We start from the raw sequence: 288358 nt of genomic DNA, 5'->3' as shown, positions 1-288358 counted from the left end.
TGTATGCTCTGAGAGTGGTTGGTTAGTGAGGCCATTCGGCCAACTTCACACATTGATTGAATACCCTTTGTATACCAGAACACCGCTAAGCGTTAGACCACTCACAAGAGGGGGATAGAAGGACAGAGAAAACCAGGTGAGCTCTTCCCACTCCCAGCAAACTCTGGGAACAAGACCCCAGCTGTGGTGGTAACTAAAGACTAGGTTACCAGCTCTGGAAATTCTTTGAAATGCAGCAGTGGGGGTATCCTGGCTGGTAGCACCCCCAGCCCATGGAAAAGCTGTATCTTCTCCCTCCCTTCGCTTCAACCTCAAATCTGTCAGCACTGCTCTACCTATGTATGCAATTCAAGCCCAGCGCAAAGAGCTCACCAAGGGGTGTGGGACCAGAATTCAGCCTGCTCTGCTCACCAGCGGTGTGCTCTGGGAGGCCGGGGCCTGTCCACAGGGGCATGTTTCTCATCCTCACGGAGATACTGCTTGTTTTAGTGAGGGCTGGGGATTTGATCCATGGACAGTCCCAGGACAAAGAGATAAAGGAGCCAATGGCATCTCATCCACGTGTTACCTGAGGCAGAAGAAATTCTTGGGCTTTCTCAAAAGCTATATTGGGAACACACACTGTGCACACATGCATACACACACACACACACCACACACACGCCACACACACACCACAACACCACACACACACCACACACACCACACACATACACCACTCACATGCACACACCACACACATACCAACACACTACACACACACCACACATACACACACCACACACATACACAGAACACACACACCACACACACACAACCACACACACATACTACACACACCACACACACCACACACATACACCACGCACATATACCACACACATACACACACCACACACACCCCGTATACATACACCACACACATACACCACACACATACCACACACACCATACACACAACACACCACACACACACTGCACACACCACACACACCACACTCCACACACACATACACTTTCCTCCCCTGACATTTGGCTTTGTTTTATTGGGAGAAGCAGCAGCATTTTGATTTTGAAGGAGACTACATCAAAGGCCACAGTGTTTCCTGTTTTCTGATCGGAACGGCAGGGATCAGCACTGTGTGCAGGCGCTGCTGCAGTCCCCATGCGAGCACTGCTCTCCTCGCCTCACGGTTTCAGTACATGGGGCCGCCTCCACATTCACAGGGCTGTCCGTGCTTCTCCTTAGACAAGAGCTGCATTTATGAACAGATAGGGGCTTGAGACAACACGGCTGAGCTCCCCATCTGGCAATGAGTGAGGGATGACACCCCAGGCTGTCTCTCGGAGGTGGGCACACCTGGACCCGTAAGTCAAAGTCTGGACTTGCAGAAAAGTTAAAGGAAATAGCTGCTGTATTAGTGAGGCTGATCACTAGCGTCTGGGGAAAGGAGAGAACAACATGGCATTATTGAAACTTCCACCCATTTCCTTGAGAAATATAAACCCTGCACCAAACATTGCAGATGAAAAGAGAAACAGAGTCTTCCTATGGGACATGACCCATGCACCCAGGACAAAAGTAAGGCTGGCCGTTCTGTTTCCGCACAGTAACGTGTGTTAGTTCAGGACTGACGCCCGGCTGCCCCCAGTCTGGGGTTTGCCTCCTGCCTTTGTTAGGAGAAGCGAAGTAAGCTAAGGCCCCTGGAGCCAGCCGTTTCCTGCTCCTCTGCCCCGTCCCCTAGACATGCACACATAGGGCTGTCTTAGTGTCGGAGGCCCAGAGGAAGGCCAGAGTCATCAACACCTGTTGTTTCCAGGGCCAAACATGTCATCAGGCGCTGCCTGGCTGGGCTGTCAACAATGGCGTGATTTTGCCAAGTGTGGAACAGGAAATGGACTATTCTTGAGCAGTGCCTTCAGGATGGGTAGGTGCGCTGTGTACGATGGTACGTGCACACACATCTGTGCACGTGCATATGCACACACATGCACCTGCGCACCCAGCCCATGCTCGCTGCCGCCTCAAAAACCGCTTGTCAGTTTAGGAAAACAGTTTAGGAAAACGATTGCGTTTTCTCCAGTAACAGAAGTGACGACTCTGATGGGAAATGCACAATTAAGCTCTGAGGTGATTTCCCTAGAAATCAGTAAAAGGGTTTACTGGAACTTAAGAAAAAAAGATGAAAAGTCTGTTTTTCCTTAAGGATTTGCTCCAAAGAAAGCAGCTCTCACCATATGTTCTCCCGGAGGGAGGAAGGAGGGGACAGAATGTATAAACTGAATGCTGACTAAATGTTGCAGGCCTGGATTGAGGGGGTGGCTAGTCACCCCATCCTGGAAAGGCTAGCAGAACCGTCACTTTGAAGGCAGTTTAGGAAAACTCTGGGCAGACTCTGGGTCTGATGGATGTGGAGCGGCCTGTAGCTCGATCTATGATCGATAAGTGCAATGTGTTCCTCAAGGCAGGTGAGGAGGAGCTCGGGCTGTAGTAAGTGTTTTAGTATTCTGGAGTGGAGTTTTATACATTTTTAAAGGAAGTCAGCCTCTGAATGCAGATCTCAATATTGTGACTAGCCTGTTGCCCTGGGGCTGACCCTGAGGAGAGAGACTGAAATCACAGAATTAGGACTCAAAGTAACGATTAGAGTTCCTTGGTTCTACCCTTGTCCTCCAGGTAGTACTATCACTAGCCTGGTTTGACAGGGACCTACCTGTCCTTCTCTCGAAGTTTTCCAGGGAAGAAAATGTTATAGGTTACACTGGTAATGAGTGGGAAGGTTGGAAGGATGCGGGGGTAGGACAAGAAACAAAATAAATAAGTCAAATATATAGTATGTTAGATGGTGAAAAGTGCTATTATGAGTAGCACTAATCTATAACTTGCGTTTGTTTTGCTTTTATTTTGAATCAGGGTCTTACTCTGCTTCCTGTGCAGTGGCACAACTATAGCTCACTCCAGCCCTGGACTCTTGGGCTCAAGGATCCTCCTGCCTCAGCCTCCTGAGTAGCTATAGGCATGTGCTACCAAGCCTGGTTAATTTTTTATTCTTAAATTTTTGTAAAGATGGGGCCTCTCTATGTTCCCCAGGTTGGTTTTGAACTTCTGGGCTCTCAAGCACTCCTCCTGCCTTGGCCTCCTAAAGTGCTGGGATTATAGGGGGGAGTCACTGAGCCTGGCCATAACAACTTGCATTTGAATGAGGTTTCATAATTTTCTTTTTCTTTTTCTTTTTTTTTTTTTTTGAGCTGGAGTCTCCCTCTGTCACCAGGCTGGAGTGCAGTGGCATGATCTCGGCTCGCTGCTACCTCAGACTCCTGGGTTCAAGCAATGTTCCTGCCTCAGCCTCCCGAGTAGCTGGGACTACAGGTGCACGCCACCACACCCAGCTATTTTTTGTATTTTTTAGTAGAGGCAGGGTTTCACCATGTTGGCCAGGATGGTCTCGATCTCCTGACCTCGTAATCCGTCCACTTTGGCCTCCCAAAGTGCTGGGATTACAGGCGTGACCCACCACGCCCGGCTGAGGTTTCAAAATTTTCGTGGGCCAGGACACATCTATTCTAGGTCATCCTCACAAGAACAACTGCCCTGGAATGTTAAGGAAATTTTCTGAGGTCATCTGATTAAAAGTGCCTTTTCTGGCATTAGAACGCAGGTCATCAGGTGTGGAGTGCCTTTTTCCTCTCTATCTAACCTCAGAAATGAGTACATAAAGTTCAGCTCTGTCTTGTTGTATTACTCACTGGAGATTGGACCAGGCCCGCTCACTTTCTTGTCCCTGGAAGACGGGAATTCTCGTGTAGAGCTGGCGAGGCAGCCTGCCTCTCAGTCTGTAGAACGGAGCTTTTCAATGACAGCGACTCGAATTGCAAGGTTCCAGCGCACGCCAAAGATCGCCACGGAAGGATCGACATCACAGGGACGCTAACCCAGGAGGCCAAGTCTGTTCCGGAGTCAGGAAAAGTCCCACTGGGCAGGAAGAAATGGTTTCACGCTTTCAACCGTGTTCCAACAGCAAACATATAGCTTAGGGAACAGGAACATAGAGCTTGGGCCAGGCTCTGCCAGGTCACTTGGCCGTGGCACCTCCCTTGGTGGTGGCTGGGAACCTTGGTAAGGGAGACACTGCAAAGCTAAAGCCAAAGCAGAGCCGGAGACCGAGCGGCTTGAGCGTTTGCTTTGGAAATGTGCTGTGATTCGTTGGACTAAGAAATCTAATTCCTCTTTTTTTCCTTGACCACCCCACCTGTTCTTCCCTGCCCTACAACAATGGGGAGGAGGGGGAAAAATCAGGTGTTCTGTGACAGCTATAAAAATAATTAATTAGGCTGGGCACAGTGGCTCAGGCCTGTAATTTCAGCAGTTTGGGAGGCCGAGGCAGGTGGATCATGAGGTCAGGAGTTCAAGACCAGCCTGGCCAAGATAGTGAAAACACATCTGTACTAAAAATACAAAAAATAGCAGGGCACGGTGGCAGGTGCCTGTCATCCCAGCTACTCAGGAGGCTGAGGCAGGAGAATCACTTGAACCCGGGGGGTGGAGGTTGCAGTGAGCCAAGATGGTGCCGCTGCACTCCAGCCTGGGAGACAGAGTGAGACTCTGTCTCAAAAAAAAAAAAAAATTAATGAGTTTCAGCAGCTGTTTTGGAACCCAGGTTGGAGAGAAGCACGGGCTTTTCATTCTGGCCAGGGTGGGTGAAGGACCACAAGAATAGCCGGGCACTGAGCCTCGATCTGCGCACACCACGTGGCATGGGAAGTAAGAGAGTGGAAGTTTAGCATCAGGCAGAGCGGGAAGTGAATCCCAGCACTGCCACTCTCTAGCCTTGGACCCCAGGCCTGTGCGGCACAGAGGTGTTGCCTACATGGCAAGACCGTGTCAAAGAATGAATGGGGAGGCATGGTATCCATAACCCGCAGCGGCAGCTCGGTGAGCGTCACGGATCAGTCACACCAGGTGTGCGGTCACAGCTCGTAAATTTGACTGTCCATAGTGGGTAAGGGAAGAGCTAGGGAAGAGACAAAGTCAAACACGTGGGCAGTTCCTGCATGTTTACCTGTCCCGTTCCATCAAGGCAACTTGAAAGTCTCTGTGTTTATTCATCTTCGATCAACAAACTGAGCAGCTGCTGTTCCCCAAAGAATCTTGGTTCCCACCCTCTCAGAGTGTGAGGGCCTCGCCATTCCAGGTGTGCTTCTAAACTTCAAAGCTTCTGGGAATCTCCGTTCCCTCTCACGCACAGTGTGAGAGTCTCACCATGCCAAGTGTGATTCTAAACTTCAAAGCCTCTGAGAATCTCAATTCCCACTCCTCATAGTGTGAGAGTCTCACCATGCCAACTGTGATTCTAAAGTTTTTTTTTTTTTTTTTTTTATTAACACAGAGTCTTGGTCTGTCACCAGGCTGGTGCCATCTTGGCTCACTGCAACCTCTGCCTCCCAGGTTCAAGAGATTCTCCTGCTTCAGCCTCCCCAGTAGCTGAGACTACAGGCACACGCCACCACGCCTGACTGATTTTTTGTATTTTAGTAGAGACGGAGTTTCACCATGTTGGCCAGGATGGTCTCGATCTCCTGATCTCGTGATCTGCCCGCCTAGGCCTCCCAAAGTGCTGGGATTACAGGCGTGAACCACCGTGCCCGGCGGTGTGACTCCAAACTTTAAAGCTCCTGAGAATCTCAGTTCCCATCCCTTATATGTGAGAGTCTCATCATGCCAAGTGTGACTCTAAACTTTCAAGTTTGGTGTGGCTCATACCTCATGCTTCCCACCTGCAGCCCAATTACTTCACTAGGAGTTCAACTAAAGAATTTGTGATGAATGGTCATTATGAACCTGTGCAATTTTTATTATTTATTCACAAACCAAAGATATGTAAAAGGATAAAAAGAAGATACAATGTTTCCCTGTGACATGGGCAGATACCTTGGAAAAAATACCCAGGGTCTGACAAGACTGTGGGGGAAAAACATTAATTCATTGCTGATTATATGACTAGGATTTTCTGGAAGACACAGTAATAGGTATAAAAAACCACGAAAATGTTCAGACCTTTTGATACCATAATTCTACTTCTCAAAACATTTTTAAAGGGGATAATTAAATAGGGCCTCACTGCGTTCTAATTAAGAAAGCTCATTGCAAGGTACTGTATAAGACCAAAGTATTGCAAACAACTTAAATACTCAATGATATAGGATTGGCTAATGGAATAATTTGTTCAGCAAATACCACTGAGCACCCTAGAGGAGTGTCTGCTGTGCTCTGACCCTGCTTTGGGAATATTCTTCTCAGACATGTGCTCAAAATACCCAGTGTGACCCAATGTTGAATTGTTGAACCCAATGTTTACATTCTTGTACAAGCATGTAAACTGATATTTGACCAAAGACAAATATTGCCAGCTTAGAACTTCTGGGTTTCATGGATACATCTGAAATTTCATTTAAGAATTTTTTTTTTTTTTTTTTGACAGAGTGTTGCCCTGTTGCCCAGGCTGGAGTGCAGAGGCGTGATCTTGGCTCACCGCAGCCCCCGCCTTCTGGGTTCAAGCGAGTCTCCTGCCTCAGCCTCAGGAGTAGCTGGGATTACAGACGTGCACCACCATGCCCAGCTAATTTTTGTATTTTAGTAGAAATGGGATTTCACCGTGCTGGCGAGCCTGGTCTCGAACTCCTGACCTAAAGTGATCCACCCGCCTGGGCCTCCCAAAGTGTAGGGATTACAACCTTGAGCCACCGCACCTGGCCTTATTTAAGAATTTAGATAATGTTTCAATTTTCATTTAAGAACTTTAGTAGTTAAAATTGTATTTGATTTTTGGTTGTTAAATTGATGCATAATAGACATACATATTTTGGGGATACAAGTGATAACTTTATACATTTGTGTAATTCATACAGATCAAATCAGTGTACTTGGAATATCCATTCCTTAAATACGTATCTTTTCTTGAGGCCAGAGACATTTGAATTAGTCTCTTCTAATTAGTCTCTTCTAATAGGGAAATGTATCTAGATTATCGTGGACTATAGTCACCCTATTGATCTATCAAGCAGCAGGTCTTATTTCCTCTGTCAAACCAGATTTTGGTACCCAGCAGGGAACTTTTAAAGCTTAATATTACAGTGTGATAAGAATGACCTCTCAGCACCGTCCCCGGGCAGGGTGCGCCTGTGGTCACAGTTTTCAGATCCGCGGTGGAAACAGAAGTCCGTTTCCAAGAAACCAGTGGGGCGGTGCCATGTGCTTTGGTAGCTTAGTCAGCACCAAGTCAAGCAGAAGATGCTGGTGCCTGAAGCAGATCAACCGGACGGTGCCACGGCGGGTTACCAGGTCAGAAGTGAATGTAGATGTGAGTCAGCTTTCCTTCCTTTAAGCCGGTGGTTCTAGGGGTGATTCTACCCCCCAGGGGACGTTAGGCAATGTCTGGCAATTGGGAGAGTGTTGGGACCGATGTCTACTGGGTAGAGGTCAGGGGTGCTGCTAGCTTTTTACGATGCACAGGACTCTCAGCCCCTTACAACAAAGAACCACCTAGTCCAAAATGTCAACAGTGCCAACCGCAGTAGAGAAACGCTGCTCCAAACATAGACACAGTGGTCTCCCTAGCTGCGGTTTTGCCTTCAGCCGTTTCAGTTACCCACAGTCAACTGTGGTCTGAAAATAGGTGAGCACAGTACAATAGGATGCTTTGGGAGAGAGAGAGACCGCATTCACATAACTTTTATTACAGACATTGTTGTCATTGTTCTATTTTATTATTAGGTATTGTTAATCTCTTAGTGTCTTAGTCTGAATTTATAAATTAAGCTTTTCCATAGGTATTTATGTATAGGGAAAAATGTAGTAGTTTTTCGTCTGTGTACCTGAGTTTCTCACACCTCGAACCCTGTATTTTTGGTCCTGGTTTGGTTAAAAGAATCCAGGTATTACTTGCAAGGGTCTGGTGAGGGCTAGACAAAAATCCCCGCAGGAGCATCGGTGTCACAGGGACACTAACCCAAGACGCCGAGTCTGTCCTGGTGTCAGGAAGGGTCCCACTAGGCAGAAACAAATGGTTTCACGCTTCAAACATTTTCAAGTGGGAATGTGAAATACCCGTGCTGTCTGACAACCTGTGTTGTATATGTAGGGTCCATACTGTCTGTGGTTTCAGGCATCCATAGGGGGTTTCAGATTGTTCCCGCAGATAAGGGGGGTCTGCTGCAACCGCCAACATCAAGTGTTTTCCTCTCCCTACCACCCAGACTTGAAGGTGTGGTTGCAGGAAATGCAGCAGCCCCGGAGACAGAAGCTGCATGCTCTGCTCGAGGAACCTTCTGGGCACGTCAGCAGCAGGCTTCAGATTGCTGCCTTCCCTCCGTCATCTTCATTTCCGATAATTTGCATGCATTTGAGGAAAAAATTGTCCTCAAGTGTTGGATCTAAAAATTAACAGTGGAGCACTGGAATAGGCTTTTAAGCTAACACTGTGTCTCTAAATGTCCATGCTCCTCAGCACTTCTTGCAGGCAAGTTAATCCCAGCACCTTTCCTGCTGGGAAAATAGGAGGCTCTAAAGCAGGCTGAAGAAGAAAATAAGTGCTTGCTTCCCCAAGTCCACGGAGCAGGTCACGTCTTCAGCAACTTCCAGCAAATGAGCTGCATTCTCTGCAAGCAAATCTTATGCCAAATTGGCATTGCTTCCCGCATGGTACACTTTTAAGGCTTTTTCTTCTTCTTCAAGGAGTCTTTGAACACGGAATAGCTACTGTTCCAGTTTATTGGAACATTTTGTAAAATTACATGATAAGGCGGTTCCAAAATCTCTTCTATGTCGTGTAGTTTATCTTTGGATAAAAAAGAATGATGAAAGCAGCCCACTCGCTGGAGCTTACAGGCAGCAATTCTGTGCCATAATTGCTTTCTCAACACAGAGCTGAAGAGTGTGAACAAACCGTGGGATGCTTGTGATTCCCGAATCACTTGTAGCCTTCACCATGTTTGTTCCGTTGCTGGAGACAATTGCCCGACACTTTACTTGACGGACTTTTCATTTCATAAATATTTCTCCAATAACATTCCCTTTACTGGGAAGAACCACAGCCTCTTGGCAACAAAAGAAAGATGAGCACACGCAGCCTCACCATTAATCCACCAGGCTGTCAAACTGATGGAAAGAATACAAAAGCAGTCCGTTTAATAACACCATTAAACGTTGAGCACGCAGCAGAGTGTCATGCAGGAAGAAAGCGTTTCCGTAACATGGTTCCTGGAAAGAACTTTGTACCTAATCACTTCAGTATATTACAAAGGTTCTTTGTCTTCACCCACTGAATACAGTTGTCAGTGGGTAACATTTTGAGAAGCTTTTTGTTCAAACGTTTGGTTTCCACAGAACTGAAACCCTCAGGAATTGTGTTTTTAAAGAATTCATGTGAATTCTATTGTTTTGAATTTGGCTAGTGAAAATGTATACTGTGGGTGCCACGTTTTTCCTGAGTACCTCTTCATCCTTTTATATTCTGTATTATAGCTGGGTTAGTCATAATTTTCCAGGCGTCTGTTGTGATTATTTTGGACTTGTTTTCTTCCTTATGAAATTTTGAGGTGACAAAGATGAAATGCTGCTTACCATTTATAGATAAGAATATCTAAATCGGGGGTGTCCAATCTTTTGGCTTCCTTGGGTCACATTGGAAGAATTGTCTTGAGCGACACGTAAAATACTCTAACACAAATGATAGCTGATGAGCTTTAAAAAATCGCAAACAAATCTCATAATGTTTTAAGAAAGTTTACAAATTTGTATGAGGCCACATTCAAAGCCATCCTGGGCCACATGCTACTTGTGGGCCGTGGGTTGGACAAGCTTGATCTAAGTAGAATATTTTCTTGAAAGACTAATGGTTTATGTGAAATTAAGTAACCAAAAATTAAAAGTAGTTCTTGAAGTTTGTTTAGGTTAGTATTATCAATGCTCCCATTCAAATAATTCATCAAATATTAGAATTATAGTATCATCTAGTGATTATTTTCCTCTGTATTACTGAAATTTTTATAAATGATTATTGGCATTAAAAAACAGAGTTCTTCCTAAAGTTACTTAGCTAACACCCTCTCTTAATATTTGTATTAGCAATGTATTTCCCTACTTAATGATTGGAAAGTTGTCCATAATTTTTATGTGAAATGAATGGTTTTCACAAACTATGCAATTTATTTCTGCATGTAACTACACTTATTGGTAATCATTCATTTATTTATCAACTGGCTGAAGAATTTAATATTAAAACACACATGGAGGCTGGGTGTGGTGGCTCACGCCTAAAATCCCAGCACTTGGGAGGCTGAGGCAGGAGGATCATCTGAGCCCAGGAGTTCAAGATCAGCCTGGGCAACAAAGTTAGACCCCATCTCCACATAAATAAAAAATTAACCGCATCTGTAGTCCCAGCTGCTTGGGAGGCTGAGGTATGAGGATGGCTTGAGCCCAGAAGTTGAGGTCACGGTGAGCTGTGATCATGCCACTTGCACTCTAGCCTGCATGACAGTGTGAGACCCTGTCTCAAAAAAAAAAAAGCAAAAACAAAACAAAACAAACAAACAAAACACAAAAGGAGATTTATTCAATGTTCTATTCAGAATGCATAGAAAGTGAATAATCAGGTATTAATTATCAAGTTAAATGACAGGTCTTGCCTTGTTCATACCACTGTTGTGATACTGATTAGATATGATGAGAATCTACAGGATCTCACAATTATTGATCACATCCAATATTAAGATCACACAACAGTAGACTCTAAAACAACGTTAGCGTATCCTCTCAAATTGTAAACTAGTAGTGTCTTTCCAATTTTGTTTTATTTGCATAGACATACTGAGGGAAAAAGAAGTATCTCCTTGTTTTCTCTTGAGGTGGGGTTCCCCTACTGAGGAGGGGGATTAAAATTTAACAGTCTTTAAAAAAACTGTTTCAGAGACTGTGTGGGTCTCTGCTTAGGAGAGCTTATCCTGTGATGTGAAACTAGGAGGAACTTTGTGCTTCCAGAGTTGTGGGGGCCGACTGCCCCCTGGGAGACAGTGGGTGGACAGACACCCCAAGACTAATGAGAGGACAGAAGTCTTGTGCTCACACAGGGTGGAGAGGAGGCATGACCCCAGGTAGTGGGTGCTGGGGTAATTATGCTGTGGCTTTGGAATAGCAGCAGAGGTCTTCGGGGCTCAGTCAACGGTCAGCAGAGAGGACAATTGTGAGGGGTCCTCATGCCATCTTGGGTGGCGTGTCTGCAGATGGTGAAGAACGGCAGTCCAGTGGCTACAGAGCCTTTACGTGGTGGTGCCACTACAATAGCAGTGACCATCCTGCAGCAGGGACCATGTCAGCCCCTCTCCCCAGAAGCACGATAGGCCAGAGTTCTGAATGGATCCAATAGAAGGCATAGGATGGAGTCCCAGAATGGCTGACATTGGCCTTATCAGGCTCAAGCCAGGTTTAGTTATGATTTAGAATAAGAAACGTGATGTCTCTGGTACCCAAATACTATGGAGCTGTTAACACCCATCGCATGTACGCATGCATGCCTCCCGAGACAAACCACCATCCATTGCATGTATGCATGCCTCCCGAGACAAACCACCATCCACTGTATGCATGCATGCATACCTCCTGCAACAAACCATACTACATACACATCAACACAGGAGAACTGGTTTCCCTGGGTGGAGGAATCGGGGGAGATTTTAGTTTTAGTTGCAATTTTCCTACTTCATTTATTTTCTAAAATCTCTAGAACAAAAGTTCCGAAATCCCTAGAATGTATACAATTTATAATCCAGAAAAGTAATTCTAATAAGCCAGCTGATGATTTAAAAATAAAGAAAGTCAACAGTGATTAAGACATTCAGAGTAACAAGAATTATGTCTCATTGTCTATTGCACCTCTTTGTGCCAGCGTAAAACAATGGCTGCTGTTTTTGAGAACCAGGGCACTGTGCTAGCATTTTATGGTCATTGTCTTAATGAATCTTTCAACAATAAGACAGGTACTGTTATTATCCCCCTTTTAAAGTGAAGAAAAATTATAAAAACATTCTTGAAAGAACCAAAATAAGATGTGAAGAAATAAAGAGACTGTTGAAAGACCTTGGAGACATTCATAACCTTGCACATAGCAAAGGTTGTCTGAATTGTTTTGTAAAGAGCCAGATGAAAACTATTTTAAGCTACGCAAGCCACAGGGTCTCTATGACAGTTGCTAAGTTATGCCAGGCAGAAGCAGCCATTGACAATATGTAAATGAATGAGTGTGCTGTGTTGCAATAAAACTTTATTTGTGAAAACTGGTGATGGCTAGAGTTGGCTCATGGGCTGTAGTTTGCTGACCTTGCTATAGAGAAAGACAATGTCATAATATAAAACTTTCTAAAGTGACACTTGATTACAGCAATTCTTTTTTATTTTATTTTATTTATACTTTAAGCTCTAGGGTACACGTGCACAATGTGCAGGTTTGTTACATATGTATACAAGTGCCATGTTGGTGTGCTGCACCCATGAACTTGTCATTTACATTAGGTATATCACCTAATGCTATCCCTCCCCACTCCCCCCTCCCCACAATAGGCCCCGGTGTGTGATGTTCCCTTTCCTGTGTCCAGGTGATCTCATTGTTCAATTCCCACCTATGAGTGAGAACATGTGGTGTTTGGTTTTCTGTTCTTGTGATAGTTTGCTCAGAATGATGGTTTCCAGCTACATCCGTGTCCCTACAAAGGACAATGAACTCACCCTTTTTTGTGCCTGCATAGTATTCCATAGTGTATATGTGCCACGTTTTCTTAATCCAGTCTGTCACTGATGGACATTTGGGTTGATTCCAAGTCTTTGCTATTGTGAATAGTGCCACAATAAACATACATGTGCATGTGTCTTTATAGCAGCATGACTTATAATCCTTTGGGTATATACCCAGTAATGGGATGACTGGGTCAAATGGTATTTCTAGTTCTAGATCCTTGAGGAATCGCCACACTGTATTCCACAATGGTTGAACTAGTTGACAGTCCCACCAACACTGTAAAAGTGTTCCTGTTTCTCCACATCCTCTCCAGCACCTGTTGTTTCCTGACTTTTTAATGATTGCCATTCTAACTGGTGTGAGATGGTATCTCATTGTGGTTTTGATTTGCATTTCTCTGATGGTGAGTGATGATGAGCATTTTTTCTTGTGTCTTTTGGCTGTATGAATGTCTTCTTTTGAGAAGTGTCTGTTCGTATCCTTTGCCCACTTTTTGATGGGGTTGTTTGTTTTCTAATCAGGGATTTAGGATATTGTTTAACCTCTAGGAAGGGAAGCCTTTTAAAGCAAGACAGGGCTGGGTGCGGTGGCTCACGCCTGTAATCCTAGCACCTTGGGAGGCTGAGGCGGGCCGATCACAAGGTCGGGGGTTCAAGACCAGCCTGGCCAACATAATGAAACCCAGTCTTTACTAAAAATACAAAACATTAGCCAGACATGGTGGCGGGCGCCTGTAGTCTCAGCTAGTTAGGAGGCTGAGGCAAGAGAATCGCTTGAACCCAGGGGGTGTAGGTTGCAGTGAGCCGAGATTGTGCCATTGCGTTCCAGCCCGGGCAACAGTATAAGACTGTCTCAAAAAAAAAAAAAAAAAAAAGGCAAGACTGGCGACCAAAAAGTCTTAAGGGAAAAGTCTGACAAGTCTGACTACATAAAAATTCTGATCATTTTGCATGGCAAGAGACAACACAAAAATATTGACAGACATGATGAGACTAGAGAAAATACTTGAAACACATGACAGAGGATTAATATCTCTAATACTGAAAACCTCTGAGAAATCATTCAGCAGGAAAAAGTTGGAAATTAGGTAATTCGCTGAAGTTGAAATGAAAACGATTGTCAAACATTTAAATACATGCCCAGCGTCACTAGTACTGTGGAGAATGGTTATTACAACAGTAATGAGACTCAATTGTTTGCTGATCAGGTTGGCAAAAAATAGAAATACTGATGATGTTTAGTGCTAGTAAAGGTGAGGGGACAGTGATGTCTCACCAGATGCTGTTCGAGTCTGAACTGTCATGTGCTTTGGAAAAATGACTTGGTAGAAAAGGCTAAGTAGCTCTTCCCCAAAACGCTTTGGCTCAGAAGAGTTTCAGATTTTGGAATAATTGCATATACATAATGAGGTATCTTGGGAGTTGGATCCAAGTCTAAGCCCAAAATTCATTTATGCTTTATATATACCTTATACATACAGCCTGAAGGTAAATCTATGCAATATTTTAAATAAGTTTGTGCATGAAACAAGGTTTGTGTTAAGCACTTATGTGTGGAATTTTCCACTTGTGGCATCATGCCATCCAGAAATTGTGGACTTTTTTTTTTTTTTGAGTTGAGGTCTTGCTGTGTTGCCCAGGCTGGAGCACAGTGGCACAATCATAGCTCACTGTAGTCTTGACCTCCTGGGCTCAAGCCATTCTCCCACTGCAGCCTCCCACGTAGCCGGGATTACAAGTTCCTACAACCATGCTAAAATTTTGGATTTTGGAGCATTTTGGATTTTGAATTTTCAGATTAGAGATGCTCAACCTATACTTATTAAAATTTAAAAAGGCAAGTTTGAAATGATACATTATCTAGAAATTAAGGAAAAGAAAAATATTTCATATCAAAACATAAGTTTTGGTCACAACTACTCTGAGAAGAACTCACAGCTTTAAAAATAATGTTAGTACTTCTAAAAACTTCATGCTTCATTTCTGTTTGATATGTATTGCAGTTAAGACTGTTTGACGCCGGGTGCGGTGGCTCAAGCCTGTAATCCCAGCACTTTGGGAGGCCGAGACGTGCAGATCACGAGGTCGGGAGATCGAGACCATCCTGGCTAACACGGTGAAACCCCGTCTCTACTAAAAATACAAAAAACTAGCCGGGCGAGGTGGCGGGCGCCTGTAGTCCCAGCTACTCGGGAGGCTGAGGCAGGAGAATGGCGTAAACCCGGGAGGCAGAGCTTGCAGTGAGCTGAGATCCGGCCACTGCACTCCAGCCCGGGCGACAGAGCGAGACTCTGTCTCAAAAAAAAAAAAAAAAAAAAAAAAAAGACTCTTTGACCCTCGTGACATCAGGGAGCTCACTGCTTCCCAGCTGTGACGAATGTGGGGCTTCCCTCTCTGCCCTGGGGGCATTTCTTCTGAGTTCTCCTTCATTATCCCTCATGCCCACTCGGGGCTTCCTTTATTTTGGGATGCACTGTCCCATTCCTATGCAGCCATGTTTGTGGGGTGGGCTCTTGGCGATGGGATGGGGTGGAGGTCGTGCCTCTCCTCTGATGCAGGGTGCAGAGGGTGCAGCTGTGGAAAATCATTTCCGGGCTCCTGAGCAGCCGTGGTAGGTCTCAGTTACTCTAGAAATACTGTGACACAGAGAGAGGTCCTGTAAATGTCTCAACTGAAAGTTAGTACGCAAAGGACCGGAGGTGAGGGTGGAGTCGGGGATGGGGTGGGGAAAAAATGACGTCTTAAAGTCCCTACAGACTTTTGCTTCAATAACCATGCAAGGTCAAGGCATGATTTATTACCATAAAGAAGTATAGTTCATCCACCTCCACATCAGGAAACTTCCACATCGGGAGGGTGACAACCTCTCTGTGAACCCAGGCTCCAAGCTGCAAAAAATGAATGTGATGATTTTGTATTGTGTCTTTCTCTGTCTTCAAAGATGAACACACATCTGTTGGCTCCTTAGCCCACCCATCCATCCGCAGAGGAAAGGCGCCTGCTGAGCCATCTCCCACAGCCCAGCAAACGCGCTACAGGGCCCAAGGCAAACAGAGGGCCTGTCTGACTCGGGTTCAGCGGAGTGAGAAATGAGAAGCGAATTGTCTCTAGCGATGTCACTAAGCAAAAAAAAAAAAAAAAAATGAGGCACGGTGGGAAATGCGTGGAAGAAACACTTGGAAACCTGATCTGGACACACAAGAGATGCTTATGGAGACTTCTACCGTGAGAAAATCATTCCCTTGCATCTCCGCTTGTCTCCCCACATCACACATGGGTGCTGTGCTGCCATCTCCGAATCGCGGGGAGGTAGCGTCAGGCCTTGCATGAAATATTTTAATTCCTTTCTTATGACGACTTATTACCCTGCTCCTCAGCCTGAGCATGCAGAGGTCCGGTTTTACCTCCGAGGGAGATCGGACCAGGCTCTGCCCCGGCCGGCTCCAGTTCAGTGTCCTCCAGCCTCTGGTGCCTCCCCTGCCTGCAGCCCAGGCCTCCCTGTGGCGGGCGAGGACCCGGCCTTCAGGATGCCACTTCGACAGCATTGCAGGGGGAGGCCAAGCGGGAGAGGGCGGACACTAAATCCTTTATATTTGCCCTGAGTTTGGGGGAAATATTTATCTCTGAAGCATTAAAAAGTGGGCTCTTGGGTGTCATGCGTGTCACAGGCTCTGTTCTGCAGCGCCCCTCAGGTGCCCATGAGCCCCCTCCTCCTGGAGACATGCACTGCAGGCGCTGGGTGGCTGGTGATTTCCATCCCACCAGCAATCTAAAACCTGTACACACACTGACGGCGGTCGGCTCAGGGGTGTGAGAAACTCGCAAATGAACAACAAATGCAGGGAGAGAAAGGCCAGACCAAATGGACTGATGTTTTTCACAACCACGGAGAGGTTTAATCCCCTGTCCCAAACCATATGGCACACTCCACACCAGCCGGCGAGGGCGGGGGTGACTTGGCGGCAGACCGTGGAAGCAGAAACGCAAGGCATTTTGTTGCCTTGTGTGCGCTTTTTTGCCTTTAAATATTTACTTTTTGTGTTTTGCCAGGATGCAGTTTCCATCCCATATGCACAGCAGGCTGCCTTTGCAAATGGGGGCCTGGCTCGAGGACCTGTAATAGGATACTGATTCTTTCACATTCGGCTGCTCTTCCCACCTCCCAGGGTGATGGCCAGCAAAACCCGCTGCAGATTTAGTGTGTAGGTCCGGTGACTCCGGAGAAAGGGTAGGGGGTCTTGATCCCTGTCTATCCTTTCCTCAGGTGCTCCGCTGGCAGGACCCCAGACCCGCATCCACAGGGTTAAGTGAACCCCTGGTGGGAAACACTGGCCTTGCCAGGAGGTGGATGCCCCACTCCCCTTGCTGGGCCTGAGGCTGCGGGTGGGCAGGGAAATAGCCAACCACACAGGAGAGGGGAGTCTCTGGCTTGGAGGCAGCTGATGGGGCATCCTTCACAAACCTTCCACCCACAGGAGAGGCAGACCGGGAACAAGGGTGGCAAGAGGGGTGGGTGAGCCAAGGAAGAGCAGCTGGAAGAGGGGATGGGGTGGTGGCAAATTCCCAAGGGAAACAGAAATGTACCATACCAACATAAATAAATTAGTCCCGGGCCGCGAGCCATGTTTGAACCAGAATAATGTAAGCAATCAAATGCTTACTGTCTCTGATTCACTCAGCCTTCCAAACACATTACTTAACAGAAAATGGAAGGGTTTGTCATAAAGATGTGTAGTAGTTGCACAATGCTGGCCACGTGGTTAGGGGTGGGCTTGGAGCTGGCAAACACAGATGTCCTGAACTAAAAATACACAGTCCTGGCATTTTAAAAATGGTTATGAGAGATGAGGGCTGGAAGAAACATTCTGGTGTTCTCAGGACGTCTCTGAAGGGTCCCATTTGTTCCACATGCAGCCAGAGGAGAAGCTAACTTCCAGAGGTGCCAGGCAGAGTGGACACTCAGCAATTTTGCAAAGTGCCTTTTAGTTGATAACGTCTTCTCACTTGTCACCATGGGGAGACACTGATATTATTGTCCTTATTTTCTAGGGCAGGGCTTTTCTTTTTTTTCTTTTTTTTGTGACAGGGGCTTGCTGTGTCAACCAGGCTGGAGTGCAGTGGGGTGATAATAGCTCACTGCAGCCTTGACCGCCTGGGCTCAAGTGATCCTCCCACCTCAGCCTCCGTAGTAGCTGGGACTACAGGCAGGTGCTGCCATGCAGGGCTAACGTTTTATACTTTTTGTAGACACAGGTTTCCTCATCTTGCCCAGGCTGATCTTGAGCTCCTGGGCTCAAGCAATCTGCCTGCCTGTGCCTCCCAAAGTACTGGGATTATAGGCGTGAGCCACCATGCCCGAGGACTGCTTAAACTGTAGTGTGCATGGGTGTATCAAGACAGATTTGTGACTCTGAATCCCAGAGATCCTGATTCTGTAGGTCTGGGTGGGACCTGAGAATTTTTTTTATAAGCTCCCAGGCAATGCTGGTGCTCCCAGCCCATGAATCACATTTCACATCATACTGTCCTCAGTGAGTGATCCTCATGACACTTGTCATGTTATTCAACCTGGGTAGCTGGATTCTCTGTGCCAGTTTTCCTGCCAATACCATAATGCTTCTTAGTCTTCGTGTTCTGATGGCTAGCCATGGTGCTAAGGTCAGCTGAGCCTGAACTTGTCCTCAGAATCCTTCCTGACACAGTCCTCTTGGCAGCCACCACCATCAGCCAGAGCTGGCATTCAGATGAAAACTGCTTGTCTACTTTGAGTTGGTGCAATGGGATGGTCTAGTAGTTAGAGAACCTAGGTCATTAACTAGTGTGGGGACATAGGATGAGGTTTTTAACCTTGCTGTATTTGGTTCCCTCACCTGTAATGGGAGGGCTGGATGGCACGCAATGTTCTCAACTGGGATAATCCTGAGAGTCGTATTGTATTAATCAATATGTTAGCTCAGGCTGCCCTAACAGTGTGGCTTAAACAACAGGAATTTACTTCCCACAGTTCTGGGGGCTGGACGTCCAAGACCAAAGCGCTGGCTGATTTGGTACCTGGCGAGGACCTGTCCCTTGGCCTGCACATGGCTGTCTTCTCACTGTGTGGGTTCTGCAGGCTGGAAGTCTGAGATCAAGGTGTCAGCAGGTTTGAACTCTCCTGAGGCCCATTTCCTTGGCTGGCAGACAGCTGCCTTCTGGCTCTGTGCTCACGTGGACATCTCTGTGTTGTCTGTGTCTGGTGTCTTTACTTATAAGGGCACTAATCCCATCATGCGAGTCCCACCCTCATGCCCCCTTCTAAACCTAATTACTGCCCAAAGGCCTCACCTCCTGATACCATCACACGGGGGAGGTTTGAACATGTGAATGGGGGAGACGGGCACACAATTCAGCTCATAACACCTATGAACAGCTTGTTCTAAAGCACAGCTTCCTGCGTCCTTGCTCTAGAGATTTTGGTCCGGATCCTTTGGGTGGGATCTGGGAATTTCTATTTTCTTCTGGCGCCTCAGGTGATTCTCAGCCTCGGGCAGGCCGGAGAGGCTCTGGGTGAGTTGATGACTGAGTTCCTCAGTTCCTGGGCAGTGAGTAAGCCGTGGGATCCTCCAGACCCCCAACAGTGGCTTGTCACCTCTCAGCACGAGCACTTAGCCCACACCTCTCTGGAACACTCGGCAGAGCGCGGGAAGGAGGAGCTGCAACTTATCCCTACGCAGATCTGTGGCCCAGCACTGGGTGAGGGTGCTGGAGCAAGGCACACAGTAGGCGCATCATTCATGTGTACCGAGGGCCTCGCCTAGGGCCCCTTCTAACTTCAAAACTCTTTAGAATGTGTAAATCTTGTTCAACAAGCTCTCGAAGGGGTTTCTGACGTTATTTAGGGAAAGGCAGTGCGGCCGCCTGTGTTTTTACTGTCCAGGAGGCTTAAACAACAGCGAGCACATTTACATTGCCCTCGTCTCCCTGAGCAGCAGAAAGTGACACAACTTGAGCTGTGACTGGAAAATGAATATAAACAAGCACAAAGAACTGCCCCGCCCCTGCCAGCCCTCCGGCCAGCCGCTGCTTTCTACCGTTCCTGCTCACTGGTAAGAGCATGTGATAACTGAGGCTTCTTAGGACAATATCATGCGAGAGAAAAATGGGACACGTTTCCTCATTCCTTTAATTCTCTTATTCGCACGAGGAATCATCAAGTGAGGAAAGAGAAGACAATGTGGAAAGAGTTTTCTTTATTAAAAGTGGGACTAAGAGGAAGAAATGCAAAGTAGGTGAACTGATGTGTAGCAAAGATAAACCCTTCTGAAAAAATCACGATGTGATGTCATTACTCACCTATTAGGGAAGCTAACATTTAAAAAAGGTGACAGTATCAGCTACTGGTGATGATGCAGAAAAAGTGGATCTCCCTCATGTTGCTGGTGGGAGTGTAAAATAGGATAAACATTCTGGAAAATTGTTTTGCAGTTTCTTGTAAAGCTAAACATGCCATATGGCCCAATGACTGCACTCCTGGGCATTTATCCCAGAGAAATTAAAATTTATGTCCACAGAAACTCATGCACAGGAATGTTTAAATTAGCTTTATTTGTAACAACCCCAAATGGTAAAGCGACCCAAATGTTGTTTAGTGAATGGATGGCTAAACGAACTGTGGGATATCCTCACCATGGACTACTTCTCAGCAAGAAAAAAGCACCATGAATGCACACAGCAACTGGGATGGATCTCCCAGGAGTCATGCTGAGTGCAAAAGACAACCTCAAAAAGTTTCATACTGCATGATTTTATTTATTTATTTTTTCAGACACAGTTTCACTCTGTCGCCCAGGCTAGAGTACAGTGGCCCAATCTCGGCTCACTGCAACGTCGGTCTCCTGGGTTCAAGCAATTCTTGTGCCTCACCCTCCTGAGTAGCTGGGATTACAGGCATGAGCCACCATGCCCAGCTAATTTTTGTATTTTTAGTAGAAATGGGGTTTCTCCATGTTGGCCAGGCTGGTCTCAAACTCCTGACCTCAAATTATTTGCCTGCCTTGGTCTCCCAAAGTGCTGGGATTACAGGCATGAGCCACCCTGCCTGGCCTGCAGGATTTGCTTTTATTTAGAGACAGGGTCTTGTCTGTTGCCCAGGCTGGAGTGCAGTGGCACAATCACACCTCACTGTAGCTTCAAACTTCTGGGCTCAAGGGATACTCTTGCCTCAGCTTCCTAAGTAGCTGAGACTCTATTTTTACTTTATACTAAATAAAAATGCATTTTTGTAGAGATGGGGACTGGCTATGTTGCCCAGTCTGGTCTCAAACTCCTGAGCTCAAGTGATCCTCTCACTTCAGCCTTCCAAGTAGCTGAGATTACAGGTGCAAGCCACTGCACCTGGCAATAATTTTACAATGAAAAAATCGTGGAGATGAAGAACAAGTTGTGGTTTCCAAGGGTTAAGGTGGTGGTGGCAGGAAAATGGGGAGAGACTAGTGTGGCTATAAAGAGGTAGCATAAGGATCTTTGTGATGGTGATCCTGCAATTTTGCGTGTGGGTATATGCTCCAGAAAATCGAAAGCAGGACCTCCAACCGATCTTTGTACACCCATAGCAGCATTATTCACAATAACCAAAGGGAAAACAACCTAAATGTCCATCAATGGATGACTAGATGAACAAAATGTAGCATGTGCATACAATGGAACATCATTCAACCTGAAAACAGAATGAAATTCTGACACATGCTGCAGCGTAGATGACCCTGGAAGACATGCTAAAGAGACAGGCTGGACATGAAAGCTTCCGTATTCCATGATTCTGCTTAACCGAGGTCCCTAGAATAGTCACGTTTGCAGCAGCTGAAAGCAGAGCAGTGATGAGCAGGGCCTGGGGACGGGGGAATGGGGAGCTTGTGTCAAATGGGGACAGAGTTTCAGTTTGGGATGATAAAAAATCCTAGAGATGACTGCTGGTCATGGTTGCACAAAGATGTGAATGAGCTTAATATCACTAAACTGTGCCATTAAAAATTGTTAAAAAGGTAAAGGTAAATAGGGTCATGCACACAAAAGAGGCAAATGTTGTCAAATACTTCCTCTCACTTACTATATGTTTTCTTTCAGCTCCAAAGATGAGTCAGTTTTACCACACATTTAAGTAAAATAATAACAGAAGGATGAATGGAAAACTGAAATAGTGCCAAGCAATGATTAGAAAAGTTAAAACTTTCAGCTTGGTATTTGCAGCTCTGTGCATTTCAACCTAAAGTCACGATTCCTGTTGTATTTACTTCTCTGGCTTCATGGAACGCAGTCTGATGAGGCTGCTGTGGTGTTCTGAATGCATCCTATTCTTTCCCGACTCACACCTCCCTCGAATGACCTCTGTTCTCTTTTTCTTCTCCACCTGTCCAAATAGTACTGTCCTCCAGATCTAGCTCAAATTCCACCTTCCCCAAGACAGTAATTCGGTGATTTCTCGCCCTCCTCTACTCACCAGTTTTACTTCTTGTCCAGATCTGTGTTTCGGAATCTGTATTTTTTTTTTGTTACATTTACAAGTGCAGCTTTTATATTCCTCCAATTAGTGTGAAAGATCCTCAAGGCACAAAGCAAGTCGTCAATCTCTTTGGAGCCACCAAATAAGTCAGTGCTGTGAATTCGGAGTGGGTACTTGGTAAACTTCTAGAGCCGATTAAACAGAAGTTTTCATCCATTTCCCTATTCAATTCTGAAACATTTGGGAAAAAAATAAATGAGAGAACTTAGTGAAGACCTGGTCTATGAAGGATGGAGATAGCTTAAAAATTCATGTGTATAGGAACTCTCTGATTTCCGAGAGTAGTGAGGAAGTGCTGGGATAAGAGATTTATGCTTTATAAAATCACAGATGGCTAGAACTGCAGGGAACCTTAGTCGTTATCAGTTGCAATGTCTGTATCTCACAGAACAGGAAACAAATGCCCTGAAAGTCAGACATTGACCTAGAAATACACAGATGGTGCAGAACTGGGTCTAGAACCCACGTCTTCTTCTAAGTTCCCACTTTTTCTTCACTGACCACTGCTGCCTGGTGGAATTATCTTGTTTATATATGGGATATATGGTCCGTAGAAATGAGAAATGTCCATTCTAATTTTCCACCTGTGATGAAGCACATTAAATTAATGGTCAAAATAACCTTGAATGTTGAAATTAGGAGGTCTGCGGATGTAAACATGTTGTGCTGGCTGGGCTGAGATGCAGATGACCATTTGTGGTGTGGAAATGAAGACCACCCAAAGAGAACAAGCAAAGGCTATTTCTTCAGAGCTTGCCATTGCTTGTGTTTGGCAGAGACTCCAAGGCAGGCAGAGGAGTAGGAAAGCTTCATAGGGGAAACATGCGAGGGCTTCAGGTGTGTCCTGGTAGGAGGCTGCTGGCCTGGGAAGCGGAGGCGGGCTAACCGGAAGTGGGGCATCCTGTGGGACTGGCTCAGGAGGATCTTTGGCTTTCTCGGTCTGCTCCTAAGTGGGGAGTGGGGACACAAATTAGGGAAGTTGTCAGTTATGAGTCAAGTCCTGGGCTTTTTGGGCTAGTTGTTCCAGAGGTTATCATTTGGCCTCTTGGACCAGTTGCCAGAGATAGTGGTCTGACGTGTAGATTGTCGCTGGCTTTCTGGGCTGGCTCCTGTAGGTCATGGATCGGTTTCCTGGTCTGGTTGCTGCAGATGGCAGATCAGCGTTCTATTTTCGTTCGGTCTGAGCATTGCCTGTTTGTGTGTTCAGTCTCTCCGTGGTTCCGCTTAAGGAAATTGGCCGCTTCTTGCTCTGTGAATGAGCGTCACCCTCCTTAACCTGCCTTTTGTAAGTCACAAGACCCAGACTGAATTGAAGGGGCACATTCAGGAGTCAAGTATGTTTTCATGCCTGCCTGTCCTCAGGGAGCAGATCCTCTGTTGTATATGATGTCCCCATAAGCCTTTTAAAAATCGTTGCTATTCTCATTTTAATCCCCTGCTTTAAAAAATGTGCACTACCTCTGGCCTGGGTCTAACCCTCCTGTCCACCCTTTGGTCCACTGTGGCCTGCGTCTGCCACACTCGCTCAATGTTCCCTTCCTCCTGCATGCTCGGGGTGGAAGCCTGGCTTCCCCAGGCTGATTCTGACTCCCCTGCCCTTCCCTCCGTGGCTTCCCACTTCCTAAAATGCCTTCGCCTCTCTTCTTCAAATCCTGCCCGTGATTCAAGCTCCTGTCTGGAACCCGCCTCCTGTAGGAAGTGTCTCCTCGTAACTCCGGTGCGGGTGAAAGTCTCCCTTTCCTGAACCCCGAGGGGCTGAACTTGCATTCCTCACTTGGAGTTTCCAAAACCTGTGCATTGGAGATGCACCTGGGGAAGCATGTCGGAAATGCAGAGCACTGGGTCCCACCCTCAGAGGTGCTGATTTGTTAGGAGTGGGTCCGGCAAGTCGTATTTGGACTTGCAGAGAAGAGAAGAGAGAGTGATTTTGTTCAAAAGTAACCAACACGAACAAAGGCATGGAGGTGGGAGAGTGTGCCCATGCCTGCGTGTGTGTGTGCGTGTGTGTTTACTGCAAAGGAGGGGAAATTGTGAAAGACTGTGGAGCAGACCAAAAAGATAACTGGATTTCCCTCCTGCACTGTGGAAGGAGCTATTTGCATCTGTGGTTTATTTACGTCTCTGTTCTTTGGATTCTCCTTTGAACCAGTTCTAACATCTTCCTCGTTCTTGAATTAATTAAATAAAAATATTTGGCACAAGTTCATTTGCTACTTCTAGAGTCACAGTTACCTCTTTGAAAAAATTCTCTTTCTTACACACACACACGCACACACAGACACCACACACATGCACATTTGTAAGCCCTGTGGGGCTCAGCCAGCTCACCCTGAGAAAATGGTTAGCTCGGTGAGAAAGACTGCAATCTGCTCAAAGGCCAAACCATGAAACATGAACGTTATGTTGCCTTTAAGATGGTCCTTCAAAGTGTTGGAATCACCATTTTACAGGTATTCATCCCTGTAAGACACCATTGAACAAGAATGCACAGGCAGCATTGCGCTTGCCTTTTTCTGTACATCTCTGGGAACTTGCCTCTGGGATTCTCAAACTGCCATACCAGGTAGAGTTGAGTAAGCTTTTCCGTCTTTTCACGGCTGGTTCAGCAACAAATGCTGCTGGCTGCCTTGAGCGCTTTGAGGGTCCTCACAGAATGTCTTGACTCTTTTTTTTTTTTTGAGACAGAATCTCACTGTATCACCCAGGCTGGAGTGCAGTGGCACAGTCATGGCTCATTGCAACCTCTGCCTCCCAGATTCAAGTGATCCTCTCACCTTAGCCTCCTGAGTAGCTAATTTTTGTATTTTTTGTAGAGATGGAATTTTGCCATATTGCCCAGGCTGGTCTCGAACTCCTGGGCTCAAGTGATCTCTGCCTGCCTTGGCCTCCCAAAGCTCTGGAATTACAGGCAGGAGCCACTGTGCCTGGTCTGTCTTGACTTTTTCATCTGTAGGGAGCCAGAGAGAGAGAGAGAGAGAGAGAGAGACAGTGAGAGAGAGGCCTCGGGAGCCCACAGGCATGTGCCTCCCCTGCTGTGTAACACCTTCCACTGTGTTCTAGTGGGCCAGGGTGCCAGAGCCACTGAGCCATCCTGAGGCCAGCAGCACCCCTGCCCAGCCACGTGCACACCAAAGACACCCACTCCTCCTGGCTCAGGGCCGCTTCATTCTGTTCCTGGTCCTTGTTTTAAAACCATGAAGCACAGGGTCCAGGTGCTTCCTGTGCCTTTTGCTTTGCAACTTTCCACTGACATAGGCTCTCTCCTTGACCACACTTTAGTTGGGCTCCCTGATCCCTCTTCTCAGTGAGGCCTCATCCTTGAGCCCTGCCTTCGACCTGTCTTGTCCAGTTGTTGCAAAGATTGTGCTAAGTCAGTGTGGCGAGAATTCCACCACCCTCGATGCCTGATCGTCCTTAAGGAATTTGGTAACTGCTCAAATTCCTCATCCCCTACCTTTGGCATGTGATCACCCTTGCCTGCCTTCAGCAAGAACGCTGTTAAGTCAGCATAGTAACAACTCTCTTAGTGCTTTTCCATCCACTGACCTCTCACTCTGCTCATTGGCTGTAAATCCCCAGCTCTCTTCCTAGGCGTCGGAGTTGAGCCCCATCTCTTTCCCCCATTTGATAGTCTTGACATCGATGGAAACCATCCTGAATCAAGTCTTCCTTATATTTTACCAAGTGTAAGAATACTTTTTTAACATCAGCAGGGTCTGACCTCACAGAGTTGACTTGCCCAGGCCATTCTGACCCTTATGGAAAGCTGACTTGAGCTGACTGGGGCCACATCCTGCTTTCTGAGACCCACCCAAACCAAATCACCGTCATTTGATCTTCCAAGGCATCCTGTGGTACGTTGTTAAGAAGATCCCTCTAGTCTGTCCTCCTGGAAGAGAATCACCCATTCCCCTTCTGCCTGGAAAGCCTCTCTATGTGTAGACCCTTCTTTCAATTACTGGGACATCCGGACTTAAAGGTCAAGGGAGATTTTGTCCTTCAGGTTGGTGATCTCGGGTTTGGCTGCATGCTAAGCAGCCAGACCTCATGCACCATCTTCCAACCCGGACTCCATGTGCCATCTTCTAACCCAGACCCCATGTGCCGTCTTCCTACCCAGACCCCATGTGCCACCTTTCTATCCACTTCTCCATGGGTAAAAGTGGTCTGATGACTTTGTAACCCACCAGACAGGACCCCTTCGGGAGGTGTCTGATTCTTTAGAGGGAGGGAATTCTACATGCTTGGGACATTTTCCTCCCTTAATTTGCTCAGCCTCACAGAACCCAAACAGAAGTTAACCCCCAAGATGTGCAAGGACAAAAGGGGGCGAGGAAATGGGCCTGAGCGGCTGAAACAACAAACCCTTTTCCTAAAGGGCAAAGAATGATTTCCTATGTTAGAAGGAATTTACAACTTCGGCTGCTTTCCAATCTTATTTCTTTTTTCCAGCTTCCTCCTCCTCCTGCAATAAAGGAGACCTGTTTGTCCCAGAGCCCCTTCTTTTTGATGAGAGTCCGACTCTGGGAGAGGGACTGGGCTTCAAGGAACACATAAAAGTAAGTAGTAAAAAACAAAACACAACACACAACGCAATGCCACCCGCAGTCACCTCTGACGGGCAGGACCTTCTGGGGCTGGGTCCATCTGCATTGTGATGAGAGCAGTTTGTGAGTGATGTCAGCCTAATTAGGCAGGCTAATGTCTGGTTTCCTGGAGCGGGCTTTTGTGAAGTAATTGGCTGCCTTGGGGTCAAAATGCAGTAATTATAGGTCTTAAAAAAAAAAAAAAACTAAATGAGATAAACAGCCTTTGAATTCTTCAAGCAAGTAAGCCAATCACACCAAGAGACTTCTCTTTGTGCCCAGAACTGCAGTGGGTATTTTGACAGGTGATTTCAATACCATGTAGCTATTTATTTATTCTGGGTTTGGGACATAAACACAAACATCTTGGCCTACAATTCTACACGTTCACCAAATGTGGGGATTGCGTGGCAGAGGGTCTGCTTCAAGCGCTGAAATTGGAGAATAAGGTCAGCAGGTATTTTGAGCTAAAGCAGAAATTCCACCACAATTTTAAAGCTAACGGAAGAGAATTATCCATGTAAACCAGCTCCCTTTCTTCCAGTTGTTTGCTTATTTTCTTTGTAAAAATCAACAACAGAAGAGTCTGGAAGGCTATGGAAAGCTAATAAAGTTTGGAAACGTCATTTTGATCTCAGGAGGCGTGGAGACTGGATCAAAGTTGAGCAGGATGCGAGCCTATTTTTACCAGTCCTGGTTGAGGTGAGGGTGGCTGACCCCACAGTTGTGCAGACCTGGAGATAGGAAGTGGAGAAATGTTTTATAGATGAAATAAGCCCCATTTCCGGGATTTCGTTGTCTTCTGGGGTCCCAGTCCCTCCCACTCCATCACAAGCTGGCTAACCCTGGAAACCCCACAATCAACCCCAAACCGTGTATGCAGAGCCGGAGGTCCACTGCAGACCTTCTGCATCGTAATCTGCATTTTAACACAATCCCCAGGGATTCCTACGCTTATTCACATGAACTACTTTGTGATTGGGGTTTGTTCCCGATACCAGTGGCCCATTTTGAGCAAGTACATTGACCAGGCAGTAGTACGAGGGCAAAAGGTAAGTACCAGGGTGACAGCCTGCTCCATGTTGGTCTTTTAGAAGAGCGATTTGCAGATAATCATAGCCCCCTTTTCTTAGTGGTGAAACTGCTGTTGGTTGTTTGTGGGAACTTGAGCACATCCTCCTCTCCCTCAATGCTCCACCCAGGACACCTGACACCCAAAGGTGGAGGGTGCAGGCTGGCTCTATTGCTGTCTCTGTAGATGTAGCCTGACACTATAGATCAATCACCATGCATTAATTGCCATCACTCCTCCCTCAACAAATGAAAAAAATATAGATATCTCTTAGCCCTGACCATGCATATGGAAGTCTGGTAATTAACAGCTCGACTTGGATCTGCATCTCAGCGTTACCACAACCTTAATGATTTACTTACCATGCTAGGTCTCCCTTATTATCTAATTTAATCCCAATACACCACCACGTCTCTATGAGGACAGGACCTACCCTAGCTTTCATGGAGCTTCCCATTTCATGGAGAAGAGAGACAATAGAAAATTCACTGCAAGTCCGACGGGTTTTACAGAAGGCTGCAATGGGAACGTATCCGAGGGAGATCAAACGCTTCCTGAATAAGTCAAGTTTAAGTTGCAACTGAGAACTCACGGGATGGGGTTTTTGTGGTGAAGCTGGAGTCAGATCAAGGTGAGCTTTGGTGAGCCATGAGGATGATGTTGGATTTTATTTGATGGGCAATGGAAAGCAGTTAAACTAAGGGAGAGAGTAATCTAATCCAACAAGAAACAACAGCAGGGCTGTGGTTTAGAGAATGGATGGCTTGGAGGTGGCCAGGGAGAGTAGGATGGGATGATGATGGCTTAGGCTGGAGTATGAGCCACCGTGACGGGAGCCATGGTCCATTGAAGAACTATTTAGATGTGGGATCAATGTCACTTGATTTAGGTTGGGCAGCAAGAGAAAGAGAGTCTTTGACTCCAAGGTGTGGAACATATGTAGTAGTCTTTAGTGTAGACTCATCAACTTAATGAAATGTAATCAAGTATGACCAATCATGCAGTAGAGAACCCTTACTCCAAATTTTACCAACCCTATTGTGGGCTAGGCACTCTGCCAAATGGCTTATCTACCCCTTGTCCTTAATCTTCATGACAACCCTTGGAGGCTAGCACTGTTAGGATTCCCATTCACAGGTGAGGAAGGCGAGGCTTAGGAGAGTAAGGAGGAGCTACGTTAAAATTCAGGTCTATCTGAGCATGGTCCTCGTGTCTCTGTTTCCCAAACTTATCTGATGACAAGACTCACCTGGGACACTTGGTAAGTGTCCACGCTGCCCGGTCCCCTCAGGCACCCGCTGACTGGGTGAGTCAGAGACCCAGAACCGGTGTTTCCATAGACTTTGTCGCCAGGCCACTTTGGGAAGCACTGACTCACGCTGCTGGGACTTGGCCACAGAAGGAGCATTTGCCTTCACCTTACCCCCCACTCTGACTAGTTTTTAATACACAGAACTTATTGCAACTTGAAATTTTTCTGTATTCTTTATTGATTTATGGTTTTTCAACTCCTGTAGAATGTAAGCCCCGAGAGGGCAACGATCAGACCAGCTCCTGGAACGTGGCAGGACCAACACCCTCGTCCGTGCCCCTGTTCTCTTCCTGAAAGTCCTCTGGAGCCTTCCTGCTCCCATTCTTGCTCCTCCTTCGCCCACTTTCCATGTCCTGCGTGAAATGGAAATCCCATCCCCCATAGTCCTTAGAGCCAGTCCTGCTGGCTTGGCCCATGCCTGCCCGCCTCTCCTTCCCAACTTTGTCCCTCAGCTCCAGGCAGTCACACAGGCCTCCAGGGTGTTTTCCAGTCCCTCCAAGAGATCTTCAGTCCTCAGGGCACCTTTCTTGGAGGGGCCAGTGTGGTTTGGTGGGGCGGCGAGGTTAAAGACCACTCTTTCTGGTGACTACCCCTTTGCCCACTATCTTTCCTGGGTCTCCCCTGAGCTCTTCAAGAGAGAACTACTTGCTTAGAAGAGGCTTGGGAAGGATGTGCATGGTGGCCATGCCGCAGATCTGGGGTGGAAAGTGCAAGAAGGCGTCCTGAGCAGGAGGTCAGGAGGGCCGCTGAGCCATTTCCGAGGGGAACGGCGGGCCGGGGCTGGTCAGCGAGAGGGGAGACTGCCGGGAGGTCCCCTGCATGAGAACTCTGCGGCAGCTCCCTGGGTGGGCCAGGCCGGCCCAGCCTCGCTGTGTTCTGTGCAGTTGAAAGAAAGCTGCGGGGCGGAGGGGCCTGGCTGCTCGGGCCATGGCCATGGGCTGCACCACACATGGCTAAAGTACACAGACTATTAGCAATCAAGGAAGGACCTCCCTGCGAGGGAAAATGACACAGGGGTTACTTCACTGTAAACATCCCGAGAACAAGCTCCGGTTCCTTTTAAGGGCTGTCTTTACTTCCTTTGAGAAGCTGCAAATGCCCCCATGGTGGGCTTTGGCGCTCAGTCACACGTTGGGGAGAAGGAACTCCTATACACATAGTCACTCCTGGTGGGAGGAAGCCCTAAACGCCATGAGGATTTGCCGGGAGTCTGCACCCTGAAATGGATTCTGCTGATGCACAGAACCAATAGCGCTTGCAGCAGAAAACAGGGCTGCCTGCCGAGAAACGCAACCCCTGACAGCGGGGTGCAAACATTCTTTTCAGTTGCATCCTCCCAGCACCTTTGTTTTACAGGTTGCTTTTAAGAGAAGAAAATGTAGTATTTGCTCCTTGCTTGTGTAAGAACAAATTGAAATCACATGGGTCATCTATCAGTTCCTTGTGAGAAAAGGAGGGACAGAGACTTATCAGGTGTTTGGAACCTCAAATCCTATCCACGAATATGATGCCATAGCCCTCTGGGGTCTTTTCAATGAGTGGCTACAAGTTGTCTCCCTTCCTAGGAAGCTTAATAACAGCATTTTTTTAAAAAAGAGACAGGGTCTCGACTGTCACCCAGGCTGGAGTACAGTGGCACAATCATAGCTCACTGCAGCCCCCAACTCCTAGGCTCAAGTGATCCTTCCACCTTAGCCTCCCAAGCAGCTAGAACTATAGGCACATGCCACCATCCTTGGCTACTTGTTTTATTGTATTATTATTATTATTTGTAGAGATAGGGTCTTGCTCTGCTGCCCAGGCTGGTCTCAAACACCCGGCCTCAAGTGATCCTCCTGCCTCGGCCTCCCAAAGCACAGGGATTACAGCTGTGAGCCATTGTGCCCAGCCAGCAATTTTTGGAGAAAAAGATTTGTAGGTTGTATTGATGGCTATTAAACTTGTGAGTGGCAGAAAGCTCTACACTAGCTTAAACAGCAAAGGAACTTTCTGGGCTTCTGTAGCTGGGCAGTTCGGGGACGGCTTAGGGACTCAAGTGGTAACAGTGGAAGCTAATATGTATTGAGTATGGCACACAGATCACACAAGTCCCTGCATCTAACCCTCACCAACTCATGACACAGGTTCTATCCTCAGGCCTTTTTGCAGATGGAGAAGTGGAGAAGCAAGAGTCACAGCTAGAAAGCGGCAAAGTCCAGCTGAGTCCCTAAGCCCTGCTCCGACTCAGTTCTGAGACCTGTACCCTCTGAACTTATCCCATTCTCTCCTACTGCTTCCTGCAGAGAGAAAGGTAGTGGCTGGAAGCCCTGCTGGACAGCCTCCTTGCCCAGCAACTCCAGGCCAAGGGCAATCTCCCCAGTTCGCTCTGCAGAGCGGGTCACAGGGCTCCACGGGAAGTAGAAATGTGTCTGGGCACTGTGACAAGTGGAGATTCTGTGGCCCAGTCACAGCATTCCAGAGATGTAGTTCCCTGTGGTCAGAACTTCCAATTCTCAAGAAAAGCCAGAAAGCTGGATTTTTTAAAACAAAAGTTTCTGCTTTGGGAAATGCTATGCAGTCCTGACAAAATACATCTTGGAGTCACCAGTATCAACCCCTACTCTCCAGAAGAGCCCTGGAGAATTCAGCTCCAGCTGCTCACCTATCCCTGAAGTAGACCCGGGCCTGGGGTGTTCTGCCCACTGTGGGACCGGCTCTGCTCCCTGGTAGAGGAGGGACTGTGACTGGCAGCCCCACCAAGCCACCTGGTGTGTGGAAGGAAAGTCCCCAAAGAAGCCGCCACAGGGTGAACTCTAGGCCTTTTCTAGAGCCACGCGTATGAATCCGTAGTCCCACAGGCCGAATCGTCGGAGAAAAAATATTCCATTCAAAAGTTGAAGTTGTTTATTTTTTTGAACAGTATCAAAGCAGAGATGAACACACCGGGCTGCTGTGAGCAGCGATGCCTCTTCTCCAGCCTCCTCCCAGGAATGTGCCTTGGTCAGAAAGTAGGGGACCCTCTGAGGTTGAATTGAAAGTGTGTTTTTCATTTCCTGTTCCCATTTCAGGCTCTCTGATGAAATAAATACAAAGGAACCAGATCCCGCCCCTTTGTGACATTTGCTAATTACACCAGAGACTTTGCTGGCAAGGCATTCCCACCTGGGCTGGGGTCTGGACTAGGATTAGCAACTTTCTGGGCCTTCCTAATTTGGGTCCTAGCTGCATAGCCCATCTGGAAGAAAATGTGGTGTGTGTACACTTGATTCGTGGTAAACCTCAAGTTTATAATTGTTTAGTTCTCCAGGCATAAATCTTGTGACTATTCTCTCACGCTTGATAGAAACCATCATTTCAAGGGAGGGCTTGATGTTGAGGTGTGCTATGTGGTGCAATGAGTTGGGTGCCAGCAGGGGACCCTTCTGACCTCAATCCTCATGCCCCCCACCCCCCGCACTTGTCACATAAGCAAATATTACGCTAGTACTTGCTTTCCGCAAGTTGAATGCATTGTGCGCCTATGTTAGCTTAAATGGGTTACACGGATAAGGGATGACAGTGTATTCTTACCTGTAACATGACCTGCTATGGACTGAGTCTGAACTGTTTCATGCACTACACATATCCCTTTCTTTCATAACCAATCTAATAATGGGTATTTTGGACCCATTTTTCTCAGAGGAAGAAACTGAGTTTTCAGGGCTTGAAATGAATCTATATGTATGTGTACACACACATATATAGTTTTCTGTAAGCTATATATTCCTTATACAGTGTAAGCTCCTAATACAGGAGTATCAGGATGTTTTTCGCTACAGCTAATAGAAACCCCCAACTCCAAATGACAAGAAAACATTGAACATAAGCATAAGTCCAGACGTTGGATGGCTCTGAGGCTGGTTAATTTCACATCTCAAAGGATACCCTTGGGAACCCAGGTTCGTTCTTTCCGTTTGCCATCCTTGGCAGTAGCTGCGTCCCACACAGATATGCCCTCACCCAGAGTGAGGGAGGTGGCCCAAGTGTGTCCTTGGGTGCCCAATTCCCTATTTCACACTTAATGTTCAACATTCTGCACCTCAGCCTCTCTGGTTTTTGGTACCAGTGACATCAGTAATATCCATTTTCTTCCAATTAACAAGGAAGTTGAGAAGAGTTCTTAGCTTATGTTTTGGACGGGATGCGTGTATCAGTCAGGGCGGTGAACCAGTGATAACTTTCTCCATTGAAAGTGACTCAAGTCGCCTGTGCTCATTTCTGGCTTCTGCTCTCTGTATTGATAGAGAGCTTGGATTTGGAAATCTGGTTCCACCCCTTATGAACTGTGTCTTTGTGCCTCAGTTTGTGCATCTGTTTAATGGGGATCTCATTAGAACCTGCCTCTAAAGGTTGCTGTAAAGATTAAGTAATTTAATACAGGGGAAATCCTTAGTACAGGGCCTGACCTGTCGTAAATTATTAATGTTATTCTCTAAGCTTCCTGCTGCTGCAGGGGACATGGAGGAAAACGCTCTGACATGACATCTGTACGGCTTGTGTTCCAAAGGAAAAGAGAGGGCTACTTCTCCACCTCTGATCCCAGGGGTGGACTCCATGGGCCTGGCTTGTGTGTGGCGCCCTCCTGCCAAGGCTAGGCCCTCTGGCAAGGCCCTGTGAGGAATGTGCTGAGCAGGTAATACTCCAGGTGACCCCCGACCACTTGGTTTCTTTTTGAATCCAGAGGAGTTGTGGTTTTGACTGGATATGCTGAACATATTACATACCATGTTAGCTGCTGTGGTTCTGACAAATATTTGGGTCATAATGTAATCCTTTATTCTCAACTCGAGAGTGCAATCACATGTCTAACGATTCTCTCTGTATTTGAAAGAATTTATATTGTTGAAAATGAAATTTGGAGGGGCAAATAACACCTTCAGCTTTCATAGACCTTTAAAAAAAGGTTGTATTTTTTGTTATATAAGCATTACATATGAAAAAAATTATGTGCAGATCTGAAATAACGTAGGCAGCAAAAGTGTGTCTCACTAGGGTGATGTTAATAATGTGCGTTGCTTAGAAAGCACATGAAATACTTAAATCAAAATGACCACCTTAGACTGTCCTGCATCCTCTCCCACAATGCCATGGGCTCCTCCCAGCACTGAGCTTCTCCCACAATGCCGTGGGCTCCTCCCAGCACTGAGCTTCTCCCACAATGCCGTGGGCTCCTCCCAGCACTGAGCTTCTCCCACAATGCCCTGGCCTCCTCCCCAGACCCGAGCTTCTCCCACAGTGCCGTGGGCTCCTCCCCAGACCCGAGCTTCTCCCACAGTGCCTTGGGCTCCTCCCCAGACCCGAGCTTCTCCCACAGTGCCGTGGGTTCCTCCCCAGACCCTGAGCTTCTCCCACAGTGCCGTGGGTTCCTCCCCAGACCCGAGCTTCTCCCACAGTGCCGTGGCTCCTCCCCAGACCCGAGCTTCTCCCACAGTGCCGTGGGCTCCTCCCCAGACCGAGCTTCTCCCACAGTGCCGTGGGCTCCTCCCCAGACCCGAGCTTCTCCCACAATGCCTTGGGCTCCTCCCCAGACCCGAGCTTCTCCCACAGTGCCCTGGGCTCCTCCCCAGACCCGAGCTTCTCCCACAGTGCCGTGGGTTCCTCCCCAGACCCTGAGCTTCTCCCACAGTGCCGTGGGTTCCTCCCCAGACCCTGAGCTTCTCCCACAGTGCCGTGGGTTCCTCCCCAGACCCAAGCTTCTCCCACAGTGCCGTGGGCTCCTCCCCAGACCTGAGCTCCCTACAGGGCTTTGCCTACACCACCAGATTCTAGGATCTTCAGGAGTAAAGAGGGAGCTTTTTTCACCTTTCTAGCCCCAGTCCCCTCTGCAGTGACAGGAACACAGTAAGTGCTCTATAGCTGTTTTTTGAACAAAACTGATACTGTATATCAAAATGTATTTTTCTTTATTTATTCTCAATTTGCAAATAAAGATTGTATATATTTATCATGTACAACACATTTTAAAGTGTGTATACATTGTGGAATGACTAAATCAGAGTAACATGCATTACCTCATATACTTAGCTCTCTTTTTGCAGTGAGAACAATTAAAATATACTCCTAGCAATTATGAAGAATGCAGTACATTGCTATTAAATGGGGTTGCCATGTTGTACAATAGATCTCTTGAACTTATTCCACCTATCTCACCAAAATTTTGTATCCTTTAACAAACATCTTCCCAGCATCCCTCCCCCATCCAGTCCCTGGTGCTCCTCTGAGTTTGACTTTTTAAGATTCCACATATGAGTAAGATCTTGAGGTATTTGTCTTTTGTGCCTGGTTTATTTCAGTTAACATAATGTCCTCCAGGTTTACCCATATAGTCGGAAAGTGACGGGATTCCTTTTTCTTTTCTTTTTTTCTTTGTTTTTTTCTGAGATGGAGTCTCACTCTGTCGCCCAAGCTGGAGTGCAGTGGCGCGATCTCGGCTCACTGCAAGCTCTGCCTCCTGGGTTCACGTCATTCTCCTGTCTCAGCCTCCCAAGTAGCTGGGACTATAGGCGCCCGCCACCACACCTGGATAATTTTTTGTATTTTTAGTAGAGACGGGGTTTCACCATGTTCGCCAGGATGGTCTTGATCTCCCGACCTCGTGATCCACCCGCCTCCGCCTCTCAAAGTGCTGGGATTACAGGCGGGGTTCCCTTATCTTTTTAAGGCTGAATACCACATTTTCTTTATTCATTCATTTGTTGATGGACACTTAGGTTGATTCCTTATGTTGGTTATTGTGAATAGCGCTTCAGTGAACATAGGAGTAGAGACATCTCTTGGACATACTTAGACATACTGATATCGTTTCCCATATCCTCAAGTGAGATTGCTGGATCACATGGTCGTTCTATTTTTAATTTTTTGAGGAGCCACCAGACTGTTTTCCATAATGGATGCACTAATTTACGTTTCCACCAACAAGGTGCAAGGATTCCCTTTTCTTCACATCCTGGCCAACACTTACTATCTTTCATCTTGATCAAAGCTCTCCTGACACATGTGAGGTGACATCTCATTGTGGTCAAACCACATCTGCTCAGGAGAGATGCAGTATAAATCACTGTTCTGGTGCCTAAAACTTGCCATGTGTGAGCAAGTATTTAACAAGTACTTTAAAAAATGCTGATTGCCTTGTTTCCTAAATATCAAAGTCAGAGACCTCCAACAAACAATTTTAATTTTTTATCAACATATGAACATCGTTTAATACAATTTAAAAAGTGAACGTATTTTACAACAACACAAAACCAAAGTAGTCTTTGTCTACCCGCCCCACTCACCCTCATTCCCACTCCTCTGGCAAACATTTTAACTCTTTTAGTTCTTTCTTCTGATGTTTATGTCCATACTGAGAAGCAACAAGTTTACATTGCTCTTTCCTAATTTTTTCAGTTTTAGATCTCAATTAACTTCTCACCATTAAATATAAATTTTGGCTCCTTTTATTTAGACTCCCTCTCTACACTCTCCCAATACAGTCTCCTCTACAGTTTAATTTTTGGTTAAATCAAAGTTCTGTTTTTATAATATCATGATTATATAAACAACTAAGTGCAATAGTGTACTTTTTTTTTTTTTCTCTCATGATCACTGTTTTGTTTCCCTGGGAGTTTCTAGTTGCCTTAGTTTTCATTTCCTATTGTGTAATATACCTGTCATTTACTCATCCTCAAATTCTTAGCCTGAGTATACATTTCTCAAAAGCTTCCAATGCATCAGATAATCTATGTGCCTCCTGTTTTTCTTGGTGATTGTCTTCCTAGAGATTTCTGTTTAAATTTATCAGATATTCTACTCAGTTCTCCCTTTACCATAGATTTCTCTTCCTTATCTTTTCCAGAACTTTTCTCTTCCAGTATGGACTGGTGTTTCCTTAGGCCAGCTATAGAGCTGTTATCAACCTAGGGATCTTCTCCATCACCCTGGGAGTTCTCGTTTTTGATGGATATCCTGTGCCTGTGTCCTACGTCTTCCTCATTCCTGGTATGTTTTCTCGCTTGATGACACACAACCTCCACCAGCTTCCTGAAAATAAAATCAATAAAAAGTAGTGGTGTTTTAATTAATATTTTGAGACTGGCATGTATGAAAATGTTTTTATCTTACTTTCACACTTTTATTGAAAGTAAAATGTTTTTACCTTGTGGGTTGGGGGCTAAAAATGCTAGGTTGGAAATCATTTGGAAGGCATCACTCTTTTGGCTTCTAGTCTTGCTCTTGAAAACCCCAGTACCATTCTGATTCCTGCTTGATATGGTTTGGCTATGTCCCCACCCAAATGTCATCTTGAATTATAGCTCCCATAATCCCCACTTGTTGTGGGAGGTGATTGAATCATGATGGCAGGATTTCCTGTGCTGTTTTTGTGATAGTGAATAAGTCTCATGAGATCTGATGGTTTTATAAAGGAAAGTTGCCCCGCACACACTCTCTTGCCTGCCACCGTGTAAGATATGCCTTTGCTCCTCCTTTGCCCTCCACCATGGTTGTAAAGCCTCCCCAGCCATGTGGAACTGTTAAGTCCCTTAAATGTCTTTTCTTTAATAAATTAGACAGTCTTGGGTATGTCTTTGTTAACAGTGTAAGAATGGACTAATACACTGCTCCTTTATGTGGCTCTGGTTTTCTCTCCAGAAGATTTAGAGTTTTCTCACTTTTCCCAGTATTTTGAAATTCCAAGGTGATCTGTTGTCATAAATACTACAGTAGTTGGTGGGACTCTTGTAATAGACTCACCTGCCCAATGCACAACAAGTCAGTATGCTGAGACACCAGGGAGCAGCAGAGAACAAATTAAATAATTATAGGGCAGCCTAATGAGATGGGAGGAAACTGCACATCAACCTCCCTGAGGAGTTTGGGGCTAGGGATGTTAAGGGGTTTGGAGTGGGCTGAGGTGTGGGGATCATTGACTGATTGATGAATTCAGGGTAAAGTCATGGGAAGGGAAGATGAAGAAACTTATTCTTATGCTGATGTAGTCCTTCTGTAAAGGTTTTCGCACTGATTGATGTCAGCTGTTCTGCTAGAACTCAGGATCTGGAAAACATTGTAATCAATTCTTAAGCAAAAGCTCTATGATTCTAGCATCAGAGATCCTCCTTATCTTCCAACTTTTATGAGGAAGTTTTAAAATTTCATGTTATCATTTTTATGTGTTCCTCTTAATATGGCACCTGGATCTTGTTTTATGGATGCAACATCTCCCCTTTTCACTAAAAAATGAATTGCAAATTTTATAAAGGTATCTTGTTCTCTATATTACCTCTCATTCCTTTATTATGTTTTTTCTTTCTTTCATAAAGACTCTCCTCAGTTATCTGCTAATCCTCAGCTCATTCATATTTAAAGGGCAAATGATTAGACTAAAAAAATGATTGGAGGCCAGGTGTGGTGGCTCACGCCTATAATCCCAGCACTTTGGGAGGCCAAGGTGGGAGGATTGCTGGAGCCCAGGAGTTCGAGACAAGCCTGAGTAACAAAGCAAGACCCTGTCTCTACAAAAAAATTTTAAAATTAGCTGGGCATGATGGCACATGCCTGTAGACCCAGCTACTTGGGAGGCTGAGGTGGGAGAATGACTTGAGCCTGGGAAGTCAAAGTGGCGGTGAGCCATGATAACCCCACTGCACTCCAGCCTGGGTGACACCACAAGACCCTGTCTCAAAAATTTAAAAATAAACAAACAAACAAATAAATAAGGTTATTGGAAACTCGGCATGCAAGGGTTTTTCTTTTGGTAGGACTTCTCAGAAGGAAACTGGCTATTTTGTTGAGAAACTCTTCAACATTATTATCTGCAAATCCTATCTCTGGGATTGATGAGTTTCCCCAGAGAAGAATTCTCTAATTTCCTGAGCCTGGCCTAGTTCACAGCCAGGTGAGGAAAGGGGATGCCACAGGGCTTGATTTTTATTACACTCCACTGTTTTCTCCTAGTCCTGGGTCCTGAGCCTGGACTCCCTTTCCTTTGTCCTCTCTAGAGACAGCAACTCCCCCCATTCACTTGTCTTCTGCTGGATGAGGGAGGGGTGGTCCCAGTCCTGAGTGAGGTAGGCAAGGGAATCTCTAATTTCTTCTTTTACAGATTTTCAATTAATCCTCTCGTTTTTAGTCCACTGGGATCATCCCCACGAGCAATGCCCTATGCTTCCACTTCCCGAGATTCCCTGGGTTCTGCATTGTGAATCCGCCCAGCAGCTCCTGCCCCACCCTTTGCAGTGCTAGCTTTCTGTATCCTGTGGTTTGCTCAGTTACTCACTGCTAGATCTGACTTCCTCTTGCAGTCATTCAGTGGACCTCTCTCTGCTGTGACTCCTTTCATGTTCTCTTTGCTTTTGTGAACCAATGTCTTTTTATCTCTTTCCTGTCACTTTCATGGAGGGTTGGGAGGGAATAGAGACAAATGGCTGCAATTCATCATGCTTACATAAATCTCCATAAAGCCACAGCTCCTGATGTCATCAACTGGCCCACCTGTGTGTTTCTTATCCACCCTCACCCCACACTGGGGACAATCCCATTGTCTCCTAACTGCTTACCACATTTCCAGTGAAATGACCTCGCCTTTCATTTGGATTTGGGGAGGGGCAGAGTGTTAGGATCTGCATAACAAGATACCCCGCTTTCAATGTAGAATCAAGAATGGGAAATAAAGCAACCCCTGCTGGTTTCCAAAGTATTAGACACCGCTCCTGGGTCTCAGTAACTCTAAATATGTCAGACTTTTCTCAAGGAGTAAAACAGCCACCCACGCCTTTGCGAAAGCTCCCAAGTTGGAAATTGTGCCGAATGAGGAAAAATTCCCACACCAGACAGTTCGAGGCGCCCCTCTGAAAGAGCAGCCATTGCTCTTAGTTATCCCTTTGCCTCAAAACAAACAAACAAACAAACCAAAAAACCTCAAAAACCAAAAACCAAAAAACAAAAACAACGACAACAACAACAACAAAACAACCCTCTGTGGTCACAGTGGAGAAAAGGTAGGACTAGGAGGCAGCGGGGCGTGAGAGCCCCGCCCTCAAATGTTTATATAAAAGGAAGAGCTGCCTGGCACGGTGGTGACTGAGCTGTGTCCCTTCCAGGCTGAGCTCTGTCTTCAGCTGGACAATTTGAGCCAGCTGCGCCTGTTTCTTCCCCAGGGCTGAGAAGGCTTTTATTCACAGGCGGTTTCCTGGGATTGCCATTAGTGAAGACAGGGATCAAGGACTCACAGACAATGCCCTGCAAAGACAGCCACTCCCTTGGCAATTGGGGCAGAGTTTGCATCTTGGAGCTGGAACCTTGGCGGCCCCTGAGCACAGTGTTCTGGAGGAGTCTGCGCCGAAGGGCAGCCTGGAGGCCTGTGGGACATTGGGAACGGTACCAGCTGGGGCCTGGGCTTGCCCCTGGGTACAGAATGTTTTATTCAGTGGGCAAAGCAGTGCCAGGGTGGATGAATAAAGCCTTCAGATTTTGCATGGGGGTTTGTTTAACTCTCCTCCTTCTCATCCTCTGAACACAGCCAGAGGCATTTGGAACATGGCCCATATGATCATATCATTGGTGACAATGGAATCCAGGCCACCCAACATCAATGAGTCTCTAACAAGGCACAACTGGCTGCTGGGACTTGTCTCCAGCATTGCAACGTTGCCAGCTATTCTTTGTCTAAGCGCACTCATGTTAATGTGTAAGCCATTTCCTTCCCAGTGAGAAGGTTCTTTGTGAGATTGCTGTGTATGCTCACACTTGGAGACTGAAAGTTGGACTCGTAGGTACTGAGCGTCTTGTTGTGGAGACCAGATGCAATGCCTGGGCCTCCTGCTCCAGCTCCCGTCTAGCCCTGGGTCAAAGCCTGGAGGCAGAGGACAGGACAGCAGGGTGAGCTCCAGGATGTGGAGGCAGGAAGATGAGGTGTGGTGGGGAGAAGGTATGTGGGTGTGGAGGGTAGAAAAGTGTCCCCGAAAAGATAGCTCCAAGTCCTTACCCCGGTACTTGCAAATGTGACCTTATTTTTGGAAATGGGATTTTTGCAGATATGATCTAGTTACAGGTCTCAAGATGAGATCATCCTGGATTTAGGGTGGGCCCTGAGTCCAATGACTAGTAGGTATTTTTGCAAGAGAAAGGAGAAGATTTGAAACAGAGGGAAGAAAGCTGTGTGAACTTGAAGGCAGAGATGGGAGTGATGCTGTCACAGCCAAGACATGCCAGGAAGCACCACAAGTTGGAAGAGGCAAGGGAGGGATTCCCCCCAGAACCTTCAGAGATCAGAGAACACATTGATTTTGGAGTTTTGGTCTCCAAAACTGTGAGAGAGCAAGTTTCTCTTTTTTTGTTGTTGTTGTTGTTTTTGGTGGTTTTTTGTTTGTTTGGTTTTTTAGACGGAGTTTTGCTCTGTCTCCCAGGCTGGAGTGCAGTGGCACAATCTCGGCTCACTGCAAGCGCCACCTCCCGGGTTCACGTCATTTTCCTGCTTCAGCCTCCTGAGTAGCTGGGACTACAGGTGCCCGCCACCAAGCCCAGCTAATTTTATTATTATTATTTTTTGTATTTTTGGTAGAGACAGGGTTTCACCAGGTTAGTTCCCTCGTTTTAAGCTGCCACAGTTGTGGTACTTTTGTTATGGTAGCCCTAAAGAGCTAATTCATAGGAGAGATAGGGGAAGGGAAGAGACAAGAAGATAGAAAGATGAGGAGGTGGGTGCAGGGACAGCCATGCAGGCTGAGGCAGCAGGGGCGGAACAGCTCCCCTCCCTGTCATAGTCATTTCGTAACAAAATATCCTGGCTGGTGGCTTAAACAACGGAAATTAATTTTCTCAGAGTTCTGGAGGCCGGAAGTGAAAGATGAGGTTGTCAGCATGGTCAGTTTCTGGTGAGGGCTCTCTTTCTGGCTGGTAGACGGCTGCCTTCTGGCTGTATCCTCGTAGGAGAAAAGATGGCAAGGGCAAGCATTCTAGCTTCTCTTCCACCATGAGCTTCAAATCTAAACCTGATTATCTCCCAAAGGCCCCTTCTCCAAACACCATCACTTCGGGGGTTAGGGTGTCCACATATGAGTTTAGGGAGGATGCAATTCAGTTGATAGCATGCCTTCAGTGCATGGGTGTCCCAGCATAGGCCTGGCAGTTAGAGGCCAGAACTACGCAGAATCTTGCCGTGCAAAATAGGCAAAAACACCATTGATTGAAGGATAATTTAACCTGGAGCAGAGAAGTTATATTGAGAATCAAAGAATGATACCTTTGCCTTGGGTTTAACGAGGCTGAAAATAAAGACCAAACCAGCAGCAGTCCGGATGAAGGTGAAGGCAGGTGGGGCATCATTCACTAGACTTGGGAAGTCAGGGAACAGGGCTTATCTGTTTGGGCCTCATCACTGCCCTCCCTGTCATCTCCTGTGAGAAATAATTCCCTGACTGGTGTCCCTCCTGTTTTGGGATGAATTGTCCTCCAGCTGCTCTTGATTCCTATGTTAAAGTCTTGGTGTGCTGGCTCACATCTGTCATCCCAGCGCTTTGAGAGGTGGGAGGATTGCTTGAGGCCAGGAGTTCAAGACCAGCCTGGGCAACACGGTGAGACTTCCATGTCCACAACAAAAGAAATTAGCCGGGTACGGTGGTGGATGCCTGTAGTCCCAGCTACTCAGGAGGCTGAGGCAGGAGGATTGCTTGAGCCCAGGAGTTGGAGGCTACAGTGAGCTGTGGTTGTGCCACCGCACTCCAACCTGGGTGACAGAGTGAGATTCTGTCTCAAAAAAATCTGAAACAAATCCTAATCCCTAGTACTTCAGAATAAGACTGTATTTGGAGATAAGGCCTTTAAAGAGGCAATTATGTTAATGAGGTCATTAGGGTGGATCCTGATCCAATATGGTGGATGTCCTTGTAAGAAAAGGGAACCAGGATGCAGACATGTGCAGAGGAAAGACTCAGGGAGAAGACTGCCCTCTGCCAGTCAAGGAGAGAGGCCTCAGAAAAAAATCAATCCTGCCAACACCTTGATCTCAGCAAAGCTCCAGGCATGTGAGAAAATAAGTTCTGTGGCAGCCACCCAGGCTGTGGTAGTTTCTTATGGCAACCATCGCCCACTAAGACACCTTCTCCAAGCCCCTCCTCTATAGACAGACACCTGATGCCCAGACCACTCCTCAGCCTGCCTCACCTGTGGGCATGTCAGATGCCGGGGAGGCTGGCTGGGAGGAGCATGGGCTTTGGAGCCACCAGCTACACCCTGGAATCTCTGTTCATGGCCTTTTAACTGTGGAACCTTGAGCAAGTTACTCCATCTCTTTAGTCTTGGAAATCCGTAAAGCTGGAGGCAATGAACTCTCCCCAGAGCTGTGCAAATTAAATGAACTAACATGTTAAAAGACAGATTTACTGATTTCTTTTAGACAGGGACTCGCTCTGTCACCCAGGCTGGAGTGACTGCAGTGTGCGATCACAGCTCACTGCAGCCTTGACCTCCCAGGCTCAACTGATCTCAGCCTCTGAAGTAGCTGGGACTACAGGTGTGTGCCACCATGCCCAGCTAATGTTTTCATGTTTTGTATGTTGCCCTGGGCTTAAGAGATCCCCCTGCCTCAGCCTCCTGAAGTGCTGGGATTATAGACATGAGTCATCTCGCCTACCCATGTAAAAAGATTGACTATGTCTGAGGCCCAACGACTCTAATATCTTCCCCAGTTTTACTTACTCTAGGGGACATTTGCTGTGATTTGCAGCCACACTGGGCAGCCTGTCTCTTTGGAGGAAATGCGGAGATCTGCGGGGGGTGGAGCCCTGTTTCCCACGGTGTGCGGATGAATCTTCTAACCACATGTCTTCTGGAAGTGGGGACAGGGACTGGAACCAGTTCTGCCAGGTTCTCCCATTCAGACGGCGGGCTTCTGAAGAGGTGACATAGAGAACTCATGGAGGTGACAGTGGAGACAGGCTCCCAGCGGTGGAGCAAGGACCAATGACGGTGTGAGTGTCCACTGAGAGTGCCATTGGTGGTGACCCAGGCAGCAGGTCCTGTAGGATGACCTCACTGCCATCTATGCTTGTTGCCCTGCTTGGAGTCAGTCTCCTTGTCCTCTGCCTTGTCCTCTTGGGGCCTGTTCTTGGCTGGCAATCATATTGGAAAGTTATCTGACAAATTATTTCACACTAAAGTGAGAAAGGCTTAGATAAGGTAGTCATTTTCCTAAAGGCACTTGAAGAAGGAAAAGGAAACAGGTAAGGTTAAGCATTTCATTTAACTGGCAGTGGAAAACTTAATCCTTTTATAAAATAATTTTTAATTTTATAATTTTTAATTTTTTTTGTAGAGACAAAGTCTCTCTGTGTTGCCCAGGCTTGTCAACTCCTGGCCTCAAGTGATCCTCCTGTCTTCACCTCCCAAAATGCTGGAATTACAGGTGTGAGCCACCACTGCCTGGCTGGGAAAGTTCATTTTTAAGACTAACTATGTATGTACCAAGGACCTGTCATGCCCCCTGGGATGTTGGTGTTCAAGGCATTGTCTAGTCTGGCATAGCTGAGGCACATTCATTCGAGTGGCCACCTCCCATGTTGCCTACTCGGCTGGCATGGTGGAGAGCTTACCTGTCTTTTGAGTCTGTGACTTCTTTAGACTTTACTGGTTTAGCCAGAAGGCTCTGAATTTCTTACTTAAATTCCCACTCAGGTGTCTGACTGACCAACATTGGCAGGTAAGGTGACATTTTGGCCAGATGAGGAAGGGGGTGCTGGGAGGTGACAAAGGAGTATTTTCTCCAATGTCTTACCCCTTTGTTCAGTTTTTATGACATGTGGCATGACTAAGAAAAGAACTTTTAGGCTGGTCCAGTGGTGCAGGGTGTGCATGAGGTGGAGAACCGTACAAGTTGGAGATCCCAAAGAGAGCCTGTGCCCACATGCAAATTCTTGGTCAATTATTTCCACCAGCCCAGAGTGACTGCCTGCTTCTCCCCGCATTCTTTTCTTTTCTTTTCTTTTTTTTTTGAGACGGAGTCTCGCTCTGCCGCCCAGGCTGGAGTGCAGTGGCACAATCTGGGCTCACTGCAAGCTCCGCCTCCTGGGTTCATGCCATTCTCCTGCCTCAGCCTCCCGAGTAGCTGGGACTACAGGCGCCCGCCACCTCGCCCGGCTAGTTTTTTGTGGTTTTTTTAGTAGAGACGGGGTTTCACCGCATTAGCCAGGATGGTCTCGATCTCTTGACCTTGTGATCCGCCCGTCTCGGCCTCCCAAAGTGCTGGGATTACAGGCTTGAGCCACCGCGCCCGGCCAACCCCGCATTATTTTCACTGGGACCTTAATCAACTCTTGATGGCCTTGAATCTAGAGAAGGGAAAGGAATCCAGGGCAGAAGGTGGGCGAAAAGGGCAGGAGCACGAGGTGGCCGGGAAAGGGGCGTTCTCCATTCATTTGTAACTTCCCAGTCTGACCCAGTCAGGTCTAGCAGGAAGGGCAGATTGTCACGTGCAGCCAAGAGACAGGATTGAAGTCCCATAAGTGGCAAAATCTCATCCTCAGGCTTTTTATTTATGACATTGCCGTGATATCCACTTTGTGAAACAGGAGGCCTTGCCTGCCTGCTCAAGACATGGTCTGGGAGAAGAGGTGGACACCGTCTCTGCTTTGAGAAGTCAGTGTGCTCTGAGTTTCTGCTGTGGTGCTTACCCAGAGCCTGGGGAGAGGGGCTGCCGCCCAAGAAACAAATACGTGGGTGTCTTTCCTGGTTCCCAAAGGGCTGACCTCAGAGTCGCCCAACTGTGCTGCTTATATCCCTCCAGGGCTTTGAAATGCATGCTTAGCTCTTGTGGCTAAGCAATGGACACTGCTGAAACGGACGCTAAGCTCTCATGGGGAAGCTCTTGTGCCTACCCGTGTCAGAAGGCAATTCTGGTTTTGAGGCTGGGAAGCTTTCGGAGGTGCTTTTCAAATGCAAGCTTAAGTCACCTTTAGGAACACTTTCCAATTCACTTTCCTGCTGGCCAGGCTCGTGGCTCCACGCCGTCGCCTGCTCCTGCCTCTCTGTGGCTCCCAAGGTCCAGCAGGCACAGACTCGACGGATGTCTCTGTGCAGGATCTCTCTCACTTTCTGCTTCCACAGGCCGACTTCATGCTGTTTCTGCTTTCTGCTCTGGTTACAGCCACAAGCTCCTCCACATTCTTCTGTCTGCTTCCAGTGTCTTCATCTCACTTTAATCAGTCTTGTCCACCATTGCCAGATAATTAAAAAACAAAACAAAACAAAAACTAAGCTTCCATGTTATCTACAAAACAGTCAAGGTCTTTCTTCCATGTTATTTACAAAATATTCCAAGTTGTTCTTAGCCTTTTAGGAATCAGAGGAGAATTTCAACCCATTATGGGTCTAGGCCTCCAAGACTCTAACAGAAGAGTGGCATGGTGGAAGAATAATGGGAAGTGGAAATCTTACCGCTGGCAGAGTGTCCTGCTTCTAGATACATGCCCAAGGAAACACAAACTATATATATATATATATATATATATATATATTATATATATATATATAATATATATATATATATATATATATTTTGAGATGGAGTCTCTCTCTGTCGCTTAGGCTGGAGTGCAGTGGCTGGATCTCAGCTCACTGCAAGCTCTGCCTCCTGGGTTCATGCCATTCTCCTGCCTCAGCCTCCCAAGTAGCTGGGACTACAGGCGTCCACCACCACACCAGGCTAAATTTTTGTATTTTTAGTAGAGATGGGGTTTCACCATGTTAGCCAGGATGGTCTCGATCTCCTGACCTTGTGATCCTCCCGCCTCGGCCTCCCATAGTCCTGGGATTACAGGCATGAGCCACCACGCCTGGCCACCACAAATGATAATTTTTATAAATCAAAGCCATGCAAGTCCCACAGAGACATATTAGAACATGTTTTCTTAGATTTGTAAGCCACAGGATCACAATTATGTGGCGGAATGGCATCTGAGGGAGGTCCAGTAGGTTACTAAGGGATGCTCTATGTTGCCACAGAATAGGTGGAAAAGGAAGGGGTAAGGAAAGCCAGGGTGGTGATCCTGAGAAGGAAATTGGCTGAGAAGACTCTGCGCCTTCCAGCCGTGCTCAAATGCTAGTGATAAATACACACAGACAACATACAGTCAAGTACACACACACAGAGTCTCACGCACCTTACACACCATTCACGCTCTTGGACGTCTAGAGCACTCGTTTCACTGTCAGGTTGCCTTTTCTTTGGAGGTCATTTATCCTTGTGTGGATGTTGCCCATTCCCCTAAGGAGTACAGCAGAGGCTGGCAGCGGCTCGCGCCTATAATCCTAGCACTTTGGGAAGCTGAGGTGGGAGGATCACTTGAGCCTGGGCAGTTGAAGATGCAGTCAGCTCTGATTGCATCACTGTACTCTTGCCTGGGCAATGGAGTGAAGCCATGTCTCCAAAAACAACAAACAAACAAAAAACCCAAAAAACAAAATAACAAAAAAGAAGTATAGCAGATATGGAGCAGAAGTGCAAACGTTCTTCTAAATAGTCACTCTGGGGGCATCCTCCCCTCTCTTCTCCTCCTGTTTTCTCTTTCTTTTTCTTGCAGTCCAACATCCTTAGCAGTGCAAAATGAGTCAGAGGTTCCTCAGACCTTTGAGTGCTCAGCATCATATAATCATCACTTTCAAGTAGCATTCGGAGATGTCTTTAAGAGGCAACAGCTGTTGTTAGTTGTTTAAGAAACTCCATCACTGCCTTCGATCGGAAACTTTCTCATCGCCATTATGGGCATTAGTGCAGGCACTCTTACATTTCACTGGGTCTTGGGGTTAGTCATATTGTAGAGAGACACAGAGATGTGAGAAATAAATTGAAAAAAGGTCTGTAGCAGCAGATTTTACACCATAAAAGAGTAAATTATTAGGTGTTAGGAAAAATATAAATGTTGCAAACAGTGTGTTTTATATACTGTTGCCAAGAATAAAAATATGCCAAATATGGGGGGAAAAGGTGTTGGTTAATCAGACTTCTGGCTGGCCCCCACCCTGCAGCTCTTAGCACTGCTGGGCTGTTTTATAGAGCAGTAACCCAGTCACCAAAGCAAAGAGAATTCGAATAGCGGCCTTGGAAGATAATGCCAACTTGGGGACTAATTACTGCCTTGTTAAACAGTGAGATGGGGTTATTGTATATTTTTGGGTATGGCAGTTAAAATATATTTTTAAAAATAAGTTTTTAGAAACCAAGAATTCCCCAAATTCAAGAAGTAACTGATAAAGTGGTTGCAATCTCCCCATAGAACCAGATTGTGCAACAAAAAAGGAAAAGGAACAATGTTAAATGGGAAACAGAATCGGGGTGACCCTTCCAGATGGCTTTCTGGAAACTCCTTTCAAGCCAGCCACCCACCAGACAATGCAACCAAATGGTCCCTGTATTCATTTTTTAGGGCTGCCATAACAAAGTGTCGCAAGCTGGGTGGCTTACAACAATAAAAATCTACCATTTTACGGTTCTGGAGGCCACAAGTGTGAAATCAAGATGTCAGCAGTGCCATACTCTCTCTGGAGTCTCTCAGGCAGATCTCTTCTTTGTCTCTCCCAGTTTCTGGTGGTTTCCAGCAATCCGTGGCTTCCTTGGCTTGTCGCCGCATCATTCCAGTCTCAGTCACCACGTGGACTCCTCACTATGTGTCTGCCTGTGTTTACATTTTCTTCTTCTCATAAGGGCAGCAGTGATTAGATTAGGCATGCCAGGATATCTTCTTCCCTTGATGACATCTGCAGACTCTGTTTCCAAATAAGGCCTCGTTCATGGGTACTGGGATTAGGACTTCAACACCTCATTTCTAGTCTCCTATATCACCATGAATAAAGCTATGCTAGAAAGCTATGTCCTTGTTACTTATAAAAAATGGTATTGATAATAGCTACCTACTCAAAACTACTCAGAGTAAGATCAGTTTCCAGCATGACAGTATGAGGAGCCCCCTGACCCATCCCTCCAGGGAAACTGGTAAAAACAGCCATTTAAAGCTTCTGGAAATAGTCCCAAGGAAAAACAGCAAAGGAAGAAACCCGTATTCAAGAAAATGTACTAATTTGGTAGGAGAGGTGAATCTGTGGCATTTGAACCAAGACCACTTCTTTCCACCCCACTCCCAGCTCAGCAGGGTGGATATTCTACTGCCAAAACACAGGTCTCCTCCCCTCCCAGCACAGAGGGCCTCTTTCCAGGGAGGAGTAGGATGGCAGGTCTTCTTCATCCTGCCCCCAGCTCCCTGTTGCTGAGGCTGTCTCAGATGAACGCAGTTGAGAGGTGAGGGATGCAAGCCCTACCCCCTACTCATGGAGGGAGGCTGTACCTCGGGTGTGCCATGCTGAGAAGACTGTGGCCCTGGTCACTTTTGCCCTGGCTCTTGAGGTGGAGTTTCCATGCCGGAAGGCTCAAGTTAAGAAGACCATTGGCCACCCCCAACTCCTCCACCAAGCACCCAGCCCCTAGACTGGGGCAGGGGGAGGGGGCGGGAGGGGGTGTCACTCAGAGAAAAGCTTACCATTGGTTCCACTCCCAGCTCCAGAGCTCTGGTTCAGATTTTTTGTTGCGAGGTAGGGGAGAAGAAGCAGTTCAGAAAAAAAGATAATTCTTAATCTCTTCCCAAAGGAACTGACTTCGTTTTTAACAGAGCTTGGAGAAAATGAAGCCTAAGGATGCTCTCAAAGCACAGTGGAGGTTGCGGTGAAGGGCAGTTGGGAGAAGCTAGTGTGCAGGAGAGAACCCAGAATAAACCACTGGGAAGGAACCCTTCTGGGGGTCAGAACAAATATCAAACACTGACCTCAGAAACGATTCTTTCAAAGGAGCCACAATTTAATGGGATTAGTTTGTGGAACACTTTATGCCTCAGGATGTTGTTGAAAACAATAGAGCAATCGGCCACCAATTAAGGGAGCTTAACAGCTGGATGTGGTTAGGGAAGTGTCAGAGAGCCCTAGCAAAACCACTGCCATCCCAGTGCGACTGTGGGTGCATCCCAAACTGAACCTCTTTAGGAACAATATGAGAGGCTGAACACTCTGGGAGGGAAAATACACACTTGACCCTTGGACAACACAGGTTTGAACTGCGTGAGTCCCTCTATACATGAATTTTCTTCCACCACTGCCAACCTTGAGGCAAGACTGACCCCTGTTCTTCCTCCTCCTCTGCAGCACACTCCACGTGCAGATGATGGGGATAAGGATCTTTATGATGATCTACTTCCACCTAATGAATAGTAAATGTGTTTTCCATTCCTTAGGATTTTCTTAATAATATGCTCTTCTCTTTAACTTATTTTATTGTAAGAGTACAGTATATAATACATACAACAGACAAAATACATGTTAATTGACTAGCTATGTTATCAGTAAGGCTTCTTCTGGTCAACAGTAGGCTATTAGTAAAGTTTTAGGGCATCAAAAGTCATACACAATTTTTTTTTACCACAGAGGCAGTCAGTGCCCATAACCCCTACGTTGTTCAAGCGTCAGCTTTACTTCACGGTGTACTTGTGCTTGGTGGAGGAGTTGGGGGGAGCCAGTGGTCTTCTTAACTGGAGCCTTCTGGCATGGAAACCCCACCTCAAGAGCCAGGGCAAAAGTGACCAGGGCCACAGTAAAGCAAACTGTGAAAATAAACCAGCCAGTCACTAAAAAAAAAAAAAAAAAAAAAATCAATAAGCAAATAACAATAACAAGTCCTGAAGGAGGGGAAGACCAACACCCAGAGTCAGTAGAATATAGTATCTAAAATGTCCAGTTTCTCACAAAAAATTACAAGGCATGCAAACAAGAAAGTATAATATGATCCATACACCTGAAAAAAAGCAGAGAAAGAAACTACCTTTAAGAATGATAAGACATGGCTGAGTGTGCCTGTAATCTCAGCACTTTGGGGGGTTGAGGTGGGAGGATTGCTTGAGCCCAGGAGATTAAGGCTAGGCATCTGTCACACCACTGTGCTCCAGCCTGAGTGACAGTGAGACCCTGTAAAAACAAACAAACAAACAAACAAAAAAAGTAAAAAAACCTGTTATAAGCATGTTCACAGAGCTAAAAGAAGGGATGATGACCACGTTGCATCAAATAGAGAATATCGATAGATAGATTAATCAAATGGAAATTCTGAAATTGAAAAGTACAATAATTGAAATGAAATATTCACTAAAGGGGCTCAAAAGTAGATTTGAACTGGCAGAAGAAAGAATATGTGAACTTGAAGATAGATCAATAGAGATTATGCAAGCTGAAGAGCAGAGAGAAAACAGAATAATGAAAAGTGAAGAGCACTTCAGAAAATGTGAGACACCATTAAGTGCACCAACATACATGTAATGGAAGTATCAGAAGGAAAGGAGAGAAAGGAACAGAAAAATCTTGAAGAGTAAGTGGGAGGATCACTTGAGCTCAGGAGTTTGAGACCAGCCTGGGCAACCTAATGAGACCTTGTCTCTGTTAAAAAGAAAAATTAGCTGGGCATGGTGATGTGCACCTGGAGTCCCAGCTACTCAGGAGGCTGAGGTGGAAGGTTCTCTTCAGCCCGGGAGATCTGCACTACAGTAAGCTACGATTGTGCCACTGCACTCCAGCCTGGGTGAAGGAGTGAGACCCTGTCTCAATTTTTTTTTTTTTTTTCCTGAGGAACTAGTGTTTGGAAGTTCCCCAAATTTATTGATAGATATTGGTCTGTAGTTTTCTTTCCTGTAATGTCTTTTTCTGCTTTTGGTACTAGGATAATGAGATAAAGAAGGGTATTTTATAATGATAAAAAGTCAACTAATCAGGAAGCTATAACAATTATGAACATAAATCCACTTAATAATGTACTAAAATTCATGAAGGAGAAACAGAAAGAAATGAAGGGAGAAATAGCCAGTTTGACAATATTAATTGTAGACTTTAATATCCCAATTTCAGTAAGGGATAGAACAACTAGACAAATGATCAACAAAGAAATAAAGGACCTAAACAACATTATAGACGAATGATACCTAACAGACATCTGTAGAATGCTCCATCCAACAACAACAGAATCTGCATTCTTCTCAAGTGCACATGGCACGGTTTCCATGATAGGCCCTGTGCTAGGCCATAAAACAAACAAGTAAATTTAGAAGACAGAAATAATACAAAAGTGTGTTCTGTGACTGCAATGAAATGAAAGTAGAAATCAAAGTGGAAAGGAGAAAGAATTTGGGAAACTCGTAGACAAGTGGAAATTAAACAACACGCTCCCAAATAACCAGCAGGTCAAAGAAGAAGCCAAAAGGGAAATCTGAAAAGAGTCTGGGATGAATGAAAATCAAGACACAATATACTGTAACTTTCAGTATTCAGTGAAAGCAGTGCTTAGAGGGAACTTTATAGCTGCAATGCCTATATTAAGAAAGAAGGCCAAGCACAGTGGCTCACACCTGTAATCTCAGCACTTTGGGAGGCTGAGGTGGGAGGATTGCTTGAGCCAAGGTTGAGGCTACAGTGAGCTATGATCATGCCACTGCACTCCAGTCTGGGTGACAGAGCGAGACCCTGTGTCCAAAAAAGAAAAGAAAAGGAAAGACAAAGGAAGGCTGCAGTGGTGTGTGCTTCATGCCTATAATTTCATCACTTTGGGAAGCCAAGGTAGGAGGATCACCTGACACTGGGATTTCAAGATCAGCCTGGGCAGCATAGTGAGACCTTGTTTTTACTAAATAAATAAATAATTTAACGTAAAGAAAAAAGAAGAAAGATTTTAAACCAATAACCTAAACTTCCATCTTATGACCTTAGAGAAAGAAGAGCTAAATCTAAAAGAAGCAGAAAAAGAAAATAATAAAGATTAGAGGCTGGTCCGATGTCAGTGGGTTATCAGAACTTATTAACATTAGTGTCACTGAAGCTGGTATACAACCCCCCACTGCTAAATCTGACTGGCTTTACAATTTTGTAGATTAATGGCTGCCTAGAGGTGGGGACTAGGAGTGCTGGAGGTCATGGTTAAAGAGTATCAAGTTCTTTTTGAGGTGATTACGATGTTCTGAAGTTGACTGTGATGATATATGCATCTGTTTACAGATACACATATCTGTGAATATACTTAAGTCCCCTGAATTGTACACTTGAAATGAGTGAATTGTGCCATACGTGGGCATTGGAGGGCATCCATAGTTTGGATGTCCCCTCCAAATCTCATGCTGAAATGTGATCTCCAGCGTTGCAGGTGGGGCCTGGTGGGAGGTGACTGGATCATGGGGTGGACCCCTTACAAGTGGCTTAGTGGCATCCCCTTGTTGATGAGTGAGTTCTCACTTAGTTCACCTGAGATCGGTTGGCTGAAAGAGTCTGGGTCCCCTCGATCTCTCTCTTTTTTTTCTTTTGAGACGAAGTCTCGCTCTGTAGCCCAGGCTGGAGTGCAGTGGCACGATCTCGGCTCACCGCAACCTCCGCCTCCTGGGTTTAAGTGATTTTCCTGCCTCAACTTCCAGAGTAGCTGGAATTACAGGTGTTCACCACTGCACCCGGCTAATTTTTTGTATTTTTAGTAGAGACGAGACAAGGTTTCACCATGTTGGCCAGGCTGGTCTTGAACTCCTGACCTCAGGTAATCCGCCCGCCTCGGCCTCCCAAAGTGCTAGGATTACAGGCGTGAGTCACCATGCCTGGCCTCCTTTTTCTCCTTCTGTCTTGCTCCCACTTCTGCCTGCTTCCCCTTGGCCTTCCGTCATGATTGGAAGCTTCCTGAACCCCTCACCAGAAGCAGATGCTGGTGCCATTGCTTCTTGTACAGCCTGCAGAACCATGAGCCAAACAAACCTCTTACGAGTTTCCCAGCCTCAGGTATTCCTTTACAGCAACACAAGAACGGAACTATATCTTCACTGATGTACTATATCTTACCTATATTTCAATTAAGCTGTTAGAAAAGCGAACAACAAACTACCCAGAGAAAAAACACAGCTCGGCGCCAGAACTCCAGCCTTTTAAGGCACCTTCTCACAATAGGGCTGTTACTGGAAAGGGGTCCCGATCCAGACCCCAAGAGAGGGTTCTTGGATCTCTCGCAAGAAAGAATTTGGGGCGAGTCCATAGGGTAAAGTGAAAGCAAGTTTATGAAGAAAGTAAAGGAATAAAAGAGTGGTTACTCCATAGGCAGAGCCCCGAGGGTTGCTGGTTGCCCATTTTTATGGTTATTTCTTGATTATATGCTCAACAAGGGGTGGATTATTCATGCCTCCCCTTTTTAGACGGTACAGGGTAACTTCTGGATGTTGCCATGGCATTTATCAATCGTCATGGCGCTGCTGGGAGTGTAGCAGCGAGGACTACCAGAGTCACGCTCATCACCATCTTGGTTTTGGTGGGTTGTGGCTGGCTTCTTTCCTACAGCCCGTTTTATCAGCAAGGTCTTTGTGACCTGTGTCTTGTGCCGACCTCTTATCTCATCCTGTGACTTAGAATGCCTGACCTCCTGGGATGCAGCCCAGTAGGTCTCAGCCTCATTTTCCCCAGCTCCTATACGAGAGAGTCAGTCTGGCTGAAACGCCTCTGACAGGGGCAGGCCAGCCGACAGCAACTATGTGCGAAATCCCTATAAGTTGAAGGGCGGCTAGGATAGGAGAGGAGGCTGCTTTATTGCCACTTTCTTCTATGGAGTGCACTCCAGATGATTTGGGGCATCCCACCTACCTTCTTCCCCTTGTTTTCCTCCTATTCTGTTATTCTTCCTCAACTCAGCTGCATAAAACCTGAAGCAGGGTATCCAGTGGGACTAGAATAGCCATGGTGCTGAGGCCTGGGGAAGAAGAACCATCTCATCTTCTATTTGTCTGCCTGAAGAGAGTTCTGAGCAGGAGCTGGTTGTATTGATGGGGGCTCCCGTCAGGCCTGGCGGAGAACAGAAGACCATCTTGGACCTTTTCCCGTTACCCTCAGACTCTCCCATAATCTGTACGCTCCGTGGTTTATTCATTCTGTAAAACCCTTTCTTTTTTTCCCCTTTTCTGTTTGCTGTATATAATGTACATGTATGTCATAATAGAGCCTTATTTTCTACAATGGGCTTTTTTTGTGTGCTTTCAATTCAATGTAATAAATAAATTCCCAGCCAAATAACCCATGTCACATAACATCATTGTGCCAAATAACCCACAAACCTCGAACACACTTGGACTGGAAGGCACTTCCTGTTCCCCTGCTGAAGCCACTTCCTGTTCCCCCTGCTGAAGCCATGCACCCCTCCCCCAGCCTCACTGAGGAGACTTGCAGACAGGAGCCTGTTTGTCACTATTTTGAATATGAATCATGTTGCTGTTGGGTGTTCGCCTGTCTCGGGCCCCCCAGCCCTGCATCTGGACGTGCCACTGATTTGCCTGCAGGCTGATTCTGTTTAGAGCATTTTCTGTGCTGTGGACAGGATTCCCCACCTCACTGCCCAAGTGCTGGGGGTGGGGGTCCTGGGGAAGACAGAGCCACGTGGAGAGCCCGCCTCAGCCGCACACTCTTCCTCTCTGGGCACCGCAGCTCGTTCTCATCTGCAGGCATTCACCCTCCGCCACAGAACCTGCCTCGGCCACCTCAGTTCACAGGTGACTTCCGGCCTGGGCAGCCTCTAGGGGGTCGCCCTGTGTGCCCTCACATTGCTGGTTAGCTTCATTAGGAGACGAGTTTGTGGGTCCACCTTCCCAGGGCTTCACTGGCCCTCTCCTGCCCTTCTCTGCTCTGCCTCCACCGGGCTGCTGCAAATCCATTGTGGATTCCTGGAAGGTAGGGTCCAAATGGTTAAAGTCTTTACAGTCACATGGTAGCCCCTCTTCTAGCCCCCAAGATCATATTTTTCAACCTATTTACATAAGAAACCCTTCTCTTTGCAAAGTTCACCCCCGTCCATTTCTGGGAACGCCATGAGGATGGCTCTTTGGTGCCTGTGGAAAGCCCCCATCCAATCCCCATCCGCCAAGCACTCCTCTCTCATTACCTCTGCTGTGCCCACAGGGCCTTGCTCCCTCTCCCTCTCCACTGTTTGGGAAGCTCTTTTCCAGGCTGTGAGAGAATTTTACCAAATTGGGCTGTATTTCCTTTTGTTCTTACTGCATGAGAGTCAGAATGTTACGTGCCAGTACATGGAATGTCTGGTCCATCAGCTGAGCCCATATACAGGCATTATTCATATACAGGCACACCCGACAGGGTACAGCTTAGGCTGAGAAACAAATGGGGCCCCAGATATGACAGCTTAAACCGGGGAAGAGTTTCTCTGTTCTGTAAAAGTAGGAGGATTTGTAGTGGGGCTGCTTGGCTGGCTCCGTGGTACCCAGGCCCTGCCTCCTTCTCTCCGTGACTCTGTCGTCCCTTACAGCAGTGTTTCTCACACAATCTGGAGTACAACAATCATGATTTCTATTATCATTTAAATTTCCAATGGATCTCAGATCCCTGTGTGGCTTTACCGGGCATAAAAAGTGCTTGAGTCATGTCCAGGCCTGGTCTACATATTGAGGTGGGTCCGCAGATCCTGTGGTTGAATGTCAAGGCAATATCAAGGTGCTATGAACGTTTATCAAAGCTGACCCAATTTCTGTCCTTCTCACCTCACACACTGGGAGCGAGCTTCACACAGTAGCTCCTGTGTGCTGGGCAGATTGTGTGTAGAACCGCCCTGAAATGACACCTCTTCCATGCAGCTGAAGGTGCTCACCACCATGCCTGTGGCGTCCACAGCACCTATAGTGCCACAGTGTCCACTGCAGCAATTTTCTGGCAAGTGGGATGGAGACAGGGCAGCACAAGACCTGCCCCTTCCCTGCGCAGGACGCCTTGCTGAGCGCACGTCTCTTCTACCCACATCCCATCAGCCAGGATTTGTCCACATACCACACTGAGCTGCAGGGGTGGCGGGAAAGGAGTCTTTATTTTGGGCAGCTACACACCCAGGTAAATTTCAGGGGTTCTATTGCTAAAGAAAGAAGGGAAGAATGAATGTTAGGAGATGTGATACTAAATGTAAAACCAGCCCAAATCCTGTTGGTCAAATTCACATGAAGTGCAGAGGCTCCTGCCCGTTTCCTTGCTTGGTCCAGATGCTGGAGGGCTTCCATGTTAGGTTGGCTGAAGGAGCAGGAACTAAGCTTCATGCACACAGAGATGAACAGCTTCCTGGGCAGGGCAGGGTCCAGGTCTCCTTAGCAACGGGTACCTGTGCACTGCTGCTGCTGGTGGCCCTCGAAACAATGGCCAGTGGGCATCGCTGCCCCCAGCAACAGCATGTTCCCAGTGAGGCACTTTGCTCTCCTCTGTGTCACTGACCAGCCCCTTTGTTAATTCTCTATCATAGCAGAGACCAGACTGTACCCTTTGTTTCATTTGTTTATGAGACAGAATCTTGCTGTCACCCATGCTGGAGTGCAGTGGCGTGACCCCGCTCACTGCAGCCTTGGCCTCCTGGGCTCAAGTGATTTTCCCACCTCAGCCTCTGGAGTAGCAGGGACCACAGGCATGCACCACAGTGTCTGGCTAATTTCTTTATTTTTATTTTTTCTAGAGATGGGGTCTTCCTATGTCAGCCAGGCTAGTATCAAACTCTTAGCCTCAAGCGGTCCCTCTGCCTTGGCCTCTCAAAGTACTGGAATTACAGGTGTTTGCCACTGTGCCCCACCTCGGACTGTACCTTTTTATAAGAACACACTGAAGTTTGCCCCGGCGCGGTGTCTCACGCCTGTAATCCCAGCACTTTGAGAGGCCGAGGCGGACGGATCACGAGGTCAGGAGATTGAGACCATCCCGGCTGACACCGTGAAACCCCGTCTCTACTAAAAATACAAAAAAAAAAAAATAGCCGGGCGTGGTGGCGGGCGCCTGCAGTTCCAGGTACTCTGGAGGCTGAGTCAGGAGAATGGTGTGAACCCGGGAGGCGGAGCTTGCAGTGAGCCAAGACAGCGCCACTGCACTCCAGCCTGGGCTACAGAGGGAGACTCTGTCCCCCACCCCCCCCCGCAAAAAAAAAAGGCTGAGGTTTGAGAAGAGCAGGACGGAAATATGACATACAGGAGAACTTACAGGAAATGCATAGTCCAGCCCCTTCTAGGAGCCCTCACCAGGAGTGCCCTCTTCCTGCTGCGGGGAGTGCTCTGAGCATCGCTACACTGCACACTTGGGGCAGAAATGACCCGGAAGCTCCGGGGAGGAGGAAGTACCTAACCCCATCTCTAAGCTCCACTTCCAGACCTTCTGTTTGACCCGGAAGCTCCGGGGAGGAGGAAGTACGTAATCCCATCTCTAAGCTCCACTTCCAGACCCCCTGTTTGACCCGGAAGCTCCGGGGAGGAGGAAGTACGTAATCCCATCTCTAAGCTCCACTTCCAGACCCCTGTTTCTCATACTAGAACCTCCCTCTTCCCAGGGCAGTGACCATATCAATTCCTTATGGAACCACCCACAGGGTGCGGTATTAGCCCACAGTCCCGAGAGTAATTACATAATTGTCAGACAGAGGGTTCCCTAGGTCTGGGCTACTGAGTTGTAAGCACCACCGCATGAAAGACAGATCAGCCCCGCCCGGGTAGGGCTAAAACGATTGCAGTCCAGCTTTTATATAGCATCAATTATTCAATCCAGTTATTCACTCACCACCTTAGCCACCTTAGAAATAAAAGGAATGCCTTCCTTTCTCTCCAAAGGACTCAGATTTAAGTCACAGAGGTTGGCTGGCAAACCAGACCCCTGCGTCATTTCTTCCATTTCTGTAACTCGATACAGGATCTTCATCAATTAGGACAGGTTTCACTGCAAGTCAAGCCTCTAGTAGGCAGAGATTTTCCGGGAGGCTCGGCGTAAGTGGTCACAGGAAGCTATACAATAGCCCTGGGTTAGAAATTCATGTTCTGGATTGGCTTCTGGCAGTCCTGTCTGCCTAATTTATGAGGCCAGTTTCTCAGACTCAGGACTAGCAGGCAGAGATGGAATTACCTAGGAAGAGGCCGGTGTCCTTCTGCACCCTTGACTTCTATAACCCAGAGCACACTCTTGAAACTGCTTCTGCCTTCTAAAGCAGTAACTTCCCAACCCAATTCATTACAAACTTGTGAGACCACCTTGGAGAATCCTATAACTAAAAAGCCATGTTCTGCAAAAGGACAGTCCTGAGTTGTGCCTAATTTCATGTGGGATTTTGTTGTTTTCATGACACCAGTGCAATAAAAGGGCCCATCTCTTAATAATGTAAAAATCAGTGATGGCAATGTTCATAGCAGGGTTTCATGCTAGATAGCAATGAAATCCTCAGCACATCTGCAACTCCCTGCTTTTCTGTCCCTGGAATCTCCAGTGTTTATTTTATATGAAGGAGGAACCAACACGGAACTTCTTGAACCTGGGCCTTCTCTTCTATTAGGTAGTGTGTGTCTATATCATGTTCTTGTTCCTATGCCAGAAAAGCTTGACACGTCTTATTTTCATGGCATTACCTTGCTGTTTGAACTCGGAATTTCTTTGCCCGGAAACTCAAGTGTAAAGAAATAGCAGGAAAATGTTCCAACCTTTGGTGGTGAAGCCTTCAGGTGAAAGAAATGGAGAAAAGCAAGGTGGAAGAGTACAGACAGTGGGTCCTAGGAAGGAAGCCCTTTTCTGTTTTTAGCAGAAATGTTGCTGTGCCGTGTGGTGAAAGAGGAGGCCTCCGTGAGGCCCAGGGTGTGACACCTGGCAGAGAGCCCTGGTTCTTTTCTTCTCTCAAAACTCTCAACTTTTACAAATTAGTGTCTGGGCTTACAAGGCCATGGCCTTTGAGTTTCAAGAGTCTATTCAGAACTGAAAATCCAAGAATTTGATTTTTTGGTCTCTGTCTTTGGGTCTGTTCACCCAGCCATGAGTGACCAAGGGGAGGGAGGGCCACACAGCAGCTTCTGTGTGAGGATATAATTCTCTATCTCAGGAAGTTGTACCAGCATCCTGGGCTATGAATACTGGACGGTTACAGACATGTGAAAATTCTAATGGTGGTCACATTTTCTGACCCAGAAATGACACTATTCTCTTCCTTATGGTGTGAACACACTGAAAAGTCCAATTTACAGTTTGTCACTGTGTTAGTCCATTCTCAAGCTGCTAGAAAGAACTGCCCAAGACTGAGCAATTTATAAAGGAAAGAGGTTCAATTGACTCTCAGTTCTGCAGGGCTGGGGAAGCCTCAGGAAACTTACAATCATGATGGAAGGGGAAACAAACACATCTTTCTTCACATGGTGGCAGGAAGGAGAAGTGCTGAGCAAAGGGGGAAATATCCCTTATAAAATCATCTGATCTCGTGAGAACTCACTCATTATCATGAGAGCAGCAGCATGGGGGTAACTGCCTGTGTGATTCAGTTGCTTCCACCTGGTCCCCCCCTTGACACGTGGGGATTATTATCATTCAAGGTGAGATTTGGGTGGGGATACAGCCAAACCATATCAACCACATATCAACTTCTGAGGAAGAAAGGGAGGAAGAGGAGGCACATGATGATGATGAGACTTTTTTTGTCCCATTTGGAGATATAACAAGTGTATCTAGTGAAGAAGAAGAGGAGGAGGAGGGGGAGATGGAAGCAGGGGAAGAAGGAGGAGGAGGAGAGAGATGATGGTCACTGGTGTGGGGGGAGGCACCATATCCCTTGTGAGGACACCAGGGCCTTGTTGACGGCAGGGAATCTGGGACTCTGGCCATGAACACTTCCCTGGAGGAGCTGGGCATTTGTGCTACGTGGAGGGTGAGGTTGGGTGGCTTCAATCCCAGGGAGACACAACTTCATCCTGCATTTTATACACTCACTTCTCAGGCTTCTCAGAGGAGCCACCTCTACTCTCCAACATCCTCATGCCCTAAAAGGCTCAGCTAGACCTTTCCAGGGTCCCAGTGAGCACCCAGCAGTGATGGCAGGACTGGCAGCGTGGGTCGGGGGGGGGAACAGTGAGCAGTGCCTCCTGCACCCCCCCATTTGGAAATGTGAGGGGACACGTTCAGTCGTCACGCTGTGGGCTGCAGTTGAGAAGCGTCCCATGAATCAGTGCTGAGGGCAGACGGTGGTAGTGCGCACGTGCACAAGCTCCTTCCTACGCAGAGTGCCATTTGGAAAACTTCCTCTGTGGAAAGAAATGGGGAGAGCGTGGATGGAGCCCAAGGCGTATGGACCTCATGCACCCCAGCTTCCCAGTGTTCCCGGTTGTGGGATGAAACCAGCAGTGCCCGACTCACAAGCAGAAGGCAGAGGTCAAAAGGGGCAGCAAATGGTCTCACACTTTCAAAGGTGGTGAGCACTCACTTTGAATCCTGAGTTAAATAGATGTCCTGCAATTCGGTAAAATGACCAAGTGACTTCTGCAGGGGGACACGAGGGGGTGATGAGTGTGCTCCTCCTGCCTCTGGACCCGGGCTGCCTCCCCTTCTTGTGAGCGTGGCTGAGGTGAGTGACTTTTAATTCCTCTGTGCCTCAGTTTCCTCTCCCTTGTGTTATGAAAGTATTTCCTCCTACAAGGTGAGACTCCCTGGGAAGTTACTGCTCTCTTATTGCACCCCCCAGAAATGGAACTCACCACTTTATTACCACTCAGGAAGCTGGTACAGCCTAGAGATAAGAGTGTGTGTTGGGGCGGGGGGAGCGGGGCCTTTGTTTTCTCATCTATGAAAGGGGATGGCTAATAGCCCTTCTCTCACAAGTGAGCTGGGAACCAGTGAGCTGAAACATGAAAAGTGGCTCCAAGATATTACCTGACGCTCTGGAGCCTCGAGGAAATCCAAAGCCACAGGCTGTAGCAGGCAGCAGAGATTTCATTCTAGATTTCTTGGAGACAAGAGAATGTGGTTAAGTCATATGCCACAAGACAGTCTCCTCATTAGCCATGTCCTCTCCTTGACATTTCCCTTAAGCTGCCATCTGTGCGAACCTCCCCTCCACCATGTTTGCCTGTCTTGAATGTTACTATTACTATTATGGAAATTTTACTTTGGGATAATAGTGGAAAGTCTTAGCAACAGCATTTTAACAGGAGGCAGGGCTTGTTTAAAAGCAATGTAGCAGCACTTTTATTATTATTGTTATTATTATTATTATTTTCACTCGGCAACCTCCATCTCCTGGGTTCAAGCGATTCTCCTGCCTCAGCCTCCCAAGTAGCTGGGACTACAGGCGCCGCCACCAGTTTTGTATTTTTAGTAGAGACGTGGTGCCGCCATGTTGGCCCAGCTGGCCTCAAACTCCTGAGCTCCAGTGATCCACCTGCCTCAGCCTCCCAAAGTGCTGGGATTACGGGCATGAGCCACCGTGCCCGGCCAGGCAGCACTTAGGGACACACGAAGCCCGCCTGCAGCAATTCTGGCTCCCTGCTCACGGGTCTGGGGGTTATGTCCCCCTCAACTGTGTGCTTCATTGCAGCAGAGTCTGGAGGAAAGGGGGACTGCCATGTGAGAGGTGCCTGAGGCACAGCAGTCTGCGGTTCTTACAGGCAACAAACTAGGTATACTGCCAGCAAGGAAGGTGATCTCATAGCAGTTCAGAGTGAAAAGGTAGAAAACAAATGTTGTCTAGAGCCCGCCACTGTAAGTGAGGGTGGGGGCCAGCAGCACAGGCAGAAATGCAGATTCTGCCTCCATCTCCTGAATCTGAATCTGTGAACAGGATGCCCAGGTGGGCACACTGAAGATGGGGAAGTGCCGTGTGCGGCACACAAAGCAGTGGCATTCTGCCTACAGCCACACATCAATACGTTAAGGTTTTGCCTTTGTGGGAATGGTAGTGGGAGAGGAGAACAGGGGACAATGTTAATGAAGTTAAAACTCAGGCAAGACCTACACAGAGGCAGCACATGTTTTCTCATGGTGAGCAAGGTTCCTGCAGGCACCTTCTACAGGAAAGATTGCTGAAGATATGGACAAGTTCACCAACAGCCCATGTCCCCTCCTCCCTCCCAGGTCTCAAGCCCCAAAGGGAACCTGTGATCCAAGAACAAGCCTGGGTCCAGGGTCCCAGTCCTTTCAATCCACTGCCTGGCCACAGCCAGGCTGGCTGTTCCTGCCTTGAATAAGAGTCCCTCACTGTGCATGTGCTGCAGCTACTCATTAAGGCAAAGCACTTGCACATGAAGTCCTGTGGAAAAAAGGGAGGGGCATTTAAGACATAACACTTGCTAGATGCAAACATGAGAAGAGAAGACTTTGTCCTCAAACATTGATTCCCAGTCAAAGCAAAATTCCAGAGATTGTGAAGGGCAAAATAGATTAATATTAAGTTGAAAAGAATTTTGGGTTCCGTATCTCAGTACTCTGCCATTTGCTTACAGTGTGTCTGTTGCCTTATATAGTTACTTCAAAGCACTGGATGGTGGGTTAAGAAGGAACAATTAGTAACAGAAGCATGGTTTTAAAAAAATGTCTTGGGGAATGAGGGTGGAGGTGGGGAGATGGGATAATCCCAGGCCACTTCAGTAGTTCCCAGAATATCCACATGAACTCCTCGTTTATGGAGCTGAAAATGTCCATTGCAAGATGCTGGCTTTTTGGCATCCTTTTCCTTTCTCTCTTTTCTTTCTTGTTATTTGAACTCTCCAGCTCAGAGTCAGGAAAACGCTGGCATGATAATATGCTACCATTGGCAGTTGTCCTTCCAAGATGGTTTATGCAGGAAACATCACTAAAGCAACTCTGCAAACCCGAGGCCTACATCTGCCCTGCCACCCTTCAGCTGCGGGGCCAGTAATAAAATGCCGTGACAGCGATGGGCGAGACAGGGTCATCGTAAACAGGAGAGAAGCAGCAACCTTTTAGGAAAGAAACAGAAAGTTGAGGCATTGAGTAGCACTGAGCCTGGGCAAAGACACTCAGACCCCTGTTGGCAGCAGAGAGGAGGTGGCTGGGGGCTACTGCCCACTGATGAGGAGAAAACTTTTACAGAAACTCATGAGGTCCTCAGTGTCCTGAGTATTACTATTACTGCTCTACAGATAGATTACAAATGACTGATGGTTTATATAACCCAAGAGCACTAATTTCCCCAAACTCATTGCTTGGGTGTAGTAAAAAGTCTCCAAAATATCCAAATGTGTACATATATATTTGTGATTATCTTATCCTGTTCATGCTGCTATAACTAAATACCTTAGACTGAGTAATTTATAAATATTAGGAACTGATTTTTTGATTCTGGAGGCTGGGAAGTCCCAGATCAAGGCACTCGAAATCCAGTGTCTGGTAAGGGCTGCTCTCTGCTTCCCAGATGGTCCCTCTAGTGCATTCTCACACCATGGGAGGGCAAAAGGGCATGGATGCTGCTGTGTCCTCATACGGCGGGAGAGAGGGAAGGGCAAAGAGGAACTAAGGCTCTCCAACATTTTTGTAAGATCATTAATCCATTCCTCAGAAAGCGACTTAGTCACTTTCCCAAAAGTTCCACTTCTTAATACTATCACACTGGGTATTAAGTTCCAACATGTGAATTTTTGAGATATGAACATTTAAACCATAGCAGTGATCCCTGGAATTCTGTACTTGTTACCGTTAATCTGTAAAATGCACATAGCATCTCTCCTGTTTATCTTGTGATGTTTCTAGAAGGATCAAAAGAAGGAAAAGGGGTGTGCAGATACAAAGTCTACCACAAGAAACAAGCATAAGTTATTTGTGCCAATAAAAGATACATTTGATGCTGTATTGAGGCCTCTCACCCGAAACCCTTAGAGGGAAGGCCACCTTCCTCCTGATGGATTCATTCCTAGCTGTTCTAATGCTCCTTCCTCTCTCTTCTGTCCAGAACCTTCAATTACCCTGTACAACTACAGTGAACCCTTCTAGGAGATAGGGGTTTCCAAATGCTAGCCCCAGAGCCTCTGCCCTGGAGGCAAAGTTTTCATGGTCCTTGGCAAAACATTAAAAAGTTCAGCATTACTGATCATTAGAGAAATGCAAATCAAAACCACAACGAGATACCATCTAACAACAGTCACAATGGCTATGATTAAAAAGTCAAAAAATAACAGAAGAAGGCAAGGTTGTGGAGAAAAAGGAACACTTATGCTCTGTTGTTGGGGTGTAAATTAGTTCAGCCATTGTGGAAGACAGTGTGGTGATTACTCAAAGACCCAGAGATAGAAATACCATTCGACCCAGCAATCCCATTACTGAAGGAAGAGAAATCATTCTATTATAAAGATACACACATGTATCAGGTTCTTTGAGCACTAGTCACAATAGAAAAGACATGGAATCAACGGAATGACCATCAATGATAGACTAGATAAAGAAAATGTGGTACCTATACACCCTGGAATACTATGCAGCCATAAAAAAGAATGAGATCATGTCCTTTGCAGGAACTCAGATGGAGCTGGAGGCCATTATCCTTAGCAAACTAACACAGGAACTGAAAACCAAATACTGCATGTTCTTACTTATAAGTGGGAGCTAAATGGTGAGAGCACATGGACACGTAGAGGAGAACAGCACACACTGGGCCTTTTCAAAGGATGGAGGGTAAGAGGAGGGAGAGGATCAGGAAGAATAACTAATAGGTTCCAGGCTTAATACCTGAGTGATGAAATAATCTGTACAACAAACCGCCAAGACACACATTTACCTGTGTAACAAACCTGTACCCCTGAACTTAAAATAAAAGTTAAAAATAAAATAAAATAAAAATAAAGGCAGTGATGTGCATTTTCCCCACCAAGCCAAATGTACTCAATGGAAAAAATTGTCATTGGTTCTGAGATTGTTTTTCTTTTTTTGTGTTAAAATATCATTCTAACATGATTTGGTGTGAAAATGAGAGGGCCCACAGATGCTGGGTTTCTTTCTTTCTTTTTTTTTTTTTTTTTTCTTAATGTGTTTACTTGGAAAAATTACAAGCTGGTTACCTTATATAGGTCCCCCGGTTCTTTTATTTTAAAATTTTGATTGGCCCGTGAAATTTCACAGCCTGGAAATCACTGCTGAATGTTCCATGGCTTACTTTCCCAAGGCCTGAGGCATGCCTTCAGGAAACAATGGCAAACACACACTAGAAGCTTTATCCAAGAGCCTGATGAAGAAGAACATGGGCTGGGTGTCTCTGACTTAGGAATGCGCCTCTCCAGAAATTCGGCAAGGACATCTGTAGCTGGCCAGAGTGACAGAGCTCCATAGGCAGCCCCCCACCAAAGCTTGGGGGCGCCTGCTGTGTCCTGCTGCTCTGGGGCACAGTCTTTCCCCGAATCCTTAGTTAAAACTAACAGAAAGTAACCTTTGAATGGCCACTAGGGGTGATTCGAGCCACACTTTGTTCAACAGGTATAGTGCCCATTAATGAGGGCTTGGTGGGAGGGCTCAAGGCACCTATGGTAATTTATAGAGTTGTTTCTGAGGAAACATGCATTCTGAGTATGAGGTTGCTAAATTAGAATTAAAGTCTTGAAGTGTTTCATACATTCTTGGATGGGCTGGAACCCATCCAAGAGGTTCAGCTGAATCCAGTAACAACAATTGCACTTCCATAGTGGGTCTTGTACATTACAGTCCTGGTGATCCCCATGGAAGAGGACTGAAAGAGCTGGGTTCTAGAACTTCCAGGTCCTCTGTGTAGCCACCAGCCTCATGTGGCCATCAAGCACTTGAAATGTGGCTGGTCCAAGTGGTGATGGGCCCTAAGTGTAAAATACACACTGGCTTTCAAATACATACAGAAAAATTAAAAAAGAATGTAAAATATTGATTACATTTTGAAATATTTAGGGTATATTGTGTTTATAAATATGGTATTAATTTCGCTTATTTTTACTTTTAAAATATGGCTAGAAAATGTTAAGTTAAATATGTGGCTCACGTTTGTGGCTTGCATTGTTTCTACTGGACAGCATTCCTTTAGACCACATGTAGGAAAACTACAGCCCCCCAGGCGAAATCTAGCTGATCTGGGCATATTGTAAATAAAGTTTTATCGGAACACAGCACACCAGTTTGTTTACATTTTGTATCTGGCTGCTTTTGAACTACAACAGCAGAGCTGAGGAGTTGTCACAGAGACTGTATGGCCCACAAAGCCTAAAATATCTACCATCTGACTTTTTATTGAAAAAGTTTGTCCACATTTGGTCTAGACTATCAAGGTTCAAATCCTGGTTTCCCACTTAAGCAAGGGCCCTTCTCTGTATGTGCCTCCACTCCTCATGTGTTAAATGGGGATAATGATAAAGCAGACCTTCTCCCAGGGGTTCTCGTGAGGAATGAATGAAAGAGTACATATTAGCCATGGAGTAAATGTTCATGAAATGCATCATCATCATCATATCATCATCATCATCATCATTATCTCATCATCAAATCTCATTGTCATCATCATATCATCATCTCATCATCAAGTCTCATTGTTATCATCATATCATCGTCATCGTTGTCATCATCTCATCATCAAATCTCATCATCATCATCATCTTATCATCTCATCATCATCATCATCATAATCATCGTCATCATCATCATCATCATCATCATTATCATCATCACTAATTCAGAGTATATGACTGGGCTCAGAGAGATATCTGTGGTCTCTGGCCATAGTCACGTGGTTAGTAGGCAAAGAAAGTGAGGTTTCAACTTCTTCTGTTCTATCTCATATTTTGTTATTTCATCCTAAAGCCCTTTTAAAACAAAACAAAACAAAATGCCTTGAAAGAAAAAGACTGTCAAATGCTGGAAGAGTGATGCATGTCTGGCATGCCACCTCTCTGCCTTCCCAGATGTGGCCTCAGCATCATTCTCAACGAAATTCTCCAGGCAGTACACACAACTGGACTTGGCACTTGAGTTGAAACTTCTTTGCTATTTCTGGTCCAAAGAAATGGACTTCAAGGTCAGTTGGATAAATAAATTCCAATGTAAATAGCTCTTAGCATATAAAATGTAAATATTAATATATTATGCTTTGGGGACCCTAAGAGTTATGGAGATTTCTTTGCAGGTATTAAAAAATTCTTGGGCACATTATATGAATAGCAATACTTAGCATTTGTAGTCCTTTGTAATTAATAAAATGTATTCAGATATATAATTCTCCTTGAGTCCTATGATATTCATAGAAGATTAACTGAGCACATACCATTATTCCATTTTCATAGATGGGAAAATGGAAGGCCAGAGAATTGATGACTGTTTGCCATTAGGAGGCTGTGGTCTGTGGCTCCAGAGTTCTTATATCAATGATCACGTTCCTTCAGAGCCAGAGCCCGCAGATGAAATATTTAGAGGTTTACTGGTATGAATTTCTGAAGCAAGCTGAGTATTTATGTACAAATTCAGCTGTAGGAGTCTTTGGTCTCAAAAATGGTTACTTTCTTTCATTTTTCTTCACACATGTAGCCTTATGACCTGTCTTTTTTTCTTCCCAAACCTTGATAAAGATAAGGTGTTAGCTACTGCTGCCAGACAAACCGCTCAAAAACTTAGTGGCATGAAGCAACAGCAGCCATTTGTGATCTCTTACCATTCATGATCTCTTACTATTTGTGATCACCTCTTACCATTTTACAGGTTGGCAGGGCTCTGCTGGGTGTTTCTTCTGCTCCAGATGGTGTCAGTTAGGGTTGTCTTCTGGAGGCCTGACCAGTGGTAGTGTCCAGGATGGCTCACCTACATGGTTGACAACTGGGCTGGCTGTTGGCTGGGAGCTCAACTGGAATTGTAGAATGAAGAGCTCCAGTTCTTTCCAGGTAGCCTAAGTGGCTCAGCCTTCTCATAGTGTGATGGCTGGGCTCTAAGAAATTGTGTTCCAAGTAGGTGGGAGTAGAGACTGTGGTTCTTAAGGTCCGGTTTCAGAAGTTATCCAGCATCACTGATACATTCTGTTGGTCAAAGCAAATTTCAGGCCAGCCCTGATTCAAGAGGAGGTGGAACTGACTTCACCTCTCAATGGGAGAAGTGACAATTTGCAGCCGTTTTCTTTTCTTTTTTTTTTTTTTTTTGAGGCGGATTCTCGCTCTGTTGCCCGGACTGGAGTGCAGTGGCCGGATCTCAGCTCACTGCAAGCTCCGCCTCCTGGGTTTACGCCATTCTCCTGCCTCAGCCTCCCGAGTAGCTGGGACTACAGGCGCCCGCCACCTCGCCCGGCTAGTTTTTGTATTTTTAGTAGAGACGGGGTTTCACCGTGTTAGCCAGGATGGTCTCGATCTCCTGACCTCGTGATCCGCCCGTCTCGGCCTCCCAAAGTACTGGGATTACAGGCTTGAGCCACCGCGCCCAGCCTGCAGCCGTTTTCAATTCACAACATATGGATGCAGAGCAATATGTCTCTGGTATAAGAAAACAACAGAGCAAATACAGTCATAAACAGCAACTGATACTCAGCCTTTGGTATCAGAGAGCCAGAGGAAGGGGAGGGCCTGCCCAGGCATTTGTTGCCAGGAGAGAATGGAAGCCCACCATCTCCAGACCACCTTCCAGTTTCCAAAAGAAGGCTGAAGTATAAATTTCCATGTGAAATCTGCTTTTCCCAATGTAAGCCCAACCTTTAAAATCATATTGCATGGGACAAACTGACCCGTGAGCTTTTAGATTTCAACACTCGTTTCACACTATTCCTGGGATGGCTCATCTTTTATGTGAAACAAGATAGTCATGGGCAACTCATTCATCAGAGAACGGCACTGCTTCATGGTTGGTAAGAGAGGGAGGAAAGAAGAACAAGTTAATTATCGTGGGGCTGGGGAGTCGCCAGGGGAAAAGGCATTTCTGTCATTTATTTACTAGTATTTACTCGTAGAGCAATAAATCAAAGTCGCTGGTCCGCCAGGAGCAGCGGGAGTGGCGGCAGCTGTGCCCGTCAGAACGCTCTTTCTTACGTGATGTGCACCTGGGGAGGGCAGCCTTCCAATGATCTCATGGGGTTCTTATCAGATTCCACAGAAGAGAAGACAAAAGGAGGGGAGGACAGCCATGGTCGCCTGAGAGATACGCTGCTATCTGGAACCGGATGGAAGGAACAGGGTGGGTGAGGGAAGCCTCTGCAGGAGGAGCCCCCAGAATCAGCCCACCTGAGGGCTGATCCATCCACCTGGGCAGGAGGCTGTTCCACCCCTGCCCAGCCCGACTCCCGAGGCCAAGGCCTTTTCTCATCATGGGAACAAAACAGCATTCAGTTCAGCAATGGTGAAAAATAAAATAAAATAAAATAAAATAAAAAAATCCTTCCTGTGGTATAATGAAGAGATATGTTGCAGAGCTCCAGAAACAGACCTTGGCTGTGGTGGGTGATGGAGTGAGCGTGTTGGTCTGACCTCTGCCGCGCTGCACACACCCAGCGATTCCCCTAGTGTGAGGCCCCGGGTGACTGCTGCCTTCTGATGGGAGCCTCAAGGGGTCAGAAGCCGTCCTGGGAACCACACCCCTCCAAGGCTCTGCTCAGGACATTCCGGGGGGTCATTAGGAGCCAGGGGTCTCCCCTTGCCTGCCATGCCCCCTTCCTCAGAGTTCTGTGTGTGCCTGCACCAGGGACAGGTGTTGAGCTTGCTTGTTCCTTCATTCAGCAAGTGCTTATTGAGCGCCTTAAGAACCCAGGGCTTTCCCAGGCTCGGGGCACACAGCACTGCTTTGGAGATGTGCTTGGGCTCTCCTCGCAGGACGTTAGACCTCAAAGCTGAGGGGGACGGGCGGTAGGTCAGGGAGACACCCAGCTCCTCTGTGACTGCTGGGGAGGTGACGGACAGGGCTTTCCATCTCAGTGTCCTCACATTTTCAAATGCCAAAAAGAGTTAAATTTTAGAAACACATTTTTTTCTCATCTCCACTCCCAGGTAAAAGAGGCAGCCCGGGAGACACAGCTTCGGTAATGAAAATGGTATTTTCCAAATAATTTTGATGGTTCATGAGGACTGCTGGTTAGGGTATTGGAAATTAGGACTCCATAGCACATTCCATGTGGGGTAAAATACACATTGAATGAACATTAGAAACATGGAAATACGAAGGAGTGGGAATTGTCACTCTGGGGATAGAATGCTTATTTCTGAGATGTGTGTAGCAGTAAAAAGGAGGATATTCATTGCTGGATGGGAAGGTGCATTTATTTTGCGTATGAGCATTAGTAGAAGCAATTAACAACTAACAATGGCTAATATTTTCGAGTTCTTACTCTGTCAGATAGTGTCTTTTTTTTGAGTCTTGCTCTGTTGCCCAGGCTGGAGTGCAGTGGTGCGATCTCAGCTCACTGCAACCTCCGCCTCCCGGGTTCAAGTGATTCTCCTGCCTCAGCCTCCCCAGTAACTGGGATTACAGGCACCCGCCACCATGCCCAGCTAATTTTTTGTATTTTTAGTAGAGACAGGGTTTCACCGTGTTAGCCAGGATGGTCTCGATCTCCTGACCTCGTGATCTGCCTAACTTTGCACATATTATCTCACTTAATTTCTTCCAATAATCATCTGAAATGGGCACCCTTATAGATCCCACAGGTGACACTTGCAGGCAAAGCCTTCCAGTTCCAAAGTGTCAGAAGCCTGCCTCTGGGACACTTGCTTCCTGCGCACTCTAGGTTGAATGTGTGGGAACAGATGCTAAGTGACAGCTCCTTATGATGAAAAGCCTTGACGCAGAAAAGCCTCCTATGAGCCCTATGTTACCACTTGTTGACTGGGTGGCCCTGACAAGTCGCTTCCTGGCTCTGCTGCCCAGGTTCCCTTCACTGGTTCACTCTGCCTCCCTCCTGCTTGGATGAAAGCCACGGGCCAGCGGCACGTACTGAGCACTTCTAGGGGAGACAAAGACGCGTGCAGTAAGGCTGTCTGCAGCCCTGAGAGCGTGCCTCGAGGGAGGACACAGAGCAGGGAGCACAGGACTGCAGCTCTATGTGACAGCAGAGCATGCACAGGGACGCACCAGAGACCAGGAGTGAGCTGGTTGCATCTGGAGGGAGGATCATGGGAGGGCTGCAGGTCAGGTCCAAGCTGAAGACTCCCTGACCCCAGACGGGCGCAGCTGGATGTGGAGGGGCAGGTGCGGCCGCATGCCAGTGAGAGTGTGGTCACTCCCAGCACAAGTCCCGAGGCCAGAAGCCTAGAATGTGAGGTGAGGACTGTGGCCTGAGTGGCTGTCAGTGATGAGCGGGTGGCAACAGGATGGGCCGTCCAGGAGCCATGCTATCCACCTTCCCATGTGTAATTAAGGTTAACTCTGGTGGCACAGAAGGGGCGGCAGCCATGGAAAGGGGTGGGAGGAATGGAAAGGGCAGAAAGTGGAGGCAGGTGCCCCTCTGAGTTTGTTTTCAACTGGCCTCGTCTAAATCCACCTCTAGGTGGGTTTGTATTTTTAGTAGAGACGGGGTTTCACTCTGTGAGCCAGGCTGGTCTTGAACTCCTGACCTTGTGATCCGCCCACCTCGGCCTCCCAAAGTGCTGGGATTACAGGCGTGAACCACTGCGCCCGGCCGTGGCCACATCTTTTAACGTATATCGCATAACACAATCATTTTCCTGCGTCTTTGTCTGGGTTCTCTCTACCCTACCCCATTAGCCTATATCAATGCAATTTAAATTAGCCTCTGCAGTCCATTCCATTTTAGCACAATAAAAGCTAAAGGAACTTAATGGCCAGCAATTGAGGGGTCTGATGAAATTTTCATCTGGAAAAAGATGTAGAAGATAAAGCTTTTGATCAGCTTTGAGAGCATTCTTGCCTGCAGGCTGACCACAGTGGTCTGGACTTCCTCTGTGTTTATGGAAGGAGCGCTCCTGTCCTGGTCTTCCACTGCAAAGCCACAGTCACATCCGCAAGGCCTCCACTTTTAGTGCCCGCAACTGAAGGGCTCAAAAAAGGAGGGGTTCCCCGTAGCCCTCCCCTCATTTTAGTTTAGTATTTTTTTTTTACATTCCCATCCCCATAGGGAAACTGTTGGCTATTTTTGCCTAGATAAATGGTTCATCCTCTATTGCAGTTGGCTTCCTTTTATGATCAATTAGTTTGAGGTTGTCAGTGCTGCTTCAAAGCTGCTATGTATCTTTCACACCCCTCTACCCTGTAATTTATAAGCACTATGGGTTTCAAAAAAAGAAGAAAAAAAGAGAGAGACAGAAGAAAAGAAACCCTACAGTACTTTTATTAGCTGCTGAAATGCATTAGGGCGCATACACTTTGAACTGCACAGGGGAAGATAACCGTGCCTGTAATTGGAATAACTCGCATCCGTCCCCTCTCGGCTCCCTTTAATAACCTCTGCATTGTTTTATCCCCAGGATTTATTGATGACCCGCAATGGCCCTCTCCTGGGCCCCCATCCACTGGGGTATTTGTGGGGGAAAGGGCAATGCACGTGGCCCACTCCCTGACCTGCGCCTCTCCATAAATCAGAGCCTGCATTCGCCCGTGATGGGGAGCCAGATGGCAGCTGTTGTTGGAAGAGCTCAACAGGAATCAAGGCCTGTGATCTTTCCTGTTGCTAACAGGCCTGATTTTTTATGGCTGTCAGCATGCTTGGAACGGCCAAGGCAGGCACGAAGGGAGGGCAGGGCCCGGTGGCCCTGGATCTGCGCTTTCTTCTCCCAAGGGGGCAAGCCACAAAGGTCTCTCCCTCTTCCTCCCTAGCTGGGGGACTTGGCCTTATATTCTGTTTCTGAAGAAGTTTCCGAGGGTGTGCGAGTGACGAAGCTAAATGTAACCAAACACCTTCTAGAAAGGAAAATGGCGGCCAGCTTCCCTTTGCCGATGGTTCATGGACCCTCAGCGTCGTGGCCCTGTCTGAAAGACGACAGCTGCCCCTTTCCACTGGAGTGATGTCAAAAACAGTCTGGTCCTAATTACCCTTGATGCTGAAGTGAAAACCATTTCTTAAAACTACTCGGTGAGTCAGCTGGGCATGGTGGCTCACGCCTGTAATCTCAGCACTTTGGGAGGCTGAGGTGGGTGGATCATGAAGTCAGGAGATCAAGACCATCCTGGCCAACATGGTGAAACCCCGTTTCTGCTAAAGTACAAAAAATTAGCCGGGCGTGGTGGCGCATGCCTGTAGTCCCAGCTACTAGGGAGGCTGAGGCAGCGGAATCACTTGAACTCAGGAGGCAGAGATGGCAGTGAGCGGAGATTTCATCACTGCACACCAGCCTGGGTGACAGAGCAAGACTGTCTCAAAAAACAAACAAACACAAACTACTTGGTGTGTCCAATGTTTGGGTGTTTTGCTTTTTCAGAGTATGGACAGAAATTGCAAGGAAGATGAGAAGGTAGGACGTAAGGGGAAAGGATGAAAGGCAAAGAGCTTTCCAGACACAGAGAGAAACCCCAACCAGTACTGAGGTGCCTACCTGGGGGTATTCTCTGCAGAGATCAGTTCTTGAGGTGCAGCAGTGCCACGGTGGGTGCATGGGCCTGGGTACCAGTGGGCACAACGAGATGATGGGCAGTCCCTGTGTGGTCCACAGTGTGCCTTCAACAGGCTCGGCCTCTAGCAACAGGGCCAGCCATAGGGCAGGGCTGTGTGGCCAGCACCGTACAGCCTGCAGAAGTCTGGAGGAGACAGGCATAGAATCCCAGAAGCAGCCCAGTGCTTTTATAGGGCAGAGAGCAAGTCTGTTTATGAGGGCTTGAAGCCAGTCTCAGACTCTAGGGATGCTAAGCATACACGGAAAGCAGACATACCCAAGATACCACATCCAGAATATTCCAGGGGACAATCCAGGTTCTTAGAGCCATTAGGTGCTGGCTGGAAAAAAGTCATTCAGATGTTTCCCAGGAAGGGTGGATGCACACCTCTCTGCAGTCCAGTCGACAGGAGCAATGGGAGCAGAGGTTGCAGTGATGTGAATGTGGCTGGAAGGGGCCACAAGCCAAGGAGTGCAGCAACCTCTAGAGCTGGGAAACAAGGATGTGGGTTCTTCCCTGGAGCCTCCAGGATGCGTGCAGTCCTGCAGGCACCTTGATGCTAGCCCACCATGGCCCATTTTGGACTCCTAACTTCCAGAACTATAAGAAATAAATTTGTGTTGCTTTAAGCCCCTAAGTTTTTCGTACCTGTTACAGCAGTCGGCCTCTGTATTTGCGGGCTCTGCCTCCACTCATTCAACCAACCATGGGTAGGAAATATATAAAAGAAAACAATAAAAAATAACAGTACAACAATAAAAATAATAGAAATTAAAAAGAATACAGTACAGCAACTATTTACCTAGCGTTTACGTTGTCTTCGGTATTGTAAGTCATCTGGAGATGATTTAAAGCATTGGGAAGATGTGTGTGGGTTATGTGCAAACACAACCCCAGTTTACATCAGCAACCTGCACACCCTTGGCGGTCCTGGCACGGATCTCCCACAGATTCCAAGGGACCTAACATCTTCATGCAATGGCTTTTCCCTGTGCTAATTTCACTTTTTTAAAAAAACATTTTTCCCTTCGTACAAACTCTCAGTCTCCCTGTGACTGAACATCGCCGATGATGCTCTGCATAACTCAGGTGAAAGGTGAAGGATTGAGGTGAAATTCGTTGTTTGAGAACAGATCTAACAGCCAGAGCAAGTAAGTCTTGCATCGGAGAGCCAAGTTGGGAGCCAGCGAGGAAGGATAAGGGGGCAGGGACTCAAAGTAGGTGATCCACTTTCCCTTTGGGGGTAGTTTCACTGGCACGGGGTGCTTTGTACAGGGCCTTCCGGCCATCTCTGTCTTATAGGTCTGCACCAGTGTTTGAGAGAGAAATGACTGAACTTTTTTTTTCTAACGGATAAATCCAATTTAAGGAAGCAAATAAGCACACACAAGTACAGGCATACAAAAGCTCCCCGTGTGATTCGATCCCTGCTGATGTCATTTCACACCTGAAGTGTTGAGCTTGGCTTTCTGCACAAGCTGTTGCACAGGAACGCAGCCGCTGACAGTAGGTTAAACATGGGTGTGGGGTCTGAGAACTGGGGTGAATCAATGGCCTCTCTTCTTATTAGCCAGGTGACCTTGAGTAGTTCATGACTCTCTCAATCTCCATTTCCACGATGTGGTGCCACCTCGTAGCATTGCTGAAAACATTAAATGCCACTGATGTCCACAGTGCCCTTATCACAGTGCTGGGCACATAGGCACACAGGCATGCTACACGACTGTGAGTTTATGTTAATAATTATTTGTTATGTTAATATTATTATTTTATTATTATATAATATATATGATTATTATATTGTTATATTATTATGACATAATAATATTATGTTAATAATATTTGGCAGAACTAAATGCATGGCTTAATTATTCTTTTAACTCCGGTCATAATCTAACCCACAGATGATGAAGGTGGTAATGATAAAAACAGCCAGCATTTATTAATCACCTGTCATGTGCCTGCCAGACACTCTTTCAAACCCTTTATGTAGGGAGTAATGAAAGCCGAGGGTGTTTGAGTAGCTTGCCGGGTCACCTTGCTAGGCAGTGGCAGCACTTGGATTCGATCCCAGGTGGTCTGAACCCAGAGCCTGACTGGTCTCTTGGTCATGCTACCATTCCAGGGAGACCTGTCCCGTGGCTTGACTAGGCACAGAAGGGCCAGCAGATCCACTTCTGCTTCTGATTTCCTTATGATCAGTGAGGCGCCCTGGACATTCTCCTTAAGATTAAATGACACTGACTAATATCTTGGAGATGCCAGCCAAGAAAAGTCTTGGCTTTCGATGGAATCTGGGAGGAGAGGTGGAGGAGGCACGTTGATTCTTTAGCCGGGTGAGTTCTGGGCATTTCTCCAGCATCGTGGTTGGGGCAATCCCTGTGACTTCTAGTGATTGCTTAGAACGATTCACCTTGGCACTGTCTTCCGGACACAGGGTGAGAACCGGGTGCTCACCTTTACTGAGTAAGTCATTGCCATGATTGGAACAGGAACTAGCGTGCTTTCCAGGATATGGGAGAATGCGGACGCTGAGCTCAGAGCCACCTTGCAGAAGAGGGTGACAGTTTGGGGAGCTGACATTTGAAAAAGTACAGGACAAGTAGGACCTGGGGAAACAGGTAAAACCGAACATCCTGGACATCAGAGGGAAACAGGTAATACCGAACATCCTGGACATCAGAGGGAAACAGGTAATACCGAACATCCTGGACATCAGAGGGAAACAGGTAATACCGAACATCCTGGACGTCAGGGAACAAAGTTATCACCAACACCCAACATCAGAGAACAAAGTTATCACCAACACCCAACATCAGAGAACACAAAGTTATCACCAACACCCAACATCAGAGAACAAAGTTATCACCAACACCCAGGAAAGACTAAATCCTGGAAGAGGTTCAAAATCCACTTCCAAAAACGAGAAAGAGAAGTGAACACCATGATTAAAATTCCAGATCTGTGATGAGACCGGAAGCGGGAAGACTCAGGGATGAAGGGAGTAGCTGGGCTCAGTAAGCTCACATCTCCTTCCCCGCTCAGGTTCTCTGATTCCCTCAGCACTTCACATCACATAAGCTGTTGGGATTTCCCTTGCTCCATGTAGCAGCTGCTCCATCTGACCCGAAGGAAAAATATTTCAGAACAGTTTCTAAACCAACCGCATCCTGCCTCCCGCCCAGTCCTATTGTTTGAGGAATTCTTTCATTTCTCTTTTTCAACCAACTCCTCTCTGCCTCTTTTTCTCTTATTTCCCTTCCTTTTCCCACTCCCTCCTTCCTCCTCTCCTTCTTCTTCCTCTTCCTCCCTCTTCCTGTTTTCCTTCTACATTCTCTGCTTAAACTTCTGACTACTAGAATAATTTAATTTCCAATAAGATACAAAGAAAATGACCTGGCTTAGAAGATTTCCATGCCATCTGATATCACCTTCACACTGCATATTTGGCAGTGCCCAGGGAACTAAAGTAAAGACTTGGGTCTTCTGCTGAATGAAAGGATAAATTAAAAAAAATTTTTTTTGTTTGGCTGTCGTACTTTCTGTTTAAAGCTCACAGTTTTATTTTCATAAAATAAAAAGTTAAAGTGAATTGCTTATGCATTGCAGGGTGATTAGGCTGTCCTTGAGGTTTGAGAAAAACAGTATAATTTAGTTCAAGCTCATGTTTTGATTCCATAGTGGGAAGGCTGCAAATTTCCATTGCACAATAATAACATTTCAGCCGCGGCTTCTGAACCTGGGGGCGCTGTTGCTATAAATATTATTTCCATTGGATTATGCTGTGTTGAGGCCTGGATTATGTTAATATTTTAAAAGTCTTATCTCAGCTCTTACATGTTTTACATACCAGGAAGAGTGTAATGGGGAAGCCAAGGTTATGTAGACTAAATGAACTGCATTAAAATGAGCTGTGCTTTCTCCCTGGCTGCTTACAGTGTAGATTGGGAGAGTCAGCAACTCTTGTCTCAGAAGCAACCGCACAGAGCCAGCAGGAGCCTGCGGGAAAGGGAGAAAACCTAAGCAGACAATGGAAACTCGGGAGGAGCAGACCTCACAGAGGCCAAGGACAGAGCGAAATAAACGAGTGGCAGAAGAAATAGGGCAAAGTTGATTTTCTACCCTCTTAATCCCTTCTTACATAGCCCAAATATCCTATTCAGTACTTCATTCATTCATTCATGCCACCCCCATCCTACTGTCAGGAGAGATTTAGAGACAATGGAACCTCAAAAACAAAAGCAACAGCGTGAATGAAATGAATGTGGGGAACATGCAGAATGCAACCGAAGGCATGAAGCCAATAGGAAGTTGGACAGTGGGATGTCAGTGGAGGGTTTTTTTTCAGTTTGACGCAATCAAATTTCCTGTTTTGTGAACTTTGGTTCTTTTTGGCCTAAATGCATTTTTGATGCTTGCTAAAAAAATAGGATAAATCCAACCACTTTGTTTATTTTCATATTCCTCATTTCAATGGTAATAATGGTGGGATTAGGGATTGTAGAGAGAGGCAGCTTTGTAGGTGTGACGATGAAGAGAGTTCATGGGGGATGGAAATCCAATGGGAAATGCAACAGAAGATGGATCCGGGAAAGTGGAAAAGGAGAAGAGGAAGCACCAGAGACAGCCGTGGGGTGCCATGTTGGGGAGGATTAAATGAGACTATGTGTAAAATGTTCAGCATTTGTTGGCCTTTACAATTAATTAATATTGTTAAGTTGAAAATGATAAAAGCCAGTTTGAACTTATGGGAAAAAAAAAAAAAGCAGGGGGTTCCTTTACCTACAGTGTAGACAAGCCAAGAGGAGGGCAGGGTGGGTGTGAGAGCTGGGAGGGCCTACCTGTCCCGTGGGTGTGTTGGCTTCGTCCTAGCCATCCACAAACCTGCCACCATGGCCCCAGCCGCTCCAGACCCGTGTCTCAACAGCTTCACAGGTAGAGAGGAATGGACGTCTCTTAATTCAGCAGACCCCGAGGTCTTTGAGGAGCCTCATCTGAAATATGTGCTCACCTCTCTGCTCCGTACTGCGGCCAGAGACAGAATGTACCATGACTATCTTTGGCTGGGTCACATGGCCCACCTTTCAGATAGAGACAGAGGCGTTGAGGAAATCCCTGTAGACCAGGCAGTTGCCCCAATTTGTGTCTAGGATCTTCAGCCCATGACAGCTATGAATGGTGTTAGTGAGAGTAAAATGCAGTGGAAAAGGCAACGGGAAGGAAACGCGCAGCTTTTCCTCACTCTGTACACAGTTCAGTAAGCAGGTGCCCGCCACTGGCTTTGCATCTTGACCGCCTGTCTCTGCTAAAAATTCAAAAACTAGCCGGGTGCAGTGGCATGCGCCTATGATCCCAGCTACTAGGGAGGCTGAGGCAGGAGAATCACTTGAACCTCGGAGGCAGAGGTTGCAGTGAGCCAAGATCGAGCCATTGCACTCCAGCCTGGGTGACAGAGCGACTCCTCAACAACAGCAACAACAACAGTTCCACAGAGGCAGGCATCACAGCTTCTATTTCCCCTTGTGTACCTCACATTAGACAGAGTACCATGTTCCTGTGTTTACTGAGTGCTTTTTAATAACAAATAAACAGATCAGTAACATCATCCAACATCAACCAGTTTGCAGAAATGAAACCATCCTGTCAAACTGGTTTCTGTGAAAGTAACTCGCTGAAAATAACGGAAAGTTTTGCCTCAGAAAATACATCTCCTGGCCTAGTTTAAAGTCCTATTTGGATGCCAAGGATGTTCAGATCTACCAGTGTGGAAGCCTCCTGAAGACACAGGAGACTTGGTCTCTGAGAAGGCTCCAAATAAATGGCTTCTTTATTGTTTTAAAGTAAGTTACTCTAATATTTCTCAGCGAAAGATTAATTTATCCCCTTCTATGTCAACCCTGAGCTCTTTTTGCTATTCCTAAGCAAAATCTAGTCTGAAAAGGCAGCACAGAGATCCAAAGAGCGCACTGATAAAGGAGCTCACCAAGGCCGCAGGAACACAGTCCCTGGAACAGCTTCGCTCAAGGCCACCCGGTGGAGCGAGCGGATTCATGTGGTCCTGAAAAGGCTCCTGAATACAAGGTGAGCTTTGAATCATATTTTAAAGAAAATTGGGGCCAGTCACGGTGACTCATGACTGTAATCCCAGGACTTTGGGAGGCCGAGGCAGGTGAATCACAAGGTCAAGAGATCGAGACCATCCTGGTCAACGTGGTGAAACCCTGTCTCTACTAAAAGATCAAGATCAGCCTGGCCAACATAGTGAAACCCCGTCTCTACTAAAAACACAAAAAAATTAGCCCGGTGTGGTGGTGGGTGCCTGTAGTCCCAGCTACTCTGGAGGCTGAGGCAGGAGGATCGCTTGAACTCAGGAGGCAGAGGTTGTGGTGAGCCGAGATTGTGCCACTACACTCCAACCTCAGCCTCAGCAACAGTGCGAGACTCCATCTCACAAAAAAAGAAAGAAAGAAAGAAAGAAAGAAAGAAAGAAAGAAAGAAAGAAAGAAAAAAGTTAGAGCCATGCATTGAAGTCAAGAATAGGGCAGGAAACTGGAAAAACAAATTATCTACTCACAAGCATGACTTTTAAAGCAAGACAGCTCTCTTCTTCTCTGCCTTTGGAACAATATATTCTTCTGAGATTAATGAGGGGAAGGGAGGGGACCTGTGAGATCAGACGGGGAATGGCTGGGAAGTTGCTCCAGCGATCTGCCTCTTCTCTTTGGGCTGTGCCCAGAAGCAGGATTGGCATGAGAGGTCTGCACCGAGAGAGGGGCTTGGGAAGCCAGGGCCAGAGGAGCCGAGGTGTGAACACTTGGAGGATGCTGACAAGCTGTGGAAACTTGAGATCTCTCAGAGTAGCAGAGACAATCCCAGGGGTGGCTGGAGAGAGATGGGGGGTAACTGGAAGAGGCCACCAAACATGTGTGAGGCACTTTGAAAGCAGCATCCAAGGATCAGTCTGGATTTACCAAGGTGATTAGAGCGGAAAAGCAGTGAGAGGGGAGGGAGGGAGAAAAACAGCAGGAAACAGAGGGAAGGAGAGAGGAGGGAGGGTATGGCTTGGTCAGGACAGTCTAGGAAATGCTTTAGTAACAAATAAATCCTGCACCTCTGTGGTTGAACAGCCAAGGTTTGCTTTTTGCTTCCTTGCACGTCAGCCTCCCAGTCACTCAGAGGCCCAGCTGAGGGCGTGCCATCTTGAGATATGTTATCCCAAAGCAGGACAAGAACTGGCAGTTCTGGTTTTCAGAGCATGGACTGGTCCTCAAAGCTTCCTCCAGGAATTGGTGCACATCTTTCCCACGCACATTTCATTGCAAGAACAAATCACATGTGCAATGATTTCAAAGAGGTAGAGAAGGTCAAGCCTATCATGTTCTGGAAGATACGGGACCAGACACTTTGTGAACAGCCCCACGGCTGACACAGAGAGGAACGGCAACTGCACAGTCCCGGAACAGCTGCTGTGACGACCTGGTGCTTGCAGAGAGCTCGCCCTAAAAAGGATGCTCTGCCGTCATGATCTCGGGACAGTTTCTGACCCTCTCGTCTCAATAAGATGTATTTCATAATTCAAATTCTCAAGGTTAACACCTTGCAGTTTTCAACGTAAAATTAATCTTCATCTGCACAAATGTTAAAATCTGTGCCTAAAGAAACGGTGATCAGTGAAGGAGGCCTGTATTGTGTTCTGGGGCGAGTCATCTCTGCTGAATGAAGAGCTGTGTGACAACAGAATATTCTTTGGGAGGTGGAGGCGTCAGATTGAGAGGCTGCCACAGTTTAGTGAAGACTTGCCATGGGGACCCCCAAAGAGAGGCACCGTTGCATTGTGTTCTGCGGGAGCGGCAGAGTCTGGGGGGCACAGTCTGGGTGCGGCAGAGCCGTGGGGGCCAGCAGCCCCCAGTGTGGGCAGACAGGGTGCCCGGGGAGTGGGCTGGGCACTGATCAGATGTGTGCCTCTCTCAGGCTCGGTGTTTTGGTGGTAAAAGGCAATTGGGACAGTGATCTGTCCCCTGCCTGATAATCAGCACCAAAATCAAGGAAGTCACACGTCCTTCAGGGATTAAAACATGAGATTGAAACACAGTGGTGTGCAGCGGTCATATGCAGTGGGTGCTTGAAGGAGACGGGGTGACCCTTAAGCCATCAAGACCTGTATGTCCCTTAGTCATCTATCAAAAGCTTACTGGGCACCTCCTATGGACCGAGGATGTTGTGGACACTTGAGGCATAGTGATGGGCAAGATAGACATGCTGGATGCTCTGATGTGCCCCCAGATCCCCCTGAAGGAAGGACACTGCTGGGGATGTTGCTGGCAGGGAGTCCTCAGCTGTCAGCCCTTTTTGGGGACAGCCTGAGCTACAGGGAGCTGCTTCCCTCAAGATCACAGCTCCAACGAGGAGCACAAAGCCCAGTGGTGTGTGTGCTGACCTGGGACAAGGCTGCGGGGCCAGCCCACCCCCAGAACTCCCTGCGGGGCCGGCCCACCCCCAGAACTCCCTGCGGGGCCGGCCCACCCCCAGAACTCCCTGCGGGGCTGGCTGATGTTTCTGGCGAGCTGGCTGTGGTGTGTTTTCCTCCTGCCCAGTCCTATTCCCTTCCCTTCTCTTCCCTTCCCAAGATGGGGTTCCTGAGAGTACACCCTGGTAAATCTCCATCCTTGTCTCTGACAGTCTGCTTCCCTGGGAGACCAACCTGTCCCAGACACAACCTGTCCTCGTGGAGTCTACACACTAATGAGGAAGGCAAGTACTAAACAAGTAAACAAACAAATGTCAGAGGGTGATACGTGTTAGGAGGAAAATGAAACGGTGTAACAGGATGGTTACAGAAAAGGCAACACTGGGTGGAGCCGTCTGGGAGGGTTTGGTAGAGACATGATATTGAGCAGAAACTCGATGAATGGAAATCTAGAGGACAACATCCCAGACAGAGAGAAGGACAGACATAAGGGCCCTAGGACCGACAGAGGTCTGATACATGTGAGAAAGGAAGAGAAGTGCCTTATGGCTAGGGTCATGTGCACAAGGGGCAGTCACCATGGACTCCGTGAGGTAGGTCAGGGCAGGCCACTTTGGATTTTACTTAGGGGCAATGGGAGAAAGGGGGATCCTAGTCCATGCAGGGGCTTTCTGTGATTTAGAAAAAGGAATTCCTTTCTTAAGTAAAATAATAATAATAATAATTCCATAAATTACTAGTTCAGTGCATGACTTGAGCAGCCATTCACAATGTCCCTGCACGGGGTAGTGGGAACTGCGAAAGGCTGAGCCCTCAGCGGAGAATGTAAGCAGGAGAGGAGAGGGGAGTGAGGAGGTGGAAGAGTGTCAGCTCTGGGCTTCAGTCAGCAGTGTCCGGCCTAGTTTGCCCAAACAATCATTCCGTAATCCAAACTGCTGTTTAAATCGATGGCCAGACACATGCATCCTATTAGGAATTAGGCAGAGCTGCTTCTGGGAGGAGGCACTCCTTGACTCAGCCTGGCTTTCTCAGCCTGCTCACCGGTCACCCCTCAGCATGGGGCACACACGCATCAAGAGTGTGCCTCTGCCTCCCACAGACCCCCCAACCTGTACATGCCCCGAGTTGTCCACCACGGCTGGGAGGCGTGTGTTTCTTTGGATGGTTGGCTCCATATCTCTAAATAACAAGCTCCATGTCTTAGATCAGATGGAAACTATGTTCCGCGGCCAGCACAGAGCCAGCGCAACTTGCCTAAACAAGATAAAGATTTGTTTCTCTCTCACGTAAGAGAATCCATAGGTGAGGAGCAGAAAGATGGAAGGAAACTGGATCCAAATGATTATGGATCTGCCGTAGCAACCCTGAAGTCCCCACGTCTGGCAAGAAAGAGGCAGGAGGAAGGAAAACGGGGATGTCCCACGCGTTTTTTGACTTTTTAAGGAGCATGTTCCTAAGTCCTACCAACAACTTCGGTGCAGACTTTATTGGCCCTGACTTAGTCACCTGTGTCCTTACCACCTCTGTCCTGATACAGGTATATCACTATCGTCATTACATTAAGAAAGGAAATTTCTATATATGTATTTTTTAGATGGAGTCTCACTCTGACATGAACTCAGCTCACTGCAACCTCCAACTCCCAGTTCAAGCGATTCTCCTGCCTAAGCTTCCAGAGCAGCTGGGATTATAGGCACCTGCCACTGCATGTAGCTAATTTTTTGTATTTTTAGTAGAGAGAGGGTTTCATCATGTTGGCCAGGCTGGTCTTGAACTCCTGACCTCGTGATTCACCCACCTTGGCCTCTCAAAGTGCTGGGATTACAGGCGTGAGCCACTGTGCCTGGTCCTCAAAGTTTCTATTTTTATGACTATGTGGGTATTGTTTGCTCTAGTTCCATGAAATGAATCATTTCTTTTCTTATAAAGTTTTTGTTTTTCCTAGAGTTGTGAATAGGCTTTGTTTTTGTACTGTCTGCCATCATCACAGCTTCAGCCTCCCTGCCCTCCTGTCTCTGCAGTCTCCATCATATCAGGTATTCTCTCTTTCTTCCTCACAAAGGCCTCCTCCTCTGTGGCTGAGAGCAGGGTCCGCAGCACAGTCGTTATTCCTGGACTTGCTGTTACCACTCTCATGTAGGCACTATTTCCTGGGTTCCATGTCTTTTTCCTTCATTTACTGGAACTTCTTTTTGCTGGAACTTTCCTGCTTGATTACTCCTAGACCAACAACCCAAGAGGTGCTGGTCCAGGCCCCAGACATACAGAGAAGAATGAAGCATAATCCCTGCCCTGAAGGGTTTCACAGCCTGCTGATGGGGAAGACATGTGGAAAGATACATAGTAACAGGTAAGTGCGCTTACATGCTCTGTGAGCGGGACAATGACATCTATTCGTGGGGTCAGGCAAGGCTTCAGAGTAAAGGTGACACCAGGTTTTGCAAGAAGACTGAGTGTTTGCTCACTGGAGAAGTGGAGGAAGGCAATTCCAGGGAGAGGTCACCGCATAGGCAAACGCACGAAGGCATGACAGGGACAGCTAGCAGAACAGTTCAGTGACGCTGAAGCATAGAATACATTGCAAAGGTCAGGGCTCAAGCATAAAGAACCAAGCATGTTTCCAAAGTTGCACACAACCCATTTATAAACTGCTGAGCATGTCTTATTTGCAAGTTGTGAGTGACCTAAGCAGGTCTGTAGAAGTGGACAGGGCATTTAAAAACCCGAACATTTCTGCCCAGAAAATCAGGTCTCTTCAATTCTGATTGCCAGCCTTTCAGTCCCAATTCAGACAGAGGAAGCAGAAGGGTTTCCATCAGACCTAGGCAGCACTCAATGACAAATTGCTTGAGTTTTCTCAAGAGATAAAGACTTTTTATTACAATGTAACAAAGTATAATTGGTTTAGTTAATCTAGTATGCAAAATCTTGGGTGTTCTTGTGCTATGAAATGTTACGATTCAAAATAATTTAGGCTTTCTCTAGCACTGCAAACCTCCCCTGCCTGAAAGTGCTAAAATGTTTCTTACTTAGACTCACACTTCGCTTTTTCTTCAAAACACAGAGCTTGCCCAAGTCACGGAGGGTAAAGACCTCCCTACCCCTTTCCCACCTTTTTGGATTATTGGGTTTTTTCTATATTTGTCACATTTCTAAGTGCTTCAAAGGGGGCTGAGGCAGACATAACCTCACCTCATAGACTCCTTCTGGCTCCACATCACAAGTCTCCTGGGTATTTTTACATTATTATTGGTTGAAACATTTTAAAAATATCTTTCCTCTATAAATGTGTGCCTGTGTACAGCTTCCCTGTCTCCCTGAAATGTCCATTTATAGGTAGGAAGTAGCCAGTTGCACAACTGTTTTATGAGAGGCTCATACCTCAGAAAAACTACTGTCGCACCCCTTCATATGAGAACCCAGAAAAAGGTTCTTTATCCTCGCTGTCTTTTCAAATTGTTTTTGCCGTTACAGATCAAGGTGTTCCAGTGATTTTGTCAGGATAGCTCTTTAGAAAAAAAGAATCAGAGAGGAAAAGAGCCAGTTAAATGGGTTGAAGGAACTGTGGGAAGGTGTGTACGTGAGTGGGGCGGGAGGAGGGGGCCTCACACGAATAATATTTGAAATCTACCTCTACACTTGAAACCTAGTTGACAAAAATGTTGTTATGGAAATTCAAATGTATTGGGTTTCATTTGTTTGTTTCTAGCGGATATCACAGGAGCACTGGTCAGATGCTGGGTGCTTCCCGGACAAGCGAGCCAGAGGAACACGAAGGTCCTGCCATCAAGGAGCGTGACAGACCTTGGGGCCCCCAGACCAGGAGTCCTTCCGAGGGGCCTGCCACACTCCTCACATTTCAAAATGATTTTCCACCCTGAACATTACACTGTCTGTCAAGTTCAAAGAGCCTTTGTGTTTTGTTTGAAACAGGGTCTCGCTGTGTCACCCAGGCTGGAGTGCAGTGGCACGACCTGCTCACTGCAGCCTTGACTTCCTGGGGTCAAGGGATCCTCCCACCTCAGCCTCCCGAGTAGCTGGGACGACAGATATATCCCACCACACCTGGCTAATTTTTGTATTTTTTGTATCATGTAGATGGGGATCTGCCATGTTGCCCAGCCAGGTTGGTCTTGCACACCTGAGCTCAAACAATCCTCCTGCCTCAGCCTCCCAAAGTGTTGTGATTACAGGTGTGAGCCACTGTGTCTGGCTGCAGAAGATTTTCTTTGATTCAGCCCATATCACTATGGTTTTCTTTCTATAAAAGCCCCAGCATTCCCACTAAGGATGGTTGTTGCTTCTGGAAAGGAGTATTTAAGTATCAGTCTTCCTTTCCAAAATTTGAACCCAAGCCAATGTCCTTCTGGAATCCTTTCTAGATGTGTATGTGTGTACAGACATATATATGTATATAAGTATTTACATATTGTGTGTATATATTAAAATTTATATATTTACTCACATACATGCATGTATACATATATAGTACAAGCATATGCATATCTATGTATATGTATTTACATTTCTGTTTGTGCCTCATTTTGTCTTTATACTAGAAAAATGCAATAGTGACAAAATCAAAAATAAATTGGTTTGTGGTTCTAGATGTCACAGCAGTGACTGCAGGCATTTAGGCATTTCGTAATGGTCACTGGGTCATCTCTCTAGGCCTGCCACCGTTTGGAAGTGAGTAATATTATACAGCTCCAGTTACAAAGCCATGCACTTGACTAAATCCTCATGTGGCAGAGAGAAGCCCTCTGCCAGGGGGAGAAACCCAGTCCCGTGATCAAACCCCTACTGGGCTGATCAGTTATTGGCAAGTTCCCCCTGCATGCTGGCTGGGGTGCTGTGGGGTGTCCTCCGGGACAAGTTCTCAACTTCAGCGGCACATCAGAGTCATGGAGAGCTTCCAAAAATTCTCCTGTTGGGGTCCTTCCTTTATGGGGTCCCCTCTGAAGGGAGTGGGTGGGGCCTGGCTCAGGGATTTTGAAATGTGACTCCTGTGTTGAGCCCAAATTGGGAACCCTGGCAGCAGGGGTCATTGGTATTTGAGGACACAAAGTCAGAAGGCAGCCTGTCTTCTCTTTTCCCAGGTGGAAGGCGGTGGGGAGGAGCAGGAGGGGCATGCGCAGTGCCCCTGGAGGCCACCTGCCTGGGCTTGCCCGGGGCCGGCAGCCTCGGAGGCTGTGTGGAGACCGCGGCCACACATCTGGCCCTGAGCACTGCACAGACTGTGGAAATCCTGTAAGATAAGCTCCCAGGAATGAAAAGAAGGCGGTCTAAACTTTCTGGGTCCCAGTGCCAAAGCAGGAGGTCCCAAAACCGCAGGGTGGGGGCAGGATCATTTGCGGACACCAAAAGCCAAAGGCCAAGAGGACTCTGTTTTAGCAGATTAATTTATAAGAAAAATATCAGAAGCAAAGGCACACATGGGAATATTGTTATTGGAAAGAACATTTTGCAAAGGAATTTTTATAAATGGAAACTGCTTCAAGTTCAAGCCATATTTAAAAACACAACCACATGGGTGGCAGGAAAGAGGGTACCAGCTGTGTTCAAATATTTTCCTAAAGGGATGAACACCCAGCCCTCCTCAGCTGTCCCTAAAGGGTGCAGGAGGGTCTGTGGAGCCTGCTTACTTTGGGGGCCCTGGACTCGGCCCTTGGAGGCCTTGGTGACCCGGTGAGGATAGTAAAAGATGGTAGCTGTTCCAGGAGCACTTTCTCCAGAGATAAAGACTGTTCTTTACCAAAGATGATTCCAGGAAAGTTCATTTTGGAAGTGGAGAGGAGAAAAGTATGTACGAATCGCACCTGAGTGCAGATTTAAGTCTATGGTATTTGCCCAAAGAATCACTTGGGAAATCTTTCCCTTCCTTTGACCCACAGCAGAATAAAGGAGATTAATTTTGGGTGGACGGTTGGTGGCAGAACTTGAGGGAATTTCAGAAAACTGAAGAAAATAACTACTTGAATAGACCAGAAGTGAAGGTTTGCTGTGAGGTGCAGCCCAAAATCTAGTTCAGGCCATCTCCTGTGACATTTTAAAAAATTGCTGTGTTTGACACCACCTTAGGCCTGAGAAAACTTTACTTTCCTAGAAAAGCACATTTACGTGGAAACCCGGCACACTCCGCGGCACTCAGCTGCAGGAAGTCGGCCCTGGTTCCCCATGGCATCTGCAGAGCAGTGGCTGGCATGGGGCAGGCCACCCAAGCTCATTTGTGCATAAAAGAGGGGAACGCCTCTCCTGTGAACGGCCGGGGAGCAGTTCTGAGGTAGACAAAAGACACTTAATACACATTTTCCCCCAAATTAATCCTCTCGGTTCCAGGAAACAAAAACAGACTTTTCTGGACTTCTGTATATTGCATCATAGTGTATCAATGTAATCAGTGGAAACAACGCCACTCCTCTCATTACTAACGATTAACACATTGTGGGCACACGCGATGGACTCAGGCGTTGCTGGAGAATATTTGATTCAGATACTATTTTAAGTCTGTTTTCTATTGCTTGTAGTAGAATACCTGGAACTGGGTAATTCATAAAGAAAAGGAATTTATTTCTGACATTTCTGGAGGCTGCGAAGTCCAAGTGCATCTGGTGAGGGCGCTCTTGCTGGCGGGGGCTCTGCAGGGTCCCAGCGTGGTGCCAGGCACCCATGACGAGGGGGCTGAGAGCAGCAGCTCAGGTCTCTCTTCCTCTTCTTATAAAGCCACCCATTCCTCTCCCTAATAATCCACCAGTCCATTGACCCAGTAATCCATTCATCCATGAGTGAATGAGCCCATTCATGAGGGCAGAGTGCTTACGACCCAGTCACCTCTCCATGCTGCCACACTGGGGGTTCAATTTCAAAAGGAGTTTGGGAGGGGACAGATATCAAGACCGTAACACATATATGAACGCATTGTTATCCTCCAAACTGTGTAAGAACGCCTGTGCCCATTTCAGAGATGAGGAAATGGAGGCACAGAGGATTTAGTAATGACACTCAGCTCATGAGTGGTGAAATGGAGACCCCAGCACAGGCAGCCTGACCCTAGGCTTTGTCCCTCCAGCCACTCCCGCCTGTTCACTCCAAGGTTGTTGAGTGGATACCCACGGATTTGCCTGCTCACGCCTTCCCTCCGGATGCCCTGCCACGCTCCACCAACATGGTTCCATGACAGCTTTGGTAGTATCACCTGGCCCTGCCCCTGCCCCTGCCCATGGTTCACTGTTCTACAGACAAGCCCTGAACCCATTGTTAATGAATTCTTTCCCCAATATATTTCAACTTGAAACTACACAGGAGGCAGGGTCTATTTCTCGCTGATAGTTATAAAATCTGGAGCTGTTGGGAACTGTATTTGCCACCACAGGGAGGAATGCACTCCACAGCCAGAGAGAAGGAAGCCTGAGCTCCAGAGAAACAGGAAGCAGAGGCAAGGAGAGTCCTGGGGCATGGAGCCTCTGCTTCCTACAGTGCACAGGGCTGCTGCCTTCCTGCCACTGGGATCCACAATCACAGTAATGTTTCTCCTTTTGGCTGAAGCTAGTTTGAATGGGGTTTCTGTCACTTGCAACCTAGATAGTTCTAACTAGTTAGAGGCAGAAACTCCATTCTGAGCCCCAAACCAAAGATGTCAGAGTCCTTTTGTCCTTTTCTTTTTCCTACAAAGAAGGTCTTCGTCCAGAGAGCGATGTTGGCATCTCCTGCAGGGTCTTCCCCATAAAGCCAGGAGTGGCCAGGAGGACTTCACAGCTGTGTTGCTGCTCCAACCACTTCCAAAGACGGCTACATCAACGTAGCCCATGATCCCTTGTGATGTGACTTTGCCACGACTTCCATCAGGAAGTGGAATCTGTTTCCCCTCCTCTTAAATTTGGGCATGACATGTGGCTTGCTTTGACCAACAGACTGCATCAGAGGTGGGGTTATGTGATCTCCAAGGCTCGATCTCCAAGGTCCAAGATGACCTTGGACCTTTCAGCCCAGCTGACCCTCCAGCTGAATGCAGCCACGCCTGTGAGCCCAGGTGAACCAGTGGAGAAACCAATCTTTGGAATCAAGAGTGATAATTGATTGTCGTCATCGTAAGTCTCCAGGCGTTGAGGTGGTTTCTCTCATAGCAGCAGAATAAGGGTGAGGGTGAAGCCCAGTGATGGTTCTGAGTAGATGTCATTGAAATAAGGGAGACTTGGAGCAAAGGGTTTTAGAGACTGTGTACCTTTTAACACCCAGGGCCGAGGACTTGACGAGGGCAGCCTTAGGCTCCCACACTGAAACAACGGCTTGGCATAGAGTCAGTACAAAAGCATGGCCTCTGTGGGTTCCCTAAACAAGCATGTTTTAAGTTAACTCATTTCCAGTAATAACGTGCAACAACTTCAACTTTTGCTGATGCAAGCTTTTCTGGCGGAGGGAGCGGGACATGACATAATGAACATAAGAAACGTACGAAAAGCTTCTAGAGAAGATGTGATCCAATCTTTGGCAACACTGATTGGATCCAGAGCTTTGTAAATCCAAAAGCACCAGAAATCTCTCTACCTCTATTCATCACAAATATGCAAGACAGGGGAGCAAGAAAGATTTAAAGAGAGGAGAGGAGGAGGGAAAACAATGAAACAAACCAAATGGCTTCATAATCTTGCAGCAGCTGCTTCAGAATCTCTAGGAGTTGACGGTCCCCAGGAATCCAGTGACCAGTTACCCAAGCGCATCCTGGAAGGCAGGGATGGCCCAGGAGCAAATGGAGGCGGAAGTGCTGAGCTAGGCAATTGCATCTGCACCCAGGAGACTAGTGGCCACGCTGCAGCTACACACAGGGCTCTGTCTGCTTCCCTAAGGCTGCAGCAGAATGAGATGTGGCTGGCTGCGCTGATTTGCAAAGCCATTGTAGCTATGCTGTTCCTTCACTAGCCACCAGCAGTCTCACAGGGACTGGGGTCCAGTCTCCCTCCCTCTCTTCCTTCCTTTCTTCTTCATCCTCCAAGAAAGCAAATGGTGAGTCATAGGAAAGGACTCTGTAACTTCAGAGAGATCATTTCAGTGGATATCAGCCCGTCTGAGAGAACTGTGGATGCGAATAAGGAACTTCCAGACTTTTCTTTGAAACCAACCAATGCCACTTTTCAAATGAAATATTCATCAAGGCAAAGGGGAAACATTGTGGTTGAGGGACCAGGAGGGGGAGCAAGGAGCCTACTCGGGTGGCTGTGACAAAGCACCACAAACAACAGAAGTTCTCTGTCTCCCAGTCTGGAGGCGAGAACCACAGGATCCAGCATCATCAGGGCAGTTCCTTGTGAGGCCATGAGGGAAGATCTCTCCCCTTGACTTGTAGATGGCCGTCTTCTCCCTTCACACGGCCTTCCTTGTAAGCATATCTCTGTGTCCACCTTTGCCCTTTTCAGAAGGACACGGGTCATACTGGACGAGGGCCCACTCTAGTGACCTCACTTCACTTGATGGCCTCTGTAAAGCCTCTGTCCCCAAAGACGGTCACATTCCGAGTTCCTCGGGGTGAGGACTTCATATGAGGGGCATGATTCAACTCACGACAGAGCCTTTCCTGCTCGGATCCATCCCCTCTGAGGGGGGCTTGTAGGACAACACCATGGAAATGTTCCTGAGCTGTGAAATGGTCAACAGAAAGACGGCAGAGAGGCTGGAAAGGACGAGAAACAGAGATGCAGCCACAGGTTGATGCCCAGGGAAGAAGCACCTTTAAAAGGCACTGCATCCTTAGGGGCAAGGGCAGGGCCTGGGCTGGGGACTGACTGTGGCAGTTTGTTTGTTGGGGGAATAAGTGAGACTAAAGATACCATCTTCAAGCAAGAGTAATCAAACAGTGTGTCCCTACCACAAAGATAAACTTATAAATCAGCGAAATAGCTGACCTGACCTTTCTGACCTGAGAGGTCAGAAATACACCCTATGTTCTCTCTCTTAGGTAGATAGATAGATAGATGACAGATACATAGATGATAAGTATAGATAGATAGATGCTAGAAAGATGATAGATACATAGATGATAGAGAGAGAGATAGATAGATAGATAGATAGATAGATGCTAGAAAGATGACAGGTACAGGCGGGGTGCAGTGGCTCACGCCTGTAATCCCAGCACTTTGGGAGGCTGAGGCAGGTAGATCACGAGGTCAGGAGACTGAGACCATCCTGGCTAACACGGTGAAACCCCATCTTTACTAAAAACACAAAAAATCAGCCAGGTGTGATGGCACGTGCCTGTAATCCCAGCTACTCAGGAGGCTGAGGCAGGAGAATCACTTGAACCTGGGAGGCAGAGGTTGCAGTGAGCCAAGATCCCGCCATAGCACTCCAACCTGGGTGACAGAGAAAGATCCCATCTCAAAAAAAAAAAAAACAAAAAACAAAAAACGACAGATACATAGATTATATATATATATATATAATAGAGAGAGTGATCTAGCAAATGCCACAAAATGTTAACAATGGGTGAACCTGGGTGAAGGTCATATTGGTGTTCTTTTTATTAATACTATTCCTGCACATTTTCTGTAATTTCTGTACATTTGAGCTTTTTAAAAAAAAGAATACATGTGGTCTAATATTACTTATCAGCCTGGGTACGAGGCTGACCTCACCCACAAATCCAGACCTGGGGACTCAGGCTGGGAAGCTGGCATGTGTCCTCACTCAAAGGGGTACCTATTCAAGCAGCTTTTGTGTTCTCACTCAAGAAGGGTCAGTTGCTCATTTAATATTGAGACCTCAGTGCTAGAGAAAACAGCCTGTGGGTGGAGCCTTTTGTTTTTAAGTTTTCATCTATTTTTCTCTTTGGAACAGCCTTGATTGAATACCATACAATTCACATATTTAAAGTGCACAATTCAATGGTTTTTAATATATTCACAGAGTTGTGCACTCCTCACCACAAATCAACTTCAGAACACTCACCACCCTAAAAAGAAATGCTGTACCCTCTCGCTATCACTCCTCGCATCCCACTCTGCGCCCAGCTCTGGCAGCCACTGATTTCCTGTCTGCTCTGTAGATTTGCCGGCTTCATCTACACGTTTGGTGGGAATCACATTGTATACGGTCTTTCGTGTCTGGCTTCTTTCACTTAGCACAGTTTGCTTGCGGTCACCCGTTGTAGCACACACCAGCACTTCATTCTTATACACACGAGCCGAAGATGGCTTCTGAGTGGTGGCTCCCAGGTGGTTCATCTCTTCACTGAAGGCTGAGACCTCTGAGCTCAAAACCCCACTGACATCAAACTCAGAAATGTACATATCCAGTTGTTTTGAGAATTGCAGAAACAAGCAGACTTTTAGCCATTTAGGGCCTGCCTGTTTTGCATTCCTCAGGAGACCTCACTCACTACTTGCCGGACACTGATAAGATTGAGCCTCGTGGTTGTAAGAACAGTTCCAAGGTGCTACTACCTTCCAAGGCTCTCGGACCCAGAGACTCCCCGCCACGCTGCCAAGCAGCAGCTCCTAGGCACAGAAGGCTCCTTTTTGGTTCCCTTCCCATTTCCCTTGCCTCCTCCCCTTCTGGAAGGTGCACCCCCCCACGCCCCCACCATAAGCCGCTTGAAAGTCTCACACAGCAAAGGAGTTCCCTACTCATGCAACGGTGTCCCAGCGCCATAAGGTGAAGCTTGCATGTGTCACTATCCCTCACGGTCACCTCTTTTTCCTTGATGAGCCCCCAAATCTCTCAAGCCCTCTACAATTCCTTTTTACTGCTGAATAGCATTCCATTGTATGGAAATACCATATTTGTGTATCCATTCATCCACTGATGGACATTTAGTTATGTGCACCCTTTGGCTATTATGGACAATGCTACTCTGAACATTTGTGCTGTTTTTGATGGAACATCTGTTTTCATTTCTCTTGGGTATAGACATAATGGTAGAATTGCTGGTCATATGGCAACTCTGTTTAATCCTTTCAGGAGCTGCCAGCCTGTTTTCCAAACTGGCTTCACCATTTGCATTCCCATCAGCAAAGTGTATGAGGGCTCCGAAGATTCCGCCTCCTGGCTAACACTTGCTATTGTCTGACTTTTCTATTCTAGTCATCCTAGTGTTTGTGAGGTGGTTTCGATTTCACTTTTCTGATGACTAATGATGTGAAGCATCTTTTCATGTGCCATTTGTATATACCTTCCTTGGAGAAGTATCTATTCAGACTTTGTGCTCATTTTTCAATTGGGTTACTTGGCTTTTTATCATGGAGTTGCAACAATTTTTTATACATTCTCAATACAAGTCCCTTATTGGATATATGATTTGCAAATATTTTTCCCTTTCTTTGGGTTATTTTTTTACTTTGTTGATGGTGTCTTTTGAAGCACAAAAAAATTCTAATTTCAAAGTATCTATGTATCTATTGTTTTCCTTTGTTGCTTATGCTTTTACTGTTATATCTAAGATGCAGACTGTATCTTCATTGCCAAATCCAAGGTCATGAAGATTTACTCCTAGGTTTTCCTCTAAGATTTTTATGGTTTTAGATCTTATATTTAGGTCTTCGATCCATTTGGAGTAATTTTTTGTATATGGTGTTGGTTCTTTTGTGTGTGGCTATCCACTTGTCTCAGCACCATTTGTTGAAAGACAATTCTTTCCCTGTCAGCAACCTTGTCCACAATCAATTAAACATACACATACAGGTATGTTTCCAGACTCTATTCTACTTTGTTGATTTATGAGTTTATCCTTATGGCAGAACCACAATGTGTTAGTCCATTCTTTGTTGCCATAAAGGAATACCTGAGGCTGAGTAATTTATAAAGAAAAGAGGTTTATTTGGCTCATGGTTCTGCAGGCTGTATAGGAAGCATAGCACTGGCAACTACTTCTGGTGAGGCCTCAGGAAGCTTCCAATCATGGTGGAAGGCTCAGGGGAGCCGGTGCGTCACATGGCAAGAGAGGGAGCAAGAGAGAGAGAGAGAGAGAGAGAAGAGCTGCCAGGCTCTTTTAAACAACCGGATCTCTTGTGAACTCACAGAGTGAGTAAGGACAGCCCCAAGCCATTCATGAGGGATCCAACTCCATGATCCAAACACTTCCCACTAGGCCCCACCTCCAGCCCTAGAGGGCACATTTCAGCATGAGATTTGGAGGGCACAAAACACCCAAACCATTTCACAGGCTGTCTTCAATATTGTTGCTCAGGGGTGGAGCCTTTCACGTGACTCATTCCCCCTGCTGATGAGCTCCCAGTTAGGGTCCAGCCAGGTCCTGCCCCTGCCCTGTGAGGGTGGGGCCTTCTAAAGGTGCAGCTGCCCTGGGTATTAGCACCTGACTATGTCTCTGGCCACATCCTGTGTGTGTTCTCCCTTCCCACCCTTCTGTTGGTCTTCACAGCTCAGGAGAATCTCCGTCAGCCCATGGGCATGGCTTCTGAACACCTGGAGCAGTGTGAGTTTTGGTGGAAGGCAGGGATCACCCTCACAGCCTGTGGAAGACAGGGGCTTCCACCACACTTCCTGATCCCCACCAACACAGGCCTTTGGGGTTGGTTGTACTTGTTCCGCTCTGGTGCAAGAATATCAAAGTTGAGAGACAGAGCAGGTATTCCAATGAGAGAAGTTATACCTGAAAGAAAAAAAGTATGGTCCAATCCCTCGTAACACTTAGACCACTAGCTGTCAAATATCTCCAGCCTTCCATCCTCTCAAAGGGAGGTCAGAAAAAGATGCTGAGAAGTGAATCCATTTGTCCTCGGGAGGATCATGGCTTTAAGAGCCTTCCTCAATCTGAAACATTTCTTCAAAGAGAATGTTTACAAACTCACTAGAGAGCACAATGGAATCTAAAACGGGAAGGACACTGAAAAGGGGAGAAGATTGCTATCTTCAGGAGAGAAGTACCATGGAAAACAGACTTCCTAAAAGAGTGCTTTTCCCACCAATGAGGGACGGGCAGAGAGCTTGGATTGTATGTCACCAGAACGAGGTCACTCAGGCGCTTTGCTGGGAACTGAGAAGACCTTATATGATCTGGGCATGTCTTTAACCAAAGGATCACTGGCAATGGTTGTGGGCAGAGACAGCGTTGGCTAATCTGTGCCATCTGGAGCCCAGCTGGAAGGGATGGGGGTGCAGGTAGAGTCCAAAGACACCTTAAAGGGCCTCTTTGTTTCCTAGACTAGGAACCAGCATCATCATTTTGCAAATAGGAAGTGAAAGATAAGGAAGGCAGAGACCAATGCCTGGCTGAAGTTGTAAGACCAGAATTCCAGAATCTGTACCAGCACTGTCACCACTAGCCCCACCCTTAGAGGCAAGGGAGAGGGCATAGAAGGGAAGAATGTAAAGTCATAGAGAAAAGGTCATGGCACACAGGGCTGGCTTACACAGACCTGCCGTGTCCAGAGAGGCTCATCTCAGGTCCCCAGTCTTCTCTGCTGAGACGCTGGGGCCAGTCTTTTCTCCCCCCTTGCCTTTAGCAGTGCCTTATTTCCAGTAAGCACTAGGAGAGTCCAGGGCTGCCGTGAGGAATCCAAGCGTGGACTTGAGGGTGTCCTTTGCACGAGAAGCAGAGAATGCAAGATGGCGAGGGCCTCTGTGGCTGCGCTCTGTGGTGGTCTTGGGGCGTCAGTCTGTTTCTAAGGTGTTGTAGGCAGGGATTTTCTTTCATACCATAACATTATTTTTAGATGATAAATACATGTTCATTTAAAAAATGTGTTAAATCAAGTTTCACCTGAAGCTGCCTCCTTACCTATTTTAAGTTTGGTCTAAAGGTTTTTCTGTACATCGTGAACTATAACAACTACAGGTGTAATCAGACCTTAGCCTCCATTTGTGCCAATCACCGAGTTTTGGCCAATCAAATGTAGCTGTTTGAACTCTATTCAAATAAGGCAAATGCCAAGTCATAACCAATCTGACTGCTTCTGTGCCTCACTTAGATTTTCCATAGGTCACTTTCCTTTTTCTGTCCGTAAATCTTCTTCCACCACGTGTCTGCGCTGGAGTCCCTGACCCTGCTCTGGCTGAGAAGGCTGCTTCATACGCGCATCACTCATTGCTCAATGATCCTCCTTTAAATTTAATTCGGCTGAAGTTTTTCTTTTATCAAATGCAAATAAGCAAAAGGATAATGACAGTTACCTGGAGTCCCACCTGCCAAGTTAACTGTTTGTGTCATTTTCATCTTTTCTTCGTGATTTAAAAATACCCACATGCATTTGGGAGTTATACCTGATATAAATGATGAATTGATGGGTACTGACGAGTTGATGGGTGCAGCACACCAACATGGCACAAGTATACATATGTAACAAACCTGCACTTTATGCACATGTACCCTATAATTTAAAGTATAATAAAAAAACCCACATGCATGTACACACACACACACACACGTGATTTCTTCAAAAAATGGCATCTCACTATAATACTCTTTTGTATGATTTTTGTTTTCATTCAGCTATATATGATGAATATCTTTCCATGTCAACTGGAGTCTTCCACGCATCTTTGTGTAGGCTGCTGAACGTTCCCTCCCATGGATGACGCATCCCAGCCTTCTACAACTTTTCTCAGTGAAACAGAGGTCTAGAAAAAGGAGGACCAGCAAAAATAGTGGTCCCATGCCAGGCAAACACTGAAACCCCAGCCCTGGGTGACACGTGGACGGCAGCCCCATGAGAAGCCCTGAGCCTGATCACTCAGTTCAGCTGTGCGCAATTCCTGACCCACAAAATCTGTAGAACACTAGATGTACTTTGCTTTAAACTGCCGGTAATTCATTAGGCAACAATAGATACTAATAAACTTAATATCTGTGTAACCTCAAGCAAGTCACCAAATCAATTATTGCCTCAGTTTCCTCATTCATCAAATAGGAATTAAGATAATAATCATACAAATCTACTTTACAGAGCTAAGGTGAGGATGTAATGAGTTGAGATATGCTTAAAGCAGTGTCTGCCACAGAGGTGGTTTATCACACATAAATGTGGGCTAAGATTTTTGCAGCATCAACAGACTCTGTGGCCCCTTCAAGGATACACCACTGGGTTAGTCTGTTTTGCAGTTATAAAGAAATACCTGAGACTGGGTAATTTATAAAGAAACGAGGTGTATTTGGCTCCTGTTTCTGCAGGTTGTACAGCATGGCACCCAAATTTGCTTGGCTCCTGGTGAGACCTTAGGAAGCTTTTGCTCGTGGCGGGAGGTGAAGCGGGAGCTGGCTCATCACATGGTAAGAGAGGGAGCAAGAGAGGGATGCCAAGCTCTTTAAAGCAATCAGATCTTACAGTAACTAACAGAGAGCTCACTCCTTATTGTGAGGACAGGACCCAGGCTTTCAATGAGGGATCTGCCTCCATGACCAAAACACCTCCCACCACACCCCACCTCCAACACTGGGGGTCACATTTCAACAGGAGATTTGGAGGGACACACCTCCAAACCATGTCAACCACCTTCCCTGCTTCAGAAGATTGGTTGGCCCCTCTTCCCCTGTTCGTCCCCCTAAGGTGCCCCATCAGTCCCCCTATCTGTGTATTCGCTAAGTCTGGCAGGGAATGAGAGGACTTTGCAGAGCAGAAGGCACATTGCTGGGAAGTGCCGTGGCCCCCTCTGTCACCCACCGTATGGGTGCTCTCTCAGCTCCTCAGAAAATCAGCTGGAAACCTTGCTTGGCTGATGTGTGGGGGACCCCAGGCGCAGAGCACAAATCTGGAAGCCTGTTGGTTGGCGTTTATCACAAGGCATCCCTGCGGGGCTGGCAGAGCATCAGCAGCTCCATGAGGCAGCTGGAGAAAACCGGCTTCCTGCTCTGCAGACCCCAAAACACAGCGTGCAGCTCCCAAAGCGTCATTCCACTGCTCTGCCAGACCTCAGATCTCTCTGTACTCCTGGGGTTTGGTAAACTTTAGATGTCAAAGATCCTTTCCTGTCCATCTTCTTTACTCATACCTTCTCCTACAGAAACTCCAAACTTCCCCATCCATCTTTTCACCAGAGTGAGGCCAGGGTCTCTGAATGTCTTCCTCTCATTTCCTGTACCACCCACCTTCCTTTTTCCTCATAGCCGCTCACAGCCTAGACAATTTCTACTCTCTTATCTGGCAAGAAAATTCACTTCTACCTCCTGATCGCACGTTGATTTGGTGGACACGGCTGTTTTCAGTTATCCCCCAAAGTCATATGCCTTTTTTACCCATGGGTGTATGCCAGAGAGAGGTCCGCTGCTCAGGCCACTTAAATCCTCTTCAAATGTGAGTTGCCCCTCACGCTGTGGGGAGGAAACAGACCCAAAGGGGAAGAGGACCTGAATGAGCTGCCAGCTAGTTGTAACCCTAGGAATAAAATCCAGGTGCCCTGACCCAAACTGGAGACTGCTGGACAACAGACCCGGCCTGTTGCCTGCGTGCAATCAGTCACGCGGGAATGATGGTTACTTTTCCACACTGCCGACAGGATCAGCTCCCGGTGAGCTGAACCTGATGAAGTAAGGGGCAACCTCCTGTTGACCTTCACTACAGAGCCTTGGCTGTGGGAGATACCCAGGAGATATGCGCTGACTTGAACTCATCATTTATTTCAAAGCAGAGGGCCGAGGAGGCAGAAGAGGTCAGAGTTAGTTTGCAGACACAGAAAACCTCACTTTCTGGTGGATTCTTTCTAGGAGGTGCATTTCACAATGGCTGTTTTACCTCTTAATGCCCTGGCAGCTTCCACAGGGCCTTACTGCACATGTTCTGAGTGCCAGGAAAAATGATTTCTTTTACTACCAACCATGGTTTTTAATATGTGAGCATGTGGCTCTGCTGCTTCTTTTCAATCTCCCTCCACTAGTGCTGAGCTACGGCCCCAGGGAGGAAACCAGAAAGGCAGAGTGGGTTTGCCTGATTTGTCCAAGGGTGTATCTTAGTATTGGGAGCAGAATTCCCTCCCCTCCCCTTTCCTCCCTCTCTTCCTTCCTCCTTCTTTCCTTCCCTCCTTCCCTCCTTCTTATTCTCTCCGTTTTCCTTCTTTCCCTTGGGAGACATTGCAGCCCTGTGGGTGGGTGGGCGGACAAGTGGGTGGATAGTCAGATGGAAGAGGGAGTTTCCTTCTTGGGATTCTCATAATTGGTGTGTGATTGACATTCCATTCATCTGGAGGACGGTGATATTAATTGGAAACAGCTTGAGCTAAAACTGCCTCTAGTGTCACAAACATGCTGAACTCGGGCAGGGTCTCCTGTCTCCCTTCTACTGATCAACTCCTTCTCTGTTTTAAACAACACTCTCTCCAAGTGTCCTTCGCCTCAGGTAACCAGCACATGCAGTTTTTCTCATTTAAACTAAAAAAAAAAAAACCCTAAACCCGTACAGCGGAATGTGCAGTGAAATTCCAGGTGCCTCTCTGCAAAGGAAACTTTTAATTGTTGTACACTGGCAGAAAAAGGTTCACTCCTAAACTAGCAAAGATGATGTGCTCCCTACTTACATAAAAGAAGTGTTTCTATACCCACAACTCCGGCCCTTGCTGATTTCACCTGCTTCATATTAGAGATCACTGCAAACCAGCACAAGGCCATTCCAGTGCACTCCTGATTGTGGCTGTATTGTATTCCATGGCATGGTTCTATTTAATTTGTTGAACCAGTTTTCTACTAATGATCTCAGTCAGTTAGGGGTGCTCCAACAAATACCACAGACTGGGTGGCTTGAAATACAGAAATGTATTTCTCACTGCTGGGAGCCTGGGAAGTCGGAGATTAAGGCACCAGGAGACCTGGTGTCTGCGGACGATCCTCTCCTGTTTTCCAGACAGATGCCTTTTTGCTGGTGGAGAAAGAGAGTCTCTCCTCTCTCTTCCCATAAGGGTGCGAGGTAAGGCCAGCTGGACTTCTGGGTCCCGTGGGGACTTTCCTGTCTTATGAGAGGATTGTAAAACGCACCAACCAGAGCTCTGTACAACGCACCAACCAGCTCTCTGTAAAATGCACCAGTCAGCAGAATTCTAAAAGTAGCCAATCACAGGGAGGATTGAGAAAAGGACACTCTGATAGAACAGAAACGGAACATGGGAGGGGACAATAAGGGAATAAAAGCTGGCCACCCCCAGCCAGCCTCAGCAACCTGCTGGGGTTCTCATTCATGCTGTGAAATCTTTGTCATTTTGATCTTCCTAAGAAACGTTGCTACCGCTCATTGCTTGGGTCCGTGCTATCTTTTAGAGCCGTAACACTCACCGAGAAGGTCCAGCCGCAAGACCAGGAACCCACCAGCAGGAACCAACTCTGGATACAAGGGCGTTATTAACCCTGTCACCACCTAATCCCCTCCCACGGGTTCCCCTCCAAACACCATCACAGTGCTGCGTAGGGCTTCAATATATGAGTTTGGGGGACACAGATACTCTGTCCACAGCATGTCACTTGGGTGCTCTGCAGTTTCTCATGGAGCCTGATTCACATGGGAGCTTCAGGGCGGGAAGAGTGTTCTCCCCGGAAAGTGGGGCCTGGCCGTCCCTGGCCGAAGTCTTCCCTGATGTCATCCTGGTTCCGGAGTCCACAGCCAGTGGCTGAGCCCACAGACCCTGGGAGATGTCCCGGCTGCTGGCAGAGAGGCCCCGCCCGTGGTGAGAGAACAGGGCCCAGGGGCTGAATGCGAAGGAGCCAGATAAGGTGCTTGGGTCGCTGGGTTCCCAAGTGGGGATGACATCGGACGGGATCCTCCGCAGTGTGGGGAGAATCCGCTTCTGAAAGCCTGAAGACACAGGCTCGAGTCCTGCCTCTATCGACGAGTGAAAAATGCCGGGCTCGGTGACACACTCCGCGCGCTCCAGCTCTGTGATCTGGGGCCACACCTGTCACGTCTTTCTTCCTCCCACCTCGGGGAGGGAGGCGCCTGTGCTAAGCCCTGCCATGGGCCAGCAGCGTTCACACGGAGGTGCTTCTCTGAGAAATCCTAGCTTGAGATTCTCTCCATCTCGCACCCTCTCTGCCTTCCTTCCAGCCACACTCTTCTAATGGTTTCTGCGCTCTTCCTTCAGAATCCAAGTGAGGTCAGCAAGTCCTGACTGAGCACACCTGCTCTGTGCAGCACCCTGCTTTCCCCTTTGCCTGCAGGCTTCCAAGTGAGGGGCGACGGCAGTTGTCTAAGATTCCAAGGTCCATGGTCTCCCCTTGGGCCACAGGGCCAAGAAGTCCGCTTCCAGTGGCCTCCGAGGACGGCCCATGGGGGACCATGGGGGCTGGATGCAGCAGCACAATCACAAGACTCCCCTTCTGACCCGAAGGGTGGCCTGCCGGAGGGATGACGGGTGGGGAGTCAGGCGTGTTCTGTGTGCCTTGGCTGGCTCCTGCCATCCCGCGACTCTGGCATCGTGACGAGCCTGGGGGCCACGTGGACGCAGCTCTCAGTCTGTCTGAGAGCCGGGAGGCATCATGCTGCCCAGGTTAGGGTCACAGGAGGCTTGAAGCGGGGAGCTTAGAGAACCCTGCAGAATTAGCTGGGGAGACCCAACCAGGAGGTGGTACGTGGGGGGGGCATGGGGGGGAATGTCAGGTGGTATGTGGGGGGGCGTGGGGGGAATGTCAGGTGGTATGTGGGGGGGCGTGGGGGGAATGTCAGGTGGTCCTCACCACCCACCTGTGGGGGGGCGTGGGGGATGTCAGGTGTATGTGGGGGGGTGTGGGGGGATGTCAGGTGGTATGTGGGGGGGGGTGGGGGGGAATGTCAGGTGGTATGTGGGGGGCATGGGGGAATGTCAGGTGGTATGTGGGGGGCATGGGGGGATGTTCAGGTGGTATGTGGGGGGGCGGGGGGAATGTCAGGTGGTCCTCACCACCCACCTGTGGGGGTGGGTCGTGGGGGAATGTCAGGTGGTATGTGGGGGGTGTGGGGGGATGTCAGGTGGTATGTGGGGGGGTGGGGGGGAATGTCAGGTGGTATGTGGGGGGGTGTGGGGGGAATGTCAGGTGGTATGTGGGGGGGTGTGGGGGGATGTCAGGTGGTATGTGGGGGGCATGGGGGGAATGTCAGGTGGTATGTGGGGGGGCGTGGGGGGAATGTCAGGTGGTATGTGGGGGGGCGTGGGGGGAATGTCAGGTGGTATGTGGGGGGGCGTGGGGGGAATGTCAGGTGGTATGTGGGGGGCATGGGGGGAATGTCAGGTGGTATGTGGGGGGGCATGGGGGGAATGTCAGGTGGTATGTGGGGGGTGTGGGGGGAATGTCAGGTGGTATGTGGGGGGGCATGGGGGGGAATGTCAGGTGGTATGTGGGGGGGCGTGGGGGGAATGTCAGGTGGTATGTGGGGGGCATGGGGGGAATGTCAGGTGGTATGTGGGGGGGCATGGGGGGAATGTCAGGTGGTATGTGGGGGGGCGTGGGGGGAATGTCAGGTGGTATGTGGGGGGGCGTGGGGGGAATGTCAGGTGGTATGTGGGGGGGGCATGGGGGAATGTCAGGTGGTATGTGGGGGGGCATGGGGGGAATGTCAGGTGGTATGTGGGGGGGGCATGGGGGGAATGTCAGTGGTATGTGGGGGGGCGTGGGGGGAATGTCAGGTGGTATGTGGGGGGGCGTGGGGGGAATGTCATTTGGTATGTGTGGGGGGCATGGGGGAATGTCAGTGGTATGTGGGGGGGCATGGGGGGAATGTCAGGTGGTATGTGGGGGGGCATGGGGGGAATGTCAGGTGGTATGTGGGGGGGCGTGGGGGGAATGTCAGGTGGTATGTGGGGGGGCGTGAGGGGGAATGTCAGGTGGTCCTCACCACCCACCTCACTCCTCAGCAGTCCCCGGGGCTATGGGTTTCCCCAGGCCTCCAGCTGCTCCAGCCTGAGGATGTCTGCAAACTGCTCCAAAGTTTGAGTCACAGTAACAACGGTCCCCATTCACTGAGGCGTCCCCAAGGCCGGGCACTATCTAAGTCAGGCCTTTTTCTAAACCCCTCAGTGAGATGTCAATGCACACATTTTATAGACAAGAAAACAGGAGCTGGGCTGGATACTGTGCTCCGGGAGCGCAGAGCAGCCCGGGAGCCCGCCCCAGAGGAAGCCTGGGCAGTAGCCTGGGGTGGCAGGAGGGGGTCCTGGCCGGGTGGGGCGGTCGCCTTAGCAAAGCCCTTCAGGCCCTGTCCTCCTTGAATGGGGCTATTTGTCAGTGAACCCATAATATCGGAGCAGACTGAACTTCCTGGCAAACTTTTTGGCAGGCTTTCCCTAATGGAATCTCCAGAGAGAAGAAGTCCCCTGTCCTCCTGGCGTCACTCGTAACCTCCGGCCTGCTCCGCTCCAGGCTGTGCCCAGGGCTCCCTGCCCAGGGAGCTTGTTTGCTCTGGCAGACAGGGAGCCCATTCAGGCCCTCGGTGGCACCCGGTGAGTCTGGCCCGGAGGCCTGGCTGGGCTCCGGCTGGCTCAGGGGGACCTGGCGGGGCCTCCAGAAGCCTCCTTTGGCTCGGGTGGGGCGGGGGCGCTGACTTGACTGGCCCATGAGAACGACTGACTTTACAGTTCCGTCTTGCTCCATAAACCAGAAAGCCACTTCCAGCTGGTGGTATGAAATTTGGTGGGCGGGTGTCTGGTGCCATCCTGTCCAGGCAGGGAGGGGTCTAGCCTGTGGTCTGTCGCAGGCCAATTTTACAGGCCGCCAGTCACCCGGAGCGGGAGCCCTGGCCATGTCCACAGGGATAATATTTGTTGTACCTGCTCCCGACTGGGGACGCCCACAGCTTCCCAGCTTAGCATTTTAATTACGCTGCCATAAGAGCGCTTTCTTTTTCTACAAGGAGGGGGTGCCTAGACTTTTATTTTTCAAAGGGTGGAAAACACTAGGTTAAGCTTAAACCACATCTGATTATGAAGAGGCTGTGAGTGATTCCACAGCCAGCCGCCACCCAGACTGCCCTGGGTGAGGGCGGCAGAGGGGGCTCGGGCCTGGAGCTCCCCCAGGTCCTCAGTTCCAGCTCTGAGGCAGCCAGCGAACTTGCGGCCTGGGCTGGCCCCGCACAAGGACAGCAGGCCCACCTGCGGGAACACGGGCAGCTTCGCCGCGCACCTCACGTCTTGCCTTGTTGGCTGCGCGGTTCACCAATAGCTGAAGGCTGGGATGTTTAAATATTAAAAATGCTTAGCTCAATAAGCTGGCCTGTTTGGTTTTGCTGATAGTCACAGTCTACCCACAGAGCCCTTTCAAACCTCGTCAGTGTTTTGGAAAGTGGATAAGGGACTCATTCAGTGACGCTCAGGTTTACCCGGAGCCAGGAATGAAGCATGGATTTCATGAAATAAGGACTAGCCTGAGACCACACACAGAGGCGGCTGCTGAACTCCAGCGGCCTCCCTCCCCTCCTTCCCTCTCCCCCAACCCCTCCTCCCTCTCTTCCTCCCCTTCCCTCTTTCTCTCTCTCTCCCTCGCGCTGACAAACTGGCCATGACTGACACCAGGAAACCCGTCATCGGCGTCAGAGGGGGGTTTCCAGGGCTTAGGGGGCCCTTTGTTAGCCTGGAGCTGATGAAAAAATGGATTACGACAGTGTGTGCAGCCCATACTAAAGAGAGCTCACAAAAAAGCCAGGGCCACCTCAACACAGCTTCTCAGAGAAGAAAACGTTGCAGCCAAATGGAATTGTTGAAATCACCTTTGTGTGGGAGAAAAAGCAAAAAAACCAACCAACCAAACAAAAAAACACCTCACACATTTCCCCCAAGAATAAGGCTGGTTTTGTCACAACTTGCCCCTAGTTCAGCGGGTCCAGCAGGTACCCCCACCAACCAGGCCCCGTGTCCCCAGCACAGCCTGAGGAGCCTGGCCGGCCTGGCTGCATGCAGCAGTTGCTTATGTCAAATCCGTCACTGTGGGATGCAGGGGAAACAGGAGGTGATTAGGAGGAGGGTTCTTCGAGGACACACTGGGGCCATGTTACTTGCTCTCTCCTCGCCATTGCCCTCCCTGACTACAAACTTCGAGCCTAGCGAACTGCCTCTGCCTGGGCACTGTTTGAAGTTTGGGAGATGTGAGGCTTTCTTTTCGTCCTTTTGAACTTTTATTTCAAAGTAGGCTCCCGTCTATTCAGGGAGAATGAGGCACTTAAATTCAAGAAATATTTAGGGTGCTTCCTAGGTACAATGAACCAGGGTAAATTTGGGGCGGGGGAGGGTGAGGACTGGGACTGGGCAAGGTGATGGGGGCATAGCCTAGCCCCTGCAGCCCCCAGGGCCTATTGAAATGCTGTAGGGTGCTCCTTATTAAACAGACATTACCCCAAATCTGCAGCCCACGCCGACCTCGGCACTGCATCTGGCTGGCAAAGCTGGCAACAATGTGTCCTGGCTCCTGTTTTCCTTGTCATCCACTCCCCCCCTCCGTGGGGTTGGGACTGGAGTCCCTTCCGAAGGCCCCAGGGTGCTTCAAGGAGAGTGACCGGAGTGGCTTGGTGCCTTCTTTCTTCTTACACGCATGCTTTTTGAAATAAGATGTTTTTGCCAAGGACAAGTAAAAAGTGGGGCGCGCTCCGGGGTTCTGATTTGGTTTGAAATGAAGAAACCACCCGGCTCCAGGGTGTCTCAACCGGGCATACAGATCTCTGACCTCAAGCCGGGCCGCCGGTCAGGAGAAAGAGTTCCTTCCCAGGGGTTTCCCGAAGCCACCTCAGAGTCTGTGACGACCCCAGCTTCTCCAGCCCACACCAGGAACCGCAAAGAAGGAACAAGGGACGACGCAAAGGGTTTCCCTCCACCCATCCCCTTCTTGGGCTGAGAGGCCGCCTGCCACCTCTGCCGCTGGTCAGCCCTCTTCCAACCCCAGAGCTGCTCCGTAATCCTCCTTGAGGTAAAAACAAACCGTTTTTCCTTTGCTCTCACCCCAGAGAAACTGACACAGATGACTTCTGTGACCAGCAAGCAGTTAATTCTGCAGCACGGCGGAGCGTCCTTTAACTCAATTCAATTCCAACACTATCTACCTAGAGACAGCGGCGGATCCCACAGGTCCAGGACTCGCTCCCACAAAACTGCCCTCATTTCTGAGGCGGATCGTAAGCCCCTGCTTGTCTACTCTGTCTTTCTGACCAGCCACCTATAAATCGAGGTTCCCACCACGTCCTCCATGGGTTTGATTATTTTGCTAGAGAAGATCACAGAACTCAGGAAGACACCTAAATTTACCATTCCTGATAGATATTACTAGGATACAAATGGAGAGACGCATAGGACGAGGTATGGGGCAGAGGTGTGGAGCTGCCATGCCCTCCCCTGGGGCAGCCATCCTCCAGGAACCCCTGCGTGTTCAGCTGTCCAGAAGCTCTCCAAACCCTGTCCTTTGGGATTTTTATGGAAGCTTCGTTCTGTAGACAGGATTGATGAAACCGTTGGCCATTGGTGGTCAGCTTAACCTTCAGCCCCTCTACCCTCCCTCTCATCCTGCTTTGGTCTTTCTTTTTTTTTTTTTTTCTCAATAAATTGTTGTTTAATGAATAAATAAATAAAGTAATTAATATAGGATCTGAAAATGATTTGCTAGCTCTAAGACATGTAAAGAGTATTGTTTATTTTTTAAAAAAACCCTAGAAGAAAATCTAGGTAGTACCATTCAGGACATAGGCATGGGCAAGGACTTCATGTCTAAAACACCAAAAGCAACGGCAGCAAAAGCCAAAATTGACAAATGGGATCTAATTAAACTGCTTTGGTCTTTCACCAGCTCCATCCTGAAGCTACCTACGGGCTGCCAGCCATCAGGCCGTTCATTAGCATAGAAAAGACAGCACTTCGGGTTTCAAGTCCATTTTGCGTCCTTCTGTCATAGAGGTAGCTTCAATTACTGTCCCATAGCAAGGCAGTAATACCCCTCAAGTCGAAATTCTCTGGTCCAAAGGCTCAGCAGTTGTCGGTGGGAGGCGCTCACAGGCTTTTGCCATGAGCTCCAGTTGTCGTCCAGAGAGGACTTCGAAATAGGCCACCTGTCCCTCCCAGCACTCCAGCTTCTACTCTTCACTGTGTGGGTTCAGGCAGTCTTACTGTTCCCATAAGCATATCCAATTCCTATTGCTCAGAGTCTGTGACCACCCCGGCTTCTCAGAGTCTGTCGAGGGGTAGATGTGCGTGCCTTCTATTTTACAGTACAAGGCGGGGAGAATGTTCCCCAGGCAGATACAAAGTCCATCCGCACAATACAATCAGATGAAAGAGACACAACCACTTCCCATGAAGCCTGTTCAAATACACCACCTCTCCCCTGCAGGTTGACCTGAATTCCATCCACCCTGACTTTCTCAACTGTAGCCTCCACTCAGACTTTATCAACATGTGCTGGTTTTACAATACTGGGTAGGAAAAGCGTTCCCCAACCAGATACAATATCCATTCCTATGAAACATTCAGGTAAAGGAGGTAGAACTTTGTTTAGAGATGGAGTCTCGCTCTGTTGCCCAGGCTGGAGTGCAGTGGTACCATCTTGGCGCACTGCTACCTCCGTCTCCCAGGTTCGGGTGATTCTCCTGCCTCAGCCTCCTGAGTAGCTGGGATTACAGGCGTGTGTCACCACGCCCGGATAATTTTTGTATTTTTAGTAGAGACAGGGTTTCACCATGTTGGTCAGGAGGCTGGTCTTGAACTCCTGACCTCGTGATCCGCCCGCCTCGCCCGCCCAAAGTGCTGGGATTACAGGTATGAGCCACCACGCCCGGCCAGAACCTCTTTAAATAAAACCTGTTTAAACATTCCCACTGCCATAACCCTACCGGCCCTGACATGCGTATATTCTGTCAGTCTAACTAGGGCCCTGCCCTAGTTAGGCTGTGGATTTCAGTACCATAGCGTGTGGAGTTCTCATTTCAAGGAGATCCAGGAATTTCGCTCCACCACTCCCTGGCCGTTTTACCCACTTGTGCACCTAGGTGGGTCCCTAGCAGGGAGTTGAGTCAAGGGACCCTTGCTTAGTTTTGTCAATCTTTATCTTGATGAATTTGTGGAATTGGCCAGACAATTTCAGAACAGATTTCTCACGGTCATCTTTGCCTTCCGACTTCTTAAATTTCTCCAAACTGGGGGAAATAACAGCAAACTTCAGTTTGCTAAACAAATGGTCTAAATTGAACAAAAACTGACATTGGTTGAATAACAAAAGACTTTTTGGAATTTTTTGATCGTCAAAAAAAATCTACCCTCCTTCAATATTTGCAGATGTCCAGCAATATCCACTTCGTCTCTGCTAGTATTTTCCATTTTTCGTCTCTAGAAACTTCTGGAATCTGCTAGTACTCTCTACAGTACGAGTCTAAAAGAACACGGCATTGGCCAGGCACCATGGCTCACACCTGTAATCCCAGCACTTTGGGAGGCCAAGGCAGGTGGATCACGAGGTTCATTAGCATAGAAAAGACAGCACTTCGGGTTTCAAGTCCATTTTACGTCCTTCTGTCATAGAGGTAGCTTCAATTACTGTCCCATAGCAAGGCAGTAATACCCCTCAAGTGGAAATTCTCTGGTCCAAAGTCTCAGCAGTTGTCGGTGGGAGGCGCTCACAGGCTTTTGCCATAAGCTCCATAAGTTCGAGACCAGCCTGGCCAATATGGTGAAGCCCCATCTCTACTAAAAATAAAAAAATTAGCTGGGTGTGGTGGCACATGCCTGTAGTCCCAGCTGCTCAGGAGGATGAGGCATGAGAATTGCCTGAACTCGGGAGGCAGAGGTTGCAGTGAGCTGAGATTGCACCACTACACTTCAGCCTGGGCAATAGAGCAAGACTCTGTCTCAAAACAAAAAGAAAAAGAAAAAAAAGAACACAGCATGTAGAACCACACTGAAATTCATCCATGGCCACAGGTGTTTGGACGATGAGGATAGGAAGAGAGAGGCCTGTGCTGGTCTCCTGTCTGTAGGCGTTTGCTTCCTGACCGCTGTGGTGGCATGGCGGCTGGGGCTCAGCCTGTGTCTCACCTACCTTCTGGCTTATCTCCTTGATACTTAGGGGCTGGGACGCTCAGCAACTTCACCAAACATTCTTGTACTTGAGCTTTGCGTGTGAGTTGGAGTTAGCCACTCAGTTATATTTGTCACAGATTTAGAAGGTGAGAGTGGCGTGGTGTCAGTGTCTGCAGTTTTTTGGCAAGTTCACGGATATCTGTCTAGAAGGCATGAGGGCCTCTGTTTCGCTGGGTCATGTGATTTCTGGAGCCTGCAGCAGCCGTGACTGTTTCTTGATTACAGAAGAGACTGCTGCGTCTTGGTGGCTTGTTTCTACTGAATAGGTTTGGGAATCATCCCTGAAAGCTCAACCTCAAGTTGGTTTTTTAGCCCTCCCATCAATTCTATCAGTCATTTTGCCTAATTAAGCCCAACTCATGTAAACTAGCAGGAGTGAATTCTGTTCTCTGCAACTGAGCCTGCACTGACCCAACTATTCTATTAGGTCTATTTTGAATGTCTGCTGTGAGTTCACATCGTACTAGTCAAGAAGGAGGCCATCAAAGAAGCACAACAATCACTTGCAATGTGCCACACTAAAGTGAATTCCATCCTCTCCATAGGCATAGGAGCTAAGTACTATTATTACTCCTACCATACAGAAGAGGAAACTGAGTCACAGGTGGATTAAATGACTTGCCTGAGGTCTCACTCAAACAGAAAGAGGCAAAGCCACGCTCGTCCCTACCCAGTGTGGCTCCAGGTCCTACAGTCTTTACTGCCATCCTTTGCGACCCTCCCAATTGGCCTAATAGCTTGATTATTTTGCGCAGAATTAGTCCAAACACCATACAGTTTGCAGTTATGAAGTGATATCGGATGCTCTGATTATGAAACTACTATTTGTTCAGCTCAGTTAGAGGGTTTAAGAATCACATGTGAGAAACTTCCAGAGCTCTGACAGTCTCAAACAGGGTCATCAGAGACCTCACTCTGATTAGGTTTCTCCTCACAGAACATTCCCCAGCACCACCCCTCATGAGAATGATCCTCAGAAGCAGCCCATTTGCTCTTAGGAATGGGTTTCCCACGTTCTGCACCCGAAGCCTGGAATCGCAACAAAATAGTTGCTATTGCAAAGCTCTTTGTGCTTTGCCCAGGGACGGGAATGTGCATCTTACACCCTGTCCAGTTTTTGCTTTCTTTGCAGAGGAGATTAGCGGTGGAGGCAGGGAGCATGGTTTTTCCCCTCAGTCCTCCATGGAGACCATTTATCACTATTTGAAGAGTTGTATGTTTCTGTGGTTGCTTGGTCCTCAGTTTGGAGTTGCAACAGACACTCAGACTTCTGCAAAATTCTATTTATTTTCCACATGGAATGCAATTCAACACGGATGGCTTCCATAGAGCTAAGTCATAGCCCTATTAGTAATCGAATCCTTGGAGCCCACTGGCACCTGCAGCCTTGCCATCGAGGGAATCGAGCGCTCAGGTCTATGATGTCATTTCCTGTCTGAGCTCCTGCCCCGGACCCATGTCCTGCTCCATCCAGTACAAAAGGAAGCCATGCTAACTTGACAGAATTACAAAGCGCCAAAACTGTGCAAAAGAATGCAGCTCAGCCCAGGGCGCAGCGCTCATCGGCTACACGTAAGATCCTTTCCCTGAGTGAGGCCTCTAAACACAAGGTCAGTGGGAAAGCCGATGCTACCTTAGCCAGGGAGGGGCCGATGGCGCCGTGACAAACTCGCCAGCGGTTACCTCAGACAACGTAAATACAAACCTGGGGCTCATGTTTATTTAAAGTTATTGGCATCAGGCTCATTCCTGGTAGACAAAGATGATCTTGTTTACAGCGGCATCCAGATGATGGACAAGACTCTGTATAATATAAATCCAGCTCTGCAGAGGGGGGACCATTAGCGTAAACGACTTCCCTCAAGCCAAACAAACCCTGCCAAGGCTCAAGCTGGAATTCATTTATTATACAGTATTATACAGCTTCAAGTCGACTTGTCTCAACATTAAACAACTGCAAAATCAAAGGGATAAAACTGATGGCCGAGGGCACGCCTCGTGTCTCCTTTCACTTCTAGCATGGTTTGCAGAAGGCGTTTCTTGCTGGCTTTGTCATGGAGTAGTGTTCATGTCTCTGCAGACGCCGTGGCTCTGGTCGCCTCCCCATGAGGTGTGGCCACAGGCCACGCATACGGACACAGGAGCTGGGGGGGCAGGGACCACCCAGGAGTCACCATTGTCCTTGTGAAAGCCCTTGGCCTTGTGGGTAGGTCTGGACTTAGGAACCTTAGTGGGGTTAAATACACGGGGCAGATCCCAGGACTTCAGGGGAGATACACAGAGCTCCGAGGGCACCAGCGCCTGACCGTGAGCTCTACCACTTCAGATTCAGACTTGCCTGGAATCGGAGGCCAGGCCTTCATGAGAATTGGTTCACATGAGGAACCGAAGGCCTCCTGGGAAAACTCACCTAAGGGCAGAGAGGATCTAGCCGATAAGCCAGACCCAGAGAGGGCAGTGACTCCAGGTCACGTCTCATGACCACAGCAGCAGACACTTCCACTGGAAGAGTCGTGCCCAGGGAGGACGTGACGCCCAGATAAAGGGGATGAGGACATGAGCAGGAAGAGCCCAGAGGCTGGCGGCCATTGCAGCTAGGAGGCCCCCAGGGAATAAAGAGCTATTGTTGGGGAGCTGAGGGAGAGCAGGACTGTGTTTCTTGGAGACCCAGTTTCTCTGAGGGCTTTACTGCCTTTGCTGCCTGTTTCTCCTCTAGACAAGGTCTTTATTTATTTTTTATTTTTTAGTTAGAGATGGGTCTTGCCATATTGCCCAGGCTGGTCTTGAACTCCTGGCCTCAGGTGATCCTCCTGCCTTGGCCTCCCAAAGTGCTGGGATTACAGGTGTGAGCCACCATGCCCAGCCTGGACCACATCTTTTTCTGGTGTCCCTGGCATCCTGCAGATAGTAGATTCGACACTGTGGAGTGACTCAGCACCAGTCCTGCCACTTGCCTGTCTACTGTGGCCTGCTCTCTCTTGGCCACACCATCCTCTGTGCAGCCCTGGGGACAGAGACCCTCCTCACTCCCTGTCTTCTGCAGCCAGAAGGGGTGGAGCTGGCCTTCGGAGTCTTCTCTTGGGTGTTTACAGGCAGCCATGCCTCCTCTTTCTGGGAAAACCTCCCTGCAGGGTCAAGCCACCCAAGAGGCCACCTTTACCACCTGTCATCTCTAGTCCCCACCACTCCCCCGTAGGTTGAGGCCTTAGGAACTGGAAGGTGGGTCTTTCTCCCCAAGCCAAGTCCCACTGCCACCCTGGCTACCCTGGCTGGCTTCACTGTCCAGGGGTCATGACTCTACTGTCCCTCTCCCTCCCCAAACTCTGCCACACCTTGAGCTGCATCCACCCAGAAACGTTCTCTCAGACAGGAAACTCCACTCTCTTCTCTACACTTCAGTCCACATCTTTACTTCCATGGGGACCTCTGGTGCTGTGATCCCTCCATTTCCTCTGGCCCCACTTCAATCTTTTCTTCTCAAGTCACTAATCGCTCCACCACACGGCCCCTTGCACCTCTGCCAGGGCTCACCTGCCCAACCTTCACTTGGGACCCGCCCCATGCTCCACCTTCTCTGCCCTCACACTTAGGCAGTGCAGGAGTTATCCAGTGCTGCTAACGAATCACCCCAAAGCCCTAACAGCTTAAGCCGACAAGCACATCATCTCACACCACATCTGTGGGCTCAGCTGGGAAGTTGTGGCTTGGGGGTCTCTCGTGAGGTTGCAGTGAAGACGTCAGCCAGGACTGTGGTCATCTGTGTGTTGGGGCTGGGGGAACTGCCTCCAGGGTGGTTCATCTCCACGACTGTGGGCAGGAGGTCTCTGTCCCTTCCCATGTGGGCTCTCCATATGGCTGCTTGAGCTTCCTTATGACATGGTTGCTGGCTTCCTCCAGAACAAGTTTGAGAAGGAGGCTTATGATCTGGAATCAGAAGTCACACATTGTTACTGCTGCTACATTTTGTTCATTTAAAGCAAATCGTGAAGTCCAGTCCCCATTCAGTGTGAGGGGAATTAGACTCCACCTTTTGAAAAGAGGAAGATCAAGGAATCTGTGGACACGTTTCAAAACCACCACAGTTCACTTCATTCTTCTCCCATATGACAGCAGTCACCCTTCTTTCCTGTCCCCTTAACTGTAGCCAGAGCTGCCTCGTGAAGCCTTCACTCGAGCAAGCTCGCCATCCACACCTCTGCTTCTGCCCCTGGGCAGGGTAAGCCCTGATGGAGGCCTGATGGAGGCCAATCCCAGATGGCCACGTGGCCGTGCGGATTTGTGCTTTCTGGCCCCACTGGGCTCCTTCTGCTTCTGGCCTTCTTCAGGCCCAGGTGGCTCCCACTGCTGTTCCCGGTGGCACATCCACAGCCCGCTTCTCTCCCAGTGCCCAGACAACACTCTCTGCCCTGCTTAGTGGCAATGTGCTTCCTCCCACACGACTCTGTAGCGTAGACTGTCTTCCCGCACACCTGAAGGAAGAGGGGCTTATCTCCTTTTATTCGGGCTTGATCCTTCCACATCCTTCCAGCAGTCGTCACTGATCCTTCCCAGTCTTTCACCTTTCCACTGGCTCTGCCTTCCTGCCTCCCCTGCCTGATACAAACAAATGCAACTTTGCTCCGGGTATTTTTTTTTTTTTAAGATAAAACAAAATAATAATCCATCATTGGCCCAATATCCCTCTTCCACACCAGAACCTCACACCCACCCTTCAGGGACTGCCCTGTCTCCTGGGAGCTTCTAGAAAGAGTGGTCTGCACTCTTCCCCCCTTCCCACCACCACCCACCTACCCACGCATGCCAGCCTAGCCTCCACCTTCCTGGCTTCCATGATACCAGCTGCTCTGCCCTCATTCCAGCCGTCAAGGGCCACCACATGGCCAAATCCATAGACACTAGATTACCTCTGCTTTGTGGCCCCTGTGCCACCCTGGACACCTGTTGATATCTCTTTCCTTTTGGTACTTTCTCTCTCTCCATCTCTTCCCATCTCCTCTGGCTCCTCCTTCTCCCCGCCACCTCATTCCTCTGCTTCTTTCTAGAATGTTATGACTATCTGTGAGATCTCACCAAACTCATCCTTTATCCTTGACCCAGCATTCCTCACCTGCTCTTCTGGCCCAGTGTTCTTTCAGGTGCTCAGAAGCTATTGCCCGACTGCCCTGGCCCTGCTCCCACTTGGACATCACTTGGACTTCCACCTAGACATGTGCCTGGCTCCATGCCCTCCCCGACCGTGTTTCCTGCTTTGGTGGATGGCATCTCTCTCCACCTGGTTACTCAGGCCGGAATCTGGGGGCCTTCTGTCTTCCCCCAAATATGACCAATCAGTTAATTTATCTTGGAAAATAAAACAAGACAATAATATCAAAAATAGGCAGAGGCTGTATGCGGCATTCACTGTCGCCTCCATCACCCTCCTCCCTGCTGACTCAGGCAAGGCCCCCAGCCTCTTTGGGCCACTGTTTCCTCGCATGTTGGCTGGAGATCATACCAAAGGTATCTCCTGGGGCTGCTGTGTTGATCACACTATCCATGCGTGCAGGTGACAATAGCAGCTCCAGCTGCTCTTCCTCTCCACGCACAGGGATGGGCACTGCCAGGCCATGCTACCTAAGGGCTGGCCAGCTCCAGAAGTGTTTGATGTTGGTCTGCAGTGAGGTAAGTGTAGAAGGTGAGAGTAAGCATTTTAAACTACTACAGAAATCTGACAGGGTAACTTTATACCTTTTGAGTCTAATAATTAAAAAAAAAAAGGGGCTTCACCTCATACCCATTAGGATGGCTACTGGGAAAAATACATCAACTAATCTGCATATTGGCAAGGATGTGAGAAATTGGAACCCTTGTGCACTGTCAGTGGAAATGTAAAATGGTGCAGCCTCCGTGGAGAACAGTATAGTGATTCAAGAAATGAAAACTAGAGTTACCACGTGATCCAGCAATTCCACTTCTGGGTATGTGGCCGAGGCATGGCAAGCAGGCACTGGAAGAGATATTGACACGCAAATTCAGAGCAGCACGAACACTTATGATGTGGACAACTCAAGTGTCCATCAGTGGATGAATGGAGAAATAAAATGTGGAATATTATGCAGCTTTAAAAAGGAAGGAATTTCCAAAACACACTACAACATGGATGAACCTTGAGGACATTATGCTAAGTAACAAGCCAGACACGAAGGGACAAATACTGTGTACTTCCAATTATGTTAGATACCTAGAGTTGTCAGATTCATAGGGTCAGAAAGTAGAAGGGTGGTTGCTGGGGGCTGGGGGTGGGAAAAGTAGAGGGGTGGTTGCCGGGGGCTGGGGCGGGAAGTGGGAGGCTGCTGTTAAATGGGTAGTTTCGGTTTTGCCAAAGGAAAGCGTTCTGGAGACTAGCAGCGCGGCAGTGTGAGTGCATATTACTGGAATGTGCACTTAAATATGTTTGGGATGGTAAATGTATGTTATCTTACCCCAATTAAAACAAAAATCTTTGAAAAAAAATGGGACTTGTATTTTGTATGTCTTTTAAAGTTGTATTTGTCTGGCAATTTATTTTCCAAAAGTTTCAGTCTAAGAAGGATTGGAAACAAAAGGAGCCCCTCACTGCACATCACAGATGCTTCCAGACTCACTGCCCTGGCTCAGCTTCTCCTGGGTTCCTCACGGGTTTGCTGCTCCACTCTTCCACCTCCTCAACCCATCTCCTAACCTCTGGCCACAGTGATCTTTCTAGAGCAAGCTTAACCTGTTGCCTATCTTGTCCAGTGTTCCTACATCCAGGAAGAATGAGGACACTGAGGTATGCAGACAAGTGAAGGGTGAAGATGATGCAAAGGAGTTTACTGAGTGTTCCAACAGCTCAGAGGAGACCAGAGTGGAGAGCTCCCCTCAGGAGGCAGGCAGGGCATTCTGTCGAGTGTTCAGCTCTCAGCAGAGAGGAGTCCCTGGACAGGGTAGCTCCTCTCTGCCTGGCAGGTTGCCCCACCCTCTCTGCAGATCTCTGAAGCTGTCAGTGGAGAGGGTAGCTCCTCTCCTTGACTGACCACCCCCGCCTCTCCCTGCCATCTTCAGTCTCTGGCCATCGTTTACCTTGGCTGAGCACCAGGCTTTTATGGCCTCAGAGGGGAGGAAGTGCCTGCTAATTGGTCCATGAGGGGAGGAAGTGCCTGCTAATTGGTCCATGGGCAGCCAGGGGCGGGCTCAGAAGAGGCACCATGAATCTCCATTCTGGTCATCGGGACTAGTGGCCCAGCCCCTAGTCTTCAGGCCCTCCCTGGCCTGAAGGAGGGGTCTTACTGGGACCCACCCCCTTCTGCCCAGGAATCTGTCTGCCTCCTGCTGCAATTCATGGCCCCGGGCTCAGCACCAATCCTGCTTGGAGATCTGAGCAGGTGTTGGGAGAGGAGAGAGGACAGGCAGTGGGATCAGACACCCCTGAGCCTGCAGGGATGGGGGTGTGGTGGGGGAGATGGGGGAGTCCTTCCCAGGCCCCCAAGAATGCAGGCTACAGAGATGCCCAGGTCCTGTGCCTGGGAGGGCAGTGGCGACTGTACCCAGGGACCTCTCCCCTCACCATCTCAGAAGGGGCAGGGCTCCCGCTTGTCCCTGGCTCCTGCCTGCTCCATGGTGCGAGTGGCCCAGGTCTGCAGCAATGGGTCACATGGTTGCAGCTTCATGCAGGAGGGCAGATCCTGGCTGCTCCTGGCTCCTTCCAAGAGCACAGAGAGGCTCCGGTCCACAGCCACAGTTTGGGTGGCTGTAGCCCCATGTAGGAGGGTGGGGCCCCTGTCCACAGCTGCAGCTTGGGCAGCTGCAGTGGCACCCGGGAAACTCCCACCCAAACTCAGAAGGGGCAGGGCTCCCACCAGCTTCATGGAGTGTGCAGCCCCAGCTGCTGCTTGTGGGGAGCCGGCTGCAGCCCGAAGCCTCTACATCTCACTCGCTGCCCTTTTGCTCATAATGCTCTTGCTTGTTTGTCAAAGACCGCCTCCCCCAGGAAGCCTTCCCTGAATGTCTAAGCATCACTATCACAGATCATCCCACACCAGCTTCCTTTGCAAATTTAAGAAGCCGTAAAAGCAAGAGTTCAGGCACTTTGATGGGCACTGAGAGGGAAGCTTTAGGCAAGTGGGCTCCCTGGCTCTTCTCAAGGGATGCCTGGAGGGTCCTCCAGTCACTTGCAATGTGTTTGTGTCTTCCACCTACACTTACAGCTTCCTCTGACATCCACATTTGCAAAGCAGAGCAATACAGGTGTCCTTCAAAATCTGCACAGGTGCTGGTGGCATCAGACAAGAGGGCCCAAGGTGAACACTCTGGCGAACGTCAGCCGGACCCCATCCTGTCCCTACCCTGAGTGCGTGCAGCATTGAGATGGGAGCACAGAGCGCTTGCCTTCATGCCTGAGAAGATGAACGTACCTTCTTTCAGCCTGGGAGAATGGCAGCATCTTCCCAGGCCAGGTTTCTGATGAGTTTCCCAGGGACCAGAGAGCAGCGGGGCTCAGAGCTGGCAGCCACCCGGAGCACCTTGGCTGCTCACTCACATAAATCCTGGTGTAGACAATGAGCCCTTCATTTGCAGTTGACGTCCCTGCACCAGGCAGGTGATGGTCCTCCTGGCCTTCTGAGTCCCAGTTTGCTTTCCTCCATTCCGCAGTGAAATCACCTCTGCCTTTGACCGGGCACAGCCCAGATTCTGCACTGGGCGTCTGGATTTGAATTGAGTGCGGAATCTCCTAAATAAGCTGTTTCTCAAAAATCTGCCAGATGACAACTAACTGCAAACAGAAAGGAGCATCTCCTTTTATTTCATGGATAGAAACAGAAGGGACATAGCTCTTCTTTCCTGGGCACCCAGATCCCAGCCTCCTGGGGGTGATGACTTTGGGTTTTACTTTTTGTTTTGTAAACAGCAAAAAACCTTTATTACACATTGACCCAATGTAGAATTTGCGAATCATTGATGGCCAGACATGGTGGTTCATGCCTGTAATTCCAGCACTTTGGGAGGCCAAGGCAGGCGGATCACCTGACGTCAGGAGTCCGAAACCAGCCTGGCCAACATGGTGAAAACCCGTCTCTACTGAAAATGCAAAAAATTAGCCAGGCATGGTGGCGTGTGCCTGTCATCTCAACTATTGGGAGGCTGAAGCATGAGAATCTCTTGAACCTGAGAGGTGGAGGTTGCAGTGAGCCAAGACCACACCATTGCACTCCAGCCTGGGCAACAAGTATAAAACTCCATCTCAAAAACAAAACAAAACAAAACAAAACAAAAAACAAAACAAAACCCAGAATCATTTATGGTTTCCTGCAATCCTCTCAGCTATAATATGTCAGATTCAAACTGGAAACAATGACGGCCTAAATCCTAATGGAAAGTTTCTTGTGGTTCATATTTTTGACTGGTGACTGGCAGGTTTACACAAACAAATGAATATTATAATTTGGTAGAGAAGCAACTACATTACATTTATAGGATTTAAGCACTTTCCATGAAAGCTTTGCTCCAAGGAGATGCCTCTGGTACAGGCTGCTAAATCACCAACACACGAGCCTGGAGGCCTGGGTTTGACATTAAACGAGTCTGGGCTGTGCCTCTGTGGGGGCTCCTGCTCCATTGGGGAACTAGAAAATGCTTGGTAAGTAGAAAGAGTCATTGTTGACATTTTTAAGCCAGCTGGGAGCCTCGAGAATTTGAAATTTGACCTACATACAAGGGAACGGACCTTTCACAGAGCATGAAGTGCTAGGTGGGGTTTGTAGAGGACAATGGCATGTCGGAGATGGCCAGCGTTGCATCTGGGCCCACATAATCCCTCCCCAGCTTTGCCGGCTCCAGGCTCCTGATGAGGCACCAACTGGTTCTCAGTTGCTGCAGGTGTAGGGGTGGCTTCAAGCTTTTGTGGCTCTGGAGTGTGACATTCCTGGTAGATGAAAGGGCTCCTGGAGGACACCCACCAAAGCGGAGGCTGCGTCTGAATGAACACCCAAGAAGCAGGTGCGCCAGGGAGGTGTGTGGTGGGAGGCAAACTCTGGATCAAGGCAAAGGTAAATGAGTCAGCCTCGGCTCTCCAGCCAGCTCATGCCGGGTTCCTAGGAGATGCTCCTTGAGGACCCGTCACTGACATAGACGGTGAGGTGCAAGGAGGCTGCGGAAGAGGATGCGGAGGAAGGCGCTGAGGATGGTTTCCTTTTGTAGAGCTGATTTTGCCTGGCCCAGTGGCAGCTGCCCCACATGAATGGAGCTGCTCTTTCCTGGGTTTCCAGTGGAAGGCATGGGAGTGGCTTTTCAGATCTGGGGTCCCTGGCCTTTCCCTGATGAAGGGAGGTGTGTGGGGTGCTGGCCTTGGGGTTCAGAGTGAGTGTGGAACGTTCCAGTGTGGAAGGTGAAGCGGCCGGACCGGGGATACCCAGCCACAGCCTGGAAGCTTTGAGGAAGGGAGATATGGAAGCACTTTCCGTTCCCTGCCTGATGGGCTTAGAGACTGACCCATGCTATGCCAGTGACTCATGACATGCCACCCACAGGTTGAGGGCTTGTGATTTAAATTGTTCTACTTTTCTTGACTGCAATGTTGTCCAAAGTCAGAGGGATCTAAATTTTTTAAAGAAGGGGTGGGGATGTCTGTGTGCTGTTCACACGGACGCAGGACGGTCACTCAGGATGTGCCCAGCAAGCAGGAGGGCTCCCAGACCAGGCCTGTGGTGGTAGGGTCAAGTCTGCAGTGCCCAGGGTCAAGCTTGTATTCCTGCTAAGCTGGACTAGGCAGCGGGTCCCCAGGGATGGTGGGAAGTGACGAGAGCTCAGGGATCTGCCCACTTACTCTTTATTTGCAAACAGTATGTAAACACACATGCAAGCTGGCGCTGCCTTCAGGGCGCTGGCATGCTGCCACCCCAGCGCCTGGATCCTGGTGCTTGGGCGCCCCGACTTTATAGCATTTGGAAAGCAATTTGATTGGAGCAGGCTGTGGACTTTGCTGATGCCGGGAAATGATTTTCTCTTGGATGGAAGCCCTACTTTGCTTGTTGGGAAAGGGACAGAGTTTGTTCTGGCTGAGCACCAGTGGCAGATACATCATGTTGGTTACTTTGGATGCCTGGAGGCCCCGAGCACAGACCTCTGGGTGCCCTTGGTATATGAGTAACAATTCGGACTGTGGCTGAAGCATCACCTCCTTAGGGAGACCTTTCCTGACCACTGTTCCTTAAAAAACACCCCCCAACCGGGCGCGGTGTCTCAAGCCTGTAATCCCAGCACTTTGGGAGGCCGAGGCGGGCGGATCACGAGGTCAGGAGATCGAGACCATCCTGGCTAACACGGTGAAACCTCGTTTCTACTAAAAAATACAAAAAACTAGCCGGGCGAGGTGGCGGCGCCTGTAGTCCCAGCTACTCGGGAGGCTGAGGCAGGAGAATGGCGGGAACCCGGGAGGCGGAGCTTGCAGTGAGCTGAGATCCGGCCACTGCACTCCAGCCTGGGCGACAGAGCGAGACTCTGTCTCAAAACAAACAAACAAACGAACAAACAAACAAAAACCCAAGCCCAAAGTAACAAAACAAAACAGCGCGCCCTGGTGCATTGTACTCGCAGCACTTCACTCTATCTGGGAATCTTCCTTCTCCCTGAATTTCTCTCTCCATCACACAGCGGGCTCCCAGAGCACAGCGCCTTGTTTGCGTGGACACGGCTCTAGCCCAACACCGAAAACAGTGCACGACACACAGCAGGTGCTTTGGAAGCTGTGACATGAATGTAGGCTTTAAAATGTGTCCGGGGCTTGTTATTTAATCAGGTTTGGGAAGACGCGGGGACACGAGATGGCTGTCCTGAAGGCACAGATCCCTGGAAGCTTCCATCCCTGGAAGCAGGGGGCGCGGCCAGCACCAGGGCCTGTCCGGAGGCACCAGGGAGGGGACAAAGGCTTCCCTGCGGTTTGGTTTCCCCGGAAGGAATGAAGGCTCAGAAGGCTGAGGATCCGCTGGCTTGAATACATGAGGTGTGCCCTGGGCTGTCCTGCGGCCCGAGCTGTCCTGGTTTGCCCGGAGCTTGTTCCTTCCGGTGGGTCTGTGGTCTCGCTGGAGCTGCGGCCCCTCGCGGTGTGTGACAACCTTTTTTTTTTTCTTTAAAAAAATTTTTTTTGAGATGGAGTCTCGCTCTGTCGCCCGGGCTGGAGTGAGTGGCGCAATCTCGACTCACTGCAAGCTCCGCCTCCCGGGTTCCCGCCATTCTCCTGCCTCAGCCTCCCGAGTAGCTGGGACTACAGGCGCCGCCACCTCGCCCGGTTAATTTTTCGTATTTTTAGTAGAGACGCGGTGTCACCGTGTTAGCCAGGATGGTCCCAATCGCCTGCCCGCTTCGGCCTCCCACAGTGCTGGGATTATAGGCGTGAACCTATTACAGCTCTTAAAGATGGCACGACCCAAAGAGTGAGCAACACCACGATTTACTGTGCAAAGCCAAAGCACACAGCTTGCACAGCACAGAGAGAAACCCCAATGGTTGCCGCTGCTGACTGGAGTGGCCAGAGCTTATTCCCTTATTTGCCCCGCCCATATCCTGCTGATTGGTCCATTTCACAGAGTGCTGATTGGTCCATTTGACAGGGTGCTGATTGGTCCATTTTGCAGTGTGCTGATTGGTACATTTTACAAACCTTTAGCCAGCTAGAGTACGCTGATTGGTGTGTTTTTACAGAGCACTGATTGGCGCATTTTACAAACCTCTAGCTACCCATGCAGCGCTGATTGGTGCGTTTTACAATCCTAACTACAGAGTGCTGACTGGTGCATTTTACAATCCTCTTGTAAGGCAGAAAATGTCTGCAAGTCCCCACTGGACCCAGGAAGTTCAGCTGGCTTTACCTCTCACTGGGATTGGGGCAGAGGAAGGCTGCCTTCTGGAAGTGTAAAAGACAAATAGAGGAGGTGGCTGGTGTCTGGGCTCTGGACTGCTCAGCTTGCAAAGCAATGGCATGCCCAACAGCCAGTCGTTTGCTCTCTGGAGGAGTCAGCTAACTCTGGGAGGGGCAGTTCCTTCCTAAGTCCACAAGGCCCCAAGGATGAAGCAGCATAAAATCAGTAGAAAAAAACAAAACAAAAAAAAACCCATGATCAATACAGAATGACTCTTTGACATGTGCGGCAATGTAAAGATCGTGCATGCAGATGTTTAGATAAATATGAGAACCAAACAGACGTGAGGTAAGCTAAGACAACTTGGTGTATCATTCGATTTCTATTGGTCCTGAAATCAACACGTTTCCTTTGGGTGATTTTGCAAAAGGAATCCCTCAGTGGGGAAACAATCTCTTCTGACACCCACCTCCGAAACTTTTTGTTGGAGTACAACATACGTTCAGAAAATCACACCTGTCCTAAGGTTAGAGCTCATGACTATTCACAGCCTGGACACATCCAGGAAACCAGCACGCAGACCAGAGTGGTAAGGGCAGCTGGAAGCCTTCTTGTATTCCCTCTTTTTCATCTGTATACTTGTATCCTAACTTCTTATCTTAACTAACTTATTCTAACTGTACCATCCTTTTTTTTTTTTTTGAGATGGAGTCTTGCTCTGTCACCCAGGTGGGAGTGCAGTGGTGCAATCTCAGCTCACTGCAACCTCCACCTCCTGGGTTCAAGCAATTCTCCTGCCTCAGCCTCCCAAGTAGCTGGGATTACAGTCGCGTACCACCATGCCCAGCTAATTGTTTGTATTTTTAGTAGAGACGGGGTTTCACCATGTTAGCCAGGATGGTCTCAATCTCCTGATCTCGTGATCCATCCACTTTGGCCTCCCGAAGTGCTGGGATTACAGGCATGAGCCACCGCGCCCGGCTCCCCATCCTAACTTCTAAAACATAGGTTAGTTTTGCTGGCTTTTCTCTTCTTATAAATGAATTCAGATTGGGTCTAGCTCACTGTGTTTTCACAAACTGTATTTGTGTAATTCACCCACATCATTGCCTAAGGTTGAAGATAGTTTATTCCTGTTGCTGTGCAGTATGTGTGAATACATCACACAATGTATATGACCTATACTCACCCATTCCAATGCTAAGGTGAATGTGGGAAATTTCTAGTTTGGAACGGTAATTCCTTCACTGACTTTTTGTCTGCCGGTCTGTGTCAGTCTTTTAGTTGCAAGAAACAGAACTTCCTTTGGACAACCTGACTCAGAAAGTTGGGTTTACCAGAACCATTCTGCGTAGCTCATAGAATAGAAGGAAAAGGGGAACAGCCAGGCTTTGGAAGGAAGAGGATCAGGGATGCCCTTACTAGGGGATCCTGGTGGCAAGAACTCGAGGACAACCTCTCTGAGACGGAATGGCAAGTGGTCGACTTGCCTAGAGCAGGGTTCCTACCTCTGTTGTGTGGGACCCTAGTGGTCCCCAGGAATTTTCGAGTGTGCCACGGAGGAGAACAAGACCTGTGGCTCAGTCAGTTGGAAAACTGGTTTAAAAAGGTTACACCTCCCAGGACCTTTCACTGGAGAGGGCACAGTCTAACCTCGAGGAAGGGATATTCCTGAACTTGACTTTTCTCATGGGGCATCTACTCACATCTCAAGGGCACTCGTGCTCCAAGAAGCACAGCTTGGGAAAATGCTAAGCCGAAGCCGAGTGAACAGAGGGGAGAGGTGGAAAATACGTTTTGGTCTGCATTTTTATATGCACAGATAGGGATTTTTTTTCCCCTAGAAAATAGGAAACTCTGAAAGCAGATACTCAGTGTGACCCTTGAGGAAGAGCCGTCTGGCAAGTGTGAGTGTTACAGTGTGCAGGTGCCTTCGGGTCCATTGTCGCATCCGTTCCCAGGGGCGGGTGGTCCGGGTGGGAGAGCCCAGATGACCGACCTGACCGCCGATGCCACGCGCTCCTAGAAAGCGGAAAATCCGGGGCAGAGTGAGAGTCAGACCTAGGCTCTCGCGGAGAACGGCACCGCGCTCCCGGCTCTGCGCCTCGGTGCGGGGACCGGGCTCTGCGCGAGGACTGGGCATGTGAGTCCCGGGCCTGGACGGGCGCCCCTGGGAGCCAGCCTGGAGGAGAACGAGTAGAAGGCCGAGGAGTCGGCTTGGAGGGTCCTGGCAAGGCCGCGCGGGTGGAGAAGAAGCTGCGAGGAAAGCTGAGAAAGGGCGGCGGGGCCTTGGAGGGAAGCTGCGGGGGCAGCCGAGGCCGCCGGCGTCCCGGGAGAAGGTGCAAGTGGAGGGGCGCGGGGGGCGCCGGGCAGCGGCGGGGCCGGCCTGGGGGTGCGCCAGGGGCTCCTTCTGGACCCGCCCGGCCGGCGCAGGGGCTGCAGCCTCCACGCGGGCGCCCTGGGTTCCGCCGCAGCCTTCCAGCCGGGCCGCCTTCTCCCGGGGCGGCTGACCGAGCCGGGCACCGTAGTCTGCCCGTGCGGGGCCGCCCGGCCAGGTCTTTCCTCCCTCGCCCAGTCCCTGCCCTCGCCTTTCCCGCAGCGCACGGGGCTGGGCGCTCCCTGCCCGCTCCTCCTGCCTTCCCGGTTCCCCCGGCCGCCTGCCCTGCCGGCCACTCCGTCTCCCACCTGCTTTGCGGGGAACTAGAGCGCGCGGGAGGCGGGAGGGGGCGCGGGAGGTGGGTGTTGGAGGCGGGGCTGTGCTGTGGCTGTGGCTGTGGTGTGGTGTGTAGTGTGGTGAGTGTAGTGTGGTGTGGGGGGGGTGTGTGTGGTGTGCTTGTGTGTGTGGTGTGTACAGTGTGGTGTGTAGAGTGTGGTGTGTGTGGTGTATTTGTGTGTGTGGTGTGTACAGTGTGGTGTGGTGTGTACAGTGTGGTGTGTATAGTGTGGTGTGTGTGGTGTGTATAGTGTGTGGTGTGTGGTGTGTACAGTGTGGTGTGGTGTGTATAGTGTGGGGTGTGTGGTGTGTATAGTGTGTGTGGTGTGTACAGTGTGGTGTGTAGAGTGTGGTGTGTGTGGGGTGTGTGGTGTGTTTGTGTGTGTGGTGTGTACAGTGTGGTGTGTATAGTGTGGTGTGTGCGGTGCGGTGGGCATGCGGTGGGGCGTGTGCAGAAACTACAAGCCCCTGCTCCCCATGGGGTGTGGAGCAGATGCTGCGGAGGCCACGGGCCCGTGGGCGTTGGCACTGGGGACGCGCTGGCCCAGGGACTCCGTGCTCTCCCGCGTTTCCCCCCGCCCCGCCGCACACTGAGGGCGCTCCGGCCCCACTCCGAGTTCCGAATCCCCCTCCTGGGCGCCTCGCCCTGGCTGCCGGGCCCTGAGCCTTCTGCGGGCCAGCGAGCTCCCGCCAGGTTCTGCCAACAGGGGGCCCCAGAGGGCGGCGTGGCGGCCGCAGGTCCCAGGACAGGAGCCTGTCCCCGTCAGCGGAGCCCCAGTAGCCCCCGGGACTCCCAATGGTGGCGCGGTCGTGTTCAGTTTTCCAGTTTGCTTCCTGCACTCCCCGGACCTGCCTGCCCGCGTGCCGCCCAGGGCCGGCTGGTGCATCTCGGGGATTTGAGTCCAGCTCTCCGGGAGGCCCCAGGGCCAGGCAAGTGCAGAGGTCCGGTTCCACTCCCCAGGGCCCCTTCTCCAGCTTCCAGGACCTTGGTTCTCAGAAGCCTCATGACTTCTCTTTGCTCTTTAGAGACCTTCACTGCTTCTGTCAGTCACCATATCTGAATCCTGGCTTGCTGCTCGATCCTCCAACATCAACAGGAGATTCTATCTGAGGGTGGAGGTGTGTTTCCCTGACTAGACTCTAAATACAAACCCTCCACCTCTCCGTCTGTCTCTCCAGTCATCTCAGAGGCATGGTCTTAACAACACTGTGCACGGTTCCTTGCAAGTTGGGGAGTAGATCCAAATGCTCAGTTCTAAAATTCTATCCTTATTGAAGATGACTGGTGGAAATATCAATGCAAACAAAATGAAAAAGTTCAACAATGGTTAATACTGCGTTTCAACAGAAGAATCCAATCATCTTGACAAAATTTCAATTGGCACAATTTGCCTTGGGGAACTTTATGCAGGGGAATCGTGGGTCTGATGTGTGGTGGGCTTTGGATGTGTTGTGTAGCTCAGTGTCCCTTCCTGCTACTCCTAGTCATCTCCAGAAACTCAGACCACCTATCTACTAAAGGTGGGTGGATGAGCAAGGGGGCCTCGGAGGCATTCCAGATCACACTGAACCTGAGCTCCACTGCCTGACCCACTAAGGGTCGCTGTTAACAGTAACTTGCTGCCATCCGGTCTCAGGCCTGCCCCCTTCCTATAGAACTTGACACTGGAAGCACCAGGTGAGCTGGACTTTCTGCTGCTACTACGCTCCCACGATGCAGCCTGAGAATGAAGCCCACCAGAGTAAGAGGAGAGCAGACCTCAGTGGTGAGCTGGAGACACAGGGTGTGGGTGGTGTCCCTTGAGCTTTGACACCATGCCACACCTGAAACCAGCCTGACATCTATGATTTTGCTTTTTGCTTAAGCCAGTCTGTGTCATTTTCAACAAAAGAGTTCTACTAGATATGACAGATTTCTCTAGAACACCTAAGAAGTGAAAGACCTGAAGCTATTGCAATGGTTCAGGAACCAGGACACTGGTAGGAAACTGGAAAGAAGGCATCAGAGTTAAGGAGATATTTATGAGGTCAACTCTGGAAGCCTCGGTTACTGAGTGAATACAGTGGCTGAGAGGAATGGAAACATCCAACCAAATAAAAAAAGATGGTGCTGAGATTTGGGTTACCAGGTCAATGACTGATGCAATGCCATTAACTGAGTTAGCAGTCTCAAATACAGAAGGATGAGTGCAGAGTTGAGGATGAAAAATTCTGCTTTGGACACAATGAGTGTGAGGTGCCCAAGGATAACCCAATGGGACACAGTCACACCAAAGCAACAGGGTGTGCACCTGAAACTCAGAAGGGCGATCAGGCTGTGGTGAAGATTCGTGATCACCCATAAACAAATTCATTAAAAGTAGGAGAGTGGAGGGGCCCCTAGAATATGGTGGGTGCATGAGACTAACCCTAGATTGGGGATAGCTCCCTGGGAAATCCAAGGGGCAAGGTGAGGAGGAGGAGCCCACCAAGGAAACCAGAAGAGGTCCAAGGACAGCAAGGAGCACAGCCTTCAAGTCTGGGAGCCAACTATCCAAGAAAGGAGTGGTTTGCCGTGGGTGCCGTGGGCCACCACGTCCCATCTAGGAAAGCAAGTTGAGTTCTCTCTTGAATACATTGGGATTGATTACCCAGACTTTAAAGAATCTGTCCCCGACATCCCTTCATTCACTCTGCTCTTTACCTTCTCCTCTTCCCTGGTCACCAGCACCTCTGCTAAAGGGTGGAGAAAGGAACTTCTGACCAGTTACAGAAAAGCTTTGGGGCTACGTGGTGCAAGCTGCTCTGCCTCTGTTTGTGAAGAAATTAGACTCTGGCCAGCCATGGGAGTGGGATCAGTTTGGTTTCTGGAGCAATAATTCGCACTTTTAGAGGTGGTCATTTTGGTTCACTTCTGGGAAGCAATTCGTGGTTAAGAAAAATAGATGCAAAGTTACTGAGCACACCTGCTATTTAACCAATCTCCAGCAGACAAATGCTGGTACTGACACTCTTACTAGAAAAGCAGAAATATCCATCTTGAGGAGAGAAACGACTTTTGTTGAGTTATGCTCCGGATCAACCCCCCTTTCACTGGAGGGGTATCTCAGCTTGCTGAGCCCCTGGTTACTGCAGTCCTCGGTTCCAGAACCCAGCAATTCCTATCATCACGATTGTTTCAAGTCTTATCCAGGCCCTGTATATTTCAGGTCATCCTTAATTTCTTGTTCTGTACCCAGAGGAGATCAGGAAAACCTTTAAGTCTCGATGTGAGGCAAATACATCCTCCTCACTGCCCCAGCCCCATGTGATTGATGAGGCAACTAAGGAAGAGAAGTAGGGTGCTTCTGGCACGGGCGAGCGCAGTGCTGAGGAACTCCGGGCTCCATTTGGAAAGAGCACTGATTTCTTAGTATACTTTTTTTGGTGTTAATATAGAAAATATCAAAAACACAGTTAAAAGAATGAAGCATGTCTACACACATGTGGCCAGAAAGACTGACCAGAAGCTGGTAGCAGTGAGGGATGACAATGCTTGCCCCTGGGTTGAATCGTGGAAGAGTGAGGGGAGAAACTGCTCTTTGAGACCCTTTCAATTTCATGTTATGGATTTATAGAGATAGATGAATTAAACATTATATAAAAAAGGAATAAAACCACTGGTAGGATCTGTATTCCAGGAAGAAAAAAGCATATTACATAATAGGTCAATGCACAGAAGTAAAAAAAAGAATTTAACTAGAGCCTATGCTAATCATAAATCCCTTCCCTGTTCCAGAGTCCTGTTGTCTCTGGGGTCTTGGTCCATCTGATCTAGGCCATGGAGTGGTGGGGTGGGATGCTGCTAATTCCTAGGCAGGAAATAGGGGCCAGTTACCCTTGTGGTGTCATTTCTGGGTCCTGGAAAGGAGACCACTGCTGACCCCTGACTCATCAACCACTAATTAATGATGGAAATCCCACCGGCCTCTCTGGACAAAGGCAGCCTAGACCTGGACTCATTCACATGCAAAGGAAGTGGCCAGAAGAGGCTGCTGTTGGCAGGGGTGAGGGATGGGAGAGCAGCTAAGTGGCCTGTGTCTGTGGGGAAGGGGAGGGTGGAGCAGCACAAGCCGGCCTGAGGTTAGGAGCCTGCGGTGTCTCCGGGAAAGCAGAGGCGGCTATGCGGGGGGCCGGGGCTGAGGAGCCAAGTGTAGAGAGCGACTGCTTCATCTTGTCCATCTCCAGAAACTCAGACCACCCATCCACCAAAGGCAGGTGGATGCGCAAGGGGGCCTCGGAGGCATTCCAGATCACACTGAACCTGAGCCCCACGGCCTGACCCACTCAGCATCGCTGTTAACAGACACTCGCTGCTGTCTGGCCCGGACCCCGCTGGCGCTGCGGGTCCTTCCACCCCAGTTAGGAAGGGTCATGGTTCCCGCGGAAACCCCTGCCAGGGTGAATAAACTCGGCGTGGGGCTGACTGGCTTTGGATTACTCTGTTGCTTACAAGCCGAGTTCCCGTCTGTGCCTCAGTTTCTCCCTCCATAAAACAATACGAATACCGCCCCAGCAGCATTGTTGGACAGATTAAACGAGAAAATCCACTGGAAGTGTTTAACAAATGACACACAGTAAGGGCTTCAAACCTGCTAGCCGATGTCCCCTGCAGCCTTTATTCCCTACCCAATGCCCTTAGCCCGCCATGGGGAGATCCAGGAGGCTTGCCCCCGCCGCGGTCCCGGGGTGCTTTAACGGGCTCCCGGGGAAGCGGTGTGGAAAGTGGATTAGGGAGGGGGGAGGCCAGAGCCTGGGAGCCCAGGGAGAGGTCTGCAGGCATCCAGATGGGAGCTGGAGGGGCGGGACAGGGCCCTTGGCAGGGGGATCCAGGAAATATTTTGGAGAAGTTCTCTCCAGGACTTGGTAACAGGTTGAGAGCGGCCACTTGGCCGGGGGCGCCGGCTTCGGAGGCGGGAGGGAGGTGGAGGGAGGGAAGGCAGCTGCAGGCCGACCTGCGGGCTGGGAGTGCGGGGTGGCTGGGGCGTGAGGCCGGGGGCTCGGGGCCGAGGGGTGCGGCCTGGAGGAGCGGCGTGGGCGCGCCAGGGCCCCGATTCCTACTGGGCGGGTCGGCTCCGCTGCCCCTGCGCTCGGAACCCCCCAGGCGCCCCGCAGTGCCCGGCGTCCTTCCTGCCTCCTCCTCGCGCCTGTCCTCCGTCCGAGCCCCAGTCCCGCCGACCCTGCCGGCGCCTCCGCCCTCCCGCCCTCGGCCTTCCACGACCTCGGCGCGACGCGCGCGGGACCCAGTGGAGGCTGCTTTCCCGCAGGCCGCCGTCCAGGGCGGGGAAGGGAGCGGACCCTCCCGGCTCCAGGTGCCTGAGCCCCCGGCGGCCTCGCCCCACGCCGCCAGCCCACTGGCCTCGCCTTCGCGCGGGGGCGCAGGAGGCACCCGGCCCAGGGTCCGCGCTAACCGAGCTCCCCCTGCACGCGGCCCTTCGCCAGCCCGGTGCCCTTCCCGCCCGTCGCTGTCCGGGGATTTGCCCCGTGGCCCGCAGGCCGCGGGGTCGGGAGGATCCAGGGGCGGACCCCGCGGAGGGTTGCGCCGCCCTCCCTCCCTCCCTCCCCGCGGGGAGCAGCCCCGGGCCCGCCCCTCGCTCCTGCCGGGAGGGACTGAGCTTCCCCGAGGTGCGCGGCTCCCGAGAACCCGGGCCCTCCAGCCGCACCTCGCGGTCCCGTTTCCAGTCGGCCAAGCCAGGAGTTCATTCGTTGCTTTCTCTTTCCCTCGTGGAGAAAAGCAGCCCGAGTCGGAGGCGCGGGGGGCTCGGGGCGGCTCCCAGCTGGAGCTGTGGCCCCGCCGCGGGGGCTCCGGACACGCGCGGACCCGGGCGAAGCCGCGTCTGCCCGGACGCAGCCCGACACTTGCCGCGGGGTTCCCGGGACGCCTGAGAGTCACGGGCGCGAGGGGGCCGAACGGCTCCTGTGCCCGGCGCAGGCGGTGCCCCCGGGGCTGCGCTGCCAGCCCCCGACACGCAGGACTTTCGGTCCCACAGCCCGACGGGGCCCGGCGCGCCGCCCCTCCGCCCTCGCCCCGCTCCCGGCCCGCGCGTCCTGGGGGCGGGTGACCTGTCCATGCCCGGCCCAGCCTCACCGGGAACCTCCGCACCCACGGCCCACGTTCCTGCTGCTCTGGGGTTTTACCGGCCACGGGAGACTGGAGCAGGGTGCTCTGCCTTCCCCTTCCTTTAGGCCCGGCCACTCCCCATCCCGCAGTCTGGAAGTGGCCTTTTCTGAGGACTCCAGCGCCAAGCGCGTTTCTCCTTTTGGGCTGCGGAAGCCTCCCTCGTTCCCGTCCCTGCGAGGGCGGGCACTCCATCATCCGCGGCTGCCTTCCTCCGCGGGTCTTGTCCCTCAGCGCCCACCCAGGGGACCTTCTCAGCTCCCTGACACCTGCTTGTCCACCCCACCATGTCCCAGCATTTGGCGCTGCCCTAAGGGGTCTTTGAGGGCGTTTTAGGAGGTGAGCGGTGCCCCTGCCTGGGCTCCGCGGGGCCAAGTGGGTTTGCCCTTGGCTGGCATGTCAGTGAATTCACTGCTGTCCTTGGGGTGACCTGCCTGATGTGGCCTCTGGAGCATCCTGGCTGTGTATTTCCGAACTCCTCCCGTCTTATCCACCTGCTGAAGGCCTGTCCCCGATACGGTTTGGCTGTGTCCCCACCCAAATCTCACCTTGAATGTTAATAATCCCCACGTGTCACGGGCGGGACAAGGTAGAGGTAACTGAATCATGGAGGTGGTTTCCCCGCACGCTGGTCTCGTGACAGTGAGTTTTCACGAGATTTTTTTTTTTGACGGAGTATCTGTCATTCAGGCTGGAGTGCAGTGGCGCGATCTCGGCTCACTGCACCCTCTGCCTCAGCCTCCCGAGTAGCTGGGACTACAGGCGCGCGCCGTCACGCCCGGCTAAGTTTTTTTTTGTATTTTTAGTAAAGACGGGGTTTCACCATGTTGGTTAGGCTGGTCTCGAACCCCTGACCTCGTGATCTGGCTGCCTCGGCCTCCCAAAGGGCTGGGATTACAGGCGTGAGCCGATCTGATGGTTTTATAAGGGGCTTCCCCCACCCCCTTCCTCTCTCTCCTGCCACCCTGTGAGGAAGGTGCCCTTCTTCCCCCTTCAGGTGAACGGCCTCCGTGATGGTAAGCTTCCTGAGGCCTCCCCAGCCATGCGGAACTGTGAGCCAGTTAAACTGCTTTACAAATGAACCCTGGTATTTCTCGGGTATTTCTTCATAGCAGCGTGAGAACGGACTGAAACCACCACCATGTGGAGTAGGGGAAGCTGAGGGAGTTCGGAGGTCCCAGCAGGGTGAAGGTGTGATGGGGTCCTGGGACAGTGGGAGTGCTGCCTGAGGGAATGGTGGGCAGGTCATTGAGGCTCCATGGTGAGCATGAAGCTGAGAGAGGGAGGTGTCAATTCCGGAGTCAGGCGTGACATGGAAGGAACCTGGGGCTTTGCCAGGCATGGGTGAAGGAAGGCCACTTAGGTACTTGGCAGTGGGAAGAGAGGGCAGTGAGTGGTGGACGGAGAGGAAGAGAAAGCTGAACACTGGAGCACAATGAGGGTGCTGGGAGGCAAGCAAGCAGACGGGGCTGGGGGATTCTCATATGGTGCATTCTGGCATTTATATTTTGAAAAATAATTGTTTTGTTCCTATTAATGCTTTTATAATAGTTTTAGGAAAGAAGGAAAAATATGAATTAGCTATTATGGGCTTCTTTTGAAGTTTCTTTCAGTTCAGAAACATGTCCCACTTTACAAAAAAATTAAGAAAATCCAAAAGTATGGAGGTCAATAATTGATATTTTAGTCTGACAAGACAACTCACGAGTTTCCTTAGAGACGTATTAGAAATTCAGAGCTGCATGCATCTTTCCCCCTGCCAGATAAACTGAAACAATATAAAGTGAGTTTTAGTTATTTCTTTCAATGAGACTGAGGCCTATTTAGCTAACAAAAAAGACACCTGTAGAAAGAAGCATTCTTGATTCTTATCTACAAAACACAGCAGTAAAAAACCAAGAATATCAGATGAGTATTATCTCTGTCCATGACAGGTATCATATTGGTATGATTAAGATTGGTCTTAATGGAAACTCAGGCAATAAATATAACCATCATAGTTTAACCTGCAGCAAAGCAAACAAAATACATTAAGTATAACAGAAGAACAATGCAGGCAAAGGCAGGCAGATTGCTTGAGCCCGGAAGTTCGAGACCAGCCTGGGCAATGTGGCGAAACCGTCTCTACAAAAAAATGCAAAAATTAGCTGGGCAGGGTGGTGCATGTCTGTGATCCCAGCTACTTGGGAGGCTGAGGTGGGAGGATCCCTTGAGCCTGGGAGGTCCAGGCTGCAGTGAGCTAGGATCGCGCCACTGCACTCTAGCCTAGGTGACAGAGTGAGACCCTGTCTTACAAAAAAAGAAAAACAATGCTATGTGTGAATTTTTTCCCAATCTTTTAATAAGGAAAATGTTTTTTCAAAATAATGGCCTATATGGAGTGTCAATGTAAAAACCGTATTAATTTCAAATTTATAAGTAAAATACAGTCAGCGATCTCACATATGTCAAAATTTGGCATATAACACACATTCTGGACAGGTGTTGCTTTTGGTCATACTTTTTTTCCATTTTTAAAATTGTGGTAAAATACATATAAAATTTAGCATTTTAATGACTTTTAAGTGTATACTTCAGTGTCATTAAATTCACATTGCTGTGCAACCATCACGACCATCCATCTTCAGACCACTTTTCATCCTGTAAAACACAAACTCTATACCCATTAATGACTCCCTTCTCCCCTCCCTCCAGTGTCTGGCAACCACCATTCTACTTTGTCTCTAAGAATTTGACCAATCTAGGTACTTCATATAAGTGGAATGATACAGTATTTGTCCTTCTGTGTCTGGTTTATTTCTCAAGATTCATCTATGTTGTAGCATGTGTCTGAATCTCCTTTCAAGGCTGAATAATATTCCCATGTGTGTGTATAATATTTTGCTTATTTATTGATAGGCACTTGGAATGCTTTCTTCATGTTTTAGCTATTGTGAATAATGCCACTGTGAACACAGATGTTCAGATATGTGTGGACATTTTGATACGAATGTAACAACACAAAGCACACGGTGTGCTCCATGATGAGCTCAGCTGCATGTGGACATGGAGGGCGCTGGAAGTCGTGGTGGGGCAACTGATGCACCTCTCTGGAAATACTGCGTCCCAGAGAGAGAGAAGGTCAGGCAGGTGAGTCCTGCCCAGGGACAAACCTCAGACAGTCACTGGCACATCAGAATTCCTGTGAAAGTGCAAAAACAAAAAGGGTGCCTGTGCTGAGCCCTAGACTCCTTGATTTAGAGTCTCTTGACAAGGACCCTGGACATCTGCATGCTTAAAAGCCTCTGCGGAGGTGCTGACTTGCTACCTTGGGGCTGGGCACCACACAGCCTGGGACTTGGGAAGGAAGGGCGAATCTGTCTTTCCTCCTAGGGCAGACAGTAACTACCAGATGCACTGTTTTCCTAGCGAAACCCTGCAAGACCCTACGAGGCAAAACAGCCCTCCTGGGGTGGCCCTTTAGCCAAGCAAAAGTGAGATGTTCTTCCCTCCTGCAACAAACACCAAGTGGAGCCAGCCGTCACGCCACAGTGTACAGGGGCTATCACCCACAGCAAAGTGGCTTATGAACCATCCCCGTAAGGCTTCCCAGAAGCACTGGGCAGAAAGAAGATGGTTTGCAGTCTCTGGTGGAGGTGAAACCAGAAACAAGTCTGCACTGAGCCTAGACAGTGATGGGCACTCGTTCTCTGAAGGTGCGGGCCTGTCACTGGAACGGGCAGGTTCAGTAACATCCTTGTGAGGCCTGGATCCTAGACCCACTGTTAGCTGGATTTGTGACATAAAAATCCTCCACATGCCAAAAACACAAAAAAACAAAAAACCGTTAAGGCAGGCAGTGATCCCCATTCCTTTGGATTTTATAGACCAGTAAGTGTCAAATAAAACTTCTGGGACCGACATGACTGCCAACTTTTATGTAGGGACAATGAAAAAGACTACAAGCTATGATCTACCATCATTTCATAAAAGAGCGTTATTTTGATATCATAAAGGAAGGATAACTTCAGAATTTAGAAAGTGTACACACTGAACTTTAATTAGAAAATAGCCGTGTATTTCCTGGGGCGTCCTCCTTTTCTGTGGACGAATGAAAAGTTCATCATCATCTCTGCAAACTAAGGCTTCTTTGCGTTGAATACTTAGGGGCAGCTGCACCATTTGCAGATGTTGTTTATTTCCTTGACGAGGTGTTTTCAGGGCTTTAAGGGAACATTGCTCTAAAGAAGAGCACACGTGGCCGATCAGTCCCTTGAGAAGACTTTGGTTTTTGATTTTTTATTCACTTCTGAGCAATGACTCCACATCCTGGGTACACGGAAGCCCTCTCTCCTCAGCTCAGTATACCGCAGGGCTCTCTAGCACAGCCAGTTCCGGGCTCAGGCCGTTTTCTGGATGGATGTGTCCTCTCGCAGCCCTGTGAACTGACTGAAGGACAGCTGCAGCGGTGCATCTGAACCTGCAGCGGAGGCAGTTCAGGTCCTGCCTACAGCGTGCACACGAGATAGCAGGGGCTTTCCACCATGATTTTTCACTGACATGGTTACCTTTCTTTCACCTGTAGCTCTGCCTTATCTGTACAGCTCAAGCCCCTAGCACAGAACACAGGGGCTGAGTAAAGGCTTCTAAATACATATGAATTCAACAATGAGTGCATTCATTTTGTTGTAAACCATATAAATTACACTCAAAATGTAATAGTTTCTAACAAAATAAAAAGTCGATTCATTTCTTCATACTTAACTTCAAAAATACTATACAAACCTTTATTTACATTGATTAAATCACAATAGGTACATAAAAAGTTGAGGCACTGGTGTCTGTGGCTAATGGTAGTAATCACAGCTCACACAGCAAAGTGAGTAACATTTACCTTTTAACTTTGAGCTGTTGCAAAATTATCATTTTAATATCATATATACCATATATTCAGTACTAGTTATGACTTTTTTCTAAAATAATAATAGAACATGATACCCAAGGAAAAAGAAAATACTTAATAACTTTCTCAAGTGCTAGTAAAAAAGAAACACATTGGTGTGCACCTGATTTGAGGGGCGGATACGATTCGCCTATGAGCCATCAGGAGAGCAAAGCAAAGCTTTTTTAAACTGGAAGGACACTCACGCTGTTTTGGTTCAGACCCTTCATCTTTCACACTGGAAAACAATGCTCACCAGGGCAAGTGCCTCATCATTACGCAACACAGTAAGAAAGATGTCCCAGGTCTCCTACTAACAGACCTAGAATCTTTTCTAATTCATAACAGAGGTTTATACTATAAATACAATCATATTCTTGAAAGATCAAATCAAATATCAAGAAAAACAGATCCATGATAATACTTCAGACTAAAAAATCCTAAAGCAATAATTTAATAAAAATATATGTCAACAACTGTGTTCAAGATAATAGAATCAGTGTGGAATCCAGTGCTGTAAACAGTGATGGCAGCAGTTCACTGGTGCAGTAATTCATTTACATACTTATGTAGTACTCTGTGTATTGGTTGTGTTTTCATCTGTACTACTTGAGTTAAATTTCTTCCATAAAAATTTCTCATTTGATTTCCAGAGAGGAGCTGCTGGCTCTTCTCTCCTTTTGGAGGGCGCTGCTAGAGGCGCTTTTTCACACAGAGTCTCTATTACTGCCAAGTCTGTGAGTTTGTTAAGACTCTCATCATTCTGCTCATTCAAAATGTCCCAGAAATCTTTTGGTCTCTGTTTTGCTTTTTCCACGGGCCCTGAAAGAACTTTCTTTGGCAGTTGCGTGGGACTGCTCCCATGACTTCTAAAAAGGTCGTCAAGAATAGAGGTATCACCAAGTAAGTTTATCACAGAAGAATTTTCCAGCACTGGATTTTCTATCTTTTTGTTTTCCAATTTCAGAAGGGGTTCTTTTCTTGAAATGCCCATTCTTGTGAGGTCCTGTTTGTCTTTCATGGTATTTTCTAACCTTCTCTCATGTGTTTCAGGCTCACTGTTCTGAGAACGGGATGTCACAGTATCTTTGGATGCTTGGCTGGTTTTCCCACTGTCAATCTCTTGAGTAGAACTAACAGGTGATTTCTTAGTTTCTGCATCATTAGAATACACCTCTTCTCTACAGGAACTATGATTTTGAAACTTAATTGATTTTCTTTTATATGTTTTTAGGCTGCAAACTTGAGAAATTTTGTTGGTAGAATCTTGAAATGACAAAGTTTCAGAATCTGACAGCCTTGCTTTTATAAGAGAGTCTCTTTTTTCAGATTTCTTTCTGGTGCACTCTCCTTTCTCAAAGGAAGAATTGTTGAATTCTGATGCAGAATCCACAAAAAATTCTTTTACCTCTGGATATTGAGAAGCATAAAAGTCTCTTAGCATTTTCTGTCGTTCTTCTGATGTGGCATTGGTTATACGTTTAGCAAATTCGTTTACAGAAGACGAGTTAAAATAAGAGGCCATTTCTTCAAATTGTTTTCTAAAGATTAAATGAACAAAACTAGTGGTTATTTTCATTACATTTTATTTTGAAATAACTCATCACCACTAACAGGAAATGTAGAGGCCAAGGAAGGTAATCTTGTTCCTTTAGCATGTCTGCTGAATTCCATAATGAAAATGCATTTTATCCTAGTAGAATGAGGCCTCTTCCCTGATGCTACTGAGAAAAGTATTTGAGCTCACAAAATCACCACTTTGTAAGTTATTTTGATTTATGCTATTATATTAGGTATTTCCTGGGAATTATGGAGGCCCAGCATGCTACTCCTCCAGTGAGCCAATGATTTATGACTGACATGAGGATCATGATTTACAGAATCTGTACTTGAAAATCTATATTGTATCCAAGTCCCATGAAATAAAGTTGTCAAAGAAGAATCTTAATGAAAAGAGCAAATTCTGAAAAATTAAGAAAGACATTTGTTTTTTTCCCTTCCCTCTCCTTTTCCCCTTCTTCTACAGATACAATATAGAAATCGCATAAGACTTTTTGATGAGCCCAAAGGAAAGTTCTAAACTGATAAACCCAGATTATTTTTTCCCCAGCTGGTATGGACACCTAAGCTAAGAAGTGAGATGCTATTAGAAGAAGTGTGTTGTATTCTTAGTGTAAGATACTAATGAAAGCGGTTGTATACATGTATGAGGAAATGGGCCTTCAAGAACCTTGGTAAGACAGAGGCAGAAGGACTTAGGGACCTGGGCAATGAGCCCTGCTCCCTTCCCTAAATGAGGGTGCTGTGGACTGAACTGTGCCCCTCCCCCAAATCCTGCTGAAGCCCCCTAACCCAGGACATAACACTATTTGGAGTCAGCGCCTTTAGGAGGTAATGAAGGTTGAATAAGGTCCTAAGGGTGGGACCCTGATCCAACAGGATTAGTGTCCTTAGAAGAGATGCCAGAGAACCCACACAGTTTCTTTCTCTTCTGCCTTCTCCTCTCTGCCATGTGAGGACACAGGGAGATGGTGGCCACCTGCCAGCCAGGAAGAGGGCCCTCACCAGAAACTGAATCAGCTAACTTCTTTTTTTTTTTTTTTTTTTTTTTTTTTTTTTTTTTTGAGACGGAGTCTCGCTCTGCCGCCCAGGCTGGAGTGCAGTGGCCGGATCTCAGCTCACTGCAAGCTCTGCCTCCCGGGTTCACGCCATTCTCCTGCCTCAGCCTCCCGAGTAGCTGGGACTACAGGCGCCCGCCACATCGCCCGGCTAGTTTTTTGTATTTTTTAGTAGAGACGGGGTTTCACCATGTTAGCCAGGATGGTCTCGATCTCCTGACCTCGTGATCCGCCCGTCTCGGCCTCCCAAAGTGCTGGGATTACAGGCTTGAGCCACCGCGCCCGGCCAGCTAACTTCTTATTGTTGGCCATCCAGCCTCCAGAACTGTGGAAATGAATTTCTGTTGTTTAGGCCACCCAGTCTATAGTATTTTGTTATTACAATCCAAGCAGACTAAGACAGTGGGTATTGCTTTGCTGATGATGAGTTTGGGCCAAGAGATAGAACAGCTCAATGTTTATAAATACTCCTTTGAACAAAAGTCATAGATGGTGAGTGGAGCAGCCCATGATTAAAAGTCCTAAAGTTTTAGAAATTATATTTTATACCATAGTTCCTTAAAAAATTCCTTTATTCACTCAACAAATATTTATAGAGACTGTTATGTGCTAAGCACTATAGCAGGAACTACGTAACAGCAAATAAGACTCCGGTTTCTATCTTCAAGGAGTTTATAGTTTACTTGGGGTAGACGAATGCATGAAAATCAAACTAGACTAGAGTGATAAACCCATAATGTAAATTTACCATGAGGTAAATATGGGGCACCACTGGCATTCATAGAAAGGGAACCTGGGTCAGCGACTGGTGGTAGGTAAGGTGGGTAGGTACGCCGGTCAGGTAATGATGAGTGAGAAGTCTTCCGGGGGAGAGGGCGCATGTACAGTCTCAGGTCCAAGATGACCTGGTTCAAAGAGTGGCAGGAGAAACTGCAAGGAAGAGGCTAAAAATCAGAGGGGGTCTGTAGGCCAAGTTCAGAAGTTTGAATTTTATCTTATGCACAACAGAGAGAGAATCCTTAGCATAAAAAAATATTACTTTGAATGTACGTAAGTAGGAGCTTCAATGCCACTTTCATTTTTGCCACGCAGAACAGGTTATACAGTTTGTGTTTCCTTTGCTGTTAGTGGTAGACCATAAAGCACACTCACAACTTTCGTTTGTGGCTTCAGATGGGCCCATGGCTTCTAGTCCTCACTACACTATCTTGTTAACTTGCCCAAATCCAGATACTATACGTGCTTTATCAAAAGCCACTTTCATCTCCAACAGAATATTTAATAACACATATACATGACTCCAAATTTCTGTCCTGGAAATTGCCAATGTTCTTGTTGGAAAGTAACAAGCATATTCTTAAGAGGTTCCAGTTTTCACTTCACATGAAATAGTGAGATACTATTCTGTTTATTAATCATCTTCAAATCCATTTTCATGGCCCTTCTAGTAAACATTTGTGCTTGTAAAGATTAAGTGATTGGCAAGGTTACAAGCTGATGTCTTTTATTTATCTAAGGCTTGGTGGTGTCTCAGCAACTGCCAGAGTAACTTCACCTCTGCTGTGCTGAAACCGCGACCTCACCGGCGACCCTCTGAGCTGTCGCCTCTGGGAGGAGAGCTGCTTCTAACCTCATTTTATCTGAGTAGTCTGCAAGTTCACTGTGCCACATGGTTGTTGCTCACAGGATAAGCTATAATTATCATTCATTTTATTTTTGCCTTCTAACTGGCTTTCCTAACTCTGGGCCTTCAGAATTTTCTCTAAGAATGTAAGGAACTGCAGGGTACAACCAGGTGGCATACGCCAGCCACTTTGTGAAGAAAAATTAGTTAACTAGAGTAGACTTCCATAACCCATTTAGTGAAAGGGGGAAAAAAGAAACCAAAGATATGTCTCTTTCAGCAAGTGTATCAAAAGCAGTTCTGGATCACGGATACAATTCAAAATCCTCCCTTTCTGGAGGAAGGGAGGTGGAACACAGCTAAATTCATCTTCTGTCTGCCTAAGCTTCCGGAAGGGAAGGTAGGACTGAACATTCAGATGATCACGTGACCGCAGTGGAGAAAGGTGCAGTCTTGATTCTATTGACTAGGACAGTTAATGGAAAAGAGGGTGGTAAAATGTACATGGTTGGACAGTTTTAATTCTACATCCCTAACTGGTAACCAAAGCCAATAAGGCACGTAGTGATTGAAACACTTGAACATGCCACTAGAACTCAGCGAAGCTGACGAGTCTGTCATTGCTCTGCCCACAGCTCAAGATGCGTATGCAGCATGCTGTGTGGCATCGCGTCCATTCCAAAAGCAAACTCCCCACACAGCAGGTGCTGTATCAGTCACTTTCACAATGCTGATTACAACGTTTGATCTGGTGCTGGAGCTGAAGGATTTCATCAGGCCGGACAGATCAATTGCTGGAGAGAAAGGCAAAATAAAAATAGCACCATGGTGCATGCCTGACTGGAAAAACATGGGTAATGTTACCACCAAGTGCAAGGTTGTGAAGGCTGCTTTCTTGCTCATCTATCATGCTGTGTGCAAACCCAGCTGTAACCCGATGCAGCAGATAAGCAAAAGACTCAGTGCCCTCCTCTCAGCCGTCAAGCCAGGAGGCACCACGACCTCCGTCGAACTCAACCCAGCAGTGACTTCAACGAAGCCACAGCATGACTAGCTAGCAAGGGCCCTGACATCAAGGTAACACGATTACTCTTTCAACCTGGTGCCAACCCTAACCTTGGGGTCACTGACTGAGCCTTCATAAGTCAGTGTAAGCTCATCGCAACCTTTTCTGAAATGATCTCATATGTCACAATGTGAAGTTTCACTGAGGAAGGATTCAATCATGCCTCACTGCTCCCTGGTGCAGGTTGTGACATAATGAAATTCATGAGCATTGAAGGACGACTCACTGAGAAACACGAGGAAGAACTCTTTCCATTTCTTAGTCTTTGGACTCAGAGGGCATAAAGAATTAGCACCTGCAAAGTTCCCTACTCTCTGTAAGGTTGCAAATGCATGGAAAAGAAAGCTAGATCCTTCCTTCAGAGACTGCCAGTCAACAAAGGAGCCCCTCCAAACTTACTCATCATGATGCTGAAGAGGCAGTTTCCAAACCACCTCTTGAGAAGGCACTGATGAGCAAAGAAGATGAAGAAGGACTATAAGCAGCATATAATATATCGAGTAAGCAGCATACAATATATCGAGGGAAGAGATTAAAGTTGCAGCTACGCTGAAGCCCAGAACAGAATAAACCAGTGTCCTAACATGGCTCTTGGAGGCAATCGAGAACAGAGAACGCATGCAAACTTAGGGGGAAAAAGGTATATGGTCAGCCCCCTGGCAAAATATTTGCCCAAAGTGAAAAGGCACACTCCGCAAAAATCCTTGTTGCTGGTCTGTCTGTGGGGAGGTATGCTGTGCGGCAGTGTGGGAGGTGTTCACCTTTCTGTGCAACTACAGACATGTATGGAGAGCCATACTCCAACAAGCCATGCTAGCACTCCAAAGAGCTAGGGGACAAGCTCTTCCCTGGGCAGCTGAGGAACTAGCTGCCTGGGAGTCGCCAAACCCCTGCAGGAAGTATTTTGAACTCACAGAGCCAGAGACATTTCCCACTGCCCCAGAAGCCAGCAGGGCCAGTCCGACCACGCCTCCCATCCCTGTTCACTGCCGTCATCCATCACCACTGGCCTCTCATCTCCTCCTACTGTACATCTTGATCTAATCCAATCCCTCATCCTTCCAAGCCATCCCTCCGTGTCCCCGGAACCAACAGTCCCCCGAGTCTTCTACGTCTATGCTGAATGGTCCTGTGCTCTGATGACACTGCCTCTTCCCATGTAGCCCTTGCAAGGCAAGGCTCTTGCATCTCATGGCTCTCCAACCTCAGGGTTAGTGCTTCTAGACACTGCTGCTTCCAGACCATTCTTTTCTTAGAAAACTCCCTCCCCTCTTTAACATTTATGCCATCCAGCTAAACTGTTCTCTCCTTAATCGTAAGTGACCCCTTCGTTGCTTCCTGCTAGCAGCTAAACTCTCAAGATTCTGGATTAATCTTGCTTCCTACCCCATCTCCTGCCATCATTCTTGATAACATCAATATCCATGTGGATGTCCCACCCAATCAATACCTGGCCCACCACTTTCTTTAGCTCACCTCCAAACTCATCTGAACTCCATGTTAGCCTCCTACTCCCAAGTTTATAAATTGCCATTGTCATTACCATCACCAGCTCAACCTCCAGTCCCTGACTTAGTCACCTCAGGCTCCAGCTCCGCTGCTTGATGATCACCCACAACAGCAATGCTGGGGGATATGCTGGTAACCTCAAGTCCTCAAATTCACGGACTCTTGCGCTTTTGCACGATCCATCAGCCTCCCTCGTCCAGCTTAGGTTTAACTTTATAATCACTCCTTTACAAACCTACAGCTTCCTTGCTTCTCCCCCTCCATTCTAACCCTGGGCAGACCCAGCCATCTCTCTACTTGTGTCTGCAACAGAGCCACCGAAGCTTGCTGAATAAAATATGCAAACTGGACAGATGATTTTCCTGAAATTATTCTCAAATGGGAACTTAACGCCATCCAGAAATTCTAGTCCCATTAAGCCTACTTTCCTACTTCATAAATTATTTGTTTCCTAACTTCTCTCTCCCTACATCTTTCTCTTTCTGAACTTAGGGCTTCAGTTCTCAATTCACTGAGAACATGTCACATCTGTGCCTCTATTTGTCCCTTCTCTTTCAAGGCCTCTCAAAGGCCAGACCATGGCCTGTGGTTTGGGTACCGCCCTCCACTGCTTCCAGGCCCTCCCTCTTTCTGTTTTCACCTCTCTGACATGATCTCTTTTTTTCCTGCAAGTCTTTTCCCGCAACACACAACAGGTTCTGCTATCTCAACTCTAAGACCCACAATGCCCTCCGGCTGCTGCTACTTTTTACGTTCAAACTTATAGCTCCGGCCACCTCCCACCAGCCGGCACCTGCCCACTGCTTCCATCTGAACTTACAGCGCTGGCCACCTCCCACCAGGGCTTGCCCACCGCTTCCATCCAAACGTACAGCACCTGCCACCTCCCGCCAGGGCCTGCGCACTGCTTCCCAGGTTGCTCCTGCCAAGGTGCCTGCTGAGTGCTCTGCTACTACCTCCAGTGGGCAGTTTCCCACTTCATCTGCTTCTGGTTCTCAGCGGTATTTGATAAAGTTAAGAACTCCTTCCTTTTAAGACCCTCTCACTGGACTTCAGGACCTGACACTGTGCCTCTTACACCTCCTCCAGGAGGAACTGCTGCCTCCCGTCTGTGTCCTGGGGCTTCTCTCCTCCTCTCTGTGCTCTGTTCCTAGGTTGCTCACATAGTCTCACAGTTCTGAAGACCATTTATAAACTCTATGCTGATGACTCCCAAATTTAAACCTTTAATCCCCAAACCAGAAGTAGCTCATACATACATCGCCTATTGAACCTTTCCACAGAATGTCACATTTCATATGAGCAAAAGGGAACTCTTGATTTTTTTTCCTCTCTGAACTTGTTTCTCTCTGGTTTTCCCCATTCAGTACCTCCACTGTGTTGCTCAAGACAGAAAGAAGTAATCTTGTTCTCTCTCTTTCCCGAACCAGTCCGTCACCAAATTGAATTCATCCACTTGGCTCTATCCTCACGGCAACCACTCTGGTGCAAACCCCCATCACTGAGTTCCTTCTCATCTACCCTTGTTCATTCTGCCCTCTTCCACAGGGAAGCTGGAACCATCTTTCAAAAAGATACATCAGATCGTGCCAATCTTCAACAGTTTTCCACTGCACTTGGAACAAAATCCAAAGTCTTTCTGTCGCCTCCAAGGGGTGGCATGCTCCAGCCCTGCCTGTGTCTCTACCCTCCATCTCATGCTACTCTCTGCTTGGTTTAGTCTGCACTAAGGTCAGCAGTCTTCTCTTAGCTCCTTGACCACACCAAACCTCTTCCCTCCTTGGAGATGCTCCTACTCTGGTTCTTTGCATGGTTATCCTTCAGCTCGTAACACAAACGCTACCTGTGTAGACAGTCTTCCCTGACTTCCCAAAAGAAAGGTGGTTCCATGTCCCCTCCCCATTCTATTATACTCTTTCTCTTTTTTCTTATAACACACCATTTTATAATTATTTGTAGGTTTACTTTTTAAAACTTTATGGTTTGATGCCAGCCCCATTCCTCTGTACTGGAGGCTCTACGTCTGTCCTTTTTTACACTGTATATTCAAGACTCAGCACAATGCCTGGGCATATATTAGGTGCTCAAAATATATTCATTGACTGAATGAATAAAATGTACTTAACTATTTCATTTCTTTGTGTAACATGCTTTCCCTTTTTATGGTAATCAATTCAGGGATTAGCCTTCTAACAACATCTAAAACATTTGCAATTTATTTTTGAAATTCAGATTTTTCTGAAATATTCAGATGTCAGTTATGGTTATAATCCAAATATTTGTATATTTTACTACCGAGCTACATTTCTTTTCAGAATTATTCTTCAAGTCTAGTGTTGTCAGAGACAATGTACCTGCGGATTCCTTTTGGTGTTTCTCCAATTATGAAGGTGGTCTGGTTTGTACGGTAGACGTTTTTCTTCTTTTGGCTCACCGGGTGTGAAATATAAAGAGGAAGTGAAATGCTGCCTTCACTTGGTTGCTGGCCTTTCTTTGTGTGTGGCAATGTATTTGCATCCACCTTTTCTTTATATGTCTGAAAAAAAGAAAGGAAACAAAAGCTATGTCTGAAAACATAGTCACTGTTGGTCAAATAACGAGAATGTCACACTCTTTATAATGAACTAAATCACATTCTCCACCTGACATCAATGTCAGAAGATGTTAACCTAGGTCTTTAAGAAAATGACACAGGAAAAAATTATTTTATACCTTTAAGATATAAAAGTATTGGCAATAACATGTTATTTCCATTGTCAAGACTTGGGTATACTGATACATATGTTGATATCTACTATACCAAAGAAGGATAAAAATTAATGATTATATACACTATGGCATAAACATGGGATATCTAAAATTTTCTAATTTAATAATTGCAAAATTATTAAGCAGTCTTTCAGTTGTCTAATTTTATATAATGGATACATGTAAAAAATAGCAATCTTTATGTAATAAATAAATAAGAAACCATAAATCTTACATTTATTTCAACCTCTGCTGGGTTGCAAGAATATTTAGTGATTTTGAGATGCTAACTACAGTTGGCTGAATTATAGATGGAATCATAATCCTTTTACAGAGACCATGAATTGCCTAACATAAATTTTACTGACAGTGAGTCAAGAAAAATAAACTTTATATATAGTCCCAGTTTTCCTGACAAGATGATACAGTATGAATAGGTAGAAAGTCCTCATCCTATTCCAAAAAGAGAAATGCTAAATACAATTTAACAGTAACAACAACAAAATTACATTGGAGCTCAAAAGTAAGAAAGCAGAATGTCGAGGCGCCCCAAACAAGGAAGTCCCACAATGGTGAGCGGGAGCTGAAGCTCAGCAGCCCTAGTAGGGTCGGTCCCTAAGTTATAGTCTACAGCACTCATGTGGAGAGGGGAGATGGAAACGGTTTAACTCCCTGCACTAAACAACAAAGAAACACAAAACAGGAATGAGGAGTCAAATTTGCAAATTAAAGCCAGGAAAGCCAAACCTGGGACACAGGCTAGAAGCAGGCCCCTTTCTTACTCTAGATAGAAAGAATCAGTGGCAACAAACAGGAATGCCCAGCCAGTGCCACGTGTGGAATGTGATTTTGTACCACCTGGTGGTATGGGAACTCGAAGCTGAAAATCAACATAAACAATTTGTCCAGAACTAGTGAAAACCACAGATCTCAATCGGGGTGAATAAAAAATATACCATGGCAGACTGCCAAAAGCCAGAGAATGCTTTTGATTCCAATGAAAACAGGAGGCGTTCAGACAAAAATTACAAAGAACATATAAAACCTACCATCATGAAATCGAGCATATGTAACAACTATAAGAACTGAAATTTGAGGTATTACCTATAATAAAGCAATCTGAAAAGATATTCATTTATGAATAAATAAACCCATGACAGAGTCTCACTCTGTCACCCACGCTGGAGTGCAGTGCCATGATCACAGCTCACTGCAGTTGATAAACTGGAAGGATAAAATTACTCAGAATGAAGTGCAGAGACTAAAAAAAATAGGGAAGTTAAGAGACAGAAGACATACCAAAGTTTCTAAAATGCCAGAAGGAGAGAATGGAGAAAATGGAAGAGATAATGCCAGAGACCTGTAAAAGACAGGAATCCCTCAAACTGAAAAAGGAGAAAGAATCCCTAGTAGGAAAAATGAAAATAAATCTGTATTTTGTTATATCACAGATAAAGGGCATACCTTAAAAACTACCAGAGAAAGAGGATAACACATCCTACAAAGAAATGCCAAATTAGGCCAGGCACGGTGGCTCACACTTGTAATCCCAGTACTTTGGGAGGCTGAGGCAGACAGATTGCTTTAAGCCCAGGATTTCAAGGCCAGCCTGGGCAATGTGGAAAAACCTTTTCTCTACAAAAAAAATACAAAAACTAGCTTGCTGTGGTGGCATGCCCCTGTAGTCCCAGCTACTCTGGAGACTGAGGTGGCAGGATGGCTTGAGCCCAGGAGGCAGAAGTTGCAGTGAGCCAAGATCGTGCCACTGCATTCCAGCCTGGGTGACAGAGCCAGACCATGTCTCAGGAAAACAACCAACCAACCAACAAACAAAAGCCAAACTAACATCAGGCTTCTCATTAACATCACAATCCTATCCACCAAAAGAAAAAGGGGTATCTTCAACATGCAGAGAAAAAAAAAAAACCTGTCAACCTAGAATTCTATACCCAGTTAAACTATCATGTAAGAACTTCTCAGACATACAAAGACTACTAGAATTCATTAGATTCTTGCTATTGATATACTTTTTTTTTTTTTTTTGAGACAGGGTCTTGCTCTTCTGTGCAGGCTGGAGTGCAGTGGTGCAACCATAGCTCACTGCAGTCTCAAACTCCTGGGCTCAAGTGATCCTCCCACCTCAGCCTCCCGAGTAGCGGGGACTGCAGGCGTGAGTCCACAGGCCGAGCTAATTTTTGTATCGTTTTATAGACACAGGGTCTTGCTATGTTGCCCAGATTGGCATGGGTAACACAGCAAGACCCCGGACTCAAAAGCAATCCTTCTGCCTCAACCTCCCCAAAGTGTGGGGATTATACAGTGAGCCACGGTGCCTGGTTTTTTTCTTTTTAATAGAAGTTCAATGGGATTGAAGCAGTGATACATTCAATGAATGTGGGCAAGGAATGGCTTTTAATTCCACAAGTATTTACTAAGCACCTATTACATTCCTGCCAACATGCTATGCATTTGAGACACAAAGATATTTATAAATACAAAGATTATTCCCCCTACCCTTAAGGGATTTAAAAGTAACAAGCCATTTAAAAAAATATGATATATTATCTTTTTTCTTTTTTGTATGAGACATTTTCCTCTATAACTTATATTCCGGTTCATTTTATTGAAACTGACAAAAACAAGTGTATGTTCTTTAGTAACGAACCATTTCTAAGGAAAACTGACATCTTCAAAAGCTACTTGGTTCAGATGGACAAACACAAAATGCCAGGTGGTCAGGTTGAACCAGGGCTTTGTATCAGTAATGTTAAAAGTACTTTCCTTAAAAATATATTTTAAAAAATTGTAACTGGGCCAGGTGCAGTGGCTCATGCCTGTAATCCTAGCACTTTGGGAGGCCAAGGCGGGCAGATCATGAGGTCAGGAGACCGAGACCATCCTGGCCAACATGGTGAAACTCCATCTCTACCAAAAATACAAAAACTGGCTGGGAGTGGTGGTGAGTGCCTGTAACCCCAGCTACTCGGGAGGCTGAGGCAGGAGAATAGCCAGGGAGTCGGAGGTTGCAGTGAGCCGAGATCACATCACTGCACTCCAGCTAGCAACAGAGTGAGATTCCTTCTCAAAAAAAAAAAAGAAAAAAATTGTATCTTAAAACATTAATAGAAAGAAAAATGTTAATTGTTAAAGTTTGAAAGAGATTTCATGCATTTATTTTCCATCACAAAACAAAATGAACACTAAAAGTTCCTAATACAAAGACTCATCATCCTAGCACACCCCCAAGAAATAATGATTCATTACTATGAGATGAGATGATATTGCTTACCTTAAGGTAAAGGGAGTAAGCAGAGAGAGAAGGAACTGGGCCAACCAAGAAAATTCCATTCTCATATTTTGCAATTTCTGAAGCCATAGAGAAATCATGCCAAGGAATGGCAATTGTCAATTATTTACTTGTTTACTCTGGGTCTTTATGACCCTGGCAGCATTGAAAAGCTCACATGTATACAGATACAGTTTTCTTAAATCAGTTTCGTAACTTCTTTAGGAAAACTCAGTTTTTGCAACCATAGTTATTAGACATGTGGATCTTTAATTTTTGCCAAACATTCCACATTTTAAAATCTGATTCTTTTAGGTAATAATAAAAGGAAATTTTTTTTTTTTTTTTTTGAGACGGAGTCTCACTCTGTCTCCTGATCTCGGCTCACTGCAAGCTCTGCCTCCCGGGTTCATGCCATTCTCCTGCCTTAGCCTCCTGAGTAGCTGGGACTACAGGCGCCCGCCACGACGCCCGGCTAATTTTTTTGTATTTTTAGTAGAGACGGGGTTTCACCGTGTTAGCCAGGATGGTCTCGATCTCCTGACCTTGTGATCTGCCTGCCTCAGCCTCCCAAAGTGCTGGGATCACAGGCGTGAGCCACCGCAGCTGGCCAGGAAAATCATTCTTATTTAAGATGGGCTCAACAGCTATCTTTTATTTTTAAAAATCTATCTAGTTTCATATTTCCATTTTAGCAGGCAGCTTTTAACATTTTGCTGAAACAAGGCTGTGAAACAAAATAGTTACATTAAAAATAGATTTTAGGAATCAATGTACCATTTAGGCTTATTCTGAATGAAAGCTCTAAAGGTTACATGTATAAACTATGTATGGGTTGGCGGCAGTGTGCTGGATTAGTTTCCTATGCTGCCATAACAGAGTAGCACAAAATTAGTGGCTTAAACAATATAAATTCATTGTCTCATACTTCTGTAGGTCAGAAGCTTGACATGGGTCTCACTAAGCTAAAGTCAAGATGTTGGCAGGGCTGCATCCCTTTTTGAAGGCTCTGGGATAATGAATTTCTTTGCTTTTCCAGCTCCTGGTGGCTGCCCACAATCCTTGTCTTGTGGTCCCCTTCAAAAGCTAGCAACCCTTCTTCTCTGTTCTTCAGAGTCACATCACCCTCTCACCACAGCCAGGAAAGGTGCTCTGCTTTTAATAACTAATGTGACTAGATTGGGCCCATCCAGATAATCCAGGATCAAAGTGGGTTAATTAATTAACATCCTTTACTGCATACATCCAATTGACCCATCTCAAGGTCAGCTGATTCAACCTAAATTGCATCTACAACCTTAATTCCTTTTCGTGTTTGCTGGGTAATGTCATGTATTCATAGGTTCCAGAAATGAGTCAACAGACATGTTTGAGGGGGCCATTAACTGTTTCTCACTGGCAAGGAGAGTGGGGGTCTGACCCTCCAAATGTTCAGGAGATGGGCTTCAGGGACTTCAGAAAGCGTTATCTACGAATCCCCTGAAGCTGTATTTACACATTTGAGTATGAACACATTTTTTCAAAAAAAAAGAGCCCATGGCTTTAATCATGTTCTTAAAGGTGTATGTGGCCAGAAAGAGTTGAAAAACCACTGTTTCAAGCAGCAGCGCCATTGGTATAGTTTTCAAATATTCTTGTTTTTTGAAACACCATATCTGCTTTATAAACATTTTAGTGCTCGTTAGAAAAGTCTGTTTCATTAAAATAGTAGTCAATCTTTCACAATAAATGGTACAAGATAAATAATGCTGCAGTGCAGTTGCTATTGTAGTGACAATTACAACTTACTATGGTAGATTTGGTCCTGGACCACCACCACAAATTTTTTGGTTTCTCAGTACATATAAAAATTATGCTTACACTATATTGTAGTCTATTAGGTGTGCGTACATTATGCTACTGCTTTATCAACTAAGTTTATGTAACATTCTAAATTCTTTGTTGCTATTTCAATAATGTTCACAGCATCTTCACTAGGATAGAGTCCATCTTAAGAAACCACTTTCTTTGCTCATCCGTAAGAAGCAATTCCTTACCTATTAAAGTTTTATCACGAGATTGAAGCAGTTCAGTTCCATCTTCAGGCTTCCATCTCTAATTCTTGGTTCTCTTGCTGTTTCCACCACATCTGCAGTTAGTTCCCCCACTAAAGTCTTGAATCTCTCAAAGTCATCCATGAGGGGTGGAATCAACTTCTTCCAAACTTCCGTTAATACAGATATTCTGACATGCTCCCATGAATCAAAGATGTTTTAAATGGCATCTAAAATGGTGACTCCTTTCCAGAAGCTTAACAACTGACTTTGCCCAGGTCCACCAGAGAAATCATTATTGATACCATTTATAGTCTTATGAAACTTATGTTCTTTCTTTTCAAATTTAATTTTTAGAGATGGGGTCTCACCAAGTGGACCAGGCTGGTCTTGAACTCCTGGTTTCAAGTGATTCTTCCAGGTCAGCCTCCTAAGTAGGTAGAACTACAAGCATGTGCCACTGTGCCTGGCTCTGTATTTCTTAAGTAAGAAAGCCAAAATTACTTCTTGATCCATGGGCTGCAGAATAAATGCTGTGTTAGCAGGCATGAAAACAACATTCATTTCCTTGTACATCTCCATCTATCTCCTGGGTGACTAGATGCACTGTCAATGAGCAGCAATATTTTGAAAGGAATCTTCTTTTTCTGAGTAGCAGGTCTCAATAGTGGGCATAAAATATTCAGTAAGCCATGCTGTAAATAGGCGGGCTGTCATCCAGGCTTTGCTGGTCCATTTATAGAGCACAGGTAGAACAGATTTGGCATAATCCTTGTGGACCCCAGGATTTTCCAAACGGTAAATTATCACTGGCTTCTCCTTAAATTCCCCAGCTGCACTAGTCCCTAACAAGAGAGTCAGCCTGTCCTTTGAAGCCAGGCACTGACTTCTCCTCCCTAGCTATGAAAATCCTAGATGACATCTTCCAACAGAAGGCTGTTTTGTCTACACTGAAAATCTATTGTTTAGTGTAGCCACCTTCATCAGCAATCCTAGCTAGGTCTTATGGGTAACTCGCTGCAGCTTCTACATCAGCACTTGCTGCTTCACCTTTGCAATTTTATGCTATGGAGACAGCTTCTTAGCTTAAATGTCATGAATTAACTTCTGTTAGCTTCAAATGTTTTCTTCTACAGCTTTCTCACCTTTCTCAGCTTTCACAGAATTGAAGTGCGTTAGAGCCTTGCTCTGGATTAGGCTGTGGCTTAAGGGAATATTATGGCTGGTTTGAGCTTTGACCCAGACCACTACAGCTTTCTCCACATCAGGCATAAGGCTGTTTCACTTTCTTATCGTTTGTGTGTTCACTGAAGTAGCACTTTTAATCTCCTTCCAGAACTTTCCTTTGCATTCACAACTTGGCTGTTAGGCACAGGTGCCCAGTTTTCAGCCTATTTTGGCTTTTGAGATGCCTTTCTAATGAAGCTTCATCATTTCTAGCTTTTGATGTGAGAGATGTAAGACTCTTCCTTTAAAGTTGAACAATGAAAGGCCATTGTAGGATTATTAATTGGCCTAACTTCAATACTGTTGCATTTCAGGGAAGGGGGAGGTCTAAAGAGAGGGAGAGAGGGAAAATGGCTGGCTGGTGGAGCAGTCGGAACACACACATTTATTAAGTTTGCCATCTTGAATGGGTGCAGTTGGTGCTCAAGACAATTACAACAGGAACGTCAAAGATCACGCACGTGATCTGTGGATCACCCTAACAGATATAATAATAAGGAAAAACTTCAAAATATTGTGAGAACTACCAAAGTGTGACTCAGAGACACAAAGGGAACACACGCTGTTGGGAAAATGATGCCAACAGCCTTGTGCGAAGCAGGGTTGTCACAAAACTTCAATTTGTAAAAAAGGCCTTATCAGACGGGCGGATCACAAGGTCAGGAGATCAAGACCATCCTGGCTAACACGGTGAAACCCCGTCTCTACTAAAAAATACAAAAAAAAAACTAGCCGGGTGAGGTGATGGGCGCCTGTAGTCCCAGCTACTCGGGAGGCTGAGGCAGGAGAATGGCGTAAACCCGGGAGGTGGAGCTTGCAGTGAGCTGAGAACCGGCCACTGCACTCCAGCCTGGGCGACAGAGCGAGACTCCGTCTCAAAAAAAAAAAAAAAAAAAAAAAAAGGCCTTATCTACAAAGCGCAATCAAATGAAGTACACTGAAACAAGGAACGCCTATATATTAGGATGATAACAAACAAGAAGGCACTTTGGTAGGGAAAAGTTTCTTCTTCCAGAGTAGCCAGAACGAGTCCACCCTGGACCTGCTAACTATCCATCATCCTCTATAACTGGCTTCTTACGATCACTGGCTTCTTATGACCAAGTTTTAGGGATATACTGGTTAAGAGCAGAAAAGTTCCTCATCTTCACCTAGACCGACAGTATGAAACATTCAAATGAACTTTGATAATACTCTTTTTCTTCTGAACCAAGTGTATTCTGTGTATTTCAAGGCATTAGATCTACACCAAGTTGCATTATTTTCATTGAAATGATATTTATTGAAAGGCTCAACTGAAAAAAGTTAAGATTTTTCATATGCAAGGGTAAGTAAAACAAAATCAACTCTTAACAACTTTGCAGACAGCTATCTTTGATGTCAGTCCTTAAAAACATAAGGAAGATTTCTCCCTACCTCACGGCCACATGATTAAATTAGCAGTTTTCTATTTACTCAGCTACATATGGAATCTATCTTTATATAGTAGAAGACTGCACTAGAATTGCTCAGAGAATGTTTAAGAAAAAAGAAACCCTCTATTAATATTCTCCAAGTAAAAAGTAATTTTGGAGGTAAGTTATTAAAGAACTGTAGAGGGTACCTAGGTAGGAATAGCAAAGAAGTGAAAAAAGGTGATAGGGAGGAATCGTTTCCATACACTGTAACAAACGAGGCAAAAAAAGTTACAATCGAGGAGAGTGAGTTTCAAATGCAATCAAGAACAGCCTCTAGTTCCCATTTCCGCAGGAGAAACATTCAGTAATCTCTGCATCTTTCTAAATCTCTGGGTGAATTCCTGGAGACACAGCTATTGCTGATAATCTGCAGACAGAATCTGATTCATTCTCCCCTGCTCATCTGTATACTCCAAGTTGCAGAGAAAGCTTGTGAGGATGGTGCACAGGGAGGCAGAACAGCCTGACAGCTGCCCACAGGAGGCTACGTGGAAGTAGTGAAATCTTTTATTAAGCAAGTGTGGAATGGACCTATGTACTGGGCTGGCTTCTCCAGAATATACCTCATGGAGCAAACAGAACACAGAGCAGTGCCTGCTGAACAGCTACACTAACTCTTCCACAACCAGACGATTAGGCCTGATGAGTCAGTGAGAAAACTGGAAACAAGGAGGAGATCTTCAAAGCCACTGGAAGGTTCTGATGGCTCTGACCCACTGAGAAGCTAGAGTAGAAGGCTTAATTAAAAGTTCTGATTCTAAGGTCAAAAAGGATCTGCCCATCCCCGGACAGCTCTTTGTACACCTTGTTCCTGAGCTTCACAAGACACTCTAAGGTCATCACACATGGGCACACCGTGTGGCCACAAGCCCTCATATCCACCTGATCATGCCAACTCTGCCACAAAGCAGATAAAACAATAAAAAATTTCAGGATTTTTGCTTAAGTATGAAAATCCTCAAAATCACTCAAGGTTTGTGCCTGGAGATAGAAAACATTACTGTAAACGCAGTTTTCCAATACTCAAAAAGAACCTAAGGCAACTATGAGCTATCCCTGAATTGTCTTAACCATCTGCAGAAAAGCCAGTTGGTCAGAGGACCCACCACAAATGGAAGAGTCAAATTTTCTGCCTATGTTTAAAAATGATGTTCTAATCTCAAAAAAACAACAGCATTTGTATTCAAATCCAAAACCTTTTCTGGGGAGAGAGGGAGATGAAAGTTTTTAGCCATCGGTCTGCTCTCTTCCTAGAAGGAGTAATACTTATTATATAATCCAGCTAAACTCTTTTTCAATGGTGCTTTGCTTTCTGAGTGAGCCACAAAAGGACAACTTCATACTGGCTGTCCTGAGCCGTTATTTTAATTTTTAATTTTTTTTTTTTTAAAGAATAATGGAAGTATCTCTTCAAATAAACACTTATCAAATTAAATCTGATAGAAGCTGCTTGTGGAAATTCAGCATGACTTACAGGAGGGACTCACTGTCCAGGAAACCCATCTATCTAAAATGATGCGAAGTGGCAGCACTGGGGGGAGCAGGTGAATGCCATGTGCTACAGACAGAAACACAGGAACGCCGTCTCCCTGGGGGCTGCTGATCGGATGGCTCTGTGGGACAGGGCCAAGCGAGACCACAGCAATTACCTTCACCAAAGCTTGCAGATGTGCAGTGGAAAATTTTGCTAATACCCTCAGTCCTCCATGGGAGTGCAGCCCAGGAGTAAATTCCCGTTAATTCCTCCTACAGACAAAGGCTAGAGAGGGATCAAAGCCTTTCCAGATAGCCGTCTGAGCACTGGACTCAGCACCATGGCCCTGGCATCCAGGCCCTACTTTGCCACTTACTCTTTCCATTTGGGGAGATTCTGTACCTTTCTAAGGATCATCTTGGGGATAATGAAGGATTTGGAGAATGGGATCTAGGAGATGGGAGATTTGGATCTGGGACTCCTACCAGTCTCTTTCATATTTAAAATTCACAATTCTACTAGTCTTTGTAGGATCTCCACTAAGTACTAACGGATAGGTCCATCACATCTTGTGGCCTTGACCTCAATTTCAAATCTCTCTAGGTACTACGTTTTATTTGTATTACCATATTTTCTATAAAGACTACCTGAAGACCTCATATGAAATAATACTTGTTATATGTGACCTCATATGAAACAATACCTGTTATATTTCGTATCGCTGGCAACAAAGATCACAGAAGAATGGTGCTGGTGAAAAAAAGTTAACCAGAGAAAGCCTTTCTTGGCAGGCGCTCACTGCTGTCTGTGTTTTCCAGTGGCTAGCTGAGGCTCCTCACGTCCCTCCGCCCTGGCCTCCAGCTGGGCCACTTAGGCTGATTTGATTAGAAAGCCACCAAATGGCTCTCCAGTGTCTGGGGAAAAAGATTTCAAGCACGTACCACAAACGACACTGAGACATTACAACTAGTTGTGAGATTTGATGTAATTATTTATTATTAATAATAAAGTGTTAAAATATGTTAAAGATTCCGCTTTTTTAGTAAATTACAGTGAATTCCCTATAATCACATCATCTTTACTCTCTTGTATTCTGATGTGCTTTCTTTGGTTATGATCAGAGAAAGTAACATTTTCACACAGAGAAAGGCCAAATGGAAGCATATCCTGCAGAAGTGAATTTAATGATAAGGCAACTGTTTTCATATGGGTCTAAGACAGTAGTTCTGAAGCTTTTTGGTCTTAAAACCCCTTTATACTTTAAAATTGAGAATCTCAAAGAGTTTTTGTCTGTGTGGGTTATATCTACTGAAAATTTAAAGTCTTTATTAGCTAATTAAAATAAAAGCCCATTGCATGTTAACATAAGGAACTTTTTATTTATTTATTTATTTATTTTTAGGAACTTTTAAAAACAAAAGTAACTGTACTTTCCAAAGCAAAAAACCAAAAAGTTAGTGAGAAGCGTGGCTATGTTTTACATTTTTACAAATGTCTTTAATATTTGGCTTAATAAAAGACAGCTGAATTCTCCTGTTTCTACGTTCAATCTGTTGTGACACGTTGTTTTGGATGAAGCTTATGAAGAAAATTGGTCTCATACAGACGTGTAGTTAGAAAAGGGAAAAATAGGGCCGGGCGCGGTGGCTCAAGCCTGTAATCCCAGCACTTTGGGAGGCCGAGACGGGCGGATCACGAGGTCAGGAGATCGAGACCATCGTGGCTAAAACGGTGAAACCCCGTCTCTACTAAAAGTACAAAAACTAGCCGGGCGAGGTGGCGGGCGCCTGTAGTCCCAGCTCCTCGGGAGGCTGAGGCAGGAGAATGGCGTAAACCCGGGAGGCAGAGCTTGCAGTGAGCTGAGATCCGGCCACTGCACTCCAGTCCGGGCGACAGAGCGAGACTCCGCCTCAAAAAAAAAAAAAAAAAGGGAAAAATATTTTAATAGTCTTTTCAGATAATTATGGATTTTCTTTTTTGACACGACACGAAAACTCAAGGTTTATTTCATTAAAAATCTGAAACCTTTCGGTAAAATGTTTATATTGTTAAAATTCATTGGTGTATCTTGAACTTTGATAAATCTTTTCCCCATGGGTGATTTTTAATATCATTCACTGGTCATTTAGAAAATACTGATTAATAGAGTTATGCAGATCTTCAAAACATGGACACATTTAATTGTACCACGTTCGAAAATCACTTTTGTTATTATGAGAAAAATAAGTATTGGGAAGATGTCAATGCTATGGTGTTAGCTACAAGCTTTTCAGTATTTTAACTTTCACTTGAAAGCTTGAATTTTATCACTGGCAACAAGTACTGTCCATTGTTTTCCTCGAAGTGACATGGTCAGTAAGTTCACTTTTTTGAGGAAGTGCCAAATGCCAAGTCTGAATAACCAGAGTCTCTCCGGCATTCTTTCAGACGGTGTTCCATGAAAAAGCAGCTAGTTCAACGTGCACCTCAAACAATGATTCAAGTGCTTTATGCATACTTCCCATTTCATCACACAGAATACAAAAAAGATGGGCAGTAAAGGCTTGAGATTTGCTAAAATTAATTTTGCTGCTTCCTCGAAGATATTCATAACAGAAAGTAGTTTTCTTTTCCTGCAAGAATGTGGTGGTAAAAAATCCATTAACTCCTAGTGATACAGAAGGACTGGGCTCCCATCTAAACCCCACCCTTAAGCTCAGCCTGGATCTGTGGCCCTACATGGAAACAGCTGACCCTGTTTTTTCACCCAAACGTTGCCTTTTTGGCTTGCCCCTGCCCCTATCCTGGGCCCATCAAAGACCTAGCTGGCAGAGCAACACAAGCAGCTGAGCGGCAAGCAGAGAAGCAACTGGGCATTGGAGACTACGGGCAGATGCAGCTAACTTCAGACGGTGCAGCCTGGAGAGGGGCCTGGTGGGAGACAGCCAGGCTTCGGGGAAAGATCACCTTCCCATCCCCTTTCCAGCCTCCCTCTCTGCTGAGAGCCGCCCAGTGCTCCATGAAGTCTTCTGCATGCATCACCTTTCAAACAGTTTGTATGACCTGATTCTTCCTCACACCGGTCAAGAACCCAAGTGCCAAGAGGGCAGCGGCTGCCACCCTGACCCTCCACTGAGCTGGGTGGCACTTGGCTGTCCCCGGAGGGCAGAGCTTAAAGAGCACTGGTTGTAATACGCTTGGACGCTGCTGCAGGGCCCGCACAGAGCCTGCTCCCACCAGAGAGGAGCGACTGGTTGGCTGCAGCGTTTGTTCGCTCCTGTTCCGATACCTGCTTGCTCATTTGTACACTCCCTCCTACAAGGAGTGGCCAGCGGCGGGCTGAGTGAAATGAGCCACTCCAGTACCCGCCCGTGAAGGGGCTCAAGGGAGCGATCTTGTCTCACTACTACAATTAAGGGCCACTGCCTGTTCATACTAATCTGCCGGCAGGCTCCCCCACATTGCTTTCGAATCATTAGTACAAATGTCAACAAGTGAAAAGGTGGACCCCCAAGTCTTGGGGCTATCTTAGGGTCCACAGACCACACTTTGACAACTGTCAGTCTCTAATAAACTGGAATTGATACCTCCACGTTGGCAAGTTTGACCATGATAATCATGAGTAGGTCTGGGCTTCACCCAGCTTTATACCCACACACATGAAATGGTCCCCCACCTGTTCAGTGAGAATAGAATAGTCTTTGTCTAGAATAAGCATTACATCAACCTGCTCCAGCCTGGCTCCTGGCCTTCTTCACTGTGGAATGGTTAGGTATTTGGAATATCTTGAAAACTAACCTGTCAGAGTATAAAGCCTAACATCTCAGTCTGTTCAGGTCAGTTTAACATTTATTGATTATTGCCCTAAATGAAAGGCCCTTCATGACTTTTTCTTAACCCCCTATGTACCTTACTGCTCTCTGTGGTCCAATACAAGTCTGCCTGGTCAGCCCAGTCTTCTCACTAGCTGCCAAACACATCATCACATTTCTGGATCCAGATTTCCTCAGAACCTAGTTTCTTGCCCAACACTGTCCTACCTATGCTCGAAGGTACAGCTTCACAAGACTTCCCTTGCATACTCTTTTCTTGCATTATTATTGTGATTTCTCATTTGGCAGCTTTATTATAAAATGGAATGTACCTTAAGATTTTATGTCATCTCATACAACATACCAAACCAAATAATGCTGCACATAGACCAAAGATCCTCATTTCACCCATCAGAGAAATATAATGAAACTAGGGGATCTCTTTGAATAGGTAGGGCCCCCTGTACTGTTTGAAGTTATTTTGATTGTTTAGGTCTTATCTATTTAACTAGCTCACACTCCTGTAATCCAGAGAGCAACCATGTATTTTTATTGTACTAAGTCCTGAGTCATGCCCTACAGGTTCTCAATAAATGCTTGCTGGATGACTATCAACTTACACAAATATGACCGTGATATTGTGAAACAGACATTTGGTCTCTGTCCTAGCTTCCTGGCATACAGCTCCTAAAATCCTTGAAATACAGTGATGTGCTTTTCTATGCTAATGAGTTGGCTGGTGGCTGGCAGCCCCCTAGGGAGCTTCAGGATGGGGCTGGTCACCTGAAGTCAGATCAAGGCAGGGTCAGAGGGTTGGGACTGTCAGCCCCACCCCCAACCTCCAGAGAAGGAACAGGGGCTGACGGTTAAGCTGATCACCAGTGGCTTAACCATCACAACCATTGCATAGGTACGACTGATTGAATCGATCATACCTATGTAATGAAGCCTCCGTAAAACCCCAAAGCACTGGATTCTGAGAACATCTGGAGAGCTGAGAAGCTGGACATTCTGAGGGCGGAGAACTCAGGACTGAGTGTGGAAGCTCTGAACCTCTTCCCATACCTCCCCGACGCAGCTCTTCATCTCTATCCTAATAAAATGGTAACCCTAAGTATTTCCTTGAGTTCTGTTTACTGCTCTGGCAAATTAAACAAGCCCCGGGAGGGGACTGTGGGAACCCTGATTTCTAGCTGCTTGGTTAGAAGCACAGGTAAAACAAATGGGGTCTTTTGACTGACAAGCTGCGGGCAGTCTTGTGGGACTGAGTGTTCAACCTGTTGGATCTGATACTGTATCCAGGCAGATAGTATTGGAACGGAATCGGAGGCTACCCAGCTGGCATCTGCTACAGAATTGACTGCTCGCTGGTGTAAGGGAAAATCCCCCACAGAGCCGGTCACAGAAATCATCTGTGTTGATTGTTGTGAGGTGAGAACAGAGGAGTAACAGGGTTATTTTTCCCCCCCACTCAACAACAAAGAAAACTTAATTTCTGGAGGACATTTGCCAAACAAGTTTTCTAAACAAGATAAAAAGTTCTTGCTGTTAAGGCATTCAATTATTTCACCTGCAACAAAATAGCCTTACACAGCAAATGAAATAGTGGGATATGGTTTTCCAATCCACTCTGAAGCAGGTAATGCTAGTCATGAGACTTGTTTATAGATTAACTGAAATTTGACTGATACTAAGTAATGTGGCGAACAAGATGGGTGACGTCTCTAAAATAAAACATCCACTTACCATCTTGCTGTAAAAACTGTGAGCAGACCCTAGTTATATTAAAGGTGTATTATCTTCATCAGATAATTTGCAAAATATCACAAATTTCAGTTCAGACGTATTTGTCTTATCTAATGTCAACTCACCACAAAAGAGTTATGCTCATACTAACAAATTAGAATAATTATTCACATTTTCATTTATAGAATCTCTTTGAGAAGGAAAATGTCTCCAGCGCACATCAAAGACCTCTGCGGCAGCCCCTCCCATCACAGGCCCTGAGGCCCAGGAAGAAAAAATGGTTTCATAGAAAAATGGCAGAGGCTTGGTATCCTGTGTCCCAGCCACTCTAGCCACGGCTAAGAGGGGCCAAGGTACAGCTTGTGCCATGGCTTCAGAGGGTGCAAGTCCCAAGCCTTAGCAGCTTTCCATGTGGTGTTGAGCCTACGGGTGCAAAGAAGACAAGAATTGAGGTTTGGGAACTTCCATCTAGATTTTAGAGGATGGATGGAAACCCTTGGATGTCCAGGCAGAAGTTTGCTGCAGGAGTGGGGCCCTCATGGAGAACCTCTGCTAGGGCAGTGCAGAAGGGAAATGTGGGGTTGGAGTCCCCCCCACAGAGTTCCCAATAGGGCACTGCCTAGTGGAGGTGTGAGAAGAGGGCCACTGTCCTCCAGGCCCCAGAATGGTAGATCCACTGACAGCATGCATTGTGCACCTGGCAAAGCCACAGCCACTCAATGCCAGCCCATGGAAGCGGTCATGAGGGAGGCTGTACCCCGCAAAGCCACAGGGGCAGAGCTGCTCAAGACGATGGGAACCCACCTCTTGTATCAGTGTGACCTGGATGTGGAGACATGGAGTCCTAGGAGATCACTGTGGAGCTTTAAGATTTGACAGCCCCACTGGATTCTGGACTTGCATGGGGCCTTTAGCACCTTCATTTTGGCCAATTTTCTCCCATTTGGAATGGGTGTATTTATCCAATTCCTGTACATCCATCCACTGTATCTAGAAAGTAACTAACTTGCTTTTCATTTTACAGGCTCATAGGCAGAAAGGACTTGCCTTGTCTCAAATGGGTCTTTGGATTGTGGACATCTGAGTTAATGCTGAAATGAGTTAAGACTTTGGAGGACTGTTGGGAAGGCGTGATTGGTTTTCAAATGTGAGAACAGGGGATTTGGGAGGGGCCAGAGGCAGAATGATAAGAGTTTGGCTGTGTCCCCACCCAAATCTCATCTTGAATTGTAGCTCCCATAATTCTCCTGTGTTGTGGGAAGGACCCAGTGGGAGATCACTGAATCACAGGGGTGGTTTCTCTCATACTGTTCTCATGGTAGTGAGTAAGTCTCACGAGATGTGATGGTTTAATAAGGGGTTGTCCCTTCCTCTTGGCTCTCATTTTTTTTTTTGCCTGCTGCCATGTAAGGCATGACTTTCACCTTCCACCATGATTGTGAGGCCTCCCAGCCACGTGGAACTGTGAGTCCATTAAATCTTTTTCTTTACAAATTACCCAGTCTCTGGTATGTCTTTATCAGCAATGTGAAAATGGACTAATACACCCGACAGAAGGAGAGAGATAAGGCTGGGCATGGTGGCTTATGCCTGTAATCCCAGCACTTTGGGAGGCCGAGGTGGGTGGATCACCTGAGTCGGGAGTTTGAGACCAGTCTCAGCAATATGGCAAAACCCCTTCTCTACTAAAAATACAAAAATCAGCCAGTTGTGGTGATATGTGCCTGTAGTCCCAGCTACTCAGGAGGCTGAGGCAGGAGAATCACTAGAATTTGGGAGGCAGAGGTTGCAGTGAGCAGAGATTGCATCACTGCACACCGGCCTGGGTGACAGCAAGACTCTTGTCTCAAAATAAATAAATAAATATAATAGGAGAGAGAGATATATGAAGACAATTACACTTCCCTATCCTCAGAATACATTTGTGTGAGGAAATGAGTTCTTGAGTTGCAATCATCATCTGGCAACATGAGGCAAAAGACCTAAGAACTAAAAGTTAATTTACTAAAGATAGCAGGGTAGAAAATGAAAGAGCCTGAATCCCTATCGTGTCATGGGGCTGTCACACCTGAAAATGCCTCCTTCTAGACCTGCTGTTATTTGAATTAGTTTAGTGACTTACTATACAGCCCAATTTTTGATGGTTATTCTATTTCCTGCACTCAAAAGCATCTTGTACATATTCATCCAGTATTGCATAATACAATGAGATAACTGCTATAGCAGATAAACACACACAAGTAAAGAGAAGAATGAGGAAAACTTTATATTGCTTTGGAGAAGAGTTGGGGGATAGCTGTCACAGATGATACAAGGGGTAGGAGTTCAATCAGCAGACGCAGGTGACAAGGAATTTTAAACAAGGAACCAGAGAAGCAAAGGCATGGCAGGCCTTAGCAGGTCTGGAGAAGAGAAACTGAAGGCTAAGAAGAGCCTGTTTGTTCATCTTTGTATCCCTGGTGTTTAGTACACAATGGAATATAAATAGAATCTGCTCTCACAGCTTTTTACTATGTTGTTGGTACATACTCTGTTGTTGGTATGTACCAGAATTGTTGGTACATAATCCATTTCAATAATCTTGATTACGTGAGTGTCTTGGAATGAGACTAGAAAAGCATGCTAGGGCCAAACTGAGATAGGCCTTGTATGCTACGGAAAGGACACAATAAGACACTGACAGAGCTTTGGAAGCTACAAAGTGACTCTGGAAGCCACACAATCACTCTCTAGATTTATTATTGCCAGATGAGGATGCATGGGTTCCAGGAATATCTTTCTGACACCATTCTTCATGTTCTCTCTTCCTGAATGGGTTTCCTATACCAGCATTATGGCCAATAGATGACGAATAATGACGATGAAGAATGACGAAGAAGCATTTACACTGCTCAAACTTGACTCGTAACTTTACATTAGCTGCCAGCCAGTATACTCACTTTAACATTAACTTGTGGCACAAAGCGTTGAGGAGACTTAACTTGTGAAAATAGTTGTAGCGATTGGCCTTACGCAGTACTTCCATGCGGGAATTATCACAAACATTTTCTGAACTCCCTCTCTGTGCTGCCCGGAGCTAAGTGGTAGTGTTTACAGGAGTATATGAGAGTGTCCCATGGTCCTGCTTCTTCAGTAGCTTATAACATACATGAGGAAAAAACGAATCCACATGAGTTAAGTAACAACAGTCACAGGTATACCACGTCTACAGTGATGAGTGGCATAGAGAATGGACGCTAAAGGAACCTGAAACTGAGTGATCCCTGAAGACTGAGGCTTTGTGGAAAAAACGGAACTTGAATTGAGTCTAACTGGAGTGGAACATTCAGATAGGAGTTGATAGGGCTGGAGGTGTAGGATAAGTAAATCCATCCAACACCATGATTACCAGGCAAACCTGAAAACAGTTCTCATTCAAAGAAAGAGAGATCTTTCCCCTGAGTGATTAACTATGTTCGTAATACAGTTAATCAATGAACAATGAACAATGTCATCTCTAGATAATTTCCAGAGAAACTAGGAAAGCTGTTCATGGAATAAATCATCTTTAAAATTCTCAGAACATAGAGGTGGGGTTCATTGTACCCTGACAAAAACTGAAAACCTGACTTTATCCCAGAAATATTTATTCATAAAGTCTTAATTATATAAGACTATTTTAGGTTATCAAAGGTAAATCAGACATATCTTACTATTTCAAAGTTCAGAGTTTATTAGAAAAGAAGAGATATATGTATATAACTATGATAAAAATTTGAACGTCATACTTTAGAATAAGCACAGGACATACAAAGTGCGACTGGCTGAACCATAAAGAGTGTAAAAGGAAGGCTTCTTATTTCTAGCTGAGGGAAGAACTAGGGCAGACTTCGTGGAAGAGAGTATGCATTTGAGGTAGATCTCGAATGGGAGAGAGATGTGGAGATTTAGGGGATCAGAAGTATAACGCTGAAGGTTATTCCAGGGAGGAAAATAGCTTAAGGAAAAAAAGTAACAACTACATAGTTATGTAGTTTATACATATATGTATTTTATATATAATATATATTTATACATATATAACACATAACATATATATTATATAACATACAAGTATGCATGTTATCATATAACACACATAACATGTACATTATATATATATTAGCTATCCATATACATGTTAGATATGTACATGTATAATATATAACACACATTATATGTTGTATTATATGTTTTATTTATACACATATATATATCTTAAAGGAAGGATGCATTCAACCCACGTGAGGTTTTTGTGTAACTGCTGAAGTGAAGGTAATTCTTCACAGACCCGTTATCCTGAAAAATTAAAAGACTGATTTGTCATATTGGAAAGGCAAAACTGAAATCTCCAGAACAAAGTAGATCCCAAAGGTACTGAGGGAAAAGCACAAGAAAACATGAAAGGGTCAAAGACCCTTCGTGGTGTAAACCTCCTGCCATTGTTGAGCCCTGGGGGGCCTGTGGGGAGTTACTTATCCTCTTATTTTTAAAATTTAGGCAAATGAGATGCTTGAGTTAAACAGTCTTCAAAAATCCTTCAAATTCTGAAATACTGTAATTCTTTTAACCCATAATTTAGCTTTATTCACCTATAAAAATTCAGAATTCCTAGGACAGAGGCAGGATTTTCAGATGACAAGGCAACAGGTGCTTCCATTAGGTGGCCATGCCCAGTTGATACCATGGTTTTCAGAGAGGGATCAAACAGAATCTGAAAAGGGCTGTTCAGTGCGTAACATTCTTTAATTCACTAGGTAGAGTCAGTCAGAGTTGGATGAGGCCTCTATTCCTAAATTTTCTGTAATGCTACCTAGAAAGCATTATTTGAAGAAATACGATTTTTTAACTATTTGGATCTTGTGACTGTTCTCAACAGAGAAACTGTTCAAAGAGGCTTATAGCTGTCGCCTATGCAACTGCAACAGTGGCCAGCTATGAGAAGAATTGCAATCAAACTACTTCCTAACAAGCAAAGATCATTTTTGTCATTCCCAGTCAATTTTTAAATTAGCTTATAATTTCTTTCAAAACCTTTTTTCTCTACAGCATTTTTCATTAGAAATCAGCCACAGTTCAAGGCAGGTACTTCACATAAAATTAAAGGACTGGATTAGATATCTTTTTAAGGCAGTCTAAAATATTCTATTATCAGTACCATTAGCGACAAAAATAATAGCAGGTTACTGTAGAGACTTATTTACACATCACCCCATTGGTAAGCAATAATCATAATTACAGTAATAAAAATTTACGTTTTTTGAGTAATTTCAATGCCTTTCTTGCAAGGTGTTGAATGTGTTTTGCACACATCAGCTCATCAGTTACATCAGTCCATGAATCCTGGTATCATCATTGTGCGGAAAGATGCCACAGCTTCTTGTAGCCTCCAGCTAGCAGGGGAATAGGTCTCTAAGTTTATAGTTTAAAAACTGGATTCTCCTTCCTCTAAGTAGCAGGTATTTTCTATTCAAATAACATATTATCTTCTGAATTAGAAAGCTATCTACAACCAATCCTACTTCTAGGTGTAGAAACACAGAAGCCTTTTTCATGTCAATACTAGTCACATAATTTCATATATACACACACACACACACACACACACACATTTTAAAATCTTGATTACTACTAAAATTATTTGAAAGGATAACTTTCTGATACAAATGCCATAAAATTAATGTCTAGCTACAAAAAGAAAAACGATTAAGACCATGAAATATCCCACCCAGTAAGAGTTACATGCTGAAACCGTAAACCTTGCTTTCTGGACCACTTTGTAAACCAGCCATTTGTGAACAATTACTTTAAATCATCATGCCATTCATTATCCTGAAAAACAGGATAATGGAATGCTCTATCTCCCCAAAGTCTGCTCACTGTAAACAGTCCATCCCTCCTAGCTGACTCCAAAAGCTGTATAAACATACTGCAATCAAACCCACCGTAGCTCACAGAAATCCTTTCTTTAGGTAATCTACAGAATGCCAATCTAATACAAATACAAGAAAGAGAAGTTCTTACTAACACAATATTTTGTATTTACAGTATTCTGAACAGTGCTTAAACCTGCACTGGTTATAGAAAAGACACTCCCCCACGCTACCTCCCGCCCCAGGCTGACAGCACGCTTAGTTCTCTCATTTACAGCACACTGCAATAACATAAAGAGGGCTTACTATTAATCCAGGTTTTACTACAAAGCGACCCGTTATTTCTCTGTCAAACACTCACAAGAGTGCCAAGTGTCTGTCATCCAATTCAAGGGATTAAGTCTTCTTTTATAGTCTGATACTTGTACCAATTTATAAAAATACAGATATAGTTTCTTAGAGTTGGTCACAGTCGATATTTTGGCTTGGATTCAGGCAGCAGAGGTTGACTATGACAGCTGGCAGGAAACTGAGGGGAGAATACATCCTCCCCCTTCAGTCACCACATCTCAGTTGCCATAGTGATTAATCCTTAATTGAAGGCTGTCTTTGTACATTTCTTTTCAGAAAATTTTATGCAAACTTAAGTTGAAAACGTGCAGTTGACTGAGAAAAGGAGGCATCGCATCACAAACAGGTACAGTTCAGCTCCGTGACATACTTTCATATAGTAAAATAACACATGAACTCTATAGTACATTTTACTCCTTTTTAAGATACATGGTTGAATTTGAAGAGTAGATTCATAGTTTTTGTCATTTTGGTTATTAATAATTACTCTACATCAAATAATCACTGTACATGAAAAACTCTGAAAGACCACAGGATCTTATCTAGGATTACAGTGTTTATTACTTCTCTTTTAGAAGTTTTCATTTTAGTATATTCCCTTGCAATCTAGTTAAAGGTTCTAATTCAGACTCTACGGTACTCTTTTGAAGTTGAAATACTGGTATACTGTGGCAACTGTTATTTGTGTACTGATTGCATAAAACAAATAGGATTTATTTTCTTACTGAGACAACATGTCTGCAACTGGCTACAGACACACATGCATGCACACACAGTCTTTTCAAACAGAAGTAAAGTTCTTTAATAAAACTTTGATGACAGACACGAAGCACTCAGAGGAATTACCAGTAACCAAAAAGATTTCTAGATTGAGCCCCAGATGAAAGATACTGTACTATCTATCGCTGGGAGGTCTGAGCGTTTTGGAGACTTCAGGATCAAGACGTTCGCAGGTATTTTCTAGCACTAGGACTGCGTCTCTTTTGTTCCTGCTTCATTTCCCTTTCCCTTTGTTTATTCTCTTTTCTTCTCGTAACTGTTTTTTTCAAAACTGTAAATTCACTATTGCCACCCACTGCCACCCCAGCTGCAAAACCTCTGAGTAACGTAAGCCTCTCTAGCCAAAGATGATGAGGGTGCTTCAACGATCTCCTCATTCAAGGTGCTGAAGTAATAATGACGCGATATGATGAAATCAGTGATCGGGAACTTTTCTTCTCAGAAATTCTGTGAGACAGCTTGGAAATGTGAGAATGAAATTTTGCTGCATCAGTGAGTGACTGAAGTCGGCCACTGAAATGAGTGTTTCTGTAGACTGTGTTTGGGCTGCTAGCAATGGCGCCATGGGAATGGACCTCCCCTTTAGTGGCTTTAAAACTTCACCACAATGTAGTCATTAAACAACTAATTTCTTTATCTTCTCTGAAAAGGGTTTACTAAGTTGGTGTATGTGTGATGAGGGAGATATACAGCCTCGAAGGGTATATTATAACATCCAGGGAGTAGGTATTCCAATTTGTTTCCTAGCGAGAGATGCCCCTCCCTCTGAAAATCACTGCAAAGAGACAAGGTTCCTAACGAGGTTGTGCCGCCTCAAAAACATTTGGACTGAAAGAGCTCACAGGCAAACTGTGTTTCCAGCATTTTATTTTTTATAGCTTTGCTTAAGAAGCAGGTTGCTTCTTAGGTCAATTGTTGGAGAAATTATATGCGTGTAAATTTCTTCTCTAATAAATATTTAGATAAGCTAATGACCAATATCCAGTTATTTCACTAACATCCACTACAGCGGTTTGACAAATTATCTGACCTTTCACATTAAAATTTGTATGTAGAAGGACATGGTTTTAAAAAAGGGCACAGTTAAAAAAAAATCCTAATAAAAAATTAGCTATCTGTTTAAAAGATTCTGACATACTCTTTATCCTAACAAAGAAGTTTCTGGAAAACCCAACATAATTCTGCCTGCCTTTTTCAGATGGCACATACAAGGCAATCAAACTGTAGAAGTGTTGTTTAAAGTGTTGGTTGAGAGATGGTACATTCCTGGATCAAATGAGAAGACGAGTATAAAAAGCAGCATATTTGGGTCATGAAAGAATGCTTTCACGAGTTGTAGTTTGGCGTTGGGCCTATGGACTACACTGAAAAAGGCTAGAAAGGATAGCCTTTCAAAGTCCGTTATTAGATTTATTCTAGGGATGTTATAAGACAACTGGCTGTTTACTATATCGTTCTGTGGTCCCCAAAAAACCCCAAGTGACAAATTTCCTTCAAAGTGAGTGCTAGGAAAAGCTTTGCTTCTGCTAGAACCAGTGTTTTTTTGTTTTTTGTTTTTCCTTAAGGACAAACATTTCACTCAGCCTTTCTCAGCAGGGTGTTATGGCATTTTGGACAGAACAATTCTTTGCATGTGGGAGTGCCTCCCCATTTCCCCGTCAACCCAGTCCTCTGTCCAGGACAGTCATTTGGAATCCCTGGCTTCCAGACACTAATGCCAGTTAGACACTCAGTCATTGTGACCACCCAAACTGCCCACACACATTTCCACATGCACTAGTTGAGGTATCACACTAAATAGACAGCTTACCTCCTTTGTTTTTTCTACCAGAAAACTCAATCAAATTAACCATTTTAATACAATATCTGGGTAGAACATGTTATGTCCTATGCATGTGTATTCCAACTTTCTCCCTGTCTTAAACTTCCAGTTTAATTTATATTTTCTCTGGTCCTGAATTTCATTTTGTACTCTGGTTTTATTGTTAAGGTAATTTGATTCCTTTGTCAAACCAGTGAGGTACAAATAAATTAATTCCGTTGATAGTTCAGAGGAATTCTACCCCTACCTTCATTCTTAAAAGTAAAATAGCACTAGGTTGAAGCAAAATATTGGTATTATACACAGTACGCATTCTGAACTCTTGCCCATAAAGTGACAGTAAAATTACTCCTGAGGCACTCAGCTCTTAGAAAATAATAAGCCAAACAGAAGAAAAACCTTTGATGAAAGCGACTATGCATAAACAAAAATATCACAACAGCAATTTGAAATGGGAAGAGCCCATAGAAGTATTTACGACTTTTAACAGTATAAAAATCCTTTTGCTAAATATATAAATTCTATGTGAAACGAGTTATCTGTGTGCGTCTTCCTTTTAGGTGAAAAATTGTGGAGCAATCTAGTCACATACTTTCCTTTTTCCATATGAGCAGAAATGGTTTTGGTTCTGATTGAACTACATGATTCCCTCAGATTCCTTTTCATTTTGGGGGTAACGGCCAATTTTTATTGAGGAAAACTATTAAGCAACTCAACATTACTAGGTACTCGGGTGTAAATGTGTTGTTTAATCTGAAGCCTCTTCAATGACTACAGCTCCCAAATGTTTTGATTTTTACACTTATTTGTACGTCCCTTACAGTTTTTGTAGCTATTTGAGGGAGTACTTAGAGAAAATACTATTGAGTAACTTCTGTGAAAAATGAGGTAACTAAAGATGATACTACCTTATATTTTTCTTACCTTAGAACTGCAAACAGCTATGTTAGCAGGCAGCTGGGAAAACTGCTTCAACTCAAATACATCATGTGCTGCCCATCGGCTCATGTGATTTTCAGCTTTGCTCGATCCAATCACATTCTGGTTTGAGTGAATATAAGCCACTTCCTGAACGCCATCTAGGAGGTAATTGATATTTTTTAAGTGATGTATCAGTATACAGCAGTATGGTTCCACAAAAACACATTATTCTTATTTTTAATACTCAAGAGAAACATCAACAACACAATACTCTTTAGGAAAAATACTGAAAAGAGAGAGAGTTCAAATATGTTAGTATAGGTTACCCTGGAAATGCCTTTTCCTTCTCATCAGTGTGAGATGAGAACTACTGACAGCAGGTAACAATCTTTAAACTTGAAACGGAGGTTTTGGCCAAGAGAAAAGTCATGGTTGAGGAGGGTCCTCTCATTTGTTTTTATTGTTAATTAAAAAAAAAAAGTTGTTCACTAATTTAAAGAATGAAACCAACCTTCTCTGTTCTTTTAAACATGTACTTGATTACAGTGATGGAATGGGAGCATGGGGTTTATGACCAGGGAGTTTCGTTTGATTGGCTTTGCTCAGTTTTACTGTTTGTATTTTGTCTTTTTTGTACATATGCCCAGAGAATGTCAAGATGAGAGCTTTTTAGGAAATGAAAAAAATTAACTCATGGCTTTTATCTGAAAGAGGTTTAAAAAATAGCTACAATTTTTATTGCTTTGCTTCTAGGCACCTATAATTCATTTTTGAATTGTGATCATAAAAGAGAAGGCCAGAACCAAGGCCTATAAATGCTCCCTCCAACAGCTCTGGCAATGAACCTCAGGTATGACCTTCAACACTTGTGGTGTTTCAGTCCTGAACCTCTCCAACCAGAAATTGCCAATCATGCAAACACAAAACGTTGTTAAATAATATGACGAGACAGTAACTAGTGTAACATTCTCCTTAAACTTCAAAATACCAGGTACTATATATGGCACATAGTTTCAAAACCTTCAGGGCAGAAAATTTACTCAGATGTTTCTTAATTCTGATGACACATGTTATCCATTGTTCAAAACAGCATTAGTTCCAAACTAACTACTGACACCTTTTGCACAGTAAAAAACAAACAAAAAACTGAGCTGATTATTTAAAAAACAGTTTATGCAATAATTCCTCAAACCTAAAATCTAACTGTAGCACACAAATCAAAGGATAATTCAGTACTTATTTACAATGATACCAAAATATATATAATAATGAAATCTTAAATGAGAATGCTAAAAGCCACAAAGAAAGCCTGATTTGTACATAAATCAAATACAACAATTAAGATTTCTATAGCAAAATATCCTTGCTTGTATCTCAGCTTCTTTCACATAATTTTTGGGGGAATAAGTCAGACACTTGTGAAGGCAATGCCTTAAAATCACCATATTCTGGGCAGAGGGTGGTAACAGCAGAAGCAGGAGAATCTCTGAATCTGTACACAGAAACAGACAGCAACCACACAGCAAAACCAAAAGCCCGCGGACATTTACATCAAAATTAGGTAACAAGATACCCTCATGACACCTCAAGTACAAGCAGGTGGGGAACATCTCCACTAGCTATGAACTCTGCATGGTTTCAGTATCTGTGTGAAAGGAGGAGGAAGCAACGAGGCGCCTGACAGACCTAAAAACAGGAGACCCCAGAACTGCCAACAGGTATTCACCGGAAAACACAGGGGCCAGCTGGGGAACAGCAGCTGAATCCGGGAAGGTTTCCTGCTCTCCAATGCTGAGAGGGTGCAGGGGGGACATAGTAAAAAGGCCTGGAGGGGCTAAAGCAGGCCAACTGCTAGAACTCCCAAAACGGACCCACCAGGGCCTCCACCCAGGTGAGGGCCCAACAAAGAGGAAAAACTGCTGGGGGAGAATCAAAATAAGTACGATAGGAAGAACAAGGATGAGGGAAAGAAAAGATCTAGAGCAAAGCAAGGGAGAGCGAAAGGAAGGCCCACCACAGTGGGGCACTCTCCATGGAAATAACATATGGATCTCTGTGAAGTGAGAAAAGACTTCCTAGGCTCTGCTTCATCTGTAAAATTCAGGGTAAGTAATTTCATATAAAAATGACCAAGGGAAAAGCAGCAGGGTCAAATGTCATAAAAATTATTGTGAGAAAAAAGAGAACAATCAGAATAATATCCCTCCAATGAAAACGTGCTAGAAAGATGTGCTCACAAAACAGAAAAAGACATGAATCAACAACGTAAATCAGAATTAGAGGAACCCAGCAATGAGTGATAAGAACTTAGGAAAGACTTAAAATTTTTTTTTTTAATTTCAAAAATGAAGACTAAACTAGAAGGAACGTAAGTGGGAATAAACACAACAGATAAGCCTTAAGAGAAACAAACAACATTTTAAAAAAGCAAAACGAAATGAACAGATCAAAAAGATGAGAGAATGTGACAAAAACTGAAGACAGGCAAAGAAGACTGAACATCTGAGTAACAGGAGTGAAGAAGAAAGCCAAAGCAAAGGAATAGAACAAGTAACCAAAAACACTAGTGCAAGCAAGTCTTTCCCAAAATAAAATCTCAGTGAAAACAACACTGTGTATATGAGAGTATGAACCCAGGATAACCAACATCAAAACACAATCTAGTAAAATTATTGGACAATCATGAAAAGAAAAAAAATGCCCTGGGCATCTACGGAGAAGGAAAAGAAAGAACACATAATACCACACTTTATGCCAAAAGAAAACAAAGCTACATATTCAAGACGCTCAAGAAAAGACAATGTGAGCCAAGTATTTTACATCCAGCAAAACTGACTTTCAGGTATACGGGCACAAAACTGTTATCGCAAGAATCTCAGGGAATATTCTCACGAACACTTCTTGAGGAATTACCAGACAGTCAGATTCAGACAAGCAAAGTGGCGTGAGGAACACTGACACTAAGGACTGATGGGGAGCGTGAAATGTGTCGTTACCTGTGGACCAAGTGAAGTCTAAGAGAAGGGTAGTATATAATGCAATGTCTGTATCTTTGACAAGAAAGACATAGTATATTCATTTTAAAAATGGAAGAAAAGGGAGAGTAGAGGCAAAAACAGATAAACCCTAAATGTTGTCAGTAATCAAACTGTGGTAGTACTGCTATTTTATTCTTTGTATATAATATGGGATAAAGCAAATGAGCAACAATGGGGCATTAAAAGTAAATCATTCCCCATATGCTTGAGAACCAGAATTATCAATATTGTAGAAATGGTATTCAAACATAGTAAAGAGGCTAAATGACAGCTCTATACGCTCAAATTAAGTATCAATACAAAAAAGTATACATATAAACTCGAGGTATTTTATCATCACAAATATGTGTACATAAATACATATATAAAAATAGATCACAAATATATGTATACATACACGTCCTATATGTATATAAATATAAATAGATATATATACAATCTGGCCACTGAAAAGGCCCAGAAATAATAACCAAGTCAACAGCAGCAATGATCATTACTAGCACCACACTGTGGCCTTGAAACATACTTTCTCTCTATGAGAAACCAAGACTCTTGGAATAATGACTGATGGTAGGTCTGGGACAGAAAATGCATGAGATGATCCTGGAACATCTTGTTAAGACGAGACAACAAAGAGGCTTCCAAAATGACTAGCAGCATGCCAAAAGGCTGCAGGAACCAAAATATTCATTTCAGAGATTCCCCTCTGTCCACAGATAGGACAATGGAGCCTTACTCATATTATTAATTGCAATAAATTGAGACCCACTAAATGTGTTTGAATCAATTACTAAGAAAAGAATGAATCATTCTGATGGCATAGAGACCTATTTAGTTTTTACTATACTATAAACTGGTAAATAAAGAAAGCAATTAGCACTTTTCCTGTCTCTCATATATGAACTGTGCCACTGGGTAAGCAACAGTAGATGAGGGGAAGTAGTGAAGTACCACTTTACAAAAGCATTCTAAAAATTACATGAAAATGAAAGGAGATAAACAGAAAATATTTTGCTACTCTGAATGAATAAATACGTATAGGTATTAAGTATCAATGGCTGCTAGGATCATAAAGAAAGAATAAACATTTTGTGCCTACTATAGTCTTGTTAAACACTAACTTTTATCTTGCCAAAGGAACTGAACCTGAGTCTGATCCAGTCTCAGGAACCAACTGCTCTTTTGCAGGTAATACAGAAGACAGAAGAACAGGTTTAACTGCATGAAGAGGATGCAATTAGCAAAATACAAACTGAGGGAAACTCTGTAAGAGATGGTCCAGGTACTTCCATAGTTACATTGTAAGGCAATGAAAGGGATGAGGATTCCCGTAGATTAAAAAAGACTGCCTAACATTTTTAAAAAAATGTATGAGACTGGACCATAATACCTAGTGATATGGTTTGGCTGTGTCTCCACCCAAATCTCATCTTGAATTGTAGCTCCCACAATCCCCACGTGTCATAGGAGGGACCTGGTGGGAGGTAACTGAATCATGGGGACAGGTCTTTTCCATGCTGTTCTCGTGACAGTAAGTCTCATGAGATCTGATGGTTTTATAAAGAGGAGTTAAGACATGTTAACCATGTTAAGACATGACGTGCTCCTCCTTGTCTTCCGCCATGATTGTGAGGCCTCCCTAGCCATGTGGAACTGTGAATCCATTAAACCCCCTTTTCTTCTCAGTCTCAAGTATGTCTTTATCAGCAGTGTGAAAACAGATTAATTCACCTAGAGATGCACATTTGGTGATAAAACCATATAAATGTAAATAAGTAATTACTATAGAAGCTAGAATAATTGGTATTTATGGGGGCAGAGGAGTTATGATTTAGATGGGCACATGGAGGGGGTCCTGGGGTAGATGGCAACATTATCTTGACCTACATGTGGTCTCCCATTTATCCTGCTACCCAACCCTTCCTTATTTGTGCCTCAATGCAGCATCTTGATTTCAGGGCTATTTTACAAGTTAATTCAAAGTGTCTCACAGACTACTTGATAAAACAAATACACTTTTTAAAGTTTTCAGAATGTGTCTTTAGTTACCTAAAAATTTATCCATTGATTCATATGACTGCTCTTGATTGACAGCTTTCTCATGTGAACATTTCATTGGTTTTCTTGGCATGAAAGTGCTATTTTTCTTATTATGGCTAGGCAATTTTAAAGAAAAACTGGTTCTGTCTTTTACAGTTCTTGCTCTATGGCTCTGTTTAGAGAAACTGAAGTGGCTGACGGATAAACTCTCATCTGAGGATGAATAATCATCAATAAACTGAGAGTTATGATCCTCATTTGTTGCATATACTTGGTTTGTTTTGTTCACTGTTTTGGGAGAATTGTGAAGTTCTTTTTTGGTTTCCTTTATTCTCTTAAACCTCAATGAACTCTTCCTTACTCTTGACTTGGAAGAAATTTCAATGTCATCAGATTCATCACTGATATCGCTGGTGCCTTTCCTTTTCACAATAGATTTCAGGGTTGTGTTCTCAGGACTTAACTTTTCTGAAATTATTCCATTTCTTTTGTCATCAGTCTTTCGACCATTATCATTATTTCCTGTTTTTACAGAGTGTTCTGTTTCAGAATCCTCAGAACCCTCCAAGGGTGGCTTAAACCTTATACCATTGTCGGGGAATCTCTCAGTTGTATATTGTGTAGGACAGATGACATCACTATCTTCTGATTCTGTGTCATTCTGTAAAATGCAATGTTTATCTGTATTTTTAAATTTTTTCTCATCAGACTTAGAAGAAATATTCTGTTCTAAAGTCTTCTCACTTTTATAAAAAATATGCTTTTCTTTTGGATTTAGGATGTTATCTAATTTCTGATATTTTGAAGTACCAAGAGAGTCCTGATTTTTCTCACAACCAGCATCTTTGGCTTCTGTTGAAAGGCATGTGGGCTGCTCATCAGAACTTTCATCATCAGAGGCAGTATTTCCATCACTGTCCTCAACTGCTTTACATTTTGCCTCAAACAATTTCGAGAAACCACACTGGAGTAAGGTAAGCTGTCCTGGAGAGCTGGAAGCTTTATTCGAATCGGGTGCTCTGTTTTTGGCAGTCTTTACTCCTGCGGCTCCCACTGCCTCTTCATCACTGAAGTCGCTGCAGAGATCACACACTTCCTTTGCCAGTGGTTCTGCAGCTTGTTCTGGACCTCTGCATTCCTGACAGTCAGGCTCTCCAGACTATAGAAGAAACAATGACAAAAACATCAGAAAACCTCAAGATATAATATGGAATCAACTGAAAAGGAATCAACTTTGGGCCGGTAATTTAGGTACAAGTGTATCACTTAGTATTTTCTAAAAGTACAACATTTAATAAACATTTAGTAAAGGGTTTAATATCATAGTCTAGTAGGCTTTTCTCTTTCCATGTTGAATATTGTTCCAAAATAAAACAGTTTAAACTCGAATACCATATAATCAAAGCATTTTGAAGAAAAACACAAAGTGGAGTGTTTGGCTTCTAAGATGCAAGGACACGTAATTCTGGCCTCGAAAGTGAAAAGCATACAACTTACTGCTTAAGAATTACTGGAGTTTACTGTCATCTAGTAGATACTTCCAATCATGCTTTAAGAATAAGACAGATTACAGGAGTTAACAAGGTAAAGAATTCACGACTGGAAACTTATTCTAATTGATTAAAAAGGCCAATAGGATCTTGATCACCAGAAATAAGAGACTCCATCTCAACAAAAAAAAAAAAAAAAAAAAAAGAATTTTGAAGTAAAATTTGCTACAAATTTAAATTCAATATGTAACTTTTTCACTTTAGTCAGAGTTAAATATACCCTAGTTTTCTAAAACTGAGCCTCTAATAGTAAAATATTGTGGGAAAGTATTATCTGCTAATACTTTTGCCAATATTTGATATTCATATATTTCTTTAAATTTATAAAAATTTAATCCCCAATTTAAAGTCATTGGACTGGTATAAACTGACAGTTAAGACTCTAAGAACGTAAACAAGAAAAAAACAGAAACAATAACAAAAAAACCTTCCACACGTTTTTTACCTTTAAGATGGCCTTATGATGAAATAAAGATTTGGTGGTACATGAGATGGCAAACTACTAAAAAGATCACAAAATTAAGGAATCAAATAAAATATCTGCTTTCAGTTAGAGAACAACTTTAATATTTGGGTTCAATAATTTTAAATACACATTGGTGGTGATTTTTCCATTTAACTTACCATTTAGTCAAAAATTATTTATTTGAGATGGGTTAGTTATCTAGGTGGTACTGGATTTACAGTTTGGGGTAGTTAAAATTCAGTTTAGCTGTAAATGCCTGAATTGCTCCTGAATTTGTTATATGAATGTTAAATCAGCCTTAATTATTAATTTTACCCACAGTCCTCTGACTTTGTGTCCTTGACTCTTAATTTTTTTTTTTTACAGGTTATAAAATGAAGGAAAAAGGAAAAGAAACAAAATTGTCACAGTGCATGTTTTCTAGGTGGTGTAGGCTACAAGCTCAAACATTACATACCATTTCCAGTTTGTGTGCTGGAGGTCCCTCTTTCAACCATGTCGTGGCTGTCATGATCCCTGCTTCCACTTGGCCTTCTCTCTATAATGTCAGTAAGAAAGAATGCAGATAGCCATGCAACACAGGGGGTAGCCACAACCAGATAAGCAACAGCAAGGCATGCTATTCTTGGAGTTAAGAAACAAACACTGCGTGCAGCTTGCTTTAGCATTCTTAAAGTTATTTTTCAACTTGCTAATTAAGAAACTCATATATAAACATTTATAAAACATTTAAAAAATACTCTTAATTCTTGTCTTAAAGTTTACTTTTACAGACACAGAAAACTAACACTTTCCAGCCAACTTCATTAAAAGTACTAGTGGGGAGAGGGAGAGTGAAGAAATGTTACATATTTACCCAGTATGATATCCGTAACAACCATTCCCATATAATAATTATGGTAAGGACATATTAACATTTCAAACACCACAATGTTGAATATTGGGAACTTGATATTCTAGCCTATATTGTTACTCTATTTATTGTTCATATTCATTTGAAAATACCCCTTAGGTGTAGGAGGCATCAAAATAAAAAGGTCCATCCTACTATGAAATGAAAAACAATATTCTAGTTATATAACAGGCTTGCTACATCTTTGGGAAAGTATTTGGACTTTAAAGCTTCTGGTGTATCATTTAGCAGAAGTTCTAATGGCCTAGATTCTAGAATATTAAATTCTCCTCAAAAGGAAATCGATTCACTTGTTAAGGCTGTACGTGTTGATAGAGCAAGAAGAAACAATACCATCATCACTACAGTTACAAACGCCCAACTTAAGAATACACAGACATACTACTGGCATGGCTCCAGCCACCTGGCATCCAGGGCAACGAGTGAGACTCTCCCCCATGGAACTCTAGGGAATGACAAATGGTTTCTGAATTGTTGCAAGTCCTCTACTCTCCATGCCTGGAGGCTATGACAGTAATGGGATGGGAAGCCTCATTCTCAGGCCACCATTTATCTCTGTAACAGAAGCTAAATGGCTACAACAGGTGAAAGTGGCAGTACTAGAAATCTTAAAGCTGCTGAAACTCCCTTATTATAGATAAATGGCCATTCCAGTCTTACGCTGCTCAGGCCAAACACCTTGGAGCCATCCTTAACTTCTCTCTTTTTCTCATACCTTGTATCTGACCCATCAGCGAATCCTGTCAATGCCAGCTAGATAATATATACACCATCCAGCCACTTCTCACGCCACCTGCCACCATCACCCTGGCTCAAGCCAACATCATCTCTCAGCTGGATTACTGTAGTATCCTCCTAACTGGCTTCTTGCTTATGTCCTTGTACTTCTATAGTCTAGTTTTCAATAGTAAGTCAAGCTAATATAAATCAGACTATGTCATCTTTCTGTTCAGGACCCTCTAATTGCTTTTTGTCTCATTCAAGTAAAAGTCAAAGTTCCTGCATGGTCTGGCTCTCTGTCGTCTCTCTGGCTCTATCTCTTGCTCTCTTGCTTACCCCACTCTAACCAGTCAGGATTCCCTGACGTCATGAGATCACACGGGGCATGCTCCTCCCTCAGGACCTCTGCATTTGTTTCCCCTGTCTAAAACACACCTTCCTCCCTCATCTCTTTGAATCCTCAAATGCAGCCCTCAGAGTGAGGGCTTCTGTGGCTACCCCATCTAAAACAGCAATGCTCCTTCCCTGACAGTTCCCATTTCCCTTCCCTGCTCTATTTTCTATCCTTAGAACTTACCTATCATAATACATTCTGTCTTTCACTTATTTATTCTGTTTATCATTTGTCTTCCCATATAGAATGTAGACTTCTGGTAGACAGGATCATTTTGTCTATTTTGTTCTTTTATGTACGTACCAGCTCTATGAACAGTACCTGACATTTCGCAGATGCTCAACAAATATTTGTAAAATGAACTCTCAATGTCTATCTTTGAAGAGAAACCGTAATATAGATCATGGAAAGTCAATGCAAAACAGAATGAAATTGCCCAGAAATCAAAAGACTGTATGTAAATATTCAAATTTTTACTTCTTAAAACATTTTAAAAGAGATTTTACGGCCGGGCGCGGTGGCTCAAGCCTGTAATCCCAGCACTTTGGGAGGCCGAGACGGGCGGATCACGAGGTCAGGAGCTCGAGACCATCCTGGCTAATATGGTGAAACCCCGTCTCTACTAAAAAATACAAAAAAACTAGCCGGGCGAGGTGGCGGGCGCCTGTAGTCCCAGCTACTCGGGAGGCTGAGGCAGGAGAATGGCGTAAACCCGGGAGGCGGAGCTTGCAGTGAGCTGAGATCCGGCCACTGCACTCCAGCCTGGGCGACAGAGCGAGACTCCGTCTCAAAAAAAAAAAAAAAAAAAAAAAGAGATTTTACACAACCTTTAAAAATTAAAAATGTCTCACATGAAGTGAAATACTTCTTTTACTTTATGATATGTGCTCCCATTATATGGGGCTAATAATATTTAGAAGCACCTTTGGCCCAAGCAGCATGACTCTAACCAAACTTGAATAAGTTTACATTCTAAATGATGACAAATGAGTAATTTTAATTCAAAATTTAACTTAATAATCAAGTGCCAATCACATGCCTAGCAAGACAAATGTAGGACACGGACGGCCTTGTCACCCCTTATTACTATCAATTAATATCAATGAGAAAACAGTTAATATCCTTAGTGTTCTGGTATATTAAAGAACTTCAAGATATTTTTAAAAAAGACAATGTAAGACATGGATGGTCCTGTCATCAATAAACACTTCTGAAGGTGAAACAAGATATTCTTAGAATAACTAGTGAACAAGAGAACTTTTTTTCTTTTTGAGACGGAGTCTTGCTCTGTTACCCAGGTTGGAGTGCAGTGGCACAATGAACAAGAGAACTTTTTCTACTTAATAACCTGTCATCCTGATACGTCTCACATAACACTTGTTTAACAAAGAAATAGGTGGTTATTCTGATAAAAACAGATAACTATGTCATAATATATGACAGAAAACAGGATAAATAATGTAATGCTAATACTATAGACAATGACTTTAACGTGAATATAAGCATGTCAAGTAGTACTCTGAGATGGAGGTAGCAGCTGGGTTTGGGAGCTGGAGGGCAAACAAAGTTACTGACATGAAAAGAGAAACTGGAAAGAACAAATTCATAAAAGAAACAGCGCATTTAAAAAGCAAGGGGAAAAAAAACCCCAAAAAGCAGGACTCCAAATGGGTCACTGAATTCAGAATCAAATATAATTACTATAAACCAGAAACTCAGCAGTCTACATCAGAAGTTGTATAATAGTAATAATATTTATAGGATTCAAATAATATATACTTTCCTCTCCCCCAGCCATCCACGGTCTACTGCTGAACTTGTTCAGCATACAATTCCTGACACTACGTGGTTATTATGTAAACGTTCTCTTCCACCTCCGGAGAAGATGGTTCAAGTTCCTCAAGGACAGGAACCAACTGCTCCTTGAACTGTCTTTATGGTACTTACTGAATAAATTAAGTACATTAAGATTTTACTACAAAGTCATGGAAGTCAAGAGAAATATCCTGAAGTTTTCTAAGACTCAGTTTCCTCATCTATACCATGAGGAGGTTGAAAAAGATGATATTTCAGGATTTTATAATACCTATATGAATATCAATTAGAAAATAGTTAATATCTTTAGTATTCTGCTATATAAAAGAACTTAAAAGATTTTTTTAAAAAAGGATATAAAATACTTTGTTTGAAGAATAAGAAACATCTGTATGTTGAGGATGAACACAACAGGGAGAGTTTAAAATACTGGTGTGGAATTTTTATTGGGAACAGAAAACAAAAATCTCCATGAGACATGAGAGTACATCTCAGGGAGTATTTGGTAACTTTTAATCAAAACACATTTTATATTTTTGTTTATTTAGGAAAATCTCTTTTTTTAGTTCCTGACTTCAGCAGCTGTTTTCAAAACAATAAGCTTCTCTCTGCCTATCTTAAAACGGCCTTGGAGTTCATACTGCTCAGTATATACGTTCATGTGTGTGCATTATGTGTAATTATGCATGGGAAAATCTTAGTTTAGAGGTATAATAATTCATTTCTTATTCTCTACAAGTAAAAATTCCAAGGCATTTTTGATAAAGAAAACCAAAAGTTTCTCTGAAAAGGCAACAGCAATTGTATTTCAAATTTCCTGAGGAAGAAAAACTGTATTTAAGATATTATTGAAAAGGTTAGAGAAGAAGATCACACCTCCAGAATGTCCCTTGTAAGACAAGACCCTTGGGACCTCAGTTTGAAGAGGTTATGGATCCCAAAAAGCTCTCCTTGATGCTCTTTAGATCCTTGAACTGCTTCAAAATATCGTTTGGCATTTTCACTTCCAACCACCACACAGTGAAGTTGCTAAAACAGAAAAAACACAAGATATTTTTGAAGTGTTTGCTCCAACAATATGTCAGAATTTCCTGGCATTCCCTGTATATACACAGCTTTAGTTGGAGCAGGCAGAATCTCCTGAGGGAGGAAATTTTGTTTTAATTTCCCTGGCAGATGTTGCCATTATGGTAAAATAATAATAATCTGGCCAGTATTATTGAAACAGAGATCTTATATTTCCTGTTTTATCTGTTTTCTAACAACTGAGTCAAGATTATATCTCTATAGAATATCCACCTGACATAAATGTTTAATAATAAAAGCATACATATGAATACACTTTTCTCCTTTTAAAACTCTTATTATAACAGGAACTACTAAAACTGGCAGAAGTAATTACTATATCACTCAAGTTAAATTACAATCTAAAGTAATGATATGATAACCACCTTGGTGTCAAACTAATTGTGGCTTGACTACATAGCCTACTAACAGCAAAAACCCTATCACTGTTTTAAGAAACACTACATCTTTGACATAATTTTGAATACAGAAAGAACACTGACATGGAACATTTAAAAACACCATTTCAGTATCAACATTAATATGCACTCTCTAACTGCTGGATATTTTACTAAATGTAATATAAATATATAAAATTAAAATACAATCTGATTAACCCCAGGTGTATTTTAAAATTTCTTGAAAGAGGCCGGGCGCGGTGGCTCAAGCCTGTAATCCCAGCACTTTGGGAGGCCGAGACGGGCGGATCACGAGGTCAGGAGATCGAGACCATCCTGGCTAATACGGTGAAACCCTGTCTCTACTTAAAAAAATACAAAAAACTAGCTGGGCAAGGTGGCGGGCGCCTGTAGTCCCAGCTACTCGGGAGGCTGAGGCAGGAGAATGGCGTAAACCCGGGAGGCGGAGCTTGCAGTGAGCTGAGATCCGGCCACTGCACTCCAGCCTGGGTGGCAGAGCAAGACTCCGTCTCAAAAAAAAAAAAAAAAAAAAAAAAAAATTTCTTGAAAGAAACAATGAATGTACAGAATGTAAAATAACTTCAGTCCACCGATGGAGAAATTAGTAAAAAAAGATGCTTAAGGGTCGGGTGCAATGGCTCAAGCCTGTCATCCCAGCACTTTGGAAGGTGGAGGTGGAGGCGGGCAGAACACTTGATTTCAGGAGTTAGAGCCCAACCTGGCTCTAAAGTAGAGCCTTTAGTAGAGAAGGTGAAACCCCTTCTCTACTAAAATACAAAAATTAGCTGGGCATGGTGGTAGGCATCTGTAATCCCAGCTACTCGGGAGGCTGAAGCAGGAGAATCACTTGAACCTGGTGGAATCTGCAAGTGACCCGAGGTGGTCACTGTACCCCAGTCTGGGTGACAAAGACTCTAAAAAAAAAAGAGAAATGCTTAACTATTGAGATTATCATCAGAGTTCATTTGCACTGTAATAAGTGATTCTAGGCAACTAAAATTGTTTATAACAGCTGCCATTTATTGAACATTACACGTGTAGCATTTTATTTCCATACTCTTACTTAATCCTTACAACTTTATGGCATCTCAATTTTAGAAATAAAATAACTAAAATTTCTCTATTTTAAAAAAAAGTAACTTAAGTTTAGAGAAATTAAGTGACTTGCTCACAGCTGCCAGCTAAGTGTCATTCCTAGAATTTGCACCTTGGTTTGGCTGAATCTAAAATTTATACTATTAACCAATTTCTCACTTTCAAGACATCTCTCTTAAAACAAAACCCACAGGACCTTCATTTAAAGAAGTTATGGATCAACATACCAACTTGATCAGCTTGACACCAAATGTTCTAGAAACATGGGCTGTAATCTTGGGAGCACAAAATTACAATAACAATTGATGCAAGTGACAGCCCAGGGACCTACCGATTTTCCTCGTTACTGAACTACCTTAAACATTGATAATGTCAGACTGTAGGATCTGTAACTATAATCACCAAGGTAATTTGTAAGCCTCAATTTGAGTCTTTATAAGCTTCCTAGCAAAGTTTTATCACAAAATTTATAAAAAGCACATTAGTTTGCACTAAAGTGGCTCCAGTAAAAATGGAAACCAGGTGCTTCCATCTGTAGCCTAACTATAAAAAAAAAAAAATCATGTTAAAATTCAAGAAGGTAGGGGAAAAATTAGTAATTAGAAAATGTAGCTTAGTTTCTAGCTTATGAAAAATCCATACAAGGGAGAAAATGCTTGGATCTCATAATAACAAAGAAAGAAGTAAAAAGAAAAGAACATTTATGATGTTAAGAAGTTCATGGCCATTCTTCCAACTTCAAGGCCAGCAGTGTGGCATCTCCGTATTTTTCTCTCTGACCCTTTGCCTTCCTTACCATGGGTTATTAGGCAGTAGGGTCAGAGAAAGTAGAGATGAAGATGTGCACATCTGGCCCTTATAAAAAAACCCTTGTGATTACACTGGACCATCTGGATAACCCAGGTGGTTTGGGGGATGACGATGTGAGCATCTTTGGGAGACTATTATTCAGCCTACCACAGTAAAGAAGTGCAAAAAGGATGGGAGCAAGTCGAAATGACACAGAAGCCACCCTAATGGGTTCCCACTGGTCAAATATAAGACAGTGTCAACATTAAAGTAGACAGTGATATTCAATGTGTTGTAATCTGTTACTAAAATGGGAAGCCATGAGACCACACAAATTAAATAGAAGGGAAAGCTCTTTTTTTAATGGTAGAGTTCCAAAGAACCACCAAGAAGGATAATGGAAAAAGAAAAATCACCACCTGACAACCATTACAGTGGTAGCTGATTCAGGCAGGAATCACGAATGAACACTAATGGTTATGGGTGCAGGTTTGATGAGAAACTGGCAGTCTCAGAGGATCTCCTCATAAACCACCTATCAATTACAAAGAAAAAAATAGTAACTTTGCAGTGGAGAAACTCAGCAGACACAAACTTGACCTGTGATCAAGGTTCACGTGAGCAGTAGTAGGGCAGGTCACCCTCATGTGCCTTCTGACTGATGCAACGAGAAGAGCACAGTATCCTGTCTGTGGTATTCCTGCCAATACTGCTTGGCCTCAGTCTGGACATGAGGAAACATCACATGGACCTAGACTGAAGGGCATCCTACACAAAGGCCTTATTCCTTAAAATTGTCAAGGTCTTGAAAGACAAAGCCTGGGTAATACTCTAGGTTGAAAAAAACTGAAGAGACACCAGTAAATGAAGCCATGATCCCTGATGAAATCCTGGAGCAGGAAGGAAAAAAGAGACACTGCTGGGAGAGGTGGGGAAATTGAATGGGTCCTGTGGATTATAGCATGATGTTTTATCAATGTTAATTTCTTGATGTGAATAACTGCATTCTGGAGAGGAATGTAGGGAGTGAGGAAAGCGAGTTGTAGAACTGTATATACAACTGAGTGTTTAGAATGCATAAAACTGCTTTTTATGTATATTTAAGTAGGAGTGTACTTCTTTGGGGAAATATATACTGGAAAATTTAGAGTGTTGCTTCTTTGGGGAAATACATGCTGATGAGAAGTCTAACTCTCAAATGGCTCAGAAAAAGAATAAAGACAATAGCTGAGACAAACAGAAAGCAAGTGTGTAAAATGTCAGCAAATAGGGAACTTGAGTGAAGCTAACTGGGGGTTCTTTCTGCTGTTCTTGCAATTCTTCTGCAAACACTTCTAAATAAAATTTACACACACACACACACACACACACACACACGAGAGATGATTTTCTGAATGCCAGACTTTAGATTGCTTAAATGCTCCAAACCTGAAGGAGCACAGCTGCTGTATAAGTGATGTTTATATTTTTAAAATGTATAAAATATCTGAATGCATCATGACAACAGATGCAACAAAAGATATCAAAATAGAAGTCCCTCATGAACAACACAGCTCACTCCTTATTAGTCTAACCAGTGCTGCAATGTTTAGGTGCATCCTCCTAGATATCTTTCAATGAAGTTAAAGCTATTTATACATACAGATGCTCCTTAATTGATGATGGGACTGTAACTAGATAAACCCATTGTAAGTTGAAAACACCATTAGGTCTAAAGCAGGTTTTGGACTCACGATAGGCTTATCTGGATGTGGCCCCATCATAAGTAGAGGAACATACTTTATACATAAATAGGTATCATTTTAGCACCATCATAAAACTGAAAAAACATTAAGTTGAACCATGTCATAAAACAGTCTGTCACACAGCAACAGCTTTATTTGTAAACACACTGAAACACTGTAGATATTGTTCTATATATTGCTTTTTTGACTCACTTAAAAGTGTCTTCGGACATCTTGCCACATCAGTACCTTTGATCTGACTACAATTTTTAAAAATTTTGCTGTCACGAAGTAATACAGGTATCAGAATTTATTCTGTTACTGTCGGACATTTAGGTTGTTTCCTTTGTTTTTTAAACAAATGTGAGCAATGCTAAGTAAAAACCCTTATCACCCTTCACTGTGCATATGTGAGAGGATTTCTGTCAGTTAGGTATGGAGCCTCGACAATACCTACACCAGCTGTACTCTCAACACTAGTATATGAGCATCTCTCAAACGCCCCAACCAACAATGAACAGCACCGATCTCCCCAACCCCACAAAAAAACACATCAATATGCCTTTTTTTAAAAAAGCTTTTGCAGAATATACAATGCAAATGGTCTCATTTTCTATCTCTAGATTATGAGTGTGGTTAGAAAGATCTTTTCACACGTGTTAACCACTTGCATTTTTTTCTTCAGTGAAATGCCCATTATTCTTTTTATTGGTTTGTAGGTGATACAGTTTGGCTATGTCCCCACCCAAATCTCATCTTGAACCGCAGCTCCCATAATTCCCACGTGTTGTGGGAGGGACCCAGTGGGAGATAACCGAATCATGTGGGTGGCTTCCCCTCTACTGTTCTCGTGGTAATAAGTCTCATGAGATCTGATGGTTTTATAAGGGGAAATCTCCTTCGTTTGATTCTCATTCTCTTTGCCTGCCTGCATGTAAGATGTGCCTTTCGCCTTCTGCCATGATTGTGAGGTCTCCCCAGCCATGCAGAATTGTGAGTCCATGAAACCTCTTCTTCTTTATAATCCAATCTCTGGTATGTCTTTATCAGCAGCATGAAAACAGACGAATACAGTGGGAGTTCTTTATATTTTGCATAAATATATATTATTCTTTATATTCTGCTGCTCTTTTATTACATATATGGCAAACATTTGCTCCTAGACTGTCTTTGAATTTGGTTTGCAGTTCCTTTGTCATACAGAAGTTTCATACAAAAATAGTCAAATTTACTTGGTATTTGCTTAGATGCTATACTAGTTTCCCAATTCTGCTGTAACAAAGTACTACAAATGGGATGTCTTAAAACAACAGAAATTTATTTTCTCATAGTTGTGGAGGCTAAATCTGAAATCAAGGCGTCCACGGGGCCATGCTCTTCTGAAGATTCTAGGGAATGATCCTTCCTCGCCTCTTTCTAGCTTCTGGTAGCTTCTGGCAGTTGCTGGTAATCCATAGCATTCTTTGGCTTGTGGTGGCATCACTCCAATCTCTGCCTCCATTGTCACACGGTGTTCTTCCTCTGTGGCTGTCTGTATACAAATTTCTCCCTTCTTATAAGGTATCAGTCAATGGATGACAGCCCACTCTCATCCAGTGTGACCTCATCTTAACCTCATCTGCAAAGACCCTACTTACAAATAAGATCACATTCACAGGTACCAGGGGTTAGGACTTCAACCTATCTTCTGAGGGGAAAGGACGCAATTGACTCAAAACAGATGCTTGGTAAACGATTTTTATATTTATGTTCATGAGAGATATTATCTGTCATTTTCTCTTCCTGCAATGTCTTTGTCAAGTTTGGTATCAGGATTTTTCCGTCTTTGTGAAATAAGCTGGAAGTGTTCCCTCTTCCTCTGTTTTCAAAAACAATATTAAGTGTTTGATGGAACTTACCACTGAAGTCATGGGGGCTGGAATCTATCTTTGTGGGAGAGTTCTGAATTAACAATTTAGTTTCAACCAGCCTGGGCAACATAGTGAAACTCTGTCTCTACAAAAAATAAAAATAAAAAATTAACTCGGTGTGGTGGCACACCTATAGTGCCGGCTACTCATGATGCTGAGGTGGGAGGATCATTTGAGCCTCTCACAGTTTTGGGAGCCAGAAATCTGCAATCAGTATCACTGAACTGAAATCAAGGTGCTGACAGGACCACACTCCTTCTGGAGGCTCTAGGAAAGAATCTATTTCTTGCCTCTTCCAGCTTGCGGTGGCTACCAGCATTCCTTAGCTTCTGGCACACCACTCCGATCAATGCCTCTGTGGTTACATTGTCTTCTCCTCTTCTGTGTCAAACTGTCCTCCAGCTCTTTCTTATAAGGACACTTGTGGTTAATCCAAGATAATGCCCGAATCTCAAGACCCATAATTTAATCACACATGCAAAGATTCTTTTTCCATATAAAGTACCATTTACAATTTCCAGGGATTAGAAATTGGTATTTTTGAGGGCCAGTATTCAGCCCACTATACGGCCTTTTTCAAAGTGTTTACTTTCCTAAACTGTTGGGTAATTATTTGTGGCTGGGATATTTATCTGCTTTTAAATACTTCACATGCTTATCTCTGTCTACTGCAGTGCTTATCTGAAAAATAGTGGAGGGTGCAAGTAAGTAGTCTTCTGGGCAACAGGAGGGACTTTCTTCTGAATATTAGAAATATTTGGAGCTCTGTCTTGCTTCTTTGCTTCCAGTACTTCTACATATTGTTCTCACTTGAGAGTAGACACCTCTGCTGGCTGTAATTTGGTCCAAACTGGGTAAGATTATAAGGGCTAAACTGTCTTGTTACCCCATCAGCGATACCCCAAGGCTTCCTTCTGTTTTAGTAGCTGCTGACTCGAAGCTTGGAATATCCAGAGGCTACACCTACCTTCTCAGTAGTTTTCTTCTGACTGAGTTTAGGTTGGCTTCTTCCTTCAATCTGATCCCAACTTCCTTGTCTTTTAGGACTCCTTACAATTTGGGGGCCACCAAGAAAACTCTTCTTGCTTTCTAACATTTTTACAGGTTTTTTTTTTTTTAAGAACATAATTTTTGTTTTTTTTTTTTTTCCGCAAAAGACTACAGGCCAACCTGGGAGGCTAGAAGGTGTGCTCCATTGGTTTAAATTCCAAACTATCTGTAAACCATATTAGTGCCTTTTCCTTACATGATTGCCATTTCATCTTTATTTGTGTCATATAAAGTTCTTAAATTACCTCATCTTCTGAAGCCTCTTTTATTATATACTACTGTATAACGTATATTTTATAACAAGACATGTCATTTCATTAAATGAGTCAGATGAATAGGTAAAAAAGAAATGTATACAGTAATGGACTGAAAAAAAATACTACATAATTGAGGAAAGACTCTTACTTGAGAGAAGTCTAAGACAGTACTCAAAAGAACAGCTCCTAAGATGAGTAACTTTCCACTTTTTCCCAAGGTTGGTTAAATAGGTTAGAAAAAAATAATTTTCAAGTAGTTGTGCTATACAAAAAAAAAAAAAAAAAAAGAGGAACTGTTTATTATAGAGCTAAAAGCTTTAAGAAAAACAAAAACTGCTGTGTACAACTCTATTTTTAGAATGAAGAAAATAGCATAAATTTAGGATTGGATCATTCTTAGGTTAACTACCAACACATGTGGCAGATGTTTCCTCTTAAATAGATGCCAACTGAACATAAAGGAAGCAATTCAAATGCAGTATTTACGATTACACTTGAACCTTATTCCAGACTGTCTCAAGTATCCAGTTGTAAACTAAATAAATATTGTTTGTTTAGAGGCATAAATGAAGTAGTAATTGACATGCCAAGCATATTAAAGAGTTAATGCAATTTTAGACAAATACTAGAAGTACCAGGAAAGTAGTTAGCACACTTAAGTTCTGTTCCTATAATTCCATTTACTGGCACATCTCTGGGATTCTAGTTTCATCATGAACAGTATGTACCTCTAAGGCAGTGCTCCTTAATCTTCATGTGATGGCACCTATAGAGAATGGTAACATAGGAATATCTACCTGGTGTAAAAAGAAGAGGTTTACTCAAGGCTGGAAGCTAGCTGATATGGTTTTGCTGTGTCCCCACCCAAATTTCATCTTGAATTACAGTTCCCATAATCCCCATGTGCTGTGGGAGGGATCTGGTGGGTAAGTGAATCATGGGGCAGTTATACCCGTGCTGCTGCTTCCATTACAATGAGCTCTCAAGAGATCTGAAAGTTTTATAAGTGGCTTTTCCCTCTTTGCTCAGAACTTCTCCTTCCTGCCATCATGTGAAGAAGGGCATGTCTGCTTCCCCTTCCACCATGATGGTAAGTTTCCTGAGGCCTCCCCCACCATGTCAAACTGTGAGTCAATTAAACCTCTTTCCTTTATAAATTACCCAGTCTCGGGCAGTTCTTTATGGTAGCATGAGAATGAACTAACACACAGGCTTAGGTACTCTTGCTGTCCAGAAAGCTGTGGGACCAACATCTCAGTGCACCTGTAGCCCATTTGTGGTAAACCATTATATCTTGGCCTGTAGTTTGGGGAGCTGTGACCTTGCTACTCCAACTGTGGGCTGCTGATTAGTTTTACTAGGACTCTTGGGAGCTAGTTAAATATTCCACATCATGGGCTCTACCTCAGACCTACTAAATCAGAATCAGTATTTTGACAAGATCCCTAGGTAATTTGCATGTACACTAAAGTTTAAGAGGCACTACTCTAGAAAACTTTCAGCTCAAAAATTCAATTAACCCAAGAATTAATCTGTTTCATAGAAGTGTATTCAAGGGTATTTTTTATGACCTTATTAAATTCCACATGATACAGTAAAATTTAAAACTTTCATATTACACAAATTTTTCCTAATTTTTAAAAACATAAATGTTGACCTCTGAAACAGAAGGGAAACATATTTACCTGCTTGTATATCTGTCGTAAATACATGATTTCCTCCACAGTTCCCAAGGATATCAGCCTAAGCACTTTGACATCTCTACACTGTCCAATCCTGTATGCTCTGTAAAAAGATTAAAAATACAAACAAAAATCAAGTGAAACAACTTTGGGTTCCAGAGATAGCTTGGGAACATAAAAATGGAAAATTATTAAAATTTAATTTAAAAATAAACATTTTATGTTTAAATGTGCTATGTTATTTAGTAATAATTCAAAATTCAAATTCATATAAAAAGATGTTATTAAGGAGAAAAATATTATAGAAAACCTACAAATATCAACTTCATTTCTGTTAGAAACATCACCTTCCACTGTTTAAAAAATTTTCCTAAATTCAGGTTTTTCTTTTATAGCAGCTTTAAGCTTACAGATTGTTCCCCAAAGCTTTCATTTATATAAAAATCCCCAAAATGCCAACTAATCCACAGAGCCAGAAAGTAGACTAGTGGTTGCTTGCGGATAAGGGGATGGGGAAGAATGGGAGGGGTGGGTCACAAAGGGGCAGAAGGAAAATTCTGGGGTGATAGGTATGTTCATTATGTTAATTGTGGTGATGGTTTCACAGGTACATAAGTCAAAACTTATCAATTGTATACTTTAAGTATGTACAGTTTATTGCATGTCAATTATAGTTTATTAAAATTATTAAAAATAAAAAACCCCACAACTTAGCAAAAAGTAGTTAATCAACTGGAAAGTCTATGGAAGTGCTGGTTTACAGTCCTCATCTGTAGAGATTTCAATTCAGCAGATCTGACTGAATCACTCAGTTGACTGGCATCCAAGGTGTTTCCATACAGACCATGGATGGTTTTAATTAGTGCTAATTAAAATTCTAAACTGATTCATCACAGTGGTTTAACTGTGGGTCTATTCCCCACAGCTTCTCTCATATGGAGGCTTTATACGATGCTCTGTATGAGCACCCAATGCCTGTTACAGTTGCTGAGGGGAACCGGGGCAAGGCCATACTGCCTATATGCTTGAAAACATTACAATTCGGGGGAAATTTATCTTTGAACTTGTAAGGTCAGCCATATGTTATATTTGATGTTCTCTCTGCCTCCTTTACCCACCCCTCCTCACAAAGGACTTTTACTAGAGGACATCTCTGGATCGTGCAAATCTTACATCTCCAGCAGGAAATGGTGGCTCCTGCGACACAGCACCGCCAGGGGTAAGGTACTGCATTCTCACTTCCATTCTGTAACCTGGAGGCAGAGGAGAGGGGCTCAGCATCCCTTTCTCTCCTACAATGCGTTTGGGTTCTAAAGAAAATCAGAAATGGATCTAAGAAAATGTTCTTCGGATGTATGCTTAAGCCAGTTGTTTGGTGAATGGGAGAGCTTCCATTAGGATGCATATCCTTCCATCTTTACAGACAAAAATCTTAGACACGTGTTACTGTGCGCCTAAGCTTCATCATTTCTTGATCCATAAAGCAAGGATTTGTAAGTGATGAGTCTTTCACCATATGGAAAGTGCTGAGGAACTGTTATACAATAGGTAGGTCATTAGCTTTATTTCTGTTCTTAGTTTCTGCTGTCAGAGTCAGTGGAAGGAGAGGGAGAGGAAAAGGAATGCTAGTTATTCAGTTTTATTGTGAACTAACTTTCCGTGAATACCAAAGCACAGTACACTGTGCTTTGAAGAATACTGGGATAATTAATATGTCTCGATGACCTAATGAAAAAGTACAAAATACAACAAATGTCATAAGACCAAAAAAAGGGGTGGAGGGAGATTTTTCTGTGGTTTTCATTTTGACCAATTTCCTTGACAGCTGTCTGTAGAGAGAGGCTGATTAAAAGTGTTAGCTTTGCAGTAAGACCGCATGGATTCAGATCCTGACCCTGCTACTTACTGGTTGTGACCCGGAGCAAGTTACCTAAGTGCACTGTGCCTCAGCTTTCTCATAAGTAAAATGGGTATAACAGCGCCCATCACAAAGGATATTCTGAGTATTAAATGAGATAATCCATGGAAAGCACCAAGAGTGACAGTTCCTACCGTATCATAAACACTCAGTAAGTGTAGGCATTATTCCTTTGTCCTCATTTTTCCAAATGTATTTGAATAAAATTGTACACAAAGTATTATTATAAGTAAATATTGTTATTGGTTAGACGGCCTTTCTGCTTCTTAAGCGTTTCTATGTATTTGCCTTTTTCCCTCAGATTAGACTTTTCAAGTGTCTCTATTTTACTCTTTTCAATGAATTAGTTAATATTTATATTATGTTCTTGTTTTTATCTTAATAATGCAATAACGCATGTAATTCTATTGTCTTTACTTTGTTCCTTTTCTAGTTTTCTAAATTATTCTTTTACTTTCTTTTTTAATAAATGAATTTAAAAATTAAAATTAGCATCAGAATTTAAATATTGATCCACAGTAATTTCATTGTTATTTCTAAATAGCAAGTTTTTCTCTCTTGATTTCCTCTTATTATGGCAAAATATACATAACAAAAATCATTTTAAGCAATTTTAAGTGTACAGTTAAGTGGCATTAAGTATATCCACGCTGTAATGCAACTATAACACCTATATAGCTACAGACACTTTCCAAACTGAAACTCTGTACTCATTAAACAGTAACTCCCCATTCCCCAGTCCCCCAGCTACTAGCAACTACCATTCTCTTTTCTGTCTCTGTGAATTTGATGACTCTAGGTACAACATGAAATCACACAATCTTTGTCCTTTTCTAGCAAAAACAGGTATCCATTCTTTGTAGCTGATATTAGAGGAAAAACAATTCAATCATGACACCACTGAGGACGATGTTAGCTCTGGGTTTTTCATAAATGACCTTACGTTGAAGTAGTTTCCTTTTTTTTTTTTTTTTTTATTGAGACGGAGTCACTCTGTTGCCCAGGCTGGAGTTCAGTGTTGCAATCTCAGCTCACTGCAACCTCCATTTTCCAGGCTTAAGTGATTTTCGTGCCTTGGCCACCCAAGCAAGCAGCTGGGACTACAGGAGCACACCACCATGCCTGGCTAATTTTTATATTTGTTTTGTAGAGATGGGGTTTCATCATGTTGGCCAGGCGGGCCTTGAACTCTTGACCTCAAGAGATGTAAGCCACCGTGCCTGGCTTGTTTCCTTTTATTTTTAATGTGTTGTTTTTGTCATCTTTAAAAAGATGTTGAATTTTGTCAAATACTTTTCCGCATCAATGAAATGATTGCGTGTCTTTATTCCTTCATTCGTTACTGTGGTGTATTACACTGATTTTTGAAGGATGTTGAACTATTTTTGAATTCCAGGAATAAATCCTACTTTGTGTATCATCCTTTCAATATGCTGCTGAATTCAGTTTGCTAGCATTTTACAGAGTATTTTTGCATTAACATTCACAAGGATTATTGGTCTGTAGTTTTCTTTCTTGCAGTCTTTGATTTTGATATTGGAGTAATGCTGGCTTTAGAGAATTAACTGGAACGTGTTTCTTCCTCTTCAGTTTTTTGGAAGTGTTTGAGAAGGACTGGTGCAAATTCTTCTTCTTTTTTTTTTTCTGAGATAGAGTCTCACTCTGTCGCCAGGCTGGAGTGCAATGGCTCAATCTTGGCTCACTGCAACCTCTGACTCCCTGGTTCAAGTTATTCTCCTGCCTCAGTCTCCTGAGTAGCTGGGATTACAGGCATGTGCCACCATGCCCAGCTACTTTTTGTAGTTTTAGTAGAGACGGGGTTTCACCGTGTTGGCCAGGATGGTCTCGAACTCCTGAAATCGTGATCCGCTCGCCTCAGCCTCCTAAAATGCTGGGATTACAGGCATGGGCCACTGTGCCCAGCTGGATTGGTGCAGACTCTTTAAATGCTTGGTAGAATTCATCAGTAAAGTCTTAAGGTCCTGGGCTTTACTTCGTTCAGAGGTTTTTGATTACTGATTCAATTTCCTTAAATAGTTATAGGTATATTCAGGTTTTCTACGTCTTCATGACATTCTTCCTAGATGTATATTTCTAGCAATTCATCCATTTCATGTAGACTATTCAATTTGTTGGTATGCAAATGTTCACAGTACTCTCTTATACTCCTTTTTATTTCTGTAAAATCAGTAGCAATGTCTCCTTTTTTTTTTGATGTTAATTATTTGAGTCTTCTTTCTTTTCTCTTAGTCAATCTAGCTAAATATTTATCCACCATTTTCTTGATCTTTTCAAAGAACCAACTCTTGGTTTCACTGACTGCCTCTGTTGCTTTTCTATTCTTTGTTTTACTTATCTCTGTTCTAATATTTGTTGTTTCCTTCCTCTGGCTAGCTCTGGGGGTTTTCCTTTTCCTAGTTCCTTAAGGTGAAAAGTGAATTGTTGATTTAGACCTTTCTTCTTTTCTAATGTAAGCATTTACAGCTATAAATTTCCCTCTTAGCATTACTTTTGCTGCGTCCTGTAAGTTTTGGTGTGTGTTTTCATTTACTTCAAGCTATTTTCTAACATCCCTTGTGAATTATTCTTCAACCCTTTCGTTAAGCATGTGTTGTTTAACTTCCACATATTTGTGAATTTTTCAGTTTTTCTTCTGCTGTTGATTTCCAGTTTCACTGTATTGTCATTGGAAAAAAATGAAAGATTTCAATCTTTTAAAATGTATTTAAAAACTTGTTTTGGGGCCTAACACATGATTTATCCTGGAGTGTTCACTGTGTACTTGAGAAAAATACGTATTCTGCTGTTGTTGGAAGGAAAATTCTATACATCTCTGTTATAGTGTCGTTCAAATCCTCTCATTACTTACTGATCTTCTGTCTGAATGTTTTACCCATCATGAAAGACGGCTATTAAAGTCTCCCACTATTATTGCAGAGTTGTTTTTCCCTTCAATTCTGTCAAAGTTTGCTTCATACACTTTGGGGCTCTATTGTTTGTTGAATTTATGTATATAATTGTTAAATCTCCTTGGTGAATCCACTTTTTACCATCAGATAATGGCTTTCTTCTCTTCTAACAGTTGTTGACTTGAAGTCTATTCTGTCTAATATTAACACAACCACCCCTGCTCTCTTTTGGTTACTATTTGCATGAAATATCTTTCTCCATGCTTTTATTTTCAACCTGTATATATTCTTGGATCTAAAGTGAGTCTCTTATGGATAAGATATAGTTGGACACTGTTTTTTAAATCTGTTCTGCCAATCTACATCTTTTAATTAGGGAATTTGATCCATTTACATTTGAAATAATTAAGAATAGGGAAGAACTCACTTTTGCCACTTTATTTATTTTCTGTATGTCCTATAACTATTTTGCCCCTAAATTCCTCCATTATTGCCTTCCTTTGTGTTTAATTGATGTTTTTAGTGACATATTTTTATTCCTTTCTCATTTCCTTTTACATATACTTTATTTAGATGCTTTCGTTGTAGTTACCATAAGGATTATACATAATATCCTAAGTTATAACAACCTTAAATCAATTCATCTTACATTGATATCAATGTACTTATCGACATAGATTTATAATTATTTTATGCATGTATCTTTTAAATCCTGAAAATGAAAAAGCAGAATTATAAGCCAAAATTATGATACGGGTATTTATATTTGTCCATGTACTTACCTTAACCGGAGATCTATCTTTATCTTTTTGTATGACTTTGAGTTACTGTCTAGTGTCCTTTCATTTCATCTTGAAGGTCTCCCTTCAGGATTTTTTTTTTTTTTTTTTTGAGACTGAGTCCCGCTCTGTCGCCCAGGCTGGAGTGGGGTGCAGTGGCACAATCTCAGCTCACTGAATGCTCCACCTCCCAGGTTCAAGCAATTCTTTGCCTCAGCCTCCCAAGTAACTGGGATTACCGGCACCTGCCACCATGCCTGGCTAATTTTTGTATTTTTAGTAGAGACGGGGTTTCACCATCTTGACCAGGCTGGTCTTGAACTCCTGACCTCATGATCCACCCATCTCAGCCTCCCAAAGTGCTGGGATTACAGGTGTGAGCCACCACACCAGGGCTAGGATTCCTTACAGGGCTGGTCTACTGGTAATGAACTCCCTCAAGTTTTTGTCTGTCTGCAAGTATCTCAACCCTCATTTGTGAAGGGCAGTTTTGCCCAATATAAAATTCTCAGTAAACACTTTTTCTTTGTTGCTCAGTTGATAGTTTTTTTGTTTTGTTTTGTTTTCCCAATACATTAAATATATCATTCCACTGCCTTCTGGATTGCAAAGTTTCTGCTGACAAATCCACTGATAATCTGAATGGAAATTCCTTGTACATGACATGTTGCTTTTCTCTTGTTGCTTTCAAGATGCTGTCTTTGTGGACAGTTTGATTATAATGTGCCACAGTGTGGATCTCATTGGGTTTATACTATCTAGACTCGGTTGGTCTTCTTGTATTTGTATATCCATATTTTCCCTCACATTTGGAGAGCTTTTCATTCTTTCTTAATCTACCCTTTTGTCCTTCCCCCTTTCTTCTGAGCCTCCATAATGTACATACTGGTCCATTTGATAGTGTCCCATATGTTCACTTTCCCTATTTGATAGTGTCCCATATGTTCACTTTCCCTATTTGATAGTGTCCCATATGTTCACTTTCCCTATTTGATAGTGTCCCATATGTTCACTTTCCCTATTTGATAGTGTCCCATATGTTCACTTTCCCTATTTGATAGTGTCCCATATGTTCACTTTCCCTATTTGATAGTGTCCCATATGTTCACTTTCCCTATTTGATAGTGTCCCATATGTTCACTTTCCCTATTTGATAGTGTCCCATATGTTCACTTTCCCTATTTGATAGTGTCCCATATGTTCACTTTCCCTATTTGATAGTGTCCCATATGTTCACTTTCCCTATTTGATAGTGTCCCATATGTTCACTTTCCCTATTTGATAGTGTCCCATATGTTCACTTTCCCTATTTGATAGTGTCCCATATGTTCACTTTCCCTATTTGATAGTGTCCCATATGTTCACTTTCCCTATTTGATAGTGTCCCATATGTTCACTTTCCCTATTTGATAGTGTCCCATATGTTCACTTTCCCTATTTGATAGTGTCCCATATGTTCACTTTCCCTATTTGTTTTGCTTCTCAAATTAAATAATTTCAAATAACCTATCTTCAGGTTTGCAGCTTCTTCCTCCCTATCTGGTCTGCTGTTGAACCCCTCTAGTGAATTTTTCCATTTCAAAATTGAATTTCATGTCCAGAATTTGTTTCTCTCTTTTTTTAAATTTCTACCTCTGTGTTGATATTCTCACCTTGCTCATATATCCTTTTCCTCACTAGTTCTTTCTCTGTGTTTTACTTTCACTCTTGAGGTATTTAAGACACTTATTGTAAAGTCTTTGTCTAGAGCTCCAATGCCTGTTTTGCTTCAGGGACAGTTAGTTTCTGGAGATTTATTTTGTTACTCTGAATAAGCCGTATTTTCTTCCTTTCCTTTCCCTTCCTTTCCGTTTTGGTTTTTTTTTTTTTTTTTTTAATGTCTTGTGGTCTTTTCATGAAAACTACCATTTGGAAAGGCAGCCAACTCCCCTAGTCTTTGCAAATTGGTATGGAAGACCTTAATTAATTAGCAGGGTGTGTCTTAAGCCTTGGGGACAGCACAGGGTGAAGGCTAAAAGTCTTCTCAGGACATTTCTGGGTATACATCCTGCCTGGGTATGGTGCTATCTTGGCTCACTGCAGCCTCCACCTCCCGGGTTCAAACGATTCTCAGCCTCCTGAGTAGCTGGGACCACAGGCGCACACCACCACACCTGACTAATCTTAGTAGAGACGGGGTTTGAACATGTTGGCCAGGCTGGTCTTGATCTCCTGACCTGAAGTGATCCACCCGCCTTGGCCTCCCAAAATGTTGGGATTACAGGTATAAGCCATTGTGCCCGATGTCATTCAAGTTTTATCATGACATTGCAACAATTCAGTCACATCATCAGGCTTTGTTTCTAATTCTAGTTCTCTATTTCCACCACATCTGGAATTACTTCCTCTACTAAAGTCGACCTCCTCAAAATCATCCATGAGGGTTGGAATCAACTTCTTCCAAACTCCTGTTTGATATTTTGACCTCTTCTCATGAATCACAAATATTCTTAAATGGTATCTAGAATAGTGAATCCTTTCCAGAAGGTTTTCAATAGACTTTGACCAGATCCATCAGAGGAATCACTATATATGACCGCTTATAGCCTTACAAATTGTATTTCTTAATAAGAGTTGAAAGTCAAAAGTACAACTTGATCCATGGGCTGCAGAATGGATGTTGTGTTATTGTATAAACAACATTACTCTCCTTGTATATCTCCATCAGAACACTTGGGTGACTACGGGCATTGTCAATAAGCAGTAATATTTGGAAAGAAATCATTTTTTTTCTGAGCAGTAGGTCTCAACAGTGGGATTAAAATATTCGGTAAACCATCATGTAAAGAGATATGCTGTTACCCAGGCTTTGTTGTTCCATTTATAAAGCCCAGGCAGAGTAGAGTTAGCATTACTTTTAAAGCCCCTAAGATTTTCAGAATGATAAATGAGCACTGGCTTCCATTTAAACCCACCAGCTGCATTAGTCTCTAACAAGAGAGTCAGCCAGGCATTGACTTCTCCTCTTTAGTGACTACAGTACTCAATGACATCTTCTTCCAATATAAGGTTGTTTTGTTCTCATTGAAAGTCTGTTTAATGTAGGTACCTTAACTTGCTGCAGTTTTTCTACATCAGCACTTGCTGTTTCACCTTGCATTTTTTTGTTATAGAGGTGGCTGCTTTCCTTAAACATCATGAACCAATCCCTGCAGCTTCAAACTTTTCTTCTGCTACTTCCTTGTGTCTCTCAGCCTTCAAAGAACTGAGGTGTTTTAGAGCCCTGCTCTGGATTAGGTTGTGGTTTAATGGAATGCTGTGGTTGGTGTGATCTTTGATCCAGACCACTATAACTTTCTTTGTATCAGCAATGAGGCTGTTTGGTGCTCTTGTCATTCATGTGTTCACTAGAGTAGCACTTTTAATTTCCTTCAAGAACTTTTCCTTTGCATTCACAACTTGGCCAACTATTAGGTACAAGAAGCCTAGCTTTTGGTCCATCTTGGCTTTCAGCATGTCCTCCTCACTAAACTTAATCATTTTTAGCTTTTGATGTAAAGTGACAGACATGCAACTCTTCCTTTCACTTGACCACTTAAAGGCCATTGCAGAGTTATTAATTGGCCTAATTTAAATACTGTGTCTCAGGGAAGAGGAAGGCCTAAGGGAGGGAATGAGACAGGGGAATGGCCAGTAAGCGGAGCAGTCAGCACACACACAACATCTACCAATTAAGTTCATCGTCTTATGGGGGCATGGTTCATGGAACTCCAAAACAAATACAATAGCAACTTCAAAGATTAGTAATCACAGATCACCATCACAGATGTGATAATGAAAAACTTACATTCTCACAGAGACACAAGTGGCATAGAGACACAAGTGAGCATATGCCATTGGAAAAATGGTGCTGGAAGACTTGCTTGACTCAGGATCTCTACAAACCTTTCATTTGTAAATAAGGCAATTATCTGCAAAGCCCAATAAAGTGAAGTGCAATAAAATGAGATGTGTCTGTATACAGTTATTAAATTATGGTAGATAACTTTTATTTAAGTAATTTATATACTTATTTAGCCTCGTTGATTTATTATTATTTATTATTCTTTTTGAGACGGAGTCTCACTCTGTCGCCCAGGCTGGAGTGCAGTGACGCAATCTTCGATCACTGCAAGCTCCGCCTCCCGGGTTCATGCCATTCTCCTGCCTCAGCTGCCCGAGTAGCTGGGACTACAGGCGCCCGCCACCACACCCGGCTAATTTTTTGTATTTTTAGTAGAGATGGGGTTTCACCATGTTAGCCAGGATTGTTACCATCTCCCTGCTTTGAATTTTTAATCTTATTTTCAACTTTCTGTGTCTTTTTTATTTACACACGTTTCATAATAAGCATAAACCTGAGTCTAATTTTTCCTTTCTGCCAGCCCCACTTTTTTCATTCTTTCTAAAAAGAGTCTCAACATATTAATATTTATGTTTGGATTTACTTCTGACACTTCATTGGTCAGGCTTTCTGAGTTTCCCCCATCTTCCCAACACAACGATGTATTTCCTATCAAGTACTAAAATAATTACATTTTCTTGGTAATCTTATTTCTTGTGCAAGCTTTACACCTAATATCCAGTGTTTTTCAAAGTGGAGTTGAGAACCAATTGTATCATAATCACCTTGGGTAGTTTTTAAAATTAATTGTGGCAAAACACACATCACATGATTTACCATTTTAGCTATTTTTAAGAATACAGTTCAACGGTAATAAATTTGGTTTTCTAGCCATCGTCACTATCCATTGCTACAACTTTTTTATTATCCTAAACTGAAATTCCATACCCATTACACAATACTTCCCCATTCCTCCCTATCCTTATCCCCTAATAAGCACTGTTCCACTTTCTATCTCTATGGATTTGACTATTCCAGGTATTTCGTAAAAGTAGAGTCATACAATATTTGTCCTTTCATAGCTGGCTTATTTCATGTAGCATAACGTCTTCAAGGTTTGTCTATGTTGTAGCAATGATCAGAATTTCATTTCTTTTTAAGGCTGAATAGTATTCCATTTTATGTGTATGTCATATTTTGTTTATCCATTCATCCATCGATGGACACCTGAGTTGCTTCCACGTTTTAGCTATTGTGAATATAGGTGCTATGAACATGAGTGTACAAATATCTCTTCAAGTCTCTGCTTTCAATTCCTTTTGGTTTATACCCAGAGTGGAAGTGTAATTGCTGGATCCTGTGGTAATTTTATGTTTAAGTTTTTGAGGAACCACCACGCGGTTTTCCACAGCAGCTATGCCACTTGACACTTCCATCCACAATGCACAAGGGTTCTAATTTCTCCATATCCTCAACTAGGACTTGTTGTTTTCCATTGTTGCTTTTATTTTTACAACAGTCATCCCAATGTGTGTGAAGCTGTATCTTATTATATGTTGTATAACAGCATCCTATTCTTATTTTATTCCCTTCAATGTCTGTTTTCACCTTTGTCCTTTGCTTTCTTGCTAGGCTAGCTTTATTAAAATGTTTCATAATTCTTCATTTCCCATTCATAATTAAAATGATGACTAGGTGAATCACTGGAAAGCCGGTCTGTGTTTCCACACAGGTAACACGTGTATTTCCCCTTTTCATGTCCTAGGGAGATCTGGAAGTACTACAGGCTTTGCTCTGGCTTTATGATCTGGTTCCAACACCCATTCTAGGAAGCTTTCTACAGTCAGATTCCCCATTTATTTATAAAATATGTAAAATTATTCTTTCAGCTTTAATCAAAGAGTACCTGTTACAGCCAAACTCTCTGTAAAGTAGGGTGTGGGAGGGGAATTTGTACTAGAGTCAGGACATTATCAGTTTTCCAGAAGGATGCACTCTGTCTACTCCCACATACTGTAGTTGCAACCCCATGCTTAAAATTTCTGTATTCTTTCCTGTAGACTTTGTAGTATTTCTCTGCTGATATCCTGATCATAGATTCTACTTGCTTTTTATCTTCCAGGAGTTTCTCAAAACTTCTAATCTACTAGTATAGAACTATCCTATTTTCCTGCAGTATTAGGAATTTACATTTCTGTCATATTAACAGGATTCTGAGATGGATGAAAAATAAATGGCTACTTTTGGACTGTTATTTGGCTTGAGAAGGTCAGGATTATCTTAAATATACGTTTTTACAAGTTTTCCCCTTTCTTCTAATCATAGACATAGTATAAGCAACCTTAAAAGTTCAAGAGTATTTTTAGATTAAGTGTTTGCAGATCACTTTAAATTTTGTCAGTATTATACCTGTCAATGGCTTGAAGATCATTGGCTGGATTCCAAGCAGGATCAAATAATACAACAACATTGGCACCGACAAAATTGAGGCCTAGTCCACCAGCCCTGGAGGAAAGAGAAAAAAAAAAGCACATTAGAACAGCAAAAACTGATTGTGCTATAACTCAACTGTGCCAGGTTTCTATAGCCAAAACAGTACAATATCTCATTAATTTCATCAAAGTAAGGTGGTGATTAAAATACAAATATGCCACAAATAAAATATTTAAGGCACAATTTTATTTCTACCACTCTAGAAAATCCCTTAAAAACTGGCCATTAGAGCCCATGGAAATAGGTTGTGCTGGTTTTTACTTTTTTGTGATACTCAAATACTGTTTCTGCAAGATTTTCCTAACATAATTTTTAAAAACTGTTAGTACATTCTAGCTAAATAAAGTAATATACACATTTAAAAACTCAATTCAGGAATAGATGCACATCTTCTTCTTCCACTAAGTGCAGCTAAAACTCTGGATATTACACAGAAAATAAACGTAAAACTCTGAAAGGTACAGAGAAGATAGGCAGGCTAGGGACTACAAGGCCTAAGGAACGGCATGACAGTGAAAGCTTAGCTTTCCTTTTTGCTTAAGATACCACAGGCTGGGTTCCTAACATATCCCAAGCAGTCGGAAATGCCAAAAGTCACAGACAAAAAAAAAAAAAAAAAAACTAAAGAAAAAAAAATCCCAAAAAGAGCCTTTTCCCTTTAGCCAAAGAACCAGGAAAGGTATAGCCTTGAAAGGCAGAAAAATGTGAGACAATAACCACTCTACTCCTGCCAAACACCAAGGAACAATCTGTGGCCCCATCCCTACCTTAGTCACCAAAGGATGAATGAGTATGCTCGACTTCTACTCTTGCCTGGCTATAATGAGACACTACCACGGATTCCTGCTAGGGTGGTGTCACAGAAGCATGAGTGAGGAGCCAGAGCTTTCATTTTCTGCCCAATGATAACAGGGTCTCCCTTCATGGTGTCAGGGGACGCCAGGTGGGAGCGGTAGTAAAGCACTTCCCTCTCAGGCTATCAGCAGAGACCAAATATGGAACCTGGCTTTCCACCCCTACTTGGCTGCCATGGTGTCAGAGGAGGTATACTAAAATGGAAGATTTAAATCAGATGCAGAGTCTCATAACACAATACTCAAAATGTCCAAGATACGACGATACAATTAAAAAAATCACTTATACCAAGAACCAGGAAAATTACAGCCTGAATAAGACTGAGATGAATCAGATGTTAGAATTACCTGGCAAGAATTTTAACAAAGTCATCAAAAAAAGTTTCAACAATTACAAACATGCTCGAAACAAACAAAAAATTGAGTCTCAGCAAAAAAAAAAAAAAAAAGGATATAAAGAGCAAAATACAAATTTTGGAATGGAAAATAGCTGAAATACAAAACTTGCCAAATGGGCTCAATACTACAGTGGAAAAGACAAAAGATAGAATCAAGAACCAATATCAATTATGAAATGTGAACAACAGAGAGAAACATCAGAAACCATGGAGATCAGAAGAAAGTGGCATATCTTTCAAGTGCTGAAAGAAAGGAACTGTCAACCCAGAATTCTATACTCAATGAAAATATCCTTCAGAAAGGGAAGGGAGATATGACATTCTTAGACTAAGGAAAACTAAGAGCACCTGTTACCAGCAGACTTAACCTAAAAGACTGGTGGCTAGAAAGTTCATAAGGAAGAGAAAAAAAGATAGCAGAAGAAGGCTTGGAACTACAGAAAGGAAAGAGGAAGATCAGAATAGGTTAAAATAGGGGTGAATATAAATACTACTTTATTTCTCATGAGTTTCATAAATCACTTTCATGGTTAAAGGAAAACTGCAACACAATCTGATATGCTGCTTAAGGTATGTGGAAGAAATATCTAAGACAATTATATCTTAAAAGTGGAGTAGGAAAAGAAGCTTAAATGTAAGTAAAATTTCTATATGTCATTCAAACTAGTAAACCTGTTTATCAGTAGACTGTGAGAAGTTACTATGTACAATGTAATACCCAGAGCAACCACCAGGAAGCTACACAAAGCAATATACTAAAAAACATAGACAAAACAAATACATAAACAAATACAGAATCCTAAAAAAATGTCTAAATAAGAGAAACAGTGGAACCAGAAATAGGAGATAAAAATATAAAAGTTAAATAAAAAATATAAATAATTACCTTCAATATAATGGCCTAAATACACCATTTAAAATCATAAGATTGGCAAGGTAGATTGAAAAAACAATATGCTCTCCACAAAAAAAAACAAAACAAATAAAAACAAAAAACAAACAAACAAAAAAAACACTTTAAATATGATGACATAGCTAGGTTGAGAGTGAAAGGATGATAAAAGATAAACCAGGCAATTATTAAAGAAAAAAGCAAAACTGGCTATATTAACATCAGTCCAAGTATATGTCAGAGCAAAGAAAGTTACTAGTGAAAACAGGGACAATGCATAAGGACAAAAAGATCGACCTGCCAAAACACCAAACAGCACCAGAACAGCAGAGCTGAGAAACACATGACGTCAGATCAATCAAGCTGAAAAGAGAAACAGACAAATGTACAACTACAGTTGAGGATTTCAACATCCCACATTCAGCAACTGGTAGAACTCCTAGAGAGAAAACTGGCAAGGATAGAAAAGAACCAAATGGCCCACCAACAGGATCTAAATGACATATACAGAAAACTCCACCTAGAACAGTACAATACACACACTTTTTTTTTCCTGGTTCCTATAGAATATTCACCAAGGTAGATCAAATCCTGGGCCATAAAACAAACCTCAACAAACTAACTTAAAAGAACTGAAATTATACGGATATATACTGAATATAATGGTATTATACTGAGTATGTTCTCTAACAGTAATGGAAACAAACTAGCAACACATTTCAGGAGGACGACAAAAAAAAATTCCAAACACTTAGAAATTGAACAACATACATCTAAACAGCTCATGAGTCAAACAAAATCTGAAATCCCCAAAAATTGTGAAAAAAAATACAAGGAGAAATAAATGATAATGTAACACAAATGAAAACACAACATATGAAAACATGCAGGATGCAGCTAAGCAGGGCTTAGGAAAATTTATAACACTAAATGCTTATATTAGAAAAAAGCTAAAGGTCTCAAACCAATCATCTGAAGTCCTCCCTTTAAAAAACCAGAAAGCCGGGCGCGGTGGCTCAAGCCTGTAATCCCAGCACTTTGGGAGGCCGAGACGGGCGGATCACGAGGTCAGGAGATCAAGACCATCCTGGCTAACATGGTGAAACCCCGTCTCTACTAAAAAATACAAAAAACTAGCCGGCCGTGGCGGCGGGCGCCTGTAGTCCCAGCCACCCGGAAGGCTGAGGCAGGAGAATGGCGTAAACCCGGGAGGCGGAGCTTGCAGTGAGCTGAGATCTGGCCACTGCACTCCAGCCTGGGTGACAGAGCCAGACTCCGTCTCAAAAAATAAAAATAAAAAACCAGAAAAAGCAGCAAAAAAAAAAAAAGCAAGCAGAGGAAAGTAACAAAAAAGCAGAATCAATAAAGTTGAACACAGAAAAATAACAGAGAAAAATCAATGAAAAAAAGCTGATTCGTTGCTAAACTAGCAATGACAAAGATAAAAGAAAATACACAAATTACCAATATTAGGAATGAAGTAAGGGATATCACTACATATCCTACTGCTATTAAAAGGATAAATGAATGCTATAAAAAATTTTATGGTCATAAATTCAACAAGCTAGAAGAAAAACAATTCCTCAAAAACTGCAAACCACTGAACTCAACTAAATGAAACAGACAACCTGAATAGTCCTATAACCATTAAAGAAATTGAGTATGTATTTTAAAAAACTCTTAGGGAAAAAAAATAACCCCCTCCAGGCCCAGATGATTCCACTGGAGAATTTTACCATTTACAGAAGCATTAACACCAGCTTTATACAATAAGCACATGAAGAGATGTTTAATATCATTAGATATTAGGTAAATGCAAATCCAAACCACAATAACATGTCTCTACATGCCCATCAGAATGGCTAAAATAAAAAAATAGTGATAGCAAACGTTAGTGAAAAAGGAGAGGAACTTGATCACTCACACACTGCTGTTGGGAATATAAAACCATACAGCCACTTTGGAAACAGTTTAGCAACTTCTTATAAAACAAAATATGCAACTACCACGTAATGCAGCAGTTGCACTATTTATCATTTATCCCAGAGGAACGAAAACTAATGTTCAAACAAAAATCTGTACACAAATGTTAATAGCTTTATCTGTAATAGCTGAAAACTGGAAACAACCCAGATGCCCTTCAACAGGTGAATGTTTACACAAACTGGTATCCATATCATGAATACTAAGAGCAATAAAAAGAAAAGAACCATTGATACATATAACAACTGGATGAATTTACAGGGAAGTATGCTGAGTGAAAAAAGCCAGTCCCAAAAGGTTACATACTTTATGACTCCCTTTACATAACGTTCTTTTTTTTTTTTTTTTTTTTTTTTTTTTGAGACGGAGTCTCGCTCTGTCTCCGGGCTGGAGTGCAGTGGCCGGATCTCAGCTCACTGCAAGCTCCGCCTCCCGGGTTTACGCCATTCTCCTGCCTCAGCCTCGAGTAGCTGGGACTACAGGCGCTGCCACCTCGCCCGGCTAGTTTTTTCTATTTTTTAGTAGAGACGGGTTTCACCGTGTTAGCCAGGATGGTCTCGATCTCCTGACCTCGTGATCCGCCCGTCTCGGCCTCCCAAAGTGCTGGGATTACAGGCTTGAGCCACCGCGCCGGCCACATAACGTTCTTATGTTATTCTAAATTATAGAAATGGAGAACAGATTAGTGGTTTCTAGGGCTCAGGGAGAAAGGGGAGAGAGGAAAGTAGATGTGGCTATTAAAGGACAGCATGAGGGATTCTTGTGATAGAAATCTTATGCTCTTCACTGTATCAACGTCAGTATCCTGGTTGTGATAATGTACTACCGTTTTACAAGATATTACATGGGGGAAACTGGGTAAAGAGGGCCTGGGATCACTCTGTATTATTTCTTAAAACTACTTGTGAATCTAGAAATATCTCAGAATAAAAAGTTTAATTTAAAAATATGGCTAACAATAACATACAGATAGTCTTAACACAGAATGGATTCTTAAGTACAGATTATTTCCACACCACATGTTGATCACAATGCAGGCAGGCAGGGTGCTACTGCACATACTTCAGGCTTGTCACAGTAAATACAGAGAGCGCCAAGAGTTACACCACAACAGGATGCCACACGTTCTCTCTCCAAAAGGAAGAGAACAAGATGAAATAACATCAACGCTCATTTTATAATGAGCTACATCTAATACTTCCCTGGGCCCAGAGTTCTTTTTCTCCATATACTTCCTCTTCGGGCTGGTGATGCCAACCATATACTCACTCATCAAAGTCAAAAGCCAAGTATCATTATAGACGTTTTCTTCTCCATCACCACTTCCCTTTCCCACTAAAAGCTAACCAGTATCAAGTCCTGTCACATTTAGCTCAGAAATGTTTTTCTCTTGAGTCCCTTCTCCATTGCTGTCACCACTGCCCTTTTTAGAGCTATCAGATTGCACTTGCATGTATTACTTCATTGGCCTTCTAATTGTCCTCCCTTACTTCAGACCTTACATCCATGCCCATTCTCACATTACATAAAAATTATTTTAAGCACAGAATATACAGAACTAAGTGTACCACTCAACTGGAAAATTTTACTTTTGCAGTATAGTCCCCCAAATCCTTAACTTAATCCTTACAAGTTAATAAGTATGAAAGCATTGTAGTTCAAATTATAGGGTTTGCTTAGAAAGCTGTTTGTAGTTTAAAACCCATTAATTCCTATTCATCAGAGACCAATAGGCCTCAGTGACCAGGCCCACCATCTCTGCAGCTGACATCACAGCAGTCATTCTTGATGCCTATCCCACAAGTGACCAAAACACTTCAAGTTACCTTCATACAATTTTCTCCGCTCTCTTATTTACCTGGCTAACTTCTCCTTGTCCTTCAAGTGTCACTAACAAAGCCTGAACTAAATCTCTCTCCTCTGTGCCTCCTCCCACCCTGCATTCACCATACTGTATTGAACTATCCTTTTACATGTTTCTGAAAAACTCCTGCACCCCTCTACTTTTTGAGTTATAAACTTTGAGAGACATGTCACTCTCTGACAGGCCCTGTCACACAGTGGATACTTACACTCTCTTTGTTAAACTGAGCTTCATTAAAATAACCCAGGAGTTCTCCCATGGAGTCATACACCCAAGCTGTTGCCTCCACAAATCCTAAACACTAATCACATAAGTTCTCTAGTCATTTTGGTACCTATGCTATTCTCTCTGCCTAAAATGCCCTTTGCCAAAACCTGCTTTTCCTTTTCTTTCTAACAAAATATTATCTCCAAAGAACAGTTAAAATATCACCACCCTTCCATGGGACTTTCTGATCTATCGGTTTCTTAAATGCCTACGATCTTCACACCTTACTCCGTAGAGCATGCGCCGCCCGACATGGCTCTTCAAAGGCAGAAATTCTCATCTTTTTCTTGCTGCACATTAAGGGTCCATGACAATATTAATAGTTGAACAAAAAGGTGTGAGACTGAGACAAAATAAAGCAGTAAAGGCAGATTTTAATAACCGGCATATAATATGATTCTCATTATTTATTTGAAAAGAGTGGTTTAGAATCTCTTTCTCTTGGGGTGCATAACAAAAGAAATGTCCTCATTTTTCTGGGAGAGTTGACAGTGTTTTGGAATAATGTTATGAGAGACAGAAAATGATGTTTCTCTAGAGCCTCTCAGAGCTCATGATTCCTGGTGTTCAACTACCTAGAAGCACTTAATATCATCTGGAAAACTTTACTTTTGCAGTACAGTACCCCAGAACCTTAACTTAATCTTTACAAGTTAATAAGTACGAAGAAAGCATTGTAGTTCAAATGACATGGCTTGCTTAGAAAGCTGTTTGTAGTCAACTAGTGTATGATTCTGAAAGTCAAAACCAAGAACGAAGGTGTGCCTAGTATTCATGCTACAGAGTCTTTCTGCCACTTAACCCACTTTTGGAAGCCAAAAGTTTTGTCTTCATTTAACTTCGCCTGTGGTTAAGGTAATAGTGAAGAGAAGTCACTAAAGATATATTTTTTGGTAGTTTTTATTATTAGTATAAAAATTACGTACTGGTTTTGCTAGATTCATTTTTCTATCAGCATACTACTCATTTCTTTTGGAATAAAATTTCTAAAGGAAACTTTTGGCAAAACTGAATGTATATAATGTTTATATACTGAGTTGAAGATTCCAGCTGCCTATATAACTTTAAATAACAATTGTGATCTTTCCATGTTTTAAACTATCTGACCTACATATCCTATATTTAATACTGTGTAAGACAACAATGATAAATTTTTACATTTTTACAGAGAGAAGGCAAAACCAAAATCCAAGAACACAATGATTTTCTTTCTCTTCCTCAAGTGTTTTCCTAAGCCCAGCTGCCTTTCAGACTTTTCTGTGAGGCTTCACATTGTCATTTTCCCTCATCAGCTGCCCACACTGTATCACAAAACAACTCATACTTAGATAATGCATTACACTGGATGCTAATCATCCAGGGAAAGAAAAATGATGATAATCTTTTCTCCTACAATTTCTATCAAAAATGCAAATAAATTAACCTTTATTGAGCATCTACTATATATCAGGAACTATGCAAGGTATTTTCATATATGCTAGTTCTCTTGTTCTCAAGACTTTTTTTTTTTTGAGATGGAGTCTTGCTCTGTCTTGCCCAGGCTGGAGTGCAGTGGTGCCATCTCAGCTTACTGTGGCCTCCACCTCCTGGGTTCAAACGATTCTCCCGTCTCAGCCTCCTGAGTAGCTGGGATTACAGGCATGAGCCACTGCACCTGGCTAATTTTGTATTTTTAGTAGAGATGGGGTTTCACCATGTTGGCCAGGCAGGTCTTAAACTCCTGACCTCAGGTGATCCACCCATTTTGGCTTTCCCAAAGTGCTGGGATTACAGGCTTGAGCCAACACACCTGGCCTGTTCTAAAGACTTCTATAAGCAAAATATCTTGATTTTTCAGGCGAGGAAATTGAAAAACAGAAAAATTAATTTGTTCAAGGTCTCCTAAGTAGCAAGTGTCTCGATTCAAACCCAAATGTCCTGATTTGAAGTTCAGTGCTCAGTAGAAACTGAATTCTCTCCTTTGGAAAACAGCTTATTAGACATACCATGAAGATGTCATAGAAACTTGAACTCTAAGAGTGAGGTGGGATAGGGAGAAAGTATTAGAAAGGATTAAAAAAAAATGGGTAAGTTAGGGGATTGGGTGGAATTTAGACACCAGAAAAGCAGAAAAGGAGTTAAAGGTTTATATGTCAAATAAATATAATCAACTATTCCAGCTACCTTCTTGATGGCAAGGTCAGGCATAACCATGTATGATGCCATCTCAGATGCCATAGGAGCCACAGGTAAGATCTCTACTACTTGAGGTAGCAATCTTCCAAGATATTCTGAAGTTATAACTTCAGTCCTTGCTGAAGAAGCAAAGCTCCCGTTAAAGAAGAAGAAAAAAGCCCTAGACTCTCTCTCTGCAGATGAGATAATTATCCGTTTGATGATAATACAACTCACAAACCTCAACTTTAAAACTTGTCACTCTGTTCTTACATGGTTAATGGCAAAAGGTTACTTGTTAAGCAAAAAAAAATTGAATATTGCTCTTTTCAAACTGAGGATTGGTATTTGAGTCACCTAATGAGTACGCAGGCTGTTTATTCCTTAGGTCTGCCACATGCTCTTCTTGTATCAAATAAGTGTATCAGAAAGTACACCTTAACTACATCTTAATGTTCTACAAACATGTCTGACGAAGTAAGTTTTATTATTATGTATTAAGTATTATAAAAGGTCAAACGAAGTATCCATTTGAACAATGCTTCTAAGAAAACCTAAATAAATATAAAGAGATACCATATTTATGGATAGGGAGGGCAGCTTCATATCTTAAAACCTCCAATCTTCTTCAAACTTATTAATAAATTCACTGATTCTCCAAAACCAAAAAAACAAACCCCAGGAAAAATGCCAGATGATCATTCTTTAAATAAACTGAATCAAATGACTACATTGATGTTTGAATTTAACACATTGATGTTTTAAACAAAAGGTAACTCCAAAAACAAAAGAGGTCAGAAAGCAAGAAAAACTTTAGATTAAAAATGTGATGGCTGGGCTTGGTGGCTCACCCCTGTAATTCAGCACTTTGGGAGGGCGAGGCAGGTAGATCTCAAGGTCAGGAGTTCAAGACCAGCCTGGACAATATAGTCAAATCCTGTCTCTACTAAAAACACAAAATTAGCTGGGTGTGGTGGCACGGGCCTGTAGTCCCAGCTGCTCGAGAGGCTGGGGCAGGAGAATTGCTTGAAATCCGGAGGCGGAGGTTGCAGTGAGCCGAGATCACACCACTGTGCTACAGCCTGGGCCACAGAGTGAGATTCCGTCTTAAAAAAAAAAGTGATCATTTCAAACAAAATAAGATCAAAAACTGACATTTCTCAGAACACAGAGCAAAAAGACAAAATCTGATAGAAAAGTTCAGAGATTTAAAGAACCAATATAGTTTGAAAGCTTGAAAGTCTGACGACCTGGCATGCAAGAGGAAGGGAGCAGAGAAAAAGGAAGGAAAAAAAGTCATTGTTAAAGAAATATAAAAAAGCATTTTCCAGAGTTGAAAAAAAAAAACATAAGCCTTCAGAATACAGGCCTACTGCACCCGGCATAAAAAATGAACGAAGATCCACACTAAGACTCAAATATCACCATGACATTTTAGAATACGGTAGATGAAGAAAAACTCTTACGAGTTCCCAAAAAGGAATGAAAATCAGATTGGCACTGCACATCCATTTAGCCATACCACCTATCAGAAAACAATGCTGCAAGCCCTTCAAAGATCTAAGGGGAAATGATTTTTGATTCAGAATAATATAGTCCAACAAAGTATCAATTAAGTGAGAGAGCAGTAAAATACATTTTCTATATTTACAGATGCATAAAATTTAATTCCTCTATATTCTGGCTTAAAAAGTTACCGGAGGATATTTCCTAGGAAAACAAAGGGACAAGTCAAGAATAAAAACAGTATGGAACCCAGGAAAAAGATCCAATGCAGAAGAGCAGTGAAAGAAAGCTCCAACATGACAGTTCTTTATCAGGCCTAGAAAACAACTGGGACAGATTGAAACCAAGGAATAAAGGTTTCAGGAGGCAGGTTCAGGATACAGAGGACTCGACAGAAGAGAATGTGTGAATGTGAATTAGTAACACTGAGGATTATTACAAAGGGCAAAAACAGACTGGTGGTGGGGGAAGACTGAAAAAGTCATGATTGAAATTTGAAGTGAACTGAACAGTGCAAACATAAAACACGGATGAAGTCTTAGGAAAGAGAAGTCATATGAGGTTGATGTTAAGACTAATCTTGAATTGACCAACAGGTCATGAACATTCAGATAAATTATCTTATAGCACTACTTGCCCCTGCATTAAAGATGCTCAGTTTATTAAAACATAGTAATGTAAACGCTGTTTTTTGCCTCCAAATTTTAGAGCCAACCTACGGACAATAACTGTTTATTGGCACAGGGCATACTGAAAACATACCCTTGCCAATGTAAAAGTTAAAACAGTTAACAGATAATACGTACAGGTGACAAAAGTGGAAGGGTGGGTAGGTGTGTGCTAGTGCTAATACCACACATTACAATGACTTAGAAGGCATGCAGAAAGTTAACAGACCGAACATCAAAACTTGAATCATTTTCCAGTAAAATATGGCAGCAAACCAAGAAAGAAGACACAGAATCCAGAAAAAAGATCTAAGGAAATTCAATGGATCTAATGCAGAAGTGAAAAGATTGAAAGTTACAAAAGTAGTTTATAGACAAATAATAATTTTAAAATAGCAAACACTGTGAGAAAAAAGGGGACAGAGTAGTGAGAGTAGCCTAATACTCTTGCTTAAGAGAAGTTCCAAGTTATGTAAAGTTGATAACTAAAACATAATGAAGACTTTGTACTCTGGCAAGATAATGGCTAAACTAATGTGAAAACACTTCTGTTACAACAGATATCAAATATAAACCCTTGCGAAATGATAGAAACAAAACAAAAACTGAGCTTATGTGTCTTTTGCAAAACACAGCTGAGGAACGTATTTGTTATATTATGCAAGGTTCCTTATGTAATGACTTATGCAATAAATTATTCAAATTGTCACAGAAAAATAGGAATCCAAAACTTTTTCCCTTGTCTTGTCAGGATGCCCAGCAGAAGCCAAAGCAAAACCACACAAGTGGAAAACTCCTACAACCGGTCTCCAAAGGATTTCCAGAAGGAAAAATCCCACTGAAGATAAGCTCAAAAGAAAACAGTGACCAAACATGAAGAAGCCATCACCCATAAGCTAGCACCAGAGGAATCAACCAATAGCAGGATCAGCTCCCCAAGGACAGGAGTTAATAAACAGAGCAAAAATGCCGTCCAAAAAGACGTTTTTCAAAGTACGATTACAGCAAAAAATTCAATGGATAGGTTAAATAGCAATTTCTGACAGAGGTGAAGGGATAATTAGGAGCTTTATGGAGGATCTCAGCAAATGAGCTGGAAGTGAGCAGAAGAGGGATGAGAGACTACTGCTTGTCATTATAGAGTCTATTACTGGAACTGCTGTTTAGTGCATCTATCAACTGGAAACACGTTAAAGTTAGAATGCTTATGTGTTTTACAAAATTTAATCGAACACGGTAATCTATGTCATTTAGTGCTCTGTACGTAAGGACGCATGCAAAAAATTACCTCTTACATTCATTTACAGGAAAATGGGAATCCAAAGCTTTTCCCCATTTGCCTTAGTGGTGGGAATTCAAGAATAATTAAAGTGCTCAACAATGTTAGCTCATTCATAAACATATTTTATTATTCCTCATTTTAAGTTAATTTCTATTTTGATTTAATTTTTACTTTGCACATTTTACATGTTTATTTTTAAAGTCCATTGAAATTCTGAAAGACAGTGGGAGTGAATCTATAAAATTCTTATTACACAGGATGTCAAAAGTTATTGATCTGTTCCTTCCTAAAATGGGATTAATCTTACTTAGGTGTTTATGTTGATTTAAATCTTTTCAGAAGTGTGTACAGTCTCTAAAAGGTCTTAAAGGGATATTCATACCTAGGGGTTAGAACCAATTTACCTTTCATAAAATCTCTAGCTGCAGAGCTGCTCCAGTTGAGATGAGATAGAGGCAGAGGAGGGAAACGCGAGCCCCTAGCCCCAGTGGGCTCTCAAGGGCTCCCTGACACGGTGGGAAAACTGCTGCTACAGTGAGTCTCAGTTATCCAGTTAATAAGAAGTCTGATTATTCTCACCAGGAGACTTGGGTCAAAACATTACCATAGAAAATTCACAGGAGGAAATATCAATTTTTTAATTTTTACCTTTATAAAGCCACACTTTTCAGGGGAATTCAATGTTGATAAAGGAAATGAGAGAAAAGCTTAGCTAAAACTTAAGATATTGAAATTTCAGTCATAATAGTATTTTTGCTGCTGCTAAATAAGCATAGCCATTAAAAATTAATCCAGTAACAGTTTTAAAAATTACCCTAAATCTCAAAAGTAATTGGATAAAAATCAAGTTACTGAATTTAAGTTTCTTACATTGTAGAGACAAGGCAAATGTTAACATCTTGTGTACTGTTGAACTCTTTTACAATCTTGAGTCTTTCCTCTGATTTTGTACTTCCATCAAGTCGTCGGTAATCAAGCCCAGACGCCATACAGTACTGCTGTAGCACGTCAAGCAACTAAAGGAGAGGTATGAAGATGGGCAAATATGAATCTTGGTTAAGTAAGTTTCAGACCATTACAAAGTCGAGACTTGTTAAGTATTAATTATTGGTGTTCATAATTTCTTTCTTCTAATTCCAAGAGCAATAAATATTTTTCTCACTTCTGACCCATATATTTATTCCCGTTATCCTGCAACATTACGGCTTTAACATTCAGAACTTGTTTTAAAAATCAATCTTTTCATTTTTTTTTTTTATACTTTAAGTTCTAAGGTACATGTGAATCTTTTCATTTTTAAGAAACAAACAATATTACTGGTCAAATCATTTACGTAAATATATGTGTGCTATTTTCTAAGTTCTAAAATATCTGAAATGTCTTAAAGAACATTGTAATTATTAAGAACATCAACAGAAAATAAAAATCTATCTTTGAGTTTGATATTTGGCAACCCTAAAACAACTGAAATTTTAGTGTCTGTTTAAAAACTTCAAGTTGCTTGCCTCACTATTTCCTACTGTGTAGATAAGAGAAAATGTGGCTATAAGGTGTCATGTAGGCACATGCTTTATTCTTTATGCCTCAAAAGTTAGGGCTGGCCAATCAAGGATATACTTTAGATGAAACTCACCTTGGTGGAAAAAGAAAAGAGAAGAACTTTATCTCTGTTTTTCCTGCAATGATTTAAAAGCTGCTGCAGGACCTGAAAATGAACCACAGAAAACCAGTGAACCAGTTCCAACTAAAAGTACACTTTATACATATAAACATCACTTGAGAATTTCTTTAAAATTACTTTCATACAATACTAACCTCAATCATCTTTTCTAATTCCTTTCATTTTTTTCAAGTTAGAGAAATAAAGTATTAGCTATTACATCAAATGTTATTCATCATCATATTGTCAATAAGGAGGTAAAGTTCCCAAAGACTTTTATTTCATCTCATCTGGTTTTAATAAAAAGGAAGCATTTTAGATTATGGGATGCATTTAAATGGATTAATTTAATTTCCAAAATACACTTTCTTTATACCTACAATATGTTAAGAAACTAAATTATAGAGCAGCATTCCTTTTAGGAAGTATTTAAATTGTCCCTAGATGGATGTAATGAAATGTGTTCAATTACATCTAGGTTCTAAAAGTCTTGATATTTATTTTCTTAGAATAATCAGTCAGATATACACCTCTTCTCATTTTCTCCCCTTTGTTTCTCTATTTACAGTAAGCTCTGACTTCCAGATTTGATTTTGACCTCAAAATGCCAGTAACCTGCCCCCAAACACAGTGCTTTTAAGGAGGAAGCAAACAGTCCAAAGCCTTGTGTGTGACAGTCACACTGTTACTTTTATTTCCACATCTGGCAATGACAACTCCAGAACAATGTGCAAAAGCAATCCACAGAGGGGAAAAAGAAATTTTCTATACAAAGTTGAAAATTTTTCTGAAAGATGAAACAAACACTAAAACAATTTATTTAACGATAAACATTTAAGCTTTTAAATTTAAAAAAATACTCAATATAATTAATCAAGAGAAGCTATTGTGCTAACTTTGACCTCTACCTCCCCCTAGACCCTCAAAAAAAGCTATGGAGTTAAAAAAAACTTCTACTCAGATAACCAATCAAACAGTAAATAAAAATGTTATAGATCAGGTAAACATTAATATTTGGAGAACATATGAAGTTTTATTTGCATTTAATTTTTTAATAAAACAACTGATTCTATATGAAGTATGTAATTTGAGTTTCACATAAGACTAACTTTTTAAATTGGTAGATAATATTTTTTGTTTTACAGAACTGAGTAGAAAATGCACAAAGCTCCTCCTTCCCTACTCCCAACCTCCTCCACACTTTCTCTTATTAATATCTGTATTAATAATATTATTAGAAAATATAACATCAAGTATTATTAGTATTGGTGTGGTATATTTGTAACAACTGATGAGTGAATATTGATACATTATTATTAGCTAAAGTCCACAATTTACATTAGGGTTTATTCATTGGGTTACATAGTTCTATGGGTTTTGACAAATAATAATGAGATGTATCTGCCATTACAGTATCATACAGAATTGTTTCATGGCCCTAAAAATTCCCTGTGCTTCACCTACTCATCCTTTCCTCCCCCAGAACCCATGGCAACCACTGATCTTTTTACTGTCTCCATAATTTTGCCTTTTCATAGTACTATATAGTTGGAATTATACAGTACGTAGCCTATCAGACTGGTTTCTTTCACTCAGCAATATGCATTTAAGGTTCTTCCATGTATTTTGGTAGCTTGATAGCTCATTTCTTTTTATTGCTAAATAGTACTCCACAGTATGGCTGTACCACAGCTTTTTAAATTCATTTACCTACTGAAGGACATCTTAGTTGCTTCCAAGCTTTGGCAATTATGAATAAACTCATGTGAGGTTCTTGTCTCGATGTAAGTTTTTAACTCATTAAAACTCAATAAATTCATTTGAACTCATTTGGGTAAATACCAAGTGGCATAATTGCTGGATCATATGGTAAGAGTATTTAAGGTAATATTTTTTAGTTAAGAGCTTTGTGAGAAACCACTGAACTGTCTTCCAAAGTGACTGTACCATTTTTGCGTTCCCACCAGCAGCAGATGGGAGTTCTTGTTACTCCACATCCTCACCAGCATTTGGGCATGACAATGTTTTGGATTTTGGCCGTTCTAATAGGTACCTAGTGGTATCTCATTGCTGTTTTAATGTGCAATTCTTTAATGACATACGTTGTTGAGCATCTTTTCATATGCTTATATGCCATCTCTGTTATCTTCTCTGGGGAAGTATCTGTTCAGATCCTTTGCTCATTTTCAAACTGGACTGTTTGCTTTCCTATTGCTGAGCTTTAAGAGTTATTTGTATATTTGTAAACCAGTCCTTTATTGTTCTGCTAAATATTTTCTCCCAGTCTGTGGTTTTTCATTCTCCTTAAGATATTAACATTTTAAATCAAGGATATATTGTATAGAAATCCATTCTTATTGTTTGGGGTGGTATCACAACTATTGCAACTTTAAGTGTTTTCAAATATTTTAAAGTAAAACCAAGTCAGAGGAAAAGTAGATGTTTTTAGACTTGAGGTCTTAATTAGGCTAGTTTAAAGAGACTAACTAAATGAACGACTATAAATTAAGATCCCAGAAATTTCCACAATGACAATGTAATCAATAGATGTTGGAGTCTTAACAATATAGACCCAAAGTTTTATCACTCAGCTGTCCTCCACAGAACAGGACAATCCACCCATAAAGGAATCATATATTTGGGGGTGTTAACAGCAAGGAATCTTGGATCTTAACTTTCCTCAACTTGGCCAGTCAGGCCTAGAAAGACCAACATGACCCTTGTGTGACTTCAGCAGCACCAAGCTGGATTCCTAGTCTTTATTCCCACCCTCCACAGTGAGTGGCTCTGCAGCATTTCTCAAGAGAAAGAAAAGGGAAGATTTTCATCAGGTGAATGATTGCAACTTGTGACTAACCCCTTGAATGATAGCTGAGGCCAAAACTGTGACACTCAAGAGAAACAGCTGGGGTCATGGTGCAGCTTTGAGGCTATGAAGATTATAGCAGGCATTCTGTTCAAAGTCCTTGCACCTGCAGGCTGACCTATGACAAGCCAAGCCAAACAAAGATCTTTTATCACCTGAAATCAAAAAGTACATGCAACTCAAATCTTGGAGTTCTTAAACCAATAGGCAATGATTCTATGATCAGCCTGTAAGTTTTACATTACCAAATCAATATATGAGCAGATGATGCTGTTAGTCAAATGATTTAACACAGTACTAAAAATATATCCCTAGCTTATTACTATCCATCTGTTTGGTGGATGCTTGCTCACAAAGCAAGTAAATTACCCACATCATTCACATGTAAAAATACTACCAAGTCTCCGGCAACAATTTATGCTTGCCTTTTCCCTCTTAAAAATTAAAATAAAATTAAATCTAATCATTCTCTTAATCAGACACTATTATTCCTAGGGAGATTAACTTTAAAAGTGTATTTTACAAGTATATATTTAATGAATACATAAAAAATATAAAATGCAGAGTTATAAAACTTTAATTTCCAGACTGGTAACTTTTTAGTGAAGAGTCACGGGGAATAAAATTTAAATGAGCAGCAATAATGGCTAATGCAGTTTTCAGAGGAGGCCATAATTTCTGGAAATATCCTATTGGCTTAAACTGTGGGATAGTAAGTGCTCAGTTCTAAACCGGACTTTTTATATATTTTAATTTAAAAATAATTAAAGCCAAAGAGATGGATGACAAAAATAGATTTGCTACCACCCCTGGTTTGCATTAGCTTTTATATTTCTGGCAGGTGATTTCCTTAAACATTTGAAGACAAGCTATTAGCTATGTGGTAACAGTCCACGCAGCATATTAAGAGGGCATAAGTCCAATATATCAATAAGGAAAATTTGAAGTATATTTGAAGCAACTACTACAAAGGACCTACTGAGTACCCACATCTGCATTCGGGGTTCACAGTGACCTAGTAAATGCTGATACAACGGCACCACTTGTCGACAGCCACCATCTCTCCTGAATGACTGAACACCTGTTCCGATGAGTTGGTGTCTCTGTCATACCACTGAGTAAATATTTTGCGTACCATGTCTGTATGCAACCTGAAAGAGGAGCACTTACCTTCATTTTTCCACTGTATTTAGGGTCAGAAAGTGTTTCAAAGGCTGCATCTCTGCTTTTCTGCACAAAATCTGGGAATCTGGAAAATACCTGATCACATATCCTTTTGATAAGTGTTTCCTTGAAGGGAAAAGGCAGAAGAAAAGATATTTCCACTTAACACACTCAAACCTGTAAGAATTGAAATAATTTATGAAAAAAAAAATTCTTTTTAGAAAGAATATACTACTTTGAAGATTTTTGCTTCCCTAAGTCAGACTAAGAATTCAAAAACTCTTAAAGTAGTATGTTAAGCATATATGGCGTTGAATTCTTAATGATGTGGTTATTAACTTGGTCATTACTTTTCAAAGATTTTTTAAGATTTCCAAAACAAGGTGCTAAATACTCCCAAAAAGAGTGAAGAGTACTATCAAAGAACAATATCAAATTCTTACGAGATTTCAAAATTACATTTAAATGGCATCAACTATAACACAGAAAAAAATATAAAATCATTACAAAAACATCGTTTCATTTGTGTGCTCTAGAATAAAAGGAAACAACTACAGTAAATGATTGAGTTTAAACCTGAACTTTGAAATTACCAATTTTTGCCAGTTCGGTAAACAGCCCTAATATTTAATATACAAATTATTATAAATCCTCATTTTACCCAGCAGATTAAATACCATTACAGACATTATTAGAGGAATAGAACTGACTCATCAAATACGTTATTTAGTAATTATACCAAAGAATGTTTTGAGAAATAAAGACATGAACATTATTAAAGGCATAAAAAACAGTTCTTATTTTAAATTAAGCTTAAATTTGTTCACTTTGATTAAACACTTAAGTGCACATACTCCTTGATATCTACACTTAAAAATGAGCAAATGAGTTTCCTCTTAAATTTCATCCACAAAAACATTAATAACTATTTTAAAACTTTATAAAATATTTACAATAGCATTACAAAGAAATGTAAAATGCCAACCAAACCTGTTGTGTGGAAGTACTAGCAGCTTGCAGTAGCGCGACATGGTTAGCTACCTTCTGAAGGACTGTAAGGTAACTGAGATACAAGGTTTTTACTGTTTCACCATGAGAATTGGTCTGTAACCAGAAAAATATAGAAAATAAAAAGGACCAACATAGCTATGCACCTGCTTACATCATAAGATACATCACATACAACAATATTTATTATCTGGTTACTTCAGCACAATGAATTTCAAGAAAATGATGATCAACTATTGCACAAAATATCCACAAATCACTAATGTGGAATCACACTTTTGGTAAATCATAACACAATGATATTTTTCGTAAAGGGAGAAAATCCTTATTACAGAAAGTATCCTCATGACACACAGTGATGGAAATGCTGCCATTACAAGGTGCCTGGTAATGAAATCTACAGTGCAGTGGCAGTGCTATGTGGACCCCGTCTCATTTACGCTCCAACGCTCCTAGGAGACTGGGCTCTTACAAAAAAGGGAAGTAGTTAAAAACAGCAAAATATTAAATGAGACCAAATAAATATCAAACTAGATAAATATTCACTTAGGGTCCCTCTACGTACACAGATACGTGACAGATAGTTTAATAAAACAGGTGAAACATGAGCAGGAAATATAGACAGAAGATTAAAAAAAGCACAAATAAATGTTGTTTCTTAAAAAACTTTCTTTGATCTACAGTTTCTATTAAATTGACACTATATCTAACATCAGAATAGTATTTTAAGCCAGCTATATAACAGTATGTTCGTTTACTATTAGTGGATGAGAAACTTCTCGAAAATGAAATGAAATTTCAAAACGAAAAGATACTTCCCAAAAAAAGCTAAAATGGAGGATATCAACATTAAGCTTACTTTCTGAAATTAACTTTTTGAAAATATATTTGAATATTGTATTTTATATGTGATTACTATTTGATATTGTAAAATATTTTTGAAAACTATTTTTTTAAGACACAGCTTTAAAGAACTATCTGAGGAAAAGGTATTTTATTATCTGCTACTTTCTTTTACACTAGAACAGAGTACTATGTAATCAAAAGCATGATTAGAGAGATCTATGGAAACGCTTGCCTTATAACAACAGTTTCTCCTCTTTCGGCCACTCCGGCAGGTGCAAGGCTCCGAAGACTGAAGTATCAAAGTCACATCCTCTGTGTCTAACACTGTTTCATAGACAGCTCTCTGGAAATCCGTCAAAGAACAATACACCATCTGCCCAGATAAAACACAAGGTGGTTATTAGCATGTTGTTTATAGCAATAATAAAAATCATAATCTATATCTGATTTCACAGATTATAACAGTGAAAACTGGCCAGCACAGAGGCTCACGCCTGTAATCCCAACACTTTGGGAAGCTGAGGAGGGTGGATCACAAGGTCAAGAGATCGAGACCATCCTGGCCAACATGGTGAAACCCCATCTCTACTAAAAGTACAAAAATTAGCTGGGCATGGTGCCACGCGCCTATAATCCCAGCTACTCGGGAGGCTGAGGCAGGAGAATCGCTTGAACCCATGAGGCAGAGGTTGCAGTGAGCTGAGATCATGCCACTGCACTCCAGCCTGGGCGACAGAGCACGACTCTGTTGCAAAAAAAAAAAAAAAAAAAGTGAAAATTGCTATAAACTAATTTTTTCCCTCTACATCATTATGATGATTTCTCCCGATTCTCTTGTATTCTCTGCTCTCCACCCCACCCTGGATAATATAAAATATAATTTCATTTTCAAGTAAACCTCATAGAATTATTTTAATTAAAAGAAATCATAATGTGAACAAACAAATGATGTTCCTTACACAGTCGACTCTTGCACATGGATGGTGCTAGGGTGCTAACTCCCCACACAGTCAAAAGTCCATGTATAACTTCTGACTCCCCAAAAACATAACTACTGCTAGCCTACTGTTGACCGGAAGCCTTAACAGCAGCATAAATAGTTGAAAAACACTACTTTGTGTATCTATTATATGTTATATTCTTACAATAAAACTAGAAAAAAAGAAAATGTTATAAAGAAAATGTTACTAAGTAAATCATAAAAAAGCGAAAATATCTTGACTGTTCATTAAGTGGAAGTAGGTCATCATAAAGGGCTTCATATTGAGCAGGCTGAGGAGAACAAGGAAGAGGAGAGGTTGGTCTTGTTTTCTCATGGGTGGCAGAAATGAAGAGGTGAAGGAAGTGAAAAGGAAGTCAAGGGAGGCAGGAGAGGCAGGCACACTCGGTGTAACGTTACAGAAACATGTTGTAATTTCTGTCTGACATTTTTGCTTTTCATTGCTCTAAACAATGTTCCTATACGGTGCCAGTCCTTCTTCCACCATTTGCTTTAGTTTCAGTGCCCATATCATAGAAGGGTCCATGTCATGAAAAAAGTCAAAAGCAGTCTCAAATAATCAGAACCCCTCTGCCAGAGTATTTAGTGTCAGTCTGTTTTCTGGCACTGCTTCTTCTACGTCATCTTCCTCATCGTCTGGCACCAGTTTGAAAGCATGTATTTGCATCAAGTCATCTTCAATTAATTCCTCTGGTGTGGTATCCTGAATTTCTTTCAATTAGCTCTTGAATTTCTCCAAGATCCGTCACTTGAAATCCTTCACCTTTTTTGCCTCTCATGATTTATTTGATTGGCTCTGTCGTAAATCCTGTTAGGTCATGCACAACATCTGGATACAGTTTTCTCCAGCAGGAATTTACTATTCCAGGAATGATGGCTTTCACGGCTTTTTCTATAAAACGATGGTATCTTCAAATGGTGTAATCCTTCCAGACACTCATGATGTTCTATCAGGATTCTCCTCCATAGCACTGACAATCCTTTCCATAGAGGACCAGGTGTAATGAGCCTTGAAGGTCCTTACGACCCTGTCATCTAGAAGCTGAATTAGACATGTTGTGTTTGGGGGCAAGTGGACCACTTTGACGCCTTTGGTGTTGAACTCATGGGGTTCTGGGTGGCCACAAGGATTACCCAATATCAACAGAACTTTAAAAGCTAGTCCTTTACTGGCAAGGCACTTCCTGACTTCAGGGACAAAGCATTTTTTATATTTGTAAAATATAAATATATAAATATTTGCAAATATTTATATGCTTATATCACTACAACAGATTACTGGTAATAAATAGGCAAAGGTGCATACAAGCAAATACAGTAATGTCTATACAAAACAATGCTAGTTGTTTTTTTTTTTTGAAATGCCCTGTTTATTCTGTAAACAGGCTCAGAAATATAGACACAGGCCGGTCGTTGTGGCTCACACCTGTAACCCAAGCACTTTGGGAGGCGGGCAGATCATGAGGTCAGGAGTTCAAGACCAGCCTGGTCAACATGGTGAAACCCTGTCTCTACTACAAATACAAAAATTAACCGGGCATGGTGGTGCACACCTGTAGTCCCAGCTACTTGGGAGGCTGAGGCAGAATAATCACTTGAACCCAGGGAGGTGGAGCTTGCAGTGAGCCAATATCATGCCACTGCACTCCAGCCTGGGTGACAGAGTGAGACTCTGTCTTAAAAAAAAAAAAAGATACAATTTGTAGGTTAAGAAATCTCTATGTAGTTGTTACTTCACAATTATACTTCACAAAAGCAGGAATGACGATGGCTTCTGAGCATATTAACCTACCATTTTTCTGTTTTTAAAAAAACACAATGAGAACGGCTTATTTCTCTAACTGATGGTCACATTTTTCTGCTCTAGTCTTTAAGAACAAGTGGAGCCTTCACTTGAGCCACCACCTCTTTGGCTCTTAGGCCTCAACAATCCCAAGAGTAGACACGAAGGCAGTCCTAAGCGCCCCGACTTGTAAAACTCAGGCCGTCCTTTTCCACACGATTCTCAGAGTAGCTGTAATGACTTCCATTCATCATTTTGTCTTTAGCAAGTAGGTATGTTGTAACTTTACTTCCAAAACCTATTTCATGAGCCAACAGACCTGCAGGACCTGCACAGATGGTAGCTATGAGGCCCTTCTCATTTCTTATTCCTTCAGTATCTCTCTCAAGGCAGCAGACTCAAATAAACTGCACTCAGATGACGTCCTGTTAGAAATATCATGTCATTTGGTCCCTCTTTTTTGTATCTTCAAGACTGACATCAGGACAAATAACAACATCATGGCTACACTGTACTGAGTCTTTTCCAGCCAGACCTGCAATGGTGACCTTAATCTCAGCTTGTCTCATCATGTCTCCAGGGCTGACTGTCTCCATTTCCTCTGCTCCTTTAGCCAGGATGACCAGAACTCTTTTGGAAGCTATTTTTATCTTTCATTTTTTAAAGACTCAGACCAGACTGAAGAAGGACGCATGGCAGCACACATCCGGCTTGCCCCCTCCCAATGCTAGATTTAAAAAAAATGTTTATGTAAAATATTTAGTACACCTTGACCCCAACCTTAAATACAAAGGTACATATAAGAAAAAAAGAGAATATAGAAGATGGTGGTCAACGACGGAAGCACGAAGGTATCTTGGACTATTTATTATTATTAAACATAGTACCAATTACTCAATATTTCTTATGTGTCATGCACTTCAGAGCGACCACATGGGGCAGGCACTATTATCATCACTACCATTTAACAGAGGAAGAAGCCCAGATCCCAGGGCCTCACAAATTGCTCCAAGTCACAAAACGCGAAGCAGAGAAACTCCAAGTCACAAAGACCGTAATCACATAGTATTCGATTTCAGAGTCCAAGCTCTAAATCTCTATGCATAACTCTCTTCTTACACTTTTGTATTGTTCCTACTAGATGGAGAGCTAAATCACATATACGAAGTTGCATAAAACATTTTTAAAAGTGAGAGTTCATGAAGTATCTCAATTTAATAACAATATTTGCTTTAGATAAATATCAAAAGTCAGATGTATCTATTTCCCCGACTTGCATATCAATATCATATTTTTCTTTCTTTTTTTTGAGATGGAGTCTCGCTCTGTCACCCAGGCTGGAGTGCAGTGGCCGGATCTCAGCTCACTGCAAGCTCCATCTTCCGGGTTCCTGCCATTCTCCTGCCTCAGCCTCCCGAGTAGCTGGGACTACAGGCGCCCGCCACCTCGCCCGGCTAGTTTTTTGTATTTTTTAGTAGAGACGAGGTTTCACCGTGATAGCCAGGATGGTCTCGATCTCCTGACCTCGTGATCCACCCGTCTCGGCCTCCCAAAGTGCTGGGATTACAGGCTTGAGCCACCGCGCCTGGCCATATTTTCCTTTCAAATCTGTTTTTTTAAAGAAACAATCAAGAGGATATACTAAAATTAGAGGGCATTTCATAGGACTGCCCTTATTTGGGATAACATTAATTAGGTTTAGTTCCATAGTAATTTATAGAACCTTTACTTCATTGCCCAAGCTAGAAGAAACACAAGATTAAGAACTATATAAGAAGACTACAACATTTTAAAAAAATCCTCTTGAAGTCCACTCCTCATATTTTCTTAACAATTTAACAATGTAGTTTTCCTACAAATTCTAAAAATTAGGTTAGTTGTGTAACTGCAAATAGCATTCTACAAGAAACAAATCTATGTATTTTTTACAAAGTTCTTAACCACTTTGGTTCTACTGCTAGAATTAAGGTACCAAAGAATACACTGTGTGGTGGACACTACACAGTATAGGAAGGACAAAGTGTGAACAGAAAACACATTGGAGAGAGAAGCTCTTCCTTCTTTACTGGGGAAAAACTGCATCAAAAGTTTTGATGAGGCCAGACACAGTGGCTCCCTCCTGTAATCCCAGGACTTTGGGAGACCAAGGCAGGTGAATCACCTGAGGTCAGGAGTTCAAAACCAGCCTAGACAACATGATGAAACCCTGTCTCTACTAAAAATACAAAAAAATTAGCCAGGTGTGGTGGTGCACGTCTGTAATCCCAGTTACTTGGGAGGCTGAGGCTGGAGAATCGCTTGAACTCGGGAGGGGGAGGTTGCAGTGAGCCGAGATCATGCCACTGCACTCCAGCCTGGGTGATAGAGCCAGACTCTCTATCAAAAAAAAAAAAAAGTTTTGATGAGAAATGAGTTTAATGTATACTAATAATAAACCTGCTAACTAACAGGTTAATAAAGTCAGTAAGGAAAACAACTGAGCTCAATCAATGGTTTCTGAAATTCTGCACCTAACAATTTTTTTCCATACAGAATAAAAGGCAAAAAACTGTATTTACAAAATACCACAGGAGACAGACTTTTTCTTAAAAAGTAAAAAAAAAAAAATATGACCACAAATTAATAATACACACAAATATTCACAAATGCGGTTCTTACCCGGTCTTCCTTCTTAGGCAACTGATCCTTGATAAGAGCCTTGGTGCGCCTGAGAAACCAGCCAGACATCTTTCTGGCAAGTCTTTGCATGGCCTTTCGGCCAGTGGCTAGTTCTCTCTTTGTTGCCGTGTGTCTCTGACCATGTTCTACTGGGTCAGAAAACTGCTTCTTGAAGCAGGTCCTGGTCCCTAAAAGGCCTGGCACAGCCCTTTATAAAGAGAATAAGAAAAATGTAAGGGCTTTATTATCTAAAAAGAAAACACTAACTTCTTGCATCTAAGAGACATACCACATTACTTGATTATCAATGGTAACAAAAACAAAAGCCAAGAAAACAGAATGTTCTTTCTTTACGATAGTTTCAGGTTATAACTATGAGGATGAAACTGGCAGTTAACATGTATATTCACTTCAGGGACCAAGAGTAATATACATATAAAGATAGGTTTTCATGGGACTCTCTACTCTGTATAACACATCTGGGATCAAACACATCTAAAAACAGAAAAATGACTGTTTTGTTTGGAAACTAATGATTAGCCAACAAGACAGTATTCAGCTGAAGAACTATTAAACAATTTTTTAAAAAGTGTTTTCCCTCACCAGTCCATAACACACCACAGTTCCTTCATGTTGTTCTGAAGAATGGTTCCAGTGAGGCCAATGCGGACATTACATTTCAAAGCTTTCATAACTTCTGTTATTCTAGCTTTCGGATTCTTGATTCTATGAGCTTCATCCACAATGACAGCTGACCATTCCAAACTATAAAGTAAGAAAAAAGAAAGGTGAGGTTGAGAAAACTTCCTTTCTTAGTCCATGGCATTTTTAGAAAGTAGCTTTCTCTATCGAAGTTTTGGAATTATTTTTTCCGTTGTACTCTTTGATGACTCCATTGGATTCTTACCCACTTAGTTAAATGGTCACAGCCTTGGGCAGTCCACAAAAATAAAATGCGCAGACCAGAAAAGGTACAGACATTCTTTAATGATGGTAGAAAGAAAAATTTCATTTAAACATCACTGAAATAACAATAAAGGAATTTTTTAAAGTTGCAAACCAGAAAAACAAATAAAACTTGCAATGTTTTATTGCAACGTTTTTCTGAATGAAAAATATCAATATAAACTCATGATTTTAAAAAGCTGTATTACATAGCCCTGTCCACGAAGAAAGGTTAGAATTTATTGTTACCCCAGTAGCAATGAGCACCCATAGTGGTCTCTTCACTAAAAGGAACGAGAGTCTTGCGGAAAAATGGAGACAGTTGATTTCAGGCATATGTTGGGGGATACACTGAACAGCCGAAAAGCACAGACGCATCCAAAGACAATCGCGAACATACAGAGACTCCAGCCAAAGAACAGAGACGCCAGCCTAATTGGAATATTTGAGCATTGTTAAGAATATTGACTACAATTGAAAATAAAATATTGAATAAACAAAAATCCAGGAGTTCTATGAAAAAAAATGAATTTAGACACTTCACACCACACATGAAAATTAACTAAAAATAGATCACAGACCTAAATATGAACTAAAACTTTTTTAAAAATGGGAAAAAAATATTTGTGACTCTGGATAAGGCACATATTTCTTAGATATGACACAAAACTTATAGTGAATTAAAAATAGAATGGTAAGTTGGACTTCATCAAAGTTAAAAACTTTTGCTCTTCCAATGACACCATTAAGAAAATAAAAAGACATGCTACAGACTTGGCAAAAATATTTGCAAATCATAATCTGATGAAGGACTTGTATACAGAATATATAAAGAATTATTACAACTCGGCCAGGCACAGTGGCTCATGCCTATAATCCCAGCACTTTGGGAGGCCGAGGCAGGTGGATTATGAAGTCAGAAGATCGAGACCATCCTGGCCAACATGGTGAAACCCCGTCTCTACCAAAAATACAAAAATTAGCTGGGTGTGGTGGCATGTGCCTGTAATCTCAGCTACTTGGAAGGCTGAGGCAGGAGAATCGCTTGAACTAGGGAGTTGGAGGTTGCAGCGAGCCGAGATTGTGCCACTGCACTCCAGCCTGGTGACACAGCAAGACTCTGTCTCAAAAAAAAAATTATTATAACTCAACAAAATTTTAAACAACCCAATTAAAACATGAGCAAAAGATTCTAATAGACACCAAATGTCTATCTGAAGATATACAGATGGCAAATAAGCACATTAAAAAATTCTCAACATCGTTAGTTATTAGAGAACTGCAGATTAAAACATGAAATACCACAACGCACCCGCTAGAATGGCTATGATAAAAATGATTAACAGTATCAGGTGTTGCTAAGGATGTGGAGAAACTAGAATCCTCATACACTGCTTTTGGGAAAGCATAGCGACTGTTGAAAAAACAGTTGGCAGTTTCTTAAAAAGGTAAACATATACTTAGCATAAGACCTCACAATTCCATTCCTAGGTATCTACCCAAGAAAAATGAAAACTTAGGTGCAAAGACTTGCATGTGAATGTTCACAGCCGCAAATCTGTAGAGCCATAAACTGGAAACAGTTAAATGTCCATCAGCTTGTGAATGGACAAAATATAGGATAGCTGTATAATAGTACCATTTAGCAACAAAAAGGAACAACTACTGGAATGTACCACAATATGGATGAACCTCAAAAACATTATGTTAAGTGAAAGAGGCCAGACACCAAAGACTTTATATTGAATGGCTCCATTTATATGAAATGTCCAGTTAAGGCAAAACCTATAGAAAGAGAAAGCAGATCAGTAGCTGCCAGACACTGGAGATGGGAGCAGGGACTGACCATAGACAAATACCTTTCTGAGGTGATGGAAACGTTCGAAAACTAGATCGTGGTCATAGCACAACTGTTAAAATTTACTAAACATCATTCTAACTTACAAGAGTACATTTTATGTCAAGTATACTTCAATAATCCACCCAATCCGGGTCCACAGTGGAAGGAAGGAAGGAAGGAAGGGAGGAAGGGAGGAAGGGAGGAGGGAGGGAGGGAGGGAGGGAGGGAGGGAGGGAGGGAGGGAGGACAGACGGAAGGAAGGAAGGCGAGCGAAAGAAAAGAGAGAAAAGAAAAGAAAAGAAAAGAAAGGAGGAAAGAAAAAGGAAAGAAGAAAGAGAGAGAGAAAGAAAGGAAGAAGGAAGGAAGGCAGGCAGGCAGGCAGGCAGCAGGCAGGCAAGCAGGCAGGCAAGCGAAAGAAAAGAGAAAGAGAAAAGAGGAAGGAAGGAAGGAAGGAGGAAGGAAGGAAGGAAAAAGAAAAAGAGAAAGAAAGAAAGAGAGAAAAGAAAAGAAAGGAGGAAGGAAGGAAGGCAGGCAGGCAGGCAGCAGGCAGGCAGGCAGGCAAGCGAAAGAAAAGAGAGAAAAGAAAAGAAAAGAAAGAGAAAGAAAGAAAGGAGGGAAAGAAAAAGGAAAGAAAGAAGAGAGAGAAAGAAAGGAGGAAGGAAGGAAGGAAGGAAGAAGGAAGGAAGGAAAAAGAAAAAGAGAAAGAGAAAAGAGGAAGGAAGGAAGGAAGGGAGGGAGGGAGGGAGGGAGGAGGGAGGGAGGGAGAGAAAGCGAGTGAAGGGAGTGAGAAACTTTGCCACCAGTATAGATGACCATTATGCTAACTTCTTACTCCAAAAATTGGTCATTAAAGCAAAAGAATCAAACATTCATCTTGCTTTTTTAAAGTCAAAATTGTGGTTAATTCCTAATTAATGGAGAAAGCTTTCCTTTACATGAGAATACCATTAATGTGTAGAAAAGAAATAATAAAATTAGAAAAATATTATTTTGCCAAACCTAATAAAGTAACTGATTCAGACAAGAATAATTTGTGTGTGCTGATACTACTAAGTAAAAGGATTGAGGGATACCAGAATATTTAAATGGTGGCAAAGTATCACTCCACAGATTATCTGATCATTATAAAGCGAGAAACGTATCTTGACAATGGAGAGATCTGATGATGGTAGCCTCCTTAACCTGTGCGACACACTTGGCATCACTGACAGTCAACAACTTGGCATTAATACTTTCTGAAGTGATGCAATATGAAGTCCACACAGCATCACTTATGAAGCATTCTTGCCAAAAATGTTTAATCTGAATCTATTTAAGCCTTTGGGCCAAAACCACTTTATTAAGATATAGATGACAGATGAATATATGTTGAGAAAGTAATCAGACAAATGTAATATGTGAGATATCCTAAAACAACTGGCCTGGTCCCCTCAAAAAGCCATATAATTAAAAACTACAAATTGGAAAAATGATAGAGATTAGAGAATAAATAGACTTAACCAAACTTGTCATTTGAACCTTTATTGAATCCTGCTTTATAAGCATTAGATATTAAAGATGTTTTGAGAATGACTGAGGAAATTTTAATTGCTATTAATATTCTCGTGTGTGACAATGATAACGTGGTATGACAGCAAGTATCACTAGTTTTAGGAAATCCACGCTAAAATACTTCAGGATAAGGATGTCATGTTTTATGTAACTTGCTGAAATGACTCATTACCACCACCATACACAAAGACACAGACACAGACACACACACATTTACATAAACTTATATTCTGCCAACATTTGCACACACACACACACACACACAACTGCCGAATCTAGATAGTGAGAATATGGATGGATGTTCGTGTACTGTTATTTTAACTTTTCTATAGCTTTCATCATTTTCTTAATATAAAGCTGAAAAAAGCTAGAAGCCTCAAGAAGAGAGGAGAAAATAGCAAAAATTCTAGAAGCTGAAAAGAACATGGACAAGATGGCTTACAAAAGCAGAGACTACAGTGTCCTATGCCAATAGTGGAAAAAGCCAAGAAGCAATCTAATATTATTTACACATTCTTGAAAAGTTAAGAATTGGTGGCCCCAGATGCCTCTGGAAATTGGAGTCATGTAAATGCTCAACAGTCTGTTTAAGAATCCTCCCACTGGCCAGGCGCGGTGGCTCAAGCCTGTAATCCCAGCACTTTGGGAGGCCGAGATGGGCGGATCACGAGGTCCGGAGATCGAGACCATCCTGGCTAACATGGTGAAACCCCGTCTCTACTAAAAATACAAAAAACTAGCCGGGCGAGGTGGCGGGCGCCTGTAGTCCCAGCTACTCGGGAGGCTGAGGCAGGAGAATGGCGGGAACCCGGGAGGCGGAGCTCTGGCCACTGCACTCCAGTCCGGGCGACAGAGCGAGACTCCACCTCAAAAAAAAAAAAAAAAGAATCCTCCCACTGCACAAAGGAGATGGGCCAGGTCATCCGAAAGCGGGCAAGAGAAGGGCAAAAATCCTAATTTTCCTTAAGAAGAAATCAACAGATGATGCTGAAAACTAAAGGAAAATGGAAAAGCTGCAGCATAAACACGTTCTTCAGCACGAAGGAAGTAAAGACGATGAAGATCAGTAAGAGCTGAGGTAAAGGTAACTGGGGAACAGTGAACTGCAGGTTTCCCTAGAAGCTTTTTATCATATTTGGCTCTTTAAATCATATACATACTTAACTCTAATAAAAACTGAAATGAAGTAAAAAAAATAACAACAATAAGAAAAATACTATAGCTCACTCATGTTACATAGCACGTTCATCCCCTCCATGGGGTATGCGTGATAAAAGGACAGAGCACTATCCTCACAAAAACAACTTAATATTTGCTCAGGTAAAATATTAATTATTTTAAATATTTGCCAAACACAAAAGAGACAGTTGAACAAAAAAATACAACTAAATAAATATAACAAAAATCATAAACATTCCTCTAATCTTATAAATATATGATTTATAGTTACATAATTCTACTTCAGAATTCTTATTTAATATTTATAACAATACTTATAATAATCAGAAAAAACAGTCACCTAACAATCATTTATTTGGCAACTCTTATGTGCTAAAAGTACCAAGATACAGAATTTAAAGATAAAAATCTACACCAAAGAGCTTACATTACAGTCTAAGGGGACAGACAGGTAAGAAATAATTAAAATATAACTGATGCTATGATAGATGAATTTATTACATTTATTGAATTGCAAAACATCTTTTGGGGTGGTACAGTATATTGGTTAAAAACCTAAGGTCTGGCCAGGCATGGTGGCTCCCACCTACAATCCCAGCACTTTGGGAGGCCGAGGTGGGAGGACTGCTTGAGTCCAAAAGTTTGAGATCAACCTGGGCAACACAGGGAGACTCTGTCTCTACAAAAAATAAAAACATTTTCCAGGCATGGTGGCGCATGCCTGTAGTCCTAGTTACTTGGAAGGCTGAGGTGGGAGATGAGGCTACAGTGAGCGGTGATAGCACTACTGCACTCCAGCCTGGGCAACAGAGCAAGACTCTGTCTCAAAAACAAAATCAAACCAAACCTGAGGTCTGGCGTTAGATGGTCAACGTTCAATCCTCATGTCTGCCACTGACTTAGTTGTCAAGGCCTAGAAAAATGATTTAACCTCTCCATGCCTCAGATTAGTCTTCTGTCAGGATCCATGAAATAGTAACAGGCTAATTCATTAGCTTACAAGTTTGATTTATAAAATTAAATCCCAGACCTGACAAAAATGGTAGCTCTAAGTTCAATTTTACCAATAATTATATTCAAAGTGAAGGGTCTAAATATCCAAATAAAAGGCAAAGATTATCCAAATGGATGAAAAAGCAAGACTGAACTATAAGAGACTCACTCCAAATATTAAGAACAGATATACTGCAATAAAAACATGAAAAGCCATTTACATGCAGTAAGCATAAGACTCAGCATAAGACAGCAGCATTATTCATACAGTCAAAATCTGGAAACAATTCAAATGTCCATCAACTGGAGAATGGACAAAATATGGGATAGCTATATAATAGCACCATCGGCAATAAAACGGAACAAACTACTGAAATGTACCACAATATGGCTATGCTCATATCAGATAAAACATCAAGATAAGAGATATTATTAGAAATAAATAGGTATTTTTTAAAGATAAAAGGATCAATTCATCACAAAAAAAATCATAAATGCATGTACACCTCATAAAAGAGCTTCAAAATACTAAATTAAATGGTGACAGAAGTGAAAGGAGAAATAAACATATCTACAATTATAATTGAAGACTTCAACTCTCCTCTCTCAGATACTGTAAGCCAACCAAAAAGGAAATCAGCAAAGATAGAAAGCACTTGAACAACATCTTAACCAATCTAGTCTTATTGATATTTATAAACACTACACCTAATAACTGTAGAACAAACATTGTTTTCCAAGTGTACATGGATCAGAAAAATGCAAATTACACTAGAAGATACTACTACGCACCTACTAAAATAACTAAAAGGTAAAGACTGACAATACCAAATGTTGCTGAGAATACGAAACAACTGAGCTCTCACACATTGCTAGCTGGAGTAAAACCACTGTGGAAAATGGTTTGGCAGTTTCTTCTAAAGCTAAACCTACAGTAAACCATATAATACAGAAATTCTACTCTAAGAGAAATGAAAACATATGTCCAAAAAAGCCTTAAACACAAATATCCCTTAAAGTTTTATCTATAATAATCCAAAAGTGGAAAAACCCAAAAATCCATCCTCAAATGGATGGGCAACAAAATGTGCATATTGATAAAATGGAATACAATGCAACATGAAGAAAGAACAGTCACTGACCCACTCCACAACACCAATGAATCTCAAACATGCTGAACAAAAGACGCAACACACACAAAAGGGTGCTTTCTGTGTAATACCATTGACATGCTCCATAACAGCTTAAACTCATCTATAGTGGCAGAAATTAAAATCAGCAGTTGCCCAAGGTGAGGGTTGAGGAAAAGCCACTGTAAAGAGGTAAGAGAAAAGTTCTGGGATGATAAAAATAGTTTTTACCTTGTTTGGGATAGTGGTTGCACTCCTTTGTCAAAACTAGGAGTCAGTATACTACTACCCATGGCCAAATTCGGCCTGTGGGCACTTCTGTATGGTCAGCAAGCTAAGAGTAGTTTTTACATTTTAAAGGGTCATAAAAATAAAAAAGAATATGCAACTGAGACTATATGTGGCCCAAAAGCCTAAAATATTTACTATCTGGCCCTTTACAGAAAAAGTTTACCAATCCCTGGTCAAGATTCATCAAACTGTATACCTGAAATGGCATAATTATTCTATACAAATTAACTCTCATTAAAGTTGATTTTAATACAACTCTCCAGCTGGGCTTGAGGGGCTAGTTTTCACAAAGACTGATTTAATTCATCCTCTGTCATTTTCCAGATGAGCCGATTTACCCAAAGCCACATAGCTAATGAGTAATGTTTTTACTCTTTATTTTGTGCTTATAATATTTGAGACAAGTATCAGCTGTTCTTTTTATCCTATGCTAAATCATTTTAACGCTGATGTGGAAGTATTACCTTAAAAAAATTACCTAGTTTTCTAAACTTTGGTTGACTTTGGGGGAATATCATTAACTCCTTTGTTAGCAGTAGTTCAAATTGAGTATAACTATAATGTCTAAACATTTTAAAGACTTATTAGATAACTGTTTCTAACGCCACGCTTTCATCTTCACCTAAAAGATAAAAATTGTATCCCTGTAGAGAGAAATCTCGGCTCCAAGCAGATGGAAATTAATGATTTTAGCAAGGCCCAGCCCGTTGCTGGAACAACTATGAGGAGTTCAGACCTCACTACCATGGTCCTGTGACCAGACTACTATACAAGCCTTGCACTGGTTTGCCAGGGCTACCAAAATAAAATACCACACACTAGATGGCTTAAAACAACCAAAATTCATTTCCTCACAATCCTGGAAGCTCGAATTTCAAGAGCAAGGTGTTAGCAAATCTGGTTTCTCCTGAGGCCTCTCCCCTCGGCTTGCAGATGACTGCCTTCTTGCGGGGTCCTCACAAGTCCCTCCTCTGTGGCATGTGTGTGTCCTTGGTGTCTCTTTCTCTTGCTATAAGGATACTAGTCCTACTGGACCCAGGCCCCACCCAATCAGCCTCAGTTTTAACCACCTCTTTAAAACGTAATCAAAGAGACCTGTCTCTAAACACAGTTACATTCTGAGGTGCTGGGGTTGAGCCCTGAACATTTAAACTGTGGAAGGGGGTTGAGAAGAAGTGACACAATTCAGACCACAGCAAGCCTCTTAATTGGTCTTTCTCCATTCAGCTTGGCTCTCCTCTGTCTGCACACACAGCAACTAAGGTATTTACAAAGTGCAAATCTGATCATTTTTATCCTATTGGTAATCTGCTGACAACACTGTAGGAGCACTCTATTGCTCCCAAGATAAAGACCAACACCCTCCAAGTACCTTCCAATACTCTCTGTAATCTATTCCCTGCTTATCTCACTGGTGTTATCTCTTGGCCACTTCTCTCTTATACTCTATGCTACAGTGGTTCTGTGTGTGTTTGTGTGTGTGCGTATTTTTTGCCACTGTATATTCACAACAGACTCCCATAATTGAAGTAATTCATGAAGATCACTGACCTAGTTCAGAGACAGGGTCTGCATAAAAGGCTGTACAAGAGATTTAGGACAAGTCTTATCACTCTTTAACAATCGTTGTTTGAAGAAGTATCCTGTAATCAATGTAAGAAATAGAGTAAGAAATTCTAGGAAACCTGATGCAGGTTTTTCCTTCTCAGAGAATAAGTTATTATGAATTAATATTTCAACAATTCTAAAATGAAATTAAATCAAGCAAAGGAATAATCATTACTTCTTTTAAAAAAAATCACAGTATAGGCTGGGCATGGTGGCTCACACCTGTAATCCTAGCACTTTGGGAGGCTGAGGTGGGTGGATTGTCTGAGCTCAGGAGTTTCAGACCAGCCTGGGCAATGTGGCGAAACTCCGTCTCTACCAAAAACACAAAAGCAAGACTCTGTCTCAAAAAAAAAAAAAAAAAAAAAAAAAATCTTAACGTAAAGGGATGTAAGCAGAATATTAATATAATCATTCCTATTATTCCCATTACCTGTTAAGTTCATCCAGGCATAAGCGCAGTGTTTCATAAGTTGTTAGAGCAATTTCACATTTCCTCTGCTTTACACGAATTAGTTCATTATCTTTTCTGTTTCCATGTAAAATAGTGACTCTGAAATATCCCCAGGTGTCCAATTCATCCTTCCAGTTGTAGAGGACAGAAAGAGGAGCAACTATTAAGAACATCTAAAAGAAGAAAAAAAAATTTTGTTGTTTTTTAAAAACTGAAAAATAATCCCATAGTGAAATCAAGAATATCAACAGTCCTCTTCCTTAATTTTGACATCTAGTTAGTAACAACAAATACAACTGAGTGATTAGCTATATCTGGACACTGAAGATTCTCAAAAAGTACTTTGCTATTTAATTAGCTTTTTATCAGGACATAATAGACACCTAACCTTGCTCAAAGAAACACGTGTTTTTTATTTCCCCCTATCAAAAAGGCATTTAGAAATAAGAGAGAAGTAACCTTCCAAAGGAGAGAAAAGAATAAAATCTAGATCCCAATAACAGCTTCAAAGGCCAAGTGGGTAATGTACACACACCAGCAGGCCACGTGTTCTTCTTGAAATATATGGTCTCCTTGAGCTCTCCTTACTTTTGCATTTTCCTAGTCCATTTCCTCTTCCCCTCTCTCAGATACTCTCAGTTAAAGAACTGGAAAATTCACTGGAAAATTGAAGCAATCAGAAGAAAACTTCCTGGATGAACTTCTCTCAGTATCGTATCAATAACCTATCTATATTCATTTCCATATATTTTGCCCTCCCACCTGTTGCCATGGATATGCTGTTCATGTTCTTCTCCAAAAACAACCCCTGAATGTATACAGTAGCTCCCATTCCTTCTCGTCAACCTAAAGTCAATGCTGCAGAAAGTGCCCCCAATCTCCCCTACCTTATTAACTTTTCTATTTTAATGAACTATATCACCTATGGACAAGCATGTTCGAATATTTCCTAGAGTTAAAAAAATTCAAAAAACGAAAATTTAAAAAAATCTCTTTTCCTTAACCCAACATCTGTCTCTAGCTATTACCTCATTACTCTACTCTCCCTATAGCAAAGATCCTCAAGAGTTATCAATATTTAACTCTCCTCCTGTTCTCTCTTGAAATTCAGGTAAATAGGACTTCTGCCCTAATAATGCCTACCAATCAGTCCCTCTGAGGATCACCAACATCTCTCTGGATATTCCTCACATTCATGCAGCTTTCCTGTACTAATCCAGAATCCTCTGTCATCAACCATTTTAACTTTTTAATGTTTTTATTTCTCCCTGTTACCACTATTCCTATCCTGTTATGTTTAAAAGGGTTACCAGTACGATTCTTTTCTAAAGTTTTATACTTGATCTACTTGACACAGATGAACCAACTAAACATACAGAAAATATTCAGTTTAACAAAGAAATAATACAATACTGCTCTAAATTCTGCCCTGTTTTCTGTGAAACATTTCATCTAGGCCATTTGTTCACTCTAAAAAGTCAAATTTGTGACTGTGTTTTGGAAAGAGAAAGAAGAAAAAGAAAGAAAATCAACATGCTGAATGTGAGAGTTCCTTTTTCCCAAGCCACCATCAAATGTAAGTACTACTTGATTCATCACCAAGTATGTCTGTCCTTTGGGGGAAAGTTAATCCTATGATTTCCATTTTTCTTTGACTTTCAAATATGAAATTAGGTCTCCAAGTACTAAGTCCAATTAGTGTCTCCCTTGGATTTTTTTGCATATTACAGGATGACAATGCTAGGTGCAAACTGCATCTGAGCACTCTTAGTAGTTTTCCACTTGAGAGGCCATGCAGCGGAGGTGCCAATGAATCTAAAGAGTCCCGGCATCAGCCCTAAGATTGCAGAAGATGTTTAAAAATTAAGGTGGCAACATAATTTTTGATATTTCTTACAAACTTTGGTCTTCGAAATTATGAAAGGTGAAATAATGGTTCAAAAATTCATTTTGGTAGTGAAAGATGTCAGAGAACTGAGTTACGCTATTATGCAGAGTCCATGGAAAGTACATTAAGAACTTAGCATTTCCTACAATCCAATAAATAATATCTCATTGAATAAGTCTTTTTTAAGCAAATGATACCAAAACAATAAAATGGAAAGCAGTGTCCAGCTGCTAAGTCACTACACACAAAGCAACTCTGGGAGCTATTCCTCTAATCCAAGTACTAACCAGGTCCGACCCTGCTTAGCTTCCAAGATCAGATGCGATGTGGTGTGTTCAGAATGGTATTGCTGTAGACATGAGGGAAGGGTGATAATTATTATTCTGAAGCTAAAATACGATTTTATAAAACTGGATATAAAATTAACACAAAATTAAAATTCATTTGCTTAAATATTATTAAAATTAACAGAAGCTAGGTTAAATAGTGCAACTAGAGAATACTGAATTATTTGTATCTTTCAACGAATCTAGCTCAATTATTAAGGAGTTTTCTATCAAATCTGATTCCTCAGGAACTACGGCATAGGAAAACTATGTGGTGTGGACTGTGATGAGATACTCAAAGATTGTGTGATAATTTTTGTGGCAGAAGTAGTAATAGTATTAATAATAACCATTATTGAGCACTTACTGTGTGCCAAGGGCTTCAGAAGCAGTTTACAGAAATTAACTCAGGGACTTTACTCAGAAACACAGATGAGGAAACTGAGGTACAGAGATATTAAATAACACACTCAAGGTCATACTGCTATTAAGTAGCAAAGCAATTATTTGAACCTAGGTCTGCCTAATTCTAAAACTCTTAACTACCATGACATATCATGTTAGCACCTTCAATCGAAAAGTCTATGTTCTTGAGATGTATAACTGTATTTATCACTGTAACTTCAGTACTTCATATAGTACCAAGAAAATAGAAGGAGTTCAATTGATGAATGAATTAATACATGAAACCATACATGTCGATGCTAAGTTAGGAAAAATAACATACGTTCAGAGGACAGTGACAGATTATAATAGAGTTGAAACAAAGGTTCCGCATGGGAAGAAGTGTGATATCAAAATGAAAAATAAATTATACCTTTACAGAAAAATTACAGAACGTAAAATTGGAATCTTTGCAGAAAACACAAAGTTCTAAAAAAAAAAGTCTCATATTTATCGCTACAATCTTAACTCTCTCAAAAATACCCAACATAATTTATACCCTACTGTGTGCATAGCTGATCATTTTTTCCTTCAGTATACAGAGGTTATTTAATATACAGAAATTTCAGTTTAGAATCCACTGTAGTCAGGGGCCCTTCCAACTCCTTTGTATAAAAACAGCATAAGTTTTGACAGAATATCAAATTTTGGCATTAAATAAATTCATTAACTATGTTGGGTATTTTTGAGAGTTAAGATTGGAGAGAGGAATACAAAAACTTTTTTTTTTTTAGAACTTTGAGTTTTCTAGCAAGGATTCCAATTTTACGTTCTGTAATTTTTCTGTAAAGGTATAATTTATTTTTCATTTTGATATCACACTTATTCCCATGTGGAACCTGTGTTGCAAGTCTACTGTCACTGTCCTCTGAACATACACTATTATTGCTAACTTAGCATCGACATGTACGGTTTCATGTATTAATTCATTCATCAATTGAACACCTTCTATTTTCTAAGTACATGAAGTACTAAAGTTTGGCATTATGCCAAAACTTGATATTCTATCAAACCAGAAAGTTACAAACCAGATCAATAAATATCAACTCTTGCAATTAAAAAAGAGAAGTAAATAAGAAATATAAGAATGGAAATGACAAGCAAAGTTAACTATAAATTCAACACAATATCAACTAATATATATCAATAGGTTTTGAGGAGAAATTGGAGAAAATTTATTTTTCATAAGTTGAGAAAACCTGAGGAGAAACTACCAAATAATAACTTATATTATAAAGCTAAAGTAACTAAAACTGTTCAGCACTGGAAGAGAAATGAACAAATAATTAGGACAGAATAAAATGTCTAGAAATACAAATGAGTTTAATTTTACACAAAAGTGGCCCTTCAAATCACTGTGGAAAAGCAGACCTATGCAACAAATGACATTAAGATAACTGGCTAACCACTGAGAAAAATAAAATTGGATTACTAGACACCTACAGCAAAATAAATTCTAGCTGAAACAAAGATATAAAGGTATAAAATAAAACCACACGTATTATAAAGAAACCATGAGTGAATGTACTTATAATTTTAGAGTACAAAAAGTTTTTCTAGGCAAACATAAAACCCAGAAACTATAAAGACCAATACCTGTAACTACCTAAACATTTGTAAAAAATCAATACACAATTCAAAGCTGACTCTACATGACGAAGAAATATTTTCAAAACATATAATGAGCAAAAAATTAGATTCCAGGATATATCATTAAGGACTATTAATCAAAGACTATGATTAAAAACAAGAATTAGATTTAAAAATAGCTTTTAAGCATCTGAAATGCTACAGCTTCACTCATAAAGAAATGTAAATCAAAGCAAGATAAAAATTTTAAATCTCTCAGTCATAAATTTATGTTTGCTAATACCTAGTGCAAATAAAAAGGTGGAAACAGACATTCTTACACACCACTGGTGGGAATAAAGGGTAATTTAATTCTATCATCAAAAAGTAATCCCCTAAATCCCGCTCTACTATCCAATTCCAGTACTGAGAATTTATCCTACAGTTGTTGTTGCAAAAGTTGTCAAGATATATGCATAAGGATGCTCAAGGGAGCATCATGTGCAACATAATCCTCTTGGTACATATGAAGAACTAAAAAGAAATGTATAGTAAATAAAATAATTATAAAATGTTTTTGTTAAATTGTCATTGAAATTGTTTCTGATGCTCGTATTATGATTGCTACAAAAATCCTCCTCTTTTGCATTAATTATGAATTTCACTTAGAATCTCTCAAGCTTCATCATGCAAGATAATATTTTATAATAAATTTACTATGATTCATAAAAACTGAATTTCAATCAAAACTTAGCCTACATCTAAAGCGCCATTCCAAAAATCAATGTTTAAAATGCAGAGCTTGTATCTTTTCCTTTAAGAATTTATTCTTGGCACAAAACATTCATGCATTCTTAGATGATTTATTCACACCTGAAAAGTTTTTAAATGTATATGAGATGGATCGTATCACACACACATACCTTAGGCCCACCACTCCTTAATTTGTAACACTCAGTTCATTAAAGGGCTTTCTTCAACAAGCATCACCATTAATTTTTCAGAATTCAATTGTAATTCTGGCATTAGCATAATAAATACAAAAGAACTGATTTCTTCTCCATTTCACAAACTGTCTTTTTAAAACGTACATTGTTTTAAATGAACCAATACAAATTTATCTTTTAAAACTTTCAAAGTTACAATTTTTGTTTGTATTTACTTTTGGGAAATACTGTAGAATGTCACTGGTGATTCCATTAAAAACTCTAAATTCCAGTTCAGATGACTAACTCAGTATATGTTTGTGTTGATGCCAATGAAACAAAAGAACAAATCTAATAAATCCATAATAGTGGTAGAATGCCTGGAAGGGCAGTACCAGCAGGTCAGAACACTGCAGGAGCAGATGAGAACTAGCTCACCTGAAGAACTGAGCAACCCATCTTACACCTCTGAAAGCAAAAACTCCCCCGCCCTCCCCCACTAAAAACTTTACTCTTCCTAGAAGGAACCTAAAAAACAACGATAAGCAAAACAAAACTCAACAAAACAGCTAAGGCAGTTGGAAAGACTGAGTCAAGAAAAATAATGGCCAAGTAATTTTAAGAAGGAAAAGTTACACCAGTCATCAAAGAAACTGATACTAGCATCAGTATGCAACTTTCCCTGCATAAAGCACTGTATATATTTTTCTAAAGCAAAATTTATTTGGAAGAATTCCACAGTGAGTGTTAGGACTCACGGAAATTTCCAAATTTCATCAATTAAAAAAGTCCTTAATACTTCCAAACAATTAAATAAAAAAATCCTTTCCAAGGAAAAAGTCAGGTTGACATTGAACTCTCATCTGCAATATGGAGTGACAGAAGATAATAAAATGAGCTTTGTCATTATAAAAGAAAATTTTGAACCTAAAATTCTATAGGCAGATAAGCCTATGGATAATCAAGTGTGACAGCAATACACAAACACAAAAAATTTACCGAAGAAGTTTTTTCTTTTTCTGAGACAGAGTCGCACTCTGTCACCCAAGTGGGAGTGCAGTGGCACAATCACGGCTCACTGCAGCCTCAACCTCCTGAGCTCAAGTGATCCTCCTACCTCAGCCCCGTGAGTAGCTGGGACTACAGGCACAAACCACCACACCTGGCCTCTGAAGAATTAACGGAAGACACTAAGCAAAAGTTGGTATGAACACAAACAGAAATAAACTGAAAGTCATAACAAGAAAATTTAACGTATTTCTTTCCAGATCCAAATGCTCAGACAAAAAGAAAATAACACTATTAAACATTTTAACAATGCAATTAACAAACATGATTAAATAGAAATATATAAAACCATGTGACCATGATTACAAAGAATGCACAATATAAGCAAAACAACAGAGACTACACCATGTACAACATCAAAGCATAAAAACTGATCCATGGATGTTACCACAAATAAAAAAATATCAAGGCTGTTATCTGATGCAACAAAACTAGAAATCGTCAAAAAGAGCTCAGCCCTCCTATCATCCTGTGCCCCAACAATAGCTATTCACTTGGAAATTTTAAAACGTCTCTTTTAAATAGTACTTGGGTAAAACAGTATAAAAATTGGGGCTACAGATAATTTAGAAAAGACTAATGAAAAGACTACATATTAAAAACGATAGAACACAGCCAAAGGAGTACTGAAAGGAACTTTTTTTTGAGACAGGGTCTTCTCTGTTGCCCAGGCTGGAGTGCAGTGGCATGGTCACGGCTCACTGCAGCCGAGAACTCCCGGGCTCATGAGATTCTCTCACCTCAGCCTCCCCGGTAGCTGAGACCACAGGCACACACTACCACACCTGGCTGTTTTTTTTTTTTATTTTCTGTAAAGACAGGGTCTCCTTATGGTGCTCAGGCTGGTCTCAAACTCCTGGGCGATCCTCCCGCATCGGCCTCCCAAAGTGCTTGGATTACAGGTGTGAGTAACCATGCCTGGCCCAAAGGAACACTTACAGCTTTAAGGTAATTTATTAGAATACAAAAAGACTGGAAATAAATAAATTAAGAGATCAACTGAAGAAGGTAAATAGCGATGTACATTATAGCAAGGAATTTACAGGTGTTCCTCCATATCTGTGGGTTTCATAACAGTGGATTCAACTAACTACAAACTGAAATACTAAAAAATTCCATCTGCACTGAACATGTACACAGACCTTGTCATTATTTCCTACACAAAACAATATCAAAGCTATTTGTGTAGACTTTACATTGCACTAAGTAAACTACAGATGATTTAAGGTATATGGGAGGATAATAGGTTATATGTAAATATACTATTTTATATCAAGGACTTGAGAATCCACACATTTTGGTACCCAAGAGAGGTCCTGGAACCAATTCCACATGGATACCAAGGGACAACTGTATATGTATGTGTGTGTGTGTGTGATATGATACATCATATATGCACACACACACACATACATATATATATAAAGAGAAAGAAAAAGAAAGGAAGGAGAGGAATTTGAGTCAACTGAGGTAACTATTATAAGCATATTTTACCACATTATCAAATGAGTATCTTTGTTAACTTTACTTTCTTTCATTCTTGTTTTTTTTTTTTTTTTGAGACAGGGGTCTCACTTTATTGCCCTGGCTGGAGTGCAGTGGTGCAGACATGGCTCACCGCAGCCTCAACCTCCCCAGGCTCAGGTGATCCTCCCACTTCAGCCTCTGAAGTACCTGGGACTACTGGACACACCACCACACCTAGCTAATATTCTGTATTTTTAGTAGGAAAGATGTTTTGACATGTTGCCCAAGCTGGTCTTTAACTCCTGGGCTCAAGCAGTTCGCCTTCCTTGGCCTCCCAAAGTACTGGGATTACAGGCATGAACCACTGTGCCTGGCCCATTCTTGTTCTATAATATTTTAAATATCTTTTAAGTATTTTAATATATTTAAAATATTACTTTTCCCTGTTTTGTTCTCTCTCCTGTCTGCTGTCACAGTTGCATAAAAGAGATATATATAGGCTCTGTAGTGACACTGAGAACCAGGGAACAACTGAATTCAGAGCTAAAAACAGTACTTGAGCTATTGAATACTTAAAATACATTAAGTACCGTTATTATCTTCAGGATCACATTGAATCTGATACTCAGGATGCATTTATGCTATTGAAAAACTAAGAGAATTTAAAATGACAGCAATTATAATATCTTGAGCCAGTAGTTCTGAAAAGTTTGCACTGAAATGGTCGTTATGATAGACAAAAGTAAACTTGGACTTCTCAGCAATCTTGTATTTAAGACTTGTATGAAAGAGTCTGTTTTAAAACTTATGGTAAGTAGTTCATGACCAAATATGATAAAAGATTTCATAAAATCACTTCATTTTTATTCTTATCTGGTTTCCTGCAGGCTGAGAATAGTATTTTTAAAAAGACATGTAAGTATAATATACTTTTTAGTATTTCACTGCTTTATTAGAAACTTTTTTATAAGAATCCTATATAACATATTTCTAAACATACTTTTATGAAGGAGAAAACTGAAGTGTGGACATGACTGGCATATTCACAGACATAAGGGCAGAGACAGAAATAAGCACAGACCTGGTCGTTCTGATTCCAACTTTCCTGTATTCGTAGAACTTACTTCATATTTTTTGGATGCAATTAGTCAGCTAGACAACTTGAAATAAGTTCATGAAGGACTTTTGTTACCGATAACTATCGCCTTTACATTCTCATGTAAATAAAAAACAATATAGTGAAGCTTTTACATATACATTTACATATACATAACTTTACATACGCATTCATGGAAGTTTAACAAATCAACCTAAGTAAATCATGTAAATCCAGCCAAGCAACAGATTAAAACCCCAAAGCAAACCCAAGCTGAAATTCTGTTTTGCCATTATGATAGTCAATCAAATTTAACTTGCGAATAAAATTGGTAATCTTTCAAAAATTAGAACTATAAAACAAATATTTTAATAATATCTTTAAATTCTAAGGTTTTAAAATTTATACTAATACATTTTAATGTGTGATATTTAAATATTTCTATATGCTTTTGTAATACCAGCATCATGAGTCAAATATGTCTAGAGATTTTACCTTTTTTGCTGTAGAAGAAGGGGGTTCTTTTTTCATACTTCTTAGTAAAAACTCTGGCATGTTATTTTCAATATCCTCACGAGTTCCCTTTTTATGCAAAACTGCAGCCAGAAATGAAATAACCTGGGGAAAAAAGACTTTTTCAATCACTGTGTATAATGTATCGTGACGTACAAAATTTCACTGCTTACATGACTATTCAATTAGTGACAAAGTATGTACAACAAAGAGATTTGTTGGGTGGAAAATAGAACATGAAATATTAGTACAGATTTTCTTTATTTCTAGTAACAAACAGTATTTTTCACACTTGTAAACAAATAAATAAAAATCCTCACATTACCCTTTTCACGATAACTTCTACCTACCCAATGAATTCTTTCTTAATTCCATCACTTGAGACACTACCTTTTTATTTGTTTCTAACCATGGAAACTATCTCTTCATATCCTCTATTAAAATAAACTGTATACATTCTTGTTTCCACGTAGAAAATAAACTCCTTAAGGGGGATAATATTTGGTCCATTAATTTGTACATTTCTATTTATCTAATAAATATATGTGAAATGGCAAAATGTTATTTTAAGATAGACTAATTCATTAATATATACAACATTTTGAATAACAGCTCATCTTCAAAAATCAAGTGAGAAAAACAGACAGATAGAAAAAAGGAACCATAACCTCATATAATAAAGAGCAAGAAATACTGAATTGATTAGACTTTGAATCAAATGTTGGCTCTGATCGCTTGGCTGCTCTATGAACTTGGACAAGGTAGTTAACCTCTCTGAATAGTATCTGTAAAAATGGCAAAAAATAATTTTGGTAGGGTTGTTTTAAAGATTGGGAAGAAAGGTATATGAGGTATCCATATGGAAGAAAATAATTGATCGTTACCTTACAAAAATAAATTCTATAAGAAAAAAACTATGTAAAACAAAAAACTATGCGAGAATCAGAAACATTATAGAAAACAGTATACTTAACAAGGGTGTGGATACCTAGTCTGAATCCCAAATGATAGAAGAAAATAAGTGATACAGGAGAAGTGTCTGAAGAAATAAAAGCTGAAAACTTCACTGATTTTTAAAAAATCAAGCCACAGATTCAAAATCTTCTTCTAAGAACCAAAACCAAAACAAAATGAAAACCAAAAACAAACGAACAAAAAACCACAAGCAGGTGCTTCACTGAAACAACCTGAGACAGAAAAATGTTTGTTAAAAGCAGCCAGAAAAAACCACCACAGATCACCTACAAAAAAGCAACAGCCGGTCCGGCCACGGGGCTCACACATGTAATCCCAGCACCTTGGGAGGCCAAGGCGGGTGGATCATTTGAGCCCAGGAATTTGAGACCAGCCTGGGCAACACGGCAAAACCCCATCTCTACAAAAATTACAAAAATTAGTTGGGCACAGGGTGGCTCATGCCTATGTCACTAGCTACTTGGAAAGCTGAAGTAGGAGGATTGCTTGAGCCTAGGAGAATGAGGCTGCAGTGAGCCGTGACAGCACCACTGTACTCCAGCCTGGGCCACACAGCAAGACCCTGTCTCAAAAAAAAGCAAAAAAAAAAAAAACCAAATAGACAAGTAGCTGACCTTGCAGGAAAAAGAATGGAAGATACTAGAGAATATTTTCAAAGTGATAATAAAAGCAACCTCTATTTTTATACCTATGGATGATATTCAAGAATGAAGGGTAAAGATTTTCAGACAACCAAAAAGTGAGCTAATCCGTCACCAAAAGACCCACACTAAAGAAACTATCTAAAGAATGTTTTCAGGTACAAGGAAAATGACTCTAGATAGAAGATCGGTGACACAGGGAAAAATTAGGAGCAACAAAATGGTAAATATATACAAAATATATATGTATATTGATTGACATTATGAAAATTAAAAAGTTTTGTTGAAATCAACAGATTAAAAGCTATAACAATAAATGTATATTAGTCGGAAGGAGCACTAGTTTTTTTTTTTTTTTTTTTTTTGAGACGGAGTCTCACTCTGTCGCCCAGGCTGGAGTGCAGTGGCCGGATCTCAGCTCACTGCAAGCTCCGCCTCCCGGGTTTATGCCATTCTCCTGCCTCAGCCTCCCGAGTAGCTGGGATTACAGGCGCCCGCCACCTCGCCCGGCTAGTTTTTTGTATTTTTTTAGTAGAGACGGGGTTTCACCGTGTTCGCCAGGATGGTCTCAATCTCCTGACCTTGTGATCCGCCCATCTCGGCCTCCCAAAGTGCTGGGATTACAGGCTTGAGCCACCGCGCCCGGCCCACAAGTGTAGTTATAATATTCTGAGGTCACCATGCTGTAGGGAGGAAATTAAAGTACTAATTTATGTTAGATTATGATAAATCAATGGTATCTATTGTAATCTCTAGGGCAACCATTAATAGAAAAATAAAAGAATGGGTACCTAATAAAAGGGGATAATAATGTAATAGGAAACAATCTGTCCAAAAGGACACAAAAAAAGTGGGAAAAACATGACATGGAATAAATAAAAAGCAAACAGTAAAATACTAAGCTTAAATCAAAATATATTTGAAAGCACATTATATGGAAATGGACTAAACAGTCTAAACAAAAGATAAAGATTGTCCAAATAAAATATATTTCCTTGCCATTTACAAGAAAAACTTCTAAAAAAAAAAAGGGATAAAGTTCTAATTAGAAAATAAAAATGACAGACCATGTAAACAAAAATCAAAGAAAATTGATACAGCTATATTCATATCAGACAAAGATGCTGAGGCAAAAAACTATTATGAAATTAAAGAGGCACACTTTAACTTAATATTGATAATAAATTAGTTCACTCGGAAATTTTAAGAAGTCTAAACTTATCAATAAAGAAAAATTTACTGAAATAAAAGTAGACAAATCCACAAGCACAATGGTAGATTTTAAAATAACTCAGCAAGAACAAACAAAATAATCAGTAAAGATACAGAAGACTTTAATAACGATTGTCAGCCTTGACCTAGTGAACATTTGCTAGAACACTGCACACTACTGCAAAGCAGTTTCAGTTCAAGTACCCACAAAATAGTTACCAAAGTTGACATGTGGAGCCCGGCGCAGTGGCTCACATCTGTAATCCCAGCACTTTGGGGGGCCGAGGAGGGCGTATCACCTGAGGTCAGGAGTTCGAAACCAGCCTGGCTAACATGGTGAAACCCCATTTCTACTAAAAATACAAAAAATTAGCTGGGCATGGTGGTGCGTGCCTGTAATCCCAGCTACTCGGAAGGCTGAGGCAGAAGATTCACTTGAACCTAGGCGGAGGTTGCAGTGAGCCAAGATCGTGCCATTGCACTCCAGTTTGGGCAACAAGAGTGAAACTAAGGTTGATGTATGCCAGGTCACAGAAGTCTCAGTACATTTCAATAGACAGAAACCATACAGAATATGTTTTTTGATCACAATACAAGAAACTAGAAATAACAAAAATATAAGCAGAAAATCTCCAAATGTTTGGACAGTAAGGAACAGAGTTCAAAGAACTCACAATATAAATTATAAAATATTTGAATTAAATAATGAGTAACAATACATGTTCAATTTGTAGAATACGGCTAAAGCTGTGCCTTAGGGACTTAAATGAATATTACAGACAGTCCCCAACTTACGACAGTTCAACTTGCAATTTTTCAATTTACAATGGTGTAAAAGTAATATGCATTCAGTAGAACTGTAAATCAAGTACCCATACAATCATTGCTTTTCACTTTTAGTGAAATATTCAATAAACGATATGAGATTCAACACTTCGGTATGAAATAGGCATTGTGTTAGATGATTTTGCCCAACTATATGCTAATGTTAAGTGTTCTGAGCATATTTAAGGTAGGATAGGCTAAGCTATAGCATTCAGTAGGTTAGGTGTATTAAATGTGTTTTCAACTTACAATATTTTCAACTTACAATGGGTTTATGGGGACATAACCCCACTGTAAGTCAAGGAGCATCTGTATTAGTAAAGAAAAGGGACTATTAATCAGTTATCAAAGAATCTATCTCAAAAACTTAAGAAAATAACAGAAAATTTAACACAGAAAGCAGAAATTACTAAAAAATACAATGAAAATGATCAACAATGATCAACCATCAATGATCAAACAATGATAAAAAATGATCAACCATCATCCTTTGAAAGAATTTTTTAAATAAACTCCTGGCAAAATTGATAAAGATAAAAGAAAAGAGAAAAGGCAAACAAAAAATATGTATAACCCATAATAATGCTTTGCCAATAAATGTAGACATTTAGAGGAAATGTAGAAATAGAACTTATCAAAAACCAACACAAGAAAAGGAAATCTACATACTCATAAAACCATGAAATAAACCTGAATACGTAATTATAAACCTTCCACAAAGAAAAGTTTAGGGCCAGATAGTTTCACCAACAAATTCTACTTAATGCTTAAGAAAAATGTAATGCTAATCTATAACAGACCCTTTCAGGGTTTAGAAAAAGGGGAAAATACTCTCACCTCGTTTTATGAGTTCAGCATAACTTTGATAAGAAAATCTGACAAGAACATTATAACACAGGAAATTTACAAGCCAATTTATCTTACTCATATAGAGGCCGAACTCTTAAACAAAATGTTAGGACACAGAACACAGAAATTTAAAAAAGGAAATAATATATACCAAAACCAAACTGGCTATATTCTGCAAATGTAAGTTTGGTTTAACCTTTGAAATTTAGGTATTAGGTAGTTATCAGCTAGGTATCTTAGGCATTACGCGTAGCATTCCTAACTCCTAGATTCCTTAAAATGAGAATAGAATGACCTACTACAAAAAATATATTTTACCTGAAGCAGTACATTATTAGGCACACTGCAAAAAGTTGAGAATGTATATTTTATCACTAGAGGAACCACTAAAAATAAAAAGCAAAGAAGTATAGATAAAAAGTCAATAGAAAAATTAAAATCAAATTCTAAAAAATATCACATCAACCCAAAAGAAGGCAGGAAAGAAGAACAGAAAACAGGTTGTTCAAACTGTTCAAATCAGACTGTTTCTGAATGAACAGAAAGCAAATGTTATATCCAAATCCAAACATAAGAATTACATTAAATGTAAATGAACTAAATATTCCAATTAAATATCAGAGATTGTCAGAATGAATAAAAGAGCCACCTACAAAGGACATTTCATAGTAAAAAAAAACAGTCAATTCATAAGGAAGATATAACAACCATAAAGATCTGTGACCCTGTAACAGAGCTTAAAATTATATGCAGGTAAAACTGGCAGATTAAAAGAAATAGACAAATCTGGCTGGGTACAGTGGTTCACACCTGGAATCCCAGCACTTTGGGAGGCCTAGGTGGGTGGATCACTTGAGGTCAGGAGTTCAAGACCAGCCTGGCCAACATGGTGAAACCCTGCTTCTACTAAAAAATACAAAATTAGCCAGGTATGGTGGCACACGCCTATAATCCCAGCTACCTGGGAGGCTGAGGCATGAGAATCACTTGAAGAGGAGGCAGAGGTTGCTGTGAGCCAAGATCACCACGATGCTCCAGCCTGGGCGACGGAGCAAGACCTTGTTTCAAAAGAAAAAAAAAAAAAAGATTTATACACTTCACCCAGAAACTTGACTTTTAGTAATCTATCTTACACAGAAATACTCTTAGGATTCTGTCCTACAGATATTCACTATTTGCCATTTCCTAAAATAGGCAACAACCCCAAAATCTTTCTCCCTAGGTCCCTAGAGGAATGGTAAAGTTACAGAACATATCATCTACAGTATGTGGTAATTTATTAATTAATGAATGAGGACAATCCTTACGTACCAACATAAAAAGATCTCCAAGACCCATGTTTAAGTGAAAAAAAGCAAGGAGCAGAATAACATATGGAAATAATAGTCCTATTTTTAAAATTTATTTACACATACATTAAAATTATAACTTGTTCAACCAAATAAAAAAACAGATTGGACTTCATAAAACTTAACTTTTGTGCATCAAAGTAAAATAACAAGAAAATAAAAAGACAACTACAGAATGGGAGAAAATATTTGCAAATCACGTATCTGATGAGGGATTAGTACCTAATATATAAAAAGAAGTCTTACAACTCAACAATAAAGAAGACAATGAAATTAAAGAACATGCAGAAGACTGAAATACGTATTTCTTTCTCTAAAGATATACAAAAGGCCAAAAAAGCACATGAAAAGATGTTCAACATCACTGGCCATTACAGAAATGCAAATCAAAACTGTAATGAAACACCACTTCACACATAGTAGGATGGCTATAATGAAGAAAACCAAAAAATAACAAGTGCTGGCAATGATGCGGAGGCACAGGAAACCTGGACAACTGTTGGTAGGAATGTAAAATGTTTTAGCCATTGTGGAAAATAGTACTGCAGTTCCTCGACGAAAAAAAGAAACACTGAATTACCATAAAACCCAGTAATTCCAATTCTAGGAATACATACAAGAAAAATGTTTGTAAACAAATGTTTACAGAAGCATTATTCATAATAACTAAAAGTGGAAACAACCCAGAAACTACAAAGAGGTGGGAGTTGCACAACATTCTGAACGCATTAAATGCACTCAATTAATCATTTTAAATAATGAATTAATGTTGTGTGGATTTAACCTCAATTTAAAAATTACATCTTGCAGTTTTATATGAATGCATCTGTGTATTATGGTGTAATCAGAATTATTTTTATTCTTAAAAAAATTACAAAGTATGTCTGTAAAGTGGCAAGTCAGTAAATATCAATGATTCAATAAACAAGAGCTTTTTGTTTTTTTGGTTTTTTTGGAGACAGAGTTTCACTCTCATTGCCCAGGCTGGAGTGCACCGCAGCCTCCACCTCCCAGGTGCAAGTGATTCTCCTGCCTCAGCCTCCTGAGTTAGCTGGGATTACAGGCTTATGCCACCACGCCCAGCTAATTTTGTATTTTTAGTAGAGACAGGGTTTCTCCATGTTGGTCAGGCTGGTCTTGAACTCCCAATCTCTGGTGATCCACCCCCCTCAGCCTCCCAAAGTGCTGGGATTACGGGCAAACAGTAGCTATCTTTAATCCTAGCACTTTGGGAGGCAGAGGCGGGCAAGCTCAAGAGTTTAAGGCCAGCCTGGGCAGCATGGTGAAATCCCACCTCTACAAAAAATGCAAAAATTACCCATGCCTGGTAGTGCGCATCTGTAGTCCCAGCTATTCGGGAGACTGAGGTGGGAGGATCACTTGAGCCCAGGAGGTTAAGTCTGCAGTGAGCCAAGATTGCACCACTGCACTCCAGCCTGGGCAAAAGAGCGAGACATTGTCCGAAAAAACAAAAACACATTAGCTATTTTTCTGGCATCATTCCTTAAGGTAAGAAGGTTTTGTTCCTTGCATGTGATCTTGTATATAATACAAAAGTAGCTTTTGCAAATTTATGTTGGCTAAAATATTATTAAAAAATGACAAATAGGATGGTTAAAACTTGTCCTAAGTTTTAAAATATTCTAACAAAACTTGCATTTCAATTTGCAGGACTTATCCCAAAGACTTTGGTGTCTGACCAACCCGTTTCACACTAGCTATGTGACAATGGGCAATTTACATAACCTTTCTATATATGTCAATATTTTCACCAATAGAGGCAAGAATACTTAATTAACATGAATGTTTAATGGAGAATGTTTATCATAGAGCCTGGCAAATATAGACAATGTAAGTTATAACCATAGAACCATACTGTTACCCAATTCAACTTAAAATTCACTAACGCATTCAATAAAAATATATCTATTACCTACTAAACACCAAGATGCTGGAATAGTCTAGATGAAAGGCTATTTCTAGATGCTGGAACAGTCTAGATGAAAGGCTATTTCTATCATTCAGTAGTATGAAATCAAGCTGATTTAGGGGACAGGGAAGAGGTAGTTAGATGTCCTGAAGGAGCATGGTTGAGAAAAAAGTAGACAGATGAACAGAAAAACAGTTACTGAAGAATCCAGTGAGACATTAATGTGAGCAAACTGACTGATGTAGAACATAAATTAAAAGAAAGAGAAAGGATACTCCACAAATGACTGAGTTTAGGCATTGGACTATTTATGGTTAACACCACCTAAGTAAAAGATCTTTGATGCATGTTCACAATTTTCATTTTATAAATACTTTTAAAGTTATGTTTTCTATTAAAAATAATCTAAGATTAGAACTTACTGAAATCCTTGATGGTGTAAATAAGCATAATATTTTGGGTTCTGACTACCTTTTGGAATATAATTTAACACTGATCACAGAAAATTTATAATTAAAAGTATAGGTAATTGGCATATTGACTGGAAAGGGGCATGAAAAAACTTAGGGTAATAGAATTGTCCTATATTTTGATTAGCATATTAGTTACACAGAGAGACACATTTGTCAAAGCTCATTAAGCAGTACACCTGAGATCTGTGCATTTTACTGTTTAATTAAGTGTACCTTAATTAAAGAATTAAAGATACACACATGTATGCATACACACACACACACACCATATTGATAGATACACTCTTTTTAATTTTAGGTAACTGGTCCTCAAAGGCTACTGAAAAGGCAAGAGAGATACCTATTAGATACCGTAACAATTTAAATGAGGTAATATAATATCTAATCCATTGATTTGCTCTCAACTCACCTATGGATTGTTTCATTATAGGAAAATTATATTCCTAACTGTACAAATTCATAATTCAATTTGTTCATCTATCCAAGGTGATATACAATCTTAAATCTAACTTCATTTGTCAAATTCTCTAAAACAAAGATATGTGAAATGTATCTTATATTTAAGAATCTCAGATCTTTGGAAGATGTTTCATAGGTGGTAGCTAAATTTATAAACTCTAATTATAGATTAGCTTTACTTAATTCACTAAATCCACTAATGATTTTTTAAAATCTTTGTATCTCATTTAAATCATCTATACTACCTCTTAACACTACTCATCCACCCACTCCCAAAACACTTAAGCTGAAATAATAAACTTTAGTTGAGAATACAAACTAACTGGAGAAGCTAGCTAAAACCACTAACAAACTCTTAGCCATATATTAATTATATTAATTAAAATATACCAATAGGTATTATGGCAATGCTAACAGTAATGTGTCAACATACACAAGACAGTTAGGGAAGGATGTGAAGAACAGCACAGGTAGATTTTATGGACCAGGACTATAAATGGCACTCATCACGTCTACCCTTATTTCTGTTGGCGGAACCCAGTTACAAGCTCCACTGACATGCAAGGAGACTTGGGAAATGCAGTCTCTGTCAGCTAGCCCAAACTCTAAGAAGGCAAAGGAAATACGTATTTTGGGTGGAGATCTAGCCATCTTATCACACTATAGTGGCCCAGCAGAGGTCTATCAAAATATTGATTCACAGAAGACTAAAGACAAATTTACAATGAAGGTTTTGAAACTTATCTGCAAAGAAAAAGCCAGAACATGTTTTATTGTGGAATAGTTCTAAAATTGCTTATAGATGAAAAGAACAAAAACAAATATTTAAATCAGTCACCTCTAAAATAGTGAAAGGCCAAAAATTGCATTTCAGAAATGAAATACCACTCAGGGAAAGCTTTCTGTTTTTACATGCATTCCTTTCTAAATTCTGTCGGCCAACAGTTTTACAAGTCATCTTTACTCACACAGTCAGCTCACGACATACAGAGTCAATCTGAGGCTGGGGAAAAGGGCAACAAACCTTCCCTTAGACCAGAACAGAAGAAGGCATAGCAAAAATTGTCTATTTCTTATAGGACAAAAAGAAAAAAAAAGTCTACTACCTTATTTGTCAACTCCCTGGGAGATAAAAAGGTACAGAGAGAGTGGTTCAGAACCACACTTCAAAAGTATGATTTTTGCTTGCTTTGAAAAAAAACACAAAACACAAAGTGCTGTTTTGAAATGGGATCTCTCTCACTTATCTTTACAAAGCTCTCTCCTGAAATCAGAACTACATGCCAAAACAAGGAACACAATTTTATCTTTGAAATACTGGTACATTTTTGTTTCTGCTTAAGAGGGCTCAGGGATCTGGGGGCTAATTAACCTTCCATATTGGATATTATAGCATTTTCTCAATGAATGAAAATAAAGACAATATTATTCTTCTCTTTACTACTATATTCCTGAGTGAATAACTTGACTTGAGATCCCAAGAACCTTCCTATTTTAGTGTAGTTTCGAAACTACTGAAGATCTTATTATCTAAAAAAGGTACTAAAAATAACCTAAGAAAGCTTTAATTATCAGCAATCCCATTTCTCTCAAGAGTGAGGTTTACATCTTTTTAATACGACAGCCTTCAGTAATGATATTTTCAATAATGTAATATCTAATAATATAGAAACAAAAATTCAAAGAATGTGTTCACGCTTTGCAAAATTCTCTCTCTGCTACTCAAAAGGTACTATTATCTTCTTCGCATAGCAGATGAGAAAATAAATATGGTAAGACATATTACTGCATCAGCTTAATAGTAGTCCTTAAGACTTTGGTGTCTGTAAAAATTAATTACATTACGATTAAAAACTAAATTATTTTGATTCAATGAATTTGAGCTCTTCTCTTTTGTGATACACCTTTCAAATACTATATTACAGCTATGCCTTCAAAAAAAATAAAATTCATTATAACTCAATTCAAAACTCATAGTTTGGTGGGTTTCCAAAAGCAAAGTATGAAAACACCAACCTCCCTGTGGAGTCTTCTTTGACACCCTCAGGCAGGCTTGTTTCTCCCCTGCAAGCCACTTACACTTACCAGGCTAGATCATGACTCTTGGCCTCATTTCCTTTTGTGGACTCTGTAAGGCAGGTGTATTAGTCAGGGTTCTCCAGAGGGAGAGAACTAATGGAATAGAGATATACGGGGAGTTTATTAAGTGTTATCTCACACGATCACAAAGTACCACAATAGGCCGTCTGCAGGCTGAAGAGCAAGGACAGTCAGTCCGAGTTCCAAAACGGAAGAACTTGGGTCCAAGGGCAGGAAGCATCCAGCACGGGAGAAAGATGTAGGCTGGGAGGCGAGGCCAGTCTCTCTTTCCACACTTTTCTGCCTGCCTACTTTCTAGCCATGCTGGCAGCTGGTAAGATTGTGCCCACCAGATGAAGCGTGGGTCTGTCTTTCCCAGCCCACTGACTCAAATGTTCATCTCTTTTGGCTCACCCTCACAGACACACCCAAGATCAATACTTTGGATCCTTCAATCCGATCACGTTGACACTCAGTATTAACCATCGCAGTAGGTATCATATGCATTTATATGAGGCTCTTCAGTGCCAATCACAGCGCCTGGCCCAGACTGAGTACTTATTAAATGTCAACCAATTGAATGAATGGTTAAAAATTGAATAAAAGGCTTTTAATTAACTGTATTATTAAGCCAAAAGATGAAGGCAGTAAATGATAGAAGGGGAAAAAATAAAGAGTTCCAGAATAGAAATGAAAATGGTTACTTCTGTGCCTGACCCTAGATAGAGAAGTCATTCCTGTGCCTGTTTTATGTGCTAAGTTAAAAAGCTGAACAAAATTTTCTCTAACATCATTTCCATGTCTAAAAGTATTTTTTTAAACAATGAAATGGTCATAATCCTATGTATAAATATTCATACAGAGGCCAGGCACAGTAGTTCCTGCCTGTAATCCCAGCACTTTGAGAGGTCAAGGCAGGCGGATCACTTGAGCTCAGGAGTTCAAGACCAGCCTGGGCAACATGGCAAAACCCCATCTCTACCAAAAATACAAAAAATTAAGACGGGCGTGGTGGTGTGTGACTATGGCCCCAGCTACTTGGGAGGCTGAGGTGGGAGAATCACTTGAGCCCCAGAGGCGGAGGTTGCAGTGAGCCGAGATCTCGCTACTGCACTCCACCCTAAATGACAGAGTGAGACCCCCATTTCAAAAAAACAAAAAAAGAAAAAAAGATTCACATAGACTAAACATCCCTTAACCAATGTTCACTGAACTCACCAGATAATCAAAGTTTTCTCTCCCCTCTGAAAAACATACCGTCTGAGCAAAGGCTCTCAAACTTGAGTGGGCCTTGGAATTAACTGGAGCATTTGTTAAAACACAGATTGCCATCCTCTTCTACTACCCAAGAGTTCACAATTCAGTATGTCTGCAGTGAGACCCCAGAATTTAGAGTCCTAACAAGCTCCCAGGTGACACTAATGCTGCTGACCCAAAGACCCACTTTAGAGAACCACTACTCTACGGTACGCACCCGCTCACCTCTTTTCCTATCACCGAGCTGTCTGATTACCAAAGGTCAGGTTCCCAAACCTGTATACTCCAGTTGAAATTGTTTATTGTACTTACATTAGCTAATTATCACGTAAATGTACAAAAGGGATTCACTTTCAAGTGACCTGTTGAATTCGATGTGAAAATTCTGTGAAACATTGGGAGACAGTCATAAAAATCTTGGATTTTGTATTCAAAGTTCCTCCCAAGTATCTTTAATTTTTCAGTCCCACTAAAAGTAAAAATAGTAGGTGATGAACTGCATGGTGTTAAACATATCAAGGGCACAATGGACATGAGGAAATCTGGGAGTGATAGACATGTTCATCATCTTGGTTGTGATGATCTTTTCTTGGATGCGCGTATGTGGGATAAAATATATTAACGTCTGCTACTTTAAAATGCAACAAAAGGTGGATGGATATTACAAAACCATGTATAATGAAATAGTAACAGAATCTAAGTGGTGAGAATATGGCTTTTCATCGTACCATTCTTTTAACTCTTCTGCATTTTAGAAAAATGTCAGAAGAATAGTCGGGAAAAATTAGTTTATAATCTTTGACCAAAAAAAATCTGCTTATAAGATAGTAGTTATTATATGACTCCATTTTTTGCTTATGTATGTTTGTGTGTGTGTTTACAGAAGTATATGTATGTATGTGGGCATATCATTATGTATGTTGCATATTCATCTGTGCCCTCTTCACCAGATCTGTCCTTCCAATTCACTTAAAAATACTCAAGTCTTTCCTATCCCCAAACAATACAAAACAAACAAAAAACAAACCCCCTCAAATTCTCACCTCTCTCTTCAGCTACTACTAGGTCACTTTTATTCCCTTTCAAAGCCATTTATTAAAGAGGGAAATACATGTTCTGTGTCCATGTCTTCACCTACTCCGTTATGGCTTGTGTCTGAAAGCTCCAGCAAAATGGCTCTTGTTCAGCATACCAATGATTTCTATGTCACTAGAGCAAATGGACATTTTTCAATTCTCATCCCCTATAGAATGCAAAATATTAAATTCACCTACTTTTAAATTTGAAATGAGGGAAGGAAACTTTATTTGGTATGTAAAACAAGCTTAAAAAAAAAGACTTCAATTTCCTATCATGGCCAAATTAGAATATGAAAAGGGGGAAACTTAAGGGATGAAATCAAGAAAAAGGAAAAAAAAAGAAGATAAAACTATAGCTCAAAGAGTAAATGTCAATGGTCTATTTTCATTACCAATTTATTTTACTACATTCTGAAATTTTAGTTAGCACAGTAACCGTTCACATTTCTTCCACTGGCTTAGTCATATCGACAGAAGCTTTATCTATGTATAGAAGCTCTATCTTCAATGGGTCTTTCAAACCACCTATCTATGTAGAAATGATTCCCTGAGTTATAACAATAGCCAGAGAACCAGGTCCCTAAGCATCAGACAAATCCGGCTGAGTATCAAAATTAGTACAGAAACCACTTCCTCATCTTCATACAGGGCTCCCTCAAAGACTTGCACAGCACACCAACAGAATGCACCATGGCATCTCCAAGTCCTTCGATGATGACAGTGTGTCACGTGACACAACATTCTGCAGTAAAATCAGCTCCTTTAAATACACTCCTGTGAACTGCAAAATCAGTTTCTTTGTAACGTGGGCCGCAGAGATGAAAGACAGCCTTCAAATTTGAGACTAAAATGTGCACAAGAATTTGAATTTGAATTGTATATAAGTTGCAGGATGGTGGTTCCCAAACAGATCACCTTTTGTATGTAGTACCCTCATGTTTCTTTTTTTTTTTTTTTTTTTTGAGACAAGAGTCTTGCTCTTTCGCCAGGCTGGAGTGCTGTGGCGCAATCTCAGCTCACTACAGCCTCTGCCCCCCAGGTTCAAGCAATTCTCCTGTCTTGGCCTCCCAAGTAGCTGGGACTATAGGCGTGCGCCACCACGCTGGCTAATGATTGTATTTTTAGTAGAGATGGGGTTTCACCACGTTGGCCAGAATGGTCTCGATCTCTTGACCTTGTGATCCGCCCGCCTCAGCCTCCCAAAGCGCTGGGATTACAGGCGTGAGCCACCACACCCAGTCTCATGTTTCTTATTTGGAAGTTGAACATGCATTGGCTAATCAAAGAATTATGGTAACAAACATTCTACCACAGGCAAAAACAGTAAAAGTGTATGTGGAAACAGTTACAGCAGGGCTTTAATTAATTAATTAATTTTCCTCTAGTACTCATCTGTAACCTTGGTCCCAGATGGTGTTACTGAAATACCACGGGTTCGGTCTAAGACCTGCTATTCACCACACAGACAGCCAGTCACTGAGACAACACATATTGCCAACAAAAAACGCTTTAATCAGGCACTGTAGCCAAGGATCAGTCTCAAATCCATCTCCCTGACCAAAATTAGGAGTTTTTACAGCAGGGAACAAACATGACAATGTACGGGAAAACAGGAACTTGGGAGGGCTAAGGATGTAATCTGATGAATGAGAGGCCTGGTGTCTCACTGTCTGGACTCTATGATCTGGTGAGTTTCAGTTCTTTGATACTTTTTGACAGGCCTGGGGGTCCTTTCCTGAGGAAGGAACTCAGATGAAACAAATACAAGTTTAAAGCTTTAGGACCAGAAGGGTCAATTTCTATGTTTATCCAAAAACAAACAAACAAACAAAAAAACAAAACTGTCTGTGGGACTGTTGGGTCAGTTTCAATAGCAGTTTCTTGAAGCTTCCTTTCTTTATTCTTGCTGTCTATCCTCCACCCACAGGCCAGTGTGCTAAATGATTGTGGAATAAATGAAAAGCAAATTCATTTATTCCACAAACAATCATTTAGGACATCCAATGTGCAGGTCTAAACTATCCTAGGCTTGAAGGAACATAGAGTAGGGTTAATGGTAATATGATTATTGAAAGACTTTATTTTAGCCTAGCTTTTCACACCAGACCTTTACACACAGTAGCATTATTTGGCTATTTTTTTTCTTTTATTGTTCCTTATTCCATCATTGGTGTCTGAAATTTGGCTATTTATAAAGGTTAAATTTAGTTTTTCACTTACCTTTAAGTTCCAATAACTAATGGAGGTAATATGAAGAAGAAAATAGGTTAAACTCAATTATAAGAAAGGAAGCAGAATAACTTGATCACAAACTAGGCACATACTCCTGAAAATCTAAAGTGATTGTTTAGTATAAAATCTAGATTCAGGCCAGGCACGGTGGCTCATGCCTGTAATTCCAGCACTTTGGGAGGCCGAGGCGGGCGGATCACGAGGTCAGGAGATCGAGACCATCCTGACTAACACAGTGAAACCCCGCCTCTACTAAAAATACAAAAAATTAGCCGGGCATGGTGGTGGGCACCTGTAGTCCCAGCTACTGGGGAGGCTGAGGCAGGGGAATGGCGTGAACCCAGGAGGCGGAGGATGCAGTGAGCCCATATCGCGCCACCTTACTCCAGCCTGGGCGACAGGGTGAGACTCCGTCACAAAAAAAAAAAATCTAGATTCAAAACTGTTCTTTTTGGATCACAAACCTCTTTGGAAATCTAACCAAACCTAAAGACCCTGTAGTAGGCAGCTTCTGACAGGACTTCCAATAATACCCACCTCTTTGTATTCCCAGTCCTGTTTAATCTCCTTCCCTTGAGTTCTGGCTGGACCTAGCAACTTGCTTCTAATAAAGAGAATATGATAAAAGTGAGGGATGTCTCTTCTGTTACTACGTCACCAAAGACCATGACTTCTGTCTTACTAGTGCTATCTCTTGCGCTCCTACTTGCTCTCCTTTTTTGAAGCAAGCTACCTTGTGTGAGATGCTCCATGAAGAGACCCACGTGGCAAGGAAGCAAAGGAGGCCTCCAGCCAACAGCTCACAAGAAACTGAGGCCAAGAACCCCAACAAGGAACGAAATCCTGCCAACAAACAGATGGGCTAGGAAGTGAATCTTCCCCAGTCAACTTGAGATGACTACAGCCCTGTGAGAGGCAAAGCTAGAGGACCAGGCTAGGCAGCAGCTGGATTCCCGACCCACAGAAACTGCGAGACAATACATGAATATTGTTTTAAGCTGTTAAATGTTGCCATCATTTGTTATACAGAAACAGATAACTACAACAAATCGCCTCTTTAGGAACGTATGTGTGTGTACAAATTCTAGTACACATTTTAGGGAATTTGGAAGTCTCTCTCAAGTTCGCAAGCAGAACTCCTAGTGACCCAGGGATTCCAGATTAAGAAACTTCTAACATGATAAACTTCAAACAATACGCACAAAAGGCCTATAGGAACAATTTAACCACGCTATGAGGCATAACAAACATTAGAATGCTTTCCTTCCATAACGTATTATGAAAGTTAACTTCCAATATACTGGTATCTTAGTACCGGTATTATCAAAGGTAAAATCAAACCAAGTGGTACCAAAACGTTATTTTTGAATACAATATTTCACAGGTACTGAAGAATGATAAAATAACTGAGACACTGTCCTCAAATTTGAGGACTTCACTATCTAGTTGGTGATACAAACACAAACACACACACGCACACACAAAACAGCTATCGTAACAGCAGTACAAATAGAGATTTACAGATAGTATCCGCTCATGTACACAGTAAAGTGACTTTACTGAATTTTAATTATAACATAATTAAAATAAATACCTGTACTGTTTTTCCAAGTCCCATGTCATCACCAAGAATGCACCCTCTTCCATGGATGTAGTGTCCATAAAGAAACTGGGCTCCTTCTCTTTGGTAGTCTCTCAAATACCTATTGATGGTATAAGGAATAGAGTCTCCATTGTCAGATAATTTAAAAGCAACAGAAGATGATGGAAATTTTCGGTTTGGGAAATAAGGTTTTTCCAAATCTTCATCATCAAATATAAGATTCCTAGGGCAATCTTTAACAAATTTTACTTCTTGAAGCTGTTTAAGAGGTATTTTCCTTTCTTGAAAATCTGAATATAAGACAACTGCAAATGACTTGCCATTTTCATCCACTGTGACAGATTTTATGCTTGCTTCACAAAGTTTTCCATTATCTGGAGAAGGGACAAGACATCTTTCTCCTGGATGCCATACGTCTGCAATAATAAAGAAAATAAAGTTTCCAAAGCTAGTTTATAAAGTGACACCTCATTTATCCACAGCTACGAGAAAAAATCCATACCTCACATAAATGCCTTTTCCAAAAAACTGGAACAAGATAAATTATAACATGTATAGATATTTTTCTAAAATATATTTTCAGATATTCTCCTATAATAAACAGAATAAAGGGTACATACTTTATTTCCAGTGGCTCCTATCCTGGCTGTGTGTCATCATCTTCCCTGGAGTTTAAAAATGTACATTCTTTAGACACCACCTCTGGTGATTCTTATTCAGTGGATAGGGGTCATGGGCATCTGGTTTTATTGTTTTGTTTGGTTGTTATTGTTGAATTCAAAAGATAATTCTGACGCACAGCCAGGGTTGAGAACCACCGACTAAAATATTCTTGCTGACTCATGAACATAGATACACATATATTTCATGATATGGTAGAGTAATTGTGAATAGGACTTGGTAATGAGTAAACTAAAATCCTCTGGACAGCAATGCTTTGTGGTTCATCTGTCTGCTTTTTTATAGTTATTCCATTGTCTTTCTCCAGAAACAGCTGTTTCTTTTCACTGCAATACTGCTGCTTCTAAACCTTTACTTTAACCACTGCTTGTATACAGCTAACCACAGGAACCTCCAATTCAACTACAGTGATGTTACAGCTTTTTCTCTTCTGGGTTTTGAATAATTATTTGAAGAGATGAATTCTAAGATCTCTTTCTGCTAAGAGCCTATTAAAGAGTATTACCTCTCTCTCTATGAACTTATTCTGTGATTAACTATGCAGCTATTTTATTTTCTCAGAAAATACACCACTATGAATGAGGAGGGAGTCTGTAGAGTATACTACTGATACAATTAAAAAGTATCAAAAAAAAACTAAGTAAAAATAGTTTTCCAAATGGAATTTCTTATGGCAGGAATCCAAAAATAATTCTATGGCCACAAATACAAGAATACTAGGAATTATTTTTCTTATACATTTCTCACTGAGATCAGATAACCACTGGCAGTTTCCTAGGGTCTTCCTGATGACCTTGAGTCAGATTTTTATAACATTCAAGATTACAACATGACATGTTTATACTATCTAAAGCAAGAATAGTTCATTATGTTCCTCATCCATCAGTTGTTCCTCAAAAGTAAAGCCACTAACTTTGATGAGGTTATTTTACCATAACAATAATGAGTACACAAGGAAAAACGTTCTCTCCCACTCTAATCTCTGGATCCAAACTGTTGACAACTGTTACACACCATTCTAAAAGAGTGTTTTAATGTCAAACTAAAGCCTTGATCCACTGTACAAGTAAAACAACATATAGGTCAACGGGTCCTATTTTCATAACAGTACTATTTGCACCTTAAAACCTAAAGCAACCCTTACACAATTCTTACCCCATTACTTACTTTTCCCATTATGTGTTTGCCTGCCCTATCATTTTTTAAGACTTATTTTATTATCGATTATTCAACACATGTGATTTAAGCACAAATTATTCACCAAATATTATACCACATAATGGGTATAAAATGAAGAAAACTAATGTCAAAAATGATGGTGACTAATAGTCTTCCTGCATCTCATTAATTGGCATCATCATCTAACCAACTTTTCAAGGTAGAAAACCATTAGTCAGCCCTTAAACCTCATTTAATATTACTCCTTACATCCAATCCGTCAGAACGGCCTGGTTTTACTTCAAAAATGAATCACTCTCCTCCATGCCACCATCTCACTAAAGCAAAGGCTGGCAAACATTTTCTGTAGAGTCAGTTATTAGCTATTCATTACTTTAGATTTTGTAGGCCATACATTCTCTTGCCCTTGTAATGCAAAAGCAACCAGACAATACATAAACAAATGGGCACAGCTGTGTTCCAATAAAACTTTATTTACAAAAAGAAGTGTCAGACCAGTCTTAGCCCACAGGCAGTAGTTTGCTGACCTCTGTCTTAAAGCATGCCACCATCAACTCTCCCTAAATTATGCCTAACCAGTCTCTCTGCTCCCAGTCCACCAATTTAGAGTAGGGTACCCCATTATTCTCTATCTCATCATTTTATTTTCTCTGTAGCACTTACCATAACATTTAATTATCATGTCCACTTGTTTTTGTCTTTTTCTTCCACTAGAGAGTAATTTCCTTCCCAAGAAAAAGTTTGTACTGTTATAAATTTTATCCCCAGGACCAACACAGAGTCACACAGCAGACATTCAATGAACATGTGAACTTATTACACATTCTTTTTCTTTTTTTTTTTTAGACAAGAGTCTCTCTGTCGCCCAGTCTGGAGTGTCATGGCACAATCATAGTTCACTGTAAACTCCAACTCCTGAGCTCAGCCATCCTCCCGCGTCAGCCTCCTGAGTAGCTGGGACTACAGGTGTGCACCAACATGCCTGGCTAAATTTTTATTTTTAGTAGAGACAGGCTCTCGCTTATGTTGCCCAGGCTGGCCTCAAACTATCCTCCCGCCTCAGCTTCCCCAAAGTACTGGGATTACAGGTGTGAGCCACCGCGCCTGGCCTATTACAAATTATCGATCTCACAGAGCCTTGATATCTTGAGAGAGAGAAAACTAAAAAGTACATAAACATATACATAACTGTAAAAAGTGCATTGGAAGAAGAATGCTATGAGAAGAGAGTATTGAGAAATGTAATTTAAAAGGGAAAGGGGTCTAAGAACTGTATTTCAGATAAGTGTACAGCAAGTGCAAAAAAAAAAAAAAAGCCTTAAGGGAATCAACACAACTTATTGGAGTATTTTTGGTTTCTGGGTTTGGGTAATTTCTAGAACGAAATAAATTCAGTTAAGTTTGAGTTAGAAATGGAATCTCTCAGTATCCAAACTACAGAACAACTGCTTAAATGGTGAGGATTTCCTGTTGGATTTAACAGGGTTAAGTCTCCTATAATTTAATGAGTCGAAATCATTTGTTTTGGTTTAAACTAATTACCAATTCAATTCATTCTGGTGATAGGGTCTCTCTCTCCCTCTTTCACTCCAATGGCCTCCTCGCTATTCCTCAAGCATGTTCCCACCTCGGGGCCCTGGAGCTTTCTGCTCCTTCCATCAATAAATACCAGAGTGACTAGATCTATCAGAAGGAACGAACGTCCCAGTCACCATAATCTCCACTCGGCAGCTTCATCTATTTATTTTTAGCTGCCCGTCTCCTATGGGTATTTACATGTGTGGCCCCTGAATTACAGCGTCATCAATTCCTAGACCTCAGAATTCAGGCTTGTAACTTGCCCTCTCTGAGCTTTAGCTCTGAATTCATCTATTTAATGAGATCGACATCTTCCTCAAAGGAAAGCAAGTAAACAATCGGCATATTGCCGGGCTCAGGAAAATCACTCAATACCTGGTAGCTTTTGTTATACAGCACAATTATTAATGGAAGCTATTCATTAGGGTGCCAGAAGGCATCCCAGATGACTTGTGGTAGGTTATCACACCTTCTTTAAATCTCCTATTTAAGGCAGAATATAATGCCCTGACTCAATAGGCAATAAACCTCAATTGAACTAAATATCTCAACCTTCATTTACCTACTTACAACAAACTTCTGCCATTCACTAACAACTGGGCATACAAGGATAAGGAATGAAAATAACGTTTACTGAGTGCTTAATATGGGCCAGACGCGGAGTCACATAAATGCTTTGCGTATTGTTCACGTCATTTAATAATCACAAGAACCTAGTAATGAACCCCGTTTTACAAAGAGGAACCTGCCCAAAGTTGCTCAGCAAGTAACTGTCAGAGGCAGCACTAGATCCCAGGGGCTGACCCCCGAGTCCAGGTTCTCAACACTGAATCGGAGATTTGGTCCCAGGCCTGCAGAGGGTTCACAATCTGCAGCTGTCACTGAAGAGGCTCTACAGGGCAAAACCCCAACCCGAAGTGCACCGGCGAGAACTGGTCCAACGCGACGCAGCAGACCGGCCTCTGGATAAGGGGCGAGCGCGGAGCTGGTACCTTTGCCTGCGGTTTCCGCGCAGGGCTGTGGCGCCGAGGGATCCATCCGGCCAGGGGGAGGGGCCGAGCCCGGCTGCACGTAACACCCGGAAGGCGGAGGACAGCGAGGTGGCGGGCCGGTGGGCCAATGGCGGCCAGCGCCACTTCCGGTCGCCCTCCGGGCATCGCTCTCCGGCAACCCGAAGCCAGTGGATGGAGGAGGGGGATCCTAGCTAAGGTAGCGACTAAGGGGACCTAAGGAGAACGAGAGGGCGACGTCCGGAGCGGCGGCAGAGCCACGGGACGCTGTGTGAGGCTGGCAAGGCGGTGTTCACCTAGTGCTTTCGGGCTCCGCCGCCGCCGGTGGAGGACAGGAGACCAGCATTGCAACCCCCAAATCTCCTCCTCGGGATCTGACCTCAGTCTCCTAACCCCCGCAACTTCCAACCCGGCCTTGGAAAATCCCGCGAGAACGGGCTGCCGATTTGTCACTGGGATCTCGCGAGAACGAAATCTTCTTTTTTCCGTGGGCGGAGTCATCTTCCCGATGTCTCGCCCCTAGGAGGCCTGTAGCAGGAAGGCCCGCGGGAGTTGCAAGTGTCGCGAGGTTTGAGGTCGCTGGGTGGGCCGGGCGCTGAGCGACGCGGGACGTAACTGGGGGGGCTTGGGAATGCAGTGGCTGTAAAGGGCCACTGAGGCGGTGGAGGCCTGGCAGAGGGTGTTCCGGCGGTCGCGGCTTTCGGCTTCTCGGTGGAACTTGGTTCGTCCGTGGTGGTGCCGCACCCCAGGAACTTCCAGGAGCCAGTCCCTCCTTGGAGAGCTCCCCGGGACACCCACAGGTGCCAAGTGAAACTAGCGCGTTTTCTTGGATCCTACACTTTATAGTGAATCATAAATACTTTAAATACAAAGCCAACATTTGCTGGAAATAAACGTAAAAATACTGTTAAAGTGTAAAGCTTTCCTCCGTCCCTCTGACGTTTCTGGCGGTTCGTTGAACGCGGGGGAACGCAGCCGTCTGCTCTGAGCCCGGAGCATCTTAGGGCAGCCCCGCCCACCCGCGAGGTGCACGAAGTTCGCGGCCTCTGACGCTCCCAGGCAGCGCAGATAGACGGATCCATAAGTGGCTCCCGCGCTTGTTAAAATTTGTGTTTCATGGATTGAGTGAAATACCTGACGGGGCCTGTATCCGTTCCCTATTGCCACAATAACCTATGACCACAAACTTTGTGGCTTGAAACAGCACAAATGTATCATCTTGCATTTATTATCTCGCCGTTCTGTAGGTCAGAAGTACTGCCTGGGTGTCACCCTAGCTGCACTCCTTTCTGGAGACGCCACAGGACAATCCTTAGCTTGCCTTCGCCAGCTTCTGTCAACATTCGTTGCCTTTGGCCCCTTCCTCCATCTTCAAAGCCAGTGATGTGCCATCTCCGACCTTTCCATCCTCAAGTCTACCGCTGATGGCAGCTGGAAAAGATTCTGAGGGCTCATCTGAGCAATCCAGCATCATCTTCCTATTTCCAGGTCTCTGGCCTTGATCACATCAGCGGAATCCTTTTGCCATGTAAGCTAATATATTCAGGAATTCCAGAGATTAGGAGGTAAACATCTTTGGGGGATCATTATTCTGCCTACAGTAGTGTCTTAAGAAAACAATATGGCTGTTTGCTTTGCAAATAGATCTCAATTATTTGGCAGACACTAAAAACTAGTAGGATGTGTTCATAAAATGCTTCATTTAAAATATAACTTGTTTGCTTACCAGCAGGTAGTAACTTGAAGCCTAAGTGAAACATCTAACTCAGCCATCTCTGTGTGAGATGTTGGCCAGGTCACTTCTCTGTGTTTTCTTGTCCTCACCGATCACCTTAACAGTGAGGCTAATAATAGTAAACTACCTAAAAAGGGTAATTGTAAAAAATAAGATAATCAAGTAAAACTCCTAAAACAGTGACTGGTCATAGTAAGGAATATATGTGTTGTTATTACTGTTACTATCAATGGAATACATCCACTTGAAAGTTGCGTTCTACATAGACATTATATCAGTTTAATATTTTGGCTAATAGGCCGGGCTCGGTGGCTCAAGCCTGTAATCCCAGCACTCTGGGAGGCCGAGGCGAGCAGATCACGAGATCAAGAGATCGAGACCATCCCGGCCAACATGGTGAAACCCCGTCTCTACTAAAAATACAAAAATTAGCTGGGCGTGTGATGGCACGTGCCTGTAGTCCCAGCTACTCGGGAGGCTGAGGCAGCAGAATCGCTTGAACCCGGGAAGTGGAGGTTGCAGTGAGCCAAGTTTGCACCACTGCACTCCAATCTGGCGACGCAGCGAAAAACACTACTAATTATAATTGTAATTCTTTTTTTTTTTTTTTTTTTGAGACAGAGTCTCGCTCTGTCGCCCAGGCTGGAGTGCAGTGGCCGGATCACAGCTCACTGCAAGCTCTGCCTCCCGGGTTTATGCCATTCTCCTGCCTCAGCCTCCCGAGTAGCTGGGACTACAGGCGCCCGCCACCTCGCCCGGCTAGTTTTTTGTATTTTTTAGTAGAGACGGGGTTTCACCGTGTTAGCCAGGATGGTCTCGATCTCCTGACCTCGTGATCCGCCTGTCTCGGCCTCCCAAAGTGCTGGGATTACAGGCTTGAGCCACCGCGCCCGGCCTATAATTGTAATTCTTGATTCTAACATACACCCTGATATTGGAAATCTTAAAATCTAGAAAAATCTGCTTCTTGTTATTGATGGATTGTATCTCTTTTCACATTGTCTCTAAAATCAAAATGCAAATTGACATTTTAATCAAGCTTATTTTTTTCCCCTACAACTACCAGGGAAGAAGTTTGATTTTTTTTCCCTCTCTGAAATGACGGGTTGTGTAATTTTGTCTTATTTTTCCAGAGGTCCATTGAGTTAAGATGTAGCTCTTGACAGAGCTGACCTCTAATTAGAAGTGATAAGCAAATTCAGAAATAAATATTGGTTTAAATGGAAGATATCATCTGGTTGAAGGAATACCCTTGTGACTAACAAAAGAGGAGGATACCTCATTTTCTGAGTGTTTATTATTTAACCTCACTGCTGTACTTATAATGTATACTGAAGCAGAAATAATCATGACATGAAAATATGTCCTAGTGAACTAGTTGCCTCATAAAATTAGACATCCTCAAATATTCCTTTGCCCACCTAACAGTAGCTTTTTTCTTTGCATTGACATCCTTATGTAGGTGCTGATATTGTGAACATCTACCACTGTCAGTCCAGTCACTTCAAAGTTAAACTGAATATCTCGTAAAATATTACGGAATTCCTGTAGTTAATATGTGTGATGTTGGATAAATCACATAAATGAACTGAATCACGTACAAAACTTTTGGCAAAGGAGGATCTAGCAAAAATTAAGCCAATTATAACTACAGAAGAGAAAAAAATAACACAGATGGTGATAACACAGCCATTTCAAAAGAGGCTCATGGAAGGAAGGTTAAACCCACCAATAATTTGCCAAAAAATAGTCTCTCTTTATCTTCACACTGCAAAAGTCAAATACATATCTGTATGTGGTTGACAGATCTCCAGAATTGTGAGTTAATCTAGCAAAAAGGCTCCAGAAAAAAACAGATGTGAAACTCTTAGGACAACACGAGAAATTAAGTCTTTGAGTTTCAGTTAGATGATTTTAGGTTGCAGCATTTCTCCATTCATACATTGTTCCAGCCAATGGAAAAAAAAAGAAGAAGGAAGCAAAGATGAGTGAAGGCAAGAGACAGAAGATAAAATAGATCTGTCCTTCCTTGCCACAAATAACCTAAATCTTAAAGTTTAAAACTCAACGTTGCACAACAATGTGAACATACTTAACACTATTGAACCGTACACTTAAAAATGGTTAAGAAGGTACATTTTATATAATGTGTTCTTTTTTACCACAATTATAAAGCAAAACACAACAAAAAAGCTCCGGCCAAAGAAAGAAAAATTTGAGGCTTGAACGAGGTATAGTGAAAGATTATATAGAGTCAGTGTTAGAATATTCAGCAATACCATTTTTACTTCATAGACTCAATAGACTCAGATAATAGAACATTTAATACCTCATGTCAGATAAGTATAAAAATCCTGCAACAAAACACCAAGAACTACTGGTTGAAATATGTTTATAAAAACTCTCAAGATGTAAAAGCGAATGCTTATACACTGTTGATGGGAATGTAAATTAGCACAACCTCTATGGAAAACAGTATGGAGATTTCTCAAAGAACTAAAAATAGAATTACAATTTGATGCAGGAATCCCACTACTGAGTATCTGTCCAAGGGAAAGTAAATCATTATGTTGAAAAGACACCCACACTTGTATGTTACCACAGTGAAGTTCACAATAGCAACATCATGGAATCGATCTAAGTGTCTATCAAGAGATGACTGGATAAAGAAAATGTAGTATATAAACACCATGGAATATAATGCAGCCATAAAAAAAAGAATTAAACCATGTCTTTTGCAGCCACATGGATGGAGCTGGGCGCCATTATCCTAAGTGAAATGACTCAGAAACAGAAAATCAAATACCACATGTTCTCACTTAAAAATGGGAACTAATTAATAGGTACATATGGACATGCAGAAGGAAATAATAGACACAGAAGACTCCAAAAGTGGGTAGGATGGGAGAGAGGTGAGGGTTGAAAAATTATCTATTGGGAACAATGTTCACTTTTTGAGTGATGTACACTGGAAGCGTAAACCTCACCATTATGCAATATATCCATGTAACAAACCTGCACTGTACCCTCTGAATCTATAAACATTTAAAAAATAAATCTCAAAATACATAGCTGAGCTTTCAAGAAGCATGTGAAATACTCATGGACCAAAAATAAGGAAGGAACTGAAAACTAGTTTATTAAGATGGCACTTATACCACTCCTTTCCTGGACACATTTGTCTGGCTCAGTTACAAAAAGGTCTGAATTTTAACAGACTTGTGGGAGCAGAAGACATGGTCTTAAGCTCCCACAATGTCCCACATTGAAACAGAGCCACTCATTTGAAATCAGAAAGCTTGCAAGGTGAGCTAGAAGAAAAAAGTCTGGACAGCAGAAAAGGAGGAGGATGAAGAAGGATTTGTCTGTCTTGGCATGGGATTTTTGAAGGGATGTTGTTAATTCCGTCTGAAATTTTGAAACCACAGCTATGTCCTCAAATTTAGGATTTGAATGTATACAATCTGCATCACCTAGGAAACCCCAAGCCAAGATAATAGCATAATGTAGTGCCCGGTTAATTGCATCTAGGTTGCTAGAAAGAAGCACGCACATCCTTTCTAGAGGGAAACGTTAAAACAAGGACTCCTCAGAATTTCTGGAGATAAAGTCCCATCTAACAAGTCACAACCCTAAAGCTGCAAAACATACACAGAAACAAGCCATCATGAACAAGGGCCAGGAGAGGAAACAAACAACAGAAATAGGACCCTAGAAATTTTAGCTAATCGAAGTAATCGATAGAAGGGGGTTTATAAAGTGTGGTTAAAATACATGTTGATATTTTTAAAAACTGAACTGAAAAGAAAGGAAACAGAAGGCATTGTTAAAACAGATTTTTTTTTTAAAGAACCAGAACTTCTTAAAATAAAATTGATTATTGAGATGGAAAACTCAATGGTAACTTAAAGAGCAAATTCAACATACCCTACTAGAGAATTTGTGAACTGAAAGATCTAAAAAAACAATCCAAAATGCAGGACAAAAAGGCCAAGTAGAAAACATAAGAGAAAGGTCGAAAGAAATGGAGGCTAGGAGGCAAAAAATGAAAGAGTTGGGGTAGCTCAAAATATTAATATTATACAAAACAAGCTTTAATGCAAAAAGCTTTAGGGACAAATTAACTACATAAATGATAAATGGCTTTTTTTTTTTTTTTTTTTTGGAGATGGAGTCTTGCTCTGTTGCCCAGGCTGGAGTGCAGTGGTGCAATCTCAGCGTACTGCACCCTCCCCTGCCTCAGCCTCCCAAGTAGCTGGTACTACAGGCGCATGCTGCCACGCCCAGCTAATTTTTTTGTATTTTTAGTAGAGACGGGGTTTCACCATGTTGCCCAGGCTGGTCTCGAACTCCTAAGCTCAGGCAATCCACCCGCCTTGGCCTCTCAAAGTGCTAGGATTATAGGCATGAGCCACCATGCCCAGCCTCTTGGTTTTTTTTTTTTTTTTTTAAACCAAGGAGGTAAAAATGTTCTCCACCTAGAAACCAGTATTGAAGAATATTTTTAAGGATGATATATTCTGAAATGTAAAAACACGTTTCTAAATAACTTATGAGCCAGAGAAAAAATCATGATTGCCGAGACCTGCTCGGCTGGGGAGACCCTAACCCAGTAGCACTAGAGAAATTAAAGACACACACACAGAAATATAGAGGTGTGAAGTGGGAAATCAGGGGTCTCACAGCCTTCAGAGCTGAGAGCCTCGAACAGAGATTTACCCACATATTTATTAACAGCAAGCCAGTCATTAGCTTGCTGTAGATATTATAACTAAGATAGCTTAGTTTCTGTAGACATTAAATTAACTAAAAGTATCCCTTATGGGAAATGAAGAGATGGGCCGAATTAAAGGAATAGGTTGGGCTAGTTAACTGCAGCAGGAGCATGTCCTTAAGGCACAGATTGCTCATGCTACTGTTTGTGGCTTAAGAACGCCTTTAAGCAGCTTTCCGCCCTGGGCAGGCCAGGTGTTCCTTGCCCTCATTCCGGTAAACCCACAACCTTCCAGTGTGGGTGTTATGGCCGTCATGAACATGTCACAGTGCTGCAGAGATTTTGTTTATGGCCAGTTATGGGGCCAGTTTGTGGCCAGATTTTGGGGGGCCTGTTCCCAACAATGATGAAGACTAGAAAGTAAATATGCAACAGACCCCAAAAGTGGAATGTGTTTAGACGGTTTCAGCTGGTCCTAAGATGACAAAGCCCACATTTTCCTGTAAGGTAATACTCCATGTAAGATTATCAAAGGAAGTCATTAACACAGATTTTACTATCCTAATTCCTCACCTACATGTAGAATATAAAAGGATTGGGAATGGGAGATTAGAGGAAGAGAAGATGTTTTTGACACAGCTATTGCAGTGCCACATCTCTTCTCCAGATCAACGAAAGGGGCTTCAGAGGGATCGCCTGGAAATTTTGGTATGCATTCCCTAGAATTTGTGGGATATGGTGAACTCTTTGACTCAAACTTTAGGTATCTGAAGGGGAGGTACTATGGGTGGCTAACTGCTCTGAAGTTTAATAGGAAAGATTCACACTTTGGGGGCCACTTCACTCCCAGAGTTTACTGTTAGGAAAGGATGCACATTTCCTCTGGTGTAAATGTAGGTCATAGGTAAGTGAAAGGCAGCAGAAGTATCGAGATGACCCCAGGAGGAGCTCTGCACAGCCGGATGTCTAATGGTAAAGTAGTGACTTTGAAGAACACAGAAAAGCACCCAAGAGAGAAAGACAGCCAAGGAGAACCTCTACAATCTCAGGGCAGTGCTGGTGAAATAAGACCTTTCCTGTTCCTTTTTCTTTTTTCTTTTTTTTTAGACAGAGCCTGCTCTGTCACCCAGGCTGGAGTGCAGTGGTGCCATCTCTGCTCGCTGCAACCTCCGCCTTCCAGGTTCGAGCAATTCTCCTGCTTCAGCCTTACGAGCATCTGGAACCACAGGCGAACATCTGGCTAAGTTTTGTATTTTTAGTGGAGACGGGGTTTCACCATGTTGGCCAGGCTGGTCTCAAACTCCTGACCTCAAGTAATCCGCCCGCCTTGGCCTCCCAAAGTGCTGGGATTACAGGAGTGAGCCACCTCGCCTGGCCCTCGTTCCTTATTTTAATCTCTTTTTCCAAGTCAACCCTAAAGAAGTTGGAAGCAGCTTAGAAAGTAGGAGAGGAAGGTGAGGCATAAATCATATAAAAGAAGCAATCACCCCCACATTTTCCCCTGCCAACCACTTGCCTATACCAAGTGTGAGCTCTGAAAGGGGAAGTCTTTAAGGTTGAACAAGTGTTGAAGTCTTAATTTTTTTTTTTCATTACATGGGCTTTACCAAACTGACTTTTTGTTTGTCTCTTTTTAGTGGCTAGAAGTGACCCCAGGATTTTTTTTTATTATCAAGAGAGACTAGAAGAATCATGAGACTTTTCCTGGTTGCCTTTCAAGAATATGAAGAAAAAAATGGTTCTCAAAGTGGGTTTGAATGAGTATTGTTCAAATAAATGAACTTACATTCATATTTCATCGCCTGAGTCCTGCTGTTTCAACATCCATTAGAACTGAATAATAATACTGCATATCAAAGTTTGTGGGACATTGCTAAAGTGTAAAAAATGCCTATATTGAAAAAGAAGAAAAGCTGAAAATTAATTGTGCTTCCAACTTTAAAAAAGGACAACAAACTAATCCTAAAGAAACTAGAATAAAAGGAAAAAATAAAAAACAGAAGTTAAAAAGTAATTAAAAAAACACAGTAGAGATGATCAACAAAGCCAAAAGTTGATTCTTTGAAAAAGATTAATGAAGTAGGCAAACCACTGGTGAAATGAATCAAGAAAAGTAGAGAAAAAACTCAAACATTAGGAAAGAAAAATAGGGCAATGTTAAAGAGAATTCAAATATTAGAAAAATATGGGAGTATACTAAAAATGATTTCATGCCAAAGTGTTTAAATGTATACTGCCTTAAAAAATATATTAAAAAGGGGCCAGACACCGTGGCTCACGCCTGTAATCCCAGCACTTTGGAAGGCTGAGGTGGATGGATCACAAGGTCAAGAAATCAAGACCATCCTGGCTAACACAGTGAAACCCTGTCTCTACTAAAAATACAAAACATTACCTGCGCATGGTGGCACGTGCCTGTAGTCCCAGCTACTCAGGAGGCTGAGGCAGGAGAATCGCTTGAACCCACGAGGCAGAGGTTGCAGTGAGCCCGAGATGGCGCCACTGGACTCCAGCCTGGGTGACAGAGCAAGACTCCAAAAAACAAACAAAAAAAAAAAAAAAAAAGGAAAAGAAGCACTGAAGAAATCTATAACCATTGGAGAAGCTTGAGTCAGTAGTTGATAATGTCCCTCCGAGAAGAGACCAGATATAAGTGACTTACAGGAAAGTTCTGCCAGATGTTGAAGGGAATAGATAAATATCACATAAACTCTTCCAGAGAATACAAGAAAAGGAACACTCCCCCCAACTTCTTTTATAAACTTGGTTAAATCTTGATAGCAAAATTTAATAAGGACACCATGACACATGAAATCATAAGCAAATTTTACTTACAGTTATATGCAAAAATTCTAAACAAAATACTGGACAACTGAATCTAATTTTGAATAATACTAGCAATAATAATAATAATAATAGTAATACATCATGACCAAGTTGGGTTTATTTCAGGAATGCAAATATAGTTTAAAAGTGGAAAATCTAGTAGTGACATTTACCACTCTAAGAAATAAAGAAGAAAAATTATGTCATCTCAACGAACCAAAAAATTTTCTAAAATCCAACCAAATATTAGCAAAAAAGCAATAAAGGGCTGGGCATGGTGGCTCACGCCTGTAATCCCAGCACTTCGGGAGGCCGAGGCCAGTGGATCACGAGGTTAGGAGATTGAGACCATCCTGGCTAACACGGTGAAACCCCGTCTCTACTAAAAATAAAAAAAATTAGCCGGACGTAGCAGCGAGTGCCTGTAGTCCCAGCTACTCGGGAGGCTGAGGCAGGAGAATGGCATGAACCCGGGAGGTGGAGCTTGCAGTGAGCCGAGATTGCGCCACTGCACTCCAGTCTGGGCGACAGCGAAACTCCATCTCAAAAAAAATAAAATAAAATAAAGGAAAATTCCTTAACTTATTAAGTTAAGAAATAAAGACACTCTTTATTAGAGTATCTATTTGAAACTTGCAACAAGCTTGATCGTTAATGATGAAATGTTAGATGAAATGTTAGAAATGATGACATGTTAATGACAATAGATTAAAACCATAAACACAATGATGTCTGTTATCACTACTTCTACTCATCATTGATCTTAACCATTTCAATAATAAAAGATACTGTATGTAAATTATAGATATTGAGAAGGAAGACTCAAAACTGCTACTATTCACAAACAATATTATTATTCACATAAAAAGCAAGAGAATATGCAAATCTTTAGAATAAGAGAATTCAACATAGTTTTAGGATACAAGTGCAATTTATAAAAATCAGCTGTATTTCTATAGCTACACGTTAGAAAGTGTAATTTTTAAAATGTATTTTTACAGTAGCAACCAATAATATATAAGAATAGCTAATAATTATCTAAAAATGTATGCAAGTTGCTTATAGAGGCAATAATAAAACCATATTGTAAACTTACATGAAAGGAGAGATATACCATGTTCTTGGTATAAAAAAATAAAGATACCAGTTTTTCCAAAATCATTCATAGTGCAATTCCTTGCCAAATTACTGGCAGGTTTTTTTCCCCTGGACCTTGACAAGAGGATTGTAAAATTTATATGCAAGTGTGAAGTGCCAAGAATGATCAAGGCAATTTTGATAAAACATCAAAAAGGAAAAGAGGAATAAATGGTGATGGAACTTTTTTTTCACAGAGGAAGGAAATAAGGTTGAACTTCTTATCCTATACACAAAGTTAAATTCAAAGTAAATTAAAAGCAAAATGTGAAATGCAAAACTTTTAGAAAACTTTAAAATTAGAAAAAATGTAAAAACCAATCCAACAAGTTATTTTTACACATTCAAATTTTCCAGTCATCCCCGCACAGCTGTCAAATATCAAATGAGTGGTAAAGTACTAGAATGATAAAAGAAGTGGTATAGTTATGCCACTTGTAGGACTGCTTATAAAGCAGCTGCCTTCCTAGACACGCTTTTATCCTAACTCTGTAAATGAATAGGATTGTATTATATTGTTTACATGTCAAAATTTGCATGTCAATGATGCATATATGGTTATGTTCAGAGCATTCCTTTTGGCATTCTTTTGTTTTTTAATGTAAGATTTTAATTTAATGACAAATGCAAAAAATATAAACATGAAACATATATGAGATTTATGTTATATATGATTAACTTATTATAAAAATAATCAGCGTAAAACACTAGCATGTCCATATAAGAACATGCTACTCAGCTTTGTTAGCTTTAAATAAACAAAGGTAGGATGTTTAAAATGTAAATGTAAATCAATAGATTAACATTGCTTTAATAAATACAACAAATGCAGACTTAATTACAATAAAATTTAAAATGCTAAAACTAATTCTTGAAAGTTAAATTATGAATTGAATAAGATTTCACATAAAATATTGACAAATATTACTCAGACTTAATCCTTATCATCCTTCCCTCATACGTATGCAAAACTGGTGTAGCATAGAGAGCTGGCTGATGTAAGTTCCACAGAAAGACTTTTTCCCATCTAGAAAAATACAAAAATGTATTTTTCCAACAAGTAAGTTCCAAAAATCAATTACATATTCATAATAGAATCTACCTCCTCCACCCCATAAAGATTCTAAAGTAATATGAATTACATTTGAAGGACATCAAGATAATCCCCGCCAAAATGTAGATTTACAATATTGTGTAAATCTGCATGGAAACATTACATATTTGAATCATATGTAAAATCATAGGGTGAAAAATTTTTTCTATTCTTACCATGGACTTCCCTAGTGGTCTTCAGATTACATGACCTATAGGGTCCATTTCAAGTCTAAAATTCTATGTGATTTCTGCTGAAGATCACTTTTCTCTCTGTTGTTTTAGAATGCATCACCTCATCTTTGGCAACTTTCCTTGAATTGAATTCTGATTGTTTAAATTCTTCAAGCAAGGCAGACTTTTTCAAAAGAGAAGCTATATAGACATGGCTTAAATTTTTTAAGTTCAAATTTTAAACCATGTCTATATACTTTGTAAAGATGATTGCCAAAGGTTTACTTTTCAAAAATGTTCCCAAAGTAATTGACAGCTTAGGTACCACAAAACAAGGGTAAAGAGAATTCTATGGCCATTACAAGATATGCAGACTTGAATAGTTGATTCTGAATGCAAATATAATATTATACTTAATTTATAAGGATCATTTTTATCACATTGCCCTATATTGGAATGCAATGGCATGATCTGGGAATTGACAGTGTTTGGTTAAAAAGAAATTAACTTGAGGAATTAATTAAGACAGGGAAACATAAAAAGCATGTAAAAGGTAAGTGAGTTTATTTTTAAACTGGATACTATTTTTTTAAATATAAAGCAACTCTTTCAGGGGAACTGCTCCCTCCAATTTATGCATAGATTATTTGACAGACTGGTTGAAATATCCCACACCACTTTTGCACAGTGGAAATGCAAAACCCAAAGAATTCATATTTTTAAGATTGTTAACACCTTCTCAAATTTCTATAATTCATTCAATTTCTGTAGAAAAACATGAGTTTTATTTTTCTTACTATTAATTATTTATATAGCTCAGTTTCACAAATAGGTTCTCAATATCTAAAACCCTGCAATAATTTCACTGTTGAAACCATTTTCTTAAATTTTTTATACATTTCCTAGTGTTGTCACAATAAGGCCTCGTATGACTGTGAATTGTCATTGGGTTTTTTATATTCACAACCAGAAGAGGATCTCTTTTCTTTTTCTATCAACCTTTTTAATACTTTTTTTTTTTGAGACGGAGTCTTGCTCTGTGTGAAGTGCAATTGCGCAGGCGCTATCTTGGCTTATTGCAACTTCCACCTCCCGGGTTCAAGCAATTCTCCTGCCTCAGCCTCCCGAGTAGCTGGGACTACAGGTGCCCGCCAGCATGCCTGGCTAATTTTTTGTTATTTTTAGTAGAGACGGGGTGTCACCGTGTTAGCCAGGATGGTCTCAATCTCCTGACCTTGTGATCTGCCCGCGTCAGCCTCCCAAAGTGCTGGGATTACAGGCGTGAGCCACCACGCTGGCCCTATTACTTTTCTTAAAGAAAGATTATGTCAGTTCCTAAGTCTGTGGCACCCTGAAAATTTACGTGCCTGTTAAAGGTGGACATTTGTACTGTATTTTTAGATGATAGTTAAGAAAAGTAGATGATGGGGGGAGTTCACACATGGTCGAATATCATTAGAAAATAATAATTCCACTAAGCAAAATAAGCCTAAGACCATAACAAAGATGAATTAAACAAAGAAAGTCCTCATTCTGTCTTCCACTTTTGTTTGTGTTTTAACTTAGCATTCATTGATAAAAGAGGATATTCCTGAAGGAAAAAAGTTAAAATTACCACTCTTTTCTGCTTTTAAGTATTTTACTTATTATATAGTGGTACGTATCACTAGTCTAAAGGAGTAAAGTACAAATTTCTTGTCATCTATATTATTCCTTCAAAAACATGGTTTCTCCAAGTTGGTCACAGTTTAGTAGGGAAGAAAGGGTTGTAAATCAAGTACAAGTACAGAGTGATACTATACTATATAAATACATACTGACGTATTTTTGACCAAGACTAGTATCTTTCAGATTTCAGATATGAGTGTATAAGCCAATGGTAATTTGCATGGTTCTTTTCCTAACTATGTATTTTTAAATATTTCTTATAACCTGTAGACCATCTACTGAAACTAACTCAGTTTAGTGTTAAATTCTGTTAAATGTCTTTTTCTTATTTGTCTGCTGTAAAAAATCCCTAGTTATTGAGACAAATTACAAAAGAAATAATATATTTTAGAAAATCTTAGAAAAGTTGCCAGTCATCTGGGTGACTATTCAGTTATTCATTCATTCAACAAATATTTATTTAGTACATCTACCATATACTAAGAACACTGCTAGGCACTGAAGATACAGCTATGAAACAGAAAAACATAGTTCCTACCCTCATAAAACCCAAAGTCAAATCAATGCGTCCAAAAATTTTGGCTAAAACATGGAGAGTACACAAATTCTTACATAGTTAAATAATACAGCTATTATTGGAATCATTTTCATACTTAGACACATTATATAGTAAAATTTAAGAATATCAAAGGCAAATTTCTAAAAGCTTTCAGAAAGAAACAGATCACTTACAAATGAACAGGTAACATATTCATATTAGACACTTCAAAAACTTCTGCAAAAAGACAACTGAGTTGGCCGGGTGCAGTGGCTCATGCCTGTAATCCCACCACTTTGGGAGGATGAGGTGGGTGGATCACGAATTCAGGAATTCGAGACCAGCCTGGCCAACATGGTGAAAGCCTACCTCTACTAAATATACAAAAATTAGCTGGGCATGGTTGCATGCGCCTGTAATCCCAGCACTTTGGGAGGCCAAGGTGGGCAGATCACGAAGTCAGGAGTTAGAGACCAGCCTGGCCAACATGGTGAAAGCCCACCTCTACTAAATATACAAAAATTAGCTTGGCATGGTGGCATGCGTCTGTAATCCCAGCACTTTGGGAGGCCGAGGTGGGCAGATCACAAAGTCAGGAGTTCAAGACCAGCGGTAAAAGCCCACCTCTACTAAATATGCAAAAAGTGGATGGGCATGGTGGCATGCGCCTGTAATCCCAGCTACTCGGAAGGCTGAGGCAGGAGAATCGTTTGACCCCAGGAGGCGGAAGTTGCAGTGAGCTGAGATTGTGCCACTGCACTCCAGCCTGGGTGACAGAGCAAGACTCTGTCTCACAAAACAAAACACAGAGTTGTAGTTTTTTGGGTTTTGTTTTGAGACAGAGTCTCGCTCTGTCACCAGGCTAGAGTGCAGTGGTGCAATCGGTTCACTGCAACCTCCGCCTCCCGGGGTCAAGCTATTCTCCTGCCTCAGCCTCCCGAGTAGCTGGGACTACAGGTGTGCACCACCAAGCACAGCTAATTTTTGTGTTTTTTGTAGAAATGAGGTTTCACCATGTTGGCCAGGATTGTCTTGATCTCTTGACCTCGTGATCCGCCTGCCTTGGCCTCCCAAAGTGCTGGGATTACAGGTGTTAGCTACCGTGCCCAGCCTGAGTTATGCTTTTTTAGTATTGCAGAAAAAAATCTTTGAAGCTAGAATCTTGCACTCATCTAGATTGGCATTTAAATATGAAAAGTACAATGGAAATAATCTCAGCCATATAAAACCTCAGAAAGGTTGCCACAAAAAGACCCTCTTGAAAATCTTGGCTACAATAATAGTAGTAGACTTTAATACCACACTCTCAATGGCGAGTATTACAAGTAGAGAGAAAATAAATAAATAATTAACACAAGCAACACTGTAGACAATTAGACTAACAGACATATAGAGAATACTATGCCCAACAACAGCAGAATATATATATTTTCTCAACTGCACAGGGAACATTCTCCAGGGTAGACCATGTGTTAGGTCACAAAACAAGCCTGAATAAATTTAAAAATATTGAAATCATACTGTGTATCTTTCCCAATCAAAATGGAATGAAACTAGAAATCAACAGCAGAAGAAAAAAAATTCACAAGTATGTGAAAAGTAAACAACACACTCTTAAACAACTAAAGGGTCAAAGAATAAATCACAAGGGAAATTAGAAAATATCTTGAGACAAATGAAAATAAAAACACAACATACTAAAACTTACAGGATGCAGTGAACATAGTGTGAAGAAGGAAAGTTATAGCTGTAAATGCTTATATTAAAAAAGAAGAAAGGTCTCAAATCAGTGCTCTAACTTTCTACCTTATGGAACTAGAAAAACAAGTACAAACTAAATCCAAGCCTAGCAAAGGGGGGAAAAAAACAAAACAAAGATTAGAATAGAGATGGAGAATAGAAAAATAATATAGAAATCAACAAAACTGAGAATTGGTTATTTTAAAAGCTCAAGAAATTTGACAAACTTTTAGCTAGATTGACTAAAAAGAGAGATGACTCAAGTAATTGAAATAAAAATTAAAAAGTGCTGATTTTATAGAAATAAAAAGAATTATGACAGTATCATGAACAATTGTACACCAACCAATTAGATAACCTAGATGAAACTGACAAATTGCTAGAAACACACAACCTAACAAAACTAAATTATAAAGAAATATATAAATCTGAGTAGACCTTTTTAATGAGTAAGGCAATTGAATTAATAATCAAAAACCTTCTAACAAAGAAAAGCCTTAGAGCAGGTGTCTTTACAGATGAATTCTACCAAACATTCAAAGAAAGATTAATGCCAATCCTTCTCAAACTCTTCCAAAAAAAATGAAGAAGATTAAGCTGTTCTTATCTAAGTCTGTAAGTCCAGCATTACGTGATATCAAAGCCAGAGAAACATGCTACCAGAAAAGAAAACTAAATATCACTTGAGATTATTGAGGCAAAATACTCAACAAAATACTAGCAAGCCAAATTCGACAGTATATTAAAAGGATTACACACCATGACCAGGTGGGATTTATTACTGGAATACAAGGATGGTTCAATACACGAAAATCAATCAGTGTAATACACCACATTAACAAGTAAAGGAAATAAAAACACACAATCATCTCAACTGATACAGAGAAAGCATTTGACATAGTTCAATACCCTTTCATGATTTAAAAAAAAAAAAAAAAAAAAAAAAACCTCAACAAACTAGGACTGGAAGGAAATTACCACAACATAATAAAAGCCATGTATGAACAACATGCAGCTCGAACATCATACTCAATGGTGAAAGACGGAAAGCTTTTCCACTAAGATCAGGAATAAGGCAAGGATGCTGTTTTGCCACTTCTATTTAATATAGTACTAGAATTCATAGTGCAGTTAGGTAAGAAAGAAAAATTAAAGGCATCACAATTGGAAAAGAAGGAGTAACATTGTCTCTGATCACAGATGATATCATTTTATGTGTAGGAAACCCTAGAGATTCTACAAAACAAATCTGTTAGAGCTAATAAACTAATTTGGGAAAGTTGCAAAATCACAAAATTGACATGCAAAAATCATTGCTTTTCTGTACATTAGCAATGAATAATCCAAAAAGGAAATTAAGAAAATATTTCAACTTACAGTAGCATCTCCTTCAGCTACAAGCAATAACAACAAAAACCACTTAGGAATTAATACAACTAAGGAGGTGAAAGAAAGACTTGTACACTAAAAACTACAAAATATTGCTGAAAAATATTAAGGAAGACACAAATAAATGGCAAACAAAACCTGTGTTCATGAACTGGAAGACTTGATATTGTTAAGATGTCACTGCTACCCAAAGCATTCCACAGATTCAGTGCAATCCCTGTTGATATTCCAATGCTTTTTTGTAGAAATAAAAAATCCATTCTAAAATTCATACAGAGTATCAAGAGACTGCATATAGCCAGCTCAATCTTGTAAGATTACAAAGTTGAAGGTCATAGACTTTCTTATTTCAGAGCTACAGTAATCAAAATAGTGTGATACTGAAAGACAGAAAGACAGACATAGAGCAATGTTATTGCTATTGTGAATAGCAACATTATCACAATAGCCAAAAGTGGAAACAACTCAAGTGTCCATTGATAGATGAATGCAGAAACAAAATATGGTATGTACATCCAATGAAATATTATTCAGCCTTTAAAAAGAATGAAATTCTGATACATGCTACAACATGGATGAAACTTTAAGACATTATGTTAAGTGAAATAAGCCCCAGTCAAAAAGGACAACTTAGGGATAACTTACTAGAAGAAAAAATCAGAATATAAAACTCAAAGCAGCAGAAATCATTTTTGTTTATTTGGAAGAACACAAGATGAACTACAAAGAGGAATAGGAAGCCACATAGTAAAAGGAAGTATAAAATGAAAAAATAAACCCTGATATAGCAGTAATTATAGTAAATGGCACTCATATTGGATTATAAAACAAAGTGCTAAGTGTAAGAATAAGACATTCTTACACTTTAAAACAAAAAGACATAGAGAGGTAGAAATTAAAAGCACTAAAAACATATGCAAA

General features: G+C 43.0%; 1 protein-coding gene, 2 long non-coding RNA genes and 1 pseudogene across 13 annotated transcripts; 1 reads left to right on the top strand and 3 right to left on the bottom strand.

The window, feature by feature from the left end:
- Nucleotides 1-135042: 135042 nt before the first annotated feature.
- ERCC6L2 (ERCC excision repair 6 like 2) lies at nt 135043-271520 on the bottom strand. Of its 9 annotated transcripts, none has more exons than XM_033236637.1 (19): nt 270407-271520; nt 265968-266392; nt 248996-249118; nt 239696-239889; nt 230329-230490; nt 229726-229933; nt 224517-224657; nt 223421-223534; nt 222437-222556; nt 218374-218445; nt 217611-217756; nt 204789-204884; nt 192915-193014; nt 183797-183949; nt 179536-179616; nt 177072-178221; nt 171988-172142; nt 146812-146993; nt 135043-139181 (listed from the first exon to the last, which is right to left on the bottom strand). In XM_033236637.1, the coding sequence occupies exons 1-19, from the start codon at nt 270450-270452 to the stop codon at nt 138206-138208; spliced, it is 4644 nt and encodes a 1547-aa protein (XP_033092528.1). In that variant the 5' UTR covers nt 270453-271520; the 3' UTR covers nt 135043-138205. The 9 variants fall into 9 exon arrangements, with proteins under 9 accessions (XP_033092528.1, XP_033092529.1, XP_033092530.1 ...); XM_033236638.1 differs by lacking the exon at nt 270407-271520 and adding an exon at nt 268500-268698 and having other exon boundaries at nt 137447-139181; XM_033236639.1 differs by lacking the exon at nt 270407-271520 and adding an exon at nt 264911-264977 and having other exon boundaries at nt 137447-139181; nt 265968-266074.
- LOC117098278 lies at nt 199064-200699 on the bottom strand. Its single transcript, XR_004443304.1, has 2 exons — nt 199979-200699; nt 199064-199439 (listed from the first exon to the last, which is right to left on the bottom strand). It is a non-coding gene; the product is annotated as an uncharacterized LOC117098278 (long non-coding RNA).
- On the bottom strand, nt 226980-229149 carry LOC117099288 (annotated as a pseudogene).
- Nucleotides 271100-278666, top strand: LOC117098277. Of its 3 annotated transcripts, XR_004443301.1 has the most exons (4): nt 271100-271224; nt 271672-271952; nt 277457-277581; nt 278511-278666. It is a non-coding gene; the product is annotated as an uncharacterized LOC117098277 (long non-coding RNA). The 3 variants fall into 3 exon arrangements; XR_004443302.1 differs by lacking the exon at nt 277457-277581; XR_004443303.1 differs by lacking the exons at nt 277457-277581; nt 278511-278666 and adding an exon at nt 273622-276259.
- The last annotated feature ends 9692 nt before the right edge of the window (nt 278667-288358 follow it).

The sequence above is a fragment of the Trachypithecus francoisi genome, unplaced genomic scaffold (genome assembly GCF_009764315.1).
Source record: "Trachypithecus francoisi isolate TF-2019V2 unplaced genomic scaffold, Tfra_2.0 Lachesis_group16, whole genome shotgun sequence".
Taxonomy (NCBI): Eukaryota; Metazoa; Chordata; class Mammalia; order Primates; family Cercopithecidae; genus Trachypithecus; species Trachypithecus francoisi.
This window is presented reverse-complemented; position numbering and strand designations above follow the sequence as displayed.

What these genes read in the sequence shown, in the direction of transcription:
- ERCC6L2 (XM_033236637.1), bottom strand. Translation starts at nt 270,452, where the DNA reads ATGGATCCCTCGGCGCCACAGCCCTGCGCGGAAACCGCAGGCAAAG. An exon ending in TCTTTTCTTTTTCCACCAAG is followed by an intron (nt 217,757 to 218,373) that starts GTGAGTTTCATC and finishes CCTCTCCTTTAG; the next exon opens with TTGCTTGACGTGCTACAGCA. An exon ending in TAGCTGTTTGCAGTTCTAAG is followed by an intron (nt 146,994 to 171,987) that starts GTAAGAAAAATA and finishes TCTTTTTTTCAG; the next exon opens with ACATATAAAGAAAAGGTGGA.